At 44.0% G+C, this 243,793-nt stretch overlaps 1 protein-coding gene and 1 long non-coding RNA gene across 3 annotated transcripts; one reads left to right on the forward strand and one right to left on the reverse strand.

The window, feature by feature from the left end:
- Positions 1–79,144: 79,144 nt before the first annotated feature.
- LOC138266130 (uncharacterized) lies at positions 79,145–104,625 on the reverse strand. 2 transcript variants are annotated; one of them, XR_011199469.1, is made up of 6 exons: positions 104,362–104,625; positions 83,320–83,518; positions 83,159–83,222; positions 83,011–83,073; positions 82,552–82,615; positions 79,145–82,448 (listed from the first exon to the last, which is right to left on the reverse strand). It is a non-coding gene; the product is annotated as an uncharacterized lncRNA (long non-coding RNA). The 2 variants fall into 2 exon arrangements; XR_011199470.1 differs by having other exon boundaries at positions 79,163–82,448; positions 104,493–104,625.
- A 148-nt stretch (positions 104,626–104,773) lies between these two features.
- On the forward strand, positions 104,774–243,529 carry SLC8B1 (solute carrier family 8 member B1). The gene is made up of 16 exons (XM_069214537.1): positions 104,774–104,911; positions 144,431–144,790; positions 156,928–157,080; positions 177,659–177,711; positions 180,733–180,789; positions 197,777–197,883; positions 198,248–198,415; positions 199,593–199,700; positions 201,556–201,612; positions 206,111–206,241; positions 207,825–207,966; positions 215,080–215,201; positions 219,855–220,008; positions 232,673–232,753; positions 234,227–234,291; positions 240,560–243,529. The coding sequence occupies exons 2-16, from the start codon at positions 144,611–144,613 to the stop codon at positions 240,752–240,754; spliced, it is 1,773 nt and encodes a 590-aa protein (XP_069070638.1). The 5' UTR covers positions 104,774–104,911; positions 144,431–144,610; the 3' UTR covers positions 240,755–243,529.
- The last annotated feature ends 264 nt before the right edge of the window (positions 243,530–243,793 follow it).

The following is a 243,793-nucleotide window of genomic DNA, read 5'->3' on the forward strand; positions in this document are numbered from 1 at the left end:
GTGAAGCTGCGTAACCCCGATCCCGGATATACTTATTATTCGGCCCCTCATGTGAAATTAGCACGGCTAGATTATTTTTTAATCTCTCCTGTATTTCTAAAGCAGGGCAGGATTGAGTTATACCCACGGATAATATCAGATCATAATCCTTTAGTTTTTTATATAGAACTGGATGGGTTAGAACCAAAAGTTAGTAGATGGACATTTGAAAGGGGACTTCTAAAGGATCCGGAATACTGTGAGCATATGAGAAAGTGGATAGTTGAATTTCTGGGGTTTAATCAGGGGTCAGCTTCAGTAGAGATAGTTTGGGATACTTTGAAAGCAGGTATTCGTGGTGAAACACTAAGCTTTAGTATTAAAAGGCAGAAGGATACTCAAGGTAGAACAATAGAGTGCCAAGCGAAACTGCGGTTTGCAGAAAGACAACTGGTTATAGCTATAGAAACTGGATTAGATATAAGGAGGGCACAGGAAGAAGTCGCCATAGTAAAAGCAGCAATGAATGAGGTCACGGCCCAAAGAATAGCGGAGAAATATCTAGCACAGCGTGCACAAGGGTATGAGTATGGAGAAAAAGTGGGCGTTTGCTAGCAATACGGACAACTCAGAAAATAGCGTCCGGGGTTATTAGGGAGATTAAAGACTGGCAAGGACAGATAATATCAGAAGTGGGTGGAATTAGAAAGGTGTTCCATGGATATTATCAGGAACTTTATAACGATATATCAGTGTATTCGGAGGAAGAAATTTGGAGTTTCTATATCCCATTAAGATCGAGAAACTAGGTATGAGTGACAATATACGCCTGGGAGAGCAGTTAGATACTTCAGAAATAGATATGGCAATGAGTGACTTACCCACGGGGAAAGCTACCGGTCCTGACTCGATCCCCTTAGAATTTTATAAAGTTTTAAAATTATTATTGCTCCCGGTAATGGTAGAGGTATTTATTCAGGTACAGAATGGAGGGAAAATCCCCCCATCTTGGGATCTGGCTAATATAGTCATGTTTCCAAAGAAGGGAAAACCCCTGTTAAATCCGGCCTCATATTGCCTGATTACGTTAATAAATAGTGACGTTAAAATATATTCAAAGATCCTGGCCGCTCGATTATCATTGGTGATTAAGAAACTGGTCTCCCCTAGGCAGCATGGGTTTGTCCCAGGAAGAGATACACCTAATCATATTCAGAGAGTTCTAGCACATTTTGACGCTACGGAAGTAGCAAAGGAACCTATGGCGGCTGCATTTTTGGACGCAGAGAAGGCGTTTGATCTGGTAAATTGGAAGTATCTATGGTATGTTATGGAGTATTATAGGTTAGGGAAGAAATTTATCATAGCAGTAAGGGCTCTATATAGATCTCCGGCTGCAAAAATACAATTAATGGGAGGTCAATCCGAGAGTATTTTGATCAGGAGAGGCACTAGGCAGGGATGCCCATGTTCCCCCCTCCTGTTTGCTTTGTATATAGATCCTCTGCTTAGACAATTGGAGGGAAATAGCAAGATCCCACCAATACATAGGCAGGGATGGGATACAAAAGTCTTAGCATATGCAGATGATATAGCTATATTAACGCCCTCCCCTGATTCAGCACTGAGAGAGATTGAAGAGGTGACGAAAAAGTTTGGAAGGTTTTCTGGGTACCTGTTAAATGGAGCTAAAACGCAGCTGTTGGTGAATCAATATACAAATACTAAAGACACTCGGAGGGTGGATAATGCAGTATATTTAGGTATTAATATTACACCAAAGGTAGATGAAGTTGTCAATTTGAATATAGATCCTATAATTGCAAAAGTCAGAGAAGATATGTGCAGATGGAATAACTTGCATCTGACTATTGTGGGGCGGTGTAATATGGTAAAGATGATTTTCCTCCCGAAGCTGCTGTATCTATTTTGTGCCATACCACTGAGTTTTACTAATTTGAGATTTAAAGAGATCGATAGAGTGATTATGAGATTTATTTGGGCATATGGTAAATGTAGGAGATCAAGCAAATTTATGTCTCTTCCTCGAGAAAGGGGTGGGTGGTCCTTACCGAATATAAAACTATATCAAATGGCAGCAGCTTTGCAGTATATGCGCCCTTTATGGGGTCCTAATAAAGAAGGAAACGTGGAAGTGGACGGCCCTAATATATACGAGCTGCAGATAGGGTCAGGAGCCAATGGATGTCTAGTAACGCATCACAAGCCTGGATATTATAAGAAAACTAGATTTAAGGTTTTGGGAGCGGCCCAGAAGTGTTGGCGAATATGGTACAAGAAGAAAGGATTTGGTAGATACAATCATTATACCATGATTGAGAAGAATCCATTGCTCCCTGAAATCTTCCATGATAAATATTTGGCAAACTGGTCCTCCTTAGGCATAATTAGGTTAGGGAACTTTTTTGATAATTCTGGGGTCAAGGCGTTTAGTGATCTACAGGAGCAATATGGTCTAGAGCAAAGGGACTTTTTCAAGTATTTACAGATACGGGATTTTTTAGGGAAAAAAACAGGGGGGGTGCAGGGATTTAGAAGCAACCAATTGTTGAATGATATTCTGGCTAATCCCAATATAACTATTAGGTCAATTTATCTCTTTTTGCTGGCGGAACAACCAGATGATCTAGAGAAGAATAAGGAGAGGTGGAGCAAGCAGTTGGTAGATGGGAGTAACAACTTTATGAGGTCACTGGAGTTGGGATGCACTACTCTATTATCATCTTCCTTGCAAGCGCAGCACTATAAGACTATGTTCGATTTGTATCATACTCCAGCTCACCTTGCCCAGTGGGGATGTGTGTCAGGAACAAATTGTCCAAGATGTGGGATATACGGTACAGACATTGTGCATATGATTGCTACATGCGGGGAATTAAAGGTTTCGAGGGAAGGTATTCAATCTGTTCTGAAGGAAGTTTTGGGATATGATTTTGCCCTTACACCTGAGATCATGGTCTTTTGGGACGAAGTAGCTGGACCACATAGAGCATTTATCTTTGTAGCTATGGCAGTACATCGAATTTGTATATCATCCGCATGGCTGAATGTACGACCCCGTCCTGGCAGCAATGGTTGGCTAGGTTGCTGTCTGTATACCATTTGGAGATGGAATTATATGAACGTAAGGGGAAACAGGCTAGGAGGAAAGGGAAGGCAATATGGGGGCCATTTCAGGCTTGGATACGGGCCCATAATGATCAGGGTCACCTTCCTTCAATTTAATGGGGCACCATCTCTAGACTGGATCAGACGGGTGGCTACGTTTTGTATTAGTTAGTTAGGCAATGTCTTTTTCTTGTCTGTTCCACTCTGTGTTCTGAATTTTAAGTTCTCAGTGTGAATTGATTTAAGAATATATTTGTTATATGTTTCCTTCCAACAAAAAAATAAAATTAATTAAAAAAAATATATAAAAAAAAAAAGGAATTAGAAGAGGTCCAAGAGGATCCACTCTATAACTACGTTCCTCATAAACCTTTAAACACTTAACTACACATAGCTTTACATTATGAGGAAAAGCAGGATAATCAACAGAAGAAGACATGCATTTTGTACGTTTTGCTATAAGAAAAGAAACTCCAGAAGGGGAAAATAACCTACCTGCTAAATCTAAGGCTTTCACATCTGAAAAACTGTGGCATGAGATTAAACATAACAACATAGCAACATGGTCAACTTAGCCAATAATTGTTTCATAGATAACAAATGATTGTCAGGCCAATTGTTCAGAAAAGATAACATAATATTTACATCCCACAGCTGAGAATATCGTGGTTTGGGTGGATTAGCCACTCTGATACCTTTAAGCAATTTACATACTAAAGGATGCTGACCTACCGGTTTATCATTTATCCATGAGTGTCCTGCAGAAATAGCCGATCTAAAGTTATTTACCGACCTGTAACACAAGCCTGATTCCGTTCGGACACAAAATTTATAATGTCTTTGACTTCAGTCCCATGGGATCAACCTCTCTTCGAAGGCAACACCCACCCACCCACTTTTTCCATGCCAGAAAGTGTCTTTTGTGGGTGGACAGAGCCCATGGTTGTCGTATAAACGAGGTAGCTGAAGAAGAAAAGCCTTGCACTTGTGAATGTCTCCCGATATCTTCCAGGCCATAAGAGACAGCTGTTCTGACAGCAGAAGGGGGTGAGGAGATCCCACCGGATCCAGAAGGAGCTGAGGAAAAATCTGGAGTTGCAGTGGAAGAGCAATGAAGAGTTCCAGAAAAGATGGAAACCACGGCTGACTCTTCCACACCGGAGTGATGAGAATCATTGATGCTGCTTGGCACCGCATGAGCACTGCTACCCTTGGAATCATTGCAAACAGAGGAAAGGCATAATTTATTTGTATTGACCAATCCTGTAAAAATGTGTCCGTTGCAATTGCCAACGGATTCGTTCTCCAACTGAAATATTGAGGAATCTGAAAATTGAGACGAGATGCAAACAGATCCACCTGACAGTGACCCATCAATGACGTGATCTTCTGGAACACAGAAGGATGAAGTTTCCAATCGTTGGAATCCTTCAGAAACCGGGAATTCCAATCTGCCATAAGATTGTCCTTGCCCGGAAGAAATTCTGCTATCACCGTGATCTTCTGAGCTAGACATAGATGCCAAAATTCTCTGGCCAAAGGGCGTGACCTGGTCCCTCCCAAATGATTGATGTATCTCACCCTGGACACATTGTCCATCCTCAGGAAAATGCAACAATTGCTCTTGAGCGGGGAGAGGGACCTGATGGCGAATGAACCCGCAAGTAGTTCCAAACAATTGATGTGGAGCAGAAGCTCCTCTGAAGACCATCGACCTCCTGTCGAAAACTGTCCGCACCTCGCTCCCCAGCCCCAATGACTCGCATCTGACTCTATCACAATCTCTGGTGACCCTCCAAAAATGTCTCTGCCGTTCCAGGCCTCCATATGGGAAAGCCACCATTGAAGTTCCTCTCGGGCCTCGAGAGGAATCGTCACTAGATGATTATACGAAAAACCCTGCTGAAAATAATGAATCTTCAGGCTCTGTAAGGCCCTGTAATGCAGAGGCCCTGGAAAAACTGCTTGAATCGACGAAGAAAGAAGCCCCACAATCCGTGCTAGGGATCTCAAAGATACCATCTGATTCAATAATGTCACTTTCAATTCCCTCTTGATCAACTTCATTTTCTGTGAAGGGAGTAATAATTGAGCTTTCACTGAATCCACTTGTAATCCCAAGAATTCCATTTGTTGAGACGGTACCATGGATGATTTCTTGAGATTGATCACAAATCCTAGATCCTGAAGAAGAGAACTCACCCAACGCAAATGAGTTATCAAGAGAGATTGATCTTATGCCAGGATAATCATGTCGTCTAGATAGATTATCAGGCGAATACCTCTCCCTCGAAGGTGTTCCACCACTGGCTCCAACAGTTTGGTGAACACCCACGGGACTGAAGACATACCAAAAGGGAGCGTCATATATTCATACCAACTGTCTCTTCAGTGAAACTGAAGAGACTTTCTGAGGGGAAGGGCTATGGGAACTGATAAATATGCTTCTTTGAGATCTAGACGGACCATCCAGTCTTTGTCTTGAAGAAGATCCCCCAGAAGATGGATGCCTTCCATCTTGAAATGGCGGTAAACAACAGACAGGTTAACATTTCTGAGGTTGAGGACTAACCTCTGACCCCCTAATTTATTTTGGACCCGCCTCCTTTCTTTTGGACCAAGAAAACATTGCTGCAAAAAACCCTTTGGATGATGAGAAGTTAATGCAGTAGCTTTCTTTGCAAGCAGATCTTGAATTTCGCAATCCATAAAAGATTTGTCTAGTTGGGAAAAACAGATAGGAGGAGGAAGCGCAGGTTGCAGTGGAGAGGAAGTTCACTACCATTGTACTGTATTCAGAATCCACCCGTCTGACGAAATGGCATCCCAATTTTGAAAAAAATACTTTAGTCTGCCCCCTAAAGGGATAGAGGGAAAAGGAAGGTTTAGTATCTGAGGGGGTGTTGTCCATGGCTCTGAAACCTCTGCCAGACCATCGGGATAGGCGGTTGCTTTGGCCTCTGTAGCTAGAGGGGTAGAAGCCCGCTTGTGAAAGCTCTTGGGTATAACCCCTGCGTCGTGAAAAATGTGCCCTTGAAGGACCTTGCTGGTATCTTCAGCCGGTCGAACATCCTCGAAATCGACCGCCCCTTCCAAAAAGGGATTTGAACATTCGCTTGAGGGAGGACTGGGATTTATCCAGAGATGGGAAGGTGTTCACCAATTTTGCAATATTCTTCACAAATCTGTCTCCAAATAATTGTCCCTCAGCCAGAGGACCTGCTTCGGCCGCAGCAAGATCAACCAATTGTCGATCAATGCGCAATAACATGGATTTCCTTCTTTCGGACGCCAGAGCACAGTTTGCATTCCCCAAAAACCAAATGGCTCTTTGAGTCCACTCAGCTAGGACTTCTGGGTGAATAGCGGCTCCTGTTTTCTGAGCCTGGAGGGCTAGTTCAATAATTTTAGCTAGAGGACCTGAAATGTCAAGAAGCTTGTCCTGACAAGCCATGAGGGCTCTATCTATTTTTGTATCTTTGTTATATTTCGTGACGAAAGTCACCATAGTATTGTCAATGTCAGGAGTGACAGCAGTTTTATGTGCAAGGTCAGGGTGAGGACATTCAGACCTCAACCTGGATCTGACATATTTTTCAAATCCTTTCCTGCATATAATCTGCCACCGACGGGGCTGGGGCCCAATCGGAAGATCTGGGATGAACGATATCAGAAGATTCAAAAGTGAATGAAGAAGGAATAGCAGAGGAAAGTTTGCGCTTCTTAGCGCACTTCTTAGCCTTAAGGGATTCATGCGAAGAGGGAGAAGAGTCAGAATCAGAATCTGCAGGAGGGAAAGATAACAGAGGAAGAGGGTTAGAGGCATTAGCATAAGCATGTTCAGGGGTAGAAGGCAGAGAAATGTGAGCCAACTTGCTCGTATGAGGCCAAAGCTGTTCAGCCGAGGGAATAGACGGAGATGAAGTATCTCCAGAAGGAAGAGGTCCTGCTAAATCATTCAGCCTTTTAGCCAAAGGCTGGATGGCAGAAGAAATTACTTTATCCAAAGATTTCTGCACAGAGGAATCAATAACCTGTTCAAAACAGGGGGAAAATTAATAGGCTTCATCTTCATCTGGCCCATACATCTCAAGGCCTTGTTCATAGGATTCATAATCAGACATGATAAATGTCCCAATCCAATTCCTCAAAGGAAAGTCAATGCAAAAACACTATTGAAACAAAAATAATAGTGACACAATATAATTATTGCAACCCCGGCCTTCCTAGGTCAGGGCTTCAAATTAATAGAATAGCTGCATCAATGTTCATAAACGAAAAATGTTTGTAGGAAAAAAACAATCTGACCGAGCAGGATCCATAGCACACTGCACTCCAATTCCCCCGTTATTACAGCCTGGGGCTGGCATCACTCGGCGTCTGAGAAGGGAAGTTAACAGACGTCACTTCCCTTACCAAAAGCCATGCACACATGTGTAGCCTAATTGGGCTTCACAGTGCGTCTCCCAGTGCGCTTTACTGAAAGCGAAACTGGAAGTCAGGCAAAAGTCATCTGACCTGCCAGCCATGCGAAATAATCAATAAAACTGACAGCCTCTGAGGAGGGGAAGGAGACCGCACCTGAAGCGGAGCTCCAAATGCTTTCCCGTCAGTGAACGGAGAGCCGTCACCAACGGGGAAACCATAAACAAAGGCTAGAACGGGCGCAACACGCACCCAAATGTGCGCATAAGAAAATAAGCACGTGCTATCCACAGTAACACAATGCAAGAAATACAATAAATACTCAAAAACGAGTACACACAATTTATAACACTTTAGGCACAATCCATAAAACAGGGAGGCACTTATCTGACTGCGGAGCAGCAAAGAAAGAGGGAGTCAGATGGTGTCTCTCCAGTTTATAGACTGTGTTGGAGTACTATTGGTGGTTATGAAGGGGCGTGGTTCAAAGCCTCATTAGTTTGTTTTCTGTGTTTACTGTCTTTTTATTGGCTGCTGTTTGAGTAGTAAAGCTTGAGAAGCATAATCGGAGCCTCAGGTCCTGACATAGAATTATCTTGAGTATGCTCAGACAAATATCAGCCAAAGGTTGCTATTATAATGTTTTTTTTCTAATAAGATATATCAAATGTCCCCATTTCCAAATGAACATTGAAAAGCATTGTTCTGTGCCACTATTTTACAGACAGGGCAGTTTTTGTATGTCACGGATAAAAAATGATTTAGGAAATCACAAAAGTCGATATTTTTTCCACTTTCAAATGTTAATTAAAAAAATAAATATACAAAAGAAAAAATCACATCAAAGGTATTTGAGAGGTGTGTGAGCTATTTCTAAATGATTATTCAAATTATGATAAAACAGAAAAGACAGAATAATCATGATAAAAAAGAAGACAGATCATTTAAAACAAAATCTTATTTACGTGCATCTCCTGGCTCAGTGGCAGCCAGCAGCTTTAGGAGGGAGGGGGCGGCCAGGATACACACACATACACACACACTCATTCTTTCACACACAGTCACGCACGCACGCAAGCACGCATGCACATCCATTAACACTCATACCATTCAAACATGCACTCACGCACCAAACATTCATTTTAAAAGATCGCACACACTCATTCTTTCACACACACACGCACGCACATCCATTAACAACACTCATAACACTCAAACATGCACGCGTGCACCAAACATTCAATTTAAAACATCAAACACATGCACACACACACACACTTACCTTCAGCCTCCAGATCCCAGGAGGGTTGGGACTGCTGCCTTCCCTCATTGGCTGACCATAGGTCAGCCAATGAGGGAAGGCAGCAGTCCCAGCCTCGTCACAGAGTGGGATGGGGACAGTGAGTCTGCTGACCCCACCCCACTCTGTGACGAAGTGTCACTGATTGACACTCGCCCTGGGCACTTCAGGGCTTAAACCTGAAGCGCCCAGGGAGAGTGTCAATTGGTAACGCTTTCCTCGTCACCCAGGGGAGGGCCTTGAGGCACCTTTGCTGAGCCGAGGAGGTCACGCCCACAGGAGCTGGGACCTCCTCAGCCCAGCAAAGATCAGCTTAGGCAGCCAGGAGTCTGCACAAATCGTGCATGTCTGCTCCTGGCTGCCTGAGCTGAACATGGAGAGTGTCTGTCAGGCTGACCTTTGTTCAGCCGGACAGACACTCTTCATGAGGGGCAAAAGGTGGGGGGGGGGCGTGGCCCCTCCGCCCTAAAGGATGGGCCACCACTGTCCTGGCTTTTCCAGCATCTCAAAATATGAACAAATGATGACAGCTACAAGTAGCTGAAGCAGTCATTGCTCATAGGTAAGGAGAATACAAATTTACAAATGGAGTTGGTTTAACCTTGTCCAACCCTCTGTCCAAAATTCAGGCACTGACAAAGACTTAAAAGCCTTGGTGTTCAGAGAGAGGGCTTGCTAGCATTAATAACTTTATACACAAATTACTCTGGTTCACGCTATTCTGTGAGCCTGTGATGCTTCTTCTGAGACGGACTCAGAGGAAAGTATGTGGTGAAAATGCATCATGTGCCTAAACGATCACGTTTTCCCCAACTTTCTCTGACACAATGAAAGGAATGTTTCTGAAAGATGATCAGATAGGGGATCACTGGAGACCATTCTATCATATGAAAGCATTTAAAGAGGAATAGATAAACCTGGTACTCTCTTGTCCACTCCCAGATATCACAGTCCTCCAGAAATAAGGGTACTGAAAAATCCAACAATAGCCTAGACAGCTTTCTTGTTTATTCATTACATAGGACTCTTAATAATTGTTACTACTCTAATGTGAATCTATGTATATCAACAAGATTGTCTCTGTTCCTTAAGCCAGTATAATAACTCTAGGGCTGGACTGGCAACCCAAAGCAGCCCTGCCAATTTTGTCAGACCAGTTCCCTGGGGAAGTGGTTATTGGGAGGGTCAGGGGTGTGCAACCGTGTGAAGCCCTGCTGATTTTGCTACTGGCAGCCAATATTGCAACACTGTTGCAAAACCAGTTCCCAGTAACAAAACCAACCCCCACCACTGCAAAAGTGGCCCCTACCCTTCCAGCTCTCCCAGGGAAACTCCTGATGCCCGCTACCGCCAGTCCGGCCCTGAATAACTCCCAACTGTTATTTGGGGAATCACTAATTTGTAAAAACACTCTGTCACCCTCTGGTCTTGTTAACGCTATACAAAACCGCCAAATAGATAAATAAGATGTTAGTTTTAAAAACATGATGGTCTAAGAAGATAGCCACTCTTGTTTTTACATGTGGTTCTGTGACAATTTTAAGGCTATGCTAGCTCAGCTTCCAAATACACATAATGATTGTTATGAGCTAATATATTGAGTCTTACAAATGGATCATAGCTTAGTAGAATGTAAAGCTAAAAGAAGACAACTTGAGTTTGAGTATAAAGTTTGGAATAAATCATATTCGGATTCACCTTCGGAGAAAACTAGAAGTTTATCCCTAGAAACCATGCAGGTTGGAACTATGCTATTAAACACACTTTCAATGACTGCCATCATCATTTAAGGGAGAATGGGTGAGTCCCAAGTACTCGTGGCTTCAGGACAGAAGGCCCACACCCACCTCTTAGGTGGCATGTGTCATCCTTGAGCCCCTCCAGGCTTTGACCACTGTGGTCAAAGTGCAAGCTACAGCCCAGTGAATCTTTGGGGTGCTCCTGAGGTTTTTATGAAATATGGGGTGTCAAGGTGACACTACTATCATTTGTAATTGGGTGTGAGGGTGACTGAACAGAGGGTAAAGTAAGTGAAATCAAACTATCTTTTGAATGGACCTATGTGCTTTTTTTTTGCCCTGGTAAAAGATTAAAATAAAGGCGGTGACTGCACAGGTTTTCGGAGTGATGCTTGTAGTGTCTTCTTGACTTGAAGAAAGGCCGTCAGAGGCTGTGCCAGATTGGAATAGGGAGTCTAGCAATGCACCAGAAAATAATTTCAGCATGAGGGAAAAAAACTGGATGCCAGAAAAACCCTTCAGACTGACCAGGCAAAACAGAGAGGCGACAAGGATAGTAGACACATGAACTGGCAAAACACAGGGTCCACGAGGCTCAGTGAGCGAGCAGTGGTGCAGAAACAAATGCGGCGCAACTGGACTAATTATGAAACTCCCTTTTATAGTGAAATGCAGGATGACATAATTCATAAAATGGCTTGGCCATTATGGATTGGGAAGGAAAATGAATAAATTAGTTAGAAAAATTTGTATATGATGAAATTAAAATAATTAGTAGTAGGAATTAATCTTAAACCTGTGAGAAAAAGGCCAAAGCATTATTAATTATCAGTGACTGTTTTCTTAGGACAATAAAAGCATTCGGAAACTGACATGCATAATTTTAAAATAGCAGCCTAGGGTCCTCACTACTTGCACAAACGAGCCATAGCAGGGAGCTGTGCATGGTGGAGACACGGGAGAGGAGTCGCAACTGCACACCCACCTGGAGACCTGAGGTGTGTATATTTCAATCTGCATGGGTGGGGGTGAATTCAAAGGACTAGTGGATGGCAACAGAGCAGCACCTGAGAGATACTGGTTTCTAGCCACAACCTTGAGAGATAACTAATGCTATCCACACTCACCATGGTGCTTCCAGTATCTTATGAATACCGTGATTTGTTTAATAAAAAGAAGGCAGAAACTCTACCACCTCATTGGCCCTTTGATCATCAAATCAATTTAGAACTAGGAGCAGCTGTACGATGCAGGGAAATATATGTGTGGACAGAGTCAGAGACTAAGGGGGTCATTCTGACCCCGGCGGTCTGAGACCGCCGGGGTCAGATGCGGGAAACCGGCGGTCTCCCGCCGGTTTCCCACCGCCCTCCAGAATCCCCCATGGCGGCAGAGCGCGCTCCGCCGCCATGGGGATTCTGACACCCCCTACCGCCATCCTGTTCCTGGCGGGTCTCCCACCAGGAACAGGATGGCGGTAGGGGGTGCCGCGGGGCCCCTGGGGGCCCCTGCAGTGCCCTTGCCCATGGCATGGGCACTGCAGGGGCCCCCGTAAGAGGGCCCCACAAAGTATTTCAGTGTCTGCCATGCAGACACTGAAATACGCGACGGGTGCCACTGCACCTGTCGCACCCCTGCAACTCCGCCGGCTCCATTCGGAGCCGGCATCCTCGTTGCAGGGGCATTTCCGCTGGGCCGGCGGGCGCTCTTTTGGAGAGCGCCCGCCGGCCCAGCGGAAATGTAAGAATGGCCGCTGCGGTCTTTTGACCGCGGTGCGGTCATTTGTCGGCGGGACTTTGGCGGGCGGCCTCCGCCGCCCGCCATAGTCAGAATCAGGGCCTAAGTATTTGTGCAAGTGTCTGGATGAACAACTGGCAAATTGATTTTTTCACCCATTACAGTTGCCTGCTGCCAAGAAGGGTGGTGAGATACACACCCACAGAGAATATAGAACCTTGAATCAAATTACAGTCAACATCCGCTGTCCCTTAGCTTTAATACCAGTCATGCTTGATCAAATTTAGAAAGCAACGATTTTCACTAAGATAGATCTGAGAGGTGCATACTATTTCATTCGTGTAAGAGAAGGTGACAAATGGAGGACAGCTTTATGTAATAAGGGCCTCATTACGAGCTTGGTGGTCCAACAGATCATTGCGCCGCCATCCACAGGATATGAGGGTCACACTACAGGCATCAAGTACACGTCATTGCGTCCCGGTTCGGAATCATTCACAAAGAAAGACACATTCACAGTCACAAAACTCCCCCTTTGGGGAGGTCACTCATACCACACTGCAACACCAGACAAAAACACATCTGCTTATCTCAGGCATAGGCACAGTGAAGTGTACTCAACATTGTGTTACACAACACCAACAACACAGCAAATTACATCTACAAATATAACTCACACACTCACATTGCACACATGCCATGTACTGCTGTCTCATTTAACACACATATGTATGGATGTGTCAGGGAGCACAAACCCTACTCCCATGAACAAGCCCAGCAATGGACACACACATCACCCTCATTGCAACACAGTGGAAGGACAATGGGATGCACACTAGTTAGAGAGACAAATATCCTATACTATGCAACAATGCCTGCACAATAGGGATGGGGGCATCAGGAGCACTCAGGGAAGGATGCTGCACTGGGACACATCACACTTTGCACATGCCCCCTAAACAACATTTGCACTGGAACTGGCCCTACATGTACCTCAGGGACAAATAATACTAGCGACATGTGACATGCCAATCTGCACAATGTGGACGTGCAAGTCAACAAAGCAAATACAACTAAAACTGCATTAGACATATATCTACACGAAGTATCTGCAACGTGCACATACCTAAATGGACACATGCACAGTTGCATGCAAACAAAGGTAGCACAATTGAACACCCTCCATGTCTGCAATAAGAAACATAAGCTGCCACACATTAGATGAATCTACAAGCCATATCAGGGGGACAATTCTAACACCACACATGCACACATTGGACAACACAAGATGAAATACTTACCATACCATACCAAACAAAACACAATGCTATCCCACCACAATTGCATTTGCACCTACATATCCATACAGTCAACATATACCTGTGTCTTGGATGACACCAGCACTACCCACGAAATCAGATGTTGCAGGCAACAGCAAATGGATCAGCAAGCAGGCTGAAACACACACAACTGAAGGCAGACAACACAAGTTACTCATGCACAACATAAAGGTAGAAAGGGAACTGCAGGACAAATGTGCACCCAACAAAACAACTGTTTGGGTTTATTTACAGGAATATCCTCAGAATTTAGGCCACTAGCCAGTTCATATTCAATTGTCCGTGCACATCACTGTGCTTTCACTTGACTCCTTCACTGCCATAGAACCTTCCACTTGATGGGGCATCACGTAGCAGGCAGGCACCTGTTTTGCTTTCAATAATGACTGAGCTGACACAAATCTCTGGAATGCACTTCTTAGTTTAAAGAAGACATTTATTATTACTTCACCATGAGGTTCCTGAGAGAGGAGATTAGTAGTTTGGAGGCACACGTTTAAAAATAGTCACAGCAATGAAAGGAAAGTATATCAAAGTGATTCTCAACTGTAATGTACACAGCAAATATATGTGATTATATTATAGCATAACTGTCAAGCAAAGAATAAAAGTCCAAATTAATCACCGTAGGGCCTATCACTGCTCGTCATCTTTCTCATGCCAGCAAGTTGATAGCGCCTGTTCAACTGCGAGAAAGAGATTTTCCACCCTCACGGGCCAGGTCAGGCAGTTGACGTCCACTCCTGACTGAAGTCTCCCAAAATTTCCCTCTCTGCTGCCCATGGACACCTTTTATAGATTAAATAATTGAATATTCAAAACATGCTGGCTACTGTAGGTCAGAGTTCGAAGAAACACCGTCGAAAGTTGGCCAGGTTTTCAAGGCTGTCCCGCCCAAGGCCGAAAAACACAAAATATGTGCTTCCTTATCATGCTAGCGTGTTCGGTAAGAGAAAATACGAAAAACACAAGCTTAGTTTACCATGTGGAAAAACACAGCTCATCTGCAATGTCTCAACTGCGATGTCTAACGTCACGATAAAGTCAATAGGCAGCTAAACTGAATACAAAATGTAATGTCTAATGCCACGTTAAAGCCAATAGGCAGCTAAACTGAATACAAAATGTAATGTCTAATGCCACATTAAAGCCAATAGGCAGCTAAACTTAATATAAAATGTAATGTGCTACTGGTGAACATTGAACAACTAATATGCACAGTGGTGAAACACAAGGTCAGTTGTCAAACATAATTATTTTCATTACAGCACCTCAGGGATCATCCTTGGGTGTGAGGGGGGTCAGACTTGTGATGGGTGGGTTTGGGTTTGGCAGGGGTGGACTTTTTCTTTGGAGGGGTGGGCTTCTTCTTGGGGAGGGGTATTGGTGGTTGCCGAATGGGCAGGAATGACAGAGGAGGACTTGGAGGTGGAAGGGATGGGTTGGGATGTAGGTCAGGCTTCTTGGGTTTGGGACTGGGGTGGAGGGAACAGAGGAATGGGCAAGGTCAAACAATGTTTTTTCCCTAGGAACACAGGCGGTCATCAGAAGGGGGTGGGGAGTTGGAGGTCGAGGAAGAGGTTTTCTGTTGTGTTGGTGTGGATGTCTTGGGTGTGTGTGTTTGTGAGGTATGCTTATGTTTGAGGGGTGTCTGTTGCACATGTGAGTGTGGGCGTTTGCATGTCTTGGGGGCTGGGAGATGGAGGTGCTAGGTGATGTAGTGGTAGATGTGTGTGTGTCTGTTGGGATAGTGTCAGAAGGTATGGCTGGATGTGGTGGATGTCTGGGAGTCTGTTGGGGGGGTGTTTGTGGGTCTAGTGGATGGGGTGGATGTCGGTGTGTCTGTTGGGGTGGTGTCTGTGGGTATGGTGGGTGCGTCACTGCTGTTGTGGTGGTGCCTGTGGGTATGCTTCATGTGGTGTATGGGCCAGTGGTGGTGGTGGGGTTGTCTGAAGAAGTGGTGGCTGATGTGTGTGTGTGGGTGGCTGTTGAGCTGGCTTGTCTTCTGGTGTTTGTGTTTATGTGTACTGCTGTTGTGTGTTTGAGGAAGGTGCCTGCGAATCTATGTGTGTGCTTGGGATAGGTAGGAGAATGGGGGATTTGGACTGGGAAGAGGGAGGTGGAGGGGGGTTGGAAGGTGGGGGGTGACTGACTTCCGTCAGTGAGGAGGTCAGAGCCTGAAAAGATCTCTGTTAGCCAGTTATTGCACTATGGATGCCTTCCAGGAATGCATTTGTCTGCTGCAGTTGGGTGGACAACCCCTGGATGGCATTCACAATGGCAGTCTGACCCACAGAGATACTCCTCAGGAGGTCAATAGCCTCATTACTCAGGGCAGCATTGGTAATAGGGGCTGGGTCGGAGGTTCCTGCGGCAAAGGAGATGCCCACCCTCTTGGGTGAGTGGGCACGGCCAACTGGTTGGGGAACAACAGGAATGGAGGCGATAGAGCTGGGGGTTGCGGACAAAGATGATACTGGAGTACTTCCTGATTTGTCCACCACCACTACAGAGATGCCATTGGGGGGAAGAATCCGATGATGACGAAGATGAAGATCCGGTCTCCCCTGTGGCACTCCCCTCACCCTCCGGGCCAGTGGGTCCCTCTGTGTCAGTGGTGTCTTGACCCAAGGTCACGTGGCCAGATGCTTTCCTTCTTGGCTGTGCCTTGTCTCCTTCCCTTCCCTGGGCTGATGCCGCAAATACAAAGAGAAATAGGGTCATCACATGAACAAAAATTGTGATTAGCAAACATCATCATGATATCAAGTAGGCCCCAGCAATAAACTCCACCTCAGTGGCCCCTACATGTACCATACCATATGCATGCATGAACTGTCAACAGTTGCCCACAGGAAAATCAGGATCTCAGACAACTACAATTGCATGGCTGAAGTTGTGCAATCACAGTAACCATTGAACAAGTAGGAGACCACATCAACTTCAATGCTTTGCCTCATGGAGTATACATCACTTACCTGTTGTCATAAAATAATAGGCCAATGCCAACTGCATTCCTACAGATCCCACACATGGTCATGCAGACATCTATTTGTCACATACACAATAACACAACAATAAGAAATTATGCTCCCAGAACATGCTATATTGCTGACAACAGTACTATAGTTTAGATAAGGTGATATAGAAATACTTATGTCACACTGGAAACATATCCACAATGTACACTTCACCAAGTGAAATTTGTCCCAATGTAGCCATGGAGGTAGTACTAATGTTGCTCAGATATGCCACACATTTGGCATGGAATTGTACACTGTATACAAAATGTGCAGAATGTCAGGGAGATTTATTATTAAAATCCATAACACAATGAATCAGCAAGTCCCAGATAAAGCATCACTAATGTCTGCCACCTCTTTCAATTACATACTCGGAGTGCATCAGTAGACACCATTAGCCCTTTGGATGTTAGAGAGGTCCAGAGATTTGCAAATACTTGCTCTTATCATGTTGCCCAATATTGGCAATGTTGCCCAATGTTGCAAGTACTTGCCCTCAACATGTTGCCCAATGGGAAGCTACATCACTGCCTCCATTTTAATCATGCAACCCCAGATTTCTGTGGATGAATACTTGTACCCAAACACATGTGATTCCAACATAACTGCAAGTCACTCCATGATGCATGCCAACAATAAGGTTACAAACCTTCTCCATTTCACATGTGCAAAGCACTTTGCTACATGATGCTACATCAATGGCATGCAAATGCACATTGTGGGTAAAAACCCTAAGCCTACCAGTCATGTCCCTCATTGCTACTGCAGTTGTACATGCTAAATGACATGCTATGATGGCGAGGGTATGTGTCAGCCAATGATCAATGGTGACACACTCCCATCTGTGGCACCACATGAAATGTACCCCTATTGTAAATATCCTATTACACACACATGTTGGCATGTACATATATGTGATTGAATGCAGAAATTATCCCATCAACACAGGTAGACCATGCATGAAACAGCATCTTACAAATGTTTTTTCAAAAGAGAAAGGGACACATGCTGACATGTAGGCACAAGGAATGTTGGCAACAATGATGGCACACAAATCATGACAATGGACATTTCCAACTTACCAAGGAAAAGTATTGATCTATAGCTGAACCCCAAAAAGATGTATGCACTGTCACATGTATGATGGTCATCTTCACATTACAGACAGTAGTGAGGCACCTGCACCATCATACGCTGAATACAAGTAGCCTCTGTGTGGCTGAGGCCAATGTACTTATTTCACCAGACACAAGGCGGAGGACAGTGATCCATCACTACCTTTCTTTTGGCCTGTAACACTGAGGATTAGTGGTCTGTTGCATACAATTTACACCTACTATAACAACAAACAGTACTTGATTAATCAATGTACACAGCCATATGTTGTCCCCGAAAAGCAAATGGTTTGTAGATTGTACACAGTTGTGTCCTAGGTCCCTGGGCCAACAGGCAAGGCACATCAGTATGCAACACATTACGTCTCCACAAACAATCACTTGTCTACTGTGTTACACATGGCTCAGCCCTAATAGTCAGGGGGAGCTGTCAGAACCTAACACATTCACTTGGTAATGTGACAGGCAGGAATATGCCCTGACTTCACCCCCTTGTTGCTGCTGTGCTCTCCTCAAACTCCCATCAAGGTCTGGGTAGACCACCGACAGAATGCAGGCTGTTCGGGGGCCATGGTCCGGCGTACGCCCCGTCCAAGCTGGAAGGACAACCCCAGCTAAACCTCTGCTATTTTCTTGGCCCAGTGTCTCAGATTCTCCACCTCTTCTGACAGTGGGCGCTCCACTGGCTGTGGACCCCCAGGATCTTCACCTTCTGGGTTCTGGCTCTCCATAGCTCCTTCTTCTGATGGGCGTTGACCTGCATGGATGCAAAAGACAAATCAAGAGTTTACAATCACAAGTTTTGGCGCAACTGGTTGAGTCACATACACGTCAGAAACACCAGGTTAGAACACTCCACAAGTGTGAGACGCACAAGCCAATAAGTACAGGGACATGACTACAGACAAATGTATTTTCATCTGTAGACTAACTCACTACCCTGCTCAGGTCCTACAATGATTAAGCAAGCTTACTGACATCAGGTAGCCCATGTTAAAGCAGCCTGCACTGTGATGTAAGCCACACTGAAACACTGCACACTTAAGTGGCTTCTGAAGGGTGGACTCTTTAGGCCTGATTGGACCAACACATTCACACTTTGTGAGATTGACTCACTGCATACAGTCCCTACAGGCAACTGCCATAATACAAACTTCACCATTACACTTGAGTGACAATCAAGGGGCTGGCATGGTGGGTACCGAAAGAGTCTTCTTTGTCCATGTGTGGACATGTGGACTAACAAATGCAGACTCATGCCACTTCAGGGGGTAGGTTCTGTATTGTGTACCAGTACCACAAAATAGACCTTTGGACATATGTGTCTATCGTATAGAGATGACATCCAATATGCAAGGGCATGCATTGTACAGATTCTGCTATGTGACCAAGCTACTGAGTCACATATCATGGCCTCCCAAGAATTAACACACTGTCTGCGCTATGGGACTGTCATTTGTGCAATAACCTGTCCAGGATAAATATGACCTGTGTGAAGGTGACAACAGAGCTGTGGGAGTAAGGGACCGGTCATGAGTCAAAGGCATACATTGACAATGATGCAAAATGCACATATGCACTAGTTTAATGATTTATCTCCATTCCTAATCTAGTCAAATGACTGATGCATTAAGGGCAGGTTTTGCCACTAGAATATCATATTGGGCAAATGCCAAGACCTGCTGGTGTACAGGGAGTGGGAACAGTGCAACAGTTGCATAGTAATAGTGACGCTCCCACAGCCTGTACTACCTCCCATACTAGGAGATACATTTGACAGGCCCTGGTCTCTTCAGGGTGAGCAAACAGAATCTACATGACACTCCGGTTGCATCACGTCCATGCATGACAGTACGTCGTGTGGCCATCAGACATTTGCCATTTGGTTTGTGTGGTAACCTGATGGGCAGAGTGAGTCTTGATATGCCTTCCACACAACATTTTTGCAAGGCCAGATGTGGGTTGAAAGATCTGTGGCACTATACACATTGCTCACATGATTCTCAAATGACTCATACAAAATGCATACACAGCTCAATCTGTCATGTACACATACGTTGTCCAACATTTACAACAATCATGAAAAAAGAAATGTCACTGGATGGCAGTAATGTCTCCTTACCTAGTTATGTGCATCCAAAACAAGGAGGATCTAGGACCCCGAAAACCTCACAAAACACAATGTCACTGAACTTAACATATGGTACTGGCCACCAATACCTGCACATAGTACATCTCATTTATACCACGCAGACTGCAACAACAGGCACACAAGAAGTGTAACTGGCACACAGGGGGCATATTGTAGACTGAGGAGGAAAGGATGGTGAAGTACAGAGAAAATTTAGCACATGAAGTACTTACCTGCTCCTCTGGTGAGCCATAGAGCTGTCCATACAGGACCTCATTAACAAGCCTCTCCAGCTTCTCCGGAGAGAAGGCAAGGGCCCTATCACTTGCTGGACGTGGCGTGGTTGCTCCCAGAGGTGGCACACAGCAGCTCAGGTCGTGGAGGTGTTGCTGGCAGCAGTGCCAGGAGTCTAGTGAGTGAATGTGCATAAAATGGCGGTCATCTCCGCTATGTACGCAGTCGCCACCGCCAGTGGACACAGCCATTGGGCCGTGACTGCCACTGGCAACAACTTTAGCCTACGGCTGTGTCTGCTGCATTTGCAACTGCCTACTGCCAGGACGACTTCCGCTGGCAGTCATGGGTGATTCCTGATATCCAATGAAGTAGGTCAGGCAGCTGCCATTTTGGCGTCCTGAAATGCTGTATTGTGCTTTATAAACTCTGTCACGCCTACAAAACATATTTTGTTACCTTTCAAACATCCTTAGCCAACCTTGTGATGTAGGTCCTTCTAATGAACCACCAATGCAGCATGTTCCAGGAGACAGATAGCGGTGCACAGCTGACGGTCATTTTGGGGGTCGAAATATACAGTCACATTTTGACTGGCAATTGTGTTGCACATCTTTGCGTTTGGTCCAAATCCATTTTGTGGACAAATGTGTTGAAAACCAAGGGGGTCACATGTGACCCTTGTGTAATTGCCAGCTTTGATGTGTACTGGGTGCCATGTCTATACAGTCAGAAATGCTTTGTCACATGACATCATTGGCATGCATCACGTATGTTGCTGGGGACACACTGACTAATGTTACAAATCATGTCTTTTCACACATAAGTACCCATAGCTACCCAGGGAGAGGGAGGATGTGACAACCTCCTGTCTACAATCCACTGTCGGGCTTTCAAACCATGGAGCAATGCTACATTATCATGTACTACCCACTGGATAGGCAAATAATAGTGGATTTATGTCATCAGTTGGAGGCAGATTTGATGCCAGCTATTAGTTATCCAACAAGCATACCACACATTGCACAAGTCATGTCAGTATTGCACTTCCAAGCTACATAGTCCTTCCAACATACAGTAGCCGTATGTCCCAACCTATGTTCAGTCTGGTGTTGAAGGATGTCCTCTAAGCAATATTGAAACACCTTGACAGCTAAATCAGGTTTCCCCGACGTGAGGAGTTAGCCAATGTGAAGGCTGACTTTTATGGTTTTGCCTGCCTCCCACATGTCGTGGGGGCCGTTGATGGAACACATGTTGGCTTGGTGCCACCACAGGCCAATGAACAAGTTTATCATAACAGAAAGGACTTCCATTCCATCAACATGTAAGTTGTCTGTTTGACGGATCTCTACATTTCACATGGCTGTGCACGTCATCCTAGTTCAGCCCTAGTTCATTATGCAGAAAAGCACCATACCCCAGCAGATGTCACAACTGTACCTGGAGAGGGATTGGCTGGTTGATAAGTCACATCTATCCTGATTGTGTGTGTGCAATGTCAGCTGCCATAATCAGTGAGTGAGTGACTCATTGTTGCGCATATGTCCCATTCCTTAACAGGAGACTCCGCATATCCAAACCATCCATGGTTGTTGACACCACTGAGGAATTTAACTCAACTAGGGAAGTCTGCTTCAATGAGGCCCATGGAAGAACACAGCAGGTCCTGGAGCGGGCTTTTGGGCTCCTGAAGGCCAGATTTAGGTGTCAGGACCAGACTGGTGGACCCCTTCTCTACTCACTCAGGAAAGTGTGTCAGATCACTGTGGCATGCTGCATGCCCCACAACATCGCCCTATGGGCCATACATCTTAGAGGAGGGTGAGCCTGCTGTGCCACCAGATGAGACTCCTGAAATGCCAAGTGAGAATGACAGTGGTGAGAGGAAGGAGCTGACTTGAGGGAAGATCTCATCAACAGCTACTTTTTATGAGCGTGAGTATGAAGGGGTGTGGAATTCCTGTAGCCCAACGCCCAGGGCATATTGTTTAAGGTCAAGGATAACAAGTTTTAAAGATTACTTTGTCCTTGGGACAAGTAGGCCCAACCCCCTGCAGCACAAACCCTTTGGCTGCCAGTTTACAGTACCACATTGTAGAGCACAGAGGAGAATTGTCTGCAGTTGAGGTAATGTTTGTGTCTATATGTTTAAGCTGTTCAAACTTATATTTACAGTTCATTAATGCAAAGCTTTTATTATTAGGATAAGCACTGTAAATAAATGTTGTAAGCTTGAACTGCATTATTGACTGTGGTACCAGTAAACAAAAAAGTGGGCACACGTTTGCAAAGTGTAACAATAAGAGGCTACATATAAAACTCCCAAAATGCTCTCTGATTAAATGAAGATTTTGCAGAAGCTTGAAAGGAAGAGTGATAATTCTTTGTATTCAAAATGAAAGGTTAGTTCACAAAAAATGCAACTAGGAAAACATGTTTTGCTAAACTACTGTGAAATTTTAGGCACTATTTCTTTCAAGCATCATTTAGTAAAATGTATTGCTGTATGCTGGTATTTCCAAAAAATATTCATAATGGAAAATCAGTGTACTGCATTTCAACAAGATTATGGGAAATATGAAAATAAACGTGCATTTGTGTGCTGTATTTTAACACAAGTAAATATGCATGTGTAGATTTACTCATGTGAAAATCTACTGAGCATATACAAGTTCACTTTCCCTCAAACCACTTTTTTCCCAACCATGGAAGAAGCTTTACTTCTGCCCTTGTCAGGAGTACATTTTCAAACATGCAAGTTTGTAGTGTTGTGTAGACATTTTAGTTACAGCTTCATACATGCTTTTTTAGCGAACTAGGCCTGCCACTGTGCACTTTAACCTAGATATATTTTATTCAGCTTTGTTTATCCTTTTAACAATAGCCACATTTGTGGTCTTGTTTTATTCTCTCTATCTAGCTGTTCTTTGCCTAGGCCAGCACTGCGGTCTTAAACAAGACATTTCTTTCACTCTGTGCTTTTCTCAAGGCTGACGTAAGATAGATTGCCGGCAAACATGGTAATGCTTTGTCTCTAGTGTTCATAGAAACATACACACTCATACGTAGGGATACTTTCTTGGAGCATCAGCTGTTTTGTTATAAAAACACTACTTTGACCCATGTACGTTAGAGGGAAATTCCAGCCAGATGACCACGACTGTATGCTGATTGTTGAGTGCTTCACTGCAGCTGCTTATGTAGACTACAGGTCTCTTGCTCAGGTATGAGGGATGATGTCTTCCCAGGGGAACCTTAAGGGCAGAACTAGAGCTTAACATGCTGTGCTCTAACCTAGCCTAGGTAGGAATTATTTTAACGATTCTAGTGACAATATGGTAGCATTATTTTTATGCTTCACCCTCCTTGTCACAATTTTAATCCTGTCATGCTTTATCGTCCTAGTTATTGCAATATACATGCTTCATTATCTAAGATGCAGTTGCTTCAAGAAAACTTTATTGAAAGATATTCTTCCTCTGATTGTCCTTGTATATATGGGACTAATGTAACTGAGAGAAACAAATGTGATCTGAGTGACCACGATTTCTCTGAGGAGTCAATTTTGTCATGCGCTCAGATGCCCAATCATCCCTGCTCTTGGGTGGAGATGAGGCACTGCTAGTTAGCCGGAGCAAAACCCAGATTAGGCTGACAGGTGTCACCTGATAATAAGAGCCTGCGCGACAGTAGGTTTGCACAGACTCAAAAGGGCATTCCAACCTTTGAACTACTGCTTACCACAACCTCCAGCCCCAGTGTGTAGATCTGTGGAAAGGTGGCAAAATAAGGAAATTGCTAGAATTAAAGCCCTACTATAGTATTACTCCTGACATAATCTGAGATGCTATTGTCAGAGCTCTTATTAATGAGATTGCTGCCATAATTTGTCACTGCACAACATGGCACCAAAAGGACAAGTAGATTAGTTTACAGGACAAGAAGATTTATGAAGCAACCTGCCCCATTGACAAGTAGATTTTTTATTAAATTCCATGCCCGGAGTATGTCATGTGATGTAATGACTGTGACCGTACAATGAACTGTAGTTGTGAGAATGTGTGGGGTTCATTGTTTGAAAAACAGCCACAGAGCTGATGCTCTGCAATATTCAGCCAAAGGCTGAATATTGCCACATGCCCACCTTGAAAATGTTGATTTGTTTTTGTCAGTTTCATTGCAATATAATTTGTTTTCCAGACGCTTGCTATGTGATTTGTGTCATAAGTGTGTTTTGAGGCCAATGCTCCTTGTTTTGCCTTTGTGCAGGTACCTTTACCATGACATCCTCATATGGGCATTTTAGAGTTGTGAAAATTGCAGGTACCTGATGCTGTTTTGACATATAAAGTGGACATGGACTGTTCCAGGTAATGTAGGTCACAGAGTTTGGGTATATGAGACCTGTGCCAAGACAGCTTGTACAGTGTTTGTGTGGAAGGTCAGAAGTGCCCATTGAACTTGTTTTGTGTGCTTTGGTGAGTCATTTCCATCATGTGTGTCATTGTGTGGGCATGAACTATGTAGTCATAGATTATGACCACATCATTTTACCTCCACATTGGCTAAACACCTTTTGTATGACAGGTATGTAGCTGTAGATGTGTTTCATCACTGCTAGCCACAGTGCCTGTGCCACAACACTGACATATGTTTGTGTCACACCACCAGAATCATGGGAATTTGCTTATGATGGGCCTGCGATCAGGGACTGTTGAACTGCCATCTATCTGTATCTTCAATTATGTGAATTAGATTACTTTGGTGTGGTATGTGGTAAGGCTCAAGCTGGTGACATCATCCACTTTAATGTTTGCCTATACTACAGGTCAATGTCTGACAAATCCCTTCCTTCCATGGTCTGGGGGGCAGTACCCTAGAATATGTACTTAACTCAGTATGAGTCACACATTCTTGTCTCTAAACGTCCAGAGACATAGACAGCCTATGTGCTGTACCGAAGAATAACAATTTAGGTTTGACCAGGCACTTGTACTAATGTGTTTTAGTGTAATGGTTGTGATCATGAGCAGGACTCTGTGTACCTGTAACATATCCCTGCTTGCAAAAGTAGCTTGTGTCTTCATCTTATGGTTCACATGGTCTTACATTTCTACATAGGAAAATGTGGAAATTAAGCAAACAGACGTGATGGGTGAATTTATTACAATCCTAATGCAGAAAATACATTTTGGACAGAAAAGATCAAAAATGTAAAGTGAAGGGGTCAGTCAAGGTGAATGAAATCATTGGAATAGATGCCACACCATTGGGAGTCCAAAGTCCAGAGTACTCCTCCCATTGGAACTGGTAGGTGGTGTAGGATCAGTCAACAGAGTGAATTTGTGGCACACAAAGAAGGTCCTTTAGGAAGAGGTCACTTACTGGCAGTGGTGGGTGTCTTGCCATCAGCACTTCTTGGATTCTTTGCTGGACGTCCTCGCTTGCGTGGTGGGGAAATCTGCTGTTACAGAGGCAGAGGTGTGTGGGGCAAGTTCCTCCTCTGGCAAGGCCTCCCTCTCAGTGGCTGGGGCTGATGTTGATGTGCCTGGTGTTGCTAAGGCAAAGGAAGGGGAAGATTGGTTTTGAAAAGACCCACTCAGGACTGTGTGAATGTCTCTCAGCACCCCTGTTAGGGATGCCATGTTGGTATTGTGGGCCTCTATCTGTTCTCGCATGTCCCTATGTATGTCCCTCTGCAGCACTTTGAATTCCCAGAGTTTGTTCAAGACCTGGGCCATCATGTATTGGGACTCCTTATAGACCCCCAAGATGTGGCTGATGGTGTCCTGACCAGGAGCAGCCCCAGTGGCCGAACCCTGCTGGCCCACAGCATACCTCTCATGTACCCTACCCCCACAGGTCTGTGCCCTTGCCACAGGGTACCCTCTTCAACTGGGTCCTGGAACCTCATTGTCCAAAGTGTTTCACTGCAACCCAGGATCCAGGCCTGGGGAGCACAAAATGGTAGGCACTGTGCTTGTTACACATGTTGGGGGGTGAATGGGTGCCTGTGATATTGAGGCAAGGGGCTAGGAGGGGCTAGGAGGTGTTAATGTGGCCAAGGTGAGACTCATTGTTGATGTCTGACCAGGTTGCCCGATGGGCCTGAACCATACTCTACGTCCAGACATCCAGGAGGCTCTTAATCACTTCATGCAAGGCAATAGTGGCAGTTTCTTCTGTGGCCTCTGTGTGCCCAGTGGCAGCCTGACTTGTTGATGTGAAACGTACAATATTACTCTTGTATTAAAACATCTGCCTCCAGCAGTTTAGTTTCACAGAAAGCACAGCCCTTGTACAAATGTAAGTTGCAGTTAATCCAATTGTGGCAAGTACCCATGGTATTGGTTGTATTGACATGACATTTGTGGAGCATGCCAGATCTTTTTAACTGAAGCAGCTGCTGAAATGTGCAGGTCATTAGTACTTTGGAGGATTGGATTAGAATTACATTTTGCCATCAGTGCATGCAAAACAGTGTCTAGGCAACATGTGGATCTGACCATTTGGAGGCCTAGTTGAGTGTGATGCAGTCAGATGATGGACTTTGTTGTATATGAGACTGGAGTCATCATGTGCTTAGTGCAGTGTGAATGTGCCTGCTGCCAATACCAATTTGGTGAAGCATCTTGAGGCCTTAGGAATACTTGTTATGCACACTTGGTAAGGTGTCATTCCTATTCTCAATACTTTCACCTTGGGTTAGCAGGTCAAGATGGACCTAGATAGACAGACACATCTCTGAGTTGGGCATGATCTGTATCTTGGTCACTCACAGGTGAGTAAACGTAAATTGTGAGTCAGCAAGCAAGGGTATTTGGACATGTGACCACTGGTCTGGTATTTGGAGTTAGAGATACAGGGCCTACTGGGAGTTGCAGTCAGGTCACTCCCTCTACTTTACCACACTTGACAAATGGTATACTCCCAGGTGAGTGAAGAGAATTGGAGAGGTTACAAACCGGTGTATTTGGGCAAGTGAACTCTGTGCAGGTGTTTGGAGTTACAGGCACAAGGCCTGCTGGGAGTTGCAGTCATGCCACTCTCTCTAGTATACACACTATACAAATGGTATCCACCCAGGTGAGTACACTTCAATTGAGAGTAACCAAACAGTGAGCCAGTGGTTGGTTTAACAAACACAAAGTCTTTCTGGCCTTAGCAGTCATGTCACTCACTCTACTTCTCACATTTGACAAATGGTATCCTCCCAGTTGAGTAAACGTGCATTGAGAGTTGCCACACAAGGGTCTTTAGATAAGTGAACACTGTTCTGGTGTTTGGAGTCATGGAAACAGTGCATCCTATGAGTTGCAGTCAGGGTATTCCATCTATTTCACACACCTGACCAATGTTATCCACCCAGGTGAGTAAACTTCATTTGGGAATTGACAAACAGGGGTCTTTGGACAACAGAACACTGGGCTAGTGGTTGGAGTTAGTGAAACAGGGCCTCCTGGGAGTTGCAGTCATGTCACTCTATTACACACACCATACAAATGTTGTCCTCCCAGATGAGTCCACATCAATTGATAATTCTGAAACAGATGTATTGGGGCATGTGTCCACTATGCTGGAGGTTGGGTTGGAGTTACAGTAACAGAGCCTCCTGTGAGTTGAAGTCAGTTCACTCTCTCTACTACACACACTATACAAATGTTATCCTCCAAGGTGAGTCCACTTCAATTGATAATTGTGAAACCAACATATTTGGGCTTGTGACCACGGGGCTGGTGGTTGGAGTTACAGTCACAGGGCCTCATGTGAGTCGCGGTCAGGTCACTCTCTCTACTACACACACTTGACCAATGTTCTTCCCCCAGGTGGGTACACTTCAGCTGAGAGTTCACTAACAGATGTATTGTAGCATGCGACCACTGTGCTAGTGTTTGTTATTACAAGAATAGTGTCTCCTGGGAGTTGAAGCCATGCCAGTCCCTGTACTACACACACTTGACAAATGTTATCTCCCAAGGTGTGTACCGTTAAATTGATAGATAACAAACAGGGGTATTTGGACAAGTGAACACTGGTCTGGTATTTGAAGTTATAGAAACAGTGCCTGCTGGGAGCTGAAGTCATGTCATTCCCTGTACCACACACACTATACAAATGTCATCTCTCCAGGTGAGTACACTTCAATTGAGAGTTGCCACATAGGTCTTTGGACAGGTGAACACTCAGCTGGTGAGTGGAGTAACAGTAAATGAGGCAAAAGGTGAGCTATGAGCATGCATGGCATAGACTTTTAGTCACATTTGTTGTGTTGTGGCTTACCAGACTCCACTCCCCCAGGTATTCCTGCCAAGCCCTCAGGATGCAGGATGGCCAAGGCCTTCTCCTCCTAGGGAAATAGATGTAACGGGGCACTGGGAGGGCCACCACCAGTCTTCTTGGCCTGCAGCTGGTGCCTGGAGACCAGAGAATGGACCTCGCCCCTGAGGTCGTTCCACCTTTTCCTGATGTCCTCCTTTGTGTGCAGGGTGGTGCCTGCAGCATTTACTCTGTCAACAACCCTGTACCAAATTTTCATTTTCCTACTGAGAGGAGTGTGCTGGAATTGTGCTCCAAACAATTGTGGCTTTACTCTTATGATTTCATCCACCACTAACCATAACTCATCTTCTGAAAAACTGAGATTTTTGGAACGTGACATGGTGGAACAAAACAAAATGGGTGACAGTGACTTACTAAACAAGGAAAGTGCAAAAGGGTGTGAATGGACAAAAGTGTGTGCAGGGTGTTCAATGAGATGGTGAAAAAAAGGGGTGCCTAATCCATGGATTCAGTGGACAAAAAGCGTTCTGGCTCATGTGTTTTTTTGCATTGGAAATACAAAGGATTGTGGTGTGTGAAGGGGTGTGTTTTATAATGTCCTTTGCAGGTGTGTCCAGTGTGTGTCAGCTGTGTTGTTTTCATATTCAGCCAATGTGCAGTTTATTACTTTGCTGACTGCGAACATCAGTGGTTCGGACCGCCGTTGGCTGACAGCCATGGCCGATCACCATTGCAACTGTGTGCTTGTAATAAGGTCAGAGGTTGGTCGCGGAGCTGTCGAGCTGGAGGTCAGACCGCTTATTTCCAGGCCGCTGTGCAACTGACAGCCTGTCTTTTTTTGGTTGGCGGTCGACGGTCCTGCCTGTATAACTCATAATAGGGCAGTCTAAAAGAATGCCAACATTGCGGTCTTTTCAGGACTGCCAACATGGCGGTCTGGCGGTCCTACCGCCATACTCGTAATGAGGCCCTAAGTTTTGACTCTTCAAAGATCAAGTTATTGTATTCAGATTGTGCAATACACTGCCAGCATTTCAATATTTCATAAATTAGATATTTTGTGAGTACATTAATATTTTTGTAGTAGTGGTTAATATTTTTGTAGTAGTCTGTACATCCTTACCTTTTCTGATACTGAATAGGATCACATCCATCATGAACTGGTATTACAAGGACTGAAAGCCATTTGTAAGCAAAAGCGGTGAAGTGTTCTTTCCATTGTACTACAGTGGAATTAAAAGGCTTTGGACCCAATTACATGTTTGGTGGTCTGAAAACCCAACACCAGACCCGTGGTGAGGAGACCGCCGCAGGGCTGGCTGGCTCCCCAACAGCCCCATTACGAGTTTTCCACTGGGCTGACCGGCGAAAACCAAGGAGCCCAATCAAATGCTGTCGCACAGGGGGCCCCCTAACACCCTTGGAATGCGCACAGCAGACAGTAGACAGTGCGCATTCCATCCAGGCTGGAGAGGTGGGCCCCTGTGCTTGTTCTCCGCCAGCCTTTTCATGGCAGTTGAACCGCCATGAAAGGGCTGGTGGAGAATGTATGGTTGTAATCAGCACGGCGGCACTGACTTCAGCACTGCCATGGCTGATGACAACCATGACCGCTGTCATCCCGTTGGGATCAGAGATCCTGGCGGAGGCGGCTGTGTTTTGGTGGCACCAACAGACAATCTTGTAATACGGCGGTCGGACAGCCTCAGCTGTGGTGGTCCGACCTCCACCGTGAGTCTGGCGGTCTTCACACCACCAGACTCGTAATCAGACCCTTTGTTATTTCATGAAAATGGTTTGAAAATGAACAACAAATTAAGGTTATCCTGAATTGCCCAGTAACTCAAATTGCAAGAGACACTCAGTGGATCATGGAATTTGCTGAATTCCACCATGGATTTATTACTACACTTTCTATCTCCAGACTGTTAAACAAAGGGACTCCATTTCAGTGGTCTGTAGAACCCAGTTCAGCCTTTCAAACCCTTATGAACCTTTTCACCAGAGGACCCCCATTTCATCTTTCAGATATCCAACAACTGTACTTTGTAGAAAAGGTTATCTCAGATGTTACCCTTGGAGCAATTCTGTCTCAACGGCATCCAGAGACAGGTCATCTAGATCCTGTTGCCTATTATTCCAGAAAATTAACATCAGCAGCAGCAGACCATACAATTTCAGTGAAATAACTCTTAGCTATTAAATCAGCCTTTGTGGAATGGAGGTATTATCTTTTAGGAGCAGTATTTCCATTCGTGATGTATACAGATTATCGAAATTTGACCTTCCTAAAATCTGTTAAAGTGTTAATGGCATGACAGTTGAGATGATCTTTGTTCTTTCAGAGTATATTTTTTTGTATCCCATTTAGGCTGGGATTTTAAAATGGAAATGCAGATGCTTTATCATGAAATAAAACTAACGATTTATATATAAGGGAACAGTAATTATAAGACAATAATTCTAAGAGAAAAAGTTAATTAGAGCATATTCTAAGCATCAAGTGGCAAACATTATAGAATTAACAAAGGAGAAATTAACATCTGAATTCATTGCTCATTGGGTGGCAATAGGTGAACACAGACATTTCAAAGTTGGTTTATTATGGTATAAAGGAAGCATTTATATATGTCTTTTGTTGAGTTATGACAAACAAGATCTTCATCCCATCCTTTATTTCCTTTTCTCTGGTAATTTGGGTATCTCTACAACTGAGGAACTAATTAAAAGATATTTATGGTAGGAATGGTTAAGAAAAGAAGTACAAAATATTTATCTATCTGTGAAATCTGTAGAAAGACAAATAATTACAGAATGAAGTCAGCAGGTTATCTACAGGCAGTCCACAATTTTCCACATTTGTGACATACTGTATCAGAAGATTTCATAGTTGACAAGGGATTCACTACCGTTGTAATGGTGAACTTATTTACAAAGATGGCACAGTTTATACCAGCAAAAACAATCCTACAGCAGCCAAAACTAATAAGTTGTTTTTACAATATACCATGTTTCTCCAAGGAATACCCTCCGTAATAATTTCAGTTTGAGGATCTTAGTCAATCTCACAATTGTGGGGGGCATTTTGCAATACCTTAGGATCAAAAATGTAACTATTTTCTGCATACCATCCACAATTTGATATCTAAACTGAATAGTTAAATCAAGATCAAGAAGTGTATCTACAATGGCATCTGAGAAAACCAACATATTTGGTACTACATCTATGGTTGGCAGAATGTTGTCAGAATTCAGTGCATGGTTTATTGAATCATAGTCCATTTTCTATCATTAAGGGTATTATCCTCAATCTCTTAGATATAGATCAAGTAGTAACATCTGAGCCATATGTGGAGGAACTTTTGTGTTTAATTTCTAATCTAAGTGAAGGGATAAAGACAGCATTAGTGAAAACGGAAGAACTTTATAGTAAAAACACAGATAAACAGCATCATAATGTTCCAACCCATCAGCCTGAGGATTCAGTCTGACTTCCTATTAAGCATTTGCGTAGAAAATGAAAAATGAAATTTTCAACCCAATTTTATTGGTCTATCTTCTATCACAAAAGTTATAAACAATGCAGCTGTAAAACATGTTGTATCTCTAAACATTAAGGACCTCATTAAGAGGCTGGCAGTCCAAGGGCGGCCAGCCTCGTGGTGACAGTCGGACCGCCGAAACTGTGACGGTCCGACTGCCAAATTACAACCGGGGCAGGCGTACCTGCCAGGTGACCGCCGTCTCCGCCGGGAACGTGGTTTCTGACGGTCTGACTGCAGTCTGAGTCGTACTCAGCTAGGGCTGCGCTGAGTTCAGCGCTGCCTAGCTGCTTACAACGCAGCTTTCTGACAGCCTTCTCATGGTGGGGTCCCCACTTTGCGGACAGTGCGCATATTGAGGGTGCTGTTTGCTAGGGTTTTGCCATCAGCTCCGTTAAGGGAGCCAAGACCAATATCATAGCACTGTTCCCGCCAGGCAAACCCAGCTGGAACCACGTACTGCAATGTTCCCACCGGTCAGCCTGGCAGGAACATTGTAATAGGCTCGGAAAAATGGCACGTCATGTCGGAGGCGTCCTCCCCGGGAGTTTGGTGGTCCCGTGGTCTGACTGCCAAACTCATAATAGGCCTTTATAAGGCATTTTATACTCCTGAGTATATCAAGGTGCACTACAATATTTAGTATATTTGAAGGGATTTGGCCTTGAAGAAAGATCTTGTGAATCACCTAGACACATTCATGCACATAAAATAGTAAAGAATCATGATTCCCAACCAAACAAGCTTGGCACAGGGACTATGCCTTGGGGGAGTACTATTAAGTTCATTTGATTTAGTCATTCAGAATATTCATATAATGAATATTAAATTCACATAATTAATATGGAATACAGTTTTAAGTAACGTTTTAAACTTCTAAGGTGGAAACGGAAATGGTGAGTGTTGGGTGCATCATTCCCAAACCTACATAGTGTCCACATAGTGAGAGTCACATTCCAAACAAGGATAAACATGAAATAGAATGTGGCGGCAAACTTTGAATCCTAGTACATTATGGAGCTTATCCTGGAGAAGCTTGCTTTCCAATAGTCCTTTTTTGTCTGATTGACTATTACTCAATTAGAAGACTGAAGTGTACTACGATCTTATCTAAAATATCCTCTTCGTCGTATCAGCTGAATTTCTTAGGAGGAACTGGTTTTTGTTTGAGTGCTGCCATCTGTGTTTATATGGACTTGGACATTTTCTTAAAGGCAGTATTTTTTCATGATTGATTCCATTGAACTAAAGTTACGCTATCATCTACAGAGAGACAATATCCTATTCATTCTAAAGGCTTTTGAAACACGTACTTGAGTTGGACTTCTGAATATATTAGAAAATATATTCAATATTACTCAAATCAGTACAGAGATTATCTTCCACAGAGATATCATTGCACCATAGAGGAGGGAGACTTGAGACTAGCATTTTAAATTATATGTTAGAGGCGAACAATTTACATTCACAAGCACACATGGCAGCAGAGTGTTACTCAGGTACAAAAGGTATATTATGGACAGTATTTAAGATAGTGTGACACAGTTCAGTTCATGTAGTAAATGTTGTTTATTTTCTTCAGGGGTTGAATATATGAGACAAATTCATACAAGGTGCAGGAGATGGTGCTACGCAGTGACATATGCCTTACAAATTTCCTTTTCCCCTGTATTCTCTGGAGTGTTTTTGTTAGTGTCTTAAGAGTAAAAGGTGGGCAAGTTGGAGCAGCAAAGAAGTCGAGACATCCACACAGTGGATGTGTGAGTCTGACACACAAGAAGGAGCTGTCAGAAGAAGGATCACCACAAATGCTTTTCTCCAGTTGTCCAAGCAACCCTGTTTAAGACCTACATGTTATAGGCTTAGATCCTAACAAGGTTAACACCTTTTATATGTTACCTTGGACAAAATAACTATATATAGAATATGTGTTTATCATTCAAATAGAATGAGTTATGCTCACCATTGTAAAAGTGTGGTCACTGTGTCAAAGTGAAAGGAACATTCTTGAACCTCAACAGCAACGTTAACTTTCAGCAACTGCCACAAGTTTAAGAGAGGGTGAAAACAAAGGTATTGTTCTGTTGATTAGGCCCAGATCAGAAATCAAAGGGTAACCAGTAGGTAGGACAGGAGCAGACAGTTAGGAACACCAAAAGCAATTCTCCCTTCTGCAAGATAAATCCACACCTTGAAGACTCATTGAACAGGTACGAGACTACACATGGAACACAAAGTGTAGAAAGTCTCCCTCATCACTGAGCCTCTATCAAAGTGGACATCGTCCCTCCTCCCTAAGAATAAAGAGGGAAGTGTTCATTTGTCTTATTTTTACATTTTATTGGATTTTATCCAAAAATAAGCAATTTACAATATAGTTGCACTGCCCAGTTTTTTGAAGGTGTAATCCCCTAGGTGCAATGTTACCGCCCAGATTGTAGTAGTTAATTGAGCGAGAAGCTAACTACTTCAGACATTTTTTTAAAATATATTTTCAAAATTTTAATCCAGTGCAGGCCACTCCAGCTCCCACTGGTTACTGCTGGGCACTGTTGCACTGCTGCATACCGCTACATGGCACCTGCAGACCAGTGCCTTGCCCAGACTGTTGCCCTTCTCCTGCTGCCGCCCGCTAGCCCCTTCAGGCCTCCCCAGTCTCCTTGTGCGCTTTTGCTCTGGCCCAGTGCCTTCCCAGACAGCCCTGTCTGCTACTGCCTGGTTAGCCCATTTCAGGTCCTCCCCAGCCTCCTTGCTTTTCCCGCTCTTCCTGCTCAGGCCCCCCGCTTCCTGCTGTTTTCCCGCCTGATCCCCTCTCGCCTCCCCAGGCCCACCCCCCAGTACTTACTTAATGGCGGTCGCTGAGCCAAGGGTAAGCCTGTCTCTGCCCTTCTGCACCTGGACCGCACCCAATGCCAGGAGCTCTGGATCTGCAACCTAGCACTGGTACTTGTCTGATAATATCAAGAACCTCAAGTCAAAGACCCGGGACTCCAACTGAAGCACCACCTCGCTGCGATACACGGGAGGCCCCTTCTCCTGCCACAACTGCTGGTTCTCCTGCAATGTCATTAACACCGCAACCCCCCACCAAGCAGATGCCAAGCCCCAAAATCCAACTACACTGGGCACTACTCAACGTCCAATCCCTCTGTAAGCATGCCATAGAAATCTGGGACACCATCACCACTCTCACACCTGACATTGTGTTAATCACAGAAAACTGGCTCACCCCCGCCTCTGCACCAGACATCGCCAACTCCACCCCCCGGATACAAGATGATTCACAGCAAATGCCCCAACAGACACGGTGGGAGCATCACCATCACACACAAGGACTCCCTCCACTGCACCACCACAGACAACGATGCTACACCAATCATGGAATAACTCAACTTTCGGATCAAACATGACACCAAAACCACATTCAGAGGAACTCTCACCTACAGACCCTCTGGCGCCAGCCACAGCTTCTTCAATTCCAGCCACAACTTCATCACCCCCCTGCTAATTGACTCTAGCTACTTCATCTTTCTGGTGGACCTGGACTCACACCTAGAAGACCCAAATGACACCAGCTTCACCTCACTCCTTATCAACATGAGCATCATCGGCCTCTCACAGCTGGTCACTGCACCCACGCACAATGCAGGACACACGCTAGATCCCATCTTCTCCTCAAGCAACATAGCCAAATTCTCCCACACCTCAGAAGTAACATGGACCAACCACAACATTGCCCACTTCCCCATCGAGGGACGACTCGAAACCCGGAGACACCCCACACACGCACCCGCCCCAACTGGAGCCACTTCACAGAAACTCCCTGGATCACCGCCCTCAAGAAAAGCTGACCTGTCCCCGCAAACACCCTTGAGCGCCGCGTGCAAAACTTCTCCAACTGGATCTCCTCAGCTGCCGACACTATTTCCCCACTAAAGGGAACCACCAGGAGCAAGCCCACCAAGCACCCCCAATGGTTCACATCAGAACTTCAGACCCTCAAACAACACTGCAGAAGACTTGAGAGACACTGGCGATCCAACATCACCACACCAACCTCAACACCTTCAAAACCACTCTCAGAGGATACCACCACCGACTCAGAGAGACCAAGAAAGAAGCACTCACCACCCACCTTGAGGCGAGCATCAACCACGGCAGAGAACTCTTCATCGGCAGAGAATTCTCCTGCTCTGCCACCACAGAGAACACAATGAACCCCTCACAAAGCCTCTGGAACACACTATCAGACTACTTTCACCACAAGATCGCCAGTATCTACAGGAGTTTCAACCCCCAAACCACCAAACCTTGACCACCCCCACTCCCCATTCCACAACTCCTCCCTCACAGGATCACTGAATAGAAACAGCTTTCCACCGAGGACACCCCCACCATCATGGCTTTCATCCAATCTGGATACCCCGCAGACCCTTGCCCCCAGGAGGTAAAACTATCGGAGCCCCACTCACAGAACTTCTCAACACCTCCATCTCCACAGCCATCGTCCCCAGCTCCTGGAAGCATGCAAAGGTCAAGCCCTCCTGAAAAAACCCTCAGCTGACCCCAGCGAGCTAAAAAACTACCACCCCATCTCACTTCTCCCGTTCCCCGCCAAGGTCTTGGAAAAGGCCATCAACCACAAGCTCACAGACTACCTTGAACACAACAACCTGCTCGACCCATCCCAATCCGGTTTCTGGCCCAATCACAGTACCGAAACCGCACTCATAGCAGCTACAGATGACATCAAGTGACTCCTAGACCAAGGAACCACAGCAGCCCTCATCCTCCTCGACTTCTCCATGGCCTTTGACACCGTCTCACACCACACTCTCATCTCCAGACTCCACAACATCGGCATCCAAAACAACACACTCAGCTGGATTGCCTCCTTCCTCTCCAGCTAAACTCAGAGGATCCTCCTCCCTCCTTATGTCTCCACACCCAAAGACATCATCTGCGGTATGCCCCTGGCTCCTCCCTCAGCCCCACCCTCTTCAATATCTATATGACTCCACTGGCAGACATCTCACGCACCCAAGGACTCAGCATTGTCTCCTACGCCAAAGACACCCAGCTCGTACTCTCCCTCTTAGACTCTGGATGATCAAACTTCCAAAACACTTTGACCGACATTGCCTCCTGGATGACGACCAACTGCCTTAAGCTAAACTCAGAAAAAACAGAGATCCTCATCTTCAGGAACAAGCCCTCCCCCTGGAACGACATGTGGTGGCGCACTGCCCTCGGTCCCCCTCCCACACCCACCAACTAGGCACGCAACCTGTAGGAGGCTGGACTGGCTTGTAGTGAGTACCAAGGGGTACTTGCACCTTGCACCAGGCCCAGTTATCCCTTATTAGTGTATAGGGTGTCTAGCAGCTTAGGCTGATAGATAATGGTAGCTTAGCAGAGCAGCTTAGGCTGAACTAGGAGACATGTGAAGCTACTACAGTACCACCTAGTGTCATATGCACAATATCATAAGAAAACACAATACACAGTTATACTAAAAATAAAGGTACTTTATTTTTATGACAATATGCCAAAGTACCTTAGAGTGTACCCTCAGTGAGAGGATATGAAATATACACAAGATATATATACACAATAGCAAAAATATGCAGTATAGTCTTAGAAAACAGTGCAAACAATGTATAGTTACAATAGGATGCAATGGGGAAACATAGGGATAGGGGCAACACAAACCATATACTCCAAAAGTGGAATGCGAACCACGAATGGACCCCAAACCTATGTGACCTTGTAGAGGGTCGCTGGGACTATTGGAAAATAGTGAGAGTTAGAAAAATAACCCTCCCCAAGACCCTGAAAAGTGAGTGCAAAGTGCACTAAAGTTCCCCTAAGGACAAAGAAGTCGTGTTAGAGGAATAATGCAGGAAAGACACAAACCAGCAATGCAACAACTGTGGATTTCCAATCTAGGGTACCTGTGGAACAAGGGGACCAAGTCCAAAAGTCACAAGCAAGTCGGAGATGGGCAGATGCCCAGGAAATGCCAGCTGCGGGTGCAAAGAAGCTTCTACTGGACAGAAGAAGCTGAGGTTTCTGCAGGAACGAAAAGGGCTAGAGACTTCCCCTTTGGTGGACGGATCCCTCTCGCCTTGGAGAGTCGTGCAGAAGTGTTTTCCCGCCGAAAGGACGCCAACAAGCCTTGCTAGACGCAAATCGTGCGTTTGGCGTTTTTGGACGCTGCTGGGGCCCAGGAGGGACCAGGAGGTCGCAAATTGGACCTGAAGAGAGAGGGGACGTCGAGCAAGACAAAGAGCCATCACTGAAGCAGGTAGCACCCGTAGAAGTGCCAGAAACAGGCACTACGAGGATGCGTGAAACGGTGCTCGCCGAAGTTGCACAAAGGAGTCCCACGTCGCCGGAGACCAACTTAGAAAGTCGTGCAATGCAGGTTAGAGTGCCGTGGACCCAGGCTTGGCTGTACACAAAGGATTTCCGCCGGAAGTGCACAGGGGCCGGAGTAGCTGCAAAGTCGCGGTTCCCAGCAATGCAGCCCAGCGAGGTGAGGCAAGGACTTACCTCCACCAAACTTGGACTGAAGAGTCACTGGACTGTGGGGGTCACTTGGACAGAGTCGCTGGATTCGAGGGACCTCGCTCGTCGTGCTGAGAGGAGACCCAAGGGACCGGTAATGCAGCTTTTTGGTGCCTGCGGTTGCAGGGGGAAGATTCCGTCGACCCACGGGAGATTTCTTCGGAGCTTCTGGTGCAGAGAGGAGGCAGACTACCCCCACAGCATGCACAAGCAGGAAAACAGTCGAGAAGGCGGCAGGATCAGCGTTACAGAGTTGCAGTAGTCGTCTTTGCTACTATGTTGCAGGTTTGCAGGCTTCCAGCGCGGTCAGCGGTCGATTCCTTATCAGAAGGTGAAGAGAGAGATGCAGAGGAACTCGGCTGAGCTCATGCATTCGTTATCTAAAGTTTCCCCAGAGACAGAGACCCTAAATAGCCAGAAAAGAGGGTTTGGCTACTTAGGAGAGAGGATAGGCTACTAACACCTGAAGGAGCCTATCAGCAGGAGTCTCTGACGTCACCTGGTGGCACTGGCCACTCAGAGCAGTCCAGTGTGCCAGCAGCACCTCTGTTTCCAAGATGGCAGAGGTCTGGAGCACACTGGAGGAGCTCTGGACACCTCCCAGGGGAGGTGCAGGTCAGGGGAGTGGTCACTCCCCTTTCCTTTGTCCAGTTTCGCGCCAGAGCAGGGGCTAAGGGGTCCCTGAACCGGTGTAGACTGGCTTATGCAGAATTGGGCACATCTGTGCCCAAGAAAGCATTTCCAGAGGCTGGGGGAGGCTACTCCTCCCCTGCCTTCACACCATTTTCCAAAGGGAGAGGGTGTCACACCCTCTCTCAGAGGAAGTTCTTTGTTCTGCCATCCTGGGCCAGGCCTGGCTGGACCCCAGGAGGGCAGATGCCTGTCTGAGGGGTTGGCAGCAGCAGCAGCTGCAGTGAAACCCCAGGAAGGGCAGTTTGGCAGTACCAGGGTCTGTGCTACAGACCACTGGGATCATGGAATTGTGCCAACTATGCCAGGATGGCATAGAGGGGGCAATTCCATGATCATAGACATGTTACATGGCCATATTCGGAGTTACCATTGTGAAGCTACATATAGGTAGTGACCTATATGTAGTGCCCGCGTGTAATGGTGTCCCCGCACTCACAAAGTTCAGGGAATTGGCTCTGAACAATGTGGGGGCACCTTGGCTAGTGCCAGGGTGCCCTCACACTAAGTAACTTTGCACCTAACCTTTACCAGGTAAAGGTTAGACATATAGGTGACTTATAAGTTACTTAAGTGCAGTGTAAAATGGCTGTGAAATAACGTGGACGTTATTTCACTCAGGCTGCAGTGGCAGGCCTGTGTAAGAATTGTCAGAGCTCCCTATGGGTGGCAAAAGAAATGCTGCAGCCCATAGGGATCTCCTGGAACCCCAATACCCTGGGTACCTCAGTACCATATACTAGGGAATTATAAGGGTGTTCCAGTAAGCCAATGTAAATTGGTAAAAATGGTCACTAGCCTGTCAGTGACAATTTGGAAGTAATGAGAGAGCATAACCACTGAGGTTCTGGTTAGCAGAGCCTCAGTGAGACAGTTAGGCACCACACAGGGAACATATACATGCACACCTATGAGCACTGGGGCCCTGTGTGACAGGGTCCCAGTGACACATACATATAGGCCACAAACTTATGAGCACTGGGGTCCTGACCAGCAGGATCCCAGTGACACATAACAAACATACTGAAAACATAGTGTTTTCACTATGAGCACTGAGGCCTGGCTATCAGGATCCCAGTGAGACAGTGAAAACAGTGACAAACACCCTGACATACACTCACAAACAGGCCAAAAGTGGGGGTAACAAGGCTAGAAAGAGGCTACCTTCTCACACAACCCCCCCCCCCAAACGAAGGACAATAAGGCTAACCTTGGCCAGTTGAGACTTTATTGTCTAAGTGGTGATAAGTAGAGAGTAGCTCTGCAATAGACTGGTTACTCCCTTTATCATCCACTATATGGTTACTTCCCTGTGGGGATGTAAACCACCCTGTTTGAAGTTTTTTAGCTAAGCAACAATGTGAAGATGTATTTTCAGAGTTTCTATCAGTAAGTTTTAGTTTAGAGCAGTGGGAATTGTCCACTGAACCTATTTGTAGTGATGGAAATGCCAGACAGGGATGCTGTCTCAGAAAAGTCATAGCTGGGCAAAAACTTTGTCCATCTGGCTGGAAGAGAGAACAGGGATGCTGTTTCTCTTGAGTTGGAGCAGGGCAGGGATGCTGTCCTATGAGCTCCACACTAGGGCAGGGATGCTTTCCTAAGTGTTGTGAGGTAGTGCAGGGTTTCTGCACTAAAGTTTCTCTGGGAGGGTTGGAGGGATGCTCCATGTTAACTAAAATGGTGCTGTTTTTCTCACCAATATTAGTTATCCCACAGAGAGGTACTTCCACCTCAGGGAGTCCAGCTTTGCCAGCTGATGATTCCCTTGGAACAGGTGCCACCCCAGGAGAGGTTTCTCCCACCACAGGAATGGTATCCTGAATGGTAGGGTGGTTAGGGGATACTGTGATACCCTTTTTACCTGTTGATGGAGAGGGATCCTGAGTTTTCAGGCCTTCTCTCCTTTGCTTTTTCATTTCACTTGAAATGAGAGGGAAGAATTCCTCAGGGATGCCCAGCATGGCTGCATGGGCATAAAACTCTACATCAGCCCAACCTGAGGCCTCTAGGTCATTACCTAAGAGACAGTCTACAGGTAAGCTAGGTGATACCACCACCTGCTTAGGGCCAGTAACTCCACCCCAACTAAACTGAATTATAGCTAAGGGAAGAAACTTAGTGGAGTTATGGACATCAATAATCTTATACTGTTGTCCAATGATGTGTTGTTCAGGAGGCACTAGGTTTTCAGTCACCAAAGTGAAACTGGCACCTGTGTCCCTGTAGGCCAAGGCCTCAACACCATTTATTGAAACTGTCTGCCTGTACTTATCCATTGTAAGGGGAAAAGCAGCCAGTGTGGCAAGGCCAATGCCACTAGGTGTGACAGAAACTGTCTTGGGACTGATTACATCAGTTTCCACTATGGACCCATAAGTGAACCCAACTACACCCTTTGCTTGACTGTTGCCAGCAGTCCCACCACTAGTACCACTACTGCTAGGGGCACTAGAGCTTGATGTATTAGTGGTGGTAGGCTCAGGGGGTTTACCTGGACAGGACTTATCCCCTGGCCTATGGCCTCTGTTTTTACACACAAAGCACCAAGGCTTTTTAATGTGTGCAGGTTGGGAAGAAGAGGAAGAATTTGTTTTATCCCCACCCTCTGAAGAGTGTTTAAGATTTGAAGTGGGATCTTTGGTTTTACCCTTATCCCCATGCTTATCTTAAGATTTTTCACCATCTTTCTTCTTATTGCCATCTTTGTCACCCGCTGTATGAACTTTTCTGTTCACTCTTGTTCTGACCCATTTGTCTGCCTTCTTTCCCAATTCTTGCGGAGAGGTCAGATCAGAGTCTACCAGGTACTGGTGCAACAAATCAGACACACAATTATTAAGTATATGCTCTCTCAGGATTGTGTTATACAGGCTTTCATAATCAGTAACTTTACTGCCATGTAACCACCCCTCCAAGGCCTTCACTGAATGGTCAATGAAATCAACCCAGTCTTGTGAAGACTCCTTTTTGGTCTCTCTGAACTTTATCCTGTACTGTTCAGTGGTTAAGCCATAACCATCCAGGAGTGCATTCTTAAGAACTTGGAAATTATTAGCATCATTTTCTTTCACAGTAAGGAGCCTATCCCTACCTTTTCCACTAAATGATAGCCATAGGATAGCAGCCCACTGCCTTTGAGGGACATCCTGTACAACACAGGCCCTCTCAAGTGCAGCAAACCACTTGTTAATGTCATCCCCCTCCTTATAAGGGGGAACTATCTTGTGCAGATTCCTGGAATCATGCTCTTTTGTAGGATGACTATGGGGAATACTGCTGCTGCCACCATGGGTATCTAAACCCAACTTCTGTCTTTCCTTGTCTAATTCAAAAGACTGTCTATCCAAATCCAGCTGTTGCTTTTTAAGCTTCAGTCTGGTTTGTTCCACCCTCAACTTATTGAGTTCCCTCTCTAACATTCTGTCATCAGGTTTGGTGGGAGGGACATTCCTAGAAACAGAGCTATGATGGGAATGAACAGAAGGAGACCTGTCCCTTACAGAAGCCACCCTAACAGCTTGGTTAACAGAAACATTACTACCAGTATGGTGAGAATATATGCTTTTGCTATGATGTGAGACAACACTATTTGTATGGTGTGGCTCATCATCATTCCCAACTATGCTAGACTGTCTAGTAATGGGCAGGCTAGGAAGTTTCTTTCCTGAATCTTTTCCTGGGGGAGTCCCTGAATCAGATTGGGAACTATTAGGTACTTTTTCAACAGATGAGGCACCTATGGCCTTATCCTGTTCTTTAAGCATGTTAAGTAACAGTTCCAAGGAAGGATTCTTCCCTACACTCAAACCTCTCTCTATACAGAGACTCCTTGCTCTTTTCCAGCTAAGGTTGTCATATGCAAGTTTGGACAGATCAACATTTTGGCCTGTGCCAGACATTTTTTAGAGAGAGTTAAAGTGATAGAAAAAGAGAAAAAAGTTTTCAGAACTTTTTGGAAAGACAGAAAAAAACTTTTTAAACTTTTAAGAACTTTTTGAAAGTTTAGAGGTACTTTTCAGCACTTAGAAAAGAGTGAAAAGAGGAAATGCAAAACTTTTTGGCTATGTGTATATACACTGACCTTGTTTTGTATATTTTTCTCTTATGAAAAGTACAATGACAAGAGTGGTAAGTAGTCTCAAGCACTTATCCCACCACTGCACAACCAATGTAGGAGGCTGGACTGGCTTGTAGTGAGTATCAAGGGGTACTTGCACCTTGCACCAGGCCCAGTTATCCCTTATTAGTGTATAGGGTGTCTAGCAGCTTAGGCTGATAGATAATGGTAGCTTAGCAGAGCAGCTTAGGCTGAACTAGGAGACATGTGAAGCTACTACAGTACCACCTAGTGTCATATGCACAATATCATAAGAAAACACAATACACAGTTATACTAAAAATAAAGGTACTTTATTTTTATGACAATATGCTGAAGTACCTTAGAGTGTACCCTCAGTGAGAGGATATGAAATATACACAAGATATATATACACAATAGCAAAAATATGCAGTATAGTCTTAGAAAACAGTGCAAACAATGTATAGTTACAATAGGATGCAATGGGGAAACATAGGGATAGGGGCAACACAAACCATATACTCCAAAAGTGGAATGCGAACCACGAATGGACCCCAAACCTATGTGACCTTGTAGAGGGTCGCTGGGACTATTGGAAAATAGTGAGAGTTAGAAAAATAACCCTCCCCAAGACCCTGAAAAGTGAGTGCAAAGTGCACTAAAGTTCCCCTAAGGACAAAGAAGTCGTGTTAGAGGAATAATGCAGGAAAGACACAAACCAGCAATGCAACAACTGTGGATTTCCAATCTAGGGTACCTGTGGAACAAGGGGACCAAGTCCAAAAGTCACAAGCAAGTCGGAGATGGGCAGATGCCCAGGAAATGCCAGCTGCGGGTGCAAAGAAGCTTCTACTGGACAGAAGAAGCTGAGGTTTCTGCAGGAACGAAAAGGGCTAGAGACTTCCCCTTTGGTGGACGGATCCCTCTCGCCTTGGAGAGTCGTGCAGAAGTGTTTTCCCGCCGATAGGACGCCAACAAGCCCGCTAGACGCAAATCGTGCATTTGGCGTTTTTGGACGCTGCTGGGGCCCAGGAGGGACCAAGAGGTCGCAAATTGGACCTGAAGAGAGAGGGGACGTCGAGCAAGACAAAGAGCCCTCACTGAAGCAGGTAGCACCCGTAGAAGTGCCAGAAACAGGCACTACGAGGATGCGTGAAACGGTGCTCGCCGAAGTTGCACAAAGGAGTCCCACGTCGCCGGAGACCAACTTAGAAAGTCGTGCAATGCAGGTTAGAGTGCCGTGGACCCAGGCTTGGCTGTGCACAAAGGATTTCCGCCGGAAGTGCACAGGGGCCGGAGTAGCTGCAAAGTCGCGGTTCCCAGCAATGCAGCCCAGCGAGGTGAGGCAAGGACTTACCTCCACCAAACTTGGACTGAAGAGTCACTGGACTGTGGGGGTCACTTGGACAGAGTCGCTGGATTCGAGGGACCTCGCTCGTCGTGCTGAGAGGAGACCCAAGGGACCGGTAATGCAGCTTTTTGGTGCCTGCGGTTGCAGGGGGAAGATTCCGTCGACCCACGGGAGATTTCTTCGGAGCTTCTGGTGCAGAGAGGAGGCAGACTACCCCCACAGCATGCACAAGCAGGAAAACAGTCGAGAAGGCGGCAGGATCAGCGTTACAGAGTTGCAGTAGTCGTCTTTGCTACTATGTTGCAGGTTTGCAGGCTTCCAGCGCGGTCAGCGGTCGATTCCTTATCAGAAGGTGAAGAGAGAGATGCAGAGGAACTCGGCTGAGCTCATGCATTCGTTATCTAAAGTTTCCCCAGAGACAGAGACCCTAAATAGCCAGAAAAGAGGGTTTGGCTACTTAGGAGAGAGGATAGGCTACTAACACCTGAAGGAGCCTATCAGCAGGAGTCTCTGACGTCACCTGGTGGCACTGGCCACTCAGAGCAGTCCAGTGTGCCAGCAGCACCTCTGTTTCCAAGATGGCAGAGGTCTGGAGCACACTGGAGGAGCTCTGGACACCTCCCAGGGGAGGTGCAGGTCAGGGGAGTGGTCACTCCCCTTTCCTTTGTCCAGTTTCGCGCCAGAGCAGGGGCTAAGGGGTCCCTGAACCGGTGTAGACTGGCTTATGCAGAATTGGGCACATCTGTGCCCAAGAAAGCATTTCCAGAGGCTGGGGGAGGCTACTCCTCCCCTGCCTTCACACCATTTTCCAAAGGGAGAGGGTGTCACACCCTCTCTCAGAGGAAGTTCTTTGTTCTGCCATCCTGGGCCAGGCCTGGCTGGACCCCAGGAGGGCAGATGCCTGTCTGAGGGGTTGGCAGCAGCAGCAGCTGCAGTGAAACCCCAGGAAGGGCAGTTTGGCAGTACCAGGGTCTGTGCTACAGACCACTGGGATCATGGAATTGTGCCAACTATGCCAGGATGGCATAGAGGGGGCAATTCCATGATCATAGACATGTTACATGGCCATATTCGGAGTTACCATTGTGAAGCTACATATAGGTAGTGACCTATATGTAGTGCCCGCGTGTAATGGTGTCCCCGCACTCACAAAGTTCAGGGAATTGGCTCTGAACAATGTGGGGGCACCTTGGCTAGTGCCAGGGTGCCCTCACACTAAGTAACTTTGCACCTAACCTTTACCAGGTAAAGGTTAGACATATAGGTGACTTATAAGTTACTTAAGTGCAGTGTAAAATGGCTGTGAAATAACGTGGACGTTATTTCACTCAGGCTGCAGTGGCAGGCCTGTGTAAGAATTGTCAGAGCTCCCTATGGGTGGCAAAAGAAATGCTGCAGCCCATAGGGATCTCCTGGAACCCCAATACCCTGGGTACCTCAGTACCATATACTAGGGAATTATAAGGGTGTTCCAGTAAGCCAATGTAAATTGGTAAAAATGGTCACTAGCCTGTCAGTGACAATTTGGAAGTAATGAGAGAGCATAACCACTGAGGTTCTGGTTAGCAGAGCCTCAGTGAGACAGTTAGGCACCACACAGGGAACATATACATGCACACCTATGAGCACTGGGGCCCTGTGTGACAGGGTCCCAGTGACACATACATATAGGCCACAAACTTATGAGCACTGGGGTCCTGACCAGCAGGATCCCAGTGACACATAACAAACATACTGAAAACATAGTGTTTTCACTATGAGCACTGAGGCCTGGCTATCAGGATCCCAGTGAGACAGTGAAAACAGTGACAAACACCCTGACATACACTCACAAACAGGCCAAAAGTGGGGGTAACAAGGCTAGAAAGAGGCTACCTTCTCACACAACCCCCCCCCCAAACGAAGGACAATAAGGCTAACCTTGGCCAGTTGAGACTTTATTGTCTAAGTGGTGATAAGTAGAGAGTAGCTCTGCAATAGACTGGTTACTCCCTTTATCATCCACTATATGGTTACTTCCCTGTGGGGATGTAAACCACCCTGTTTGAAGTTTTTTAGCTAAGCAACAATGTGAAGATGTATTTTCAGAGTTTCTATCAGTAAGTTTTAGTTTAGAGCAGTGGGAATTGTCCACTGAACCTATTTGTAGTGATGGAAATGCCAGACAGGGATGCTGTCTCAGAAAAGTCATAGCTGGGCAAAAACTTTGTCCATCTGGCTGGAAGAGAGAACAGGGATGCTGTTTCTCTTGAGTTGGAGCAGGGCAGGGATGCTGTCCTATGAGCTCCACACTAGGGCAGGGATGCTTTCCTAAGTGTTGTGAGGTAGTGCAGGGTTTCTGCACTAAAGTTTCTCTGGGAGGGTTGGAGGGATGCTCCATGTTAACTAAAATGGTGCTGTTTTTCTCACCAATATTAGTTATCCCACAGAGAGGTACTTCCACCTCAGGGAGTCCAGCTTTGCCAGCTGATGATTCCCTTGGAACAGGTGCCACCCCAGGAGAGGTTTCTCCCACCACAGGAATGGTATCCTGAATGGTAGGGTGGTTAGGGGATACTGTGATACCCTTTTTACCTGTTGATGGAGAGGGATCCTGAGTTTTCAGGCCTTCTCTCCTTTGCTTTTTCATTTCACTTGAAATGAGAGGGAAGAATTCCTCAGGGATGCCCAGCATGGCTGCATGGGCATAAAACTCTACATCAGCCCAACCTGAGGCCTCTAGGTCATTACCTAAGAGACAGTCTACAGGTAAGCTAGGTGATACCACCACCTGCTTAGGGCCAGTAACTCCACCCCAACTAAACTGAATTATAGCTAAGGGAAGAAACTTAGTGGAGTTATGGACATCAATAATCTTATACTGTTGTCCAATGATGTGTTGTTCAGGAGGCACTAGGTTTTCAGTCACCAAAGTGAAACTGGCACCTGTGTCCCTGTAGGCCAAGGCCTCAACACCATTTATTGAAACTGTCTGCCTGTACTTATCCATTGTAAGGGGAAAAGCAGCCAGTGTGGCAAGGCCAATGCCACTAGGTGTGACAGAAACTGTCTTGGGACTGATTACATCAGTTTCCACTATGGACCCATAAGTGAACCCAACTACACCCTTTGCTTGACTGTTGCCAGCAGTCCCACCACTAGTACCACTACTGCTAGGGGCACTAGAGCTTGATGTATTAGTGGTGGTAGGCTCAGGGGGTTTACCTGGACAGGACTTATCCCCTGGCCTATGGCCTCTGTTTTTACACACAAAGCACCAAGGCTTTTTAATGTGTGCAGGTTGGGAAGAAGAGGAAGAATTTGTTTTATCCCCACCCTCTGAAGAGTGTTTAAGATTTGAAGTGGGATCTTTGGTTTTACCCTTATCCCCATGCTTATCTTAAGATTTTTCACCATCTTTCTTCTTATTGCCATCTTTGTCACCCGCTGTATGAACTTTTCTGTTCACTCTTGTTCTGACCCATTTGTCTGCCTTCTTTCCCAATTCTTGGGGAGAGGTCAGATCAGAGTCTACCAGGTACTGGTGCAACAAATCAGACACACAATTATTAAGTATATGCTCTCTCAGGATTGTGTTATACAGGCTTTCATAATCAGTAACTTTACTGCCATGTAACCACCCCTCCAAGGCCTTCACTGAATGGTCAATGAAATCAACCCAGTCTTGTGAAGACTCCTTTTTGGTCTCTCTGAACTTTATCCTGTACTGTTCAGTGGTTAAGCCATAACCATCCAGGAGTGCATTCTTAAGAACTTGGAAATTATTAGCATCATTTTCTTTCACAGTAAGGAGCCTATCCCTACCTTTTCCACTAAATGATAGCCATAGGATAGCAGCCCACTGCCTTTGAGGGACATCCTGTACAACACAGGCCCTCTCAAGTGCAGCAAACCACTTGTTAATGTCATCCCCCTCCTTATAAGGGGGAACTATCTTGTGCAGATTCCTGGAATCATGCTCTTTTGTAGGATGACTATGGGGAATACTGCTGCTGCCACCATGGGTATCTAAACCCAACTTCTGTCTTTCCTTGTCTAATTCAAAAGACTGTCTATCCAAATCCAGCTGTTGCTTTTTAAGCTTCAGTCTGGTTTGTTCCACCCTCAACTTATTGAGTTCCCTCTCTAACATTCTGTCATCAGGTTTGGTGGGAGGGACATTCCTAGAAACAGAGCTATGATGGGAATGAACAGAAGGAGACCTGTCCCTTACAGAAGCCACCCTAACAGCTTGGTTAACAGAAACATTACTACCAGTATGGTGAGAATATATGCTTTTGCTATGATGTGAGACAACACTATTTGTATGGTGTGGCTCATCATCATTCCCAACTATGCTAGACTGTCTAGTAATGGGCAGGCTAGGAAGTTTCTTTCCTGAATCTTTTCCTGGGGGAGTCCCTGAATCAGATTGGGAACTATTAGGTACTTTTTCAACAGATGAGGCACCTATGGCCTTATCCTGTTCTTTAAGCATGTTAAGTAACAGTTCCAAGGAAGGATTCTTCCCTACACTCAAACCTCTCTCTATACAGAGACTCCTTGCTCTTTTCCAGCTAAGGTTGTCATATGCAAGTTTGGACAGATCAACATTTTGGCCTGTGCCAGACATTTTTTAGAGAGAGTTAAAGTGATAGAAAAAGAGAAAAAAGTTTTCAGAACTTTTTGGAAAGACAGAAAAAAACTTTTTAAACTTTTAAGAACTTTTTGAAAGTTTAGAGGTACTTTTCAGCACTTAGAAAAGAGTGAAAAGAGGAAATGCAAAACTTTTTGGCTATGTGTATATACACTGACCTTGTTTTGTATATTTTTCTCTTATGAAAAGTACAATGACAAGAGTGGTAAGTAGTCTCAAGCACTTATCCCACCACTGCACAACCAATGTAGGAGGCTGGACTGGCTTGTAGTGAGTATCAAGGGGTACTTGCACCTTGCACCAGGCCCAGTTATCCCTTATTAGTGTATAGGGTGTCTAGCAGCTTAGGCTGATAGATAATGGTAGCTTAGCAGAGCAGCTTAGGCTGAACTAGGAGACATGTGAAGCTACTACAGTACCACCTAGTGTCATATGCACAATATCATAAGAAAACACAATACACAGTTATACTAAAAATAAAGGTACTTTATTTTTATGACAATATGCCAAAGTACCTTAGAGTGTACCCTCAGTGAGAGGATATGAAATATACACAAGATATATATACACAATAGCAAAAATATGCAGTATAGTCTTAGAAAACAGTGCAAACAATGTATAGTTACAATAGGATGCAATGGGGAAACATAGGGATAGGGGCAACACAAACCATATACTCCAAAAGTGGAATGCGAACCACGAATGGACCCCAAACCTATGTGACCTTGTAGAGGGTCGCTGGGACTATTGGAAAATAGTGAGAGTTAGAAAAATAACCCTCCCCAAGACCCTGAAAAGTGAGTGCAAAGTGCACTAAAGTTCCCCTAAGGACAAAGAAGTCGTGTTAGAGGAATAATGCAGGAAAGACACAAACCAGCAATGCAACAACTGTGGATTTCCAATCTAGGGTACCTGTGGAACAAGGGGACCAAGTCCAAAAGTCACAAGCAAGTCGGAGATGGGCAGATGCCCAGGAAATGCCAGCTGCGGGTGCAAAGAAGCTTCTACTGGACAGAAGAAGCTGAGGTTTCTGCAGGAACGAAAAGGGCTAGAGACTTCCCCTTTGGTGGACGGATCCCTCTCGCCTTGGAGAGTCGTGCAGAAGTGTTTTCCCGCCGATAGGACGCCAACAAGCCCGCTAGACGCAAATCGTGCATTTGGCGTTTTTGGACGCTGCTGGGGCCCAGGAGGGACCAAGAGGTCGCAAATTGGACCTGAAGAGAGAGGGGACGTCGAGCAAGACAAAGAGCCCTCACTGAAGCAGGTAGCACCCGTAGAAGTGCCAGAAACAGGCACTACGAGGATGCGTGAAACGGTGCTCGCCGAAGTTGCACAAAGGAGTCCCACGTCGCCGGAGACCAACTTAGAAAGTCGTGCAATGCAGGTTAGAGTGCCGTGGACCCAGGCTTGGCTGTGCACAAAGGATTTCCGCCGGAAGTGCACAGGGGCCGGAGTAGCTGCAAAGTCGCGGTTCCCAGCAATGCAGCCCAGCGAGGTGAGGCAAGGACTTACCTCCACCAAACTTGGACTGAAGAGTCACTGGACTGTGGGGGTCACTTGGACAGAGTCGCTGGATTCGAGGGACCTCGCTCGTCGTGCTGAGAGGAGACCCAAGGGACCGGTAATGCAGCTTTTTGGTGCCTGCGGTTGCAGGGGGAAGATTCCGTCGACCCACGGGAGATTTCTTCGGAGCTTCTGGTGCAGAGAGGAGGCAGACTACCCCCACAGCATGCACAAGCAGGAAAACAGTCGAGAAGGCGGCAGGATCAGCGTTACAGAGTTGCAGTAGTCGTCTTTGCTACTATGTTGCAGGTTTGCAGGCTTCCAGCGCGGTCAGCGGTCGATTCCTTATCAGAAGGTGAAGAGAGAGATGCAGAGGAACTCGGCTGAGCTCATGCATTCGTTATCTAAAGTTTCCCCAGAGACAGAGACCCTAAATAGCCAGAAAAGAGGGTTTGGCTACTTAGGAGAGAGGATAGGCTACTAACACCTGAAGGAGCCTATCAGCAGGAGTCCTGACGTCACCTGGTGGCACTGGCCACTCAGAGCAGTCCAGTGTGCCAGCAGCACCTCTGTTTCCAAGATGGCAGAGGTCTGGAGCACACTGGAGGAGCTCTGGACACCTCCCAGGGGAGGTGCAGGTCAGGGGAGTGGTCACTCCCCTTTCCTTTGTCCAGTTTCGCGCCAGAGCAGGGGCTAAGGGGTCCCTGAACCGGTGTAGACTGGCTTATGCAGAATTGGGAACATCTGTGCCCAAGAAAGCATTTCCAGAGGCTGGGGGAGGCTACTCCTCCCCTGCCTTCACACCATTTTCCAAAGGGAGAGGGTGTCACACCCTCTCTCAGAGGAAGTTCTTTGTTCTGCCATCCTGGGCCAGGCCTGGCTGGACCCCAGGAGGGCAGATGCCTGTCTGAGGGGTTGGCAGCAGCAGCAGCTGCAGTGAAACCCCAGGAAGGGCAGTTTGGCAGTACCAGGGTCTGTGCTACAGACCACTGGGATCATGGAATTGTGCCAACTATGCCAGGATGGCATAGAGGGGGCAATTCCATGATCATAGACATGTTACATGGCCATATTCGGAGTTACCATTGTGAAGCTACATATAGGTAGTGACCTATATGTAGTGCCCGCGTGTAATGGTGTCCCCGCACTCACAAAGTTCAGGGAATTGGCTCTGAACAATGTGGGGGCACCTTGGCTAGTGCCAGGGTGCCCTCACACTAAGTAACTTTGCACCTAACCTTTACCAGGTAAAGGTTAGACATATAGGTGACTTATAAGTTACTTAAGTGCAGTGTAAAATGGCTGTGAAATAACGTGGACGTTATTTCACTCAGGCTGCAGTGGCAGGCCTGTGTAAGAATTGTCAGAGCTCCCTATGGGTGGCAAAAGAAATGCTGCAGCCCATAGGGATCTCCTGGAACCCCAATACCCTGGGTACCTCAGTACCATATACTAGGGAATTATAAGGGTGTTCCAGTAAGCCAATGTAAATTGGTAAAAATGGTCACTAGCCTATCAGTGACAATTTGGAAGTAATGAGAGAGCATAACCACTGAGGTTCTGGTTAGCAGAGCCTCAGTGAGACAGTTAGGCACCACACAGGAAACATATACATGCACACCTATGAGCACTGGGGCCCTGTGTGACAGGGTCCCAGTGACACATACATATAGGCCACAAACTTATGAGCACTGGGGTCCTGACCAGCAGGATCCCAGTGACACATAACAAACATACTGAAAACATAGTGTTTTCACTATGAGCACTGAGGCCTGGCTATCAGGATCCCAGTGAGACAGTGAAAACAGTGACAAACACCCTGACATACACTCACAAACAGGCCAAAGGTGGGGGTAACAAGGCTAGAAAGAGGCTACCTTCTCACACAACCTCAGAATCATCCTGAACACCCAAGTGACCATGAAGCAACAGATCAATGCCATCTCCTCTGCCTGCTTCCACATCTTCCGCATTCTTCGCAGGATTTTCAAGTGGATCCCTATCTCCACCAGGAAGATGATCACCCAGGCTCTCGTCTCAAGCCGACTCGACTACAGAAATGGGCTCTACACCGTAATCACTAAATAGATAATGAGCCACCTCCAGACCATCCAGAACGCAGCAGCAAGACTTGTCCTCAACCTCCCTATAACAACAAGCATCACCCCACACCTCAGCACCCTCTATTGGCTCCCCATCCAACAAAGATGTCTCTTCAAACTCCTCATGCACTCGTACAAAGCGCTCCACAACGCCAGACCTGCCTACATCGACAACCGCCTCTTTCCACCAACCAACCAGAGACCTCCGATCAGCCTCCCTTCCCCAGGCCCACGTCCCCCGCATCTGTGCAAGTTCTACATAGGGTGCTCCTTCTCCCACCTCACCGAAAGATCCTGGAATGACCTCCCCTTCCACCTGTGCACCTCCCTGTCCCTGAAGGACTTCAGAAAACAACTCAAAACTTGTCTCTTCAATTGCCAGCGTCAGCCTGACAAGACCAGCAGCAACTCTCAAGCTCCTGGAGACCCCTGGGGGTGAAAAGTTCAGGCTTTACAAGTACCATTGATTGATTGAGTGCAGTAGATGCCTTGTTTATAGATTCACTTATAATACATGAAACAATTTAAAATATATTTAGTAATACACTAGCAAATCAAACGTTCTAAAAATTCACTAAAAGGGAACATGGAATATGATAAAATCCCGCCATCCAGATTACGAAGTGCTTTTCCATCGAGCCAGCTGTGGCAGGGACACCGCCTGCTTCGAGACGGCAGAATCAAAGGAAATGGGGTGCAGGCTCCCCATTCCCTTCTTTTCCCTTCAGTCTCTTACGTGGACCCCTTCATCCATGGCCCCCCTTCACAGCAGCAACTTGACCCCGAAGAAAATGATCTAGTGGCGGACGAAATGCAGGTAAGTACCTTTCGCACTATTCTACCATTGTCTGGACTGGGCACCTATGGTCCGGACTCCATCAATGGAAAAGTACTTTTACAAGGTAATTCTTCATGTGTCACGCAAATGTGTACATTTTAGAATTATTTAGTCAAAATGTACACACCTGCATCAACACATATGAAATAATATTCCTCATATTGCTGACCTTGTGCCGCGTCGGTCCCCTGCCGTCAGACACACCGCCGTTGGGCAAGCAGTGACATCGTAACACAACAGGTGAAATACCGCTGGCTCAGTGGTCTTCTTGGAACCGCCATTGTGGCGGAACAGCAGTAAGACCGCCAAACTGGTAATCAGGCCTTTTGTCATATTACATGAAACTCTGAGAAACCTCATCCATGCTTAGCTATGTTTCATTCCAAAAAATGACAATCAACATTTGTTGCCATTGAGGGTTCTAGGGGGTCTAACAAAATCCATGTCAGAAAAATCCTATGAAAAAGCAAACAACTCATTCTATATAACCTAATGCAACCTTCGTCAATTTCCATGGTGTTGATGGAAAATTCATCAGTTTCAGAGACAGTAGAATACAAACCTTCTATATCACTTCCTGTTTGTGGAGATCAGCTACCAATAAGGCTCTAACACCGAGTAGCCGGCAAGCACATGTCCTTAATTCTCTTGGCATCTTCATGTATCCCCCAAATGGCATATAAACTTAAGACGTTGGCTAGAATAGTCAGCATACTGTTTGGTATTGTGGAAATCTCAAATTTGAAGGTTTTGAATTATTTTCATTAGGGTAAGTGTTCTTATAATATTGTCCTTCGCAATGTCCAGCTAATATCCACCTTAAACTACAAAACTGTTGGTGGTGTTATCATGCTTGGAGCTTATGGTGTACCAGAAATCATCCACTTTTATTGTACATTGTAATAGGCTCGTGAAGAATGCAACGCCATGTCGGTGGCGTCCTCCCCGGGAGTTTGGTGGATCCCATTATTCATGGTGAGGTAAATCTCAACAAAGATCCTTATGCAGCCGTGTCCACATGTTTTTTCTCAGCTACCTAACAGAATACAGAATCTCACACATGTATTGCAGACCCTGAAGCATAGTAAGTACCACATGCGAAGACCATAAAACAAAAACACACAGCCCACATAGGTTATGGGTAAAAAAGATTGTAAAGCATGTGGTCATTCTATAAACAACAGGCCTTGGAAGTGCAATCTAACTTGCAAAAATGAAAAAAGATGAGTACAAAGGGGCATATTTACAGGCCCGGTGCATCACTTTTTCCCATCTAAAACGTGACCCACCGGCGGCGCAAGGGACTTGTAAATAAGCCCCAAAGTTAGCAAAATAATTGAATTAAGGAAGTGATCAATATAGTATAATTAATACTTTACCACATTTTACTAAGCAAATAGGTTAAAGTATTTAAGGACAGAATGTTATCCCAAATGCAAAAAACCACAAACCTACTAACATTTAGGATGTGAATTTCATGGTAAATACCAAGCCAGACATCGATTACAGCTGGTCGATCTTTAACTTTATGTCTCCGAAATTTAACAGTTTCTCTTAATGGTTCAACACACACAAAACAAAGAGGGCCGGGATGATGGACAGCCCCTGCATTAAGCCCTGTTTATGGGGAGGTGCTTATGTGGTTTAATTACCTCAAATTGACATAACTGCTTTCAAGTTCAACGTTGGAATAGCGATAATCAAATCCCTGGCACAATTCTTTACTTAACACCCCACAAGAAGGCTCAAACGACTCTATTAAATGCTTTCTGTGCATCAAGTAAGGTGACTAGAGGAGGGTGGACTTCTTTTACGGTTAACACCCAATTCTTTTGTTTAGTCTTTATGGTCCGAAACAGAGCCATGTTGCTTGGCCAATTCCATCTCTGATCTAAGAGGGATTAACCTGCTTTTCTGGATTTTAGTAAGAATGTTCCCATCTCCATTTTATCATGAAATTGGGTGTTAAGTAAAGCAAAATCTCTAAACCTTAAATACTGTGATACCAGAAATGAATCGTTGAATAATTAGAGGGATGAACAGTGACAATAAATGAAAACTGTTTACACAACTAAATTTGAATGCCATCATTCCTTGCCTCTTGTTGGGGATCTGTGAGGCAGCATAGAACAATTCCATGGTTCTGACTAGCTGTAGTGGAGCATGGGAGTCTTCGTACAATGCACAAGTGGCATGACAAAAGTGAGTTGCTTGCACCCTCCTGAGTGTACACACAACAGTGCTGATTGCAACAACATGAGAGTTTGGTTTTTCTTAGCTATATCTTCATTTGTCCTAGGCTGCTGATTCTGGAAAAAGGACACTCGAAGGCTGAAAGAGTTTCAAGTGACTAATGGTGCCAATGTGCTGTAGTAGTGCGGGTTGACCACTGAGCAGCATATTTCCACGGTGTATATCCTCACAAGTGTCTCCTGCACACTAATAAAAAGGAGGAAGAGGAAGAAAATGTATAGAATCCAACTGTGATTCACTATCCTGAAACCGTCCCTTGGGCCTTGAATCTCCATTTTACGTCTTCTAAAGTAAGAAGCTTGGAGACTCTCCTCACTGCCAATCTCGCTTTTGCTCCTCAATTTAACATTCTGGCGAAGGAAACAACCTGCAGCTCTCCCCTCTGGGAAAATCCTTCTAGTTGTCCACACAGTCCTTAGAGTTTGGCTGACCAGAGCACTTATCCTGAAGAGCCTCGTTTACTGCAAAATGTTTTCGTCCTGGTTTCCCCCAAAAACTCATTGCCAACTCCAAAGACTTCAGAACCAGAAAGACACATCAAACTGCATAAATAGGTCTATATTAAACTCACACAAACCACACCATGGGCTCCCGGTGGATGCTAGGATCAAATTCAATGTTTAGGGCACAATCGGTAAAGCATTCTGGGGCAAAGGCCCTTTGTACTTGCACAAAATGCACCTCATTATGCCCCAGTCAGAGCCCTTTACATCCATTGGGTTAATCAATAATTTCTGAAGAGGATGAAACCCGGAGGAATAAGTAAGGAATTACAAGGACCCAAATTCTGGAAAGCCTTCGGCCTGAATTTGTGATTCAATTCAACTGTGAGTGTTTCATGAAACCCAACAATCCAGACGTGTAATTAACTGAACAAAACACTGAAGAAAGATTCCCAGGCTTGGTTACTTGCTCATCTGACTGGACTTGAACCCACCCTTACACTAGTGTATTTATATTTTCATCCTGAGCTGTCTAAAAGGAGAGACATAAAGGGGCATATTTACAAGACCCTTGTGCCACATTAACACCGCCAAAGCATAGTTTTTTTTAAGCTAAGGCAGCTCTAAGGTAGCTTCTCTGCGGCGCCATAGTTACAAAGTGACGCAATGCATGCAGTGCCACCCTTGTGCCACATTATGCCTGATTCAGGCATAATGTATGCAAGGGGAGCGTTCTGGCGCAGGGAGGCCTGAAAAAATGGCACAGTGAAATTTACAATGTTTCACTGCGCCATTTTTCCATCATTTTAACGCCTGCTCTAGCGTCGAAGCTTTTGACACTAGAGTAGCAAAGCCTCACAATAGCGTAAACAAAATTGACGCTATTGTGCTTACAACCACCATGGTGCACGGAATTGTAAATACAGCGCAACCATGGTGTCGTTAGGTGCCGGTAGTGGGCGCAAGAAAAGTGGTGCATCATATATGATGAACCATTTCCTCGTAAATATGCCCCATATTGTTTTTATAAAACTCCTAATATGGAAAGAAAAGCAAACACATAACAAACTAACCATCACTAGAGGAATATTTATTCGCTGTGTATGAGTCAGTGGAGATAAAGGAAAAGTGCCCAGATGCAGCCTAACCTCCCTATTAGGAAAATAATAAAATTGCCCTGCACTCTTATGCATCCTATAAATGAGGGATTTGAGAAAAGAAAACAGCGTAACAACACAGAGAAATTCACATTTTAACACATGTATGTCCTAGATAGGTGATAAGACACTGTTGCATAGGCTCTCATTATTCTAATGAGACTACTGGATTTTGAGCTGCAGAATCTCCCGCATTGTGGGAGACTAAGTCTAACCCATCGCAGGTGACACCTGTCGCTCCAATCCGGGTTTTGATCCGGCTAACTAGCAGTGCCTCACCTCTACCCGATTACAGTGATGACTGGGCAGCCGAGCGCATGACATAATTGGTTTCTCAGGGAAGCCGTGGTCACTCAGGTCTGACCCGTTTCTCTCAGTTACATTAATCTCATATATACAATGACAAACAGAGGCAGTATATGTTTCAATAATGATTTTAATGAAGCAACAGCATCTTAGATAGCAAAGCGTGAGCTGCAATAACCAGGATGACACAGCATGACAATATTAACATTGTGACGAGGAGAGTGAAGCATAAGAATAACGCTATCATATTGTCACTACAGTCAATAGACTAATTCCTACCTAGGCTATGATAGAGCACAGCGTGTTAAGCTCTAATTCTGCCCTTCTGGTTCCCCTGGGAAGACATCATCCCCCATACCTCAGCAAAGGCCTGAAGTCTGCAAAGCAGCTGTAGCAAAGCATCAGCATACAGTTGTGGTTCTCTGGCTGGAATCTCCCTCTAACGTGTAAGGGAGAGGGAAGTGTTTTTATAATAAAACTGCTGATGTTCTGAGAAAATGTCCCTACGTAAGGATGTGTATTTTCTATGAATGTCAGAGACTAAATTTATACCACGTTCAACAGCAATGTACCTTGCAGTAGCCTTGGAAGAAGCACAGAGTGAGCAAGAATGTCTTGTTTGAGAACAGAGTGCCGGCCTAGGCAAACACAGTTAGATAAACAGAAAATAAAACAAGACCGTAAAAGTGGCTATTGTAACAATAATAAAATAAAGCCAAATAAAATATATCTAGGTTAGAGTGCACAGCGGCTTGGCCTAGTGTGTTAAAATAACGTGCATGGAGCTATAGCTAAAATGGCTACACAACAATACTGAAAGAAAATGTACTGGCCAATGCCAGCATAATAATCACTGCCATGAAATATCAAATCCAGCTCTGAGAGGCACTGAGGAATAAAGTGTTAGCTTATCATCTAGGTGCTCCTCATGTTCCGAAGTTTAGACTGTTGATTCTAGGTTGAAATGAAACACAGAAACACAGAGCAGAGCCAACCTCTGCACCCGCATCCTCTGCTATTATTCTGTTAATGTTTTTTCCACATCATCATATAGGTATGTTATGTTAGGGGAGGAGATTATTTGTGTAGCAACTACCCAAACAGGTATTTGGACTCGGGGAGGTGGTGAGGAGTTGTTGCAGCAGAACACATATCAGTGGAATCAAATTAGGTAATGTCAAAATAGATAGGTTTTTAGTTTTTTTCTAAAGACCGGGCACATGATGGATTTCAGGCTGAGAGGTAGCATTTTCTAGAGTTTGGAAGCCTAGTAATATAAAGAACATGCAGCTAATCAGGCCTTTTCTATTTGGTGGACCTGAACTAGTTTGGATGAGGACGATCGTAAAGACATCAATGATAAGTATGGCCTGAATTTGTGTGAGAGAGATGGGACCACATTTCCAGAGAGCTTTGTGAACCATGCATAAGGCCTTGAAGATAGAGTGTTTTTAAGGGGGAGTCAGTCAAGATCCTTTAGGTATGGAGATGCAGAAAGAGTGGCAGGAAGACCTAAGATAATTGAGGCCACAGAGTTCTGAATAGCCTTGAGCCATTGCTTTAAATAGTCTGGGAGTATAAACAACCTTTACCACGCCGATTTTACCACAAACTACCCTTACCACACAGTCAGTACCCCACAGATTCTTTTGCATGGTTGTACTACCCATGGCTTTACCATGCATGGCTTCATCACTTTGTACTTTGCAAGTACAGGGTAAGCATTTGGGAAGCATGGAGTAGTAAAAGTAAACAACAGTTAAATTATGTATTAAGTAAAAACTGAGAATGTGGATAGAATAGGATGTCTGAGGAGTTTACCCCCCTGAAAGTGAAGAGTAATTCAATTGTGTATTCGGCTAGTATTGGGTATGGAGTATGGACTAAATAAAGGGAGGGTTTGTGTGGTTCACCCCCCTAAAAGTACTGAGTAGCCAAATTATGTATTGGCATAAGTTTGGGTTAAATGGAGGGGCAGGGGTGAGGGAGGCTGTGGTGGTTTACCCCACAAAAGTAATGAGTAGTAGTAATACTCAGATATTATTTTTATTGCTAAATTAAATATAGTTAATTTATATTACCAATCTGTATTTTTTTAAGAATTGAAAAAAGTTTTAAAATTCCTAAAGTATATTTTATGAGTAGGCTATAAAAGATGTAGGAGATTACGGTGGGGAGTATATTTATAATCAGGTATTTATGTTATGACTATTTTAATGTTTTAATATTATTTGTGAATGTTTTTTGTTAAACTATGAAAAATAATTTAAAGAATTGCATTGAAAAGGTTGTGGGGATAAGGATGGGAAGTATTTTGATAATCAGGTATTAATAATAATATTCCTTTCAAATGACATAATATGATAATTTGTTCAACTATTCAGTTATAACTAGATTGAAATATTCAAGAATTACTTTAAAGATGTAACTATTAAAAATAGTAATAGATGAGGATTACATTAAAAAATATATATAGTTAATTATGCCTTTTTACATTCTCATGAGATATAATATTAAAGTAAATTAAAGGTAAATACAGTTTTCAATTAATACAAAATAAAAATAATTAAAGCAATTTATTGAATACTGCATAGTATTAAAACTGAAAAAGACCCAAAAATCAATTAATACTTTCCCTTTTCTTAGAAATAGAATCATAAAAATATTTTATTCATTGATCATATTCTATAATGTTTATTAACTATACATAATATTTTTAACAAATTTAATTCTTAATAAAAATAGTAATATAATCTTTATTACTTTTTAACAAATATCATATAGCTAACAAAGATGTTCCCGTTTTTTCCATTGAAATGCACTGTAAAAACGGTCCTTCTATTTTTGTACCACCAATTTGGCTGATGTTCTGTGTTTTATGTTTCTTTCTTTAGTTGGTTGATCGTCGTGGTCAGGATCGGGTGGATGTGAAAGCTGTAGTTAGGTAAGAATAATTTTTTTAAATTAATAAATAAGTAAGGCTTTCAATTTACTGGAAGGGAAGTGCAAAGTATTTAGTAATGAGTGTGATAGATTAGTATTGTGTATATTTTTATATTTCATGCTTTTTTAAACCCCATACATGTTGCTGGTGATTGTGCATATCAGGAGTTACACTTCATTTTTTAAGACAGTTGGGTTCTTTCAGAAATGTTTGCTTTTTAATTTTTAATAGTTTTAAAACCGAATTTTTAAAAGAAAATAGGATGTTTTTCCACATGGTTCTTTAATGCCATGTTATTTTTTTTTAAAGAGATGAAACCTAACAAGGAGTCCCTTGGACATCAAGTTTTAGTTAAAGTGATGGGTTAAATATTAGTTTTAGCTAAAATTCCTCCCTATAATGACTTACACAATTGTAACTGGAATGCTTTTTTGCATACATTTTAAAACGTAATAAAAAAATATTTTTCAGTTTTTTAAAGATTGATAACCTAATGTGTTAATTAATTTTAAAAATACATTGGTGAGACATGGTGAGACATGGTTTAAGACTTCACCAACATCTGAAAAAAGAAAACTTCTACTGGTAAGACAAGATTTAATTTGGAACAAAATGTTTTATAAATGTTGGCAACTGTTTAAAACAAGGAGAGTAATGTTTACTAGTCTTTGGTAAAAATATTTGTTCTCTATATTGTTAGTATGGTAAAATGTATGTAATATTTTTTTGGTAGTCTGAAACACTTAACGTTGAAAACTTTTGAGTATAGACTTTCACATTCATTTGTCTTTTCAATGTTTTCTCAGTTGCAAACTAGTTTCAAAGATTGTGCCTGTCTCATTTATTTCAGACTTTGTGATCGATTACGAGTTCGGCGGATGGGAAGACCCGTCTGCCGAACTTCAGAGGGGAGGTTGCCACCTTACTGGCTACCTCCCCACTGGCCCCATTACAACTTTTACTCTGAACTGATGGGCGGAAATTTCAGCCCAGCAGGAAAGAGGCAGCATGAGCAATGCATGGGCCTCCCTGTGGTCCCCTGCACCTGTTCGCCACCAGCTTTTTCATGGCTGAGAAACTGCCCTGGAAAGGCTAGCTGAGAACCAGGTTGTAATCAGCAGGGAAGGCTGAGTTCAGTGCCGCCCTGGCTGACTCCAACCTGCACTCGCTACCAGCCCCTTTGGGAACATTGTTCCCGGCGGAGAAGGCTCTCGTTTGGTGGTATGACCCCAAACTCTTAATTTGGCGGTTGGAGCGCTAAACCTGCGGCAGTCATGACCGCCACCGCGAGTCTGGCAGTCTGTTGACCGCCAGACTCCTTATGAGGACCTCAGTCCTTTTTTCAAAACTTCTAACAAATTATTATATAAATGAGGATGTTGTGTTCCAATTGCACTGTTGAAGGAATTGGGCCAACCATCTATGGCACTGTTAGTCTTTGGACTCCCCTTTAAGCAAGTCAAGTAACTATCCCACTGCTCAATTGTAAAACATGGTTTTCTTCCGTGACCCAACCTGTTTAAGTGGCCAATCCAGGTTTCTTTCTTCAAAATGCTTTAAAAGTAGAGCCAAATTTATTTTATTTTGTGTAAAATAGTCAAATTGTAGTTTACTATTAGACTTATCTTCTTCTGCTAATAATGTTTTTGTAGCAATATTCTTGGGAAACATTTTTTTTAAATTGAATTTGGGTATAATGATATATATGTGTACAGTTTACCATTGATAATTCATAATCAGTTATAACATTCCTCTGACTTTTGTTTGTTGCATGGGATTTTACACCTGTTAAAAAGTCATTACAAATAGAAGAATCTTTGTCTGGTAGTAAAGCATAAACTAAGTTTAATATTGTGTAATTTACATTGGAGTGAATGGTTTAAATGTAGGAAAATGGATGGTGAGTTGATGGGAGTGTCCCATCCATCATTCATCTTTCACTATTTTCTAAAATTACCTTGTTCTGGAAAGTAGCAAAGATAAGCATACTTTATGAGGGTCTTTATCATAATAAATGAGAAAGTGTTCATGACTAAAGGATTTGGTTAATTTAGTGGACATTTTCATTTCACTAAATGTTTGGGGTTGGGATAGTTGTGCTTTACTCACCTTTTTTGCCTCTGTTCTATACTTGTATGATTTGTAATTGATAGCATTTCACTGCCAACTTTCTTGGGAATATTTTGTGATACCTCCCTTAATACTGAGCCACAGAGTTTATTGGAGGTAGCTGCAGGAGTTGTTATATGTTGTAAGTTTTCTCATACTTCCAAGTCAGGTGCAGAGTCAGAGTAGTCATGCTTGGATGTGTTTTCACTTTAACCACCAAAATTAACAGCTCTGCCTCTACAGTGAGTTGAAAAGTACTCCATTCATCTCTAATGGTCCTTGACGCAGTATACCTCTCCTTGTAGTAAAAGTAACCTTCATGTTCAAGTAATCTGCCACCTCTGTTCCCCCTTTTTCATATACTATCATTTGCTTGTTACATCTTTTTGATTTAATGTATCTGTGAAAACGTAGAGCTTTTGAATACTAACTGTATTTTTTTTAACATTTTATTAGCTTGGGTCTGGAGCAATGGGTTGTTTGTTTTCACCTATTTCAGTATTTAACATGTTGTTGAACTTGAGTGAAAAGGTACCCTTTCGTTTGGGAATGTTTTTTATTGTTCACTCTGATGTTTCAGAATTATGTTAAAAAATTATGTTTTCCTTTATTACTATTGGTCTTCCTTGCTGAATGGTGTTTTAAGAATTATGTTGAAATTGTTAAATCTAAAAAATATATAAATAATGTCTTTATTGCACTCATTATTATGTAGAATTTATATATTTGTTTGGTTTCCTAGTTAATAGTGTTTTACAGGTGAAATTAAAATAATAATAATAATCACGTGTATCCTGGATTTGCTTTAAAAATGTGTAAGTATTATTTCAATACCTTTTTGTTTGTTTATAAATATTTAATTTGCTATTCTGCTGAGGAGAGAATTTTCATTTATTGGTTATGAATATACTATGCATACCTTGTATGCCTGTATTATGCCGTATATCTATCTGTTCAGGAAATTTCTTGTAAATTTACTCAACTTTCTGTTTTATACATTTTCTGTGTTTGGTAATCTCAGAATATTTTATTTAATTGTTTCAGGAGTAATCATCTCAACATTAATTAAGTGATGACTAGTAATATTTTGTCTGAAATAATTACACATTTTACTTTGGTGTCAGTTTGTTATTCTCCTATTGACAAGTAGGAGGCAGTATTTTAAAGTTTCTGCAGCACTGATGAGAGTCTTCTGGTTACCAGCTTGGCTAGCATATGACTGACCTCAAAATGAAGGAGAGCTCATTATATAGCATTTTTATTGTACAATCATATTTTAAACTAACAGTGACAGTTTAAAACAAAAAGTAAAGTGACCTTCTGTGAGGTAACTGTCACCATATTTGTTGGGGGGAAATAGTTTTACATCAAATATATCGTAAATATGCTTATTAATAAATGTGAATGATTACTTAATTTTACAATTTCCTAAAAAAATAATGTGTGAAAAACGAGGTAAAGATGCCCATGGTAAATGATAAAATAATGTATAAAGGTTTGATTGGTAATATCATATAATCGCCTGAGGGGTATATGAGTTACCAAAGTCAAGGTAGGAGGTTATGAGAGAATGTATGGTAGTTTTATGGATACTGCGAGGGAGCAAAGTTACAATCTTCCTAAGTATTTTGAGTAGGGTGCAGCAGGTTGTCAAGACATGACTGATTTATTTTTCAAAACTAAGCCCATTGTGAAAGGTAATGCTGCAGTTTTGACAGCATTCAGGGAAGTCTGATGTGATACATGCTCTTTAGGCCTCCTGAAAAGTGACTAGACAGAAGCGGGGAAAAACGAATAGGAGGGTTTCCGTAGTGTCACTCCTGAGCTTGAGATAGACTGCAGCCAGCTACCAATGGCGCACATGTAGGGAAAAAATAACACAGATTCGGATCCACGTTCTCAGATATTGAGATGATGATCTGTGTGTTACCTGCATATAAAATGGTATCACGGCTGAAAGAATGATTGAGCTGTGCCAGAGGGGACATGTACATATTAAATAAGGTGGGACTGAGATGATTCTTGTGGCACATAACAGAAAGGAGAAGTGGAGGACGTGGATGAAGACACATGATGGTCTGAGTCCTCTGAGAGCCAACTCAGGGCGTTCATGCAGTTTCTCCTCTCAGATAGTTGGGTGATCAGAATGCCATGGTCATGGGCAGCCCCCCCCGTGACCCCATGCACTTGTTCTCCGCCAGCGTTCTCATGGCAGTTGTACCGCCATTAAAAGGCTGGCAGAGAACAATGTTGACTTCAGCACCGCCCTGGCTGATTACACCCTGCCGTCATACCGTCAGGAACAGAGACCCCGGTAGAGACTGCGGTATGCTGGCGGTCTGCCCACCAACCTTGTAATGTGGCAGTTGGCCTGCCAGACTCGTAATTAGGCCCAAAGATGTCACAGCTGGGCTTCTTTGTATGCTAAAGGTACACCATGAGTTACAGGAGAGGGACATGGACATCCCTTATAAACGTCTGTTCTAAAATAAAGGAAGAAGTTACCCTTTCCTCAGGCAATCAAGAAGGGTCCTCAACAGAAATGTACATCACTTAGTCCTTGATATGTGCATTCATAATAGGCAAATATTAACTTCAGAATCTGACAGCGGCAGAGATGGCCATGTCATTGTGAGCTCTAGCATGGCCCTGCTCATCCTGGTCCACTGGAGGTGCGGGGTAAAACTGTGTGCTGAGGACTCGAGTCTTTGTGGGCCATGGATACAGTGGAGGGACACTCCAGACAGTCGGTGGGCGGTTCATGCCGATTGGAGAAGTATTGGCCCCAAAGGTGCATAACATGGCTGCAACCATTCTGTCAGAGCGCAGACACCAGGGTGCTTAACTTCCTTTATTCAGAGGAACAGAGTATCCAGAGGAGTGGTTGAGTCCCTCTGGTGGTCGGGAAATGATGGGAGTTCTTTGTGGTACACAGGTGGGTTCCCTAAATTAAAAAATGGCATCAGTCAAGCAGTCAGTGTAGCTCTATGATCTCAAAGATATCAGCAACTTGTGGTTTGTGTGGTTGCCTCAGTCTCACTTGCCGAATTCAAAATAGAACATTGAGAATCTGAGATTAAAGCTACTAAGATCCAGTTCTTGGGACTACCATCTCCAGTAAAGCCTGGCAGCCTGAGATAGGAGGTGTATTTTTTTTTTAACAAAAAGGTCTTGGAAAATGAAGTTGGACTCTTAGTAGTAGTTCATAGAGCATTTAAGTGACCTATTTGAGGTCTCACAGGTTAGAAAGCCAACATGGGCACAATTGTGGCTGAAGTGTTGGAATTCTATCTGTCTTACTCCATAATAAGTCTGCCAGGCTAGGTCCATTCTGAATGGGTTACTGTCTGAGATGGCATGGTGGGCAAAAACAATGGACTGGATTGTGGGCCAGAGTATCTCATATTAATTCTAGCAATCCACCTGTCACTTTTTTCTTTTCATCAGCACAACATCTAAGCACAACACTGATGCCCAGGCATGAGTCTCTTGCCACTGTGCCATAGGACTCAAGTTACATCCTAATTGCAAGGCCTCAAAAGGCCGAAACAATCTGGGGTTGCTTGTGCTCCAGCTGAGAGGGGTCCTGGCCTGGCAGTTCAGGCTATACTGTTCGTATTTGAGCAGGATCAAATCTGATTTGCATATAGTTGCTTCCTGTGTAAAATGGCATGGTAAAAAAAGAAATGATGGAATGGATTGCGGCGCACAGTAGTTACCAGTGGCTGAGTTTATTTCAAGCAATCCACCCATCACTTTTTGTTTTCTTCTGTATGATGTCATTTTAGCCTCCACTTTCCCCTCGTGGAGGAAAAATCTGACCTCAGAAGAACTGACTGGCGGAACGCATGCAGCAAAAAACCTGTACTGACTGGTAACCCCATGATCCTAGAAGACAAGGTAGCAATATCTAAATATGCTTGTGTATAACAGGTAACAATGTTTGTGAATATCAGTAGAATGGCTTACCAAGGTGTTGAAGCAGAGAAGCTGTGACTAACCCCCAGATAACCAGGATACAGTCCACGAACCATATATAAAGGTCTGCCTACAATAGTAAAGAAGACCATCACAACCCCTCCCTTTTGCACACTTTTCTGTAGCTCTTAGAGAAAATAAATTTACATCAATTTGCTTATTTTTTTAGTACTATCAGCGGTGTCACTGCTCTTGGGTAATATCAGTATAAAGCATGGAAATGAACCTTTACCTTCAGTGAGACGGCAAATGGTGCACAAACAAGCTTTAATTATTACTGATAGATAGAGTATAAAGAAAGTGACTCTTTCTATTATTTTTACCCCAACACCTCCAAATATATCTTTCAGACAAGACCCAATACTCCACCTTTCAAGATTAAACCCAATATATGAAGCATTTAGTATGAATGCATTCTAAACCTACAGTGGCACGCATGCTACTCTTGGCGGCCAAATCAAATGTGAGAGCTAGTTTTCTTAGCTTTTAGTTGCCCTACATTAGCCGTAAAGCTATCAACGTTGAATTTGCTACCTCATCCAAAACGTTGGCAATATTTTGTACTTTGTGGATAATCAGTCCCATCCCACCCATAAAGAACAGTATGGTGAAGAAGTGCGCAGTCTCAGGTATCAAAAATCTGATCAAGTTTATTAAAAACAAAACTGTGAATCACAGAGGTGGGTGACAAGACTTCCCATCACCTACATTCAATGAGTAGACATGCTTAAACACACACATACAGAGAACAAATATTTAGGTTTAACACATAACAGTAGTAAAGATCATGTGATCAAAGTGGAACAATGAGAACACAACAGATGCATACCGAACCCAAGGGAGACAGCTCATGCGACCTTCAAGGGGATACCAAAATGTAAAGTTCCTGAGTTGAGTAAGCTACTTAAGAATTCTTGCGTACCGCTGTCAAACATAAAAGTGAGTCTTTATAGCTCAAAAGTGACACAGCTTACCACAATTAACAAAAAAACATAAAATGGTGCCAATATTCACAATAGTGCTAAGGCAAACTGGAAAAATTTCACAACACAAATGTTCGTATCCAACTTTATTTGGAATGTAATTACATGGAACTATTTGCAATGTTCCCAACACTATAGCAGTCATACTATGGAATCGCTTTGCATCTTCCTCAAAATTAATGTCATCATCGTCTACTTTGCCACTATTTGGGAATGCTTTGTTTTAGTCTCTATAGTTACTAGTAAAGTTTCTGTATGTCTCTTTACCCCCCTCCTGGCAATAATATTGCCAGTCACCTAACGCTGTTAATATACTGACACCCTTCTACTTTATCTTCTTTCATCCGAAGTGCACCTTTTCATTTCTGCAGTTCCCGCCTCCCAAGATTACTTGTTAATTCTGCTAAGCCAAAGTGTTGTAGGTATTCACAAAAATCTACCACAACATGGTCATAAATTCTGCTTTTTCATCTCCTTCTAATTTTCAATTAGCCCAATAGCAACAACCTTTATGGTCTGATTAAATACAGATTGCGAAGATCTGACTCCAAGTTTGTCAACTGGGGGAGTGGTCATTGCCTACCATTTTACCAGCTAATCCACAGTTCTTGTGTCTTCGGCTCTTCCTTGTCCTTCTTCTTTTTGTAGTCAGGTGAATCTGAGTTACTAGTGTCGGGGGGGACCTAAATACTGAAGTTAGGGGGGTTTAGGGCAGTGCACGATAGTAGCCAATGGACTACTTACCCTTGAAGTGACTACACTTACTATATAACCACTTCCTCTGGGACGTGGGCATAACCCTATATCAGAGATTCTAGTTCCACCAAAAACATGATGGAACTTCTTTTGTGTAGCACATCAGACAGCCCACCTTAAGGGTGTGAGTAGGCTGGTGGTACAGCACACCTATTGCATAGCTAATTTCCCATCAGTCCTGGTGCTAAATGGGCCTAATGGCAGGGGGTGGCATTCTCTAGATCTGGGGGAGCCAGGGTCGCATATCTTATAGCTTTGAAGCCTCCAGCCCAGATATGCTGATTTACTTGCCATCCTGCTGGAGGCGGTGGCAATACCTTCCTACAGAGTAGGCATTGTTTCTGGTCTCTGTGAGTACAGGGTTTTACCTCCAGGGGGGTCATAAACTTGTCTGTGGTGGCAGGCTGGTATATACCAGTCAGCCAACACACTAAAGGACTAGTAGGTTTTCAGGGGGCACCTCTAAGGTGACAACTAGGTGCATGTCATAATAAATCCAAATCTGACATCAGTATGGATTTATTAAGATGAGGTGTTTGATACTAAACACCATAGGGTTCACTGAAGCCATTATGTAGCTAGGTAACTCGTAAAGACATACAGCATATTTGGGCATTGCACACAGGGTGTGTGCAATGTTGTGTTTTCACAATGGTTTTCACCATTTCACACATTCTTCGATGTCAGTCTGCATGTGTTTTAGTGTGGGTCCCTTAGGGTGGCATAATACATGCTGCAGCCCATAGGGGCCCTCTTTAGTACACATGCCCTAGGTACCAGGGGTACCATTTACTAGGGATGTACAGGGTGCTAAAGTCCTCACATTCCAATGGGTTACAATTGGGTATTTCATTTTTTATGGGAAAGAACACTGGCACTGAAGCCTGATTAGGAGGCTTCATTGCACTGTCAGAGTCAAAAACCAGCAGCCAGTAATTCAAATGGGGGCAAAAAGTGGGGGTCATTTACAAAGAGAAGTCCAGTTTCCTGCATGAAGCATTTAACATAATATCTTAGATTTTTGATTCCCAAACTAATATGAATAATGTTCCAACTAGATTCATTGCAAATCTGGCAAACGCTGCACTTTCAAAAAAATGCTTTCACTGTTTTGACCATTTCTCCTATAAAAATCAAAGGGGTAGCGATTAGAGCTCATTTTGCCCCAATTCCTGCAAACTTTTTATGAATAATTATGAGCATCACTGCATTGATAATGATGATAACCCCTTCGTGTCTAGTATAGCCTTTTAGAGAATTTACATTGACAATGAACTTATGTGATTTGGACAGGATTGTCCAAGACTCTTGACTCATTTCTTATTTGACTCATTTGCTGTTGGACAGATATTCACTCAATCTTCTTTCTTTGTTTTACAACCATAAAAGATACATAACGACACAAAAGAAGAGACAAAGTTAAAATATAAAATATTACACAAATAATAAAGAAACCAAAGTGCATTAGATAAAACCTGCAAGCATAAAACCGCATCACATAAAACAAGTGATCTACATACCAGTTAAAAGAGATACATTTCCTCAGTCTCACTGAATGTTTAAAAAAGGTGATCATAGTTGACATAACATGGCTGGTTTACAAGCCCTACAACCATTTCTCCTTAAAAGTGGAACAAGCCACATAGATCAAGAGCAGTGTGCTTCAAGATGCTAAGCCATCAAAAGGACAGGGTGGTAAAAGTCAGGCACAGTTGACTATCTTGGAAAAGGCACCCTGAAAATGAATGTGGATTAAACAAAAAATAGTCAAAAGATAGCTGTGTTCTGTGTTCATAATTAGAAAGTGGAATGGCGTTATGCCCTCTAGAGTTAGAAGCAAGGAATGTGCCACTACAGTTGGCCTAGTTCATTCCTCCTTCAGGCACCTATCTTCAAGCAGGTCAATACATATTTGGTCAATTTATGTTTTTGGGAACCAATATCATTGATCTAGGTGCAGAGGTACCTTACAGCGTTGGGTGTCCTATTCACTTTAATTGGAAACGGCCCTGGGGAAAAGAGGCTGCAAGTGGGGACTGTGTGACCAGACCGGCTGAACTAAAATGGGGGCTCCAGGCTTAAGGGTCCGGGGCATGTAGGCACACCTTCGGTCCACAGCGACTAGGGCTGGGTGGAGTGTGTGCAGTGGATCTTTGTCCAGTGGGGTAGCATTGTAAAGACTCCTTGTGGTTCATGGTTCCTGCACAAAAGAGGCTGCAGGTGATGACTAGGGGATCAGTCAGGTTAAACCCAAGGCGGGGTTCAGCTCTGGAGGGTCTCAGGACTTCATTGGCACCGTTGGCCCACTTTTACTTGGGCAGGAGGCTAGGGTGCAGTGGTACTTTTTGGTGTCAGGCTTTCCGCAATCTGGGGCTCTCACGGTTCTTCTTGGGTGCCTGCAGGGTTCAGAGAAGTAACTCTGCTACGCCACGGGGGATGCTAGTTGTTCCTTGAAGTGATGGCAGTCTTCCCAGGCTTGTGGAGGCAAAGCAGCTGTAGGATGACTTGACTTTGGTGCGGTTGTGGATGACACCAGACAGGAAGGCAGGATTGGGGCCATGTCAGTTACTGCTCCTCAGTTCTTGCTTTACATGGCACTTTGGTGCCCTTCTTCTTCTTTGGTCTAATGAATCTAAGCTCCTGGTGTCAGAGGGGCACCTAAATAATGAAGTTAGGGGCATTAATGGGAGTGAAGGGTAGTAGCCAATGGGCTACTTACCCTTGGGTTCACCACACCCCTTACATAACCACTTTCCGTTGAAAGTGCGCATAACTCAGTACCGGAGTGCCTAATTTCACCACACACAAGACGGTGGACTTCCTATTTTCGTCTTCACTTCAGTTAGCCCACCCTAGCGGTGGAACTAGCCTGGGAGACACGCCTCTTGACTATCTAATTTACCACCAGTCCTGGTGCCAAATGGCAGGGGGTTGCTTCTCCCAAGTCTCGGGAAGCTGGATTTGCATATCAAAGATGGAGGGGACTTTAAGGTCCCTGGCCTTGGTATGCCAATTTACTAGCCATCTTGCTGGTGGAGGTGATAACACCTCCTATCAGCGCAGGCATTGCTTCTGGCTTCTGAGAGGGGGGCTCTCGCCTCCAGGGGTCAGAAACTCATCTCTGGTGGTTGGCTGGTCATTACCAGTCAGCCAGCACACTAGAGGACTAGTTGGTTTCAGGGGGCACCTTGAAGGTGCCCTCTGGGTGCATTTCCTAATAAATCCAATACTGACATCAGTATAGATTTATTAAGATGAGGTGTTTGATACCAAACACCATTATTTTTTGTGGAGCCATCTTGTAAATGGGTCACTCATGATGACCAGTGTCCAGTAAATGCTCCAAGATGGCTGCCTGGTCACTTGTAATATTTAGTAATAGAACTAGACATCACAGGGTCTTATCTGCTCATGCAAACATGCCCTCATATGTATTGTAATGCACACTGCCTTAGGGTTCTTAAGCCATGCTACAGGGGTGACTTCCATATAATACATGCACGGACTTAGGCAGGGCACACAATGAGTGCACCATGTCATGTTTGCACTCAGGGCTTGCACCCTGACAAGCAGTCTGCAATAGCAGGCAGTGTGCAATTTGTGTGTGTGTCCCTTAGGGTGGCATAGGATTTCTGCAGCCCCTAGGGACCATCTTTAGTACCCATGCCCTAGGTGCCAGGGGTACAATTTACTAGGGACTTACAGGGGTGCTAAAGTCCTGTGCCAATTGTAAAACAATTAGACATACCTTGGTTTGAAAGAAAGAGCACTGGTACTGAGGTCTGGTTAGAAGGCCTCCGTGCATTGTCAGAGTCGAAAACCAGCATCCAGTAGTTCTAAAAGGGGCAAAAGTGGGCGGACATATGCAAAGAAGTCCAGTCTCCTACAGAAGGAACACAGGGCAGGGACAATAGTCCAATATGAGACTCACTTTGTGCAGCGTGACAGAAAGGTATGCTCCTTCATTCCATTGTGAGCTGAGAGATCCCCTGCAGGCTCAGACAGCTGATTGGTCAAAGCAGATCCAAAGGACCACAACACTGGGATGGAACAAAACCGAGACAGACCAAAGTATCTCCATGTAAACAAGCACTGGCATGGCCAATGGGTCACACCTCTGGGACCTTCTACGTGTTTAGCAATGCAGCACATTATCCTGGGTGCTGTGCCGCCAGGGATTGAATAGCTATACAATCACTACATATTGGGTTATGCAGTCTGATTCAGGAATAACTAATTGCCTCTGCCACGAGTTTCATCTTCCTGACCGGCATTATGGGATGAGTTTGCGCTATATAAATCCCCCACCCGCTGTAATTAAAAGAAGTACAACTCTGCAGATGTAAAGAGATGAAAATGCTATGCTTATAATGAGTGGCACTAAGCCAGGGCAGACACAACGAAAACTATCCCAAATAAATACTAAATAAAATTAACATATAAATACGACAATGGAAAAAAACAAAATGTTTAATAAAAACCATCAACACATCAAGATTGCTAGGACTACAGATGAAGCTATGACTAGTGAGCTAGTCTGTAGTCTTGGGATTGGCTCAACGTGTTTTATATTTTGGCAAAATATCTAATATCCCCGTGCCTACAAAGTAATCAATATGTAATGTAACTTCTGCTTACGTAAAGCGCTCCATAAACTTCCTGCTAACTTTGCGCTATATAAAACTCTAACTGCCATTTATGAAAATCTGTGTATGAAAAGCCCCAAGGCCGGTAAACAATCCAAAAAATATTAAAGGAATAATACCTCTGAAAGGCCAAAAGAGCTGGGGACTAAACCAATTACATATAAAAGAATATATCAAAACAAGCAACACGAAGGGTATGAATGGGGGGAACAATTGCATGATTACATCCTCTCTAAATGTATGGATGATATGTGATTCCTGCACCTTATAACCCTCATTGTCTTATGTAACATTTCCTGTACATTGTTTACACGCTTGTATGATTTATTGTGCATCTGTGTGAGATGCAAAGTGCTCTGACACCCTTAACGGGATTGAGGAGCATTATACAATAAAAAAATAGTAAGGGCCAGATAATTCAGAAGCCAGCAGGGAGAAAAGGGGTTTCTTCCCACAGATCACCTGATCTTATTCCTGTAGGTGAACAAAGCAGCCATAGGCTGGAGTTGATTCCATGGCTACTCAGAGGTGGCAAAGTCAGGGCCTGGAACACAGTGGCAGCTCATATTTGAAAAAATGCTTTGAAATGTGTGTTGTGTGCGTGCGTACAGGTTGGTGTGTGTGTGTTTACGCGAGGGAGTGTGTGTAGGTGTCTGTGTGTCTGTAAGCACGTGTGAGAGTGAAATGTAGGGACAAAGAGAGCGTGATGGGCGTTCGACGTCACTTCCTCTACACCTGGCGTTTTGCTGAATTGACGTTAATGGTGCTCAGGGTAGCATTCAGGGTTCAGGAGAACTGCTACTGAGCTCTCGGCTGCCCAGGCAGACATTGACAAAGAGTAAATGGGTTTCACCAAGTTTGCTTTGACTGATCTTTGGTAGCTGGAGCTGTGCAGCAAGGCAATCTCTGGAGAACATGTGAGAGTCTTGGTAAGTAACACAACGAGAACACAATAAAGCTGTCAAGTCATAAATAACGCTTTTTCTCTTTTTTAAATCTGTATTATTGTGGCATTGGAAGCTATACGTGTAAAGACAGGAACAGGTGCATTCTAAATCCTTATCTGTTACAATCTGATCTATGCCACCTACACACTGACCCATATTTCCATTATATATTATTTTGCCTTACTAAACTATCAATCCAGTACATGTTGCAGGTGTAGGGGTGTGTGTCCTATACACTGAAACACTATAACCCATTATCATCATGCATAAATATTCCTAATCCCATATATCCCCTGACCTTTTCGGCTCAACATATAAAAAAGTACATAAAAATAACCTATGAACAGTGCATTGTCAGATATCCCCACCAGGCTGCAGATTTTAGTTGCTGTGTAGAGTTACCGTCTGCTACATGCATCCGAATCCCACAGCTAATCACATCAGGAATGGGGGAGGAGGGTGGCAGAGTCATACTGGGCGCTACTTATCACTCACACCTCGAGTGACCTCTCCTGGAACATCACAGATACATCTTTAGCGGTCATGCATTGTCCCAGGCGTAACGTCTGCTAGTGTTAAGTGCCACGCATCCACTGCTGCACATCATGTTATTAACCATGTACTACTTCCCCTTTTAGGCTGGTTCCATTATAGCCGCCTAAGGTGGTTTGAAATCCTGCCTTCCTTTAAGCTTAACTACCATTGTAACTCACACCATAACACCAGTATGTCTCCACCAGTGTATCTACACATCCTGTAGCGGATCACTCTCTGTTTCTGATAATTTCAATATATCACATGTCCATACATTCAGGAGAGGACCCTGCATCACCTTCCATGTCATTGCAATCTAGCATTTAGCTACCAGCCACGCCAAACCCGCTCATTTATCCTTTGTCGTAAAGGCTTTAGATCTCTCAGATAGCCACACTCCACAGTGTGCAGGGGTACTTCCTGGCTGTCACCTCCTGTATCATCTTCTTCACTTCGGTCCAGAACTGAGACAGTGCGGGACAATACCGGAATATATGAGCACCCCAGCATCAGGCTGACTTCAGCGGGGACAAACTCCAGATGTGCCAGGGTACATTCTATGGAACCCCAGGGGTGTATAATGCGCTCTGTGCACATTTTAAGTTGCATTAGCTCGAATCAGGCATTACGTGAAACCCTCTGTGGGCACTCCAACATCTGTGCTTTTTCGCATTGCCCCGATTGCCCCCAGGTCTCTTTCCGTTTCCACGAATTGGGTCATACTGGCTCCTGACTGTACCAAACTGCGGTACATAACCCTCACTGCCCTTCTAGCACTGCTATGCACAATCATACGCTGTTGCGCTGCATGAGTAGGGGGTCGACATTTCCTAGTTGCCCTTAGTCAATGCCCTGTAGGTGAGAAACTGGGTAGTGCGCACTTTGGCATAGATCTTCAAAGGGGATCAGTATCTTATCTCTGTACAGGTCAGCCAGGGTTTTTTGTACAGCATCCCCTGTACCTCCTTGTGCCTATCCCCTCTAGACTCGGGCATGAGCACAGATCCACCTCCGAAGCATATCCGACGGTCAATTTTGTGCAAGCCAGACATGTCCTCCAGTAAAAAAGAGGCTACAGCCAACAGTCTGGTCCCCTGACAGCCACTTTAATTTCTTCGATTGCAATAGGGGGGTCAAGCGCAATGAATTGAGCTGTATCTAGCCGCGCGAGGCTGGCACTTTGTGTATAATCCTGTTGCTCTTCTATAGCCTGGATTCCCATGCTGGTGTAAACGCTAATACTGAGCTACTGCCTCATTTATATCAGACTGGGAGGTGGCACCACCAGCATCCGCACTACGTAAGGCAGTCATTGGCAGTGTTTGTTTTTATGAATCTGGCCAGCAGTCTTCCAGTTGTATTTCTTTTGCCATGTTTGATACGCCCTGTATCTATAGGAACTTAGACTATCAATGGCTTCTCTGTGATCCTGTCTACACTAGGCCAGTCGTGGTGTTGCTGTGGCGTCAGTGACTGCAGCAAGTTCCAGTGTCCTCATGTCCCCCTCCAACTTGCTTTCAGATGTGTACCTGGCACACCCACAGTGGTAGTCGTGGCCAAGTCTTGAAAATATTAACACAAAAGGTTTGATTTTACTTCAGGTTTCACCTCGGGGTTACAATCTCTTTGAACTGAATTGTAGGTGGCTCCCCAACAACTGTTAAGGATTATCCGTGATCCTAACAGTAGCATACCCGTTAACTGGGATTCTATTAAGTGATTAGCACTCTTCTCTAGCCCCAGAGATTCTCAATCCTTGTGGAGCTCAGACTCTCCAGAAGTAGTTCTGAAGTCAGTTAAGCAGCTGCCTGTACAGGATTTGTCCAAACCTCCCTGTGAATCAGGTCAGGTAAATAGCTCTATCAGTTCTTGGAATCAGGTCCTGAAAAGCAAACATCCAGGCAAAGGCAAAAAAACACTTCTTCCACTATTCTTCTAGCATGCACAAGGAGAATCATGTAACACAACAAACAGAGGTGCTTCAGGTTCAAGAAGAAAATCTTCCTCCTTCACCCCTTCATTCTTCATCCACACTTGGTGTGGAGTGCAAGTAAAGGAAATCTGGGTATTTGAAAGGAGAACTAGCATGCCACTAGTAGATGCTCCTAATCCAATCCCTAAACATAGTCATGTTATAAGCATCTGCATTCAATACAGTCTGCACATAAAATGTATGCAAATATATTGCTGCTTTAAAATATGCTTGTTATTCATGTTTTATTGTTATCAGACAGCAAGGCAAGTCCCACATTTGTAGGGACTGCAGTTGGAGAATAGGGATACCTCGCTTTAAATGAGCACATGGCTGAGGCCTGTTTGGAGACCTCAGTTCATAGCTTTGTGATATGTGTGTATTTATTTGATTTACACAAATGGTGAAAACTGTGTAAAACATAGGAGTGTGTGGGAGTTCTATTTATTTAGTCAAATTTAAATAACAAACCTGCCCTCTTATGTCCCATTCAGCATTTCTTTCCAAGTATGTCTGCGCGTTTGCAGAATTATCATATGACAATACTATGCAAGCCGTTACCAAGCATGCCTTTTCCACACATTGAACGTAACAACACATGGCATTATATTGTGGGAATTTACCATGCATTTTAGTATATATATATATATATATATATATATGTACTACCTAGTGGCAGTTGCCAGTAGGTATTTATAGTTAGGCCTGCATTTCCACAGACGGAGCATTTTTTGGTTTGCAATTAACTTTGGCCCCATTTGATGAATCTTCACAAAACTTTCCAAGAAAAGGTTCATCCACCTCAACTCCTTCCTGGGAAGTTTTGGGGTGATTCATCAAGCGAGGGCTAAGAAACAGGGGGGGCACAAAACACGAAATCCCCATGCATTTTCCATAAACTTCTTTAAAACAGGTTTTTGCAAAAATTGCTGAAAGGAATTGCACCAAATTCTGCAGGAAGCTAGATTTTGGTCTGCAGATTGTGCTTTTTGTGATTTGGTGAAAATTAGTTCAGTCGTTCTTGAGAAATTGAGGGTAAAAAATTATTGTATATTTTGGCATTTGGGCTTGCGAGAGTCCTGCGAGCCTCTCGCGAGAATGGGAAAATCAAAAATGGGGCCCTGTGATCGGTCAAGAAGACCATTTTTCCTGTAAACCTTTATGCTCTCGCGAAAGGCTCCCGCAAATCAAGTGAGAGTGAGTTCTCTGATTGGCTGGCTGTTGGAAGGTTAGAAATGAAATGGCTGCCATTACTATTTACTGTGCAAAAATTGGAGGTGTTGTGAAAATGAAGTAAAAAAGCTATATAAGGAGGCAGCAGAAAGGCATGATGTTCCCCTATAGTTACAGAGTAGGTGTCTAAGGGATAACTATTGTGAAGATAGTAAATGTATACTGTTTTTAACTAATTTTTATGATCTCACTGGACTCTCGAGGGATCGTGAATAGTAAAAAAGAGGAGATGAGTTCTCAGTACCCTCCATTAGTAGGAATGGATATTGTGTTTCCTGTTTTTGAGAGGAAGTGTGTAAGACGTAAGTACAGTAATGAGCAGATGGGTAATTCTTATATTTAAAAAATTGAATGATCTCTCAAGACTCTCACAGGATCATGAAGAGTAGAAAGAAGTAGATGATCTTTGAATATACTGTAGTATGAACAATTGCTACTGTGGTAAGGAGTCTTACTGGAGATGGTGTTTATCAGAGTGTACTATTTATGCCCATCAGCTTGGTAAGAGTTGTGAGAAGAGTGTAGTCTCTTCCCACACCCTACTATGCACACCAATTATTAGAGAGAGGGGTGGTTAGCAGGGAGGACAGTCCCTGGACAGAGCATACTATGCACACCTGTGATCCAAGAAAGAGGTCTCAGCGGAGAGGGTAGTCTCGCTCTCTCTACACAGCCTATTACGCACACACGTCATCTGAGAGAGTGGTCTGAAAGAAGAGGCCAGTCCATGCACATACCTTCCTATGCACATCAGTCATCTGAGAGACCGGTCTGACAGGAGAGGCCAGTCCATGTACACAGCTTACTACACATACCTGTCATCTGAGAAAGCGGTCTGATAGGAAAGTGCAGTCCCTTTTCACTCACTACTATGCACATCCTAGTACAGACACCCGTCATTTGAGACTGCGGTCTCAGCAGAGAGGCCAGTCTCTTTCCACACACCCTATTACACACACCCATCATTTGAGAGAGAGGTCTGGAAGAAGCAGCTAGTCCATGTACATACCCTACTATGCACACAGGAAGTCCAGCCCCCTTTTAGTCCACGCAGGGGATTGTGAATCCGTCTCCTGCGAACGTCTCATGAGAGACATCACTTTAAAAATAAATAAACATCCAACCATCTTTTATTCACTACTTTATTATAGATTATCACTGATTAATAACTGAAAATATGATAAAGAACTGTATACAATAGATTACAATTAAATGTAGAACTTCACGATGTTGCCAGTGTCTCATAAGCTTCTTGCGAGGCTCTAGTGAGAGTAAAGCCACCTAAAAAAAAAGATTGCTGGTAACATGTCTCAATATCAGAGTTACAATAATGGAGCAAATAAATATTCAGTATTTCAATAGAAATTGTGTATCTATTTAATACTCACACATATTTTAGACAGATTTTCCAAATTGTGAACTATATCCTGTTATGTTACAATGAAAAAATATTATTTTGACAAAATAATGTCTGAACACAATTTATTAATTAAATTGTTCTACCATACATACACTCAGAAAAATAATTAATTAACTTTTTTTTAAAACCTAGAAGTTCACTGAAAAAACAAAGGTTAAAGTAACGTTATAATTAGGTGTAATCAAAATACCTATTTTTGTTTTTTTTTAAATCCTTAGAAGTTCACCAAAAAAAAACAAAGGTTAAAGTAAAGTTATAGCTAGGAGAATTTTTCAATGACAACGTTAATGTTTTGAACTAAAAAACGGAGAAAGTCATCAGCTTTAGTTAGCAGCACTAACTATAAGTTGCACCCCCCTGCACTGCTTATGACCTCACAGATGACATTACACATGACATGGTCTATGACATAATTTATGACATCACTGATGACATCTCAAAGACATCACTGATGATTACATCCCTGATGACGCATGTTCCCTCTAATTTTTTTCCACTTTGTGCAGCAGTGTAAGGTTTCTGTGCGCTGCAGCTAAGGGTACGTGCACCAAGAAACAGACCATTCATGCAAGTGCAGCACATAACTACCAAGATAATTGGCATTTGCCTCTCCATACTTTTGTTTTCCAACTAAAGCAAAAAAGGACGTTTTTACAAACATTGCTCCAGATAATAGGGCATTAAGGCAGTTTTGTGACCTAGTGGCACAAGGACATTCCCTAGTAAGTACCACCTGCACCCCAGTTAGAGAAATCAGGAGGTTGAACCATTATGAAACTTTACTGAATACCCTCAGAGTGCTGTAGAGGGCTGTGTACATCAAACACAGCAAGTTGTACAATTACCTAACATTTACAATTTGATGCACACACTACTGATAAATGCTATGTTGCCCCTGCCAAGAATCAGACTGAGAAATGTTCATACCCAAGCCACACATGGACAGTAAGAGGAGCCGTCTCAGAGTATAGACAAGTCAGGTGCCAACACTAGATGTGTGACATGTTTGCTTCTCTCGCCTGTCCTTGCCATTATTCCAATGCTGATAAACTCAATCTAAGTCAACTTTCCCATTTTAGAAGTAGGCCTTTGTCCTCATCGGCATATCTAGATGGCTCTCCTCTAATCTGTTTCTTAATTTGTACTTGATTGAGTTAATGAGGCTGAATCCTCGTTCACAGTCTGCACTTGAAGCCTAAAAACGTTGCACAGACATCAACAAGCTGACATACAACATCGTCCTGTGCAGCATTCTGCAGAGTGAAATTCACCATGTCTTGAAAGGTCCTAAACTACCCACCTTTTACATGTTCTGCCACCACATATTTATAATCCTTGTATTGCTGTACAACATCATCAGGTGTGTCACAATCACCCAGGACCAAGACCTTCTGATACTTTTCAACAAGTCTTTGTACATTCTCATTCCCAAAATCCAACTGTGACTGTGGTGCTACTGCATGGAAATCAAAGCTTGTCCATTCCTTTAATTCATCTTCTATGAATCTTCTTTCCATGTGCTCACAAAGAAGTTTAATGAAAGATAAAATTGGCTCACTGTTATACTCTCGGTCTCCTTTGGGCAAATCCATCAGGTTTCTTACTGTATTGTTCCAAAAGGCAGTATTGCCCAAGTACTGTTCCTTGATTTGGCCAATTTTTGCTCTTGCATACTGTACAGCTTCAACAGTGGTCAAAGAGCTTTTCTGAAACAACTCCGTGTCATTCAGTGCTGCAAGGGAAATTTGGTAGTTTGAGTCAGATAGTTTCTCGTAGCAATATTAAGCAATTGGGTTATTCGCCTCAACTTTTTCATGCTCCAATTATTTAAGAGCAACCTCATAATTATGCAAGAGTGCACCAACTGCAAAATGCCTGGAAAGCTGCCGCATTTCATTCAGTGGTTGACAGGGGACCGCTTCACATTCTGTGACAAAAGTAATAATTTCGCCCGGCTTGGACTTCCTTACAGAAGACCGGGAGAACACAGTGTAGACAGTCCTCAATAACATCTCCATTTCCCAGATCATCAACACTTTTTTCCAAGCATCATCAACTCCCAAATTTTCTCAGTGCGCAAAACAGTCTTGCTCAACTAGTAGGGGAATGGATTGTTTAAGGTGGGCTGCAAGACCATTGTCCTTTCCCAACATCACTGATGCACCATCTGACGTAAACATGACCATTCTCATAAGGTTTAGCGTAGAAGCCTTTTACAGCTATAGTGAAAGCCTCCGCATTACATGTACTCAAAGTTAATATTCACCCTGACACTGTTTTGTGCTCTGTTGATGTTACAGATCGGAACTTAAAGTAGGGGATGAGCATTCTTGTAATTGAAATATCTGTGCTTTCATCAATCATCAATATATGATATTGAGCATTGTGAAGTTCTGCCAGAGTGTATCACGCTGCTTATGGTCTTCAAAAACTCAAAGGCATAGTTCTTGTTCCTCCAGCTGTCTGATATTTTCACATACAATATGAGGTGGTCATGGATATCTTTAACAGACAACATTGAAGTGTTCATCTTGACTACTAGCAACACATTGTTGATGAGATTCTTATCTCTTCAGGCAGGGATCTCTGCCATTCAACCACTTCTAGTCAGTTTGCTCTGTCAGAGGCAGTTTCTGTCACCATGGTGCACACTCTAAAACCCAGCCTGACAGCAGCACTTTTGTTTCTTAGGGTCACCAAAACAGATTCATGAACTTTGCTAGATAGATGGCTTATCAAGTAGTCTGGCTTCCAGCCATTGCTCCCTTTCTTCCCAGTAGAAAAGTCTCCTTCAATCTTTGCTTCCATACATACTTTGTAAATCAGGCCTACATCTGGGTTGTATTGAAATAGCTCTCCCAGTTGTACGTGAACCTTGCTACGTGGCTTCTGTGCCTCAGACGCCACAATTTCCTTTATCCATTCTTCTTTGTGGTGAAACATTGTCCTCTGCAGAAGTGACAGCTTTGCTCTTGAACATTTTGGTGGTAATCAGTCAGAGCATACTATGCCGCAAAGCCTGGAAAAACACAGGTAGATTTTTTAAGTTGGTTCTTATGCTCATGATTGCAATCTGTCAGACAGTCCCGAACTACCTCTTGGAAAATGTAGCAAGTAATTACCTGAACTTTTCTTTTTGTTTTCACATGCGCCCATCCATCTCTTAATGAGCACTGTCTGTAATGCCTGTGATGGAAGAAATGATGGTTAAAACTGGTTTTTAGTTTATATTCTGCCAGATGCACTGGAAGTGAAAGTTACCAGATAGTTACCTGGTCTGTCTGCTTTACATCTGCCCATTCAAATTTAGGTGTAACAGTATCTAAGAAGTCTCCAATAGAAGACAAAAATTGTCAAAGCACATGGTAATGTTCCAGTGTCTTAGATGCAACACAAGGACAAACTACCAAACTTACCTTGTCTTTCTGCTTCTAGTCACATTTGCCCTTTCTAATCTATGAGTAGCACTGTGTAAGAAGCCCGCAAAAGAAGAAAAAATGGTTGAAGTATGCTTTTATATTATAATGTACAATTTCCCTGTTGTATTATGATGTACAATGTATAAGGAAATGTATAATTACTTTTCTTTCTGCTTCTCCTCATGTGTGCCCATTCAAATTTACGTGTAGCACTGTATAAGATGCCTGCAAAAGAAGAAAAATGGTTAAAGCACCTGAATATGTTTCAGTGTCTCAGATGCACCACAAGGAAAAATTAGCAACTAATAACCTGCTCTTTATACGACTACTCCCGTCTACCTCTTCTGATCTATGAGCAGTACTATCTGAGATGCCTGCAACAGAAGAAAAAGTGGTTAAATGTTGGTTAAAGTATGTTGTCATATTAGAATGTGCCAGGTGACTCAGAAGGGGGATTTACCAAATATTTACCTGGTCCTTCTCCTTCTAAGCACGCCAGCTCATTCAGATCTATAACTTGCACTGTCCGACCAACCTTTAATAGAAGAAGAGGTGTGGATTATGAACTTGATTTATCAGGAGACCCGTAATCCCACCTGGAACATCTACAGAATTACCCGGTCTTCGTAGGTTCTCACATCTGCCCTTTCAAATCCAAAATGTTGACTGTCTGCGATTGGAAATAAGATATTCAGCATAAGTTATAGAAGTTACAAACACAATGTGCATGACAGTTCCAGAGACTCCACTAATAAAAGCAACTGAATGGCTACCTGGGGTTTCCGTTTAGATGAACTCAGGTGAGTGCTCACATGGTTCCATGTTACCATCAATTTAAAAACCTGTATTGTGCATTAGACCTTTTCTGATACAGCCTTCACGGGCCTCAAGAGATCTGCTCGCCCACTCGCTATGACTATCAGATTTTATCACTGTGAGTTATTTTAGGGCCAACTGACCTGTTCCTGCAAGCTGACAAAAACAGGTATTTGGTTCATTCAGAAAGTGCATGAGAAATAAAGGTGCCTTTAAGTCTTGTTTTTATCTTGTCACATTTGCTGTGGGTTTAAAGACAGAAGTCCAATGCTTATGTCTTTTTACAATTTATCCTGATGATTAGTGGTTACTTTTCTGTCTCTGACTGCAAATTTAGAGGATTTTGTAAAGTGCGAAATGAAAAGCTGCAAAATGTCAGTTTTGTTTTCTAGCAGACAACATTTAAGTAGCTTGTAAATTAACTATACAAATATTTTGAAATATATGTCAGTAGTTCATAAAGCACATTTTTTGTAATTCTGTTAGATGGAAACAAAGATGTTAATAGGATCAAAACAAGTCAGAACACTTTATTTGGTAATGTGCAAATGATAAACCTGAAATTTGTACTGTGCGAGTGGTTGAGGTAGACAAACTATGAATTTCATGGGAAAGGGTGGGCCATATAGGAGCTTTCATCTCTAACATCCAGCATATTTGACGTGAAGCCCCATTTCCTGACAATGGTACACAGGGCTTGGTGCCCACAATATACCAGCTCCTTCATGTACAGGTGCAGGTACTGGAGGCTGTCGTGAGGTGGATGGATGTTGGGTGAGTGATTGCCAGCGTTTGTGTACTTTGGGAGGGGGCGTCACAGACACACTGGGAGAGGACACAGGGGACGTGTAAATGGCAGTGGAGGTGGTGAGTGCAGGTGAGCGGCTTGTGGTGCTGGGTGTCCTGGTGCGATTCATGGTGCCTGTAGATGTGGTGCATGCAGGTGTGTGTGTAGACGAGACTGGGAGGGAGGAGGGAGAAGAGGAGGAGGGGGACACAGTGGAGGCAGTGGATGTTGCTGTGTCTGGATGTGGTTGAGGCTTGCGTGAGTGCCTGTGGTGTGTGTGGTGCCTATGTTTGCTTGAGCTACTTGTGTGTGTTGACTTGTCTGCATGCTGGTCTGTAGGTGTGCTTGGGATGGGCTGGGGTACAGGAGATTGGGTCTGGGTGGAGGAAGTTGGAGGGGGGAGGCTAGACACAGGGACAATGGCTGCCATCAGTGCTGAGGCCAGAGATTGCAGGGTTCGCTGAAGGACAGCCTGACCAGAATGAATGCCCTCCAGGAATGCATTACCATGTTGCAACTGTCGTTCTACACCCTGGATGGCATTCACAATGGTAGACTGCCCAACAGTGAGTGACCTGAGGAGGTCAATGGCCTCCTCACTGAGGGCAGCAGGGGTGACTGGGGCAGGGCCTGAGGTGCCTGGGGCAAAGGTGATGACCACCCTCCTGGGTGAGCGGGCACGGGGCGAACGCTGAGGGGCTGCTGGGAGGGCGGTGCTGGTAGGGGAGGTGGCGGCTGTACCTGTAGAGGTGGGGGGCACAGATGGTGCCGCCACCACAAGGGAGCCCACATTATCGAACGAGTCCGTGTCGCTGCTTGGTGATCCGGTGCCCGACGTGAAGCTCCCCTCGCCCTCCGTCCCACTGGTTCATTCAGAGTCCGTGGTGTGGCCCTCCATGGCCATGTGGGATGCAGCTCCCTCGTGCTCCAGTGCCACTGTACCTCCGCCTGTTGATGCTGATGTACAAAAGGACAGGGAGAGCAGAAAAAGGGGGGGGGGGAGACAGAAGAAAGAGAGTTTTAGTGCATGGCATACCGCTACAGTTGGCGGACAAGACAAACGCAGCAGCCCCCTGCATTACGCCGTGCTCCTGCCCTCTGCACATGCAATTTCTGGGATATGGCCTATATGGCAATGGTGGACATCTGCGCACATGGATGCCACAGGGGCAACTATACCTCGACTTGGTACTCTGCTGAGGTGGGATAGAGTGCCACATGGCCTACATTACGGAGGGGCCTTGCCTACCTAACTCGCCCTGGCCTAGGGACACCCACAGCCCACCTCCCCACCCAGACACCTCCACTGCACGCAAAGTCCGCAGAATGTGAGTGTACTCACCCCCTTGTGTCTGCTGTGATGCCCTCAAGCGCCCATCCAACTCCGGGTAGGCCACCGCCAGGATCCGGAACATCAAGGGGGGTCATGGTGCGACGGGCACCCCTCCCACGTTGGGAGGCCATCCTTCTTGCTGCAGCGGAGAATGTCCTCCCATCTCTTACGGCAGTGGGTGCCCCGTCTCTGGTGGGCCCCCAAGGTCCGAACCTCCTTGGCGATGACACACCAGATGTCCCTCTTCTGGTGGGCACTGACCTACATGACATGCACAAGGGAAGAGGAACAGTCATTACCAACTGCACCGTCGTCGTGAGTGGCCCCCTCCCTACTCTGGCCATTTGGCCCATTCATTCCCATGCATTAATGTTCTATGAACTCTGCCCCCTTCCCTCTTCCAACCAGCCCTCTCCACCCCGGCCTAGCCCATACAACGTGCTCCCTGTGTACTAACCTGTTGGTCTGGAGGACCATAGAGTAGCGTGTACTGGGGGAGGACCCCGTCTACCAGTTTCTCCAACTCCTGTGCAGTGAAGGCAGGGGCCCTTTCCCCAGACACAGAAGCCATCGTCGCTTCCAGACCGAGGTCACAGCAGCACTTGCAGTGTAGGTCCTCTCCTATCGAAGGTCAGGTATCTAGTGATTGAACAGATAGAAAATGGCGGTGACGTCCGCGGCGGTGCGCATCATCACCACCAGCGCACCTGTTCATTGGCTCCTGGGACCCATAGGGTCCAATGTTAACCAATGCAGCATTGTGCCGCGGTCTACGACCGCCTACCGCGACGGTGTACAACGCCAGCGCAGTTACCCCACAATCCCATTGTCCCACTTTAGAGGTCAGGCAGCAGCCATTTCAGGGGCCCACATGGCTTCATTTCCTACTGCATCACACATAGCTAGGCTTACACTCAACACACATACAGGAAGGGTTTTGTGAGTGGTGTAGTCTTGTGTGTAACTGTGGGTACATACCTGGAGGAATAATGACTGGTTCTTCGCTGTTGTCCTTCGTAGGCACCGTCAGCTGGGACATATGAGAAGATGGCGGAATCCTCCGGTGTACCGACCGCTGGTGAACCTGTTGACAATGGAAGAGAGACATGTCATTGTAACCTACCGGTTTGACCGTGCCACAATCCAGGAACTATGTACCCAGTTGGAGCCAGACCTGATGTCACCAATCCGCCATTCGACTGGAATCCCCCCTGACGTGCAGGTGCTGTCAGTGCTCCATTTCCTTGCAAGTGGCTCTTTTCAGACAACTGTGGCCATGGCATCAGGGATGTCCCAGCCTATGTTTTCCAACGTGTTGTCCAGAGTGTTGTCTGCCCTGCTGAAACACGTAAGGAGATACATCATTTTCCCTCAGGTGGAGGATTTGCCTACAGTGAAAGGTGACTTCTATGCCCTTGGACATATCCCCAACGTCATAGGTGCTATTGATGGGACCCATGTAGCTCTGGTCCCCCCCCACAGGAGTGAACAGGTGTACAGGAACAGGAAGAGTTATCATTCCATGAATGTACAGATGGTCTGTTTGGCAGACCAGTACATCTCCCAGGTAAATGCTATGTTCCCTGGCTCAGTGCATGACGCCTACATCCTGCGGAATAGCAGCATCCCTGATATGATGGGTCAACTCCAGAGGCACCGTGTGTGGCTATTGGGGGACTCTGGTTACCCCAACCTGTCCTGGCTATTGACCCCAGTGAGGAATCCCAGGACCAGGGCAGAGGAACGGTACAATGAGGCCCATGGGCGGACTAGGAGGGTGATCGAACGCACCTTCGGCCTCCTGAAGGCCAGGTTCAGGTGCCTCCATATGACAGGTGGATCCCTATTCTACTCACCGAAGAAGATGTGCGACATCATCATCGCCTGCTCCATGCTCCATAATTTGGCTTTGCAACACCAGGTGCCTTTTCTGCAGGAGGATGATCCGGATGACGGTGTTGTAGCAGCTGTGGAGCCTGTGGACAGTGATGAGGATGAAGCTGAGGAAGAAGACAACGACAACAGGGAGTCAGTCATACAGCAATATTTCCAGTGAGAGACAGGTGAGAACATTTTCATTTTTAGCATTACAGTAACTTTCACACGTCTACCTCTATCCTGTTTCTCGTTTTAAATCACTATTTGGTAACTGAGTTGTACCCTTCCATTACGGTTTCACAGGTGTGGTTACCTACGTGTCAACTGCTTGCATCCTTCAAGGGCTTGTGATGTGTGACATAGGTATGTTAGCTTTACAATGGTAAACCCATTATGACACTGTCATTGATAATACATTTTTACTAAATCACAGACTGACTCCAGATTGTTTTGTGTTTCAAGGGTGTTTATTGAAGTGCTCGGAAATGGGAGGGGGTTGTAAAATGAGGATGGGTGATGGCGGAGGAATGTCCATGGCAGAGTCCAGTCTATTAGTCTCACAGGTGCACTGCCCATCTGGGCATAGGAAGTGGAGCTGGGGCAGTTTAAGTATGGACAGGGTAACAAAGTGGGACAGTGGGAGGACAATCAGGGTGGTCTCATTTCCTGGCGGGGGTCTTGTCTTGCTCTGTCCTGTTCCTGGATCTGAGGGACCGCTTGCGTGGTGGTTGTCCGTCTGCAGGGGGTGGGGTGCTGGTGTGTTGGTCCTGTGGCGGGGCGTCCTGTCCACTAGCGCCGGCGGAGGTGGTGGGCAGTTCATCGTCCTGGCTAGTGTCAGGGGCCCCTTGGAGTGCCACGGTGTCCCTCAAGGTATGCTGTATGTACTTCAGCACCCCTACGATGGTGCCCAGGGCGGAACTGATGGTCCTGAGCTCCTCCCTGAACCCCAAATATAGTTCGTCCTGCAGGCTCAGGGTCTCCTGCAACTTGTCCAGGACCGTCGCCATCGTCTCCTGGGAGTTGTAGTATGCTCCCATGATGGAGGAGAGGGCCTCGTGGAGAGTGGGTTCCCTTGGCCTGTCCGCCCCCTGTCGCATAGCAGCCCTCCCAGTTCCCCTGTGTTCCTGTGCCTCCGTCCCCTGGACCGTGTGCCCACTACCACTGCCCCCAGGTCCCTGTTGTTGTTGGGGTGGTGGGTTACCCTTGGTGCCCTGTAGTGGTGGACACACTGCTGATTGACCTGTCCTGGGTAGGGAGGTTTGGGCCCACTGGGTGGGTGCTGTGCTGGTGTTACCAGAGGGTGGAAGGTCGGTGTTGGGCTGTGCCTGTGCAAGGGGAACCGACTGAAAAACTTCCGCCCCATCTCTCTTCTGCCTTTCCCAGCCAAGGTAATAGAGAAGACCGTCAACAAACAGCTGACCACCTTCCTGGAAAACAACAACCTGCTCAACCCTTCACAAACCGGATTCCGAACCAACCACAGCACGGAAACCGCCCTCATCTCAGTCACTGACGACATCAGAACCCTGATGGACAACGGTGAAACAGTCGCCCTCATTCTCCTCGACCTCTCGGCTGCCTTCGACACCGTCTGTCACCGCACCCTAATCACCCACCTCCGCTCCACCGGGATCCAAGGCCAGGCCCTGGACTGGATCGCCTCCTTCCTCTCAAACCGCTCCCAAAGAGTTTACCTCCCTCCGTTTCGCTCAGAACCCACCGAGATCATCTGCGGCGTACCTCAAGGCTCATCGCTCAGCCCGACACTCTTCAATGTCTACATGAGCCCCCTCGCCAACATCGTTCGCAAGCACGACATCATCATCACCTCCTACGCCGACGACACCCAACTTATACTCTCCCTCACCAAGGACCCCGCCAGCGCCAAGACCAACCTACAAGAAGGTATGAAGGACGTTGCAGATTGGATGAGGCTCAACCGCCTAAAGCTGAACTCTGAAAAAACAGAAGTCCTCATCCTCGGCAACACCCCGTCCGCCTGGGACGACTCCTGGTGGCCCACGGCCCTCGGCACCGCACCGACCCCCACAGACCACGCCGCAACCTCGGCTTCATCTTGGACCCTCTTCTCACCATGACCAAGCAAGTCAACGCCGTGTCCTCCGCCTGTTTCCTCACCCTCCGCATGCTCCGCAAGATCTTCCGCTGGATCCCCGCTGACACTAGAAAAACCGTGACCCACGCCCTCGTCACGAGCCGCCTGGACTACGGCAACACCCTCTACGCCGGGACCACAGCCAAACTCCAAAATCGCCTGCAACGCATTCAAAACGCATCGGCACGCCTCATCCTCGACGTATCCCGCAACAGCCACATCTCCGCACACCTGAGACACCTGCATTGGCTCCCAGTCAGCAAAAGGATCACCTTTCGACTTCTCACCCACGCACACAAAGCCCTCCACAACAAGGGACCGGAATACCTCAACCGACGCCTCAGCTTCTACGTCCCCACCCGCCTCCTCCGTTCCTCTGGCCTCGCGCTCGCTGCCGTCCCTCGCATCCACCGCTCCACGGCGGGTGGGAGATCTTTCTCCTTCCTGGCGGCCAAGACCTGAAACTCCCTCCCCACCAGCCTCAGGACCACCCAGGACCACTCCGCTTTCCGGAGACTCCTAAAAACCTGGCTATTCGAGCAGCAGTAACCCCCCCTTCCCCTAGCGCCTTGAGACCCGCACGGGTGAGTAGCGCGCTTTATAAATGTTAATGATTTGATTTGATTTGACTGTCCCGAGGCCCACGATGGTCCGGGCTGGTCATCAGGATCCAGTAGGGCAGAGCTGCTCTTGTCACTGTGGGCCTCTTCTGGGGGTGGAGTGGTGTTGCCTGGACCCCCTGGTGTGGTGACGGTCCTTCGGGTTCCTGCAGGGGCATAAGAGCTAGATTATTGCATGTGTGTGTGTAATGGTGTGCAATGGGTGGGTGTTTGTGTACCCCAGTGCAAGCATTCCTGTGTGTGGGGTTGTGTGGTGATGGTTGGGGGGGGTGTGCTGGGTATGTGCAGTGGGCATGCTTTAGTGAGGGGTGTTCATGCTTAGTTGTGTCATGCAGGGCTTGGTGTTGGGATGGGTGGTGTGAGTACATTAGTGAGGAGTTGTAGTGATAGGGGAGGGGGTGATGAGGGGGTGTGTGATAGCATGCAGGTAGGGTGGGGGATATGATAGTTAAGAATTGACTTACCAGTGTCCCATCCTCCACCGACTCCTGCAAGGCCCTCAGGATGCAAGATGGTCAAGACTTGCTCCTCCCATGTTGTTAGTTGTGGGGGAGGAGGTGGGGGTCCGCCGCCAGTCCGCTGTACTGCGATGTTGTGCCTGGAGACCGTTGAACGCACCTTCCCCCGTAGGTCGTTCCACCTCTTCCTGATGTCCTCCCTATTTCTTGGGTGCGGTCCCATGGCGTTCACCCTGTCCACTATTCTGCGCCATAACTCCATCTTCTTGGCTATTGATGTGTGCTGTACCTGTGAGCCAAATAGCTGTGGCTCTACCCGGATGATTTCCTCCACCATGACCCTGAGCTCCTCCTCGGAGAAGCGGGGGTGTCTTCCGCGTGACATGGGGTGGTGTGGGTGATGTGTGGGGTGGTGTATGTGGTGATGGTTGTGGTGAGTGTGGTGTTTTGTGCGTGGATGTTGTGTGGGTGATGGTGTTGTGTGCCTCTGTGTAGTGGGGTTGTCTATTCTGTGATCTCTCTCTGGCCTTCGTCTCAAATATTTGGTCGTAGGTGTTTGTGGGTGATGTGGGTGTGTGTTTTATATTGTATTGGGTGTGTTGTTTGTATGTGTGTCAGGTGTGTGTATTTGGAATTGTCCAATGTGGCGGTGTTTTGGATATGTGTGTATTTTGAGCACGGCGGTGTGTACCGCCAATGGAATACCGCGGTTGAAAGACCGCCGCGTGGATTCGAGGGTCGTAATAGCATGGGCGTGTTTCTGTTGGCGTGGAGGTGGAGGATTTGTTTCCGCCAGTTTATCACTGACCTTTGGTGTGGCGGTCTTGTGTGGGTGTCTGAATTTCGGCGGATTCCAAGATATGTGTCATAATAGCTGTGGCGGAATGCCGCCGCCGCGGTGTATTGGCGGTCTTCTGCACGGCGGTAAGCGCCTTTTACCGCCAATGTTGTAATGACCCCCTAAATGTCTTTATGTTTTTAAACACTCTCCATTGAAAACAACGGCTGCAACATGTGAGTCAACAGCGAATGATAATACACACTAATAGCAAGCGTATAAAATAAAACTAGCAAAAGTGAAGACTTTGTTTTTAAAAGGTCAAAGATAATATTCTTGAATCAGAAGGGTCACTAAGCAGTTCATAGCCCCTATCTGCTCCCCAGTGGCACCTCTCTGCCTCACGCTGGTGGTCCTCACTGACATTGCCTAAACTCCAGGGCAAAAAGACATGCTTTTGTCTTCTGACCAGGAAAAGTTCCCAGTGCCAACACTATTCTTTGGCAGATCCATGAACAAGAAGGAGGTGTGTTTGCAACCACCCCTGGACAGATACACTTGGAGGTTCCACATAAGATAAGAAACAAGAAGAAGCAGACTTGCTGCCATAATAACTCAAGGATTTCAGAAATGAGGTAGCAACGATCTGCCATTTATGGCAAAGGCAGAGCACCTCTGTGACCTTGAAGTAAAAAGAACTGCATTCAAATGTCCACATGATGAGACAGACTGGCTCAACATTTAATTTACAGCAGGAACATCATATGGTCACTGAACAGAGCTTTGTTACATTGAGTTATAGTAACACCTGCTAACACTTAGAAATGGCACGATACTGCACTTCCTCAATACTGAGAAAGAATCTATATGGTACATACCATCTAACTTTCAGTGGAACCCTATTACCGGCAACTGTAGTGGACTGATATATGGCAAATCTGTAACTAAATGTATGTGAACCTGTAGCCAGAGTTTTCAGGGCAGAGACTAATTCAGATTGGCAGTGCTAACAAACGTGATGTTAAAAACAAAGTACATAATCCGTTTTGTGAAAAACAATGAAAGTGTAGCGCATGCACAGGAAGCTTTTATGCTCGAGGACAGAGAGAACACAATGCCCTCAGTGCTATAGTAAAAAATAAACATTTTATCTAGCAAGCGATCATCCCCAGTTGTATGAAACAGCCAGTCTACTGATAAGCATGATTTATTGTCCTGAATGCTGCCCGGCGCCCACCAACCTTGATAAGAATACAGTAAGTGGCATAGGCAAAAGGAGCCGCCTGCTGAACTCTATCGCCTGCTGTAACTCTGAGGCCCTGGAAAAACATAAACCTCATTCAGTTTGGTGGTGCCCTCTTGCACAGTGATTTCTCCTCTAGATGGACTGCTACTTCTTGTGCTGAGAAGAGAGTGACTGTATTTTTGTGCTGCCTGTTTTTTTAATGCAGCGCGGACCAACAGTTTCACACTCTCGCATGATGTAGGCAGTGACGTGGCAATAAAGTGCACGCTTGGGGATAGTGTCTGTGCGGTGGAGGAAGGAAAGGTGCGTGTACCAACCCCGTACAGGGAGCATTGCTGATCACATCATCCAAACCTCACTTTCAAACATAATGCTGTATAAATTAGTATGACATTAGAGGCCTGGCAGTAAATACAAAACAGCGCAGGAGAAAATCACCCATTAGTACTATCTCTACAGAACCAACTCACTTAGATGTTGAAAACAAGCATTATATGCAACATTAAGCCTATTGCATACATCTTATAGGTAGCATAGATTAAATTAACAACCAACCACTCATTGGCTGAAATGTTCAATATCTAACAATTGTTTAGAGAAAGACAAAATAGTGCATGCCAATTCAAAAATAATAGCCTACTACATACACATTTAACTGCATCAGACCCATGGCACCCACTGAACATTTATTGAGAAGTAAAGTTAATATGAGGAGAGAAGTGGGTACTGTAAACAGTATTCACTCTATAGAGAGAGTCTATTCTGTACCACATTGTTTGCAGACAGTGAAACACACGATACATACCTAACACAATATTTTAAAAAATCTACTAAGAACAGTGTACACTCCAGGGGCGGTTTCTCCTTTAGGACTGAGGGGTTGTGCCCCTCTGAAATTCCTACACATTCATAGCAAAAAATAAATAAATAGATCGATTTCTTCAGAGATGAAATCTTAACAATCGAAACTCTAAGCAAATCGATGCATTTAAGTCTGGGCTGTCTGCCCCAAGCTGCCTAGCCCGCCTCGCCTTGAAGCAGAAGACAGAAGCCAGGCTTCAACTTTCTACACTGTGACACATGGCTGACTGCTCTAAAGCCCCTTCATTTCCATTCTGGTCTATGACAGTTTTCACTAAAGGCCAGTGGTGCTTTTAGCATCATGGTTTCGGGAGTCGGAGTCTTCATCCCTGCATGAGGGCACCCATCTGTCAGTCACAGACATAGATCCCACCCTTTCCCCATTCATCACGCCGTAGGATTGGATGCAAGCACATGTGATTAAGTGCCTTGGCATTGGTAAGTGTTATAAAACGAATGTGGTTTTTTTATAGTGCTGAGACCCCTTGTCACGATAATTTCCCACCTGTGACACCCCAGGCCCTGGCTGAAGATCGCTGGCTCCTTTAGATGTAGAGCTGCTGTATTTGTTCCCTCACGAAATTGATTCAAAAGACGAGCGGGGTTCTTGTTCCCTTGTGAAATTAATCTAAATATCAGACTCAAGCACACGGGGAGAAATACGTGCTTACAGTAAAGGCAGTTATCTGCTGTATTGCATTAAAACTGGCCCTAGCTTCATGCCCTTAACATTAATGCCAAAATAATGGACTGATACGCGGACAATGAATGTTAAAATGTGTGTAATGTTTGTCAGCCATTTAGTTCCTCTTATTTAACATATTACTTAATGTTGCATTCCCCAAGAGAGATAGCTTTTTCATCATGCTCTGTTTCTGTGCACTGTATAATTCTCGCATAGTGCATATTTTGACTTGTGCCACATGTTTATGAGGGACTTTGATTGAGAGCTCTGGCACTGAGACTGATGTCAAAGCAAAATGCCTTTCAGTGTGTTGCCGACTCTGCAGAGCACACAGAACAATGGTCATGTATTCCAGTTACACTTGAAATTCAGTGTGTGTGTGAAGGGGTGCACAGAGGTCAAAATATTGAGAGGGCAAAAGCAAGAGGAAATAAAGTGCTTAAATGTGAATGAGTGCAATATAGGTTTGGGGGGGTAAAATGAGGGAGATGCAAGGAAGTGCATTCAGGCAAGAGTGAAAAGCGGATGCTGAAGAGGAGAGAGGAGACTGAAAATGTGCAGATGAATGAGATGTGAAGGGCAAACATATCTAACATAAAGCACACATAACTGAAGGCCATACTCCTTCCATAGGCCTCAATAATATTTAATTCACAGCCTCCCAATTTCAGAACTGAAACATTTCCAAAGTTAAATATTTATAACTAATCATTGTTGTTACTCATTTATCTTAAACAGCTAACAACCATTGACAAAACCAACAGTACTGACAGGTTTTAGGCGTATGTCAGATGTTGTGTTATATTTCTGAATGCATTAACATCTCAGAGAGAAACCAAAATGCAGGCTGGATGGCGCACTATAGGACTCACAGAAATGTATTTAGCATGTTCCCTTTTAGAGAGCCCCCACTTTTTTTATACCACTTAAATACATCTCTGCACATATTTCTGTATGACTGATTGCAGCCAGCAGCTGTGGGTGCTTCCTGGTGTCTGGTTAGAGCATTTTCTTCCAAAGTTGATGCTGCATGCAGTGGAAGACACTAGGTAAGAACACACTCTAAAGGGCCTGAAGTTGTCACAGTGTACAATTCACACATTAAAGTCAAGGGTAAACATATTCATGCAGTAAAATATGGTCCAGTTTTTAATGTGTTTAATATTTCAAGACTATACATTACCACTGCTTTATAAACCTTGCTTTCTCACTAAATTTACTTCCTTTCAAATGCACCATTTGTCAATCTTTTTTTAATTTTTTCTTGGGAGGAAGACCCACCCTGGACCCCATGTTTGTCCATTGAGCTTGCTCACTTCACTCGCTAGATAAAAGTCATACCCTGACTTTTACGTCCCACCACTTTCAAATGTCACCAGTCGCCACTGGTACACTCTATACAAGAGTTGTAAAACAAAACACTATTTGCTATAAAAATAACCAAGATCTGGAGGTGCTAAAGAACATACTACCTGAACCCTTCATACGGTGATGAAAAGTTTACAAAGAGGTAATCTCTTCTAGCACACATACATAGCTTAGTAACTGGTCACATACCTTTCTATGTTAAGTAGAAATTGTCATGTTGAAATGATCCTGTATAATAACTCATGGCTCCTTACACAAGTTAGTATCTACTACATAGAATCTTTCCCCTGTTAAAAACCTTTTCTGCCGGACCAGAAACCTTGTGTGGAACATGCTCAACACAAGTGAACTGTCACTTGCACACAGAATTACCCTTGAATACAAAGATTTATAACATGTTCAATAGCTCTGATGCATTATGAGCACATGACTTTTGTAAACATTTACACCCATTAGCTAGACCGAAACTGTACAAAGGTAATTGGAAAGTGATATAGTAGTCACCCACCACTATGTAAACTATAAAGAAAATTAGCACAGCACACTCATTGGATGATGCCATCAGTGATGCCATCAAGATGTAATTTGAGATGTCATCAGTGATGTCATAAATGACGTCATACAACATATCTTGAGTGATGTCATAACTGAGGTAAAAAGCAGTATCTGGCAGGGGTGCAACTTATAGTTAGTGTTTCTAACTAACTACAGAATTTCTGTGTTTTTTTTTTGTTCAAAATGTTAACATTGTGAGTAAGATATTCACCTATCTATAACGCTACCTTAACCTTTGTTTATACACACATCACCAATTGGATACAGTATAATCGCGCGCTCTTGCTGTCGGTGCCGATGAAGGAGTCAGCGGCCAGGACTCCCTTATATAACTCCATCAAAAGAGACATCACACTCCAGGAGGGTCTTGTCTCAGCCTTTAATTCATTCCACAAACCAGTGCTATCCACCACCCAACACGTTTCAACCTAAACAGGTCTTGATCACAGGTGAACAGTGTCAGATCAAACCCCACTTATATAGTCCATTTGCATATTACTATGATGTTGCATTCTGGGACCTGTAGTTGCTTGATTTATTTAACCTCAGTTGTTTTTGTACAATTGACAGCTATACAACCAAACTTATTTTTTTATTCATAATATGAGCCCTAGGGTGTGGTATGTTAATGATTCATATGTCTGGATCTACTTTGGATGTTATCATATATTATATATGTTAGATATAGACTAATTTAATTATATATATATATATATATATATATATATATTTTTTTTTTTTTAACAAACATTATTTTAAATATCAGACACTATCTCGCAAATATAATATATCATAGGGACAAATAACCATGAACCCCACAATCAAATCCTCACCTTCATTACAATTATGGACCAATATACATTATTCTTTATGTTTTGTCAATATTTGTGAGTATAACTGCTTTTTTACGGAATTCCTACAATCAACATTTTAATAAAACAGATTCCTCACCACAATTTGTATATTCATGTTTCAACTATCTAATATAATGTGTTTTTCTATAGGTGTGAGAATCATCAACACTGTTATCCTGGTAAATAACCCCAGTGATTAAAAACAATAAATTACATTCTAATGGACATAAGTATTTACAGTTACATGGATTGAATCCTGCTTTTGTGAGTTCAATGTGAATAGATATATACTCTTGAAGGTAGAGTCCCAACTAACTGTTACACTAGATTTTTTACAGATGTACAAATAATTCTTCATCGGTGTTCAACCCAAACGGGGTCTTTGTCTTCAATTTAATACTATATCTAGATTACAAGCGACGCAGTTCAGTGTCCTGTTGCCCCTTCTTTCATTTTCGGGTCATGTGCGACTCCAAAATATGCTGTGTAGTGCTGTGTTACACTGTTGCCTTCATTGTCTATCTGTTTCATACCCTACAGGCCACCTCAAGGTATTCCCTTTGTAAGGTAGGCCGTTTTCTTAACTTTTTAGACCTGTTACCAACCGGACAGTGTTTTCTTATACTCATACCTTGAGTCTTAGGGATCCATTGCCCTGATGAATGCCCTGAGACCTTCCTAGGCTCACCACTGAGGGCAGAAACATGTCAGCTACCACTCTTTAGATAGGTGACCCTGTGAGTCCTTGCTCTCACAGAGGTGTCCCAATCTACGGTTTTAACCACACCAAACAGACCCTATTATTTAATTTCACACAGGTATCTGTTTAGGTGTTTTTATTCCCTAGATTAGCTGGATCCCGATCTTTCCAGACCTAGAATTGATTTACGCACTCCCTCCTGTTCTTTTAACAGTGAGGTTGAGTCCGCCCAGGTGGCACTGTCCTACCTGGGTGGGGCTAGTTGGTCAAATGATGAAGCATGACACTATATAGTGTGTGAGACCACCTAGTCCATAAAGGAAATTCCCCCTTGTTTCTCTTTTTCCACTACTCCCCCATCTCACACTGGCCCCCTTCCTCTAACAGAGGACCACGAGGAAACAAGGGCACAATTGGTACCCTTGTTGTCTATCCCTCGAAGCATAAGAAGAACCCCGTTCTCCATTTGTGTGTTTTTGGTTATATAGGGAGCTGAGTACGGTTGTGTTCCCCCTAAATTTCCCTTTCTCCCGCATACTCTCTCCATGTGTATTGCTACTCCAAAATATCGCATGGTTTTCCAATGTTGTCCCTGGCATTGTCTATGATGTTTCGCCATTGCGTAACTCAAGTCACCATTGTTGACAGCCCTGATGTGTTCCAATATGCGTTTTTTTAATTTACAAATAGTGCTGCCTACATATTTTAAACCACACCCACATTTCAAAACACATACTACATAGGTGGTCTCGCAAGTTATTTTCTGATTGATTTTAAAGGTGTGTCCCATGGTGTCATTCACTGTTCTTCTATTTTCACCAATTTGGCAAGCTTTGCACTTTAAACAATTAAAGAAAATATTGTCTGTTTTTAGCCAAGTTTGTGGTATTTGTTCAACAAAATGGCTTTTAATGAGTTGGTCTTTGATGGAAGGTGCTTTTTTGTGTGTAATTTTTGGTCCTGTTCCCACTAGGGGTCCAAGATCTGGGTCATTATATAATAAAGTCCAATGTTGTTTCAAGATTTTTTGTAATCTCACTATGGGGGTTATTCTAACTTTGGAGGAGTGTTAATCCGTCCCAAAAGTGACGGTAAAGTGACGGATATACCACCAGCCGTATTACGAGTTCCATAGGATATAATGGACTCGTAATACGGCTGGTGGTAAATCCGTCACTTTTCCGTCACTTTTGGGACGGATTAACACCTCCTCCAAAGTTAGAATAACCCCCAAAGTTCCTTATTCTATGTCATTATCATTCTTATATCTTGATCCTCACTCTTATGTTGGTTTGACAGTATTTTTTGTTTTAACGTATGTGCTCTACATGTTTCATCACACTTTCCTCTGAACAATTACGTCCGACTCTTAAAAATTCACCATATTGTATGCTTCTAATTAGGCTTTGTGGATGAAAGCTTGTACCATGTAAAAGACTGTTCGTTGATATTGGTTTACAATACATTGTGGTATGTAACATTTGATTATGCACATAGACTTTAATATATATATATATATATATATACACACACACACACACATTTCCTACTGGCGGTCACCAATAGGAAGTTCTAGTTAGGACCATGTTTCTATTGAAAAAGCGTTTTTTGACTTGCCTATATCTTTGGTGCAGTTTGACTAATCTTCACAAAGTTTTCCAAAAAAGTGTTCCAGAGACTCTTGTTGTGCATAGGAAATGTCAAGGTGATTCATCAAGTGGGGGCCGAGAAAAAGCGAGGAGTTAAAAGAAGTGTGTTTCCCATTATAATTCCCATAGAGATTTTAGACACGACAACACCCCAAACCGGAGGACGAAATTACACCAAATGTGGAAGGAAGGTAGCTCTTGGTCCAGGAAGCGTGCTTTTCACTATTTTATGTTGAGATAATAAAAGAAAAAGAAAAATAGATATCTAGAGGCAAGAAAGATTTGCAAATAATAACGAGCTCGTGAAGGAAATTGGCTGCCAACACTTCAGCCAGGAAGTGTTGGCAGCCATCCTGGAACTTGGCTGCAGCCGAGTCCCCCAAAAAAAGTTTTAAAAAATGAAAAGGGGCCAGTGTCGCCTTGACCTTTTAGCTCTGGTGTTGGGGTCCCAGAGGACTCCCCCAGGGCAAAAAAAAGCACTTCTTAAAAAAAGAAAAAAAAAAAAATGCGGTGAATTCGCAAATTTGGGCAACAATAAAAAAATTAAATAAAAAAGTGTGGTCTCCCACGCTTGTTTTAATAAAGCCCTCTGTGGGCCAGGTCCTGAGAGCATGTAAAAATAAAGGAGGGGCGCACAAGGACTGGCTAATGTGACAGCGAATGCGGTTGAGCCACACCCCCAGGGATGCCACCTCCCCAGGGCTAATGTGAAAATGAATGCGGGGGGCACTGCAGGTTCCCTGCCCCGGGGACCACCACCTCCCTGGGGCAAATTCTAATGCTGAAGGAAGGCTGTTCTGCCCTCCCCGAGAAGCCAATAATGGCTCCTGCTATGTCCAGGGGTGGCCAGCCCAGGGACATAGCTGTTTACTCTGACTTGGTGAGAGCTTTGGAACCGTGGGGGCCTTGAGGCTCCCCCAGTGATCCCATTGCACACTGGGTGCCGAGAAGGGTGGTTAGATTAAGATTAACGTATAGTAATGAAAATTACTTTACATTAAAAAACCTAGAAATTCACCAAAAAAAACAAAAAACTACGTTTACAGGGACGTTATAGTTAGGCTCAGATTTCACTCGTACAAACTCATTGAAATTCAGCAGTTATAGTTAGAGTGACTTCAAGTAACTATAACTTGCGGTCTAAGGTAACTATAACTCACACCCTCGCCATGCAGTGCTAATTACCTCAGATATTAAAGCACTCATGACAACTTTTATAACATCAATAAAAATACCAATGAAACATTACAAGTCAAATTATTGAAGAAAAAACTGTGCGTGGAGGGGGGCACAAGCTATAGTTATCCCCATCCCAACAAACATCAACAGTTTTTTTGTTTTTGTTAAATTGTTTTCCCAGGAATGCCCGCAGGAGTCTAAGGGCTAGCAATGGTTCCCAAATGATTGCAGCACCCCAAAAACAAAACTTATTTTCAATTTGACCCAGGGTCCTTTAGGGTCCCCTCCACAAGATAAAGGTGGCCATAGTTCGCCTACCCTCCCTGCTTACACCTTATTTTCAGAACACAGGACAGAGGCGCTGGTTCCTGTAATGGTGGCAACATTATTATTCAGGTTGCAGCCAACCAATCAGTGTAGGAGCTCCCACAGGACTTGGGGGTTCCTTTAGCTCCTGTGGGGGCGAGATAGGTTTTTTTTCCCCTGGGGCTATCTGCTAATTGGATGGCTCTGTTTTTTGAAGTTGCATGCCTGTGTGTCTCCCACAGGAATTCCACGTACCTAACTGGCCAAATATCTTTATATTTTGAACCGTAATTTCTCAAAAACTATTGAACACATGTACACCAAATCACAAAAAGCAAGCTTCCTGGGTAAAAGTCTAGCTTTCAGACAAATTTGTTGTAAATCTGTTTAGCTGCTTTGGCTATAGCGCTGTTCAAAACTCCTTATGGAAATTGCCATGAGAAATTGCATTTTAGGACCTCCATTTTTATTCTGCCCAGATCTGGACAGATCACTCCGAAACTTTCGAGGAAGGAGCAGAGGTAGATTAATTAATTACGTTTTTGGAAAGTTTCATAAAGATTTGTCAAACGGTGATAAAGTTATATGCATTTATGTCTATGTGTGTGTATATGTGTACATATATATATTTGCTGGAAAAAACAAAGGCTACAGGAATGTTAAAGTTAGGAAATATAAATATATAAACCTTAAAAATTCACTTAAAAAAACAAAGGTTACAGGGACATTATAGTTAGGTTCGGAATTTACTCGCAAAGAAACATATAAATTCAACAGTTATAGAATTATTTCAAGTAACTATAACTCATGCCCTGAGGTAACTATAAATCGCGTCCCCACCATGCACACTTTTTTCTTCAATAATTTGACTTCTAATGGTTCAGTCATATGTTTATTGAGGTTATAAAAGTTGTCACGAGTGCTGTAATATCTAGGGTAATTAGCAGTGCATGGCGAGGGTGCAAGTTATAGTGTAAGCAATGTAAGTCCCTAGTAAATGGTGCCCCAGTACCTCGGCCAAAGGGCTGCAGCACAAATTTGCCACCCTAAGGGACCCCTCACCAAGCACATGACAGGCTGCCATTGCAAACTGTCATGGTGCAGACAAAATTGAAAACACAGCACACAGCCTGTCTGCCTTGTCCCCTAAACACTGCATGCAATATATGTAAATCAGCCCTTTGGCAGGCCTTAAAGCCCTAACACAGGGTGTATTATATTACAAGTAAGGGCATATCTGCACAAGCAGATATGTCCAGGCTATGTCTTTGACGATTGTCAGACATAGTAAGCGACCAGGGAAGCCATTTTAAATGCATGTGCTTACACTGGTCACTATTTGTTTCCCAACTATATAATGCCTTCTCTGAATATGGGCATTATATAGGCATTACTTTGCATTGTTTTCAGTTAAAGAATAATTTCTCACTCGAGGTATTGCATCCAGTCTCCCTAATGGGGGCCTTGGGGGACAGCTGACCAACAGGGAGGTCTATCCCCTGGGGGCATTTAGGCAAAAAAGGTGGCACAGTCTAGACATCTGTGCTACTTTGGACTACATCCCCTAAAGGATTTAGCCCACTGCATATATATGTGCCAATTTGGGCCTGCCACCCACCATTTTGTGGTAGGTGTGGCAGGACCACAAGAGTAGCTTAGCTATGTTTTTCCCCACTTTCCCATCCCCGTAATTTGTGTTTTTCGTTCAAGCGCTTCCGACTTGTTGTAAGTATTGTGGGCTTTTAACCACGCCCATCACTTTCATTCGTTTGCGGGTTTGCCTTTCAAAAATCCCTTGAGGACGTTGGTAAATGCTTTATGTTTGTCCCGCCTTGGGGCGGTTTTGTTACCATCTTGCAGACTGACCTTGTTACATGGATTCTCATAATTGTCGATACATTTTATGTGAGCTAACTACTTTTTTCTTCTGCCTCTCTCCTTCGCGCTCATGCTCATGGAATAGCGGCAGTGGTGCATAGAATCAGCTCGCACGGCTTGTCCCTCAGTTTTCTGTTCGGGTCTGCCGTCCCCACCACCCCTCCCAAGTCACTGCATGAGTGAAAGTTAATTGTATAACATCTTTAAATGCCAACATTTCCTTGCCATTGTATTCAATCCAGCACCATATAAGGTTTGAAGACTTTATTACAAAAGCCTTGATGATATTAGATTTCCTTAAGTGTAAGTTTGTTCATATTTGCATTATATATATTTTTTTAATGTTGCATTTGAAGAAACATTAATTTGCAGGTAGGGCTGACCAATTTATGTGGCAAGAAAAGTCCAGTTATAAATTTACAACGCCAATAGCTCTAACTCATGCAAATGCAAGACCCATTGCATTGCAAATGCTTGTTTAATTTAGAGGTTGTTAAATGGAAACATTTTTGGGTCCCATGTGGGTCCATTGTTGCGACAGGTGTGCAGGGGTTGTAAGAAACATTTGTTGCTGGAAAGAGGTGTTGCTTGGCGGGTGGTCCAAAAGTTTGCGAGGCTTTACAGAAGGTTATTTGGGTTTGACACTGGAGAAACAGGTTGGAAGATAGGGTCTGATCAATATTACATAAGAAACAGAGCAGAAAGTTACCTCAAGGGAAATTTCTATGTAGGCAGGTTTACAGGTTTAAGATTAAACGGGGGGCTGGGGGAGTTCAAGTGTTTCAAGTTTGGAGGTCAGTAGGTCATGATATATTCAATGGATTGAAAGTTTAGAAAGTTTAAGGAGAGGGTGAGTTATTTAGGGATGAGGTAGGCATTAGGAGAATTGTTATTGTATAGTGGGGTTTTTAGTTTTGTCAGGCCTCAGTCCAGGAGGTTATTTGTGGGTCACTTTATACCCCCCCCCCCTCCCCCCAACCTGCCCAGTAGTTGATGCTGTATGGACAAGTGTTTCTTTCCTCCTCCCAATCACCCCACTCCTAGACGCTGTTCATTGGAGTGTTATATCTCTCAGTTAGGATATGTAATAGCTGTGTGCACTTTTGCCAGATGCCTGCTACATGGAAGCTTGCCTCACAAACCCTACAGACGACTACAGTAAACGATCTAAAAGACGTTCACTGTGACAATTCGAATACCTCAGGCATTGCCGAGACCTATTGGCTATGCCAGTGCTCGTTTTAAAAATAACAATCAGTATGTTATTTAAAAAAAATAATGGTAATAGTACAAATACTTGGTAAAGGTGCTGTGCAACCTAGTTAACCCCCTCCCCCTGCCCTTTGTTGCCTCAACCCTCTAGAATTAAAGTCTGGTTCGATACGCAGAGGTATACTAATGTTTGAAGGCGCTATACAAAGGCTGAGAACATATCAGAATACAAACGTGTAACTGTGTGGTGCACGCCGATTTCGGAAAAGCATTTCCTCGATGATTAATTTCAGGCCAGGGGACAGCGCTCGTTGTTCTTCTTGTAAAAATCATGGTTTATCTTGATGAGCAAACGGCATGCGTACCCCCACACACTGTAAACGATTCTGCAATCTTTGATCAGCTGCCCGATAAGTGGTCACGTCACGTGAAAGAAAAATCGTGAGATAACTAAATTGCAGGCTGGCTGACGGTGTCTGCGGGCGCGCTGTGCAGGAAGTTGTCGGTGGCGGAATGTGGGGTTGGCCCTTTAAGCAGGAAGCAAGAGAGTTTGTTTGTGCTGCTTCAGCTGTACTCTGAGTAAGGGGTCAGGCTGTCATGTGTTGAGCACGGGACTCAGCGACACCTGAGGCTGACACAGTCCCTCTGGGAGGTGGGGCACTCCAGGCTGACAAACAGTCCTCCTCATAAAAGATCCCGTAGAACAACACCTGAAGCAGGGACAGAACACCCCTGGATTAATGGGACACTTGAAGCTGGCGAAGTCCTCTTCCCACTAACAGAGGTGAGCACACCAGATGGAACCAGTGCCCGAGCAGGGGTGTGGGGGCACCCGTCTGTAACACGGAAAGCCCTCAAGTGACAAGAGGCAGGCTGTGTGGCGTTCTGTTCTTGCTGGGTAACTGCGTGCCTTGTGGGAGATTTCTGTCGCTCTTTCTTTGGGGCTTGCTCAGAGCTAGCTACAGAATTAATAGCTTTATAGTTGGCATGCTGGGAATCGTAGGCATCTGCTTGTACGAGGAAACTGAAACTGCAAATCCCCGCATGCACCATTCTGAATGAAAACTACCACTCTGAAAGCCACACGAGTGAAAAGCAGCAGCCGGTCTTTATGCCGGGGTGCGCTCCTAATACCCTAGGTTTTTGTGCCCATGTTTTTAAATTTAGATGTTGGGGGGGGGGGGGGTTGGACTTGTACCGAAATGAAGATTTTGGTTTGTTAGAGGAGTGAAAAGTTTCCAAGGAAGGTGTGTTGAACCTGCTTCGAGGCACTAGCAGCCCCTCGTTGGTGTGTACGTCACATCAGACTCACGCAGCAGCAGTATCCACTAGTTTAGGGGCACTACATTTCCGGGAGGACACAGACAGGCTTGAAAAGAATTGTACCTGGGGTCTGGCCTGGCCCTAAGAGCCAAAACACGTGTACAGACATAAAAGAAGCAAACCAGGCAACAAATCTCATGAAAACGACAGACTGTAAAATGGAAAGCCATGGGATTTTCATCATATGTCAGTGTTTCAATGACGTGCATACGATTATTTCACTGAACTGAGTGACATTTATTTAAAGTCATGTTCCTTTAAAAAGCTGAACCATTCAAGAATACCGCGACGGCCTGACGACACTGCAAGGTTACATTCTCCTCTCTTCTATTTAACATCAAAGGTCAGACGTTTGAGTTCCGTTGCTCAATTAGAAATAATGTATGGAGTTAAATAAATACACTTACATTCGGCAGACACAATACTTAGATATAGCTGCGCTTAGTCATATCAGTTAAAACAGTGCTTTTCTGTTTGGAATGTTTCTACAGACACTGAAGATCAAACACAGTGAGTGAGGATGCGCGCCGGGAGCCATGGTGGCTTCCAAGGGTCTCCTTGAAGAGCTGGCTTGGCAAACACAGAGATTTTAGGAGAGGCTCAACATTTCAAAGACGGTGGTTCTATAATTAACAAAACAAAGAGGTCCATAGGGCCCCATTGAGTTTGCTCCTAATGTTTCAAGGAGACTTGGGGATGTGCAGCCTGGTTTCAGAGTAACATGTTCTGTCTGCTTTTGTTTAATCTTCAGTTACCACTTCAAAATATGGAGCTGGTTCCACTTCAAATCTGGGGGAGGGTTAAATCTGGGGTGGATAAATCCCCGCTGTCCCTTATGGTCCATACACCAATGGCAGCTCCAAGTGACCTGGAGGACTGCATCAGGCCAGTCAGCAAGAGTCTTTGCCTGCAGAACATTTGAGGTCTGGTCAAAAGGTGTTGCACCTTACCAGTGTCAAGGAACTCGTTAATTTTACATACTGCAGCCTATTTTTCTTTCCCTAAAACAGAATACATCATGGGCAGTGGGCCAGCCCAGATCAGCTATTGGCTATCTTCACTGTGAGTGATGACATTCTGCTTTTCTACAATGAACATGCCCACACCCCGCCAGTAGCTCCCCTCAGTGCCAGGGACTGCTACGACAGTGTGTGCCTTTTGAGACCAAAATAAACATTATTGCTTTTTGCCATTTTTTTGTATTGGCAAGGGCCCAGTAGCTTCCCCCAACAACAAAGTTTTACAAAAAGGGCATTGATAGAAGCCAAAAGGCTGGCAGCCAATGCCAGACCAATTGGCTCTGCAAATGTTTTTTTTTTTTAATAATGTGGTCCCCTTGGTAACGTGAAAACTGTTGCTAGGATAAAATGATGATGCCAAAGATTTCATAACATATTAGTTGCAAATCAGCTAGCTTCCTTTATAATGTTTAAGATATATAGACTGCGCTGGAAAAACAAATGCTACCCATTGCCACTTAGTGACAAAAGTGTTCTGCTGTCAGAACACCTTTCAGAGGGCCAGACAGCAAGGAGGGTTTACTGGGCCCAACTTTGGGGGTTGAGGCCTTTTACTCCTCACTCCTTGTACCATAAAATGTGGGGAGACAATCTGATAAGAAGAGTGAATGATCTAAGCAAATAAACTCTCCTCGCTCAGATGTTATGAAGAAACGTAGTCTTTATTCCCGGGGTCCGTTCAGGTAGAGAGCCAGGATGCAAGTACCGACCTCAGCGAGGATTCCATGGTGAGGTAATAATAAACCAACAGCTTTGCAAATACAAATGTAAATTACAGTGAAACCACACTACACATTACATTACAAACACAATAACATACACATATCACAGCGACCTAGCACTGAAGTGAGTGCAGTGGGAATAGGGCTCCTTTAGGTATTCTGTGAGGACATTAAGTTAATAAGGAGCTGCTAATTAGTTTTACTGAACATTTCTATATGGTGGATAGTCGGGTGAGGAGTGGGGCTGCAGAGTATTGTAGGAGGTGAGGAAGCCTATTGATGCCTTAAGATGAGGCTTTCCCTTTTGCCTTTCTTTCTCTGATTATTTCAGCTGGGCTGATGACCTACCGGTGAAAAAACATCAAACCTCTTTGTGCCTCTGTTGTGAGAGCTCCAAAATATGCCTTGCCTGCGGCCCCCAAAATCCTCATGATGACACTGTGTAGATGCTGGACTGGTTTATCTATTGTACCCCTAAGGAGCCAGCATTGGTCTTTGCTATGAGGAGCCAAATACAGGTGAAGAACTATCCAACGTCCATTAAAACAGCGCATGGAGTACTGTGGCAGTTAGGCAGGAGTCCCTACTCCCCCTATATGTGCAAAACAAATCTGTAACTCATGTAAGTGAGCAAAACGAACATTATCCAATAGATTATTGATTACAGAAGGTCTAGAGTTCATAAATACCCAAACAATATGTTTTGTCACTCTACAGCTAAATTACATGCTTGAACCTGGCACTTACTAGCGGCTACTCAAACTGATGTTTTTCTTGGTTATGCAGTTGGTCAAGAAGTAAAGGCTTATCTCATAGGTGGCTGCACACAGTTGTTAGAGGCCACTTGCCAGCACCACACTCTAAATATGTTCCAGCGCAGTTACTCAGGCTCGCTTAAGTATTTTCACTTTTGGCACTGAACCACTCTGTGAATTTAGTTTTTGCAAGTAGCCTGGATGGATCTTTGGGACACGTCCTGGAAGTGGGTTTGGGTGAAGGTGTCAACGAGGGGGGAGGGGCGTTGGTGACCAAAAGACTCTACCTAGTCTAAGATCCTGCCACGATGGTCAGGGGAGGGGGTTCAGGTCGAATACATTCAATGAATTAATGGCTTAGCTGTGGGTTTAGGAATGCTATAGGTAGGAAGCTGTGTATTAAAGTTACTGGGAGCTGTTCGGTTGCACGTTTTATGTAGCGTGCAACATTTATTGGCTTCTTTGCATTTGCACTTTTAAAGTCTCAAAGTGCAGGTAAAAGTTTGACACCTGTGTGTTTTTGCAGAAAGCTCGGCCTTTTTTTTTTCTTTTTTAGGGGTGGGTTGCCGGGGAGGCGATACATTATGTTACCTACCCATATGCTTTGCATGGTGAGCTTTTTCTGAGTGGCGGGGCTCAGTGGATACGAATGTATGTTGCAGCTTTCCACCTTCCCTGTAGGAGATGTGTTGTAGGTTTCTCCAGAGATTGTTCCATAGTTGAGATTGGAATATTATTGACATTCACAGACGCCACACCAGCTGTAGAAGTTCGTCTGTGTCCTGTTCTGGAATCCCACCGGACATCTCTCTGTGAGGGTGACCGGTCCCGTGTTTCTGAATACAACTTTCTTGAGTGTTTTGCAAAGTCTTGGCTGAGACTGTCCTGTCAGTAGTAGTTTTTCTGACTTCGATGTTATTAGCCTAGCCCTGTCCCATCTCAGTTTATCTATCTTCATCTATCTTGGACTCTCCCTGCTCGTTTGTTCTTCAGTCCCTTGCCTCGGTGTCATTGTTTCTGTTTATTCTCCCAACCTTGCGTGACTGTTTGGCCTTCTCCGTGTCTCCCTGACTCGCCTCTAAGGCTCATTCCCCACTGTTCCCTCAGTCAGTCACCACTATCAACGGTTCCATCTGTCTCACTCCTAAAATGTTTTAAGACTGCCCAGCCCCTCTCTCTATCTGCCTACGTCCCACTTACTCTGGTGCACCACTGCCTGCTCTGAAAGACGGAGACCTTCCTTGACACAGAATGATAGAAATGCAACAAAGCCAGGTTGCGTGTTCTGCAGCTAAACTTAGCAGTGCAAAAAGTGGTCTAATGTTTTCTGTCTCACTGATGTACAGCAGAGGCTGCCTATGCTCCTTGGTTTCAGAGTATTTCTTTTAATGTTTGTGAACTTCCACTATAAATGAGTACAAATCAAAAACTAGGCCTTGGTACAAAGGGCAACTTTCTACCTCCGGAGGTAATGTAGGCAACGGGGTGTGTGTTATAACTGATCGTTGCTAGTTCACATGAGGGCCAGGGTGACGGGGGTGGCATGGCTGCGACACTGGCAGTCTGCTGAGCCCTGCAGGTGCCCTGGTGCTCCTGCCCTCTTCCCCAGGAATAGAAACTAAGCGCACAGGGGGAGGTTAACTGATGGCAGAATGCCAGTGTCAGTCCGACAGGTTACTTTCTGGCTATCCCTGGTGACGGGGGTCGTGCTGCTCTGAGCTGACCCTGTCACCTTCCCTCATGTCCGACTCTTGACAGTGGGACTTCCAGGCAGGAAGAGCACGGGGGCAGCCCAGCTGCAGGACCTGCCACAGCCAAGTTCAGTGTCAGCTTGTGCATACTCTCAGTGGCCCACGGGCCCCGGGCTCTTGCTCTCTGTGGCTCTGACATGCCAATCTCATGTATACGTTTTCCTGGCTGGGTAGACTGGCTGTGTGCTCAGTGACCTGAAGCGATGCTCTGCGTCATCTGAACATTGTTCATTTTTACCCTGCATCACTGTTGTGTTTGCGGGGCCACGGGAACCCAGTAGCAGTAGCATCCATAAATCCAACACTCCACACAGTGTTCCGTTACTTCCCTCTGGCGGGAAAACCTCCCTAGACCATTTATTTAAATTACGTCAGTGACATCACGGACCAAACCATTACTATACATCATGAGAGGGGGATTAGAGTCATTCCCCTACTAATGCAAGAACAATGGAGGAGTCCATTACAAAACATAACATTCCTCCTTTACCCATGACAAAAAAAAATAAACGTAACCAGACATTACTTCATAGTTCACAGCATCTACACAAAATGTGCTAGAGTTCTAGCATACATCTAACATATAAGACACAATCAGTCCAGTACATAACCTTGAAGCCTGGTGGAACATTTTGGGCGGGGACGTAAATTGACCATTCCCACGGCTTAATGCAGCTGAGCCACCCGGCTCGGACCTGTGTGTGTCAGATTCTGGCACTACACGATCATCAGAGTCCTGCATTACGGGGCTTACCGGTACAGATCTATGTGTGTCAGGCTCTGAAACCAAATGACCCTCAGGGCTCTGCAGATCCGAGCTCGTTGACCCACTAGACGATGCACCCTCAGTCACCAAACATGGACTTTGAGAGGAAACAACATCAGTATCATGAGTAGCAAGGCCCCCAGGGTCCAAAACACATGAGGATTTCCCTACAGCTCCTGTCCCCATAAAATCTGGAGTATGTACCTTTTTAAAAAACGAAATGTTCCTCGTGATTGTCTCCTGACCTCGTCTAGCAGTGATCATGGTACCCTTGACTTCACTCACCACCCATGGATCCTTCTCAAAAGGTAACACAAATTTACTTCCCCCTCTTCTGCATTTCATTAGAACCAAATCCCCGACATAAATGTCACGTTCCTTAGCTCCCCTTTTCCGTGACATCTTTTCATTTCTGATCTGTCTTTTGGACAATTCTTCTCCCACCTGACGGTGCAGATCAGATGGTTCCGGAACATGGGGAATGGTATCTCTCCCGTCCCTATTAATGCATACGGAACTAGGCGTTACACCAGTGGTGACATGTGGAGTCAAACAATATTCCCGTAGAAAACATACTCAGCACAGTCCACATTATGGCCCTCAGCAATGGCAATACGCAGTACTTTTTTGAAAGATCTCATGAACCGTTCCACCTTTCCGTTTGCCTGAGGCCAACGAGGGGTAATCTTTCTGTGCAGAATTCCTCTAGATCGTAAATATTCAGCAAACTCTTGACTGGAAAATGGAGGTCCATTGTCAGTACGAATCTCCTGCAACAAACCATGGGTGGCCATGATCTTCTCCAAACGTGGGATAACCTGTGCCGCAGTGATAGATAGAGTCCATGATTTCACCCTCAGGGTATTTTGAAAAGTCATCTATCACAACAAAAGTATAACGGCCATCTGGCATACTGCCAAAATCAGCACAAGCTCGAAACCAGGAGACAGGATGAATAGTCTCAGTAATAATCAGTGGAGGATGTTTAGCCTGACCAACAGCTTGACACATCATGCATTGACGTACAACCCTTTCAACATGGTCATCGAGTCCCGGAAACCACACCTTGCTCCTTAATCTAGATTTAGTCTTCACCATGCCTTGATGAGAAGCATGGGCAAGTTCCACAACAGAGTGCTGCAACGCCATGGGAATGACAAGCCTATGCCCTCTTAGCAGGCAACCATCGGGAGATACAGCCAACTCCTGTCGGACCTTATATAGAGAGGATAACATGGTGCGAGCTTCCGCCATCCAGAGAGTCATATTCCAAAGTATAGAATGCCATTGTCCAGATAACACAGCTGACTTCACCAACTGTAAACACTCATTGTCATCTGTGGCTGACCTGATTTCATCGAGAGACAGGGGCAACGGGCGAGACCATTCCACAATTAGCCTAACATACTCTTCCACTTCCTCTGCATCTGCGACCTCTCAAGAAGTAGCAGGCCTGGCATGTCTTGATAGGTAGTCGGCAGGGTTCAAACTGCCAGGATGAAACACCACCAGAAAACGATAGTCTTGTAGCTGCAAAATCCACTTTTCAATTTGTGGGGGTGGTTTAGAGGAAGACCCATTAAACAATGGAAACAAAGGCTTATGATCAGTATGTACTACAAATGGCTAAACATACAGGTACAAATGAAAGTGTCTACAGCCCAATGCACGGCAGTGGCTTCTTTTTCAATCTGAGAATAACGCTGCTCAGTCTCTATTAGGGCTTTACTGGCATACGCCACAGGAGCCCATTCCCCGTCAATTTGCCTTTGTGCCAACACAGCTCCCAACCCTATGGGACTAGCATCCACTGACAATTCCGACTCCTTCTTGGGATCAAAGTATACTAAAGTGGTGTGCTCAGACAGTGCTGACTTTGTAGCTTGGAAAGCAGATTCCTGATCAGGTCCCCATTCCCAAACAGCATTGGCCTTAATAAGGTCCCTGAGGGGGCCTGTCAGAGCTGTCAAGTTCTTGATAAATCGCCCATAATAATTTAGCATCCCTAAATAACTGCAGACAACGGATACATTGATGGCAGACTGGATATCTTGTACCTTGGCCGGGTCAGGCAACACACCCTCTCCAGAGAATCCATACCCAAAGAATGTCACTTCTGTTTGCAAGAAAGAACACTTGTCCCTGTGAAGCGTCAGACCATTCTCGTAAAGCCTCTGAAATGTGGCTCTAAGTCGAGTAATATGTAACTCCTTCCTGGGACCATGCACCCATATGTCATCATGACATTGATGACGCCTGGTAGACCGGCGAGTACCCCACGAATGGTGTCCTGAAAAACCTCTGCAGCGCTGGAAATCCTAAAGCTCAAACGTTTATAGTGCTGAAGACCCATATGAGTGGAGAACATGGTTATGCATCTGGAGTCAGGATGTAACAATAGCTGATGGTATCCTGCCCTTAAGACCATCTTTGAAAAACCATCTCGATCCCGCCACCTCTGCGACAATGTCATCAACCGTAGGTGTCAGATGCCGTTCACGCTTAATGGCAACGTTGGGCAGGCGCATATCCACACAAATCTTCACCTCCCCAGGTTGCTTGGGCTTCCTGGCGATCACAATGGGCGACACCCACGGCATGGGCCCATCGACCTTCTCAATGATATCCGCTTGCTCCAATTTCCAAAGCTCCTCCTCAACCTTGGGCCTCAGGTGGAACACAATCCTGCGATGCTTCAATGCCACAGGTTGTATGGACTTATCAATGTGTAACCGCAGCATCCGATACTTTAGGCAACCTATGCCTTAGAATAGGGGCTTAAACTCAGTTATCAGGCTCTCCACGGTCTCCAGGTGAACACTAAATGCAAAAGAAATAAGACTGAGTTGCTCTGCCGTCAGGCAGCTTAGTAACATGTCCGACCCAGTAACAGTGACAAACACCTTAGTCTGTATCGAATGCTCCTCATAAAATAGTATTGTAGTGAATACACCTGCCAACGTCAAAGGCCTAGATTATCCAAACGCATAAACTTGAGTAGTCGTAGGTCGTAAGCTGGGTCTGAAAGAGAAAACGCCTTAAAACAGATTTTGCCATAACATTAATGGAAGCACCAGTGTCAATCAGTGCGTCAACCTTGTGGCCTGCCAGGAAAACCGGACACCTTGGTACTCGCTTCCGAGGATGCCCACTGGGTTGCAACGCATGTATCACATGGACTGTACCTTCACCGTCCTCATCGTCATCCAGATCATCATCTTCTTCCATCAGAACTGGTGGTTGTACTGAATGGACAGCTTTAAACTTCTGTGACCGAGGACGGGGCATTGACTGGCATACTTTGGCGAAATGATTTAACTTATTACAACTTGAGCATTTCTTGCCTTGCGCAGGACACACCCCTTGATGAGGGAACGGGCCTCCACAAGAGTAACAGGATCTCGACGACATGGTGGTCTTTTGCCTGGATCTCCTTTTATCCACATTCACAGCGGTAACTGCATTCACTGGCTCCACCTGACTTGGGTCTGCAATGCTGCTTCCATATGTGCTGCACGTACTTTAGAAAGTTCCTTGGACCTTCCCAGCGTAAGGATATTCACCATTGACATACCCGGACTTGCAGTATATGTTCCCTCAATTTTACAGATGCACATCCCTGTATAAACTGTGCTCTTACTTCATCTTCAACGTCCACCAAAGTGCATGTCCGAGCTAGGTCTTTAAGCTTGGCGTAGAAAGTATCAACTGATTCGTGCGGAAGCTGCCTGACCTGTCTGAGAAGAAAACGTTCATAATCAGGATTCGCCAGAGGCTGAAAATGATTTGTAAGTGCCTGTTTCAATGTCTGATAAGTGTATGGTGGGCCCTCTTCGGCCACTGATCGTCCCAGTTTATGAATGGCTGCACCCCCCAAAAGTAAAAGCATGGGACGACGCCTGTCATCATTCAAAGTGGTGGCAGCGAAGTAGGTCTCCAACCTATCCACCCACTCTTTCCACTGAGCAGCTAGGGCAGATGGGGAGCCATCAATAATAAAAGGTTCCAGCACAGGTATAGACACCATAGTTACACCTCACACCTGTGACGTTAGACCACCCCCACAGGCAGCTACGGATACGCAAAAATGGGATGAGACAGGCAGAACGCAACACCAAAGTCACTGTGTGTTTAAAGTCATATACACATACTCCTGATGTATGAAAGCGGAAATCTCCAAACAGAATCCTCCCTCCATGTACAGGAGCCACGTATCCTACAGTACTCCAGAATATACAGTCACTTGGGGGTAAATGCACATCAAAAACTCAACACGGTTTTAGCAGTTCAGGCCATCCGCTTGCCCTCCAATACGGTTGATTCTGGTTGTGCCGGCAACCACTAGAATGCCCGCCGCGTAGCACTGGGAGCTCCAGGGAAAGACCCTCCCGTCAAATGCAGTAAAGTCCGGTTGCTCCGGTAACCATCAATCCCGTTGGGGAATGTGCCACGCCTCTCCAGCACGCCCAGTCGGCGAATGTGCCACGCCTCTCTAGGACGCCTCCAGCAAGCCCTGCTTCAAAACGGGCCTCCTCTGGGAACACTCCATAGGACGCCACTCCGCAGGGCAGCAACGCTCAGTGCACGTCGCTCGCTCGCCTCACCACCCGCTGAACACAGGCCGAAGAAAAAGCTGCCAAAGGGAGCGCAAACAAGAACACAAGGGGGTCCAAACACCAGGGATCCCACCCTTGTCGCCAATCTGTTGTGTTTGCGGGGCCACGGGAACCCAGCAGCAGTAGCATCCATAAATCCAACACTCCACACAGTATTCCGTTACTTCCCTCTGGCAGGAAAACCTCCCTAGACCATTTCTTTAAATTACATCAGTGACACCACGAACCAAACCATTACTATACATCAAGAGAGGGGGATTAGAGTCATTCCCCTACTAATGCAAGAACAATGGAGGAGTCCATTACAAAACATAACACATCACCACCTGTACCGGGATGGAGCAACTATCTTAAATCTCATTCTACACCATTACACTCCAGATAAGGGATTCGTTTAAAAATTGATATGTCCAGGGCTTTAAGTGGGATGAAAAATGCTGGGGTGAGTGGTGTCTCAAAGGGGCCTGGCTTAAACGCATTAGTTAAAAATCTGTGTATAGCATAGTTTGCCACCCGACTGGTATTTTGCTGCCTCTTTCTGTTATTGCACTCAGATGCAATCCAGCTACTGGCATTACCGATCATACCAAGCCAGGACTATTGGCTTTGTCAATGGTTGTTAGCTGCATGCGATAAATAAGTAGCAGCAAGGACTTTGTTGCAAATAATATTGAAAATGCTTCACTTTTGAAATGACGAGACTGTAAAATAACTATAACGAGTCTCTTTGAAGTTCCGTCAAAGGACAGTGGGGGGCGGTGCTGCTGCCGAGTTAAGATGTTTTTTCACTCTAGGATGAGGGCAAAAATTGAGAGCTCGATAGGGACCCGCCTCAGCATCTTTTTTTTTTTTTGTAGAACTGTTGGTACTGGTCACCGACAGGGCCCGGCCCACTTAAACCCCAGGATATGTCACACCTCACCAAATTGAGGCCATGACAGTAACGATTACAGCTGTTTTAAGTCTGTTTCTGGGTGCTTACGATGCACAAAGCAGCCAGGGATATTTCTGATATGTACATAGTTAGGTGGGTCTTACTGCCATCCTGCACTCGTGCGAATGTGTCACTTCATGATGTTAGGCACCGAAAGGCCCCCACACAGGCGTAATTCTTTGAGCAGACGTGCTGATTAAAAACAGTGGGGAGACGTTTTTGGGATGGGGAAGACAGTGGCAGTGCATGCAGCATTTCGTCAAATATTCTTAGTCAAATTCTCTTAATTGTCACTATAATGTGTATCTCCCTGGTCTCAGTCTCGAGGGCTCTGGGTCTGGACTTGGTGTAGACAACCTGGCCTCAACATATGGTTGCCCTCTGGCTACTATTTTACCAGCATAGACGTTGTTTATAGGTAGAACCTAACGCATAAAATACACAAAGAAATAATTTTAGTATTTTTAAGAGCTGTCTAAACTGTTCTAAGTTACTATTAAAGCAAAGAGAGGCAGAATTGTCACGTTAAAAAATAGAATGCAGCGGAATTTTAACAGCACCTTATGTAACCAAGGCTTTTTTAAATCTAAAAACTTTGAACAAATTATTTCAGAATGGCGGCAACCTGGGCAGGAACTGTGTGGTGCATCGAGGCTTCTGTGTCCTCCCAGGACATTTTTCATGGCAGGAGTTGTGAGGGATGTATGTACCTGTACAGCGGCATTTTTTGGTATTTCTCAATCAGACATTTGATTTCGTCATTTTTATTGTAATTATACATCGTGTATTGCCCTGGATTCGGGGTCTCTGCGCCTGGACTCTCGGAAAGGGTGGAGATGGCAGGGGCTGCTGGATTTGGACCCTCTCTTGTGCTCATCCCACATATCACACCACAGAGGACAACGTCCCCGCTTTAGGTCTTCGCCTCTGCTTAATTTGTGCTTGTTGTTTCCGGTGCTGAGCACCGGCACTTATTTTTGAGGGTCGGGGCTTATTCTTCTGCGTCAAGCATTTGCTGCGATCAAAAGACACAAATGGGAAAGAAGGAGGAAGGTAAAAACGAAAAAGCATCACAAAGGAAGAAATTAGAAAGTGTGACCTGAAGGGGCAGGGAATGGATTTATATGGATTGAAGAGGCCCGACATGGCTTCAGGATTACCCTGCCTCAGTATTTAGTGTTCACACATTTAATTGCAGCAGCCACGTGTTTAAAAGGAGGGCTTTGGGTACCGGCTCCTTTTTGTTTACAAATTAAGCACTGCTCTGCTGGCTTGACTGATGTCACTGAGTGCTGCAATAAAAACCAAAGTAGCAACCAGAGGCCACACCTGAACACTTGGGCCCTGTGTTGTGTGATGGGGATGCACATGGCTGTCATTGAGCGGACATTCCTACTGGCCACAAACTGTGATACAGTACAAAAGACCATTTTATTAGGACAGGTCTGCAATAAATATAAGCAATATAAATAACAAGCCCCTCATTTTTTATAACTCCTGTTATTGACATTTGGTTATACAAACATAATTCGCAACTTACAATTATCCATTCGCGCACACAGCCTATCAAGGTTCCTATTGAGAGTACATTCAATGTTGTTTACTGTGCTTGATTGGCACTGCCCACATTCTGCCCCTCCAAGTATTCCATCCACGGGCCCCATATTTTCTTGTGTTTCTCAGGGCAGATCCTCAACCAGCCTCTCATTGATAGATATTGTAAACCTAACAGGAGGGTGACCAGATTTTTAGAAGCAAAAACCTGGACAGGTCAGACAAAGAAGTAGGACTAAAGTCTTTAGCCTTACTTCTATATCTGGCCTGTCCCTTTTTTTGAGTAGCCTTGTAAATGTATGTGAGTGTATACATTTTCTCTCAAAAACCTGGATGTTTATTTAAAATTAACAAAAGCATCTGGACACCGGGACAGTTGCCTGAAAACCGGGACTGACCTGGGAAATCCGAGATATCTAGTCACCCTACCTAAGAGCCCGACGCTTAAAAATCCCTTGGTTTCACCCTTGCTTACTCCTCAATAAAGCTCCTTACAACCAAAGCTGAAAAGTTGGGGGGTTGCAGCAGATCCTGGTTCCGACTGCTATTTCAAAGACAATCCAGAGAAATATGTTGAAATTGTCCTGTGCCATTTTCCGTCACAGGGCCACAATTTGTCAGCACCCGCATGTTGTCTGCACTGCATTCAGTGTAGCAGTCTGCAGGCAGTTTCTGCTTTTAGGATTCACCTAGGCAGTGCTTGCGCTGTCTCTTCGAGAAATGTTGGCTTAAAACACACCCAGCGCTTTTGTTTGGTTGTTTGGCCTGCCTTTCAAAATTCCTTTGCTCTGGTTGGTGAATAGTGTAAATATGTCCCACCTTTTGGGTGCTTTGATCCCTCCCAGTGGATTTCACTCATTGATCCTTTTTGTTGGCCATCTGTTGTCTCCTCACTTGCATCCCCTCCCTCCCGTCATTGCTGCCGTTCTTCCTGTGCCGCTGCTTGATTTCAAAGGGAGTTTCTTTGCACTGCCCCCGGGGGATAGTATTTCCTTTTCTGCCTTTCTCAGACACAAGGACTTAATAAATACGTCATTCACCTGCGCCACTCGTGTAGCTTTAATCCATAACCTCAATCCACAGAGAGTCTCAATCCTCACGCTGCCACCTTCACATTCAGCTCTTGTGCAAAGAGTTTTAATCAATCGCATTAACGCCTCACTTGCTCATGTGACATCAATGAACAGCTCTTACATCTCTTTCCTCTGCTTTCCTTCATTTGTTCCCCTGTGAAATGGATCTAAAAAAAAAAGAAACACTTTTGCTGCAAATGTCATCTTTTTCTGACATTTTTCTATTCCAAAGTACAGTCTTGGGACAGAGAGAAAAAAGGTGCAGATTATAAACAATAAATAAAAAAATAAAGCAAGACAGAGTGGTCACAAAGTGGCCAGATTGGCTTTATTCACACCCATGCACATTAGCACCACTTTACAGAGTTTGACAGTGAAGTGCTTCTTTTGTTTTCTCGTCTTTCTTTGAAAAACATTGTTTTAATTTTTTGCTGCAGATAGAGGAAGAAGGTAAATGGAAGTTATATGCAGGGCCACTGGAATTACGCGGCACAGAGGACCAAACTATGCAGCAGGGTTGACCAATTTATGTGGCAAGAAAAGTCCAGGTTTGCATTTACAATGTCAATAGCTCTAACTCAAGCAAATGCGAGGCCTATTGCATTGCAAATGCTTGTTTTCACTTCCAGCCAGACACAAACAAAGACTAATTTAAAAGGCCATCAGCCATTCTTTTGTTCCAGTATCATCCTGACTGGATGCGCTCTAGGCCCTAACAACCAGATACCAATGGAAGGAAACAAAGGCACATAGCTCATCACTTCACAAGTACTTTGGAGAAACCGTGACTTGGAGGCAGGTTTTTTACATTGTTCAACCCCTGTGTAAGAGATGTGCATGCACTGTAGGAATGCAAGATTTGACTGTATGTGTAAGTATTTACACTAATAATTATTTAAATAGCACCTATTCATTTATTTTTACTTTAGTTCTTTTATAGCAGTAGTCATCCGAGTGGAGGGTGTCGGAGGGTTTTACACCACACACAGACAATAGTAAACCTGAGCAGTCTTGTTGAATTGTTGACCTGTCGGTGACATTACGTGGTCCTCTTGTTTTCGAGGGTGCATCGCCCCCTTGACACCAGTGTCTCTACACTTTAAGTGTCACCCCAGCACCGTTGTGGTGTGGTGCAGGGTGCTAATTCTCCCATGGTTTTCAGACATGTTGTGTTAGTGTGTATTGTGCTGCAGTGTGGTGTGATATGGTATCTTAATGTGGGGGGTTCTATACTGTGATGAGTGCAATATGCTGTGTGGAATAATAGTCCTGTGGTGACTGCAAATGGTATAGTGCAGGGTGATGATGTTCTGTTCGGTGGTGTGGTTTGTGTAGTATTATACGATGTACTGAATCAAGTGGCAGTGTATTGCAGGTGTAGTTATCTAGCGTTTTGTGTTCCTGGGGAGGCGCCGGACCACTTTTGGTGGACTGGGTGTGTGTGATGTGGTGTATGGGGTGCCGCAGACAGCCACAGTAAGGAGCCACCAAGATGGGGCACCCGAAGCCCTGTAATATGTTTTTTCATCCTCTACTGACACGAACGCCACAGAGAAAATATACGACTTTTCTGTTTTTTTATATTTAACAGTGCACCACTTACTATGTAAGCAAATGGAAAGTAATACTAGAATGAAATGATATAATTGAATAATCGATTATAAGAAAAGCCTGGACATTAAGAAAGGTGTTGCCCATCAATCATTTGCCCATGTTGTCCATTACCTGGTAAAACTATTCTGGCAAATCCATGTAGTATGTCATAATTGCCCCTCCCCTCCAAATTTCACAACTGCATATGGAATGTCTGAGAAGCCTTGGGTAAATGTGAGGTGGAGAACTCATTGTTTCCCCCACCCTTGGATGTATGTGCCCCTGTGCTTGTGGGGTTCTCCATGCGTCTTAGTGCCGGTGCTTCTGCTTCTCCGGACACGATTTCCCCCCAGACTCCTGACCACCACCACCATTCACACACACCTCCTGATTTGCACCTTCCCTGTAGATATTGTAAAGCTAAGAACATATGCCTGAGTTTGGATTCCCATCCTTTGAAAGGAATACAAATGACCCCTTTGTGCTTGTGGTACCTTGACCAAGACTGCTCTAATAGATGTCTGTGGCCTCTCAAAAGCATCATCTGATCAATAACTGTGGCCAAAGGCACGGCTAAAAGAATGAGCACCATACACAAAGAGATGGGCTAACTGCCTCGTCCCTGCATCCTGTATTCTGTCTTCCGGGAACACAATACCCCAACAACAGCACCTAGCTGGCCATTGTTCATCTGGAGTCCTGTGCTCTGCTTTAGAGTGATATCTCCTAAGTGTTTGTTTGCCATGGAGCTGTAGCATGCTTGAAAAGAAAATGCGCTTTGATAGGATTTATCCCCCACAAAGTGTGGGTCCCACTTTGAATCTGAGTGGTCATTTGGTCAGTGTTTAAACTGCTACAGTACTGAAAATAAGCTGCCTCCTTTTTCTTACCTTTTATCAAGCGTTCACATTTTGTTTCAAGAAGGTTGCACACCTTTGTAGGGGAAGGCTGGACACAGGGGTAGAATCATTGGCTTTGCAAGAGACCAGAGATACACTGTGACCATAGAGTTGTGACGTAAGTGTTAGAACATGGTGAGGTGCATGCAGGTTTAGAAGGTTGAGTTTGAGGTTGCGCACAGACAAATAAAGACTTGTAATACATAGCTCTGTGTGTGGTACATTCATTGGAGGGTACTAGGCTGGGGAAGACGCTACACTTTCCTCTTCATCTATGTTAGCGGCTGCCATGAGGGCCTGTGAGGCTCTGCCTGTGAGCGTTTAGAGAACTGAATGTTTGCACTGGAGCATGTCCAGGAACTTTATTTTGTAGGAAGCTGCAAGAGAGACCACTTCACAACAATGTGTGGCCAGACAATCTAGATCTTATACTTTTGCCCTGAAACTGCAGCATCAAGACCGATTGTGTGATAGTACTTACATACACATGATTTGGTTGACGCAGTCTGATGTCTCTTTTTGCATCGTTCTCTGTCCAGCAATGCTGATGGATCAGAAGAGATGCAGAGTTTGTTACAGGTTAACTGAGTTACTTCCATGTGACTCTCTAATTTATTTCTTAAGCCTTCCTGAGTTATTAAGCATGTTTACTTATTTGTAAAAAAAAGTTTACACGATTTTCATCCCCAAACTTTTTGCCTTCCTCCTCCTACTTTTTCTGACCTCTTTTTGTTGGCTTTTGGGCTCTGGGCACTTTACCACTGCTGATCAGTACTAAAGTGCATGTGCTCTCCCTTCTAAACGTGGTATAATTGACTTACACCTGATTGGCACATTTAATTTACCTGTAAGTCCCTTGTACAGTGGTATCCTTATACCCAGGGCCTGGAAATTAAATGCTACTAGTAGGCCTGCAGCGCAGCTTGCACCACCCACAAAAGTAGCCTTTCAAACCCGTCTCAGGCCTGCCACCGCAGAGTCTGCGTACTCAGTTTACTGCCACAGTGACCTGGCATCTAAATTTACTTGCCAGGTCTAGAACTACCCTTTTAATGGTAGTGAGAAATTCTGCTTACTGGTGTAGGTGGATTTTTTTATTACCATTATAGTAATGCCTCTTTTAGAAAGTGAGCATTTCTCTGTGCTTATGACTCTGGTGTTTTGAAGCTTGACTCCAATCCACATCTGGGGCAGAGTGACAACTGGACTTTGTGCATACTTTTCAGACAGCCTGTACACAGGGAGGGTGAAGGTATCACAAGAGTGCATCTGCATATTGAATGGTCTTCCTCGGCTGGGAGAGGTAGAGGTGGGCACACTTGCATTTGTAAAGGCTGTGTCCTGGCCTCACACGAAGGGCTCGTTTACCCCCTAATGATGTCTGGAGCCAGTGCTGAAGGAGAAAGGGGACAATCCTGCAGTCGGTCAGTGCTGGTTGGAGCCCCCTCTCCCCCTTTTGTGGAGGCTATGCAAAATGAGTATAAGTAAAGGGAGCTGTCCTCCACATGGTTAGAGCAGTTTTGGACTTGGGACCGAATCTTTGCCAGAGGGACTGCCTGACTGCACAAAGGATTCATTTGGACTGCTCTTCTTTTATTGGCCTGCTGCCTAGTGGTTACTGGGTGGCATAAAGTACTCATCTGGATTGCGTTTCTGTATGTTGCCCTGTGGCCAGCCTTTCCCCTGACTCTGGACTGCCAAGGTTCTGGGGGAGATAGAAGGAACATTCTGCCCTTTTTATCCCCTCTGGTGCTTCTCGACGAGCCCAGTGTAAGGAGGGGGGGGGAGGGGGGCTGCACCCAGCTCCTTGGCCTTTTACACATGCTAGCACATAAAGAGCAATTTATCCCTTTATGTTTTTTTTATGACTGAGCTGGAAGAGCGTTTCACTCTTTCTCTGTTCCCTCTAAAGCTCAGGAAGACCGTTCATTTTCTGCTGGCTCTGGGGCAGGTAGTGCCCTGTGGATGTTGCGATTGCGCCCCCTCCCTCTGAAGCAGGAGAGCCAAGAGGAGCCCACCAGCAACCTCTGACCCAGCGCAGATGAGGAACGCTCCCCTTGGACCCCCGTGGCAATGGCACGCCTCCTACTGGGAGAGATCACCGCTGCAACTCAGGTGCCAGCAGCGGAGAGCCACACATATTATCGCCGGCTAGCCCGAAGGCGCAGAGAGGATCCCCCAGGCTGGGCCACCTCATAGGAAAGAAGGTTGTAGCCCAGGAGGCTTTGGAGGGCCCTGAATACACTCCCAAGAGGAGCACGGCTCATGAGGAGGCCATCAGTGTCTGGCAGCCGCTGCCAGGGTACGGATGGCTGCCTGCGGGCTTTCTTGTGTTCGGCTCGGTGTAGGAGATCTAGAGAGGTCTCCCCATGGTGAGAGAGTCCCGAGCGTTGCATTCCGTGCTGAGACCTACTTTCTACGGGGCATTTCCCCCCCGAGTCTAATGATGATGGGATGGAACCTCAACGGAGGCCCTGTTCCCGCAAGGAACAATTATCACATAGAACATACTAAGAGCGTGAGAGCTCCCACACTGGCCGATGGTGGTCAGCCTTGTCCCCCCCATCATATAGCAAGGACGCGGGAGCGGTACTTGCCGCCTGTCGGCAACCAAGGTGCAGGACCCCGGATCTCCTTAAGCTGGGTGACTAATTATTTGCTGCTTTGGATACTATTCATGCCCCCTCGTCATGTGAGCACAGATGTTGTTTCAGGGATTGGACGGTAGGCACAAAAAATTCCCTCCTATAAGGTTTTGTTCATGACTGGGTCCCTATGGAAATGTTTCCATGTTGGGTGCAGGCATTGTTAGTCATAATGATGACCTTTGTTGTGGCGAGTAATGTTCTAGGACCTATGCCATAGGGAGATGTTTCCTTTTTATGGGCTCTCCTGGGACTGTTTCATTTTATGTACACTCCTGATGCTGTCTTGGCCTCTCTAATAATATGATTATCCTGACCAGGGCATTGTGGGTGTCTGACCTATGCCATATAGAAATGTTTTATTCTAAATGCGTTCACGAGGATGCCCTGGCATTCCTGATAATGTGTTCCTTCTGACATGTGCCTTTTTGTTGGTAATGACAACTGGACTACTGCTTGTGTTGCAGAATACCAGTAACCTATATGTTAACTTGACTACTGCTTATTTTCGCAGAGTACTAGTAACCCCTGTGATGTTCTGACAACTTCCTGTGTAGCAGGGTATTACTGATACATGTTGTGTTTGGTCTAATGATGGTTTATGCAATACAGTTCATTTTTATATAACATTTTGTGTTTCCCTTGTGGTGTATTCATTGTGTCACGTGTTGTTTGTGTTGGGCAAACGCTTTACACATTGCCTCTGTGATACGTCTGGCTTCTCATGCCAAGCTACCAAGGGGGTGAGCAGGGGTTATTTTGGGTTTGTAATTCCCTCGCCCTGACTAGAGTAGTGGGTTCTGCCAGGTTTAGGTGCGTACCCGAGCCGAACAGATACCCCATTTCTAACAAGCATTTAATCCCACTTGCATAATTTTAATTGAGCCCAAATTTGGTGGCAAGTACTTTTTATTTAACTTTCCGACATGCACTCTTATTGTTGAGTGCATATCTCTGCTGTCCCTCTCCTCCACCCCCGCTTTTTACGTTTCAGCACCCCACTTCTCTTTATCAATTTTTTTTATTGCAGATTTATATAGTGCTACTTGGACCTGAAGGAATTGAAGCGCTTTACATGAGCACTTGTAAAATGAATGTGTCCTTGCTTAATGGACACATTCACTTTTTTGTTTGTTTTAGGCACGAGGAGATTAAATGGTCTATTCACATTGCTGATGAGTGTGCAAGACAATCATTCTGATGACCTTATGTGTTCTGATGGTTTGGTACGGGCTGATACCAACAGTCGAGTTTGATGGTGTGCTGCTAGTGTAGGCGAAGGGGGTTAGTTGTCTGACACATTTGTTCTTTGTAGCCCTGGAGGCTGTACAATCCTATATTTGTTGATTTGTTACGATTGGGCGTTCCGACACGGCAGCGGGGTCACTACTTGACCCCAGGACACAATGTTTTAGTCTTTTTGGGTGTATTTCTTTGTGAGGGTGGCTGTGGGAATCTCCGTTTCATCAAATGTGCTAATGCAGCTCCTCAGTTCAAACTGGTTTAGATATAGTGCCACATCCCCTCAATATATTATTTTTCTTTAGCTGTGGGAAGGCAGTGAGACTTTAGCCGCGGCACGTAGCAAAAAGGAAGGAGGACAAGCATTGGCAAAGGCAATAGGTTTCGACTACATGAAACCTATTGGCTTGTCACTTTTTTACATGGTGCCTAGCAGTTGAGCTGCTGTGCAAGATAACTTGAAGTAAAAAATAAACGCTATGATGCATTAACAAAAAAAGCTCTATGATGTGGCCAGCATTGACCGCATCATAGCACTTTTTTTTTCACCCTAAGTCATGTTGCACAGCAAATCAACTGCTGGGCAACAAGTGGAAAAAAAAATGTACAAAGCGAATAGATTTTGGATAGGTGAAACCTATTGGTTTTGCCAATACCTGCTCATTTTATGTTCATGACGGTATGACACTCTATGTTTCCTGTGGGTAAAGCCCTTGGAACTTCCACCTCTTAGCACTTACTAAACTACGCGTAAGTTCCCAGAACTGTCAAGTTTCCTTAGTCCATGCATGAGTGGCTCACCCTTTGCTGGTTTTCCCCTTTACATTCGGGAGTCATAATTATATAATTGGATTTGTAGGACTACTAATCCTACACTGCAAAAGGCAAAACCTCGACCGGGTCACTGCCACGTACATGGAACTGGGATACTTGAGAGCTCAAAGGTTCCACATGAGGAACTTATAAATTTTTTACCGTATTCCTGCATAACTTAGACGTTTCTGGCTTTGTGAATTATGTGTAATCTACTTATGCATAAATTGCATGTTTTTCCTGGAATAAGTCCTACTTGGTGAAAAGTTTGTGAAACAGGCCATAGATCAAATAAACTTAAAATTGTGCCTTCCAGGATGTCATTGCAATACTTCTGCAGTGAAAGGCAAGGAAAAGTCAAATCTCATCACAATATTTTTTCCTGGGGGTGTGGTATATGTTCAAAAGGTATCGGATGTCCAAGCACCACAATTATTTTATTGAGAGTGTTTCACCGTCTGTTGGGACCAAAAAGTCCCATGCATCCCAGGCCTGTGTGCCCCACCTGCATGGATATCTAGACCCCTGTTAATGATTTTTGATCGGGGTGAACACAAATTATGCATGTGCACCGTGACCTAGGCCTGTCTCACAGTAATGTGGTCTAGTTAGACCAGATGAGCACCCCAACCACTACTCTCATGATAGGAGAAGGCTTATGCCCTAATGCTTAGTTGAGTGATAGGGCACAGTGATGGCAGAATACACAGTTTGTGTTCAGTAGCAATCAGTAGTGTGAATAGGCCTTTTTACCTGTGTCCCTGGAGTGGGTCCTACTTCTGTGGCTGTGTACTTAACTCATTGTTGGCCTGCATGACATTGTGTAGCATCGAACAGCAAGTTCTGGGATGCATGTGTGTGCCTGTGTATAGTACATAATGTGGAGGCCTACAGGTTCCATTTTGGAAGCCCAGGGCCTAGAGAGGCTTGTAGAAGTGAGGACTGCAGCCCGCAGACAGTAGATGTGCATTGCTGACATTACTAAGGGCAGTAGTAGGAGCACACACTCCAGGAGGAGCAGCGCATCCCCTCATACACAATAAAAGTCCCTTTGATTCCAAGAATAATTACTGGTCAGTTGACACTAGATTCACTGTCGGAGAGATTGTTGGACTGTGTCTTCTCTTTTAGGTATTTTTCTGAGTATGTTCCTTTCTTTCAATCTCATATATATAAGTTAACAAGGGTTGAGCAGCTCCGTTTAATGTCGACATTCAGACTTTCAGGCACCTCCAGTAGCCTAAATCTCTTGGGCAGAGTACAGGATTACCTACTATTGAAATCAGAAATGAGGACAATGTAATTTAGTGTTTAGAATTGAGATTTTCCTAGCCTTGGTGTCTGAAAGGCTAGATTTTATTAAAGACATGGAGGCAAGTATTATGCAGTCTTTTCTTGCTTTAATTTCATCAGAATCCTAGAAGAAAAACTAAATTTCCCAACAAAGTAAAACTACAAAGGGACATCACAATGGGAATATCCAATAGGACGTCAAATACAGCTATTAATATCTTAACTGCGAACAACAAGTCCTCTTTTCTTGATGCGAGAACTAAAGAGGAGAAGTAACCAACAAAATCACATACAAAATAGATATCAGCGTAAAAATGTCAATAAAGCAGTCCTGAAGCTGGCAAACGTAGACAGAAGCCCAGGAAGGGGAGCCATTGAAAAAAGAATCCTGTCTTGATGGAAGAACATCATGTTGATTAGGAAGACCCAACGCCGGAAGAGGGAGTAGGAACTGAAATAAAGGAATAGGGAAGGGTTAATCGACTGGCGAGATAATACTCGCCTCCGTGTCTTTAATAAAATCTAGCCTTTCAGCCACCAAGGCTAGGAAAATCTCAATTTTATTACAAGACCGCAGGCTCATATTATGCATATTCAAAGCATAGCAATAACAGAGTCTGAGCATATTTGGGCCAATCACAGGGGTAGCAGTGAGATTGACGGATAAAGAGGGACGGGGACACTCAGATTTGAGTTTATTCCTGGTAACCTTGTCCAGAGAGTGGCATAAATAAAAAGAGACAGTCTGCCACATGGTTAGCAGGATACCATTCCTTAGAGTTTGGATGAACCAGGAAGGAAGGGTCGAACGTGGGTTCACCAGAGTGATCTTCCAAGATCTGAGACACAGGGTGAGCGGCACCACCATCAATAGGAGAAATTCTACGCCTTTTCTCCGGAGTCCCATAAAGATATGGGTCCGAAGATCCGTCCATATTGTCTGTATGACTAGGAGAGTCATCATCATCATCAGTGTCTCTCAAGTGGGTAATGTGGAGAGGGAAACAAGAGGTTCCCGATTTAGACACCTCTGGGGTGGGAGGACCAAGAGAAACAGAAATGCCTTTCGAAGGCTCAGGAAGGGTGGCCGCATGTTTCTTGCCTTTAATAGAAGGCATATCAGTAGCAGAAATAATCTTGGAAAAAGACTTCTAAATTTTTGGATATGTCCAACATGGAGACAGAAACTGCCTGTTGAACAGAATCCTTAATAAAGGACTTTAAAGTTTCCTTAAAAAAATTGGGAATCTTCTTCTTCAGACATACTGAAGGAAGAAAATATATAAACAGGCACAAAAAGCAAAGCTATAAACTGAAAAATGGAGTAGTTAATGTGTTCTGGCAAATAAGAGGTTAAACAATCAGCCTGTGAAGGCAGGGAGTGGCTACAGGGGTGGGCGTGAGGAAAAACTCAAAGAAAAAGCCTATGTGAGCAAAGGAGGCGGTACCCGGAAAGAAAAACCCCTCCCAGGGGAGCGGCCCTCAGGGAAGAGGTTTCCTGCCTCAGCAATACGGGAAAAACAAAGCGCATATGAGGAATAGCAGCAATAACTCCGTGAATATGAGCAGAGTGAAGCCCCAGCTGGCACAAACGAGGGAAAGGAAAAACGCTGGCTGTATGCATCTACAACGGTGAAGAACGACTGTTGGTAGACGCGCAAGAGACCTGAATAGAAAAAAGCGGCACGCGCGCAGGTCCGCAAACAAAGCTGAAATACAGTTAGAGTGGTAACCAAAACACGTATAAGCAGTAAACAAATACAATAAATGTAATTGTAAATAATTTGTTTAAAAGAAGAATAGTAGTACTTTTCTTGACTGCGAGCAGCAAGAAAAGAGGACTAGTTGTTCGCAGTTAAGATATTAATAGCTGTATTCGACGTCCTATTGGATATTCCCATTGTGATGTCACTTTGTAGTTTTACTTTATTGGGAGATGTAGTTTTTCTTCTTGGCTGCTGTTGAAATTAAAGCAAGAAAAGACTGCGTAATATGAGCCTCCGGTCTTGTAATAAAATTGAGCTGGTCTAAAGAATGAATTAGGATAAAATAGAAATTGTAAGGGCAAATTTCACAAAGTTGTTTGCGCTCCTTAATTCTACTTATGTGAGCAAATTGCTTATTACAAGTGTAACTTCATGTTTGTATTCTTTCATTACATATGTATGTTTCCTTGGTAGTTACGTTTTCACACGTTTGTATGTAATTGTGCAGCCGCCTAGATTGTATGTGGAGCTTTTTGTTGTTTTTCTTTCGTGGTTTGCTTCAAACTATGTAAAACATATTGTATCTTTTGTTACTGTGTGATTTACAACACAGTGGTCGTTTTCAGGCCTTATAAGTGTCGATAAGAGTGTATGATTAAGCAGAGGTTTTATGATTTCTAACCAGCTCGTTTTGTCACCACTTGGGGGTCAGGGAGGGCGTAATTCAGTGTATCCAACAAATCTGTTACCTTGTGAAGACCCAGCAGCAGGATTTTGGTCATATCGTTGTTGATCGTATCGTGTGGCTATGTGTGGGTCACCTTTTAGCACAGACTCAATAACAAATTAATAAGTCTAATGAAGAAGATGGTTAGTAAAACATGAAAACAATGTCTACGAGATCAGAAAACAGCGTGGATACTGATTTAAAATGGAAGGTGACATCAAGGTCAGGAAGACCTGGATTGCTGCAGTGCCTGTGCTTGTCGCCCCCGTAGGCATGCATCGTCTCCTGAACCTTGAAACACAGTGCAGAGCAAAACCTACGGAGAGAACCAGAGGAGATAGTCTCAAAACAGACACGGCATATGCAGCCCAGACACTGCCGGAAAGGGCCTAGAATGGCGCACATCTGAAGCAAGGGAAGACCGCAATGAACAGGAACCCATGTCAGCTGGTGCTGTCAAAGATGATTTACAGAGGCACCAAACTGGATTAAGGCAGGCGATCAATTCTTTATGATTGATTTATGAGGTTCTTGAATGATTTACAGCATATTTAAATGATCGGATACTGGAATGATGATTTACGACCATCTCAGGATACGTGACAATGTTAATAAACTACAACCTTTACTTTCACCCAGTGTCTCTGACTCTCATTGAAAGAAGTGCAGGTGGAGGGGAGGGTTGTGCAAAGGCCCGGTAGGACCAAGTAGCCGCCCTGTGGTAGGGGCGGGTTCGAGCTTTTCCAAACAGAGAAATTGTGCTGCTTGTGGTGAGAGGTTGGGGTGCAAGCATCAACACTACCATACCGAATTAAATAGATCTCAGGTAGTGACCAGTGGGACAAATGTTGACAAAGGCAGAATCTAGTAGTTTTCATAGTTTTCCCCCAAACCAAGGCAGGCCTCGTGGTATACATTATGGGCCACCGTAACATTATCAATTTCCCAGCAGCAAAGAAAGAGGAGAGTGAAATCTCAGCATCTCCCAGCAATCAACCAATAATTCACAAGCATATGGCTGTCGAGGTTGTAGGAAGGTGAATAAAGCAAAACTCGAGCCTGCTTGAGTACCTGGCTGTAATCCAGCCCTTGTCCCTTGTGACTTGGGTGCTATAAGTGAGCCCAACCCAAACTAGCATCTCAGGAACTTCATCTTACCCATGCCAGTGCAGTTTCTGAAAGACCGAAACTGCTAAACAAAAAAAAGCCAACCGTCATACTGTTGCTGTAAACACAAATTCTGTGTGAACAAAACATACAGGAGAAAACCTGCAAAATAAATACATTCCGGTTTGTCTTGACCAGGGGCGGCTCCTCTGCAATGGCGAAGGAGCATCACCCCACTGGCTAAGAGCCAGCAGCAGATAAGTAAAACGATACTTGAAAATCATTTTATTTTTCTGCTGTTGGCACAGCCAGCATGTGAAGAGAGGGGCAGGGCTGGGCCACAGGAGGTGGTTGGGGGCGGGGGGGGAGGGGGGGATGTGGAATGGAATGCACTAAGTGCACATATGTGTTTGGACTGCCTAAGATGGCCGTCCAAACACACATGCGCACTTACGTTTCTCCAGCCCGGCGGTGTACACAGCCGGACTGGAGAAACTGCACAGGCCCCAGAGTTGTGTCTGAGCAGCAGTCCAAGCCACTCAGACCAATCTTGATGCTGCTTTTATGCTAGCCTGGCTGATGAAGGGTGATACCCTGAAACCAGTCCCAGGATGCTTGTTTCTGGTCCGGGGAGAACTTGGCCTGGCAGTTCAGGCTGGACTGTTCCCATGGGGAACAGGGTCAAGACTGATTTGCATATGGCTGGGTTCAAACTGGAATTGCATGGCAAGCAAAAAAACTGATGGATTAAACCCAGATCTGTGGACTGGGGATGAATGTTTGATTTGTTCTGCATTCGTCCATCATCTGTTATTTTTGCATTCATGCTAGCTTGAGCATGAAAGTAGTGCCAGGATTGCTGGGGAGCCTGTTCTGGTGTCCCTGTGAATGTTGGGACACCAGAACAGGAAAGGACGACAAGCCTGGAGGCAGCACAGGACGTCAGCGGCGACGAATGGTAAGTCTTTTTTTTCTTTTTATCTCTCCCCATCCCCTCCACCCCTCCCCTTGATATTTGTGGCAGCCGCTGCTGGTCTTGACTCTAAACAAAGAAGGCTTCCAGTAGAAGTTTGATAACTGGAAGAGCACTGCAAAACATAGAATTTATGGCATTTCTAAAAAAACAAACACAACTATGATTTTGCGGAATAAAATCAATGAACATGAGCAAGTTGAAATTCATTCTTACTGGTTTAAAGATTACAGACTACACTTAGCTGGGGCTTAGGATAAACACACCTGAAAGTTTTTTTTTTTTTTTTTTTTTTTTCCTGGCAAAAAACAATTCAGTAAAAAACCTCCATGCTTCCTATGCTCTGAAGAAACGACCAGCATACTTAAACCAAATCAATAACATTTTTAAAACTATTGAAGTCATTGTCTTCTTAGTCCTACACATAGGCTGTGAAACAGTGGAGGGTTGGGTAATTGCAACTAAAGAGTAAACCGACTGGGACAAATCCCCAAATGTAGCTCTGAATCTCCAATTATACAAACATGTTCTGCATGTGTACACATTGTCCCTATCAAAAATGCAGAGATAGACAGCAAAGAGTTCTGTTGCTGCATATGCTTAGAGACTAAGGTCATTTTTGGGTTGAGGCCTACCAGACTGCTGTGCTGTTCTGAAAGCTTCCCTGGGAATACATTCCGCCTGTTGCTTACCTTTGGCTTTGCGGTACATAACTCACATTTTGTGGCTTTCTATTTGCTGGCTTTATTTGTTTTAAGCTGTCCAGTTTGAGTTTGTCCCTCCCAAGGAGCAATACCTTTTCACACTACCTCTCCTTGTATCCTTCCACGAGTGCTCCTTTCAGTAAACAAGCATGTAAATCTTGTTACTTTCTTGTCACATTTGCTGTGCATTCAAAGACAGAAGTCAAACATTGGGGTCTGTCTTCCGAGGGAGCTTGGTGTTTACTTTTCTTTCTCTCACTTCAAAGTGACAGAATTTAGGTGACAATCTTGCTGGATACTGGGTGTAGGAAAAGTAGGTTTTTTTTCTTCTTTTTTTAAAGCACGCAACAATATTTAAATGAACTGTGCAAGTATTTCAGTATATATCAGAATTTGGAAAGCGCAAATGAAGCACATTTTTTGTTAATTCTGAAGTGTGTTGGAAACAAATACTTTAATATGATCAAAACAAATCAATACACTAGGTGATGCCATATCCACACGTTATTGTTTCTGCGCTGTATATTTTTATTAGTAAAACTGTATGTCTGTGTGAATGTAATGGTCATTTCAATTGAAAGTGTGTTGTCTGTAGTGGTAGTGTGCTACCACACCATGCATACTCCACTGTATTCTGTATCACTCCACGCCACTGCACTCTACTCTGCACCATTCCACTTTACACCTCTCCACACCACTGCAATCTGCTTAACTACACTACACTCCACTCCGCACCACTCTACTCTATGCCACTGCAGTCTACGCCAATTCACTTTCACCTTTCTACTCTGCACCACTCTGCTCTATGCCAAGGCACTATATGCCACTCTGTTGTAACCACTTCATTCTTCACCATTGCACTATACACCACTCCAGTCTAGGCTACTCCACTCTATTCTGCACAGCTCCTCTCTACGCCACCCCACTCTTTGCCAATCTACACCAATGCACCCTACAACACTGCACTCTATGCCAATACACTGTACTCTGTACCTCTCCATTCTATGCACATGAACTCTACTCCAATCCACTGTACAACACTATAATCTACACTGTTATTGCACTCTACACCACCTTACTCTACGCCACTCTACTCTACCCTGCTCCACTCTACGTGTCTTCACTCTACTCCAAAACAATCTACTCTATGCCACTCTACTCTACCCCACTGCATTTTAAGCCACCACACTCTACTCTGCACAACTGTTCTCTACGCCATTCTACTCTGTGCCAATGCACTCTGCACTAATGCACTCTATGCCACGTTACACCACTGCACTCAACAGCACTGTAATCTCCACCACTGAACTCTACTCCACTCTGCACACTATGCCAGTGGACTCTACACAACGCTACTCTGCATCACTGCACTCTGTCACTGCACTCTACTGTACACCACCCCACTCTATACCACTACACTCTACACCACTCTATGCCACTGTACTCTACGCCCCCCTACTCTGCACCATTGTTCTCTATGACACTCTACTCTGCACCACTTAAATCTATGCCACTCCATTCTAAACTCTACTCCAAAGCACTCTACCCCAGTCCACTCTACACCACTCCACTCCACTTCAATGTTTTTCACTCTATGCCACTGCACTCTACTCTGCACCACTTTAGTTTATACCACTGCAGTCTACTCTATACCACTGTACTCCGTGCCACTGCACTCTATACCACTCTCCTGTACACCACTGTACACCACTACACTCTACAACACTGCACTCTACTGTTCATCATTCCACTGTACACCACTGCACTCTGCAGCACTCCACGCCACTGCACTCTATGGCACTGTACTCTATGGCACTGCACCACTCTATACCACTGTACTTTGCGCCACTGTATACCACTGCACTCTATGCCACTCTACTCTCTGCACCGCTGCACTCTGCACCATTGCACTTTATGCCACTGCACTCCGCTATGCAACACTCTGATCTATGCCACTACATTTTATGTTGCTGCGTTGTGCTCCACTGAAGTCTGTGCTGCTGCACTCTAAGCCACTGCACTCTATGCCACTGTACGCAAATGCACTGTACCCCAGTTCACTCTATGCCACCCATTGTACGCCACTGTACATGACTCCACTCTATGCCACTCTTGTACACAACACTCTGTGCCACTCCACTCTATCACACTCCACGTCACTCTCCTCTATGCCTCTAACATTTAGCCATGCTGAACAGCTGCTGCGCTGGTGTACAACATGGTTAAAACACATTGGCAAAGCCAGTAACTTTTGCATAGGTGAGACCTCTGGCTTTGCCAATGCTTGCTAATCTTGTATAATAAATCAGCCTGGTTAAAAACCCAAAGTGCACATAAATATTTACCAAATACAGACTGGAAGTAGAGAGTGACCTACACAAGTCAAACCACAAACGGAGAGAAGGCAAACTTTCGACTTGAAGAAAGCAGAGACTGAACGACACTTTCTTGTATAATGCCTGCATACCACCCAGGATACTTACGTCCACACAATTTACAAGGGAAATTAAGTATTTACTAATAAATCTGAAAAAGACTGGATCATTTCTAAGAGACCTGTAAGAAACCGCACTGAAGGAGACAAGGTGTGTCTCTTCATAGTAACCAAAAGGTACTCTATAATTAGCATAATTTTCGAAATAGCCTAGGAACTGAAATGACCATTGCAGGAGAACATGTTTGGTTATAGAGTTTAATGGGTTTAATTTGGTAACACATATATCCTACCCGTTATGCTAGCAAAGTACAATGTATAGCTTGTCTGTGGTCTGCAGTTTGACTGGCACATGGCATAAAACCATATGAAGGTTTGTAACATGAGTAAACTCTATGAGATCGCCAGACAACAGTTTTCTGGGCTGCCTTACAAGTGGTAAATATGCTCCTTTATAAATGTTTGCCTCTCTAATTGTGTACTAATTCATAACTAACGTGTTTCTAGAAAACTTTGCCAAATAGTGTCGGAAACTGTTTGATTTAACATGGTGTGTTTTTTTTTAAGCCAGGTTTACTGATCACATGGTGCTAATTTACCTTTTGAAAGGCGAGTAAATACAATGCATTGTTCTTTGGAGAAAGTAGGATAATGAGGGTGAAATGCTGAATGTACACCTATGAAACTTGGTCTTATATTGTGCCTCCCCCACATGACCGAACTTAGTGAACCTAGGCAAATCCCTATACTTCACTGTGCCTAATTTTCAGATTGTCAAACTGGAGATACACTTTGAGGTAATTCATTACAAGATGTGTCCTACAGAAAAAAAAGTATGCTCTGACACATTTTTATTATACTGTAGCTCCATAGGTACTGACATTAACCTTATAGAATGCACGTCATAAATGGACCTGCCTCTTTGTTCACCCGTGGGGATGTTTTTAGATAAGTCACAGTGGGAAGGAAGCTCTTCATGAATCTCCCCACCACTTCTGACGAATGGCAATCAGTACAGTAATGTAATTTAGTGTGCTAAATCGAAACACAAATGTTAAAGAAATAAACTTTCTCCGATTTTAAGGAGCATTGTCCAATTGTTACATGACTTTTGTTGACTGATTAAATGTAGAATCTTTTGATGATTTGGCTTGGCTTAACTCTTCTTGTGGTTCTTAAAGGCAAGCCAGACGTCTGGCCCAGCTTTAGATCTGCTCTCGTGAAGAATTTACTGATTAATTAATTGTCTTGCCCACCTCTGCCAAAGCTTAGGAATGAGAGAGAGAACCCTGAGACCCCAAAATAGTCAAGCTGTGTAGCCACTGCACCTGGGGAGTCAGGCCTAGTAGCTATCAAGAAGAGCAGAATTACTGGACAAACAATAATGATAGACAGTCCTCGCTATGACCAATACTACACTGGGTCCTGTTGCATTTTCAACCAAAACTATAGGGATGCTCGGAGTGCACAAAACCAGAATAGGCTCAAGCAAAGCCAGCATGAAAAAAGATGAAGATACTGCACAGAACTCACAGCATTTGGCTGAGGCATGCGGTCTCCTCTTGGAAGCCCAGCAGAAGGAACAGGAACTCTGAATGGTCAATATATGCCTGTCTGGATTTTCTCCTACTCTCTACAGCCAGAGCTTGAGCTGTCAGATTGTGGATGTAGGATTGGAGATCTGCCCTGGTCTGAAATCAGGTCAAAGTTAAGATTAACAAGAGTATTCTGGTACAAGAGACACCATATCACAGTTTTGGCTTCCTTTTTACAATCAATTCAGGTGTCCTAATCTAATTCATATAAAAAATGACCCCATACTACAGGGAGTGCAGAATTATTAGGCAAGTTGTATTTTTGAGTATTAATTTTATTATTGAACAACAACCATGTTCTCAATGAACCCAAAAAACTCATTAATATCAAAGCTGAATATTTTTGGAAGTAGTTTTTAGTTTGTTTTTAGTTTTAGCTATGTTAGGGGGATATCTGTGTGTGCAGGTGACTATTACTGTGCATAATTATTAGGCAACTTAACAAAAAACAAATATATACCCATTTCAATTATTTATTATTACCAGTGAAACCAATATAACATCTCAACATTCACAAATATACATTTCTGACATTCAAAAACAAAACAAAAACAAATCAGTGACCAATATAGCCACCTTTTATTTGCAAGGACACTCAAAAGCCTGCCATCCATGGATTCTGTCAGTGTTTTGATCTGTTGACCATCAACATTGCGTGCAGCAGCAACCACAGCCTCCCAGACACTGTTCAGAGAGGTCTACTGTTTTCCCTCCTTGTAAATCTCACATTTGATGATGGACCACAGGTTCTCAATGGGGTTCAGATCAGGTGAACAAGGAGGCCATGTCATTAGATTTCCTTCTTTTATACCCTTTCTTGCCAGCCACGCTGTGGAGTACTTGGACGCGTGTGATGGAGCATTGTCCTGCATGAAAATCATGTTTTTCTTGAAGGATGCAGACTTCTTCCTGTACCACTGCTTGAAGAAGGTGTCTTCCAGGAACTGGCAGTAGGACTGGGAGTTGAGCTTGACTCCATCCTCAACCCGAAAAGGCCCCACAAGCTCATCATTGATGATACCAGCCCAAACCAGTACTCCACCTCCACCTTGCTGGCGTCTGAGTCGGACTGGAGCTCTCTGCCCTTTACCAATCCAGCCACGGGCCCATCCATCTGGCCTATCAAGACTCACTCTCATTTCATCAGTCCATAAAACCTTAGAAAAATCAGTCTTGAGATATTTCTTGGCCCAGTCTTGACGTTTCAGCTTGTGTGTCTTGTTCAGTGGTGGTCGTCTTTCAGCCTTTCTTACCTTGGCCATGTCTCTGAGTATTGCACACCTTGTGCTTTTGGGCACTCCAGTGATGTTGCAGCTCTGAAATATGGCCAAACTGGTGGCAAGTGGCATCGTGGCAGCTGCACGCTTGACTTTTCTCAGTTCATGGGCAGTTATTTTGCGCCTTGGTTTTTCCACACGCTTCTTGCGACCCTGTTGACTATTTTGAATGAAACGCTTGATTGTTCGATGATCACGCTTCAGAAGCTTTGCAATTTTAAGAGTGCTGCATCCCTCTGCAAGATATCTCACTATTTTTGACTTTTCTGAGCCTGTCAAGTCCTTCTTTTGACCCATTTTGCCAAAGGAAAGGAAGTTGCCTAATAATTATGCACACCTGATATAGGGTGTTGATGTCATTAGACCACACCCCTTCTCATTACAGAGATGCACATCACCTAATATGCTTAATTGGTAGTAGGCTTTCGAGCCTATACAGCTTGGAGTAAGACAACATGCATAAAGAGGATGATGTGGTCAAAATACTCATTTGCCTAATAATTCTGCACTCCCTGTAGACTTATTAGAGTCTTAACAGCTTAATGTCATCCTGTAGCATTTCAACCACACAAATATTTTTACATAATTCCAAGACTCTTCCAAGTAGTTCTTAAAACATATTTGTTTTATTAATCTTCCTAAAAACTTCCTTTTGACTGTAGCCAACGTGTTTCGTCCTACCCGTTCTTCAAGGCTGAGTCTAATATCTTTTCTGGGCACTAGTTTAAAAGGCTCTTTCTTATGGCCAGGCATCCAATGAGTTTTAAACTTATGTTAGTCCCACCTTGATAGTCCCCATATTGTTTGTGTACACTGCATGGAACGCCATATGCAAACGACCTGGATTCTCAGGACCGTAAATGGTCTATCACAATACAAGGTGGGACTAACTTAAGTTTTAAATTATTGGACGCCAAGTTTCAAGTTTGTTTCCATCAGATATACCATAGTCCTAATCAGTTATGGAAACTGGGTTGAGCTCCACATGCGGCGTGTACATGTTATGGCGACTCTGAAGGCACATTTTATCATATAATTTGAAGGTGCTGTGTTATTGTCAATTATTGACCGAAAATGCCTGAACCCCATATTTAAAATACTACCAATATGCAATGTTATGGATGTGTGGCACTCCTTGGAATTACGGGGAGCTGGCTAACTCTTGATATCAGAAGACGTTGTCACGTATGGATACCTAACATGTCTGTTATCAGCCACTATATTGTACTTTTAAAAAAAGATTATACGACTGCAGCGTCTTGTATGTATGGGATAACACCATACACACTGCTGTACTGGGTGCAAGATGTGTTTAAAAAAAACAAATTATGCGATTACTTAATATTGTTACAATAAAAACACTTGTTTTTATCAGAGATTAATAGAGTAGTATAAAGAAGCCTGACAATGGGTTGAGAAACTTCTCCACAATCGGCACGAATTTCACCAACCAAAAATTAAATTGAGTGTTTGCCTTTTGAGGCATGCGATTAATGCTCGAGGACAATTCTGTATTCTTGGTGCTAAAACGCAGGGTTTGTAAAGAGTCACTGGACCCTGCTTTAACAAAAGGGCATACACAAAAAATATGTAAAATGGATTCTTCATGGTATCTACATAATCCTTGATCTATGAATCACTGTCTTTGGTGGTCCAAGGGGCTTGGGCCCTGCTGGATACCTCATTAGCGGTGCTGGATTAGGAGAAAGTCTGACAGGTGCACTCTTGCTCCCTGTTTGATGGAAGTGTGGACATAACGGACTAGGCGTGTCATCGCTCTCAGAATTCACTTTTGTCCGTTTCAGTCGAAACGATTTTCGCTGATTTATTAGCTTGTTTCTCGAGGACAAATTTACTTTTTCATTAGTAGCAGTTCAGCGCATTGTGGCTAAAAATGAAAAGTCCTGACTCCAGACAGTGGTTAACGGTGTAGCCAAGATCCTGGTGTAAATTGACTCTTGATAGGAGTTATTGACTCCTGATTTGCTAAAGTCACTCACTGTCTTTGCTCCTGTGACTAACAATGTCAGGCACCCTGTTCTTCAGGCCCAGAGATAGCTCATTAAAGCTTGAGGTCTGTGCCTCGGGCCCCTAAGATAGATAAAGTTTGACGATAAAAAGCCCTTAGCCCAAAGATGGATCATTTAACACGTGGTTAGAAAACTGTGCGCACCGAAAATGATCATTTAACCCAGTGATACTCCAAGTACGGCACGGGGGGAGCATGCGGCCCACCTGACTTTAACATGACGCCCCCTGGTGAACAGCTGCACTGAGCTGCGGTGTACTTGACTCAGCACTTACAATAGGAAAGATGTTAACTAAAGAAGAAAGCTTTTATTTACAGATTAACTGAAGTTAAAGAAAAGAAGTAACTGCACCGCTTAACTTTAGGAAGAACTTGATTGTTGAAGACATATTGCAGCCAGTGCTTAATTTGTGCTTGTTGTTTCCGGTTCTGAACATGGCACTTATTTTTGAGGTCCGGGGCTTATCTTCTGCCTCAAGCAGTTGCTGCGAGCAGAAGACACATATGAGACAGACGCAGGAAGGGAACAACGAAAAAGAGTCACAAAGGGAGAAAGTAGAAAGCTACAAGAGTGAGCTGAGGGGGACAGGGAGTGGCTTTATATAGATTGAAGAGTCCCGAGATGGCTTCAGGATTGCACCGCCTAATATAACTTGTTCTGAAATTTAATTGCAGCAGCCGCGTGTTTAAGAGGAGCGCTTTGGGCCCCAGCACGTTTTTATTTACAAATTAAGCACTGATTGCAACAAATGTGTTAAATAAGATAGTCTCTTCCAAATTCAAAAAGTGTATTTCATTAACACGTAGAAGCGTTTTCACCTTAATACAGGGCCGGCTTTAGTGCTGGTGACGCCCGGTGTGACAGTCTTTTTTTTGGCGCCCCGTCACCCAAGACCTCTTTGTTCATGAATTCACTCTATCACTCTGCAGCAGTGCGCCTGATTTCTCCATAACCTTTCTCTAACATACATTTTCATTTTTTTTATAGGGCCACTCATAGTTCACTGACATTCAGTTCTGTGAGCAGCATGGTACAGCTTCTTTGCAGCAGGCATCAGTGGTGGCTCCTCCGCTACAGCGGAGGAGGGTTGCCCACCCACCAGCAGCAACTGCTGCAAACCCTTTCACAGGAAAGGATAATAAAGCATGTTTATTATCCTCTCCTTGTGAAAGTGGTGGGGCCTTGTGGGGGTGACCTGGACGAGGGGAGTGCACTGTGCACTCCCCTCAGAGCGCATGTGTGTTTGGCCGCCCGTCTCGGGCCAGCCAAACACACACGCGCAATAGGCTGTCTCCAGCCCGGCAACTATGTTGCCGGGCTGGTGAGAGCCTGCACAGGCTCCCAGTCTGCCTGGAAGCGCCCTAGCTGGGCGCTCCCAGTCAATCCTGATGCTGCTATGAACAGCGTCGGGATTGGCACAGGGCAGGCTGGGAGCCTGTGCCTGGAGCCTGCAGGAGAAGATGATTCGGGAAGATGGCGCGGGAAGGAAAGTGAATTTTTATTTTTATTTTATTTTATCAATTCCCCCCCTGCACTGCCCCATCCCCTTTATTACACGCGAGCTGTGACTGGCAGGCATATTAACGCAAAACTTCCAATGGACAAAATTGCGATCTCTCTCCAGTAGGAACATTAATCACCAGAGTTCTCTTGACATTTCTATTTTTGCCTGAAAATTGCTAGATGCAAAAGGAGTTTGTGACTTTAAACCAAAAGTTATTTTTAAACAAGGCACCCCCCACCAAAGTCAGCGCCAGGTGCGGCTGCACCGGTCACCCCCCCCCTAAAGTCGGCCCTACCTTAATGCTTCAGATATCAGCATATGTATTATATATAGATATTAGCATATATATCATTACTGATAGTTTACAAACATGAATTTAGAAACGTTCATGCTTCACCCCACCCTGGTAACAATGGAAATAGTGAACTTAGAGGCAAGTCCGTTGTTATTTGGACCCTGTGGGTGTCCTGGGTTGCTGTTCTACATGACCAACATTACAGTCAGGCCACTGAAATAATGTGGCGCAGGAGGGCCTAGTTATGCACCAAGGTTGACAAAATTATGCGGCAAGAAAAGCCTAATCTTGCAGCGTAATACCACATATATTGTGATAGGATCACTTCATTAGTTTGTCATTTTTACACTTGAGGGCGCTGTCTGGGCATGGGTTGCACCTCATTAGTACCAGTTTAAAACCCAAATGTAGCAATTAGCATCAGAAAGATAACCAGTCCACCTCTGTAAAGGCCCTTCCACTGTGTGGCAACACATCACTACACTTTTAGAACCTTCTGAACCGTTTGAACTGAATGACCACAGTTTTTCTGGTTTCACAATATGCAGATCAGCCTTTAGATGCACATGCTTCCCCTATGCTCACTTTACGCAACCACCCCTTTCATCTGCCACCCTTCAGTCATCAATGCTCCCCTTGGTCATACTTCAGACCAAACTTTTAGGCCCTTGGGAAAATGTTTGCTAATACCCATGATTTAACCTGTGGTTTGAATATGGTTGTGCTTCGTTCCAGATAAAGACATTTTCAGCAGCGGGTGAGAAAGTTCTATGTGAACCTTAGACAAAGAGCTGTCAAGTTTCCTTGCGCGAGCAGCTGTCTGTCCTGGTTTTTGCTTTGAATTCTGGAATTTGTAGTCCTCTTTTATCCCAACATTTGTACGATGAAGCTTTCATGTTGCAGAATAGAAAGAACATATTTTGTTTGAGTAAGTTACTTGCTGATTGACTTGGGAAACTCGAGAGTGCACCAGAAATGATTGTTGCCTGCTGTGGACAGAATTGTTAGTGTTTAGATGTTTAAGAGATAAAATGTAGAACTCTGACTTGATATTATACATATAGCTAATATAATTTACGTTAGACTAAAATATCTAATTTTCTCAATGAAATGATTAACAAATCTTGGCTTAAGGCCCTCTATGAATGTTATACTCTGTGCGCTTCTCCTTTGCATCTCCTGTCTTCTCCCTCAACCCACATTCTTCTCTCCTGCTCTACCTCTGTGTTGCCTCGCCTCCAACCTAGTCCACCATTTGTTTTTTTTAATAATAAAAAAGTGAATTAGTGGAGGTCGCATTATGGGGCTTTTCAATTTTTAATTTTTTTATCCATGCTGCACAGTAGCCAAGCTGCTGTAAAACATGTATAAAAAGCATTGCGAATACAGTAGCTCTCATAGGCAAGACCAATTGGGTTTGCCAGTCCTTGCTTTTGGTTATTGAATTAATCTTGTGTTCTGAAAGAGCTAATTCCTGGCATTAACTCTGGTGTCTTGGTGGTGGATTAAATTAGTATGAGTTAGATGTGATCATTAGTAGATTGATAAGCAGCAAAAGGTTGTCTTAAGCTTCATCCTTTTGAATGGCCACCAAGCTGCTAAGGAGAATGTGACTGGGGGCTGTGTTCTGGAGAATGTCAGGGCACAAATCTAAAAGTAGCTGGCTGTAACCCCAAACATAACCTCAGGCCAACTGTATCCACGCCCTGAGAGGAAAGAGAGGTGGGGATAAAGTTGTGAGTCAGGGGGGTATACGAAATCCCCATCAAACAGCCTGTGTAATGCTAACCTCTCCAAGAGAGGGGCCACGTTTACACTTGTGCATTGTGGGACTACAGAGCATACCTGCCTGGGACTGCACGCTGATCCCAGGATGGTGAAATTATGGATTTACCTTAGCACCTTTGACATAATATCCAAGGGCGGCCGCCGCAAATGCCAAGGGGGAGGGGGCAATAAAAAAGTTAGAAATATAAAACGTACCTTTATCCGCTGTTCGCGCCGACTCCTGCCGCCTAGCTCCTCTTCTGGTGTCCCAGCATTCACTGGGACACCAGCACAGGCTCCTCAACAATCCTGGCGTTGCTTTCATGCTAAACCTATCATGAAAGCAGCGTCAGAATTGGTCTGAGCGGCTCGGACTGCCGTTCAGACACAGCCCTTGGGTCTGTTCAGTTTCTCCAGCCCGGCTGTTAAACACGGCCTGAGACAGCCAGCCAAACACACATGCGCACTTAAGTGTGCACTCTCTTTTCCTCCCTCCTCCCCCCTCCCACCTCTCATGGCCCAACCCTGCCCCTCCCTGCACTGCTGGCTGAGCCAGCAGATGAAAAATAAAACCATAGTGTAACTATCGTTTTATTTTTCCTATCCTGGCTCCTGGCCAAGAAGCAACGCTCTTCCGCCATTGCAAAGCAGCCGCCCTTGGACTAATATCCACCATCGTTGTATAGTTTGAACTAGAAACACTTTCTTGTTCAAATCTGCAAACTGATGAAAAGTTACTAAACGAAGACCACATGTCCTGTCGCTAAGTGTTGACCCTTTGCAAAGGTTAAATGATTACTTTTCTGTAGTCGATTGCTGCACTGAGGTGTTCCAATGGTACCAATGAAGAGGAACTATTGCTCAGGCACTGTGGTACAATGACAAAGCAGCGAAACAGTTTTACACAGAATGTGCAACTGTGTGCTCCAAAATTTTGGCGCATATTTTGAATTTTGACGACGTATTGCAGCACACTTCCAGACCTGTGTTTAGGCAGCACAAACTCTAGACGGCTCACAGAGATATACACCAAGCGTTGGTCTTCTGCAGAATAACTGTGACCCCTTAAAATACATGTTTGTGCATGTATGTTTGCAGTTTTCTCCTCTTACCGAGATGTTTTTAATCAAGCCGCCTGTTATCTCGGGTTGGTTCACCAGTCACACTTCCTCTTTTGTCTTGACAGTTGCGGTCCCAGTGAAGTGTGAGAACACCCTATGCCCCCGCGGAAGGCGAGGGTGGAAAAAAAGGCCGCTGAGAGCCTGACACAGCCGAGTCGCTGGCGGTCCGTCCGGTTATCCTGCACCGACCAGCGATTGATTGACCAGAAATGGCCTGATGAGAGTCGCAGAGGTCGCCAAACACCATGCCCCTGACCAACGGACTGCTGTGGATGCTGATGGCAGCATGGCTCGGCGTCTCGGGCATCGAAGCGATGACACTGGAGCCTCCAGCCGCCGGGGCCACGAGCGGAGTGGAGGGAGCGCCCTGCCACACCTTCGCTGCTTGCGCAAACTCCTCGAGCACTGGCGGGAGGTCAGAAGACGTAAGTACACCTTTCCCCAGTTATTTCTCTGTCCTCTTTCTCTCTCGTACTTACCCTGTCGTTTTAGACCCGGTTTGCTGTTAGTTTGGGTGTTCCGCTCCGTGCCACGTGCTTGAGTAGCCATCAAGTCCCGAAGAATAAAACGTTCGTCTTCCACAGCACTTAAAGATCTCTGGCTTTTTATTGCTCTCTTGAGGTAGCGCCAAATGCTTTTTAGGGCAGGATTCTACCAGACACCCGAGCGGAATGGTTTGCTAAAGACCTATTGTGGCCATTCCAAAAGCTTCACTGGAAAAGTATTCCGCCCGTTGCTGACCATTCGCTTTGTAACTCAAACTTGCTTGATTTCTGTTTGCTGTATTGATTTGTATAGGCAGTGCTTAATTTGTTACAAAAAAAAAATGCTAGTGCCCCCTTCAAGAAGTCACTGCAGCCTGCTCCACCAACTACCAGTGCCATTGCTGGCAATGGCAGTACTAACCACAACTATTAACCATCACACTGCTAAAAGTGTGGCAGATCAGACTATTCCAGGCTCTCTGAGCTATACAAATGGCTAGAGAAGCAGGTTAGTCATTTTTTATGTACATTAAATTAATAAGTATCATCTGTTCTTGTGCTCATCTCTAAATTAGATATACAGCGCCACTATGTGGCAGACTGCTATAAGTCTGAGTGTTGGCAATTAAATGCCGGTGCTGAGCACTGGAAACCACGGCTCAAATTAAGCACTGGTTTTAGGCTGTCCAGCTTGAGTTTGTTAGTCGGATGGAGCATTGCTTGTTACTATATCCTTTCAAGTGATTGTTTTATGTAAATATGACTTTAAATCTTGTTCTTATTTTGTGACATCTACTGTACATTCAAAGACAGAGGTCACATGTCAGGCTCTCTCCTCCAGGTGCGCTTGGTGTTTACTTTTCTGTCTTTGACTTCGAAGTGAGAGAATTTACATGACAACCGTGCTGTGACACGAAAGGCTTTTTTTCTAGCTCACAACAAAAATGAACTGTGCTCACATTTCAGAATATATATCAGAGTTATGAAGGTGTATATTACTTTTTTTTGTAATTCTGGAGTGTAGTAGAAACAAATATTTGAATACGATCAATACACTAGATGATGATATTTCCACACATTTTTGTTTGAGTGCATTAAAACTGTATGTCTGTGCAAATGTAAGGATCATTTCAATTGGAAATGTGTTGTCTGAAATGGCATGCACTACTATAACCATAAATATTCCATACTACACCACTCCACTCTACAACATTCAACTCTCTACTCCACAACAGTCTAATCCACTCTGCCTTCCCCACTCCATTCTACAACACTCCACTTTACGACATGCCCCTCCATTCTACAACACTCCATGTCACTCCACTCCATGACATGCCACTCCACTGTACGACATGCCTCTCCACTTTACATCCCTCCACACTATGCCACTCTACTCCATGCCACTGTATTCTATATCCCTCCACTCTACGCTCCCCAACTCTGTGCCCCACCATGCGACTCTTCCCCAATCTATCCCAATCCACTCCACTCCCATCTACCTCACTCCACTTCACTACAACCTACCCCATTCCAATCTACCCCACTCCAGTCTATTACCCCAGTCTACCCCACTTCACTCTACCCTGCTTGACTCCACCCTGCTTGACTCCACCCCAGTATACCTCCCTTGACACACTCTACTCCACTCCGGTCTACCCCACTCCCATCTACACCACTCCACTCAGTCTACCACACACCACTCCAATCTACCCAGTCCACTCCACCCCAGTCCATTCTACCCCACTCCACTCCATTATAGCCCAATCTACGACACTCCTCTCCAATCTACCCCAGTCTACTTGATTCCACTCCAATCTACCCCACTCCACCTCAACCAACCCTCTCCAATCTACTCTCCGGCAATCTACCTAACTCCACCCCAAACCATCCCACTCCATTCTACCCCACACAAATCCATTGTACCCCACTCTACTCCACTCCAATCTACTCCAATCTACCACACACCAATCTACCCCACTGCACTCCAGTCTATACCAATCTACTCCACCCCAATTTACCCCAATTTACTCCATTCCATTCTACCACAATTTACCCCATTCCACTCTATCCCAATTTACCCCACTCTATCCCAATCTACTCTGCTCCGCCGTACCTCAATCTACCCCACTCCATTCCACCACACTAATGTTTAGCCATGCTGAACAGCAGCCAGAATGGCTAAAACACATTGTCAAAGCCAATAGCTCTAACAGATGAGACCTATTGGCTATGACAATGCTTATTGTCTCTACTGCACACATTTCACCTCCCTCTGCGCACAACACTCTACCTCTCTCCATCTCTTGAGAGAATGTGGGGACACAACTCATGCAGTCATGTGGACATATATAAATCCTTCCACTCTCTTCTACCTCTCCTCATCTGGCACCCTCACTCTTCCGGGTGCCAATATCAATGTTTTGTTCAGCTTCTCACACCCAACTTTTTCTTCCAGCGTCTATTTTAATTTTCCTAAACGTCAGTGCTTATTTGTAAAAGAAGAAAGCCAGAGGTCTAAGATCCCCAGCCAGTGCTATGAGAGGTCGGGGTACCAAATTTCAATTATAGTTATGTTATGAGCCACCAGGGCTGTTGCCGGTGTACTATTGACCCTGATATGCATCGCACTCATCCTCTGGCCAGGAGTGGCCAGAGGCTATAAATAAAAGGGTTGTACACTGCACGTGCTGGCTTCATGCCCATACCAGCATCAATGTGTGTGTCTTGCATAATTAGTGTGCGCCTAACCCATGCGCAATGCACACAAGCCAGGGAGGCCTGTGTTGAGGCCCCACCACACTTAGCGACAAGGACGGGCTATTCCTGCGAGTCCACCACTGAGTGAACCTGGCGCACCTCATTTACGCAGCGGTGCTGCCCCAACACTGCAGTTGAGCTCAACACTCTTCCTTCAAGCCGCTGTGCCGCTCCGGCATGGCGCTCGGACCCAGCATACCTCTCTTGCCACGGTGCTACTCCTACCTCATCGCTACCACGGCTACATCGGAAATCTTTGGGCCAGCCCTCATCCACTGCTGCCTCTGCCTGATGCCAGAGCACCTGCAGCCCTGCTCCCTCAACTACCGCTTCTGCCGCTGATGCCCCAACATCTGCGGCTCATCGAGCAAGTGGCCGAGCAGCACCACTTGGTCCTGTCCCTGCTGGCAGGTGAACAGATTCTCAGAGTTCAAAACACGCTTCTGACATGCATGCGAGTCTCCCTCAACACACAAGAAGTCACCTAAGGCAAGTACAAGTTTGGGAGGTATATGTGCAACATGATCAAAAGAAAGTAACAAATAAAGTAAAGACGTTGAAATGCATAGAGACACCACAAGCTAAGTGCATGAGTAACTGTTACTACAGGTCCTTCTTCTTGCTTGCCCCCCCACCTTTCCTCTGCAACACCTGCCCAAAGAGCACCATTTGTCAAAGCATCCAAACCATAAACAGTGCTACCTTACAGCAGTCCAGCCGATCGCTAGCACCTTACCATTCACCTGCTGGAGACACTCCGCCAGGGACCTATCTGGACCCTGCCCATAAAGCGACCCAGCCAACTGCCTTGACATCTCATTCAGCCCCTTGGGGCAACACATCATATCACACGAGCACATCGATTTGCCCAATTGCTTACTTTCTGTGCCAGCACCATGACTGATGATGCAATGCGCCTCCGCTGCCGATACAACCTCAAGTTCGAAACCCACACCAACATATACTCAGGATTATGCAACCATTCAGCAAAGTTGTGGACCCAGCCACGGCAGTACCCCATTGGCACATCTAGATAGAGAGACTAGACTACTATTTTGTAGCAGCTAGGGTGACTGATGGAGCAAGTCAAATGTTCGCTACACCATCATGTGGGGAAGAGATCTACAAACAGTTCAAGCACTTTACCAATACTGGTGCTGCCGATGATTATGACACCGCAGTACAGGCCCGCAACACCCACTTTGACCCCCAGTTAAATCCTGACCTGGAACCCTTTAAACTCCATCAAGCCCGCCAGCGTGAGGGGGAATCCATTGACGCCTTCTACGCACATCTACGTGAACTAACCAGCACGTGTGCGTCTGATGACCTGCTCAAAGAAATAAGAGCACAGTTGATCCAAGGATGCCACAACAAGATGCTTAGGGGCCTGATCCTATGGGAACCCAATATCAGTATAGACAACATCCTCGTCATGTCCAGATCGCATGACTTTTTGACTGCCAGAGCCTCTGAGATGGACGTAGCCATCACTCAAGTGCCAGAGAAAACTCCCGCCATCAAAGTAGAATGTGCAGTCTCTATGTCAACTAAGGGAAAACCTAACTGACCAAAAATCTCTGCAGCAACCACGCCAAAGCCTCAGTGCGGGTACTGCAGCCGCTAAGAGCACCCCCCCAGAATGACTGCCTGGCTCAAGAACGCACATGCTCCAACTGTGGAAAAATCAGCCACTTTGCATCCATATGTTGAGGGGGACAGCGGAGCAGAGAACCAAGAGTAAGACGTATGCTGACCAGAGCAGTGTGACAGTTATCACTAAGCGAACCTGAACTACTGGAGATAGTTAAACATTCGCAAGGATTCAAACAACAGCTGGATGATTTACCTTATGAAGAAGTATTCCTGATTTCCTTCACAAGTGAACTAAAGAAATATCGAAGGCTGCAGCCCACCTGTGTGATAGAAGTTGCTGGCTCCGAGGTCAATGCACCCATTGACAAAGGGACTTCAGTCATTGTCATGGACATCCAACAACACTGCCGCCTCAAACGTTATCCAACGCTATCACCATCTCATACCAAAATATTCACATAAGATAGCCAAATGCCCCTAACACTCAAAGGTCGCATGACTATGCACAAGGTCCAACAACCAAGAGATTCACACAACCTTCCACGTAGTCGACAGGGAGGCTGACACCTTACTAGGGAGCCATGCAGCAGAAGACCTAGGACTCGTGTAGCATGAAGTCATGTCAAATAGATGAGCTGCTGCTACAGTTCCCTGGGCTCTTCAATGGCTTCAGATGTCTCAAAGCTCCTCCAGTTAAGCTACACATCACAAAACCTATCAAACCTGTGACCCTTCATCACAAACATGTGCCTTTCCACTTACGGCCCTTAGTCAAGAAAGAACTGGAGATACTTGAGAATTTTTGGGTGATTGAAAAAGTATCAGAGTCCACACCATGGGTCTCCTCCAAGGTCATCGCAGAGAAGCCCAAAAATCTGGGAAAGGTGCATCTGTGCATCAACATGCATCTACCAAATAAAGCAATCAAACTTGAGAGCCACCTCACGCCGACCATGGACAATATAATTGCTGACCTCAATGGGGCATAGTGGTTCCCCAAGCTAGATCTAAACTCCAGTTACCATCAGCTACTCCTATCGGAAGAGAGCTGATACATCACGACCATCTCAACCCATCTGCGGCTATGCCAGTACAAAGGGCTACATTCTGGAATCTCCTCAGTAGCTGAAGTATTCCAAGGTGCCATCAAAGAGACCCTCTCGGGGCTCTAGGGGATTCTGAACATTAGCAACGATATCCTAATCTTCTCAGCGACAGCGGGAGAGCACCACAAACACCTGCGGGCCACTCTGAAATGCCTGTGGGAACACAGCCTTACCCAGCGTAAAGAAAAGTGCTCCTTCTTCCAGAACTCATTTGATTTTTTCAGTTATGTATTTAATCAAGAAGGCATCCAGGTTGACCCGAGGAAATCACAGGCCATCATGCAAGCCCCAGCACCCACCACCGTATCAGAAGTCCGCAGCTTCCTTTGAATGGCTACATACTGCGGCCGATTCATCCCCCAATCTTGCAACGATTACTGAGCCATTAAGAGCCCTCACATGGGCTGATGCTGGCTGGAAGTGAGAGCAGTCAGAAGAGCAGGCTTTCCAGAACATCAAAGCTTCCTTGTTAAACAAAGCAACAGTGGCTTATTTTGACCACATGAAGCAGAGAAAACTACTCGTAGATGCCAGCCCTGTGGGATTCAGCGCTGTACCTACCCAAGAAGTTGACCTGGCCGATTGGTCTGCTGGCATTCGCCAGCCGAGCGCTTACCCCAACTTAGATGAGATACGCCCAAATAGAGAGGGAATCATTGGCCATTAAGTGGGCTTGTACCCATTTTCACCTGTACCTTTGCGGCACTGCTCCCCATCCACTGCCTAGGATAGAGCGCTTATGCAATTCAACTTCAACACTGTAGCTTCAATGTCCTTTACCGACAAGAGTCCAAGAACCCCACAGATTTTCTCTCCCACCATCAATCTATGGAACCGAGGAGTGTTGATGAAGATGACAAACTATCTGAAGACTATCTTTACTTAGTGACACAGAGTGCATGCCCGTGGGCGATGAGCCTGAGCGAAAATCAAGAAGCTACCAAAGGCGACGACTTGCTGACCAAAGTAGCAGATGCCCTGTAACAAGGATCATGGAGAAATATCCTCCACAAAACCAATAGCTGGCATGGGACAGACCGAGAAACTTCACACAATTGTGGAGGATCCATGACGAACTCACGGTATCATAAATTTCCTCTGTGATAGCGACCCTGCAGCAGTTGATGGCATTGCTAGCACACTGTGGGCACCAAGGTAGCTCCAAGGTGAAGTCATGCCTGAGAGCGAAAGTATGGTTCCCGAACATTGAGGCGATCGCTGATGATCTAGTGCGTAGGTGTCCAGCCTGTCAACTCACCAGCACGCAGGAGGCTCCACACCCATTATCAGAGAGGAACTCTGTACCGTCCAGTGGTCTAAGGTGAGCATTGATTTCGGGAGGTTCTCCGATGAACAGACAATGGGCCCCCGTCCCACGAAACAGAGTTTAGAGAGCTCCTGGCACACCTTGGAATCCAACATTGCTGCATTAACCCCGTCCCTCCGCAATGGCCGTAGACAAACAGACGCAGAACGCTTCATGCATATTCTTAATAAGGCCCTAAGTATTGAGGTCTTGGATAAAAGTAACCCCAAACTCATCCTCCACCAGTTCCTGAGGGAATACATAGGGACTCCCCACTGAACCACACAACATGCTCTGTGGACCATGATGCTGAAGGGAAACTGGAAATATGTTATCCCATTCCATACCGAATGGGCCCCACCGAACTATGACCCATAGGTCAACACACTTGGAAGCACAAGAAGACAAGCGGTCACGCAGCACATTGCACGTGGTGACAATGTGATACTTAAAGACCGGAGGCCTGGGTGCAAATTCCGGACACCATTTGAACCCAGAGTCTGGAAGGTAGTCAAGCTTGGTGGAATGAAGATAACTGTTTGCAAGGGCTACAAGACTGTCACAAGGAATATCTCCTAGATTTGCAAAGTGATGATGTCAAACTCCCAAGAGCAAGAAGAGCTAGAACAGGATGCAATGGTAGACTGCTCTTTTGTGAACGACTGGAGTTGTAGCCCACCTCCTGGGAATAACACCGCAAGACAGGACCTAGAGAGAGAGCTAAAAAGACAAGACTGTCACAGTGAGGAAAGTGGTGAACAAGGAATTGATCGCTCACATCATCCCTGATATAACCTGAGGCCAAATCCCCCCGCTAAGTCAATGGCTGAAGGACTGTGTGTGGGGCCCGAACATAAGACTTTGTACCACGTTGGGGAAGGATGTAATGAGCCACCCGGACTGTTGCCGGTGCACTATTGACCCGGATATTCAGATATGCATCACACTCATCCTCTGGCCAGGCATGGCCAGAGGCTATAAATAAAAGGGTCATAGGCCGTATGTGGTCTTTACGCTATACCAGGATCAATGGATGTGTCTTATGTAATTGGCATTCGCTCAACCCCGCACAGCTCGCACCAGACAGGAAGACCTCTATCGAGGCCCCACCACAAATTAGTCCAGATTCCACCTTATGCCTCTTTCATCCATCTCAAAAAACTCCCTGCGTCTTTATATTACTGTTGCAAGTTCTCTTCCATCCCTGTTCTCTCCCTTTTCCCTTTGTTATTTTCCCATCTTTTCTTCTTCCGTGTTTCCCCTTGTGTCTTTATTTTCTGTCTTTTCTTCTGGTCAGAGTATGATTAGGAACAATATGCGCTGGTCCCCAGAAACGGGTGCCAGTGGGCCTCATTTGCAAATATAGCACCAAATTAAGCACTGCTGAAATCAAACATAGGCATGTTTGATCTGAAAGGCTTAATCTCACTGCAAGTCCACCTCGCCCTGTTTGCTGTTCTTGTCCAGTTTATTGGTTATTCTGCAAAACTGTCTGAGATAATTACCTTCTCCCACACCTTTACACCCCTTCGCTGTCTCTCAAGGCGATGGCCCTGTAAGCACTAGTACCTTTTCGCACACCCATGCCTTGCTCACTGTGTCCTGAAGTACTGTTGGGTCTCTTGGATTGCTTCTCTGTCACCTTTCCCTGTACGTGCATGTATGAGTCTGGCCTTGCGCCTCCTTCGATCACTTTCTGCCTCTTGTTTCAAGGGGTGTTGCTGCATCTCCTTTGCGCACTCACCGGGCAAGAGCCTACCGCTCCCTATATCTACAAAACAACACATCAGCCTTACATTCTGTATTGGAAGTGATGTCTTGCAGAACAATTTATAATTGGGTAATCTTATCTGAAAGCGACACAATCATATCCTTCCTGAGCGCTCTGGTAGAAAACAAAAATGTTCTGGGAGCACATAAGCTGGGAAAAACAAAAACATGATAGAGTGAATGCTTGAATTAATCTCTGCCACGTACTCCAGGGGCATTCCAGTGCCTCACTGGATCACTGAATATAGGATCTACAGTATGCACATCGGGTCAATCCAGATCCTTTCTCAATTGGAACATAAGCAACCAAAGGCATGATTTGGATTTGCTGTAATTACTCCTGGTTGATATAATATATATATATATATATATTTTTTTTTCACTCCAGCCAGGGGCTGACTAACTATATGTGAATCATTCTTGTTCCATACTTCAGAGACTGTTTAGCACAACCTGCCAGATCATGTCCTTTCTATAATGTCTCCTAGATGTGTTTCAGCCTTGTTATCTCTCGTCAGTCACGTGCAGCTTAAGTCCTGTGCCACAGCAGGACAATATTGCATACCCGTTGCAGTTAGCACATCTTACTGAGAAAAACAAAAGAAAAAATAGTAAATGATCTGGCACCTAGAAACCATTGGGAATACCTCGGGCAGCATCCCCATACATTTTAGGTCCTGTTTGTCAGGGCTGAAGGGGAACAGCCCAGCGACAGCTGCCGCAAATCTCAAAGGGGGGAAGAGGAGGACAGAGGGGTAAAATAAAAAAATATATATATTAAAAAATAAAATTACCTCGGACTGCCGTCTCCTGCTGCCTCGCTCCCGTTTCCTCAATGTGGTGTCCCAGCATTCACTGGGACACCAGCACAGGTTCCCCAGCAATCGTGGCGCGGCTTTCATGCTAAACCTAACATGTAAGCAGCACCAGGATTGATCTGAGCGGCTCGGACTGCCACTCAGACACAACCCTGGGGTCTGTGCAGTTTCTCCAGCCTGGCTGGTAAATACAGCCGGGCTGGAGACACCTAAGTGTGCATGTGTGTTTGGCTGGCCAAACACACATGTGCACTTAGGTGCACTCCATTCTTCCTCACCCCGACCCATCTCCAGTGGCCCAGCCCTAGTCCTCCCTGCCCTGCTGGCTGATCCAGCAGCAGAAAAAGAAAGCGATAGTGAACTATTTTAAAATTTTCTGCTGCTAGCTCAGCCAGGGGGGCGACGCTCTTTCGCCATAGCGAAGGAGCCGCCCCTGGAATAACCTTTTGTAAAACAGCCTCACCCTACCAGTGGTAACTCCTTATTAGGGCCTTCAGTGCATAGCCTTCCCCATCTGGATCACCCTTTACTGCTTCTTGTCTCTGCTGCTAATTATTTAACTGAGCAGTGTTCATGAAAACACAACAGTTCAAGACCACTGCCAGTGTGCAAATCATTCCTCTCTGCCTCATCTACAAGGTTTTGATGACAAGAGGAGGTTGGGCGCTGAGGTGGGGGCTGAAGCAAGATAGAGAACATTGTTTAAAAGCACAGTGCTCTATAGTTGGATGTCTGGATTGCGCATATGAGAGGCGTAACTCAGCTACGGTCCTTTCACATAGTCCCGGTCCATTTCATTTAGTATAGAGTGCATGCATCAGGGTTCACTTCAGTACATCCCTGAGACCAACGAGAAGCCACACAGTGCTGCAGGGGCAGGATCCCCAGCACTGTTCCAGGTTCTTGAGGGGCTGTCCTATCGAGAAGCAGGGAGAAGGATTGAGGCGGGTCTCCTCATTTTCAGACCTGGCCTTGCTGCTGTCTGGCTCCTATTTAGGAATCCTGGCTTGCTGGTTCTGATCTCCAGAGCTAGATTCCTACTCTACTGTGGCCATAGCGCCTCCGAGTTGTCAACTAAGGAAGCAAGGTAAGTACAAAAAAGCTGTTTCTCTGTGCAGTTGTGTGTTTGTGAGTTGGTTTGTGAGTGATTGAGTGACAATGTGCATGAGAGTGTGTTTGAGAGTGTCAATGAGAGTGAAATTGAGTGTAAATCTAAATTTGAGAGTGTGTGAATAAGAGTAAGTGTGTGCAAGGGAGTGAAGGCGTGTGAGTGAGTTAGGATTGAGTGATTGGAGACTATGGGAGAATGTGAAAGTGAGTCAGGGTGAGTAGCTGTCAATGGTGCAAAGGGTGCAATTGCACTAGGACCCAGAGTGAGTGTGAAAAGGTGAGTGTGTGCAAGTGTGTTTGTGAGAGTGAGAACCAGTCAGCATGAGTATGTTTGTATTTGAGATGGAGTGAGTATAAATGAGATTGAGTTAATGAGTGACAAGAAAAGAGTGAATAGGAGTGAAAATGAGTGTGAGTGAGTAAGAATGTGTTTGTGTGCGTGTTTTATGATTGTGAGATTGCTGCTAGTGATGGCATACTCCAAATAATTTTGGACTTAAGATGGCAACAACGGCAGCATGCTGCCTCTGGCATATTAGAGATAGTTCTTGGCAGAAGAGAGGACATCCTGGGTAAAAAGGAGACCTGGAATTCTGGAAGTAAAGATAGACACGGGAGGACACCTATAGCAAAATGTTGGTGCTGGCTACTAGAGGTAATTCTTGGCGTCAGGGAGGGCAGCCATTATATATTAGGGCTGAGGGGGCAGGTTGGGGAAAGCAAACCATGATAAAATGCTGGCTCTGAAATACTGGAAGACATTTTTAACATAAGCCAACCCATGGTATATGTGGCATATCAACGCAAAATTCTGGTGCTGAACTATTGTATGTAATTTTGAAGTAAGGGTGTGCCCATAACAAAATACGAGCATTGGCACAATGAAGGTAATTCTTAACATATGGGGAACACTCAGTGCAAAGTATTTTAAAAAATGGGGTGACCTTCTGGAGAGTATTACACCCCACCACTTTTAAAGATTACCAGACGCCACTGCACCCTATTCCAAAAGAAGCCATTAGGTAAGAACCTTTTGGCTCTAGGACTCTGCCTGAGACAATAACAACCCCATTCGGTTTGTGACCTCATTGGATGCAGTCATCTGGAAGGTATTAGAGTATGTAGGCACAGCAGGCCAAGGAATTGCCCACTCCACTTGGGTAGACTCAATCAAACAATCAATCAATCACTTGTTAAGGGCGCTACTTACCCGGTAGGGTCTCAGGGTCTTAAGGCGCTGACTCAAAAGGGAACAACTAAGAATAATAACAGCTATGAATTTTAAGCCACTGGGTATTCCCCCATGTTAGTATATCCATCTGTGTGACTGCGTTTTACAATCAAATGTTCTGCCAGAAGATAGGAGAAATGCTGTAGTGCAATGTTTTATCTGTAGAAGCAGAGTGACATATTGGGATATTATGGGCATCCTGTTCGGTCAGCACCTTTGTAAAGGTCATGTGGTAGGGGAAGATCAGGTTGCCTATTGACTTGCCTACACACACTACATAAGCAATAAAATATAGGTAAGCAGCACCAAGGGGTATACGTTGACTTGGCTGCCCACCATGCCGCAGACTGTGAGCAGTGACTTTGTTTCCCATGTCTTCCTAGTGTCGGACGGTCAGGGAACACAATGCCTCTGAATGGTGCTCTTTCATCAGGAACACCCCAGACTGCCAGGATGATGATGGCTTCATCGGCTACCTGGACGCTGCTTTCTGTGATTTCACTCCTACGCTCTTGCCAATGGCCATCACACTTTACGTAAGTCTCACATCATTTTACGTTCCTCTGACTTAAGATGGCTATTTCTTTGTGAGCTTCCTGATGCTTGCTTCTGCACAGGATGTAACAGAACATAAAACCACTACAGGTAAGTATATGAAATCTCCATATAACCTGACATGGTTGCAAAACGTGGATATAATGGCAGGAACCGTCCAAAATGTTTAGTAGTGAAATTGCTCTTCTATCTAATCAATTGCACAGTACAAATGCAAGTATATCATGCAAGGCTACATTGGTCTAAAATTAAGAATTCTTGCATTCATATTTGTGGTTTAATGCTATGTCATGTTATGTGGAGATTTTATATGAATCAAAAATCGAATTTGTGAAAGACCAACATCAAAATGATTTACACATCAAGGATTTCACAACGATGTATACCGGACTCGTGCACATTGATGCAAGAGTGCGGCCTCACCTAGTAATTACGTGTTCACATCTTTTAACATTGGCTTATTATTTATACGGGGATCCTTGGCAATGGGCTTGCACTTAGTTTTGCATTAATTATAGGGCAACAGTACAGGTGTACACAGATCACACAGGCAATTTGTGCCTTGGAAACTGTGCACAGTGTGTTTTACAGTCCCTGTCCCCTTTCCCCTTATTTGTTTGCATGATCTGTTGTTGTGCCTAGTGAAAGTTAGAAAGTGGAGGCTCTGACTAGACATGGCAGATGCCATCACTTCTGTTGGAGAAGAAACATTTACTTCCGATAATGTATGCATTGTGGTTACTTCCTACACTTCTAAGAAAAGTTTTAATATTTTGTCTTACAAAATGCTACTCTGGAATTGTTAACCCTTGCCTTGACCTGCAAAAGGCTGAGAGAGAAGGACACTGTATAGCGGAATGATTGGAGGAAGACATGTTGAAGCGTTTTACAGCTGGATGAGCTGCTGTTAGGTGCTAGCTTGTAAAAGATAGGTTAAGGTGTTAAATGGGGTAATTAGAAAATGTATACTCTACAGGAAAGGCGTCCATATCACTTAATGATAACCTCTCTCTCTTAAATGAGCATTAGCACCAAATTATTGCATATGCATATCTCTGTATATTAATCGAGCACAAACGTGGCAACAGAGCATTCTACAAATGTGGGTACACAAATAAGGGACCACAAAGGGAGATTGTAGTGAGGGTAGGGCTGGTAAGGGTGGCATGTATCTATTAGACAGGAATGTCACCTGCACTGTAAACAGAAATGTAGCCCTGTCTTGATCGCCCAACTTCAATTGAATCTGGTGTCCTGACTTATAATTCGGTCCTGACATCATGGTACTGTATCATGTGTTTGGAGGCCAAGGCCTGTCTTTGGCCTTTCAATGTTATGGACCGACCCTGTGACCTGGAGGAGCACTCATGTTAGGCAATGGACTACCATCCTCACCCTTACAAAACACCATCGTGTTTTGTGAATACATAGTGTGACCATATACTTTTTCTTAGCCAGTGCGAACAAGGACTACTGACCGCTCTGTGGTTCCACTGTTGTGTGAAACCCAGAAGCTTGTGTTGACACTGTGTGTGTGTGTGTGTGTGAAATATATGTGTGTTCAGTACACGTGTAGCACATGCATGGTAGTGGGTCTCTGTGTATTGTGTGCTCCTGGCACTGAAGCCAGTGGGAACCTTTTTAGCTGCTCTCAGTTTAGCATGGCACAGGATTGTGGGTGAGAACAGCTTCCCCAGACAGTAGAAGTGTATTGTCTGAAGTGAGGAGGACAGAGGACAGAGGCAGGGCTACCCTTAGAAGTTCTATGAAGGCCTTGTTAGCAAAGATCTGCTGATTAGCTCGAAGTTGCCATTTGGTAGACTGTAGGTGTGAGGGGTAAGGCTGTAGTTTGTTGCTCAACATGAGAAAGATACTAGGCAAGACTTGCCCTTTTATTTATCCTTGAGTGATGCTCCAGGAAGGCTAAAAACACTTGGGTGTGATATCTCACACTTCATTGTACTCCTGTTATGAGTGCATCTGCTATGAGCCAGCACCATTACTACCTTACTTACCATCACTTTGGACAAAGGCTATGTCTAGAGAGCAGTCAGAAAAATAAATTTGAAAGGAAATGGATAGAAACCTGTTTAAAAACATCATTCAGTGAATCCACATGCCCTGTCTAGAAGATGTGCATAAAAGTGGAATCCAAACCACTCCACCTTTTTCCAGTTTTGAGTCTTTCATATCCAAGGAAGGGAGTGCTATGCAGAGTACTTCAGGGACTGCTGTGTGACCAGGCCAATGCCTGCATAACAGCCGCGTACCCAGAGGTGAGGGGACATCACCTGAAGATAGTACACCCTATTGGAGAAGCTAAAAGACTGCCTATCTGCTCAGAGAGGGAAGGAGAATGCCTCGTCCTGCAGGAGGACAGACTGTCCAGGAATAGCCAGCTGTATTTCTTGGCACGAGGCTCATCCAGATGTTGCTGACTGCCTTCGGAAAAGAAGCTGAAGCTGTCCCAATTTTAGAGGGGACTCCCATCTCAGCCCTTGTAGTGGAACGTGTATTTCAACACATCATGCAGTGTTGTGTTACACCCGAAGCTTTCATGCTGCTCTCGCCAATCCCCCAGAGATCCTGAGGAAGAACTGACGTCCCCACTGAACAACAGCAGACCCTGCCTGGAGGCCGCAGCTGCTCAGACACGCACCACCTTCATGTGGAGTTGGCATGGGAGTCCCAACAACACCATGAACACTTTCCAGATTTCGGACTGGAGGCTGCATCTGCCAACTTAGACTTCCATGTTTCTCCCTCGCTGCAGCTTCAGTCTTACGAATAACCAGCTATGGTTCCATATCAGCTGAGATGCCGCTAAGCAAGCCACAATGAGGATCACTCACCAAAGGCAGCTGACCACAACAGCATGAGCATGTAAAGGCCTCCAAGAGAGACTCAAGCAGATACATGAAGACTGACTTCTGCAGTGGGAGCTGCAACTATTGCCTAGCAATCCTTGTAATTTGGGAACAAACTCTTGAACTGAACTAAGAGTGTCTGAGAATGAGTGGAGACCTAGCAAAGTGCACCTGCATCTGATCTGTGCCATGACGAGACGTGACGTGCTATAACCATCATACTGATTCTTGAGAGGGTTTGAGTGCACCATTGCGGGTGGGTTGTTTTACTAGGCATTGTAGTTGCATATACTATCTTGTATCGAAGTCCCATTGTATTGTTGTATTATGCTTTGCTGAAGTAATATACTTTCTTTTTACATACTGGGCTGGACCACCCAATTATTGTCTGTTGCTGGGTGATTGAATTTCTGAGCTGTAGCCCCCATTATCTCTCCTTGAGAAGCATGTGGCTGCTCGCCTTCCCTACCCTGAGAGGCAAGTGCAGAAAGGGTTATGCTATGATCAGTTTGCAGAGCCATAGTAGGCTGGACCCTCAGACCCATTAGCAAACAACCCAAATCACCATGGTTATGGCCAGTAGCCTACGTCTGCTCTGTGGCCTGAAAATAGGTTCTCACATTATAAAGGGTAACCAGGGGGGCCCTCTGAGTCTCATGATTCTGTCAGACTTCCTCAGTTCATTGATCAGTCTGGCAATGGCATGCAGGATACTTTTCAGAGGTGTCAGAAGGGAATCTAGGGTGCCCGCAAGTTTGGTGGTGTTTCTGTCGATGTGTGACAGGACTGGAGCGTAATTATCTGTTGTAAAAACGTTTGTCGGCATAAAGTCCTTCACATTGTAGACAGTGATGTGTTGGAGTGTTTTTCAGAATGTGGATGGATAAAGTGTAGTATCCTAGGGATGCAACCCGTTTCACCAGATGTGAGGTGAAAGCTGTTGCTGGCTAAGAGCACAAACTGTTTTCAAGGGCTTGGGATTTTGATACTTCTTTGTCATCCAGGTTTGGATAGTCTTGAGACAGTCATTCAGTCGTGTTCCACCTGTTTTCGATGTGACCTTTAGGTTGACTGTGTGCTGTCTGCCTATTGGTGGATCTTGATGCCCTTAGTAACCTTCCAGACGTTCCTTGAGAAAACCGTAGTAGAGATGATGGAGACTTGCAGACAGCGCAGGTCACCTGAGGGGGGCTTGACTCTGGTTGTGAGTACCATCAAAGCTCAAGCATGGGGAATTTACGTGATGATCATCTCGGAGGCTTCAGATAAGTGTAGAAGAAAATGGGTGGACGGGTTGCTATTGCCTCTGGTGTGTGTCATCAACCATTTGGATGCATTAGAAATATTACCTTTTTAAAAGTATTAGCAGAACATTTGGTTTGCTCAATGAAAAACTGTTCTTTAAGCATCTAATTTGTTTTAAAATAATCACAGGAGTCATTTTTAATTGTAATTGTATTTATATAGTGCCTACTACCCCTGGGGAGGCATTAAAGCACTTTACAGCAAGTAACCCACCACACAAAGTGGATTAGTGGTGGATTAGTAAAGGGAAAAATAACTTATTAATTGAAGTGGTGGACACCTGAGTATGTTAGTAAGACTGATTATGATAAAAGAGGGTTAGAGAAAGGAAGAGTCTAGAAAGTGTTATTTAGGAGATCATAGTAGTACAATGAGGTTTGGGATGAGTCCTAGTGGAGGTACAGGATATACTAAGAGAGGTACAGAATGAGACATAGAGTAGCGAATTGGAGAGAGTTGAAGGTTTTTTTCCTACAGTGGGAGTAAAATAATAAATATATAGATACTTGACTATTTATAAAGGTGTATGTGGAATTTAATAAAGACATATAAAGTTGTATTATATAAAGTATCATATGTACATGTATGATTACAAATTTAGAAACTCAGAAGTGTTGCTTTACATATAATATATATATATATCTTTTTTGTATAATTTTAAGCTCAATTGCACATTATTTGCAGTAAAGGTATATGTAATTTCCTATCAGCAGGGTTACATTTAATCATATTTCCACATTTCTAAGTGTGATCCCATCTAGTTTATTGTTCTGTAGCATTGCCACGGTCAGGAGGTCACTTAAAGCACTGATTAAAACCTAGCATGATCTGCACTTGCCCTGCACGTCTAACTTTATTCAATGCGCTGCACATAAAGGCTTTTGAATGCTACAACATTGCTAATATTAACAGTAGTGTATCTTGAATCCCATGTGCATGTGCCCTGGTCATGCAAGTAAAACGGACCCTTTCATGCTGTTGGGGTAGCACAGCATTTATCATTGCTCAATGGCCACCTCAGGGTTCTGGGTCCCGGAGCCACTGCACCTGCTGCGCCAATGGTAGCTACGGCCCTGAATAATGAGTTGAAAAGTGTATAGGTTGTGAAAGCATTCTTGCCTTCCTGAGTTTCTTTTACAGCGTGGCTGGTCTGATTGAGTAGTTATTAAGGCATGCAATTGTTTTTTTTGTTTTTGTTTCTTTTAATAGATATAAGCTCATGTGTCATATGACATACTGCTTTGCAGTGGTAGACAAAGAGGTAGATAAACATGATGTGTGTGTGTGTGTGTGTGTGTGTATATATATATATATATATATATATATATATATATATATATATGTGTAAACAAGGCTTAGTGTCCTAGGGGCTAGATGCTTTTCTAATAAAGATCCTGAATTTACTTTGAGAGCGCGTGTTCATCTTCTTTGAAGACTTTCTGAGAGTGTGTGTGTGTGTGTGTGTATGCATGTATATATATATATATATATATATCTTCAAAAGCGTTGTCAGAACAACCCACGAGGCATTCACCTCTGAGTATAAAAAACAACGTACCTTGGCTCTGGTGCAGATCGGTGTTTATTGAAAATTCAACAGAGAAATCCTGACGCGTTTCGGAGACTCCGCTCCTTGCTCAAAGGTCAAACATACATCATGTTTTGTGAATATTTAAATATCTACTCGTTTCTAAGTTAAACATAAACAACAGACTTCTACTGACCCTGAAAGGTCAACACAAAAATGTCAGCCATATTGGAGTGGTCTAAAAAATCTGAAGATCGTCCCAAATTACCATAAACTACCTCATTATTACTCAATAGACAAACCTGTGAGCAAGCGGAGGCTCCGAAATGCGTCAGGATTTCTCTGTTGAATTTTCAATAAACACAGATCTGCACTAGAGTCACGGTATGTGGCTTTTTATACTCCGAGGTGAATGCCTCGTGGGTTTTTCTGACAACGCTTTTGAGGATATGAGAGGGCTCACCACCCTGCCTGTGACTCACCGCTAATACAAAGTGGCTGGAATGAAGGCCAAATCTGAGGATGGATATGGAGATATATATGTGTGTGTATATATATATATATATATATATATATATATATATATATATATATATATATATATTTAGTTTCTATGGTTTTGTGTGTGTAAAATCTGAACCTTACTATAATGCCCTTGTAACCTTTGTTGTTTTTCAGTAAATGTGTAACACATACATCGATGTGTGTGTGTACATAAATATTTATATATATAAAGCAATAAACCTACTTTTCCCTACCTCTACAGAATTTGCTAAACTGCCTCATCTTTTCATCAACATTAAAGTAACCTAAATTACACAACAAAACACACAACAAAGTCAGAGTGTGGTTTGCAAGATCTTTCATTAACCAATCATTGTATTTCGACATTGCCAGGTACCGCGATATACTGCAAAAGGACTGTAGTGTACCATGGCCCAATACATCAGTACGTTTTTGTCCCTAATCGCTTTCATGAAAACCGGTTCAGCCACTTTCCCACTAGGTCTGTTTAAAAAGTCTACGGAAAATGCATGGGTGGAAAAACTTGCTTTGTATCCCCTCTTTTTCTTTTACACTCACTTACTCAATCACCAAAAAACTATGCATTATCAGCCAATGTAGAAAAAGGAATAGGTCTGCAAAGTTATGTGGGGATTTGTCAAGTGATGGCAATGGTATTACCAATAAAAAACAAGCATTTGCAATGCAGCGGGTCTCGCGTTTCTCCGATATAGAGCTATTAGCAGTTGTAAACTCCCAACTGGACTTTTCTTGCCTCATTAAATGGAAAAAAGAGCGCGATCGCGCTGCTACAGTTCACTCATAGTGAAACCTATCAGCAAAAGTGCAATTATATACGTAACCGGCAAGAGTGCAATTCACTATGTAACAGGGTCAATGTCATGCAAAGCGCTCGACTTCTTCCAAGCAAGATCGTGCTGCAAAAAAAGAAGTCCACAAACCGGACGGAATACAGCGAGCCTCGAATGTTTTCAGTACTTGGTCGCTGCGCTCGAGGAGGACTAACAACCGGAAAAGGCATGATGTATGCATGCCTTCCACTAATGAAAGTAAGCAGATTTTAAACGGCAAGCCCACAAACCAATGAAAGACATTGACATGACATGATCGGGGCTCCGAGCTCTTTTTTAACTACTACAGCGTCTCGCAAGCGCATGCTAGCTCAGGCTCGACCCTAATCAGTGAAATTTCTATCTCTAAGAAATCGTAACTATAACTACATAGTGGCTAACCTGGCCACGGAATTTCACTACTTATAGTTATCTCAATAACTATAACTCTTGCCCTAAAGTATGTGTGTGCAACTAGCACCCTCGCCATGCATTGTGCTAATTGCCTCACATATTCCATCACTCATGCCATGTTCTATAACAGCATTGATGCAGAGATGGAACACTGAAGCTGCAAGCAGATACTTTTAATGTGTAGAAAGAGCAGCAGCATGGAATATACAAAAATAATTGGTTGCCAAGAGGGGAAAAGGCAGAGCAAATGAGGCATCAACAAGTGAAATCAGGATGATTTTGACATTAACAGAAAAAGACAACTCTAACCAAACAAATTTTGAGATAGGGTTGAAGAATATTTAAGAGTGACCCCATATTGAACAAAATCTTCGGAGGCATATCAACAAAAATGTATAGAAAATCGAACAGCATTAAGGCTTCTTTAGTGCATAGCCATTTTAGGAGAATGAAAGTAAAATAAAATGGTGGAATTCACAAACGGGTTTATTCAAATGTAAACGCTGTAAGAACTGTCAGATTGCTGTCAATGGCAAGTAATTTGAAATGAGAAATATGGAAACAAGAGTTATCAATAAGAAAATATCATGTAACAGTAAATTTGTGATTGATATGACAGGGGCACGAGTAATAGTTACTGGAGAGAACTCTAAACAGGTGAATTTCTATGGTTTTGTATGTTTAAAATGTGAGCCTAACTATAACGTTCCTGTAACCTTTTTTTTTTTTTTTCCCTGTCAACTTCTATGGTTCTTTTAACGTAAAGTAATTCTTATTACTATAGGTTAATCCAACCACCACAGTGCCTGGCCGAAGGCCATGCGCGGCAGACGTTGGCCGCAGTTCCTGGCCTGCGGGCAGCCCCTGTGGCAAACCCTATATAATCACCCAATCTTGTGCCACGCATGGGCTTTGACTGTGTGCAGTGGGGTTGGCCAGCACCTATAACCACCCAGCCCAGCATTGCCTCACTGCAGGCCCTGCGGCCAACACCCCTTACTTCCCAGCCCCACGCTGCACACAGCCTTTGGCCATGCACAAGTTAGTTGGCTGCAGATTCGTATGCCCCCCTTGTCTGTCCTATTTCGGACCACAACTTCCGGGGCCCGGCCTTCTAAAATATATATTTTTGGGGAGGGAGGTGGTGTGGCCCTCCTCCCCAGGCCGATCTCACCCAGCACCCAGCGCTATTGTTTGGTTGTTTGGCCTGCCTTTCAAAATTCCTTTGCTGTGGTTGGTGAATAGTGTAAATATGTCCCACCTTTGAGTGCTTTGATCCCTCCCAGTGGATTTCACTCATTGATCCTTTTTGTTGGCCATCTGTTGTCTCCTCACTTGCATCCCCTCCCTCCCGTCATTGCTGCCATCCTTCCTGTGCCGCTGCTTGATTTCAAAGGGAGTTTCTTTGCACTGCCCCCGGGGGATAGTTATTCCTTTTCTGCCTTTCTCAGACTCAAGGACTTAATAAATATGTCATTCACGTGCGCCTCTCGTGTAGCTTTAATCCATAACCTCAATCCACAGAGAGTCTCAATCCTCACGCTGCCACCTTCACATTCAGCTCTTGTGCAAAGAGTTTTAATCAATCGCATTAACGCCTCACTTGCTCATGTGACATCAATGAACAGCTCTTACATCTCTTTCCTCTCCTTTCCTTCATTTGTTCCCCTGTGAAATGGATCCAAAAAAGAAAGAAACACTTTTGCTACAAATGTCATCTTTTTCTGACATTTTTCTATTCCAAAGTAGTCTCGGGACAGAGAGAAAAAAAGGTGCAGATTATAAACAATAAAAAAATTAAAAAAAATAAAGACAGAGTGGTCACAAAGTGGCCAGATTGGCTTCATTCACACCCATACACATTAGCACCACTTTACAGAGTTTGACAGTGAAGTGCTTCTTTTGTTTTCTCGTCTTTCTTTGAAAAACATTGTTTTAATGTTTTGCTGCAGATAGAGGAAGAAGGTAAATGGAAGTTATATGCAGAGCCACTGGAATTACGTGGCACAGAGGACCAAACTATGCAGCAGGGTTGACCAACTTATGTGGCAAGAAAAATCCAGGTTTGCATTTATAATGTCAATAGCTCTAACTCAAGCAAATGCGAGGCCTATTGCATTGCAAATGCTTATTTTCACTTCCAGCCATACACAAACAAAGACTAATTTAAGAGGCCATCAGCCCTTATTTTGTTCCAGTATCATCCTGACTGGATGCGCTCTAGGCCCTAACAACCAGATACCAATGGAAGGAAACAAAGGCACATAGCTCATCACTTCACAAGTACTTTGGAGAAACCGTGACTTGGAGGCAGGTTTTTTACATTGTTCAACCCCTGTGTAAGAGATGTGTTTGCACTGTAGGAATGCAAGATTGGACTGTATGTGTAAGTATTTACACTAATAATTATTTAAATAGCACCTACTCATTTATTTTTACTTTAGTTCTTTTATAGCAGTAGTCATCCCAGTGGAGGGTGTCAGAGGATTTTACACCACAGACAGATAATAATAAACCTGAGCAGTCTTGTTGACCTGTCGGTGACATTACGTGGTCCTCTTGTTTTCGAGGGTGCATTGCCCTCTTGACACCAGTGTCTCTACACTTTAAGTGTCACCCCAGCACCGTTGTGGTGTGGTGCAGGGTGCTAATTCTCCCATGGTTTTCAGACATGTTGTGTTAGTGTGTATTGTGCTGCAGTGTGGTGTGATATGGTATCTTAATGTGGGGGGCTCTATACTGTGATGAGTGCAATATGTTGTGTGGAATAATAGTCCTGTGGTGACTGCAAATGGTATAGTGCAGGGTGATGATGTTCTGTTCGGTGGTGTGGTTTGTGTGGTATTATACGATGTACTGTATCAAGTGGTAGTGTATTGCAGGTGTAGTTATCTAGCGCTTTGTGTTCCTGGGGAGGCGCTGGACCACTTTTGGTGGACTGGGTGTGTGCGATGTGGTGTATGGGGGTGCCGCAGACAGCCACAGTAAGGAGCCACCAAAATGGGGCACCCGAAGCCCTGTAATATGTTTTTCACCCTCTAATACACGAACGCCACAGAGAAAATCTACGACTTTTCAGTTTTTTTATATTTAACAATGCACCACTATGTAAGCAAATGGAAAGTAATACTAGAATGAAATGATATAATTGAATAATCGATTATAAGGAAAGCCTGGACATTAAGAAAGGTGTTGCCCATCAATCCTTTGCCCATGTTGTCCATTACCTGGTAAAACTATTCTGGCAAATCCATGTAGTATGTCATAATTGCCCCTCCCCTCCAAATTTCACAACTGCATATGGAATGTCTGAGAAGCCTTGGGTAAATGTGAGGTGGAGAACTCATTGTTTCCCCCACCCTTGGATGTATGTGCCCCTGTGCTTGTGGGGTTCTCCATGCGTCTTAGTGCCAGTGCTTCTGCTTCTCCGGACACGATTTCCCCTCAGACTCCTGACCACCACCACCATTCACACACACCTCCTGATTTGCACCTTCCCTGTAGACATTGTAAAGCTAAGAACATATGCCTGAGTTGAGGACTACCAGATTGCTGTGCTGTTCTGAAAGCTTCCCTGGGAATACATTCCACCTGTTGCTTACCTTTGGCTTTGCGGTACATAACTCACATTTTGTGGCTTTCTATTTGCTGGCTTTATTTGTTTTAAGCTGTCCAGTTTGAGTTTGTCCCAGCGGCCTCACAATCTGCGGTGCGACTTCATTTGCGAGTCACAAAATGAAGTTGCTTCTTCTTGTTGGATACCGTTTTGCGAGTGGGAAATTGCGAGTCGCAACAACTCGCAATTTCCGACTCGCACATTTTTATCTACCTACATCTGGCCCTAAATGTATAGTTATTCACATTATTACAAAATTATCCTAAATGCCTCTAACATCTACATAGTGAAATCTTTAGCTTCGCCTTGACCAAAATGGACCCATTCACTTTAACATGATGCACATGGTATTGTTGTGGCTTCATTTCCTGTGATATGTAATGCCATTACACATTGATTTTAATAAGTAGCCTCCCATACTTTATGTTTTTTGGCCCTGTTTACTGCTTTCAGCATTCAGAACATCATTGAGATGTACCACTGACTGGTGGCGCTATCTAAAATTAAAGTGATTTATGAATGCTTATGTGAGTAAGTGCATTTCTTCAGGACTGTTTCCTTTGAGTATCTGTCACCCCCGTTAACTTGGTGAACTTGGCTCCCAAGGATTCTTCTGCCCCTGTCACTCCACCAGCATTCTTGCTCATGAGGCAGCTGAAAGAAACAAGCTTTTCTAAAGATAATAGGTCTAGCAAAAATTATGCTAGCTTGTGTGAAAACAGGCACGTACAAATCCATAATAAACTGAGGTCTATTGGCTTTGCCAGTAGTGGGTGTGGATAAGAGAAAAATAATTGAGCTCTTCACAGAAGGCATGTCGGAGATAAAGAACTGAACTGATTGGATGAACGTTACAGATGTCAAGTAGACCAACTCCCAGTCACTACCACCACCCAGCATTCGACAGAGCTCACCCAACACAGATAGACCCACTAATTTTGGTGTCCTAGCCAGAACCCTGCTTTAAATGAGTCCATCAGCCTGTTTGTGCCAGCAAAATTGTAGAGATGATTGTAAACCAAGTTTTCAAGAAGGCTGCCTCAAAATGGTATGAGCAACATTAGACTGATGAGCTCCTGGGAGCTTAGCGAATCCCTTTTCAAACGTGGTTTAGCAATGGCTGTTTTCCTGGTGTCTAGATAAATGCCCGGGGCTAACGAATAACTATGAAGTTCAAGAACTGGACTTTAAACGACGGGTAGAGTAGTATAAACCTAGCCGGGCACAGGTCCTGCGGAGTACAAGAAGGACGATAGCTGGCTAAAGATTCTTTGCGGTGGTCCTCAGTACAAGTTAAGAATATATTAAACCAGGCGGTAGGCAGTGTGAATGTTTCTTGTTGAAGGTTTTTTAGTATGGGAATTGTTTCGACTTGAATATTCTAACATATGAATCTTAACAACTTTCAGTTCTTTGCTCTTATTGGTGGAGCAGCTGAGAATATTACATAGTGGTGGACAATGCGGTGGGTAATTTGAATTCTGATAAAGAAAGGTCAAGTAGAGGCAGATTGGCAGGACAGTAGTTTGTGGATGTTGGTACTGAACCGCAGTGGATGCTTCTAGGCAATTATACTTAATATTCTCTTTTTTCCATTTCCCCCAAAATCCGGCATCACCTCCACTGTTTCACACTTTCTAGGTTTGACTTCTCATGGCTGTTCTTCAAAGCTATAGGCTAAATTGTTGGTTCATGCAACCAATTGTTGGCTCTGCTTGCATTGTTATGGCATAGTTTCTCAATATCCACTTCCCATTATCAGTGTTACCGACAGCATAACATGAATGTTGCAATCCCATGATCTTGGGAATGTCGAAGCTCATGTGAGAGATGCTGTTCTTTCCGAGATTTGTCCTTTTGGTATGTGAGACCATGCCTGTAGGACCCAGTGCATATTTGCCCACTTCCAAGGGCATTATCCTAAATATAATTCTATATTGACATATAGGTCAACTTTAATCATCCATTGCAGTGCATTAAGAAAAACTAATATGGGAGGAAGGTCATGAAAGAAAAATGTAACATTGATAGAAAGATGTGAGCAAAATAAGATTTGAACCCTTTGGTGGAAGGGAATCTTTGACATCTAATGAAATGACATTTTATGACTAATTTTAAAACCTCACAAGTTCCCAGATTGCAAAATTTGTGAAGAATATGTCAATTTGAATTGCATTCTCGAGACCTTCTTCTTTTTATTTCAGAACATGACTGCAATGTGCTGTAGCTTTTTTTGGTGTTCACTTGCGGTAGTAACTTCAAAGGCTATATATCAGTACTGTAAATCCTATGCCGCCCACGTATGTATTCTTGAAAGGATGAGAGTGACATAATTGTGTTCTGCACACCTTTGCAAATTTCTGATCACTCCTTCCTATTACTCTCCCTGCAGATAATTAATTATAGAGGAAGGAGCAGTGCAATGTCTAGCTCTCTTCTTTTGTAACATTATTGCTTCCAGAGGGAAAGGTCGCACAAAATGAGATTTCTTCCTGAAAAAAATAAAATAAAGAGGGGGAGAAATTTGAGATGAACCCTCAGGCTTCTCGAGAAAAATGACGGGATTGTTTTTCACCATGAAAAGAGTAGGAGTGCTACCTTAATTACCAGAGTTTAAAAAAAAAATGATTGGTGTGCCTGAAAGTAGCCCATGGCACCAATGCTGCTGTTCCATAAACTGTAAACTTCATACTTGTATAGCGCACTACTCACCCGTTAGGGTCTCAAGGCGCTGTACGCTTACCGCTGTGGAACCCCTCCTGGCTTTTCCCTGTGTGGTGCCCACTCCTGGGCAACCTCCAAGGTGAAGCCAGGCATCCCAGCGCTGTTGGGGCCGTTGTGGAGATTAAGCAAGCTATTCCCCAGAGTTACAGAGTGGGACCAATGAATTAGATTAGCCACCGATGCGAGAATTATCAGGTCCAAGGAAATTTAGTCCAAGACCCACCGAGGCGGGAATTGAACCCTGGTCCCGGGCCAGATTTCTGCATCAGGGTCTGCCGCTCTAACCATTGAGCCACACTTCTCCACTGTTCCATGGCTTCCATTGATGATGTATTCCATTTGGATAACCAAGTTACTCTTTTAATAACCTTGGAGATTCCAGTGGTAAAGCTGAGCAGTCAAAACGTATTCAGTACTCTAGGACGCCAAAGCGACATTAACACAGATTCTCTTTAACAAAGTGAATCAACTGTCCAGCCAGTGCTTCAACCTCATAGAAGGATAGTACTTTTAACCAATAAGTAAAAAGATCAGTTCAATTCTGATACATAACATAAATCATCATCATCATCAAACAGACTTTATTCGACTTTCAACAAGCCATAAAAGTATCAAATAATAGCACATTTAGTAATAAATATGTATAAGAAAAGTTATAAATAAATAGGGAAGGTAATAAAACACATCCTTAATTCATTCAAAGACAGGTATATAAAACTTGATAAATTTACATCAGTGCAAAATCGAGTTCCATTACAGTATTTTCTAGAGAGTGAGGAGTTTACCGGAGATTCCAGATATTCAAATAAAATTAGTTCAGTACGCCCATAGACTTCCTTACCGAGAGTACTGTACATAAAAAGGTTGCTAAAATTCCACACATTTCAATAGAGGATAAAATCTGTAAGCTGAAATCCGCGTTGCGGCACTGACGCAAATTAGTCGATCTTAAAAAAGGCAATAAGAAAAGTTTTCTCTGTATATCATAAAATTTACAAAAGAGGACCACATGCATTGTAGATTGGGGAGCTTTCGCATCACATGGACATGCTCTTAAAACTGTACTCCAGTCACTCATAATCGGAAAGGTTACTAGCCGATGGAAGATATTTAAGCGGAATCTTGTAAGAACAAATCGATCTCGGGGATTTACCACGCTTACTAGGTAAGGCTGGACTGCATCCGTCGACAGAATTAGTTGGTTAGACATTACTGTAGATATTTTTGATTCCACTTCCCATCTCTGTTCATCCAAGTGCTTCAAAGTCAGAGCCCTCAAATCTCTCCTGGTTGTTTTTTCCAGTGATTGTGGGTTTTGGTAATATGCTTCGCAGCCCATATTTTTAAAAAAGGTCATAATATATCTCAGCCAGGGAACTCTAAGCGAGTGTGTTAGATTCATGCAGTCGGATAGTATGGCCTGGTTTAATCCGGTATGCTCAGAGGTCCACACTTTATGCCATAATAATAGAGGCTGTATCTTAATTAGATCAGTTACAAAGTGGACCCCTAGTTCCGAATGTCTAATATACGAGGACGTGCTATTTGGTGCCATTAGCAGGTATCTGAGGAAGTCATTTTCCACCAACTGAATCGCATAACATAAATCAAATATTGTAGTACCTTATTGAGCCCAAGATATGATCCCAGATGGGTTTTAGCATTTATATATGACAATGGACCCCGTGACTATTGTTACAAGGAGGTGTGGTATTCTCGGAATTGCAGCCTTTTTTGGGGTCTGGATGGATTTGTAACAGCATATGTAAAACAGTCGCCGGTAATGAAACAGAAATGCAACACAGCAGGATTCAATGTAGCAAGTTTGTTAGGGAAAATGTATCCTAGGTGTTTGGCTCTGGTAGTAAACTGGACAGCTCATTGATCTAACACCCAGCTGCTGAGTTTACTATAGTTGATAAAAATCCCTTAATCTAGAATAAAAAACACCGAAGTCCCAATAGTCCCATCCAAATGAGAACAATGATTATCTTTAGAGTGACGCGTATCCATTGGCAGGTGTAGGTGTCTACCAGAATTTAGTAGTTGGTGTGTAATCCAGTTAAGGACCTAATGGGTCTTAATGGGTTTTAATTTGGGCATATGTAGTAACCAGTTGTCCTAATTGTCTTGTTCCTGTGATAGATATGAAGCTTGGGGCACACGCTAGGCTCAAGTGCTGCACTATTCTACGCTAGGAACTAAATTTTAGGTAGACCCCCAAAAGAAACTTCAAAGTGCAATATGAATGTAAGGGCTAGAAGGGGTGGGTCAAGTAGTTCAGGAATTAGAACCGCTGGCTCCAAGAAATGGTACCATCTCATGGCAGTTTAGGCCTAAGAAGAGAGCAGATATGGCCTCTCAAAAAGAACAGGGTTGTCATTGATGGTATACCTTCCACAGCGGTGAATCAGTGAAACGTCTCCAAAGCTCTAAGACCCAGACAGTGCCTTGTTTGTGGTCTTTCCCTTTTCTCCAAGGGAGCTGGGCTGCAGAATTCCCGTGGCACCTTGGTGACCTCACTTCCATCCACGTTTGTGAATCAGTTGAGCCGTGTGTGGAGCTTCCTGGTGGATGGAAGGTCGGCTCCTCTTTTTACAGGGCGGTCAAGCTCCAGAGAGAGGGCAGTCATCAGTAAAAGGTCTAGCCCTGCTAAAGGCTTGTTCTGTTCCCGTGCGGAGTGTCTCCTTGATGTCTAGATGAGAGTACCTAGCCCTTGTCTGAGAAGGCATATTTCCCATTTTCCCAGGGTTTTGAAGGCTCGGGATGTAGTAACAAAAGGCCAGATCAAGCTGAATTGGTCAGGTTCACAATGTATATTGTACTTAAACTGTGGCAGCTAGATAGCCCAAATTAAAAGCCAACAGCCAACAACACAGAAAGATTTCCTTGACAGGCAAAACCTATACTTCACAGTGAGCGAGCCGGGGAAACGTCCACCCACCAACTCCAGGTTCGAGGAGGGTGCAGCCCTGAACAAGAGAGACAGGCAGGCAATGATATAGACCATGCACAAAGGACATCTTAGAAAGAGACGACCATTTTGTGCCATCAGCCACCCAGTATCTCAAAGGGACATCATCTGTTCATAATACACATACACCCTGCATGCACCCCGCACACAGAGAGGCAAGGACTCCGCTTTAAAGTGAACTGGAACCAGTTTTATTAGGAAGCGTTCTCCTTAGATGGGTTCAGAGAATAAGAGCCTGTAATAGTGGAATTATTCCACTGCTACCACCTCCAGCCGTCTCATAACCAGTATCCACTGTCACTCTCGTTGTGGGTACACTGAAGAACAGCAGTGTTGAAATGTGTAGCACCTTCACTTACAGATTGTCGAGTTTGCTGGCCTGAAACCATGGAGGTAGGAAGAAAAAGTAAACCACCCAATTCAATGCAAAGTGCATCTCTCCCAGAAATCTCCAGCACATTCTTCCAGAAAACCTGCCTAGGATTCCGAGAGACCAAACAGTGTCCCACAGGCGAGCACTGATCATAGCGCTCAGTGTTAACTAAAATCTAGCACCATGCACTTAATTGCTATAAATATATTTGGAGTCGGATTCGGCTACAAAATGTGGTGCATACGTCTTATGTTTCTATGTATGTATCATGGTTTTGACAGCTCTGTTTCCCTCCTTATGAAACCAGTCCTAGTCTTCATATAAGTTGTGGCACTGGTTGGATAGTTTATTGCCTCAGTTTTACCCGGTCATGTTCTACTGCCTAGAGGAAGGTGTGACTTCTCAGTTTCCGTACTCCTGGAGGATGGTGCCCTAAGAGAGTAACAGTGTTATTGGTAGACCAGGAATACTAGTGGTAAACCATAGAAAACACTAACCTGCAAACATGAGTTGTCTCAAGATGTGCTATGGTCTTACAGTCTCCATAGTTGGTCATGTACCCTTCTCCTTAGAACTGACGTACAGCGTTTCAGGTGAAAACACTCAAGGATCCAAAAAATTCTAGTACAAAATCTAGCCAACATATATTGGCTTTGTTTTAGGAAGGGAAGCTAGATTAACAGATTGCAAGGGTATTTAAATCATCCTCCCTTAGTTCTGTGCTGGAAGTGGCAAGAATGTGCTTTGACTCACTGCTAAAACTGGACTTTTTTGCGTGATGCCAGTGAATCTAAATGATATTCTGAAAACTTGTTCTGCCTTGTGCAATACGAAGATTTTTATTGCAGTGGTCCAGTTAATCAGATTATACATAATTCCATTTTCTAGTAAGAATTATCACTTTGCTTTTTTTAAATTTACATTTTACTTTGCTTTATATTTGTGGCAAATGGTAACTCATACACTGACAAACAAGGTTTGCTCCTCTGGAAACTAGAGAACTAGACCACTCAAAGATTCAGGTTGCATTCTGCTGATGAAGGTCATTGCAAATCAGGTTCTTCCTAAAACGTTCCTTCAGCTTCGTCTGAAATAACCACAATTCTTCCATAATGGACAGGGGAAGAGTAAGCGAAGTAGCCCACACAGCTGGTGACCCTTCGTTCCACTGTTCATCGCCCAATTCTACACTTTTTAAAGCTGCTTGTTTAAATCAGTTCTCTAAATTAGGGTCCAGGTACACAGATTGATTTATCGATTTATCTGGTTGTCCAGACAGCACTTCAGGTTATCAGTCTATGTATTGTACATGAATTGAGGACTATGGTGCTCTTTAACTCTGGTGTCCTTTTCTGCAAGTGGGGAAATTGAGCATAGAACTGGAGGATGCCGCAGGTTTTCATTTTAAATCCTAGGTAGTCACCTAGTCACGGATTAATTAGTAAGTATTAATACATCTTCGGCAGAACTCCGTTATAGTTTTTTATGGTTACTGGCCTGGGTCACTGACATATCCTATAAAATGGCTACTTACTCTACAGATAACTAAAAGCTAAAGCAAAAAAAACATTTTATGTGGCAGGAATAAAGGTCAGAAGAGGGCAGTCGTCAAGTGAATAAACCGGGCAGGATGTTTTATGGATGATGATATGTTGTTCGGGATCGTGGTGGATAGTTTTGCTTTAATTACCAGTCTGTAAAGGGGTTGCTACCCAGGGTGTGTATTAGAAAATGTTTCTAGCTTGCTTGTATTGTCCCTGGCCATCATGGTGCTGAAACAGAGGTTGTAGTAAGGTATTGTGAGATTAATCTTATAAAAGCATTTATTTGGTTTGTGTCTAGCTAGGTTGTAAATGAAGGTGACCCGCACCTGGTCTTGACGCTTGAACAGTGAGTCTGTCTGTGTTTAGTTGCACCATACACCCACCTGGGTGGTGATCTGCTAGCTTACAGTGCACACATTTGTATACTGTAATCTAATTATTCATACAAGTGCTTGCAGGGTTCTGCTGGGTATCCTATTTTAGGCTACCTATATTGTAACCTCGTCCTCTACACAGAGTAAGCCTTGACTGCCTAACCTTGCTGTCTCTGGAGAGCCAGGTGCAACAATAGGGTAATTTTATTATTCAGATCGAGTGCAACAGTACTGGTGGCTCTAGGCAAGAAGTGATTAATGGCAGAAGGACACAACATACCACCCATTAACAACAGAACCCAAAGTAAAGAATTCACCCTTTGGCAGAGTCGTGAATAGGTCTTTGCCCGGAGCATTGGATTTACAAGGGAATATAATTGGTTCAAACATGTTTCTGAGGTCAGGTGTGGCTTATTGGTGGATGTAAAAAGACATCCTTTGTCTTGCACAAGAGGATACAGCATTCGAAAAGTGAGATGTTAGAGAAGAATGATATCTAGGAGTTGACCACTGGATAGGCATGGGTGGCTACATGCCATAATTGAAAAAGCGTGAGCAGAACCAAGTTGGACATTTTTTGTCCAGGAATAGCACTGGCAGCTCCTGATCACTAACGTGGAGTATTTTCACAGCTTTGTGTGGGGAATCAACATCTGATAAACTGGAAATGCTGTACCTAAGACGTAGGGGTTTTGGCAACTATGTGAATCTGGGGTCAGCACTTCAGTGCCCAGAGAAATTGAAGGTCAGGCTCGAGGTCCATTGGTATATGGATGACAAGAACTTGAAGGTACATGAATCCGACATTCTGGAATATTGGGAGGGGAGACATGTCTGAACCGAGGTACTTCTATTAATAGGGGCTCAACAGGAGAATACTTGGAGATACTGAGAGTCTAATTATCAGTACATTACTTTGGGCCTGATTCTAACTTTGGAGGACGGTGTTAAACCGTCCCAAAAGTGGCGGATATACCACCTACCGTATTATGAGTTCCATAGGATATAATGGACTCGTAATACGGTAGGTGGTATATCCGCCACTTTTGGGACGGTTTAACACCATCCTCCAAAGTTAGAATCAGGCCCTTTGTGTTTATGCTCAAGTCCGAACCTAAGTAATTGTATTAATAGGGGCTCAACAGTAGAATACTTCGAGGTACTAAGAGTCTGAATATCAGTACATTACTGTGTGTGTATGCTCCACAGGGACTAGCATTTTCGTAGTGTTTTCTTTGTGGTCTCAATATTAGAATGCACGGAGGTGCTGAATGGCATGATGGAGGCATATTAGTAACGCTGTTTTGCCTCTGGAATAGCAGATAATGCTTCAGCCTTGAGGTGGTAAATGTCTACAATCTGGGTTGCATTTTAGACGTGTTTTTTCTTCCTGTTGCTCTTCTTTATTTGTTTTCTCAGCATGTGACCGCAGTCACTGGCATCGTTTTTTTTTTATAACACTTGGTTTGCTTTTTTTTATTCCAGGCCTTTTGGTTGCTGTATTTGTTCCTCGTTCTTGGAACCACTGCTGATAAATTGTAAGTAGAAATCTGTCATTTTTTTCCCCGATTTGTTGAGCAAGCACCAAGAGCCTAGTGTGCTTCCTCTTCACTTCCTCGTGCTTCGTAAGACTCGAGCCTCTCCACTCTAGCTTGTCTTCACTCCACTGTTTGCACACTTCTGTCTCCCATATGTCTAATTTCATCACCTCTGCCCATCACATCCTCTTCTTCTACTTAATCTCTGTGTTCCTGTCTATCCTTGCTAGTAATCCCACAGCTTTATCCTGGACTAGCTACTCGTTTGTCTCTGTCCTACCTCCCTTGATGACCTAATCTCCAGATTCAGTTTCTCCTGTAACATCCAAGCTGATGAGATACCAAATCTTTTTCCCCTCTTCTATGCTTACCTCGGACACATGTTCCAAATTTCTGACTTAACATCCATATGTGACTAGATGGTTCTACATTTTCTCCTGCAACCTTCCCCGAAGTGCCTGCCCACCGTACAACCTTTCCTCACGACCCCCTTCCTTTAACTCCCTTTGTAGAAACGGTGGCATGCTTCTCAGCCCTAACATGTGAAAGGAGTGTTTGATTTCCAACATGTTACAGTTGTATATCATGCAGAATAATGCACCTAGTTTCCATTTCAAACCAGTGAAACTCATAGGCATCCTAGCGATGAGCTGGCCAGACTATTGTGGCAGTCTTCCCATTGGCCTTCCACTCTACATCTCTCCATTTGACAGAATCACTCTTCTTGCCGCACATATCATCTTTATTGTCCCACGTAACTACCTCACCTTCTGTCACTGACACCAGGATGAGCTATCTGTCAGCCTGTGGCTGGAGTGCAAATTTTGTCTTCAAACGTCGAAGCTTTGCATGGAAAAGCCTTCCTAACACGCATTTGCTGTTGCCCAACGCACCAGAAAACCCTGTTTCAACAACCAACACCTCATGGTTGTTAATACACCTCTTGCACCCTCCTTTCCAGTCCTTTCACATCAGGAGTCCACTTCTAGAAAATTCTCTCCTGTGAAAATCATATTTTATTTTCTTGCTATGATTTAAAATGTGATCTCGAAGCTCATCACTTCTGCACCTGCTATCACCCACTGTGAACACCGTGATTTAATTCCCATAGCTCTAGTAGGCTTAATTGTAATTAATTGCATATCATGTTTTTGCATCGCATCCATCATAATTTACACTAATCAATTCTCAATAATTACAATTTCGGGATATGTGCCTGATTGAAATGCTTCAGTTAACTCAGAAACCTTAATAATCAGGAGTTAGGACCAGTACACCATTATTAATCTCACTTTGTAATGCAGTATATTTGGATGATTGATTTGATATTCTAAATACATAATTTTATGTCTGGCATTAGCCAAGACGTTTTGATTTTATTAAATTTACATGTTTAATATACTGATAGGGGTATTTCAGCCAGCCCTCTTCTTCCATTGGTCTGTTATTGTGTCATTCACATTTTTCGTCCTCCCACTACAGCATACAGCATGGGGAAAAAGGTTAGCCCACTTCAGCTGTTGCTGCCCTTTCACAAGCAGCATATCCACACACAATGTAGTTCTTTTCAATGCCAGGGATTATATGGAAGATGTACTTTTAGAGACCAAAGTACTATGTTTTTTTGCTCGTGGCCTCAGTTTTATTTTGGATTGAGCAGGGCCCAGTAGCTTCCAAACAACAAAGTTTTGCAAAGCTTTTAAAAAACGAGCATTGGCAAAGTCAAAACCCTATCAGCCAATACCAGACCTATTGGGTTTGCCAATGCTCGTTGAGCTTACAGTGGTTAAGCTTTCACTTTCATTTTGGTTATTTATTGTGAATATACTTGAGCATACATCCTGAAGAAATACAATGATAATTGTTAGGCAGATAATTCGGTGTTTATTGTGTCATTCTCCTGAAATCTTTGAAAATCATGGAAGAAAGATCTTCAGAGTCTAAAATATTATACCATATGATGAGCGAAGGCAGCTCTCCAGTCAGTAAGCAGCTCGGTAGATATTGCAACTTGCCAGTGTCTCTGAATGTCTGGTCTGGTGAGATGGGTCTGTGACTTGGTATTCGTGCCTAATCTGCTCCTTTAGGCTGCCTTACAGGCTAGCAGAAGACAGGAAGTTGCGAAAGGCAACATTTTCCAGAACAGGAAATTGTTATATAGCTCACTTTTTCTTTCTTCCCTGTCACCATATCCAACAGCCCACACGTACTCCACTTTCACTGTTGATTCTGATTGAGTCATAGACTTGCATGCTTGCTGCGGTGTACCCTGGAAAGGCGATCCAGACATACATCACGCAGGTTTGGATGGTAGATCACAAAATGTCCCAAACGCCTCCTTGCAGAACCCATCTACTGGGAAACCCCTGCACCCAGTGCAGAATTTGAGCCAGTAATTCTGGTGGAGGCACCACCACCTATTTTTGAGGGCCGTCACTTATTTGTCTGCGACAGGCATTTACTGTGAGCAAAAGACACATATGGGAAAGACAGAGGAAGAGAAAAGCGAAAAAGCATCAAGCTGAAGCAGAAAGTTGAAAGCTGCAATGGTGAACTGAAGGGGCAGGGAGTGGCTGTAAATGAATTAAAGAGGCCCAAGATGGCTTTAGGAGTACTCTGCCTTAGCATTCTGTGCTCGCACATTTAACGCAGCAGCCGCATGTTTCAAAGGAGAGCTTTGAGCACTGGCACGTTTTTATTTGCAAATTAAGTACCACTCTTCAGTGCCACCCTTTCACATTGAGCCAAAGCCTGTCCATTGACACACCCCATGTGCAAACCTATAACCTGATTCAAGCACGTCATCAAATTTCTAATAAGCTGAATAATTAGCTAATATGCACGCTATAAAAACGCATGACACTAAGCACATAACACTGAGTGACATGTTTAGATTGTGTCTGTGTGTTTTCACGAAACATACAAAACAATTGACAAAACGGTTCGTCTTAATTTACCTGATGCTTCCCTTTGCCCACACAGTAGGCAATACAGCTAACATTTTGACTTTTCTTTTTATAGCTTTTGCCCAAATCTATCGGCTATCTCCACCAATCTGAAGTTGTCTCACAACGTCGCTGTATCCTTTGAAGAGTTTCAGGTGGTCAGGGGCAGTGTTGATGCACTGTGGGACAGTGAGTAGGGAGCCATTTTGCCATTACAAAAACAGCCTTCTTTGGGGATGAGAAGTGTTTCCTCTGCCACTTGTCGCCTAGACCCACGCTGCCTTAACTTGACAAAGTCTCTACAAGTGTTTGGGGTCGTCTTTTATCCGGATATTAACCCATATACATGCAGGCAAAGAGAATATCGAATTCTTTAAACAAAACTATAGAAATAATTTCGTCGAGGTACGGTAATTGAAGCAGATGTTGAAGGAGAATTTGTTTGGTCTTCTTTGGACTTCCTTCAAAAGTACATTGTGTGGCATTCTGGGTGCAATTAATATTCCAACCTTGGTATGTTTGATACTAGGGCCTGTCATGGGGGAGGTCTGCTAGGGAAGACAGAGGCTCAACACCAGTGGCTCTGCACTGCGACTGATGGTTCTAGGGTTCAGGAAGTGGCAGAAAGAGAAGAAAAACGGGGCTCCAACATACATTGTTACTTTCTATGTTTGCAGAGTCTCTAGTCCTATGGTAGTAAATAGGAGGCTGTTGAGGGGTGAGGGTGGACAGAGGCCCTTCTGTGTGATCCTATTAAGGAGTCAAAAAGGTGCTTGGTGTGTGTGTGATGGTATTTTTGTGAATCGAAGCCTGTGGCTTAATATGCAAGACTCGAATTGAGCAAACCTTCCCGTTAGGTGCTGAGATCAGTCTTGTGAAAAAAGATGCCAGATAACTGAAATAGGAAGCCATGACCCTCGCTCTCCTTACTATATAACTATGTCCAACTGCTTCTGGGTGGTAGAAGAGCTGTAACATGCCCTGCACCCTGTTCCTTCAGCTTAAATGGCAAGTGAAGTTAGAGAGAGGTGGAGAGATAGGGAGCAAGGGATAAAATATTGACTCTGTTGATTTGTAGTATATGTTGTGGATGCTCCTGTACGCTTGTGTGAAATTGTATGAAACAGTAGTGCTTTAAATGGGCAGGTACTGTCCGGTACGGAGTACCTGCACTTTGTTAATTTGAAAGTTAGAGTACCTTAACTTTTTACACTCCTGTAGTATATTTAACTTAAGGAGTACCGGCACGTCTCACAAGTAAGCAGGTACTCAAAAGAATGAGTGCCCGCACTTCTTTACTCCCATTTGAAGCACTGTGAGGAGAATGAGTTTCAGGCAGGCACGTTTCGCAGCAGGCCAGAAGGAGAAAGGTTTTCAAAAACTCAAAAAGCGGAATAAACTGCTTCTGAACTCATGAGGGCCACACGGTTCTTTGGGCACGTCTTCCTGCTGATTGCCACATAGCAACTTGCGTCACTTCTCTTTTGATGCAAGCTCAGAGTGGCCCTGCGAGAATGCCTAGACGTTATGCCTGTAACCCGTGGCGAGCAGGGGACTACTCTTTAAGGTCTTACCTACAGACTGCTTTTAGCTATATGTTTCCATAGACCTGCAGCGGGCAGCACCACTTCTTACAGTGGGCTTTGGACCAGTCTATTGCTTACCAGTGGTTGGTTCTCTTGCACTGTTATTTACTTGCTTTTAATTCAATATTTTTTCCTTCATTTCCTTGTTGTCCCTCCAGTATCGCATAGCTTCTTTGCTTTTGATTTGGTGACTTGAATCCTTCCACTGCTCACGCTGAGAGCTACTTTTTTCTTTTGCCTTCAGCACTCCAAGGGAGTACACATATTTTCTTAATCTCTCCCTAGTGTTTTGCGTTTCTCCTCGCATCCCTATGCTTTTGGGGGATGAACAGCATAGGCTAAAAACATTGGCAAAGCCAAAAAGCTCTATATTGGAAGCCAAAGGCAAGACCTAGTAGCTTTATCATTGCTTGTTTAAATTTTTTTGTCATAAAAACTACTGCATCCTGCCTTAAACCTGTGTGAGGTTATGCTTGGTGCACTCTTATCTCTAATGAGAACGTCCTCTAACTTCTCGTTATTATGAGCACCAATACCACCTCCAAACACCAATGGTTTCCTTTTTGTTGAAATAATTTTAGACTCTACAATGTGGTTATCCATTTGTCGGGATTAAAATCTCTCCGAAGTTGCCTCAATTTTTTCATTTAATTTGAAAAACATAGTTGTACCCATGTAATAATTTAATAATGCTATCTTTATTTTAATAATCCGATGAATTCCGGTTTCTTTAGCCACCCTACCACCTCCCTGATCACACTCCTGTATTTATTGCTCACAAACTGACACTGACTAAAGGTTAAAAAAAAAAATTCTCTCTATATATATAGATATATATTTTTTGTCAGTATTTTAGTGGGTCAATGTTTAAAAATACCATTTTGTTAACACTAATGAATGTTGTTGGCAGAGTGAGATTAAGTGGCCATGTGGTAAAAATCATATGCAGTTCAATTAAACCACGAGCAGGTGTTCACTTTGTAGCTGGCAATGATATTGAATCCCTTTTAAATTGTGTGGAAAGGCTCTAGATTTTACTTATTCTTTCAGATGTCCAACAAAGTTATGTTTTCCACATTAAGGGCCTGATTACAACTTTGGAGGAGGTGTTAATCCGTCCCAAAAGTGACGGTAAAGTGACGGAAATACCACCAGCCGTATTACGAGTCCATAATATCCTGTGGAACTCGTAATACGGCTGGTGGTATATCCGTCACTTTACCGTCACTTTTGGGACGGATTAACACCTCCTCCAAAGTTGTAATCAGGCCCATAATGTTGAGAATGCAGTCACAGGCTTCTGGAATCCTCAAAAAGGTGTTACCACACTTCTGAGAACTTTGATCTTGCACCTTAAAACACACACTGACACAAAGTAGCATTAATTGCTTGTCCACCCCCTTCCCAAAATTTGGAGACAGCACATCATGCAGGAAATGTGCCAAGCTACATCTGGTGATGGCAAAATTAGCTGTAAGGCCTCTCCCCTGTGCCACCTCCCACTCATCGTCTCCATCCTATTAATACTTTCCCTCCAATCCATTTCTTCTCACAACTATGACGGAGAAGGAATTCTGCCACTTGAGTAACTCTCAGCGTTACCTCTACAGGTTTGTTTTAGAGGCCAGTGTTGGAAGAATGTAGGTTTTTGAACTTTCTTCTACTTTCACTTTGAGAGCAGGTCACCTGATGCTAACATACCATAAGAATAGGTACCTCACATTTTCTAATAGGAATTCATTGGTGGAATGCATTGTTGGTAGCAGGGAAAGAAAGTACAAACATTCATTTGCAAATCAGAATATGCAGTTTGCACACAAACTGGTTTTTGAATTAATGCACAATTTGCGATGTGGCCTATGTCCTAACAGCCAGGGCCGGCTTTAGGGCGGTGCGACCGGTACAGCTGCACTTGGCTTTGAGTATGGGGAGGAGGGCACTGTGTTTAAAAAATAACCTGCTACGAGTTCCTTGTGTGTTTAATAGCTTTCTGGCAATAATATAAATTTCAAGATAACCCTGGTGTAGGAAAGAGCCCTTGTTGGCATGGTTAACCCCCCCTCCACCATACACAATTTGCCTGATAATGATGCCAACCTGACTGAGAGTGTGCTGGGGTCCTGCTAACCAGGCCCCAGCACCGGTGTTCTTTCCCAAAAACTCCACCATTGTTTCCACAATTGGCACGCAGTTAAGTCCTTTTTAAAAGGTACCCATGGCACCAAGGGCCCTGCGGCCAGGGAAGGTTCCTAAGGTGTGCAGCATTTACTTTGCCACCCGGGGGACCCCTCACTAAGTACATGCACACTGCCACTGTAGCTTGTGTGTGCTGGTGGGGAGAAAAAGACAAAGACGACATAGCACCCCTCTCAGGATGCCATGCCCACAAACTCCTGCCTGTGGCATAGGTAAGTCATCCCTCTAGCAGGTCTTACAGCCCTAAGGCAGGGTGCACTATACCACAGGTGAGGGCATAGCTGCATGAGCAATATGCCACTAGAGTGTCTAAGTCCATTTGTAGACATTGTAAGTGCAGTGTGGCCATATTGAGTATATGGCCTGAGAGTTTGTCATTACGAACTCCACCGCTTGATAATCGCTTCACTGAATACTGGGAAGTTTGGTATCAAACTTCTCAGCACACTAAACCCACACTGATGCCAGTATTGGATTAATTGAACCATGCACCCAGAGGGCATCTTAGAGATGCCCCCTGTATTTCACCCAATCCTTTAGTGCAGGACTGACTGGTCTGTGCCAGCCTGCCACTTTGAGATGAGTTTCTTACCACATGGGGTGAGAGCCTTTGTGCTCTCGGTGGCCAGAAACAAAGCCTGTCCTGGGAGAAGCTACTTCACACCTCCCCCCTACAGGAACTGTAACACCTGGTGGTGAGCCTCAAAGGCTAAGGCCTCCTGTTACAGTGCCCCAGGCCACTCCAGCTAGTGGAGATGCCCATCCCAGGACAAAGCCCCACTTTTGTCGGCAAGTCCCACAGAAAAAGTAGGGAAAGCAAGGAGGAGTGACCACCTCAGCTGGAACCACCTCTAATTGTCCAGAGCTGAGGTGACCCCCCTTGCAAAATCTTCCATCTTAGTTTAGGACAGGGACCAATAGGGTTACGTCTGTGTCCCCCTCCCAAAGGGAGTGGACACAAGAAGGGTGTAGCCACGCTCAGGGACAGTAGCCATTGGCTGCTGCCCTCTGACCCCTGTAACACCCCTAAATCCAGGATTTAAGGGTTCCCCTGAATCCAACTCATCAGATTCCTGGCGACCTCACCAGAAGAAAGAAGGACTGCTAAGCTGAAACCTCATCAGAGAAGACTCGAGACGAAAACTGACTGGGCCCCAGCCCTTCCGTCCTGTCTCCAGCTTCAAAAGCAGTGCAAAAGAAAGCAACGCATCCTGCAGGTCCAGCGACCCCTGAGAAGCCTTAGGAGGACTGCCTGCATCACAGAGGACCAAGAACTCTCTGTGGACAGCAGCCCTGTCCAAGAAGACTCTCCATCTAAGGACTCCAGAACCACCTAGGATCCGCATGTCCTGCCCAATTTGCACCCGACGGCCATGCCCCGAGTCCAGGTGTCCAAACCGACTAGAGCGGGTCCCCAGGCGATTCTGAGCAAGTGCCCACCCTGGGTTGACCCCTCCAGTCCATCATTACGACGCCTGCAGCCTGAATCCGGAGGACACCGCCTGACCGCGACAGAACCGGACGAAGATTCCCGATGCCAAAAGGTACCCCTGCGCCTGCAGCCCCCTGGCCTTTGAGAATCTGACTTTTGGCGCATCAATGTCCAGCAGGTGGCCCCCTGCTTGTCTAGCCTTTGATTTCCCGGAACCAACCCCCTGGACTTTACCTGCAGCAACTTTGTGGCCTCAGGGGTCCCTCTATAGGAAAGCATTGGGAGCCAGACACTGTGTTTGCACCCTGCACCTGAGAGTGTGTGTTTGGTGTTGACCTGTGCTCCCCCACCGAACCCCCCTGTGCTTCTCTAAACCCCCCACGCCTGCCCTCCGAAGACACTGGTACTTACCTGCAAGCAGGCCTGGCTTCAGGTGCCCCCTGCCTCCATAGGAGCCCATGTTAAATTTGCCTCATCTTTGACCTCTGCACTCGGCCGACCTCCTGTTGCTGGTGGTGGGTGTTTGGGGTTAACTTGAACCCCAACCTGTGGACATCCTAACCCTCAGAGACTGGAACTGTGAGACCTGTACTTACCTTCAAATCGTACTAACTTTTCTTCCACCTAGGAACTGTTTCTGAAAATAGCACTGTCAACTTTTAAAACAGATTATTGCCATTTATTAAAAAACTGTATAACTTGCCAATTCTAACCAAAGTGGTATTGATACATATGTTGAATACTTATTTATTTGTGTACTTACGTGCAACTTGATTTGTGTGGTTCTAGAAATAAATTAACAAAATATTTTTGCTATATAAAAACCTTTGGTTTGGAGTTAGTCATTGAGTGTGTGCTTCCTTTGTCTGTGTGTGTACAACAAATGCTTTGCACTACCCTCTGATAAGCCTATCTGCTCAACCACACTACCGCAAAAGAGAGCATTAGTATTATCTACTTTAGCCTCTGGTAAGCCTCTGGGGAACCCCTGGGCTCTGTGCACACTATATCTCATTTTGATATAGTATATACAGAGCCAGCTTCCTGCATTGGTGGATCAGCGGTGGGGTCTACGACTTTGCATTTGCTGAACTACATATCTAATACCTGATCACACGACTAAATTCCAAAATTGACTCCAGAAACTGATTTTCGAATGTGGCACATGTTTCTACATTTTTTAAAGTCCAGCTAGGGCCTTGATTAAGTCCCCTTTAGCATTTCCTTTTTAGATTTAAAAGTTATTTTCAGTTAGGGTTTAGTAACTAAAAGTAGTTTTTAGTTCCTAAAAGTAATCCCCAACTTTAGTAACATAATGAGCAGCTCAGAGGAAATGGCTGTGGAACTCAACCTCACCTCTTCCCTCCATCTAGGGATAGGAGACATATGGTGCCTCTGCACACTGAAAAAGATTAAAACAGGTTCCAACCTTACCAAGGTCAAGCTCCAGGAGCTCTTGTCAGAGTATACAATGGACTACCTTGCTGAGGAGAAGGACCTCCCCTCAGATAAGGAAGATGTTAGAGCCAAGGAGAACAAACTCCCCCCCCCCCCCCTCACCTAACTAGTGAGAACAGGACCCCAAGGGGCTTATCTCCAAGGATAGTGCTCACAGGATCTGAATTTTCCACAGAAGAGTCCAGCTCCTCTGGGAACATTGAGGGCAGCTTCAATGAAGAGGACCTCATTTTAGCAAGGGTGGCCAAAAAATTAGCTTTGTAGCAATAGCTCCTAGCTATAGAGAGGGAGAGAGCAGAAATGGGCTTCGCACCCATTAATGGTGGCAGCAACCTAAATAGGGTCAGAGAGCATTCTGATATCCTAAAAATCCCTAAATGGATTGTCTCTAAATATGAATAAGGTGATGATATCACCAAATGGTTCATAGCTTTTGAGAGAGCTTGCGCAACCAGAAAACTAAACAGATCTCATTTGGTAGCGTTCATTTGAGAACTGTCTACTGGTAAGTGTAGGGATAGACTACTAACACTCACTGGTGCAGGTGCTGAATCCTAAGACCGCATGAAGGCTACCCTGATTGAGGGCTTTGGCTTCACCACTGAGGAGTATGGAATTAGGTTCAGGGGGGTCACAAAACCTCAAGCCAGTCCTAGGTTGAATTTGTAGACTACTCAGTGAAAACCCTATATGGTTGGATAACTGGCAGTGGAGTGCATGACTATGATGGGCTTTATGAATTGTTTATGAAAGAACATCTTTTAAGTAAGTGTTTCATTGACAAGTTGCATCAATATCTGGTAGACCTAGGACCAATTTCTCCCCAAGAATTGAGAAAGAAAGCAGACCATTGGGTCAAGACAAGAGTGACCAAGACTTCCACTGGGGGTTACCAAAATAAAGGGGTCACAAAGCCTCCCCAAGGGAAGGATGGTGAGACACCTAAGGACAAAAACAAAGAGTCTTCACAAGGGCCCCAAAAACCAGCACAGGAGGGTGGCCTGAGCCTCTTCACAGTCCACAAGTGGGTATAAGAGTAAAAACATTGATCCCAAGAAGGCGTGGTGTCACAACTGTAAACAGCATGGACACCAAACTGGATATTTGGCCTGTCCCAAAATGACTCCCCCTTCCACTGTTCCAGTTAGTACTGGTATAGCCAGTCTCCAGGTGGGATCAACAGTGTGCCCAGAGCAAATTGGGGTCCACAATGAAGCTACTTTGGTCTCTGAGGCTGGTGTGGATGTAGCCAAACTTGCTGTCTGGCCCCCTAACATGGAAAAATACAAGCAGCACCTCTTAACAAATGGGACAAAGGTAGAAGCCTTGAGGGATACTGGTGCCAGTGTCACCATGGTGACAGAGAAACTGGTTTCCCCCGACACTATTTGGCAGGACAAACTTATCCAATCACCAGTGCTGACAATATAACTAAAGTCCTCCCCATGGCTATGGTGACTTTAGAATGGGGAGGGGTTACTGGCCTGAAACAAGTAGTGGTCTCTTCTGCAGACCCAGTGGAATGCTTGCTAGGGTATGATCTGGAGTCTTTAGCTTGGGCTGAGGTAGATCTAAAAACCCATGTAGCCGTGCAGGGAATCCCTGAACGGGTGTGTGTTAAAACACGAACATAGAGCAGAGCACAGGGTGAAAATGAAGTGTTGGAGCCTGGAATAATGACCCAACCTTCCAGGAGAATAGGCAAGAAGAGTGGGGGACCAGCTTCTGAGCAGCACAAGAAACAAGACCTCTCTTCTCAGGAAGATGTCTTATCCCCTGAGGAAACTGAGTATGTGGAGCTGGATCCTTACCAGGTAGAGCTCTTGGGCCAGGGGGACCCACAAGGGAACAGCTGTGTCAGGGACAAAATATTTGTGTCACACTCTTGAAGGCCTGAGACGGCAAGCAGCTGACCAGGAAAAGGGAGATGTCAGTGGTTCCCACTAGGTCTATTCGGAAGATGGACTCCTTTACACTGAGACCAGGGACCCCAAACCTGGTGCAACCAGGAGGGTGGTAGTGCCTCAGCAGTTTAAGGAGGTTATCCTAACTTTGGCCCATGACATCCACCTAGCTGGGCATCTGGGACAAACAAAAACATCGAGTAGAGTTGTCAATCACTTCTATTGGCCCAATATGTCCCAGAAGGAGAAGGAGTTTTGTAACTCCTGTGTCCCCTGCCAAGCCAGTTGTAAGGCAGGTGGCCACCCAAAGGCTCCCCTCATTCCACTTCTTGTGGTGGGGATTCCCTTTGAAAGGGTTGGCGTGGACAGTGTGGGTCCACTTGAACCACCCACAGCCTCAGGGAACCAGTACATACTGGTAGTACTGGATCATGCTACCAGATACCCTGAAGCAATTCCCATTAGGTCTACTACAGCTCCTGTAGTAGCCAAGGCCTTGATTGGTATTTTTTACCAGAGTGGGGTTTCCTAAGGAGGTGGTTCCTGGCAGGGGTACAAACTTCATGTCACCATAACTAAAACACATGCAGAATGAGTGTAGGGTGACTTGCAAATCCAACACACCAGCCACAGACCAATGGACTTGTTGAGAGATTCAACAAGACATTGAAGGGCATGATCATGTGGCTCCCTGAAAAACTCAAAAGGAGATGGGATATCGTCCTACCATGCCTGCTTTTCACTTACAGAGAGGTGGATCAGAAGTTCAAAGGGGGAAAGCCTTACTCCCTTCTGTCTGACCACCCTGTAAGGGACCATTGGCACTTGTAAAAGAAGGCTGGGAGAGACCTCTTCATGAGCCTAAACAAGATGTAGTGGACTGTGTGCTTGGCCTCCCCTCAAGGATGGCCGAGTACATGGAAAAAGCATCCAAAAACCTTAAGGCCAGCCAACAGCCACAGAAGCTGTGGTATGACCAAAATGCTGCACTGGTAGAATTCCAACCAGGACAGAAGGTGTGGGCTCTGGAGCCTGTGGCTCCCAGGGCACTTCAGGACAAATGGAGAAGCCCATACCCTGTACTAGAGAAAAAGAGTGAGGTCACCTACTTGGTAGAACTGTGTACTAGCAGGACATCCTAAAGGGTGATCAATGTGAACCACCTAAAGCTCTATTGTGACAGGGGAAATGTAACCATGCTGATGGTCACTGATGAGGAGCAGGAAGCAAAGAGTGAACCTCTCTCTGACCTTCTCTCAAATTACCCTAAAGATGGGTCAGTTGATGAAATTATCTATTCAGACACCCTCACTACCCAACAGTAAGCTGACTGCAGGCAAGACCTACATCAGTTTGCTGGGCTCTTCTCCTTTGACCCCTGGACAGACTCACCTGTACACACATGATGTGGACACAGGAGACAGTTTACCTGTCAGAACAAAAATCTACAGACAGTGTGAACAAGTCAAAGAGAGCATCAACATGGAAGTCCACAAGATGCTGGATTTAGGGGTTATTGAGCCCTCTGACAGTCCCTGGGCTAGCCCAGTGGTGTTAGTCCCCAAACCTCATTCTAAAGATGGCAAGAGAGAAATACGGTTCTGTGGGACTATAGGGGTCTCAACTCTGTCACCAAGAGAGATGCTGACACTATACCAAGAGCAGATGAACTGATTGACAAATTAGGTGCAGCCGAATTCCTCAGTACCTTTGACTTAACTGCAGGATACTGCCTTTTAGGATGGCACGAGGAGCAAAAGAAAAGACAGCATTCCCTACACCTGATGGGCATTATCAGTTTACCGTTATGCCCTTTGGCTTAAAGAATGTCCCTGCCACCTTCCAAACATTGGTGAATCAAGCCCTTGCCTGCTTGGAGTCTTTTAGTGCAGCATATCTAGATGATATTGCTGTCTTTAGTTCCTCCTGGCAGGATCACCTGATCCAGCTGGGGAAGGTTTTGCAGGTCTTTCCATCAGCAGGCCTCACTATCAAAGCATCAAAGTGCCAGATAGGGCAGGGCACAATTGTATACTTGGGCCGCCTTGTAGATAGAGGCCAATTGCAACCCTTACAGCCCAAGATCCAGACCATTCTGGACTGGGAAGCTCGAAAAACCTAGACTCAAGTCAGGGCATTCCTTGGCTTGACTGGTTGCTACAGGAGGTTTGTGAAGAGGTATGGGTCCATTGGGACTCCCCTCACAGAACTGACCTCAAAGAAAATGCCCAGAAAAGTAAACTGGACTCTTGACTGTTGTCAAAAGGCCTTCGACGCATTGAAGGAGACAATGTGCTCAGCACCAGTTCTCAAAGCTCCAGATTATTCCAAGCGGTTAATTGTGCAAACAGATGCCTCTGAACTTGGGCTAGGAGCAGTCCTGTCCCAAACTAGTGATGATGGCCTTGACCAGCCTGTTGCTTCCATCAGCAGGAGGTTACTCCCCAAGGAGCAGCATTGGAGTGCCATTGAGAGGGAGGCCTTTGCTGTGGTTTAGTCACTAAAAAAGCTGAGACCATACTTGTTTGGTACTCACTGTATTGTTCAAACTGACCACAGACCTCTCAGGTGACTAATACAAATGAAAGGTGAGAACCCTAAACTTTTGGCATGGTCTATCTCCCTACAGGGAATGGACCTTTCAGTGGAACACAGTCCTGGGACTGCCCATCCAATGCAGTTGGCCTTTCCAGGTTCTGCCACCTAGACAATGAAGACTCTCTTGGGAAAGGTTAGTCTCATCCTCTTTCGTTTGGGAGGGGATTGTGTAGGAAAGTGCCCTTGGTGGCATGGTTGCCCCCACCACTTTTTGCCTGATATTGATGACAACCTGACTGAGAGTGTGCTGGGATCCAGCTAACAAGGTCCCAGCACCAGTGTTCTTCCCCAAAAACGGTACCATTGTTTCCACAATTGGCACGCCCTGCCAGATAGTTAAGTCCCATGTAAAAGGTACCTATGGTACCAAGGGCCCTGTAGCTAGGGAAGGTCCCCAAGGGCTGCAGCATGGATTATGTCACTCTGGGGGACCCCTCATTAAGCACATGCACACTGCCACTCCAGCTTGTGTGTTCTGGTGGGGAGAAAAAGAGAAAGTCGGCATGGCACCCCTCTCAGGTTGCCATGCCCACAAACCACTGCCTGTGACATAGGTAAGTCACCCCTCTAGCAGGCCTTGCAGCTCTAAGGCAGGGTGCACTATACCACAGGTGAGGGCATAGCTGCATTAGCAATATGCCCCTACAGTGTCTAAGTCCATTTGTAGACATTGTAAGTGCAGTGTGGCCATATTGAGTATATGGTCTGGGAGTTTGGCATTACGAACTCCACAGCTCCATGATGGCTTCAGTGAATACTGGGAAGTTTGGTATCAAACCTCTCAGCACAATGAACACACACTTATGCCAGTGTTGGATTTGTTGAACCATGCACCCAGAGGGCATCGTAGGGATGCCCCCTGTATTTTACCCAATCCTTTAGTGCAGGACAGACTGGTCTGTGCCAGCCTGCCACTAAGAGACGAGTTTCTGACCACATGGGGTGAGAACCTTTGTGCTCTTGGTGTCCAGAAACAAAGCCTGTCCTGGGCGGAGGTGCTTCACACCTCAACTCTACAGGAACTGTAACACCTGATGGTGAGCCTCAAAGGCTCAGGCCTCCTGTTACAGTGGCCCAGGGTACTCCAGCTAGTGGAGAATCCTGCTCCCCCAGACAAAGACCCACTTTTGGCGACAAGTCCGGTGGAAAAATTAGGGAGACCAGGGAGGCGTGACCACCTCAGCTTGGACCACCCCTAAGGTGTCCAGAGCTGAGGTGACCCCCTCTTTGAAAAATCCTCCATCTTAGTTTGGAGGACAGGGACTAATGGGGTTAGCTCTGTGTTCCCATCCCCAAAGGGAGTGGACACAGGAAGGGTTTAGCCATCTGCTACTGCCCTCTGACCCCCGTAATGCCCCTAAGTCCAGGATTTAAGGGCTCCCCTGAACCCAAGTTGTCAGATTCCTGGCGACCTCACAAGAAGAAAGAGGGGCTGCTAAGCTAAAACCCCAGCAGAGAAGACAGGAGATGAAATTGACTCAGTCACCAGGCCTACCGGCCTGTCTCCAGCTTCAAAAGCCCTGCAAAAGAAAGCGATGCATCCTGCAGATCCAGTGACCCCTGAGAAGCCTTCAAAGGACTGCATGCATCACAGAGGACCAAGAACTCCAGAGTGCAGCGGCCCTGTCCAGAAGAAACTCCATCTAAGGACTCCAGAACCACCCCAGATCCGCAAGTCCTGCACACTCTGCACCCGACACCCACAACCCGTCTCCAGGTGGCCCAGTCGACTAGAGCTGGTCCCCAGGCTATTCTGAGCAAGTGCTTACCCTAGGTTGACTCCTCCAGTCCATCACAACGATGCTTGCAGACTGTATCTGGAGGACCCTCTGGGGTCCCTCCATAGGAAAGCATTGGGAGCCCGAGGCAGTGTTTGCACCCTGCACCCGGCCGCACCCGTGCCGCTGAGGGTGTGTGCTTGGTGCTGACCTGTGGGCCCCCCACCGGTGCTCCACTAAACCCCCCCAGGTCTGCCATCCGAAAACGCGGGTACTTACCTTCAAGCAGACCTGATTCGGAGTGCCGCCAGTCTCCATAGGAGCCCATGATAAATATGCCTCATCTTTGACCTCTGCACCCGGCCAGCCCCCTGTTGCTGGAGGTGGGTATTTGGGGTTAACTTGAACCCCCAACCTGTGGCCATCCTATCCCTCAGAGACTGGAACTGTAAGTCTTTTACTTACCTTCAAATCATACTAACTTTTCTTCCCCCAGGAACTGTTGCTGAAAATTGCACTGTCCACTTTTAAAACAGATTATTGCCATTTATTAAAAAACTGTATAACTTGCCAGTCCTAACCAAAGTGGTATTGATATATATGTTGTATTACTTATTTATTCATGTACTTACCTTCAACTTGAATCTTGTGCTTCTAGAAATAAATTAACAAAATATATTTTTGCTATATAAAAGCCATTTGTCTGGAGTTAGTCACTGAGTGTGTGCTTCTTTTATTGTCTGTGTGTAGAACAAATGCTTTGCACTACCCTCTGATAAGCCTAACTGCTCGACCACACTATCACAAAAGAGAGCATTAGTATTATCTACTTTAGGCTCTTTGCACACTATATCTAATTTTGATAAAGTATATACAGAGCCAGCTCCCTACACCTGGTGTTTCATATTCCTGCTGGAGAGAGATCGGAGTTTTGTCTAGTGGCAGTTTTGACTTGTCGTAAAGCAGAGAGTAAAGGTGCTTGCTGCAAAGAACCTGTACCATGCAGATCACAGTACTGTGAGTGAACTATGAGTAGCACAATAAAAATGAGATGTATGGCAGAGAGGGGCTATGGAGAGATGATGTGCACTGTTTGGTAGTGAAGGAATCTGTGAAGAAGATCACTGGAGGATGGGGCAGATCAAAAAAGATGGTTGCACCAGGTGCCAAGTGTGCTAAGGCCATCCCTGCTAACAGCATTGCAAACTGCCCATCTACAGGTGATCAAAAACAGGCCTACCTAATTAATATTTATTAGTCTGGTTGCAGTTCGAGGCCCTTTGTGATGGTCTGCGAATTGCAGAGATGAAGGCCTGGAAGGGATTACAGACTTGGTCCCTACGGTTGAATTTCCAAACCAGATTTTTTAAAGACAGGTGCTGCTTTAACAAAAAAATTCCTGTTTGGGGCTACAAAGGTGAGCAGACAGTAGGACAATATTTGAGAACCTTCTTAGTGGGAACAGCTCAAATGATTCAACTGGGGTGGCATTTCACTCAACTGCTTTACGGGACAGTTCGGCAACAGTTTTAAAGACTGCCTGCCATTGTGGCTGCACTAATTCTGACTGGTAGTGGGAAGTCAAACTGTTGTGCACCAGGCACGGGAGCTTCAATGTAAGAAAACATTTAGTGTTGAGGTTTGCTTCTGGTTGTTATACCTACCCTACACAGCATGTTGTTCTCTTATCAATAAAAATAACAATAAGCCTGTTTTTCACTTTGGCTGTTTTAAGCACTACAAATAACTTGTTTCTATTGCCTAGCTTATGGTACTCTGTTTACCAACCTCGAAAGGATGGAATTCTGAGTCTGACTCACCAGCAGTCTAACTCATGGCCTTCAGACCATCATACTTGTCAGTGGTGAACAAACTAGTCACTGGGCCATCCTCCTGGGTAATAACAGATTCAGTTTTCAATTCTGTAGCTCCTAATCCATAGTGACTACGAATATACCAATTCTAGTGCCACTCTCCTGCTTCCCCTGAGCCCTGTGCTGCAGCTAGAAAGAGGTTGCTCTCAATTCCCCTTTCTATATCCCAATTTGATCGATTTGAAATTACTATTTATTAAAGCACAAGCCATACCACTGGTGACTTCTTAGCACTAAGATACATGCAAAATAAATCACCAAGACAGACAGCAGGCAGAAGGTTGTTTAGCACACTTCCCCAATTATTGTCATGGATAATATTCTGCAATGTCTGGGGTATGTTGCTCCATAGTCCAAAAAAGCGATCTCCTCTTTGTTTGGGTTGTCTGTAGTGATAAGACTGTCAAGATGTAAGGCTGTAACGGTGATGTGCAGGCAGGCTAACGTTTACAATACTGTAATGCTCCTTTTTGTCAACACTTACCAGGCCCAGGCATTTGGAAGTAAATGTTTTTCTCAGAGGAAACCTTGTACAGATTCCTCCAAACCTCTCCAAAGGCGAAAAATGTCTGGGTTGTCTAATATTGGACTTGCTAGAGTATGTCTGGTACATATTCTTCAAGACCCAGGTAGAGACTATGGCAGTCATCCAACTTGGAAAGTATGCAAGAAACTACCGCAGTAACATGGTACAGCTTGGGCAGTATGATAGGGGTTTTCTGAAGAAGTACAAAAATCGAATCTGAATAGTGCATTAATCTGCTTGTCATGGAAGAGGCTGTGGTCAAGAATGATTCCTAGTGATTTTATGTTAGGTACAGGGATTTCTGCCTCACTCAAGCTCCCTAATCATGGAGCCATGTCTGACCTGTCTTGCTGTTAATGGAACCCCACCCTTTGTAGGTATGGCGCTTGAAAAAATGTGGCCCATCCATTGCTGATATCAGACAGTTTACAAGGGAATCTGAATCCTGATTGAGTGACCCGGCGATCAGCTACACATAATCTACATCCAAAGGGTGTTATAAGCCCGCAAACAGATATTAAGTAACATTAGGCACTGGGAAGACTCCTGTAGAATCCCATATTGCACCACAGCTCTGTTGGATCTTTGGGAGAAGTATACTGGTTTATGAATGCCCTCTAGGAAGGATAGGCATTGCCCTTAATTCCCACCTCGGTCAGTCTCTGGCTGAGGGTAGCATGGGGCCCATATAGAACACTATAAAGAGGTTCAAAGGGATGACTTCTGCCTCATCGTCATCACCCAGAATAGATCTCTAACGTGCTTTGCAGCCATTATAAATTACATTTCCATTCCTCTAAAGATGCAAAATTCTTACTGCTTGAGGTCAGGGCACCCAATACAGACCTATTGTAAACACAGCAGTGCCGTAGGAGGGATTCGCGAATATCGACTAGCAGAAAATAGACTTTTAGACTCTTCTTGGGTTTTTGGCTTACTTGTAAAACCAATTAAATGAAGTATAGATACATAGGGTGGATAGTTAAAAAAAAAAAAAAAAAACACTGCAATCTTTCCCCTTAGAACCTTAGTCTCCCTCCCACGCCTCACTAATATGTTTTTTTGTCCCCTTTCTTGCTGGCCATAGATTTCCTGGTTATTTTTTTCACCTCCATGAACTATGAAAGTGCAATTGGTAGGACTGAAATGTTGCCCATTATGTCATAATCTCCCCCAAGATTGATTTAATACAGGCAACTTTAGCCTACTCACTTGAATACCACTTTGGGGTAAAGCCTTCATATCACATTTCCTCTCCATTTTAACTCCTACTTTTCTTAATAGGTCTGTTACTTTACTTTTAAGAGGTACCCCTAACATTAATAGTTTTACTGAATATTACCCTATAGCATGTTTATTAGTAGGTTATGTTCTACTGAATCTTTTCTCATCCCCCTCGTTAGCCAGTCCTTCATTGCTTGACTGAGTATCTCCTTAAAGTCAAGAGAGTTTTGGAGGGTAAACTTCCCACCTCGGACTAAGTAAGCCATCTCCAAATAAGTAGAGAGTGCTGGCACTCCCCCCTTTGATACTCTTAGGTCCTCCCTATATGTACAGTTTATAAAAAAAATGTGCTTCTTGTTGGAAACGTTAAAAAAAAGAAGAGAGTTATTTCTAGAACCAATGTGTTTCCATATCAGACGAGAAAAGTATTCAGCCATTAGCCTCATGTCTCTCCTGTTACTTGAGTCATGCATTTGTATTCTTTATTGCCTGTATTGTATTCTGCTAAGATTTATTCAGCCTTTCAAGTCTTCCAGATTTGTCCACTTTGTAATGCAGTTCAACCAAATAATACCCTCTGCTCTCCTTGACCAAATTCTCCTCATGGTGTCACATTTCTTGCCTTTGGCAACGGTGCTCCTGATGTCTTTAGTGCTGTAGTGGCCTTCTCAGACCCTAGGACGGCTGGACTTGCCATTGGAGCGCTGTTTGGTAAGTTGATAGACGTCCATAGGACTCGACTAAGCTGCAGCAGCAAGGCTTCAATATATTTTGGGAACGGAACATATCCACAGTTAGATGAACTTTGCTAGTCTCTTCTCACCCTACATTCAATCAATTGGGTGGGAAAGAATTAATTCTGAAAGAGGAGGATATGTGAGTGGAGAAAGGGGAAATAGCAGATATGGAAGGCATTAAATCGATCACCAGGAGGTAACAAAACCTCTTGTGATGCCAGCCGGGGAGGCTAAAGCATGAAAACAGCCACTTGGTTGTGGAATATTTGAGGTTCTGAGTCCAGTGTTTGTGGATTTTTTAAAATTTGATTTGTCTCTTGACATTCTTGTGTCTGTAGGTGCCGGAGTGTTTGTGACGACTGTGGTGGCCGGTGGTATTGCCATAGTTAAACCCTTTACTGCGGCATCCAGGCCTTTTCTGAGAGACATCATATTCTACATCCTGGCTATTTTTCTGACATTCTTCCTCCTTTACCTCGGCCGGATCAAGCTAAGCGAGTCCTTGGGTAAGACTGCAAGTGTGTTCCAGAGTTTTCCACAGGTCACCCTTTATCTAAACCTCTATAAACCAAGCTAACATAAATGTAGAGCTGCTGAAATCCGACTTCCAGTGTCTGTCCAGGTATCCACAGTCCATTGACTCCCAATTCTGTTTATCTGTGCCTTACATGCCCAACCCTGGGTTCATGTTTCCTAGTCTTCCACTGTCTTTCTGCCTAATAGTTACTTTACTCTCTGTTGCCACCTTTGTGTGGATGTCTGCGACCCACATGCCCATATTCACCTGGACAGCTGAACCCTTCATACTCATCTTAATATGGCAGCATTCTCAAACCATGCACATTTTGACCTATCACAGAGCACAAAAAACAGGCATTTGAAATTACATACTTGGTCCTTCTACTCAATTGTATTAGTGCTTGGGTCACTAGCCTCTCCCTTCTGTGATGATGATGTGGAGAGTCACTTCCTCCCCACGTTACTTATGAGCATGCCTCGCAAGATCCTTTTCTTATCATTATTTGTCCTGTGTAGAAATCCTTTCCTTCTTATCAGTAATTGGTCAATGGGAGCCTTTCCTGTTTCATCAGTAATGCTTACACACTCAGAATGGGTTGTGATTAATTCAAAACCACATTATATGAGCACTTCGTTGCTTTTTTAGTACTGGTTCTCTTCCAGATTCAGCACTAAAGGTATTTGTAATCTTGCCCCATCTTATGTTATGTTATATTAGATTTGCACCATGACATTGTCTGTACATTTCTTAATGGTGTGGAAGCCCAATAACTAACAGACAATTGAATCAGCTTCTTGTGTGTATTTAGTTATTTATTGAGGGATTTCTTTCAGTACCAGCATTTATGGACTTTGCAAAGATTCAGTAGTCAGTTTCACCATTAAAGAATGTGAGTTTGGGTCTTTTGTATTCCCGGACCTAGAACGGTTGTGCATAGCTCCATAAATATTTCTTTGATAAGGACCAAGCATGTGACCCCTCTTTATTAAGTGCCTTATCTATAGCCTCTATCTAACCCATTATAACTATGTTCTTTCAGGCACCATTGTATTACTAACATGTTGTGTTTGGCCATTAACTGTTCTGTTACACATAGTTCCTGATGAAAGCCTCTGGATGCATACAATGCCCCTATAATACATGCATCTGTCTTCCATCTCTAGGTTACCTCGGTCTCTACATCTTCTACGTCTTGGTGGTTGTTATCTCAACTTGGATATACAGAAAGAGACAGAGCCAAGGACTGTCCATCAGCTTTCAAGGAGAATCTGGTAAGTGTAGGAGCTGTGGACGTTGTAGGCTTAAGTTTTGGACACTCTGGCCCAGTTGGTGGAGCTCCACATGCCACAGTCCAGCATCAAACCTGGTAAGTAAAGATGTTCATGTTGGCCTTTTGCACATCAAACCACTTTAGTTATAGTGTTATGGGTCTGTGATTAAAGGAAAGAAACAAGAGAGCAAGCTCACGTCAGCTCTGGTCACACAAAAAAACTAGGTAAGTGCAGAATCTTAGAGTGCCTTGGGCTCCACATAATGCCAGGGGACCTGTCTGCATAGGAAGCTAGTCAAATGCGTAAGGTCAAAGGGCTTGAAGCTTTACAGATGAATGGATAAGTATATGACCTCAGAAAGGTTCAAGACACTCTCAAAACTAAATAGGGGAGAGAGATCAGGGTGTGTCACAGCACACAAAAACAGGTGATGATCCTCAGGGTGCCTGGAGATGCACACAAAACTAGTTGAGTGAGTTAGAGGGACCTCACTATGCACAAGAAATGAGGAAATTGAGAAATCCAAGGGGGACCTCCAAGCTTCATTCAAATAAAAGTAAGTGATGTAGTTCAAACTGTTACTATGCACATAACAGCATGAGTGATGCCTCTGAGGTCAAGTTGTGAGGGTTTGGAACATATGATATTGGGGCTGTTTTTGATGGACTTCAGGTTAGACAGTGCTGGACTTTTTAATTAGTTTTGGGTCAGATTATGAGGACCACCTTCCATGGGGAAAGGTTGATGAGTGAGTATTGAATGTCCCTCTGAATGCAGATGGTAAAGGACCTCTGGATAGGCCTTGGTGTGTAGATGGTCTGGGAGACTTTGGGTGTCCTCGGTTCAGATGTTGAGGGCCTTTTGGATGCACCACTGATCAAACATTCAATGCACCTGTCTTAAGAAGGCATGGAACTTCTAAAATCACTTTGAATCCTATAGTCTTGCGTCTTTGAATGTTTCCCTTACCAGATGGTAGGAGGCTACAGGTTATCTTGTGGTGTAGGAGCTTTAGGCGCCTCATTTCAAATCGGTAAGGGATTGTGGATTCGTACGCTGTACAAGTTTTGATAGTTCTCTGGCCAAATGGCCTGGTATGTTTGGATGGATTTAAGCCAATAGGGAGCAGCACCTATGCATGCCTTAAGATTGTGTGGGAGCTTTAATTAGTTTTGGCTCACATGGCATAGGACCTCCTCCTTACTGTGGATCAGGTAGCGTTGAGAATTTGGAGCTTAGCATGGGCCTTATTTTAACTGGTGAGGGACCTCTAGGTGTACACTGAATTCCATGGTGCTATACCATACTATCTTTCTCTGGCAAGATGGGGAAGGGGTGATGGTGAAGAAGCCAGTGATGACCGTGAGATTAAATAATTCAATCAATCAAACATTTATATAGTGTAGCAAATCACTGGTGAGGGTGAATTATGATTAGGTGCTGGAAGCACCCTTGCTGCATTGTGAGACCTTTGGGCCCCAATGGCATTGCCTTATTGGGAATTTCCAGATGTTCCTGAGGTTATATGTAAAGTCCCTTTGAGTACAGCTAAATTTAGATGATAAGAGAGCTTTGGAGTTTGCTTTTAAGAGGACTTTCCCCAGGCACCAATGAGGTTGAATGCCAGTATCAGGCCAGAGATTACAACAGTTTGAAAGTGATGATGTATTTCTTCAGATAAATAATTCAATGGCCTAAACTTCTCCTCCTGTCTACCCACACCCTGCATCTATGCCTTTTTTCTATTTTTACCCACAAAGTCACATCTCTGCCTCCACGTCTTCCATTATCTTTGACTTCTGTGTGTCACAATTTATTTAATCCTGGCTCATCCAACTGTATGATTACCTTTCAGACCTCCTATCTGACACTGAGGAGACACCATCTCTACTTGGCAATATCTCAGATAATGGTATGTATGCCTCAGTATCACCCCCAAGGCATGGTCAGCTGCACTCCAAGATAGCAAGGAAGAAACTACTGGAATCAAGGCACAAAACATGCACCAAGACCGTGCAGAAGTTCTGATGGCTTTTCACATTTATTTAAAGAGGGTATACACCGCAATTCCCAGTGGTGTCCCTTGATGAAACAGCCCCTGCTGCAATCTTCAATATGGCTCTACTGCATTTGCAAACTACAGATCTTAAAACTTAGTGCTGCAGTCTTCTCTTTTCTTCCCCTTGACATTTTTTTATGTGGCCCACAGAGGGAGAATTTGTTACCTTGTTGTAACCTAATGTAAGCGAATCTAAAAAATTTAACTTTACTCTGGCATACAAGAAGTTGTAGATAAGGTTGAAGTCCACCCAGGCTACTAAAACCATAGATCTATTTTTCCAATCATGACTTAAAAATAACACCTCTGAGAATAAGCTACTCACACGATTGTTGAATTGTTTCTTTCTTTAATTTTCTTGGGGGTTCACTATATCGATCCCTTTAGAATTGTTTAACTCTGAACAAATTAGCGGAATGATATTAAAAAAGCAACACATTCAATGCAACTCCATAACTCACTGTGTAAATGCTTTACTCGCTAGAGCTGAAGACATGGTTCATGAATAGAAATGCAAAGAGTAAGAAGAATGAAATAGAAAGTCATTTTTTCAGTTACAACAATTCTAATCATTCTTATTCGTTAATCCTAACTCTGTATAAATTGGCACTTCAGTGAAGTTAGGAAGGACCCCCAGAAAGAACATTAAAGCTTTCCTCCTAGTGTTGACAAGTAGAGTTGTTTATCCCAGACGAGGTTTTACCATCTAACAGGAGCTGTAGCATTAAATGTCATCTATATGTTCTAATTATTGATTTGGAAAACAGCCCTCTATAAATTGCATCTTGTTTATGTATAGTCGCCTGTGAAATGGAAGCAAAAATCATCCAAGACAATATACATTTGTTTTTGCCTCCGGCAAATTTCATGGTTAGGAGTTTTGTTTTATTCAGATCCATCTTTAGAAGGGTAATCTGTTTGATTTACCAAGAAAGCATCAAATTTGAGCTTGCATACCGAGATGGTTTGTGAAAATAGAACTACATCTCCTGAGTACTGTGGGGAGAAGTCTCAAGTTCACTCACTTTTGGAAGGAAAGCATAACCCCAATGCAAAGTAACAAATATGTTATAAAGGAGGGTGTCCAACACAAAACTTTTTTAGGTCTGGGTTTTGACAGCAGAGTTGCCAAATAGACCCATTGATAACAATATGCAAAAGGAATGTGCTTTGGATCCACTCTTATCAGTCACTGGCTTGCTTCAGCCGTCTGGCTAGAGCCATTGACTTGAGACTTTGTCAATTGTGTTTGGGCTCAGATCGATGTTTATCCCTCACCTAATATTGTTTATTATTACTCAGGGGCTTTCATTGAACTAAATGAGGGACAGAATTAGAGCTATAGCCCTTTCTTTCTGCTCCTGATTGCTCCATTCCATGTATTTTGCTCTAATGATATAACTTTGCATGAGTTGACACATTAAACCCAGGCATGTTGCCTTTTCCAATGCTTGTTTACATTTTTTCTATTCTTATTTGTGTGAATAAATCATCTCTCCCCTCCTGTATATATCTGCAGACAGTCTGTTTTGTGGTCTTCAACAAAGCAATCAGTGGCCTCCGGTTACTGTGCCTGTTCTGCAAAAATGCCCTGCCGCTCTTTATGTCAGGCATTGAAGAGATCTGTTACCCCTCCAGAGTTGAGCCTCTTTTGATTTTCATATGTTTATGTAGCCACAAACTAAAATCTGGTCATTTATAAAGTGATTTTTATTTTTCAAAATTCATCTGAAAGTACTGAAATATTATGTTTTGATGCTCTGCTCGTTAGGTGGTAGGTCTTTCCTAAGTGCTCAATAAAGAGATCCACCTGTGAGCATGTGGCTTAAACTTATTCCCTTTCTTTAAATAGGCCAAATCATGCTACCTTGCCATGGACTCATTATTCTAAGGACTTCCTACTATAAGATTTTTTTTCACCATCCTTCCCACTAACCTTTTGATATTAAGGGGCAGATTTATGTAAAGTGGTGCTGCACCGACTGCAGCACCACTTTCCCTGCACCCCTTAGCGCCCCCTACTGCCACCATGTGTGCATGACGCAGGGTAGGGGGCAAAAGCGTAATTCAATGGGACGCTATTGATGTACTCCCCATGAGTAGCGCCAAACTGTTGCAAGCATTGCAGCACTCTGTAAATACGGCCTCTTTGGGCCACATTAACGTCAAGAATAATGACGTTAATGTGGCGCTAGGTGATTATAAATATGCCTCTAATTGTTTCACCTTTTAGCATCCCCAGCCTGGGGTATACATCAACAAGTCTGCAACATCTGTGTTATTTTTTTATGTCAAAGCTATTCCCATGGAATTGACTAATTGTCCTAAAGGAATTGCCACCCCCTGGAAACTATGCCTTACATGCAGAAAAAGTTACTCCGGTAATTATGGCATTCATAATATGTATGTTTTTGGCCCATCTTGCTCCAGCAGCATAATTAACTAGCCTCCAAAAGGCCTTCGAATTTCTCCTTTCTTTTGGCAGAATCAATTTTCCTGATCTGTAAGGCACCAGACAGCTCTTTTTACTTTTAAATATATTTGTTACTTTTCACGATCCAAAATAATCTGTTTATGGATCCTGTACTATAACATTAGAAACCCGGATTATAAATTCAGAAGGATGATTGAGAAGTGTTTAAACTACCTGTACATGCTGTACGGCCTGTCTACAGGGCTTGCTTTACAAAAATGTAAGAACAATGTCTGGTTTCTGAAAGAAAAAGATGAAAACTCTTTCATAGGGGAGTTAAAAGTAAACAATTTCCAAAATCCAGAGAATAAACTACGTACTGTATAAAAAAAAAAACTTTGTGGTACAAATCTTCTGTTGCGTCTGTACTGGTTTTATTGTGTTTTCCTTCTGTTACGTTGATTAGTTTGATTCCCCCTTCACCCCTCCACCCTGAGTATCTTCATCTATGAGAATGGTGCAATACCATGTACCCTGATAAATGGGTGCTAAGATAAGGCCCTTGGACCAGTGTCCTTTCAAATGAGAAGGAGAAAATAAATGTGCTCTATCCTCCCATTTTACATAAGACACTTGAAGCTTTTTTCTGGAGAAAGCTGCGATTCCTCAAGGATAGCCCAAGGAGACATAGGTCCACCACATACCTCTGGGTCCTTGTGTCTGCTGACAAAACACTTGGCGCATGAAGTTATTTCCAATGTAATCTGTTGTTATGTGATGTGGCATCTTATGTGCACCTTATTAGCAAAGCTGAAGTTAAATCCTTAATAGACTGGCTTTTTGGGACTAAAACAACTAAAAACACTAAGAGCAGGGACCAGAAAGTGAAAGACTTGCATACATTACGCTGTCTCTAAAATAACACTTCTGGCTGAGCAGCTTAGAGAATATTCCCTTCTATCTCTCCCAAGCCAAGATCAATGCTCAGTAGAATTCCGCCTGGTGCAACTTGTGAGGCATAATGGCAGGAATGTTTGTGAATAAAAAAAATAAATAAAAAAAAAGTAAAAATATGTTTAGGCAGAGATGCAAATTTCTGTCGGTGTTCTTGTTCTTTTTTCTGGGGTGCTTCCCAGCATTGGTAATTTGAACACAATACATTATTTTGTAGAAGCCTTTTAAGAGGACAGTTTGCAATGTATTCCTTTCTCGCCTTTAAAAAATCAGTGATGCATTTGAAACCAGTTCTGGCAAATATGTTGTAAAGGCAAGATACCATCATAAAATCACCTGAAATGTAATGAACTTGTACAGTTTGCAGGTTGGGCACAGTTTTTTTCCATCACAAAGCGTGGTGGTTGTACTCAGCCCACATTTTAATCACTTTGTGTATTTGGCTGAGGAACGGTAGATTTGTTAAGAATGTCATATATGGTCTTAAACTGTAATATATTTCATGAAATGTGTTCCATTTCATTGGCCACACAGCAGGCAAGAAACACTCCGAAAGATCAGAATTTAATTGAGGTTCATTCATCGTGAAATTTCTCCCCACAAAGACTGTAATCAAGAAGCACTTGCCACACTAAATTTTAGGTTAATGTTGGATCCATGACAAGCATACTCAACAATACCTCCAAAAGTGAAATGTATTTGCCCCAACATTCATCTTGAAAGAGGCCTTATCTTCTCTGACTACTGAGAGAGCTGTTTCATGGCGTTAGAGCCTGTCACATAGTGAAGTACGGCCTTGCCTTGGGCTGAGGCTTGAAAATTAGATGCCAGAGTTCTGGAAAGTACAGTTTATTTAGTGGCTAGGCCTTAAGGGTAGTGTGGCTTGCAGATTCAGTACTGGCCTTCTATGTCTTGTGGACCATAGTTTAGCCACCACCTGTTGGCTGCAAGAAAGATTGGCTAAATCATCAGTCTTCTTTTCAGATGAGGAATATCAGCCACTGATTACTTACCATCAAACTACAGCCCAGATCCTGCTACATTCTCTGAACCCCATAGACTGGAGGAAGTGGAGGAGGAAACCCTGGCCTTGGCGGATGATTAAGGTTATAAAGGTAATTCTGCTCAAGATTAGGGCCTTCTTCCAGGAGGGAGATAGGAATTAGAATGAATTGGAAGTGGTAGGGATGAGATGTGGCAAGTAGACTTGATAGGAATAGGATGAGTGTGATTGAATTATAGCTAGGCCGAGGTAGGAATGAATGGAGCAGCAAGAAGAAAGTGAGATAATTCTGAAGGGTAACGGGACAGGAAGAAGAAGGGATCAGGAGAAAGTGAAGACAGCTCATGGTTGCTGTATAACTTTGATAGGCTTTGGGACATCAGTCTACAACTGCCAATGTGATGGGTCGAAATGTGATGTGGGAAAGATGATTTTGGGTAGGAGGGTGAGGTAAGTGGTTGGGTCAACATTGGAGAGATCAGAAAGAAAGAGGGATTAAGATTGTTGTGCTACTAGGAAATCAAGTAGGAGAGGATGTTGACAGTTAAGAAGGAGGAGGGATGTTGAGATGGGGAGTGGGGTAGGTAGAGCAGAGTAGTGGCTGATGACCCTCTTGTACATTTTGTTGCTTTCCCTTTCTTCTGTGATGCGCTAGGGGATTGCATGGCGTGACCTTCTTTTCCGCTCGTTCCTGCTCCTGGTAGATTTTCTCTATTTTGCTTTCTTTTCAGGGCCTTCTTCAACTTCTTCTTGCTCGCCTTTTCCACATGCTCTCCATTGTGGACTTTTATGATCTAATCCCTTTTTTAAAAATGTTCCTATTCTATTCCTGCTTTCCTTTCCAGCCGCCTCTACTTTCTTACTACCTCTTATGCAACTATTCTAGTTTATTTTCCATGCTTTTCCATGCCTTGTAGCTTTACCTAACATATTATGATTTTCACATTCCTTCTCTACATTTTTCTCACTCATGTCTGAGCTGTCCAGATATAATTTGTTTTGTCAATAGCTACTGGTTCCTTTGGTTTTCTCTTAATCATTGTTTTTTCTTTTGGGTACATTCCTACCTGATTTCTGTGTTTCCTTCGGGAGCACATGCTTTCCCTGGCCTCACTGGTCTGCTCCTTTATGGGCAGAGCAAGCAAGGGACACCCATAGCATTGGGCCTTATGTTTGTTCCACTTCCACAGCTTTTCTTTTCTTCTGCCTGCCTAGCTCATTCACTTTGTGTGTATTCTTGCATGCTCATCTACCTAAACTGTGCTGACTCCTGATTCTCGAATTTCACGTATCTACACCTGCTTACACATTCATCTCACTTTTCTCCTGGCTGCTCATCCTTCCCTAGTTCAAAATATTGTAATATCTCCTGCATGTTTGCTGCAAACTGAGTTCCCCTCCTTCTGTCATATGTCCATGGATGCCTTTCATTTACTTCTCTTCTGTCTGCACTTAACTGATCTTCTTTTCCCAACCATCGGCTTATTACTGGCTGCTGTCCATTGATTTAATTGTTGCATGTTTCTGGCTGCTTTGCAGTTGCTCACTTATGGGAATATGCTTTCTTATTCTCCTATCTTCATTGCGCCTGTTCTTGACCATTTTTTTTGTATAGCACTTTAACAATGTCTACTTGCTCATTTATAATTTATTTTCATTGTGATTGCTTCTCACTCCTTTACTTCCCCTCTTTAGATGCCTATTGAGATTGTGCTGCTGCTCACAGTGCCTGTTGTAGACCCAGATAAGGAGGATCGAAATTGGAAGAGACCGCTCAACTGTATTCATGTGATCACCAGTCCGCTTGTGTGCATCCTGACACTAAAGTCTGGGACATGTAAGGAACACACTTTGGAACTAAATAGGCTACAGAGTAGGCTCTTGCACTTGGGAATTCCAATTAATTGCTTAAGTGGGAGCTGGGTATGGGAATCAAGTTGTAGGGCGTGATGAATCTATTGTAGGAATGTTACTTCTCTTACTACAAATCTGATTGTCATCTCGTTGTTGTTCTGGTAAGAATGACAGGGTGCAGCTGAAATTTCACAATAGACTATAAACACTTGTCCATGTGCCTGATCTAGCTGATGTAGGAAGTAAGTGATGCTATGCAACCTTAGCTGTAACAAGTTTATTCTCAAATAAGATCGCGTGAATATTAAAGTAAAAATAAAAAAGAATTACAAGATGCATAGGCTTCTTATTGTCTAGTCAATCAGAGTGATGGGTTGGGTCCTTTGGTAGATGACCTGCACTTGGGAATTATGAAATGGATTAAGTATCATCTAGTTACTTGAGATAAATAGTGAGTTTCTGGTTACTATTGGCTACGTAGTATGAATGCATAGTTTGATAAGGCAACTGTTCTTTGTTTAGTAGATCAGAAAGATGTAATGTATTATTAGAGTCTGCTAAGTAATGGCATGATGTAGATGATGTAGCTGGGTGTTAACTCGTACCATGCATCAGTGAGATGAGCTATCCAATTATTGTTTCAGGCTTTAGAATGAAAGGGTACATCTTCTGCTTGGAGTGTTCTTCAGCCCCCTTCCAGTGCTGCATTCCTGGCCCAGAATGCTGTGCATCCCTGTAGCTGTGGTGGGACTACACCTCCAAGCCCAGCCAGAGAATGAGAAAGGGCCATCAGGAGCTGACAGGCTCAAAAGAACCAGAGGCATCCTGCAGCGCAGGTGTTCACCCTCAGCTTTCCAGTGCCACATTCCGGGCTCAGAACGCTATGCAGCCCTGTAACTGGGGTGGGACTATGTCCTCCAGCTCAACCAAGGAAAGAGAAGGAGCCACCAAGAGCTGACAGGCTCAAAATAACCAGAGGTGTCCTGCAGCACAGGACACGGGTGCAGAGGATGCCCAGGAAAAGACTGGGCCAAAACGAGCCGTTTTAGCCCTTCTGAGACAGGAAGAGGCAGGATAGGGCCACACCATTAACATCTACTGCCTCTATTGTTGTCTTGCATCTAAGGTCTGTTATTTGGCCACCTGGGTTCTGGTCAGGCATCCTCGAAATCATGGGCAAAAGGAAAGCCAAAGGGAGCTCTCAAGGTACTAACAAGTTGGCTAAACTGTATCAACTAAGATTAACTGTAAACTACAAACTATAAGCTAACATAAAATCTAAGATCAACTATAAGCTAAGAACTGAGTGGTAAATGATATTAACAATCTTACTGAAGAGGTTGAAACTTTACTTAGTAGTGGAAACTCCTGTAAAAAATCCCTTATGTTTTTAAGAAAACAATCTGCACCCTAACGTGCTCCTGGGAAAGTGCTTTCAGTGCCTCCAACCTCAGGGGATGGTAAAAAAAGGAGATCCTGCAGGCATTGTTGGCGATGAAGCCAGGGCAGATAATATTAATACTGAGGCATTATCTGATAAACCAACTGGAGCTATTGACTCAACATTAGCTGTGGTACCAGAAGTTGCATGTGCAAACTGTTTTTCACCTCATAGCACACTTAAGCTGCAATATTGAAAATGCTGATATTAAACCATGTGGCACCACAAAAGCGGGTGTGCAAACCAAGAGAGTAGGTGAAGTTTGTAAAAACTGTATAAATTGTGGGTGTCAGAGTGAACTAAGCCGCCTTTATGGAACCATTGAAATATTAACAAATGAAAAAATTTTATTTAGAGAAAACTTGGGGTCACTAGCTGCTAAAGTTGATATGGCAATCCAAAGTGGGAAAAACAAAGAGGTAATGAGGCCTCGGGACCAGGAAGTAGAAGGCTCCAGCCAGAGGCAATCATAAAAAACACTGGACCACACACTAGTCTGTCTTGGTGAAGGATCACATAACTCACTGGGACCAAATACTGCATGATCAATTTTATTGGTATCCACAGTCAAGTCTTAGGGGTACTTTACCAAGGTAGACCTCCCCGGTTTTTATGGAGCCTAATTTATGGACGTTGGGCCCAACCTCTGGTGTAAGCCACCCAGTGGGGGGTGATAGTTTGCTGCAACGTTCTTCTCACTCTATTGGGGTCTCGTTGGGAGGGTGATAATGAACCTGCAGGAGGATGCCATCCCTTGAGGGAGTGTAAGCTGTGCCCCCAAGAGAATATCCTAATAGATACATTGAACCATCCAGAAGGTAATAGTAACAGCATTTATATGATAAACGTTCCCAAAATACCACACTTGACAAAAAAAAAAAAACAGGGAGACACTTACAAATAGTCACCCCCTGGGTTAGGCAGGTGAGGCAATACCGCTTAATAGTTAGATCTGATCTAACGGTACCATTTTTATGAAGAATTTCATAATGTTACCCTATAGTTAGCCAACAGGAACCTAGAAGATGGCTTAGTTACTCTGGATTTACAAACCTAGCCTCCTAATGGCTCCAAGATTCAATTCAAGTACTTCCTGCCAAACCGTAGGGAGGTCCCTGTCCTGGGGAGTAGTAGACCTGTAGATAATTTGTCTGGCAATGCTCAAACAGGTCCTACTGAGGAACTGGATAGTGGGGGAAGTAAGAACTAGTAGTTCATTATGGAGTGTGTGATTGTCACCCCAAAGTAAAGAGTCTAGTTTGCTAGAGAGATGGTAGCCCTGGCAAATCTCTGGCTGCTAGAATTTATACTGGCCCTATGGAGCCTCATGAAATGGGGAGACAATCCCTAGGACATACCCAGCCGAAGGCTGTTGGGAACCATGATAATTTAACAATATTATCCTGGAAAATTGCTGGTATCAAGCCCAAACTCATTTGTTAGGAGTGGGGAAATTTCATCAATAATTTAGATATTTGTCTCCTACAAGAGACGTAGGCCTCAGATGTGGTCCACAGGGTGGTCTTTGTAAACTTTAGTAGAGCGGCCTCCCCCTCTTATAGGGGATGTGCAGTAGGGGAGTCTTATTATCTCGGTCAATACCCATCTTAACTGTACCCTTGAAAAACTTGTTTGAAGGGCAGATATTCCATCCACCGAAATGTAATTCCCATTGTATCCAATGGTATTTAGATTTTGGCGGAAGGGCTACCCATCACCGTTGTGACGGAGTAACTCGTCCGCTGAGTTCTAAATCAGGCTGTAAGTCTAAGGACCTACTGGTTGTAACTTTAAATAGTACTAAAGGTAATCAGTATGTCCTTTTTGCCAATTTTTAGTATAGATTCCTCTTGCAGAATCGAGATTCCCCTCACTAGAATTGCTCTTAACGAATATTTGGAAAGAACTGAGGGCAGGGGTCATTTAATACTTGCCGGGGACCTGAACCCTACTTTTGAGCCCCTAAAGATGAGGAATGGGAATCCCCTAGCTTGAGTCAAGTGGGCCTCCCTAGAAACACAAAAATAGCAGTCTAACTAGCGTCATTTATACTCAAGCATACTGTTTGAGCCTGCAATGGGCGCACAATTTCAGAAAAGGAACTGCAACATACCTTTAAAGGGGTTAATTGTCAAACCAGAATTGATGATGTTCTTTTAGAACTGATCTTGTGGCATCATTTGATTGACATGGGGGTCTCTGAAAGGGTAGATAGTGACCATAATGTGCTCATTTTACAACTGGATCACCTATTCATTCAACAGCAGTCATCTCGAGGGCAATCCGTCAAATCCACTTATTCTCAGCAATAACAGAAGCAGGGTCAAGTGGCCTGTGATAGAGGGGAACGAAAACACTCTTGCCCAGATTTACATCTGTGTAGCACACGCACTAGATGAGATCCTCAAGCAGGTCGATGAGGAGCATCTAATCCTAGACATTTTCAGAGGGTTAATGGAGGGGATTAAGAAATACTTTTACAAAACAGTGAAGTGTAGGGCCATTAGCAATCATAAAGTAGAATGGTTTGACGATCATTGTAAGGATGCACAGAGGGAGTTGATGAGCACAATCAAAAATGGTTGCAGAGACATTGGCTCTTAAAAGGAAACAATACAAAATGGTCCAAAAGGAACTGGGAAGAAATATTATGGAGAAATCTATAGAATGTGGTAAAAACGGAGGACATAGTCAGTTCTGGCATCTTCTGGTAAAGGAGGCCTGCAGACGAATCTTAGATGAAGACTTGCATATCCAACACCAGTCCTGTATAACTCATTTTGGCTTTCTATATACAGGCCAAATTGATGAGGACAGATAGGTTAAGTAATCTTTGAGATTCAGAGCAGTGTACTTTTACTGTGGAGGAAGCTAAGTTATCTATTACTACCATGCTAAGGGGAAAAGCACGGGACTTGACAACATTTGGTGTGACATTCTAAACCATAGCTTTAATGGCATTTTAAAAGGCACTGAGGTGCCTGACTCTTGGTTGGAGCCGGAGGTAGCCCCTTTTTATAAAAGGGGAGATAACAATGACCCAGCTAACTATTGACCAATAAGCCTTAGTGATACCTCACAAAAATTGTTCTGTAGGCATCTTCTAGTGAGGATTCAGGAATGGATGAGGGAGGTTCAGATTCTGTCAACTCTTCAGGCTGGCTTCAGAGAGAACACGAGCACCACTGATCAACTATTTAGGTTTTTAACAATTCTTTAGAAATATGTGGTGATTAGGAGAGAGCACATATATCTAGTATTCATGAACTTAAGTGCTGCATTCAACTATATACCCATAGGAAAATTGTAGGCAGCATTAGAGCAGCAAGGGGGCCCAAACTATCTTCTACGAGTAATCATCAGACTCCATAGGGATAATTATGCTTAGATTAGATGGGGAAATAATAGTAAATTAAGTGAGCGCATAAGGGTGTGTACTAGCACCAAACTCTGTTCACCCTTTACATTAATGGGTTGATTGACTCGTTAGTTGATTGCAACGGTGACTCCCCCAAAAAGTGCTGAACAAAGTAGCATCCCTGCTATTTCCTGACAACAACCTTCTAATTTCCAAGACACTGATGGGGCTTCAAAATTAATTGGACCAGCGTTTTACAGCTTGTAAGAAATTTGGGTGGGAGATCAATATTGATAAGACCAAATTCATGGTGTTCAACCCACACAAGTCCTTTAAGGGTACAGCCTCATTTGGTAACTCCTATTTGGGCAAGTCACACAATTCGACTATTTGGCGGTCATATTACCAAATTCACAATCTTGGACTGCCCAAATCTATAAAAGTCACTTATCTCTCCAGCATGTAAGTTCTGCATTGGTCAAGAAGCTGAAATCTTCCACTTATAGGCCAGTTACCCCATCTATTCAAATCTATCAGGCTAAGGGAGTAGGAGCAGAACTGTTTGGTGCAGAGATTTGAGGATTGTGCAATACAGGGGTTATTGGAAAAATCGAGAATATTTTTATGAGATCAATTCTCAATTTACCCTGGAATGTGCCATTAATTCCCATGGTGTACCTTGGGCTTATACATATTAGCTCAAATGGCAGCATTCAGAACTTTAGCATACAGGATTCAAGTTTGGTCGAGTAACCCACTGCTTCCCATAAGGCAATCTATTTTTTTTAAGTGATTGCACTGGACTCCAACGGTAGCATCCCTTGGCTCAAATATGTAAAGACTTGGTTGTATGGACTTGGCATGCGAGAACTTTGGTCTAATCCAGGTTGCATTAAAAAAGACACTTTGCTATGTCTCAAAAAGCAATACTGGTTTTATGTTAATGAGCTCTGGCTGAAGTATAATGCTGTTGGGGTGTTGACTGGAAGGTGTTTGGCTTTCAAAGATATTGTGCTCTGTGAGGAATGTGTCTGAACCACATTGAAGCCCCATAAGCAAAATACCTATACTTTCAATTTACATGTGGCATTCGTAGCAAAGGGCATGGTTGTAACCCTCTTTCAAACTGTCCATCCTGCCTGGCTAGACCTGAAACAGAAGAACACATTTTATTCTTCTGTCCCTAATACAACACCATCAGGAAAACTTGGCTAATTCCAATTTGTTGGATTTTATCTATAAGACGCATGAGGGACATGAACAAGATACTTAGAAGTGACACTACTGAATGGCTAATTGTTACCCTATCAAGATATCTGTTACGTGCTTGGTGGGTAAGGTGCAAGACCCTTTAAATCTCTGGGTAGAGAGTGTATTTGATATGCATGGATACCATTGCTCTGTGCTATCTTAAAGCAAAATCTTCGCTACATGAGAATCAGAGTAAAAGGGTATATTGTGTACTACTTAATGGATATACTATTGCTGTTCTCCTTTTCGCGATCTGCTGATATTCCAAGAAATTAATTGCACAATAAGTACTCAAGTGTTGTCTATGATGGTTTGCTTTTTGATATTTTTAAAGGAATTTTATGCAACTATTTAAATTCTCCCTAGAAGTTTGGTTCCTATTTGCATGATAAGCACTTTAGAATCATTTACGATGCACTGTCCCCTTGCAACTTTTAATGAACTTCATGAAGTGTTTTGAATATCCTTGTGCGTAAGTGGGTATCTATTCACAACAATCTACAGGTGATGACTTGAATTTGGGAGAATTGGAAACTGGGGGAAAATAGTATATTGATTTTAATTATCATGTTTTTAGGGAATCCCATGTTTTTTATATGGCTGTGTTAAAATCATTGTATATTGTTTTTATATATTTGTCTGTGCTTTTATGGTTTTTGTTTTTTTTAAAACCAAATACAGTATTATTACTACTACTGCTACTACATCTACCTCTGCAACTTATAATAATAGTTGAGAAGTACCTCTGGTTTATTAGATTTCTCATCTTCCAGTATATTGGCATTGTCAGAACCTCTAAATGATTTGTCAGGTCTTTAACTTATTGTCTAGTATGCTGAATGATGCAGTGATACATCTTGTAATTGTGCTGAATTAAAGACTAATGGAATGGGAAGTAATTTTGAATGGGTGAACTGGTTGTTGTGCTGTACCTCAAAGGAATGGAATTGGTAGCTAGCAGTATACCCATCCATTTGTGAGTTTGTGTAGTACTATGACAATGAAACAATGTTGTTTATTGGCCTTCTTCCTTTCTCATCCCACAGACGGACTATATAAGATTGGAGAGGTGTTTCCTGTGTGGACAGTGTTAGTTTTGGTGTCTTCTCTGCTAGCTGTGATCGTCTTCTTTACTTCAAAGAATGAGTCATCTCCAAAATATCACTGTGTAAGAGCCACTAAATCCTTTTCGCTACTGAGGAATTTATCCATTACTAAGTGCCTTGAATGCAAGCATGCCTCCTGTATCCTAGTAGGACATTTCTAATAATCGAATGGGTTGACCTTTTTTCCCATTAATAGATTCCTGCCCCTCTCAAAAAGTGAAGGATTGGGACTGTCTTCATAACTCCCAGCAAGCCTTTCTCCTTGTTGCACATGTATTCTTTCTTCTCATTTTTGTCTCTAGGCGGAGCAAACATACATTCTGCAGAATCTGGGAACTAGTTGATGGGTGTTTTGTTTATTGTGTAATAATTTAAATTGCAAATGGCTATTTACTTCACACCCTGATCTCATCGGCATGGCTCATCGCTCTACTGAAACCCTCACCAGTCATGAAAGTCAACAACGTTAGGTTCATCTTTAACTTCACTTTTGTTTTTCAACTTTGTATTTAACTCTATTGCAAAGGAAGCTTCCATCAGACTTTTTTGAGAAAACATTTTTTCACCTGCAAACATAACATTGACCTTCTCAGAGGTTTCTTCTAAAATATTGCAATGCCCATTTGAATCTGGGTTCCTCTCTCCTCTCTTCCCTTGTGTTCATAAATTCCAAGTTGCTGCAATTCCATACAGTCATTTTACTTCCATCAGTGGGGAGGTAATGTAGGAAAACAGGAATATGATGCTCGTCACTCCCAACAAGTTCATCATATCATCTTCATGATCTCCTGTTTCTTTGCCTCCCCCTAGAGAAGGCACCTACAGTCACGAGGGATAGGTTACACATTTAATTAACCTTCTATTAATACTGCAATACATGTGTATGTATTCACAAATGTACAAACACTTGTATTTAGATTTTGCATTAAATGTATACTTAAAACCCCACCATAACACAATAATCATGAGTGCACTGCGTGACAATGACATCAGCTTAGTGCTGTAAAATCATTGTAACTTACTGAAGGATCAGTAGTTGTGCAGTGCATTTCTTCTATTCCTGTATAGCTGTGATGTATATAAACCTGGATAGTAGTCAAGGGTGTGAATCCTATAGTTTAGATAGTTAATAATAATCACAGATATACACATTGGAAATAACTTGCCAAAGAACATAAGCTATGCTGATTGCTGTCGTATGAATATTGATGGTTATATTTGAAATGAAAATCGATTACCAGAGAATTGGATGTTCCTCTTTTAGATACTTATGTGCTCTATAAAAAATGATTGGTAGTAGCACTGTACCCCTGCCCAAATAATAAACGTTATTGTTCTGTAAATTAGGTTTTGTTTAAAAGAGAATGCTGCATAGTGTAAAAAGTCTTCAGAAATGACTTATGCCCAGTTATATTCTTTCTGCAATTTTCCTTCCTGTCACTGTGGTATAGTTCATGTCTTTCTTTCACCTTTGTTTAACATTAGTTACAAACTGGTACTCTAAACAGTGTCTTGTTTTAGTACTCTGCTCTATTCATTTCTTTGTAAGCAGTGAAATTGTCTAGCTCTGTTTGTGATCACTTCAGTTTGCTTACAGAGTAATTTAATTTGTGAGGGTTTTGCTCTATTGATCAAACTCAGACTTCAGTATGGTAAGATTGAGCTGACCTGTAAGAATGACCAGGCTTCCTTCCTGTACGTTAATGACCAGTTTGATTATAGCCTTTTGGAAGGCCTTGAGCAGTCTCTAAAGTCACAGAGCTAATGACTCTGAGTCAAAGTAGTGGCACTAGTTTGCTTGCTGTAGAAGAGCACTCCTGTATTGGGTGTTCACGAGTCCCCAGCTTTTTTTAATGTAGTTCAGTACTCAGTGGCAAGGTTTCAGAGTTCTGTGCAGGAAGGTGGTGCTTTGCAATATTAAAAATGCATTGAAAACACACAATAAAATGTTTTGTTTTGAAATAGTACACATTTAGTAAACATTCTATCCAAAGAATGTATCAAATGTGTGCTTACTGCTCAACGCATTGACCTTTGCATCTACAATTGTATAGTGTGTTGAGAAGGCTACTCAATGGAATACAAATGCCTCTAGAAGAGTACTCCTTATGGTCATAAAGATAACTCTATGCCTTAGGTAACAGGACAAACCTAAACCAATGTTAACCTTCCACTGACTTCTAGGGGTAATCAAGATAACAATTTACCTTCTCTGTCTGACAGTCACAGCATAACAAATGTAAGTCTCTCTTCCTTCCTAAAATCATCACAAGCTAATTCAAATGCCCCTAATTTGGATGGAGGCGTTGGACTATCAAAGGCAATGAGCTTGGAACACCAACATCCCAAGTGGCCAGTTAAGGTCCATAAATGGCTCAATACATACCTCTTCTGCCAGGCCTCCTGCCTCTTCTCTCTGACTTTGCAATATAATGTCCACCTGACAATGAGCTGCTTGTGTAAGTTTTGCATTTTAGCCTATCACTGCCTCCCAAGCATTAAGTTACAGCATGGTGCCATAGAAAGGATTTAAAATAAAACAGAATCTCATTTTGATGATAGTTTATTTGCATTCTATTTCCCCTAAAAGTGTCCTCCTCTTCCCTGTCACTCTGGGTAATGCTTATTTCCCACTTCACTCCAATCAATCCTCTGAGGTGAAGTGGACATTGTGGAGCCACCTCCCAGTGGAGGCTGGGTTGGATACTCACTGACCGACCTCGTAGGCAAAACTCTGTTAGATATTCTGATTTATACCATGAATATTCATGAGGTATATTTGCTTTGGAGCTTTTTGTGAGTCATTGATTATGGTGAAAACCTAATGGTGCAGCTTCTATAGAACATCACTGAGGGTTGCTCTTGGGGGAGAGTGAGAGGGAAATCTTTCTACTAATCACTTAATCTGTCTGTACCTTCTAGAGAATTTCCTGTCCTTATCTCTAGGGAATATTTTCCAAGTGCTTCTTCTGGTGGTCATTTGTTTCTGTCTTGTCACAATTTAAAATATGGGTTAGGAAACATTGGGGGTCATTCTGACCCCGGCGGTCTAAGACCGCCGGGGCCAGGGTCGGCGGGAGCACCGCCGACAGGCCGGCGGTGCCCCGCAGGGCATTCTGACCGCGGCGGTTCGGCCGATGTCAGAAGAGGCAAACCGGCGGTCTCCCGCCGGTTTACCACTGCCCTTAGAATCCCCCATGGCGGCGCAGCTTGCTGCGCCGCCATGGGGGATTCTGACACCCCCTACCGCCATCCTGTTCCTGGCGGTTCGCCCACCAGGAACAGGATGGTGGTAGGGGGTGCCGCGGGGCCCCCGTAAGAGGGCCCTGCAAAGTATTTCAGTGTCTGCTAAGCAGACACTGAAATACGCGACGGGTGCAACTGCACCCGTCGCACCCCTGCAACTCCGCCGGCTCAATTCTGAGCCGGCGTCCTCGTTGCAGGGGCATTTCCTCTGGGCCGGCGGGCGCTCTTTTGGAGAGCGCCCGCCGGCCCAGAGGAAATGTCTAAATGGCCGCCGCGGTCTTTTGACCGCGGTGCGGTCATTCAGCGGCGGTACCTTGGCGGACGGCCCCCGCCGTCCGCCAGGGTCATAATCAGGCCCTTTGAGTCTAAAAAAAAATCAACTCCTTACTAAAAAACAAAAAACTTTAATTTGGAAATTATAATCTACTGCTAAAATGCTGCAATATCAATTGTGTAAAAGAACACATGTTTGAAGGTCTAAGGATACAGGCCCATAAGGATTTCCACATTAGAAGAGAGTGTTTAATAAGGCCAGCATAATACCTGGGATCTGCCTCCAAATATTTCCACCACATGCACTTACACAGGCCTACCCAGTTCCACCAAGCTTGCGAGCATCCTCTCACTCCTACTCGCCTCATCATTATCTTTTCCAGCTCACCTTAAGTCATCCCTCAATATTTTTATCCGAATTACGCTACTGGTATGAAGCAGTAAAAGGTACATTGGAGACGAACACCTCCAAAAGAGAGTGATAGGTGGGGAAACATTTATACATTTGAGGTGAAATAAATGTCAGCACCAGGGAACTACCTCCACACAGTTTGAACATTTAAATACAGTATATAAAATGGACTATTAAGTTTTCTCACTTGCCTTTTTTTATATTTCAGCATTTTACTTTTGTTGATTTCACACAACCTTTCTTTTTGTCCTCTGGAGCATTAAAACTCATTGCTAGTTCCTTTGCTTTTATCTCCTTTTGTCTTTTGGTTGATTCTCCATGTACTGTTTCCCTAGGATGGAGGAGGAAGGGGTCTTCTACGACTGTCTGCTTCTTAGAGATTTTCCATTTACGGATATATGTTTTTTTAACTGCTTCGTCCCACAAATGTTGGCTGCTTGCTGTAGCTCTGATGGAGTCTCCATTTTCTGCTTTGCTGTTGGGGGCACAAAGGAGGATTGAAAAGGGTCTGCTGCTTCATTTGTTCTATATCTTGCCTAGAGAGAGTCATTTTTAAACACATCCATAGGAAGTATTTAGCAATTCTTGCTCTCTCTTAAAAAAACCCTTCTTATCTTGCAGACTTCCTCTTTCTATTTCACCTGACAGAGGCCTTTTTTCCAGACACCCCAATTTTCTACCCCCTTTTTATTGACGGTTCTGTGATAGGTTCATGTGATGGTATACCCCTAATGTGCGAATAATGTATAAAAGTAATGTGTATATGTCTTTGTCCTGGCTTCAGATTTTCTCATACTTGGGGTTCTTGGTCAGTGCGCTGTGGATTAATGCTGCTGCCACAGAAGCTGTGAACATTCTTCGTACCTTTGGTGTGATCTTTAAACTGAGTAACACCGTTCTTGGTCTAACACTGCTGGCCTGGGGAAACAGCATTGGAGGTGAGTGTAATCAGTTATCTTTGGACTATTACACTGTAGTTGTGAGATGCGACAGACCATTAAGACAACGGCACTGGAGGTTAGAGGAGTGAATAAGCATTGTAAAACAGCACTAGAGGAGAGAGGAGTGAATGAGAATTGGCATAGCAGAAGTGGAGTTGAGAGCAGTGAGTGAGCATTAGGAAATGGCATTTGAGGTGAGACCAGTGAATTGGCATCGAGGTAACAACAGTGGAGGTGAAATAAGTCATTCATTAATTCATTCATTTACTTTATTCAGTACAGAAAGACCATAAAAGACATCAAATAAATAAAACATACAAATTTCTCAATCATTAACATTTCTAAAAAAACGTTATTAATACATTTTCCAAATACCATGAGCAGCATGTATGAAATTTAACACAGCCTGAATTATGTCCATATTTCCCAGATCATGTAAATGGGAATAAGCAAGCTGGCTAGTTCTAATACTATTACACAAAAATAACGGGCGTAAAAACCTTTTTCTTGGAACAACATATAAAGTGCAAAAAAGCATAAAATGTAGTGTACTCTGAGGTGTCTTTCCATCGCAGCGACAAGGAGGGAGGTTCTTAAACTAGGTTCCACATACTGGAAATGCTACCAAGTAATGTAAAATATTTAAACGTAGCCTCGTGAGTAAAAACCTTTGTCGCTCATGATTAATAATGGTCAGATACAGCTTTGGTTGAAATTGCTGTGTCTCATACCTCGTCCATAATCTCATTACACCAGATGCTGACTCCATGGCCTGATCTTTCTGCCAAAATATATCTTTAACCTTCTTAATGTCCTGTCTTGTTAGGGTGTCTGGTTTAAGAAAAAAATCCCCTAATCCTAGTGATAGGAGAGAGAGATAGACATATCTAAGCCAGGGTATATCCAGAAATCGTGACAAAAGGAGACAATCCTGTATCACCTTTCTACATAAATGCGCTTCTGGCTTAGTCCAGATTTTGACCCACAATATTATAGGTTGAAGTTTTATATAGCTAGATATGTATCTCAAGCCTACCTCTTTGTGACAGAACTTTACTGGAGTAGATTGAGGTGAAATAAGTGAATGAGCATTGAAGTAGCAGCAATGGAGGTAAGAGGAGTGAATGAGCACTGGGAAATAGCACTAGAAGAGAGATGGCAGAATTAGAATTTTGATTGCAAGCGTGATGGTAAGAGGAGTAGTGGGATAAAAGCAGTGGAGGAAAAAGGAGTGAATGAGCATTGGGTGACAGCATTGGGGGCAAGAGCAATGAGTGAGTATTGGTATAGCAGCAATGCACATGAGAGCAATTAATGAGCATTTGGAAGCAGCAGTGGAAGTGAGAGGAGTGAATTAGCATTGGCAAAGTAAATTGAAGGTGAGAGCAGTGCATAAGTATTAGAAAAAGTGTACTGAGCAAAGTTATTGAGCATTAGGAAATCACTGGAGGTGAGAGGAGTGAATAAGCACTGGGAAACAACATTGGAGGGAGATAGGTGAATGAGCATTGGAAACTGCAACAGAGAGGAGTCAATTATCATTGGGAAACAACTTTGGAGAAAGAGAGTGTGAATGAGGATTGGAAAACAGCAGTGGGAGTCATAGTGGTGCATAAACATTGGGAAGTAGCATTGGAAGTGAGAGGAGAAACAGCAGTGAAAATGAGGGGGCGAATATGTGTCAGAAAACCTCACTGCAGGTGAGAAGAATGACAATCGAGAGAGAGAGGAGTCAATGAGAATTGTGAAACAACATTGGAGGTGAGAGAGCTGATTGATAATTTTGAATCTGCTTTGGAGGTAGGAGTGAATGAGCTTTGGGAAAGCACTGGCGGTGAGAGCTGTGAATATGCATGAGTTAGAAAGCATAGGGCGGAAGTGGGGGTGAATGAACAGTGGGAAACACCATTGGAGGTTAGAGGAGTACATAAGCAGTGGAAACTAGTGGAGTGATGAGCATTGGAAACAATACAAGAGGTAAGAGGAGTGAATGAGCATTGGATAGAAGCAATGGACGGGAGAAGAGTGAATGAGCATTGCGAAGCTGCACTGGAAGTGAAAAGAGTGAATGAGCATTCAGAATATACACTGGAGTGTGTAAGCATTAGAAACAAAGGGCCTCATTACGATGGTGGCAGTCAGGACCGCTGCTGTTGCGGTGGTCCGACCACCACATTACAACCCTGGCAGTCAGACTGCCAGTGAACCACCAGGATCCATGATCCTGGCAGTGGCGGAGGTCGTAATCCGCCAGGGCAGCACTGCAAGCAGAGCTGCCCTGCAGATTACGACCTTGTTCTCCGCCAGACTTTGCATGGCGGTAACACTGCAGTGAAAAGGCTGGCTGAGAACAGGTGCAGGGGGCCACAGGGGGGCCCCTACACTGCCCATGCACTTGGGCTACGGTATTGCTGCCGGCTCGATTACGAGATGGAGACAATGCTGTATCCTGTATCCCACTAGGCCGGTAGGTGGAAACCGAGGTTTCTGCCCGCTGACCTAGTATGGAAACTCCTAATAACTCCGGTGGGGAGGTCGCCACGAAGGCAGAGGCCACCCTGTTGGGAGTTTGGCGGACAGGATTTCCTGTCTGTCAAACTCCTAATGGGGCCCAAAGTGTAGAGAGTTTACTGAATGAGCATTGAGAAATCAATGGAGGTGTGTAGTGCTTTCCTCTTAGCTAGTTTCTAAAGCACTAACATAACACAACAGAAATGCACTTCTGAGGTCAAAGAAGACTTTTATTGTTGTTAATTCTTCCCCAACCACAATATTTATGTATGACGAATTAGTAGCTTTCAAGTCCGCGTTAATCAACCAAAATATATCAGTTTGCAATATACACAGCAGGTTATATTTATAAGATATTGAATGCAAAGCAAAACAAATACTTCACCGTGTGGGAACTATTCACAGCTTCATCTTTCTAAGGTCTGCAAGCTGATGACCCCTGTCAGCCGCGAGAAAGAGATTCATCTACCCACACAGGATTGCTGGCAGCTGGCGCCAAGCTCCAGCACGAGGTCCGGCAGATTCGAATCTGACTCTCTGCAGCCTGTTACATTCGTTACAAAGGTGTGCCCCCTCCTCTCAGACCTGGGAAACCTGAGCAAGCCTTTTGGAGACTGGCCAGGTCTCCAAGACTACTCCTGTTCCCAAGCTCAAGCGAAGAGAACAACACCATGTACCCTCTCTTATCAGGTCTAGTCTACTGTGAGAAAAACACCTTGGTTCTCTGGTGCAAAAACACAGCTTGGAAAAATACAGCTTGGATTCTCAACTGCAATGTCTAACTCCACGTTAAAGGCAATAGGCAGCTAACCTAAATATCAAATGCAATGTCATGTTAAAGGCAATAGGCAGCTAATCTAAATATCAAATGCAATGTCTAGTGTCATGTCAAAGCCAATAGGCAGAATATCTAATAGCATGTCAAAGTCAATAGGCAGCTAAACTGAATACATCATGTCAAAGCCAATAGGAATGCAATGTCAAAGCCAATAGGCGGCTAGACTGGATACAGCATGTCAAAGCCAATAGGCAGAATACAGAATGTAATGGCTAATGCAATGCCAAAGCCCATAGGCGGCTAAACTGAATACAGAAAGTAATGGCTAATGCCATGTCAAAGCCCATAGGCGGCTAAACTGAACAAAACATATCATGTGCTACTGGTGAACATTGAGCAACTAATATGCGCAGTGGTGAAACACAAAGTCATTGGTCAAAACAAACTCCATCAAATGGCAGTACAAGGTGAGAGGATTGAATGAGCATCATGGAACTGCATTAGAGGTGAGAGCAGTGAAAGAGCATTGAGAATCAAAATTGGCGGGAGAGAGGTGAAGCAGAATTGTAGGTGAGAGAAACCAGTCACTGTTGGAGAACAGCATTGGCGGTAAGAGATGTGAACGTGTATTGAGAAACAGTAGCAGGAGTGACAGGGGTGCATAAGCATTAGCCTCAACACTGGAGATGAGAGGAATAAAATGAGCATTGGGAAACTGCATTGGGACTGAGGGGAATGAATAAGACACAATTGTTGAGAGAAGAGTCCATGAGAACTACAAAGCAGCATTTTGGGTGAGGTGTTGAATGAAAATAGGTAAGCTGCATGTGAGGTGGTAGTGAATGAGCTTTGGAGCTAAGAGCAGTGAATAATCATATTGAGAGAATAGGAGGAAAGAGGGGTGCATGAGCAACGCTGTATAGCATTGGAGGTGAGATGAAAGAATAAGCATCAGGAAACAGCAGTGTGGGCAAGAGGAGTAAATGAGCACAGTAAAACCCTTGGAGGTGGGAGGAATAAACACTGGGAAACCAAACTGACGGTGACTGGCGTAAATGACCATTGGGAAACTGTATTCGGGGGTGGAAGGAGTGAATGAATATTGGAGGTGAAAAGAGTGAAGGAGCAAATGGAAAAATGAATAGAAAGTGAAAGGAGTGAATGAGCATTGGGAAGCTGTGTTGGAGGTTAGAAGAGTGAATGACCATTAGGAATTTGTACAGAAGGTGAGGGGAGTTCATATAAGTAGCGGAAACAGCAGTGGATTGAACGAGCATTGAAAAAGAACTGGACATGAGAGAATTGAATGAGCAGTAGGAACCTGCATTTGAGGTGAAAGAAGTGAATGAGCATCAGAGAGCAACACTGGAGGTGAGAAGAGTGACTTAGCATTGGGACTCTGCATTAGACGAGAGAGAAATAAATGAGCATTGAAGGTGAGAAGATTGAAAGTGCATTAATAAACAGTATCAAAACTGGGCACCCTAGATGAGTGACCTTGAAGAAATGCTCTAGAGGTGAGAGGACCTTGAAGACATCTAGGTCAGCACACTGAAGTTGAGAGGACTAAGGGGCAGAATAGGGGTTGCAGAGGAAATATCGAATTGCCACATGGTTCTAATGCTTTTGTCTACAGCAATAACAGCTCTCACATTATATAAATATCATTTTTTTCTTCAGGTTTAGCCACTTGAGAACTGCAAAAAGGTGTTGTTAATGCGTAATGTAATGTTAATAGATGTATCAACCTCAGATGATTAAACGGCTCAGTTGCCCTTTTTAGATTCAAACGTGTGACTTGTATTTCACGCCAAATGTCGACAGCCATTGATTATATCACTACCCATGCATAAGGATTTCAGAACTTCGATTTAAGTTATCCTTACCCAACATAACACAATCACACAGTATCTAACACAACTAGTCAATAAAATCTCAGCACCATGTGGAATAAGTGCTCTGAAAGTGGTACAATTCCACACTAATGGTAAACAAACAAAAAAATGGTTGTTCAGGATTCACTCAAGATAATACGTCTAAAGCTTGTGTGTACATCATTTGTGTGCTCCATGAGCTATTGTTTTCTTTTTCCAGATGTATGCTCTTAGACGAGAAGCCCTGATTGGTATGGGTTCCATCTGGGGATTCAGTCTTGATGCCTATAGCTAGAGGTTCCCTCATTCTTCCCACTGGAAATTAAATGGCACAGCACTGCTGTGTCCAATGAGCTTTCATTTTAATGCAGCAACAAGTCAGGCTTGTGATGCAAAAGTGGCATGACCATATGGATTGGATGATAATAACTTAGGAGAAGCACTCAGAGAACAAGACCAATACCTATAATTTATAAGCACCAGAAGAGTTCTTACCAAAAGACAACCATCGACAAAAAGTGTTGACAAGACAAAAAAAAACAAATTTAAGCAAATGTTTGCTTAAAAAAAGAGTAGTAAGCCCCAGAGTATCACGTTCAGGGTTTAAAATCATGTGAGCCACTGACATGTTTGCATGCAATGTCCATACTCTTGGGACAGCTAACAATTGGGCACCTGTAATAGAAGAGTCAGAATTGAAGACATCATTGCATGCCCTCCTCTACACCATTACTCAGACTCTGTTTCGATATAGGTCTTCACCCATTTGACAACCTAGGCATTAAAATGCCCTTTAAGTATATCTGTTCATAAAAGTGATCTTTACTATTTAGTTCAGAGGTTGCAGACCATAAAAGACAAAACAACTTTGAATATTGCATATAAATTAGAAAATGGAACCTGACTTTATATCAAGTTTCAAGCGGTTGGGGTATGGCCACACAAGAAAGCTAAGTAGACGCGTCATGCCGGAACTTTGCACCCTAAATAATGATCCAATCATCATCCTGCACACCCAAACAGTAATCCTTACACAAACATTGATGCACAAGCAGGCGGTAGCAGCCTCAGCCCACCGCCGATGCGGATGGAACACAAATTTGCAGAGAAACTGAGGCCCTAGGCCGCTGGGAGTGGGACCATTGCAACCATGTGAAATGACACCCCAAACATCAGAGCCACCACCATCCAGAAAACACTAACGCCAAGAGCACCATATAAAACCACTGGCACCAACGGTCCAGTATAGCTGTGATTCTTGCGGCATGGTGGTGTCGGGACTAGAAGCGCAGCTACTGGAGATAGGCAACAGAAACTAGCATGTCGGCCGATTCAACAAAGGGAGGAGTCATTCAGCCTGCGGTGGGACGTGGCCGAGACAGCAACCCAATCTGATTATCGGATAGCACGGCCGAGGAGCAAGACTGCTCGGGCGTAATACCTCAACTCCGGGGTAACTGGACATAATCGGGACCAAACGCTGTCACAGTAAAGCCACGGAGCCCTCCTCCCCTATCATTCCTGGCCAATGTGATTTTACCAAATAGTTGATGCTCCATTGCTACTGACCACATTGGGAAAGACAAGGCTATGAGAGGCTCCCAAGCCAATAAAATTATGCAATACACAGTCCAGGGTATGGATGTCAATACTGCCTTAACAGCAGAAGCCCCTCCTTCGACAGGCCATGAATCAGCACATGCCACATCCGAAATACTAGCAGCCATTCATGGCACCCAAGATGCTTTAGAGAACAAAATGGACTTAATGGCCATGGACATAAACGACTTGTGTCTTGATCTCCAGAAACTGGTAGATAGGGTGACAACTACAGAGGAGGAGATAGTCTCCCTCAAGACAGCTGTTCAAGAACTACAATCCCTGGTGGAGAGCCTTCAACACATCACAACTGGAGGATCGCCTGGAAAATGCAGAGGGGTGCTGTCAGTGTGATAATCTCTGCTTTTTGGGATTCCCAGAACCCGCAGAGGGACCCTCTACAGAACTCTTCATGGAGGAATGGATTAAATCAGCGATGCCTTCACTAAAATTCTCCAACTTTTTCTCGCTGGAGAGAGCCCATTGGTCACTAGGCCTGAAACTGAAACCCGGAGCCTGACTGTGAGCCATAATTGCGCGCCTGTTCATCCACCGAGATGGGGATCATATCCTACAATATGTGCACGCTAATGGGCCTCCTCGATATGAAGGCACACCCATCTTGTTTGATATTCCAGTAACGTATACTCAATCTGGGGAATGGGAGACTGGGGCGGGGTACACCAACCACATGCATGTATACCTACTTCCATGGGGGAATAGGGACCACAGCCCATGGGAGGGAGGGAGTTGGGGCATATCACTAAGTTACTGTTTTTTATTGCGGTACTCAACGATAATATGTAAACTTATGTTTGGTCTATTAATGCATAACTATACAGTTGTTTAGTTTCTGTTTGGTTAAACTAGGGGCTTCCATAGAGGGAACAAGAGAGGAAGTACATATGCACTACCATCATAAGGAATACTATTCCTATCCGAGAACTTTATTATGGCCGGTAAAACACTAGCGCCACATTATAAACTTTGTCATGGAATGTATGGGACCTAGGGAACCCAGTGAAACGTAACAGAATACTAAGCTATCTTAAACGGTACAGGGTGGCCATTGCATGTCTACAAGAAACACACCTTTGGGGGGGTTTGCGTTAAGGTCTTACAAAAAGTTAGCGAGGGAAAGTAATTGCAACCTCCTATTCTGGATGCACTAGGGGCACCCTAATATGGATGGCACCAGGGCTCCCATTCCAACTCACTAGACAGGTTATGGACCCACAAGGCAGATACACAATTCTCAATGTACTACTAGATGTACATGCCTTATGTATTATTAACATTTACGCTCCCAAACACTGACAATGGAAATCTCTTGGGGTCGGTGAATTGAGCTGCGCATGTCTCCCACATACAGAAATTATCCTGACTGGTGATTTAAACTGTGTGCGCTAGATGGGTTGATTAATCGAACTCCTGCCGGGACAGGCCTGAAACTACGCACCAGAATGGCATTGCGCCAGAAACACCATGGTTTGGGACTTCTTGATGTGTGGCAGCAATACAATCCACACACATACATACTCTTGCTACTCTCCTGCTACTAATACTCAGTCGTCTAAACTACTTCTTTCTTCAGGCATAAGCTACTCACCAAGTATAATATCCAATATTTGGCAAGATACATATCAGATCACTCTCCGCTTCCACTAACCTATTCTGTTCATAGACAGCCACCTAAGGTCCCACTGTGGCCCGGTTACAGCACGCAGTATATTGGCTAGATGGGGAACCAAACTTAGAGAGATGCTTATTGGAAGGCACACACTCAACATACCAGCTGGGGGAACTTTTGATGAAAGGTGGAGGAATTCCCCATAAGTTTCCATTACTAATTCAACTGATGGGGACGATTTGGGAATGAACGGTCAGAAGAGTTCTTAAGAGAGCACCTTACGCCCCAGACTTAGATATCTGGATACTTTCTCCCTTTGTTCAGACGACGTAAATAATGTCTGAGACTAAACGGCAGGAGGCTATCTGACCTTTACTCCGAGGGTAGATTCATCACGTATCAGCAAGCACAAGAATCGTTTAATATCGGTACCGGACACTTTTTACAATTTCCAAAAATTGCTGCAATTGCCAGACCATTATGGCCGACATTCGCTGAGGCCCCTATTCCTACCCATACGGTGACTATATTACTTGAGATGGCAGGGGGAAGAAGGCTTATAACGCACATATACTGCACACTACGAACAGAGCAAACAACACAACCTTTACCAACAGAACATCATTGGAACACACATATGGGAGAGGAATTATCAATGACAGACTGGACTAAAATACATACAGGAGTTAAGGAAGTGGCAGTTAATGCCCATTTTAAATTCAATATAATTTCATTCACATGTTATATCTGACCCCCAAACGTTTGCATGCCAAATACCCCTCCCGAGATCCCAGTTGTAGAGCGATGGAAGCTGATTTTCTTCACCTGTCCTGGACCTGCCCCATAATGAGTTTTTGGGAGGAGGTTGCCACCCAATTAAAAAGAGCGAGGGATTGGGAAGTATCTTTGCATTTCAAACAGTGTTTTCTGGGACTCTTGTCACACACTCCAGCTAGGAAACTGAGTAGATTCAATATTATACTGGGCCTGGTGGTCGCGAAACGTCGCATAGCTGTTCACCGGCTTAGTCCCAGGTCCCCAGTGAGAAAAGGATGGGAATCTGATATGGCAGAATGGGCGAGGGCAGAGGAGGTTAATATCCAGAGGACCAGGATAGATGACAAAGCACAGGAAGCCCTGTTAGCCTGGGCAGAAATGACTAGAACATTGCTTGCTAATTCTAGTTCAAGAACTGATACACTAGAATCCCAAATGATCCAAACAAGCCAAAAGCCACCACACAAGCTACACAAGAGGGGACATGGGCATACACCAGGGCCTCTGGACATACATGATAATTTGTTGACTTTGAAATGCCTCAACACAATTCAATAGTGATGGATTGATCAATTTTGACCCTATATGGAAGCAGGGGTGGGCTTGACTGCGGAACTTTTATCAGTTGGATGTATTGAAAATGTTAGCAACTACTTCTTTGCAGTGTGCTGGATCGGGTTATTATTCTATTCTTTCTTTGTCACAATGTGCAAGAGAACATCACCAGACGTACTTTATTGTTGATTGATTGTTTATTGCATAAATAAAATAATTTTAAAAACATTTCAAGTGGTTAATAGCTCATATCAAATACATCCTGCGGTTACATTTTAATACCTCTCTTTATTGTCATAAACGTATAATTAGCCACCTGATAAGCTAAATGCTAATTTCACCTTCACATAACAAAGTTCATACATAGATTTACTTTCAAATGGATTTTTGAGCACTCTTTCCGCCTCCTCACGTATATTTTCAGAGGCACTTCCTGTTGGAAAATCTCCCCATCATGATATTGATAAAAGCAAGGTTCAGTACTGTAAAGTTTAAAGCATTGGTCGTTGCTTGCATTTTTGCTTTCTTTGTCAATGATAAAACACTACCAGGTTTGGCACTTCCTCTTTTGGGAGCGTTTTTACTCAAGCCACAGAACGTCCTTTATTTAGATACATGGTTGCAGGACTGAGGCTAGAGCTGCTCTTCTTGGCAGAGGAACAAGTGGACAAAGGAGCAAAGGGCTTGCGGAGTCAGTGAGTGAGTTGTGGAGTGTTGTATGAATGAGGGACCAAAACCATATGCGCATGGTTCTGTAATCAGACCAAAGTCTACTTAAGTTACTGTAGTCTGCATATATGCATCTCCAGTACGCCCCTCCCCATAACTACTCGTTTCTAATGAGTGATGGGCAGCCTGATCCTTTGCTGAAGCTGTAGCTTTCCTTGCCACGGTGAACTCAACCCCTTTCCTCTATGTGAGTTATCCTACTTTGAAATGGCTTTCCAAAAAGGCATTCACATCTGCCTGAGCCAGTCTAAATCAGTCTCAAAAGGGATAGCAGGGCAAAGAACCTGCACAATCTGAAACAAGAGTGTGGAAATTGCTCTCCTAGGATTGGAGCAACCCCAGAACTTTAAAAAAAGAGCAGCTGCCCATGATTTGCCAGGCCCAGCCATCTGGGCAGGAGAGGTACGGGACTTCTCATCCAGTAAAGTGTTTGACTCACAGCTGAATAGATTTTGGCAACAGCATAATGAGAGATGAAGGCAGAAAAGCCACATGTGGATCCTATCGTGGGTTGTCTCTTCCCGTCCTGACTTAGGAATGAAGTTGTGCAGGGTAGTGGAACGCCCTTGCTTGGAGGACAGAAGAGCGAATCACCTGCCTGAAAGGAGGAGCTACACAGCGCCCACCGTGAAGTGGCAGCTATTCTATTAGGAGGCCTGGGGGACTGGAAGGACATGCATGAAGACATCACAGTGTATGGAAACTACCAGAAGCCACAGAATGACCGGATATCTGCTCCAGACTATCACAAAGACACCCTGATCGAGGAGGTGCTCTCTTGCCATCATCACCCTCTGCATGCTTCAACTTCTCCTGCCTCCACCATGAGGGGTGGACTATACTCTGTTGACAGGGGTTCCATCAAATCAACCAGAGGGAGTTGGCTGATTCTAGATCTTTTGGGTTCTGCTTCTTAGCATCTCCGGGATATTGCACAGTTGAAAGCATTGTCAAGACCTGTTTTTTCTAACCAGTAGCTGGTTTTCCATTGGGTTCATGGTGCGGGTCTTCTGGACCCGTAAGCATCTCTCTGACTGGCACATCATAACCACAATCGTCAGTACTCGAGATAAACTCCTCTTAACTTCATTGTCCTTGTCCCCCACCTTTGAGTCTAGCTTGATACATGGATGCGTCTGGACTCCAGTGACTATGCCACACTCAACTGAACACTGGTAATTGGAGGAACACATCACTTCCTGTCATCTTCATCAACATCAAGAGCTCCAATAGCACTGCATGAAAATGTGGGTATTTACTTACTTTGGTGTTGGGCTATTTGGGCATTGGAGCTCTGACTTTTTTTTCATACTTCAAATTCCAGAAATTAAAATTACTTCTATTGACTAAGAGGCCCAGGCATAGCCATTACGAAGGGTGTAACATTGTATCTCTCTTTTGATCTCTAATATATTCACTATGTTCAAGGTCTGAATGCTTCCAAAAAGCCCAAAGTTCAACCAGACATTTACCTATTGGATAACTATTGTGTCCTGTGTCCATTATGTTTTACCGTACTTTGCTATTGCAAAATTTGGAATACCAGCATATCCTACTCCGAAGAGAGTTTAGGTTTTGGTGCACAGTTACTGACTTGCCAGTTTTTGGTTAGTTACCTGTAAAAGGCACTGTTTTGGGTCGCAATAAAGACCTTATGCTTTCTTCTGGAGCTATGGGTCATGAGCCTAGTAGTATAAGCTAGAGAAACTGTATTCATAGTGAGTAGTGTAGAAGGGCTACAAACATGTTTATGGACAGTTATCTGACTTAGAAGGTGCCACGCACCAGGCTTTCATGGTAAACCCTGGTTTAAATGCACTTGTTACTAACTTGATATTAAATACATTTTCTTTCTTCTCAACCACAACACTCAGTGGACATTCAAGGTATTAACTTGTATCATTGAGGTTCACTGCATACTGGGTTTCTAAGCCCCTCACCCTCCCATGAAAGCGCTAAAAGGAAGTGATTGGTCATTCAAATTTAGTGCATGCGTGTTGTGGCCCTGTGACACTAGTTGTAAATAGCATTATACCAACAAAGAAAAGGCTGAGTAACCTCCAATTGTTTCCAGATCCTTAGAAAGAGCATTACACAATTTTACTCAGAGACATTAATGATGAGCACTTCAGTAGGTGACCTTGGACCACAAAGACTCTAGTTTATTGTTTAGACCATACTTAAACTGCCCTTTTACTTTTATTACAGATTTCTTCTCGAACCTGACGATGGCACGGCAAGGATACCCACGGATGGCTATCTCTGCCTGTTTTGGTGGAATTATCTTCAGTATCCTTCAAATTAGATGCCTCTTACTTAAAATTTGCTCCTCAAGGACATTCACTGCCATGTTTTTGGTTCTATGGGAAATTGCATGATGTTCGCTCTTTTAGAGTATTTCTTCCTAAGCAAAGGGCCCTTGATGCTACACCCAGGAGGCCTTGTATGCAGCGGTTAGAGTGTTTAACCAAAGATAATATCAGTTATTCTTCTTTGAGATGGCTTTCTAGAAAGACATTCACATCTACCTGAGCCAGGCTAAATCAGACTCAAGAGGGATAGCAGGGCAGAGAGCCTGTAAAATCGGCATACAATTGCATGGAAATTGCTCTTCTAGGACTGGAACAACACCTGAACTTTCAGAAAAAGAGCAATGTGTGTGAGGAGGAGAGACCTATTGTAGGTTAAAAGCAACAGGGCAGAATTATAAGAGTCTTGGAAATACTGCTTGAGGTGGTCTCTGCCTAGTCCATTTAAGGGTGAAGGCCTAGTGAAGGGCACACTAAGAAGTCTGATCAGTTTAAAATAAGTGGAGCTTCTGTTAAGTACACCCACGGCAAGGGTCAGGATCAGTCTAAAAGCAGAGAATTCTACAGAAGTACAAAATTGGTGCCAGACTGGATATTTATATAAGGGGCATCCCCAATGAAGTGCTGCATGAGAGAGGGTATATGAGTCCATAGGAGGATAGATCCTATCTGAAGTAAACTGTCTGATGAGACTTGATCATTTTGTATCTGGGTTCTCTGAATGATTCACAAAAGTAGTCCTTGCCTGTCATTATTTAGTGCTCCATAGGAGGTGAGTGGTGCTGTCTGTATAAGTAGGAAACCCCTGGAGGGTGTGTCATGGACGTAGCCCTGGTTGGTCTACATGAGTGGTAGCCTGTGCAGAGTGCACCATTTAGACTGCGATGGATAGACAATGCTCACTGAAACATGCCAAAAAGCCTGGAGGGTTTTTATAAGAGGTGGATCCATGAGAGTGTCCCTAGTCAGTTTGCATGAAGGGGCAGCATGTACACTCCATAATAGAAGGACCCCTGGTCTTTCTTATAAGCAGGCTGTGGAATATACTGTGGTGTGGTCTGTAAGCTCTACATGGAACCTGTGTAGATGGTGCTGCTAGAGCAACCATATAGAAACAGAATGGGTAGGGTGGGCTGAGGCGGGCCAATACTTGCAACACCGATCATAATGCTACATATGGATAGTATGAGGAGCTTAGCGTGCACTTGGCCCTTGACCCATACCGAGCTTAGTTCAGACAGGGAGAATGTCAGATGGAGGTGTACCTTTGAAGGCAGTTTGGCCAGACACTCATTAGTGATATGTTGCCCAAAGGTACTATAATTTACACTCATTAGTGGGATGTTGCCCAAAGGTGCAATAATTTTACTAAAGCACAGCTGTGTCAACGGAGGTAGTTTTGTTGCAATTACTTTTATTGACCAATCTTGTTATGTTCCTGATCTGGCTCCAGATGTATTGGTTGGTGTGGGCCTCGGATGTTTATTGCAGATGTCCAGCGAAAGGACCGTTGTGATGGTAGGTGCTAGATTTTTCCTATCTATGGCTCTGGCTGTGTGAGCATGGCAGACTTCATTCTATTCTGTGGAGTATAATGCATTAGTTGATCAAATCCCATTCCACTCAATAGTGTTTGTGGTATTTGCTGGCTCTAACTCATTACTTTTTATGGTCCTCATAATGCCTGCAGATGAGACCTTCTGATTTCTATAGTTCTTATAACATGTGATGGAAATGCCTCTCCAGTCTTTTCTAATTCTTTTGGTTCTTGTTGCAGCTATCCATGCTAAAAGCCCTCCTTTATCTGCCTCTGTCTTATTTGGATATCTCTGGCTTAGCTTTTACTAGGTGGTCTTATTATTATTTATGGGGAAAGGTCAGTCATTTCCTTTTCTTCATAGAATGGAATTGTGCTCTTGTTCTATTCCTCCAACAAATGAGGTTTGATGGGTTCTGTGCTTAGCCCATTTTTGTACAGTATTACTCCCCTGTGTATAATTTCCTCCTGTGGTTTTCAAGCAGATTTGTATGCATAAGATATGCACATCTACTTTCCAACCCCTACTTTTACTCATTATATATTCGGACATCTCTCTGCCTCCATTCCTGCCATCAAGTCATGAGTGGTCAGCCATTTTCTTCACCTTAGTCCCTGAACTGTGGAAATTCTCTTAATTTTATGCATTTCTCTCTTTTTCTTACCCAGCATCTACTCTGATTTTTTCTTCTGTTTGTGTTGCTACAATTTCTGCCTACAATCGAAGTTATGTTTTAATTACTGCTTTCAATCAAAATTCTATTGAATCTCATCACTGTCTTTTCATGAACAGATTTCCTCTGTTACTCAAACTAGATAGCTCCATTTCTACAACATGAGAAAGTCAATTGCTGCTACCTTATTCTTTCGTTAGATTTATCCTACAGTCTTTCTTGAACTATGTTTGCTTTTTCTATGTTGATTAACTACAACATCATGTCATACTTTTCCAGAGTATTTTGCACTATGATTTGAATAGTCTGATTGCTTTTACCTACAAATCTCAAGTTTGTTAGTATCTGTGGCACCTTTGGTTGATTTGCATCTGATCACTGATTTAGTTTCATTGTGTACCCTTTCAGTTTAAATGACTCTACTCCTTCGCTCCCTGCTGTTTGTATCAGCTTCTCCCTCCCTGCCAAGCCAATTGCAATCTTAGATCACCCTCCCTTGCTATTCTAGCTTTTACTCTTTTGTGTTGGTGACTGCAAAACTTTGGAAATCTTGGCACCTATTCACTTCCACTACACTTAGAACAAAACTCAGTTATTTTGTCTCGTGATTCATTCATACAGATTATTTTATGTCCACTGCCTTTGGGTAAAAGCAGTCTCTAAAGTCAGTTAAATAAATGTTAATAACAAGATTTTGAGGATGAGCATTTGGGAGACAGATTCAGTTAGTAGAGCAGGTCACACCTAGTCTTAAGGTTCTAATGATAGGGGTAGCTGAGTTCTTACTTATATGGTTCAGATTCTATAGGTGAGTCTGATGTCATTTTCTAAAAAACCTATCATACTGTACTAGTGTCACTTTCTAGTCTTAAAATGCAAACTCTGGTAATATGGCTAAAGCAACAAGGGTACCTATATTGTAAGGGAAAGAGTACATGGTGTGTGTCACAATGCACATAACTGTACATTCTTATAAATAATTTCAAGATCCAAAGTTCAGATCAGGCAAAACAAAATAATGGAACTTACAGAGTAAAAGCAATACACTTTACATTGGCAGATATCAAGATATTAATTAAAAAAAAGTGATCCAGTGAAAATAAAAGTGGCAGCTAGTCGAATGCTCTTTACATAGGGGAAACTTCAACTGGGTTTAGAACTCAAAATGGAGCGCCCCAGTTGTTGTTTCTACTGAGCAAAGTTAACTCCCGTGACGAAAAATGCAGGAAGACAATCTGAGGTAGTGGGTAGAAAATCAGTCATTGAGGTATTGCTCCTTGTCAGAATTATTCAAAGCTTCAGAATGCCCAGGAAGTTCTTGTGATCGGTGAAACATGTTGAAATCTGGGGTAGACACTGAAGGTACTTTGAGCCCTTATTAGGAGCAGTTGGGTCAAGCTTAAAAACCTCACAGCATGGCAGGGACAGACTCTATAGGGATCCTTTCAGGCTCAAAAGCCCCTCTGTTTTGCTCATCTCATCCCTCTAAAGGACAGGGAGAATCCTGGTAAGGTTCTAAAGCTTTGTTCGGCTGTATTGTTTTTTTGTTGTTGTTTTTTTTACTTTCTCTAATGCAGCTACACTTAAGAAGGTGTAAAATGCACGCTGCGTTCTGGATGGTTTAGAGGCATTGGAGGAGCTGGGTGGGGGAATCCTATGTAAAGGGCATTTCCATAGTTTAGTCTGCTGGCAATGATGGCTTGTGTTACCGTTTTTCTGAAGATCTTCAGTAGCATGCGTAGGTTGCTGAAGCATGATGAGGCCACTCCGTTTATCTATCGTTTGAAGGTGAGTTTTTCTGTTGATGATGATGCTGAGGTTGCGGGCGTGGTCAGTTGGGGGGGGGGGGTCGTCCAAGCATGGGGGGCAACCATGAATCGTCCCGGTGGAGGAGTTGTTTCTGAAGATGATCACCTATGTCTTTTCAGTGTTCAGCTTCAGGCAGTTCGCTCTCATCCGTTCACCGACATGGGGCATGGCTTTGCCTCTGGGGGTGGCATGGCCTTCGGAGAGTGAGAGTATGAGTTGTGTGTCGTCGGCGTATGAGATGATGTTTAGTCCATCGGTATCATGTAGGTGTTGATGAAGGAGGGGCTGAGTGAGGATCCCTGGGGGGATGCAGCATATGATGCTCTTTGTTTCCAAGGTGAAAGGTGGGAGGAGGACTCTCTGAGTGCATCCTGTGAGAAAGGCGTGGATCCATTTGAGGGTGTTGCTCCGGATCCCGATGTGGTGGAGTCTGGAGGTGAGGGTGTAGTGGGAGACAGTATTGAACACAGCTGAGAGATTGAGGAGGATCCGGGCAGCGTTCTCTCCGCGGTCAAGGATGGATCTGATGCCGTCCTTTGCGGCCATTAGGGCGGTCTCGGTGCTGTGGTTGGTGCGGAAACCGCATTGGGAGGTGTCCAATAGATTGTGTCTTTCAAAGTGTTCAGTGAACTTGACCTCTGGTTGCTTCCAAGCTTCAGGGATGGTGACAGTCCTGATGGAGGTGTTGAGGATGGGGCGAGGATGCTGCAGATTTCCTTCTGGCCCAGGTTGAAGATGTAGTGGGGGCATGGGCCGTTGGTTGAGCCAGAGTGTGTTGAACTCATGAGAGCTTCTTATAGATAGTTGCTTCCAGTCGGTGATCAGGTGGCTGGGAGAGTCGCCTGGTGGGGTCAGAAGGTGGTCGATGCTGGTGGGTTGGGGTGGAAGTTGCTGTAGATGGATGCCGTGGATGAAGTCAGATAGATAGTCACAGAGGGCCTGGGAGAGTAGGATGGTGTTTTTAGTGGCTGTTGGGCAGAAAAACTCTTTGGCGATCTTGAAAAGTTCCTTTGAGTGGTTAGTGCTTTCCTCGATACGGCTGAGTGGGGCGACCTTTTTAGCTTCTCTGAGGCAGGGATGATATTTGTCCAGTGCTACTTTGAAGGTGGTGTGCTCCGCTTGGTCTCTGCTAATGTGCCATCTTCTTCCTAGCTGTTTGCATTCTCTCTTCAGTGTGCTGAGTTTGGGGTGAACCACCTTGCAGGCTTGCTGGATCTTCTAGAGGTGGAGTTTCTTGATGGGGCAACTTTGTCAGCGCTGTTGAAGATCCATTCGGATAGATAGTGGGCGTCTTCCTCGAGGTTGCTGGAGAGGATGGGTTTTCTGGATTGAAGGGCGGTGGTCAATTGTGTCTGTAATTTTTTTTTTTCCCCATCTGTGGAGGGGGGAAGGGATGGAAGGCTCTAGTCTGCTAGTTATGGAGAAATGTACCAGGTGATGGTCGGTCCATATGAGCTCCATAGTGTGGGAGAACTTAATTATGTTGCTGGCTGTAAAGATGGGGTCCAGGATGTGTCCTGCTGTGTGTGTGTGTGTGTGGGGCTGGTGACTAGTTTTTGGAGTCAGACCAGTTGTTTGAGTCCAGTGGACTCAAACAAACTAACCAATTTGTATCTATATTGTTTGAGGTGCAGCCGGAATAGGTGGGTTTTTAGTAGCATTCCTTGACAGTTTATTAGCCTTATTTATAGTGTCTAGCAAAGCCTACATGTTTAAGTGTTTTCTCCCAGGCACAATAATTCACTTCCATCCGTTTTCAAGTTGCAAAATAAAGCTATTCAGTTTCTCTTAAAATTCTGGCAAAGATGAGTTTATTAATTTTGAGCTTGAATGCCTAACTGAATGTGGATTAGATCCCATGAGCTTCTACCATTGTAGAAATAATAATTTTATGCAAGAATTACATTCCACATGTTTCCTTAAAGAGAAGCAGCTGTAGTGCTAATGGTCAGCCTTATCACACAGGAGTTTGATTTTGTGATATTAATAGTGCTTATTCTTGGACGACCAACTTGAATTGTTGTGCTCTCATTCAGAAGAATGAACAGCATTTTTTAACGACTGCTTTAGAGTTTTATCAATCAGTCTCTCAGTTAATGAGAAGATTTTCTTCCTACAGACCGGTGTGGCATACTCCCGAGTTATGGTATGCATATAATGTTGTCAGAGGGCCAAGATTAATCTGTGCACGAGCTAGGAAGTCTTGAATTTGAGAGAACATGTTCTTTACAGGACAACGTAATTAGGTAACTGGAACATTTGATCAATAGTACTTAAATAACTCAGATGACGTGTGCAACCTAGACCTGTGATCGTTTTGATGATACAGGCAAGTCACACTTTCTTTCTTACAAAGAGTTCCCTCCAAGAGAGTGCGCAACCATTATTTCAGTCATTTCATAGAGAGTATATGATGTGGTTTGTACATCTAGAGGCTTAAACATCCCAGGCAAATCAATAAATGAATGTTTAAATGCATTTCTGTGTGTGTGTGTGTGTGTGTGTGTGTGTGTGTGTGTGTGTGTGTGTACTTATAAATATATTCACTGAAAAATAAAGGTTACAGGGATGTTCTAGTTAGGAAGTAGAATAAAAAACCCTTAGAAATTCACTGAAAAAACCACGGGTTACAGGGACGCTATAGTTAGGAAATAGAATTTTAAAAACCTTAGAAATTCACTGGAAAAAAAACCCACAAAAGTTAAAGGGGCGTTATAGTTAGGCTCACATTTCACTTGCACAAAACCAGTGAAATTCGGCAGCTATAATAACCAGAGCTAGGTAAATCAATAAAAAAGAGATCACCTTTCAGTATGTAACTTAAATATTTATAGTTCAAAAGGTATCGTTATGCCAAAACGTGTTGTGTTTTTTGTGTATGCACCACTGAATTGCATGAATAAAAATTGGGATTGGATGGAGAGCTGGATGGCAGAAATTTTGAGCTACGTGTGTGTGTGTGTGTGTGTGTGTGTATATATATATATATATACATATATATATATATATATATATATACACACACACACACAGAGATGCATACTTGTATATATTATAGATACATTAAGTACATGTCATTGTTAAAAATAATTTGAATTAAACAGTTAATTACTTTTTTACTATTAAGTTGAGATTAAGTTTGAAGATAATTAGAAAATTAAGATGAGTGCAATCTAAATATAATTGAAATTAACAATAGAGTTAATATCAATGAAATTAAGGTAATGCAAATTATTAATATTAAGGTAAATTACATAGATAATTGATTGGAAAATATATATTAATTTTAAAATACTTATACATATGTAAGTAAGCATAATATATATTGTTGTGTGTGTGTATATATACACAAATATAAAAGGCGTGTGTGCGCACTGAGAAATCTTAAGGATAAAGTGACTTTAAAGTTTGGTATGGTAATGCTATCTAACTTAACTTTGAAACTACCATAGAAATTCACTGGAGAAAAAATAAAGGTTAAACTGAAGTTATAGTTAGGCCTTGTAATAGTATAAAAACAATTGTAATATACCAGAATTCACCAGTTATAGTTTACTGAGCCAACCATAACTTTCCTCCACGCACTGCTTAGGTCTTTACAGGTTACATCACTCATGACACATTAAATTACATCTCAAATGAAAACTGTGGCCAAACTATTAATACACAGTGGCGACATCCACTATGTTATATATTTATAGCGTTGGAGGGACAGGGGCAGGGAGGAGGAAAATGCGATCTTACTGTGTTCCTTTTGTCTTCATAGCTGTACCATGATGGGCTGACTTGGATCCTGGCGGGAGCCTTGGGCATCAGTCTGGTGATCTCCCTAATTGTTGTCCCCTTACTGTGTTTTCATCTGAACAAGACCTATGGCATAGGTCTCATCCTCTACTACCTGGTTTTTCTCATGGTGGCACTGTTGACAGAGTTTCGAGTTATAAAGTTGGATGTTTTATGAACCAGGCTTACATAGGCCTACACAGACACCGTACATGAATGCCAGCTTCAGGCTAATGGGAACCAGCCTGACAATTGTTCTTCAAGAGGAGACAGAAGATGCTGTGTGAGGCAGTGGATGATACATCTCAAAGATGACCTCGGGTTCCTCAAGGCTCTGATGGATTGGAACCCCAAGAATGGCATTTGAAGCAAGGAAGTCCTGTAGCTATCCAACCGCATGAACCACTGTCCACAGCAGAAACCGCAGACACATGGAATTTGCTCTGAGTGGAAGTGGTGTGGGGATGGAGCCTATCAGCACAGAGAGGAATACTGTCATTCAGGCTGCCTCCAACACAGCTATGGTCACGGGACTATTTTGAAAGGGTAAAAGGGATGTTTTAAATTATGGATTTTATATTTTAGCACTGCTGCTATGATTTGCTGTACATTTTTTTTTTTTTACTGCATCATTTGAGACCATTACTCCCTAGACATAGGGAATAGGGGTAATGGTCCTGGATTTTATATACTTATTGGTCTTTTCAGAGATTCTGACAATGCTGTTCTTACATGAACTCAGTTTGAAATTGGAGGGTGACATGAACAGGCAGGGAGAGGGTTGCAAAGATCACCTGGGTGGAGGGGCACTTTTCTTTGGACACAAGTTGGGAAAGAAAGGTGATTTTGTCATTTTCTATGGACATGCTTAAAGGTATGGAGGCCCCGGGGGGGATAATGGTGTACATATCTGATTACCAGATTAGTCCCTGTAACAGGGATGGATGACTTTATTAAAGGGCGAAATAGCTTTCACAAAACCTGCACTATTTTTTAACAGATCAGTCTCAGTGAGACCAAGGTGACTGATGCTGAGTCAGTACGATAGGTTCCACATCCCTGCATTTGTCTGTTTTCTCACTTCATCTTGAAGGGGGGGGGGTGTAACTTTGACTATGACCATAGTTGCTGACAGTATGTTAACCATAGGATCTACAACTGGATGCCTTCTGGGATGCTCAGGGTCTCGAGAAGCTACTCTGTATTACATTTCCGGCCTGGGCTGATACCATGTTTGGATATTTTCCAGTTCTCACAATACTAGGGAGGAAGAAAATGACTGCTTGTTCTAATGTCTCAGGAACTGTTTATGCGCTCGTTGTTACAGATAATTTTTTATATTCCTAAGCAACTCTTTGTTTTAAAACAGAATACAGCAGTATATCATGTAGCACGGATGACTGCTTTGATTGCACAAGTCGTATACCTTTATCTCGCCAAGCACAGATAGGACCAATAGTCTCGAAGAAATAGCCTTGAGAAACCTGCGGCATGCACCAGTCTTTACCGAATGTATAGAAACCCCCGTATATCCTACCCATATAAATCACATCAAGTCAAAATAGTTGCCTGGTACTGAAGACATTTTTTTCAGCTCAGGGAGAGTAACTATTGAATCAACAGCAGCTGGTTTTCTTACATAACGTTTTGCCATGAATGATGTGATTTCTAAGATGCGGGCTGCCATAGTAGAAATATTTTGGCACCGGCACCAACAGAGGTCTCATTCGTCAGCGCACAATTTGCTGCCTATGTTTCTTTTAAAACTGATTTTGAATTTGTCATTATGTATGGATGAGCGGGTTTAGCATCAGTTCATTTGGAGTCCATATTCATGAACTTTCGAATAAGATTGAGGTTTTGACGTCACCTCTTCCTCAGTGTCACTGTCGTTTACATTTTAGTACTTATGACTAATTCAGTCCCTCTGATTTTTTTGTTGTTGTTGTTGAATTTAATAGCTCTGTTACACGGAAGGATCCTTGATCTGGCTCAGAGAATTCAAAGTGTCCTTTGAAATACTTATCTCCATCATCAGTGGCAGCTGTCACTGCCTTTTCCTTGAATTAACACATGGCATTTCTTTTAACTTCAGTCAACGTTTTAAAAAAAAGCACTTGAAGAGCAGAGATTCCTGGGGCAAAACAATGACTGACAAATTCAAAGGTGGTGTTGAAACAGAGAAATGCCTGGAATACTACTGGATCGTTTGCTTTGCAAAACATTTTGAATCCTTCCAGGTTGAGCCACTGGTTGGCTGATTAGATATTGAATATCAGGTGTAGCTATAACAGGTAATACGAGACATAATGCTAAGAGCTAAATACCAAACTACTGTCCGAACGTAGTACTGTCCTTTGAGAGATGGTCTTGAAAACCATAGATTTGTGACTACCTCCCACAGCACTGTCATCGAGATCAGCAACTGTTACTGGTAGGGTGTTCTGGAAATAACACCCTTTCTGCGGCTGTGAGCACTATCTGCGGTTCTCACCCACCGCTATACAGATTACTTTTGGCACGGTCTGAGGGGCCTGTGACCCAGTGCACATCACCTTATTCAACTACTCACAGCGGACCCCGAGTTCTCTGCTAATACTCGTGGCGAGCCCAGTTTCAAGCACTCCAACCTTCAGCAAATGAGGAGAAGCAAGTCAACGGAGAAATGTGATTAGGACTTGAGAAGTTGGGCTCAGGAGAAAACTCTTGGTCTAAAATTTGTCAGCGTAGCCACTAGTTCACACTCGTTTTTACAATCAGTACTGCAGTGTTCATTTTCACTTTTCGTGGATAGCAATTTTATTTTGTACTCCGCCTCTCTGATGAGCCACACAGTAAAGGGATTTTTTATTGTATGTCGTGTGCCCCTCTTGGCTGCTTGGCCGAATCACTTGCTCCACTTTTAAATGAATGTGATACAATTTCACTTTTTAATAAAAGTTGCTCAAGATTACAGTCTTGTTGGTGACCTTATTATGTGATATTATCTGAGGCTGCCTCTCGCAATGCAGGGGAGCTGCAGGTGTGGATTGGTGAACACTGGGTGACGCCTTTTGGATCCTAAGGATAGAATTTCACACCCAACATTTCAAATTATAACACAGCCACAACATGTTCTTTAACCAATTAAATAACCTCATCCTTCATTAAATTGCCTAATGCACACACTCACATAAGGTGCACTAACCTATGCAATCTGCCCCCTCTCGTAGGTCGG

The sequence above is a fragment of the Pleurodeles waltl genome, chromosome 11, assembly GCF_031143425.1.
Source record: "Pleurodeles waltl isolate 20211129_DDA chromosome 11, aPleWal1.hap1.20221129, whole genome shotgun sequence".
Taxonomy (NCBI): Eukaryota; Metazoa; Chordata; class Amphibia; order Caudata; family Salamandridae; genus Pleurodeles; species Pleurodeles waltl.

Bases quoted from the DNA above. Each gene is read 5' to 3' on its own strand.
- SLC8B1 (XM_069214537.1), top strand. From the start codon at position 144,611: ATGCCCCTGACCAACGGACTGCTGTGGATGCTGATGGCAGCATGGCTC. The intron at 144,791-156,927 runs GTAAGTACACCT...ATGTCTTCCTAG, and splicing joins CTGGCGGGAGGTCAGAAGAC to TGTCGGACGGTCAGGGAACA. The intron at 177,712-180,732 runs GTAAGTAGAAAT...TTCTTTTTATAG, and splicing joins GGAACCACTGCTGATAAATT to CTTTTGCCCAAATCTATCGG.